Below are 276950 nucleotides of genomic sequence, written 5' to 3'. Positions count from 1 at the left end.
AATTGGAATGTCTAAGACATCCTCCGTACTCCCCGGACCTTGCTCCAACATTACCATTTTTTTTTTGGAATTTGGACAACTTCTTGCAAGGGATAAAATTTAACTCTGATGGGGCAGTCCAAATCGCCTTCACAAATTTTATTGATTCCCGTCCGACTGTTTTTTTTAGTAAAGAGATCAATGAACTACCTATGAGATGGCAAAAGTGTATAAAAAACAATGGTTCATACTTTGATTAATTAAATATATTATATTATAAATATTCGACTATTTGTTCCTCCCATACAAAACGCCAATTTCATATGTAAGGACCTAATATATAAATAAAATTATAAGTTAATAATAATACATAGCTTCAATCCGGTAAAAAGTGTTTTCTTCTAATTCCACTATCTCTCTCAGAAGAATGACTTCGGAGCTTACTTTCGCCCTAAACCTGATGATTTGCAGGAGAGCTGAAACAAGAAGTTGTAACCATTGCACCTTGTTCCACGACATGGAATTAAGTATGATTTAATTAATAAATAAACAAACATTTAGCTTCATTCATGCTACTCTCATCCGAAAGTCGTAGATTCGAATCCCGGCTGGTGCACCAATGCACTTTCTCTCTATGTGCACATTTATCGGTGAAGGAAAACATCATGAGGAAACCGGCTTGCCTTAAACCCAAAACGTCGACGGTGTGTGTCAGGCATATCACTTACTTGCCTATTAGATAGGTAAAAAGGTTGAAGCGCCATTGATTTATTTTTGAAGTGAAATAAATTTACCGTCACATTTTTCGGTTACGAGACACATTTTTCTTGTCCAACCACGGTTGATTCAAAGAGTTTCGAAGCCATAATTAAAATATATAATAACGTAATGATTATATTACAATTAATTTAAATCTGTAATAATCTTAGTAGTAATAAGATTAAATGAAATAATTGTATTCATGTCCATGATAATACAAGCCTTTTGTTCAACTTTATCTAATTTAACTTTATTTAACCAATTTCTGTAAACATGCAACTTTACAGAAATTAATTGTAGATTATTTTGCGAAAAATAAGGTCATAAAGATGTTTCACTTCTTACGTGTGTCTAGTGTACACATGTACAGGCACAATTTTTTTTTCTTTATACTATCATTAGCACGTACGTATACAGTGTCTAAACAGTGTGAATATACAAATACATGGAGTGATCATATACTGGTGCTTTTACTTTAGTAACAATTAATTTACAAAGAAGTTTCACTTCTGACATGTGTACTTTTTACGCTCGCCCTTTTTTATTTAGCTTCATTACAGGTTGCGAAATAGTAGAACATTATGGGGTGAACATAACTTCGGTTTTAAACTTTAACTTTTTAATATTATTGTACTATTGTCAACGGGTTGTCAACCTCCATATAAGCGGAATTTCAGAGTATTTGCTATTACCCTCTAAGTTCTTGCACAAAAGCCTATTTAACAATCTACGCTTACAAGTACATTTATCACATTAAAAATGTAATGTGAACACCTCTTGGCACCTTCCCGTAGCAATCAGAATCACATTAGTGGTCTCATTTGGCACCTCGCTGTAGCTTTATTGATTTTAAGTTATATATTTGTTTAAACTTTTACTAGTTAACAACATATGCTTATAAATTTTTCTATTAAAATTAAGATAGAAAAATTGTTTACAAACTATATAATTAACAAAATTGCTTAGTTATATATCATGTTATATTTAGACTGTGGAAAGACTTTCGATTCAGTCTGATGACGTCCACTGCTGTACATAGAACTCTCCCCTAAATTTCCAGTACGATCATTTCCACCCTCACCAGGAAAGAGTTACATACTACCACATGTTTTGTAATTAGTTTTTTTTTACCCAGTCAGTTAATTGTTGTATTTTTTATTAATCACGCACGTGATATCCGCATAAAGCACCACAGATGGGTGTGTGGGCGCAGAATAAATGACAGACAGACACTAAGAAATGAAAAAAAGATACATATATTTACAAACAAACTAAAAAAACTTCTTATACGTAAATGTTATTATAGCGTTAATGAGTACCTAGAAGATAAAAATATAGCTTAATTTCATGATTATTAATCCCTAAATATACAAAATTCTATAAATAAAAAAAATGTTATTCTATGTAATTGGTACTAGCCTGGAGTGTGAAGTTTTATGTGCTATTTTTTATTGTGTTGCTATTAGCTATGTTAGGTTTCGTAATGCCTTCTTTTGTTGTGCCCTAACAGGGTCCATAATATTGTACTTAGCTTTAAGCCTCATAAACATCTTTTGTAACGTTATGGAATGCAAATAAATACATGAATACATGAATACATGAATACTCTGTAACCCATAGAGGTGTGGAACATTGAAAGAACTAACGACATCTCGCACCGGCTCGAAGTCTTCGTTAACTGCCGTATTCTACTAGCCCGAAAAAATCTCTAACGCACAACTTTGGTAGCGCTGCAGAAACCCCGATTAGCCAGCTGATGATACACTCTGAAAAGATTCCAATTATATCCCCGAGCAAACGCTTGATGGGAACCCGCAAGGAAACTGAGCCAGATGATAACAAAGAGAGCCGGAAATACTTGGAGTAAGGTGAAATACGAGCCTCAAGACCGAATAAGATGGAGACTCACTGTGGACGCCCTCTGCCCCATGTAGGACATTAAGTCAAGTAAAGAAAGTCATGTCATCCACGGATAAAAGCCCAATGGCCTTCCGCCGCAACATTTTGAGAACTATCACATTTCTGTTTTATTTTAGTAATGCTAAGTTAATAAAAATTATAATTTATATTATAAAGTTATTTTATTAAAGCGTTGATTTGAATTTGTATTATTTAATGTTCGTTTGAACGGATAAATCAAACACGTCAGAATTAATATGAAAGCCAAACATCATCAGGTGTATTTATAATTTAAATTCCAGCGATAGTAATAAAATTTATTATTGCTTTATTTAATGGTTTATCTTTTGTTTGAGGTAAAATATTAATATAACGTTCAAGGTGAATTGGTACCGCTGAGACAGAAGAGCGACTATGTCGACTCGAGCAATATGATTATGATTGGCTAATAAAGAAGAGCAATAAGTTTACTCAACATTAAACGTTATAAAGGTGTATGTAATAATAGGCATTTTATGAGACGGTGCAGATTATGTATTATGTTCAGAGGGAAGAATTTTGAGCATTTATTGTATATTGTTAAAAAATTCATTTCACAATCATTGTTTTGCTTTTCATGGCCATGTGTAATACCTTTTCTCAATCCCCATTAAATGCGCCAAATATTTTTTTTTCAGTGGGGTCCGAAGTAAATAAAAGGTTCTGATTTTAGTATTTTTTTTTCGTAAAACAATATTTTTAATACACCTAATAAACAACCATAAAAAGCATTTTTGTGTCACCTTTCGCGTCAACAATTATCTGATAAAGCTCCACCTTGTGTCAAATAGCGGAACTGTGACAAATTAAATACAGAAACTGACCTTATTCTCTTTGTGCTAGTTCGGATCACTGAACTATACATAAAAATATAGTATATTCTAGAAAATAATCTATCTGATTAATTATGAATAAGCATTAACGATTTTTTTACCTGAATCGGATATAAATTTTTATATCACCTCATAATGTATCTAATAGTCTGTAGCACTTTCTATTGTTTTTTTAACTAACTTAACATTATACATACTTTTCGTTAATAAATCTACCATATAATAAAGGGATACGACCAGAAATTACCCACGTATTGTAACCCTATATGGACAATTAGGTATTCTAGAAAATAAAACTGACCAATTTTTTCGTATTCAAAATTCAACTACTGGTACATGAAGCATCGTAGTTCGACGCTTGTAGAATATTATTTTAAACTATGGAACACTGAAGCATTTTTAATTAACCAACACTTTGACAATGTCACCTTTTCTCGCGCTGTCAGATCTCGGTCAGCGGCGAGATCAAAGCACTACATTGTACGTTAATGCGACCATTCATTCTAGGGTTGTGTTAACACAATAATATACGAAAAGAGAAAAACTATTTGTTTCTTTTTACAAACAGGGACAACGACTCAAAGTGTGTGACCGCTGCTCTGCAATTTCAAATAGTAGTAGCTGTACTACCGTACAGCCGTACCGTTTGATACCTCAAAGACATGAACAGCGAACATGTGAATCCAATTTTATTTACTTAATACAAAAAATACAACTGGACCCATAAACTGTTGTTATATAAATAAAAAGTATTATATTTCTGGACTTGGACTTTTATTTCGAAGGATGAATGAATGCAGACATGACACAGTATTTTTTTAAAGTAAATAGAAAGTAACCATCTTGAAATGTAGTGTTGCCATCTTAATTTATTTTACATTGTCGATTACCGACTATTGCCAACATTTATTTATTTTAAACATGACGCAATCACATAGAGACCCTGGTCCCCACATTAGATAAATCCCAGTGTTGTAACCTTCTCTATCGTGATTCAAGTCTTTTGGTTAAATTTTTTATCTATACGTTTAATAGCTAAAGTTTGTTAATATAATCGAAGTGGGTTAGAAAGTTGTATGTTTTTGTAGAACAGGAAACAAACGCCTACATGAAGTGATAACGATAGGCTTGGCCCATGAGCTCTACCAGAAGCCTTTCAAGCGACCTTTTAAGAATTCAGCAGCGGGCAGGAAGAATAAATGATTTAAACGCATTTTCATAATGCAACAACAATTAGACTCTTGTTTTGTTTATTTATTAAAGTTTACCTCATCATACATACACTGTGTTTAAAGAACAACCACTGTGTTAAAAGAAAAACTAAATAAAAATGTATTAAATTACATAAGATAGTTAAGTTATTTTGTTAGAATTTCCTCCCATCTTTTGATTTGACCTCCTCGTTTTCATTTCCCTAAGAGTTAAATAGCTGTATATGTATTTACTTATGGCCAGTTCGACTTGTGTGTCATTGCAGAATTGTATTAATAAAAGAACACACAGATCGCTTTAAGTTTTCCAATAAAATTACAAATTTTCCATATTCCATCAGAATTATGTATAATATGGTCAAATGTATATATAAGGTGTACCTTATATATACATATAGTTAATGATTATCTATAGGTAGGCTGTGGTTTTGTTTGGACTTTGAAGTTATACTAAAGAAGTCATACATACACACTATACAAATCCAAATACAATATACAATATACAGTCCAGATCTACAATATAATGTATATGGTTTAAAACTCTTATATCTAAATGTACGACAATATTAGGTATAAATGTTACAAAAAACACTTAACAACGCCTTCTTTAAGACTGATCAACAACCTAACTAACCACCGTATATATTTATTATACTGTTTTATCCGTTATAGTTCGAATAATACGAGAGCGCGAGTATATTGTATATTGTAAAAAGTTGTGGCAGCCCTATCCACCACAAAGTCCAGATCTACATACAAACTGAAGTGTATTGAAAGGCCTTTTGTGTGAAGGTCGTGTATTCGATCCGATCGGAGGTTTGACCGAACTTGTTTCGTGTCCCTCGAATAGCCCATTCACCTTTGTCCTAATCCAGATAAATACAGATACATACAAAAAACATTTAAAGTTATGCCTCTTTAGCAGATATAGTATATATCCGTCGAATTATCTTGTTAGAATAAGGATAATCTATCAAAATTAAAAAAAGAAAAAATCGCTAATTAAAGCCAAACTAATAATGTTAATTCACGATAATAGAGAAAGCTGAAATATCTACGAATGCCTCATTTAGTGTAACTTCAAAGTCCAAACAAAACCACAGCCTACCTATAGATAATCATTAACTATAAATTATGAGGATCTACTTTAATATAAGGTACACCTTATATATATATATTTGACCATATTATACATAATATGGTCAAATACGCAATGATCAAAGATTTTCAGATTTTATTCTGATGGAATATGGAAAATTTGTAATTTTATTGGAAAACTTAGAAGCGATCTGTGTGTTCTTTTATTAATACATTTCGGCAATGACACACAAGTAAATCTGGCCATAAGTAAATACATATACAGCTATTTAACTCTTAGGTAAAAGAAAACGAGGAGGTCAAATCAATAGATGGAAGGAAATTCTAACAAAATAACTAATAACTTGACTATATTATGTAATTTAATACATTTTTATTTATTTTTTTCTTTAAACACAGTGGTTGCCTGGAAGAGATCGCTCGAAAACGATAAGGCCGCCAGTTGCCCTCCTTTTGATTTAATTATGTTCAATTTTTTTATTTTAATACGTACGTAATTTTTTTGTAATGTAACGAAGTGTTAATAAATAATAAATAAAATTATGTAGAAGGTCTGACAAGGATGGGGACGTGTAAACAATTGGGAAAGGCCTGTGGCGACAGACAACCTGACCAAAGTGGTTGCTAATAAATTTATTATTTTTAAATTGCATTTCATTTAAGAATACTACTGTTTTGTAAGAATAGCATATAAGTTAAAACGGTCAGTAAATAAACGGCTTTTCATTATTATTATTTATTTAACACATACACATCTTCAGTAACAAGAATCCCATAAAAACCTCGAGACCCGAGTCTTAATTAGCAATTTTGTTTGCGCCGGAGGCGGCATGTATTTCCTTCGTATTTAATTATTGCTCATTTTAAGTTGGTTATTTATGTTTTATGGAAATAAAAGTTTAAATTATAATAAATATGAATATAGTTAATGGATACAAAAATTACGTTTTGATCAACTGGTTCAATGTACATATATATTATTCGTTATCCGACATTGAATCCTCCTTAAATACAATTCAGTATTAGATATCTTTGATAGCCAGTAAATTAATAAAGATTTATTTTAAAGAGTTAAAAGATAGTCCAAATCCTCGTTGTCATGAATAGCACTGAGTATGATTTCCAAACTTCAAAAACTTATTGGTTTTAACATACAGAACAGAATGCTTAAGAAATCAAGAACTATGTCACAATTAAATTAATCTTTTTATAGAAACGAGTAAGTATATTACAACGTAAATACAAGCAAGTTCGTTCACCGTTCGAGCGAATGTTAAATGCGCACATAGAAAGAGTCCATTGGTGCCGGGATTCGAACCTACAACCTCAGTGATGACTCACACGCTGAAGCCGTACCACTAACAGTGTCCGAATAAACCATACACAACATATTGACATCAGACTCAATGTGTTAAAAGGACACCTATTTATTCAGTATATCATCCATTAGCGAAACAAAAGATCAATTAGGTTGTCGGGATTACAAAAGACGGCTTGAAATTACTTAATGCACTAATGTACTAATAATGCGTGTCAAGATTTTTATCCATTATTTAGAAATTTATCCATTAAAACTTGAAAATGTTCTTCAATATTTATAAAATAACGACCTGACTGAATATTAAATCGAACGGTATAAACAAAATATCAAAAAAATGATAGTGTTTATTATTGTAATTCTCTATCATCTGTGTTAAACGATATTTACAGCGTTGACAGTTATACAAACGACTGACAGTTATGTAAAATTAATAACCGCGTTAAGTTATCTTAAATTTTGTCATGTACCGTTCATGTTCATTAATTTGTTCTTTCATAAGAACCCTTTCTCTTGACAATAATAAACACAACAAAAAAAATTAACGAAATAGTTCGTTCCGTTCAAGCTAACAATTTTTTTTTTTAATAATTTTGTGGCCTGGTCAAGCTAACAAATGTTTATATACATAGATTATAAATAAAATTGTTATTTAAAAGTAGGTATTTCCCACCTTTGTGGTGATAGTTTTTATCGAAAGTGTACGATTCGAGTCGGGGCAAACTTTATTGTTTTGTAATTGAATTGTAAACCTGACTCATCGCTTGTTACAAAATGACTATACAGAAATATGTCACTAACAGGATTTTACACAAATTCTTCTCTTTTTCTCACATTTCACATCCATTGTCCGTCTCTATCTAAAATAATCGTTTTTAAATGGCCACGATTGGATAGTGGAGCAATTTTCTCGACGAAACCTATACTTACTAAATGACTCTATACATATTCATGTTCATTTTAAGGCCGGACTCCGAGGGTTTTTATTATATACGTAAGCATGATTTTGTTTCTGGCTTGGACTCAATATAGTAAAAATCACACATAGCTCTTACATTAACGAACACAAAACATTTAATAAATATTATATAATCCGTAAAAACGACACTCTTTACTACTTTTTTATATTATGGCAATAGTTTTAACTTTATGCCAGTTTCAAGTAAAAGTAAAAATCCGTGTTGCCATTTTAGTTTTCGCAGATATGTAAAATGGAGATAACATCAAGGCGTGGTCCTAGTGTATTAGTGAATTATTCCCGCGAAATGAATGCAGCAATTAGGCTGGTAATTGCCAAGGGCCCGCCCGTCGATATATAGATAATCTACTCGTTTTACCACTTTTGTTTATTTCAAAAGATGTTTATGTATCAACGAAGACATCTTTTGAATTCTTCACATTCTTCTTCAACTTTAATAGATTCATTTTTTTGTAACATTTATGTTTACCTAAATTGTCATACATTTAAGATAAAAGAGTTTCTAACATGTATCGTGATTAGTACTATAAACTTTAATAATATACTTATATATACTTTAATAAATAAGACAAATAAAACATAAAAACTACATAATTATATATTATTGTCAAATATACAACTAATTTACATAAAATAGAGTTTTGTATTGACTTTTACAACAGATTATTTACAATATAAAAAAGCTAGTGAAGTCAAAACTTATTCATTCAACCTCATACAAAAATAGAAATATTCGATGAAGTCGCGGACCTCAAGAAGCAAATAATAAATGACAAAGCTGTCTACCTTGACCTTAAAAACATCTTTAAACGTTATCATTAAAATTCTTATTCTTAGTTGACATCTAAAATACATTTTCTTCTTACTTGCACTGTAATTATATATATTAAATGGTTTTGTACATGTTGTGTCATTTAAATTTGGTTTTTGTTTAGTAATAAATTTTTAAAAATATGTATAAAGTTAATTATAAACCCAAACCAAATGTCAGCAATCACTGCTGAAGCCAAACTGAGCCCTTTAGTTTTAATATAACATTCTCATTTCCGACAATGTCGACTACACTTGCATATATTCTTTATTGGTAACTATACCACAAAGAACGGTTCGGTGGCCGTCGCTACACAATCTTATACTAGAATATAAGTCCTGAGTACATACAATATCTTCTTACCAGGAAGAAAGGCACACAATATTATCAGCCGTAATGATTTGGAGAAATTCTATTAGTTTGGGAACAAAGAGAGGTTAGACTGATGCTAATACCTTGCCTCACGATAGATCTCAAAAACGCACTAAACACTCACTATACAATTCTAAATAGTGGACGTAACTATTATCAATTATAATTAACAAAAAGTATATATCAAAATAAAAATGTGTCTGACGTAACCCGAGTAAATCTCAATAATGACTCAACCAATAAATGAAGTGACGGTCGGCCGAGAAAAAATATTTGAGATCACCCTCATCAAAAATTATTAAATTATGTATTTCGAACAGTAACAAATGTGTCTCTTAGATTTGAAATGAAATAAATCAATGGCGCTACAACCTTTTTAGGTCTGGGCCTCAGATTTCCGTATCTGTTTCATGATAATTTGTTAATCTATTAGGCAAGTAGGTGATCAGCCCTCTGTGCCTGACCAACACAGACTTTTTGAGCCTAAGGCAAGCCGGTTTCCTCACGACGTTTTCCTCCACCGGTCGAGCGAATGTTAAATACACATAGAAAGAAAGAAAGTCCATTGGTGCACAGTCAGGGATTGAACCTACGACCTTAGGGATGGGAGTCGCACGCCACTACATCACTAGGTCAACACTGCTTCATTTGTCATTGTCACATATTAAGAAACCTAAAATAAGTCAAGTTAGTTTTTTGTTAATTCCCCGCTTCATCTAATTTTGTTAGATTAGATAGATAGATTAAAGACACCCAGCTTCATTTGAACATACCTCCAAAAACCTCCACCGAACTTTATTCGGTTTTTTTTATTTATTAAAAACATGTCCTAGGATAAAGGCTTACTCTGAATTTTTCCAATGTTCTCTAACGTCACGAATCCACATTGGACCCGCTACCTTCTTTATATCGACATCTTATCTGCCTGCCTCTCTGCCTTTTTTAACTATGTTGGTACTACTCCGTTAGGTTTCTGTTCCATCTTTGCTTCTTTTCTCTCATTTGATGACCCGACCATATCCACTTTAGTTTTCGTTATGCGTCGTTAAATTTTGTTTTTATTTTAACATCGCTCACTTTTATTTCACCTTTCCGTTTTACCGGTTGTTACTACTTTCCGTACCAACAATTACCATCGATTCCAATAAATACAGTTTACTCCCTTGTAATCATACTAAAAAAAATTCAGCTTAGGAAGTCTCTTCGAAGGATGTTAGTGTAGATATAATATTATTAAATAGTTAAAGGCCGGAAACGGATTTGCGAGCCTTCTGGCAATGTCCATGGGCGGCGGTATCACTTATCAGGTGAGCCTCCTGGCCATTTGCATCCCATTACATAAAAATTAAATAAAATTAAGATATATTTTTATAGCCATAGTAGAAGTGGCAAGTTTTGCAAGTTAATTTTCGTAGGCAGGTGAAAATATGTAGATTAGAGATAGAATATAGAGAGGTTTTTGATAACTTTCCATTACTCTTCATAATCAGAAACAACAATTTTCTTATTTTAAATTATCAATTTACCCTAATAATCAAAACTCATTGTCACTAACAGGGCAACATTTATTTTTGTACACGTCTGGCGTACCTCAATCAGAAACACAGCGATCAAAATGCAAATGTATATTTTTTAGTTGTTTTGCGGACGAAACGGGCCACCATAAACTGGCAACAAATTATACGTCAGTTTTATTTTTAATTGCTATGGAAGCCACCGACTTCGCCAGGGGCTTGACCCTTCTATTTTTGAATAATGGCGCGCAGACACGTGATTGGCTGGCGTGGAAGCGTTAACGTACTGTTGTGTTTATGAACGTTTTCAATGATAACAATCTAGATGGAATACATAATTGCCTTAATTCTATTCAGTGTACAAAATCGATTATTTCTTAGTTACAGAACATGTTAACGGTATAATGCAGTAGATTAAATATTTAATTAGTCAATAGATCAATTAATTCGGTAGATGAGCCTCATGATGATGGTTTTTAAAAATTAAATTAATCTACTAATTAAGAAATTCAGCATTAAGTTTATATTGAAGTTATTTTGGATTAACCACAAGTATGACGTCTTCTTTTTCTTCGTAAACTTAATTAGTGAAGGTCATGCCTGTTGTGAAAAGCCCTAAGCGATATGTCGACTTGTTGCCTCCACACCACTATCGTCAAATGCACTGCACTGAGACACAGTTCGTTATTTGGTCAGATCAATGGCTAGTAGGCGAACGATCCCGACTTCTCCTGCCATCATTGCTCTCTACCATTACCATCTTGTCAAGAATATTTTGTTCTCCTGGCAATATGGCCAGAAGAACTGACAAGAACCTCTCCGCACACTCTTTTTAATCGCTAAGTTTTGAGTCGTACAAATTATTATTATTTATTTATTTATCACAGAAATACATACATTATCCTTACAGACTATGCTAATACGATTATGTCGAGAAACTTTAAATGAAACAAAGTACATATATAATATTAAACACATAATATTCACAATACTTACTGTGAATTCACTCTGCGAATATATAAATATATCGATCGTGCTAGAGATAACATTCAGTAGCCGCAACGTCTTCTTTTCTCTTCAACTTAGGGGGAATCTGTGCAACAGACTGGTTCTTAGCCTTAGTATCCCAAATAACCTTGGCCTTCGCCGTCGAACATATCCCATAGGTACTAAGAAACCAAGTTCTTGAAGTACGCTGTGTAGTGTACATATTCCCATTCTTTGTCAACGGTTCTATCTGTAGTATAGTTAACTAGTTTAATGTAAACAACTAACTACTTAATAAGAATAAAACAACATGTATTAGATTTACAACTACTAGCGTAAAGTGAGATTTTGGTAACCTGAAAATTGTTGACAAAACTGTTTTTCTAGGCATAACAATAGATAATAAACTCCAGAGGGGCCCACACATAGAGACTCTTTCGACTATTCGACTCAGCCTATGCTGAGCTCTGTAACATATGCAGTAAAGGAAATCCGACAGTTTACTTTGAAGGACACGGCTAAAATTGTGTATCATATTATTTTCACAGCGTTATGTCGTACGGTATTCTACTATGGGGTGCTGCTGCAGAGGTGCAATCCATATTTGTGCTACGAAAGCGGGCTATTTGGGGTATTTGCTGTGTTACCCCAAGGGAGTCAGTACGGAATAAGTTTAAGGAATTCAATATTATGACACTATCTGGTCAATATATTCTTGGAGCTTTGTTGTATGTACGAAAAAATATAAACTATTTTAAAACAAATGGTGACCTTCACCAGTATAATACTTGAAACAGAACCAAATTGAGTTTACGACCAACCTGGCTCCAGAAGATAAACCACCCCTTATATGAAAGTTGTATTCGTTTTTACAACAAACCACCAAGGGAAATTAGAGAATTAAATCTTTTTAAATTTTAATTAATAAAGCTTTTTAGCAATTTGACGAATACTTAAATGATCCTAATATAGTATTCGGAAAATTCTCCTCCGACACCTTATCTCGCATGACTCATATATATTTTTTCGGTCCGCTGCACGTATTGACCAGGACTCTGATCCGAACAAAAATATGAAAAATACCAAAGTTCTGGCGAGTCGGCTATTGGTAGCATTGAACACGTTTTTGTTTTGTCATATTTTGGTCATATTGCTCATTGCTGCTGCTCACATACTCCCAGGTTACTTATGAGTGATCCCAAATATACCAATATGAAATCGCTCATAAGAATGTGTTCAAGAATGATGTATTACATTATAAGTAAGTCCTTTATTTGCCATAATGGCACAGTATGATGGATGAATTAAACAATTAAATTAAATGTTAGTATGTTAAAACTTAAATCTAGGAAATAAAATGTGAGGGGGCATTATAAAAAAATCCTTTTAAAATCTAATCACCTTCCTTCATTACTAAGCCAAGATACGTATGACGTTTACACTTGACAGCAATACTTTATAGACATTATGGCAGACCTATCCTATGAATTTTGACAACTGACAGTAATTACGAAATATAAAAGTTTCAAAGGTGATCATACGAAGGCGCGTAATTTGTTTTGATATAGATTTACTTAAAATATGTGTAAATAGTTTTATAAATTCAAGATATATTCACAAGCTAGACATGTCATACACTATGATCAGGCTTTTACGTCGGACAGTCATGTTAAAACCTCTTTCACGATCCGAAAGTACGATGACTAACCTCACACAAGAAGAATATGTATTTCGACCTCCTATCGCTCAATGGAGTAAAGTTATCAAAGAAGCTGAGAAAATTGTGGGATATCCAACATCGTTTATGAATTTGAGATGGTTGTTAAGTGATGAATTTGCTAATTTGGCCATGCATTTACGAAAAATCGTAAGTTCGATACACTTCTTTAAACATCGCTTTACCATTATATCAATTCTTTTTGTTTAGTTTTCCTATAATTATTTTCATTATGTAATTTGTTTTTCAAACGTTGTCATTTTCCTTTCATTAAAATTAATGAGCTTGTAATACAACGTGTTCTAAATGACCTTTAAACGACTAATTCACTTAGAAATCGTGATATCAAGGATCATTCTTGATAAACAAGGTTTTTTTGCTATATTATCCTTATTACTTGACTAAGAACTTATGACTATAACATATAGTATTGTTACAAAACATCTTTAAACATTATGTAATACCTTTGACTCAAGGTTACAAGGATATGTTTTTTTTGTGTAATACAAATAATTACTTGCATCTGCAAGGTATTTTTATTTAACAGTAAAAAATATTAATATTTTGATGTTAATATCTAAATTGGCTGAAATTATGGTATTATTTGTTTGAATTTTATTAATACTAATCATGACTGAAATTTATTGACAATTGACTTTCAAATTAACACAATGCTATTTACTATACTGTTATATTTTAGGTTGGGAGCAATCATCCAATTATGAAAACAGCTAAAACAGTCTTATACAATGAACATAATAATTTACAACCTTGGGGTCTTATTATCCTACTATTATCAAAATCTGTTGCTTCCAAAACAACTTCACTTGATGCCAATCACATTTCTGAACAACAAAGAATGCTTGCTGAACTAATAGAAATGATAAGAACTGGCCATTACATTCATAGAGGATTGTTAAACATTCCTCCAGAAGAAAGACAAGGGAACAACGACTCCCTGTTTGCAAACAAAATTGCTATACTCATTGGAGATTATTTATTAGTAACAGCTAATGGTATGCTTGCTAGGTTAAAAAATCAAGATTTGTCTTATTTAATATCTACTGCATTGCGTGATTTAAGCGAAGGTGAATTCTTTGGGCCTAGAGATGAACAAAATATGCCTATACCAAGTATACCCAACCAAAACAAGCCTGACGACTTCAGAATACAATGTGATACATTACCATTAGAAGTAAAGGATGTATTAGGGTCTCCAGTACGTGAGTGGACATTACGAACATTGTATAATGGTGGTACTTTGTTTGGTCGAGGGTGCCAAGGTGCCATGTTTCTAGCAAAACAAAGCATTGAAGAAGAGCAAAGAGCATTTTTGTTTGGTTGCCATTTATGTTTAGCATGGCAAGCTGTAAGTGATCTACAAAAATTTATGGATACCAAAGATATGTTTTCTTTAGTTAGTGCACCAGTGTTGTTTGGTCTCTCTCATTCCCCACATTTACATACACAGGTAAGTAATATAAAAAATATAAATGAAGTAAATTATCATAAGTTAAAAGAAGATATATTAAATACAAATGCTATTGAACGTACTAAGTTATTATATTCAGAACATGCAGATAAGGCTAAGCGTTATGTTGAGTTTTTTGGTGACAATGAATCAGTAAGAACTATCAAGAGTATGATAAAAAATTCATAGCATTTAGAAGGTCCTAGTTGAAGTTAATAGGAACTTTTAAAGTATGTTTTCAATTTAAGGTATTTTTATCACATAAGTACAAATTTGTATTATATTTATCCTAACTGACAAATTTTGGGAAACTTTATTATTTGTATTTTTTTTTCTTATTCCTATTTTTACTTCAATGTAATTTTTCTAAGTCCTTTGTTTATACATATTTATTTCATACTAAATTGGACATTTTATCTTAAAATAGAATAAGATTTACACCATATATATTGTATTCTTTTTTTATAGTGGATTCAATCCTAATTTTTTAAATAAATTATTTGTACCAGTAGATCAATCAACCATGTAAATAGTTGTGTATATATAAATAAACTTTGTTGTGTTTTCTCATTGAGTATCATTTAAACCATTGACACAAAATATTGAGTTCCTATTGTCAGCTACCTTAAAAACTTGTGAATTTCCAGCCAAAGTATAGTTAGTATGTTTGGTTGGCATGAAATATTGAAACTTTTTTGATAACAAGTGCATATACTGTTTTAAAAGAATATTGAAAGAAAACTAACTACAGCGTCTGCGGTTACGCCGATATTTTTTTTTTTTAAGAAAAGTTTATAGAACAAACTCTCAGGTTACAAACTTATACAACTACTACTACTATTACTAATGAGTACTTTTCAATCACTAAAGTTAGTTTAATAAATTTTTAAGCGCAGTGTAAAATGTCCAATACTGCGTACATTTCATTTCCTGCAAGCATCCGGCCAACATGACAGGTCAGATTTAATTTAAAATGTTCAACTTATTGACAAGTTTTTAGCATAAATATTGTAAATTCAAATAAGGACAGCAAAAGTTATTGTCATGTGTTTAACGGCTGAAAAGCCAGTTTGCGAATGAGGATACGCAAAATATATGACGCTCTTTCCTTAATGCTAAAAATTGTTTTAAAATTGTAAAACGTTTGAAAACAATTAGGTATGTAATGGAGAAATACAAATTGGTATGTAATAATGGAGAATATATTGAACTACAATTTACGATTTTTGTCAAGAATAAATATGGCTTCAGCGAACGACTCTCATCCCTGAGCTACGATCCCGGCTATGCACCAATGGACTTTCTATATGCACATAACATTTAAGTGATGCCGCCGGCCATGGACACTCAATTGCCAGAAGGCTCGCAAGTACGTAGCCGGCCTTTCAAGAAGGTAGCTTCTTTTCTTGAAGGACCCTAAATCGAATTGGCTCGGTAATACTTTAGTGGGCAGTTAGTTCTACATGGCCGCAACTTTTTAAGAAACGCTCAGTTCTGGAACGACGGACGTCGAGGTGATACGAATGGCATTTTGTATATCGCATCATATAATATGTATTAGTTCCCTTAATAACATGAGTAAAATTTGTAATAATGTATATTGTCATAAATATTGATTTGTTATAGACAATCCCAATTATTTTTCCATATACTGCAAAGTTTCACCGTGGACAGTCAACGCCATCTTTTGCAATGCCAATCTTGCGTCTTCAACGGGAAACATGGCGCTATATTTAATAACTGCTGCTAACTCTTCATCCAATAACGTTGAAATATATTCCATAGATCTCGTAGCACGTACCGCGTAATATAACTGCTTAAGCTCTACGGGCTTCTTTTCCATTTTAGCTGTCCAAATATGCCCATAAATCGATGGATATTCCCATAAGGCAATGGTCACTGGCGCCCCGACCAAAGAGTATGAATATGGATGTGTAAAAAAGTCTTTTATGTCTAGGTAGAGTTGCCACATTATGGCCAAATGTCCGCCGATTTTGTAGGCGTCACCTTCGAATTGCTTTCCCTTATTTGCGAGTTTCATGGCCCCTTGACATCCTTTGCCCAGTAAGCTTCCAGAGGTAAGCATAGTGCGTAGCAACCACTCGTCTTTACCTTGGCCAAGGAATGTGTTGGAGCCAAGTTTTGCAAGATTCTCTTCACTCTCCCAATCATAGTTCTCTATAATTTCGTTGCTGGCTACGATGTAAAAATATGAAGTTATTACTTACCTTTGCTTAAAACGTGAAATAGTTTGATCTAATACTATATTAATTCTTATGCAAACCATTTTGGGCACAGTCACTATTAGGCGAATTTTACTAATTCAGTATCATTGAAAAATGAGTGGTTGTATATAAGAAGCTTTGTTAATTGTGATATGATCAACAATCTTGTGAGAAAAAACAGCTAGGGAAACTAATTCGTCACACCTTTGGGCTTTGTTGGCAACGGTTTATGCTCATCGTCATGGTCACCAATAAAGTCTCCTTCTACTAGATCCCTTAAACCAGTGGAGATCAGCTCCGTCACTTCGTTATTACGCAGACCGCCAAGGTGCTGGAGACATCGAGCTAGGAGGTAATCACCTAAAAATAAATTAACCTTCAACGTCAAGACGTTTTATTTGCTAATATATTTAGATTCTCAGGAAAACCAGACCGTGTTTGATTAAAGAATTAACACTGAGATAATTAAAATAAATAAGTATTTATGTTCCCGGTCGCGTTTCACTACATTAGGGAACGATAAAGATATATATATATATAATCAGGCTTCTGTGTTAAGAAGTATACCTTGTCGATTTTGTATTAAGGGTATAATAACAGATAAACGAAACGTTATATTATATTTGTGTTTAATTTATTTGAGGCACCTGTTAGCAGAACAATTTTGTTCCCGTACAACAAATCCTGATATTTATCCCCAAACTTTTGCCTGTTTTTAAGATTCTCCATAGTCTTATGAATCAAGTGTCCCGTCCTCTTCATTTCGACTATCTCCGCGAGAGCCCTTTGGGAATGAAGGACTCCACAGTCGTGGGTTTCTAATGCATGGTGTGCAGGGTCGAACCCAGCCGCTTTCGACACCAGGAGGATGATCAAACCAACCGATTGTAGGTTACTTTTAGATCCGATCAAGAGATTTTTCGCCGATTTCAGTAGGGGGTGGTTCGTACCTACCTGAAATAAATCCAAAACCAAATGTAGAAAATAAAAAAATATATATTGTGGTATATAAATTAAAATTTCTCAAGATTTAATACTTCTGGATTCGAGTCTCGGCGAAACTATAATTGATTTGCGTTGGCACTTGGCTTTTAATATCAATGAAATAGTCTACCTCAAGGAATATGTTTATGATAAGGTTATATGAGAAAACAGAACTTTACCAATTTCCGCAAATGTATAGCGGTGTTTGCAATTTCATCGTTGAATAGCCATCGAAGGTTGAGGAATGAGGTTGGATAGCCCACTATCTGCTCTGCTTCCGTAGTTACATCACGCCAGTCCAGTTCTGGTGGGGCGCGAAGCACGTGGCATTTGCGGCAACTGTTATAAAGTAAATTTTATTTATTTTACGATCACACGATTTATAAAAGCTAACATAAACGTGAAACATTTGTGAAAATAAAGATGTATCATTATTATATCCATACATGGCTGCACCATAATAATAAAAAACACCTGAATGTTTCAGAACATCCGCTCGAATTCCAATAGTTAACGTTCAAAGATTTGAAACCGCGATACCACAAACTAAACATCAACAAGTCACCATTTATTCGAAACTTATGTGATCTGATTTCGGAATTTAAAACATATTTTAAATACGACAGATTTCTTGATAACATTTTCGCTCCACACATTTGGAAGCCAATATTGTGACAAATGAAGTCAGGTATTAGTGTTAAAAAGTATGGTCAAAAGAGGTTTGGTTGATGTGATTGACTCGTCACAAATATCATAAATATAGAGAATAATTAAGTGGGATTATCATAGAAAAACACTTGATGCTTCAGCACTTTTCTACAAAGCGCATCTGAAGAGTTATTTAACCACCGTATTAACTCCATATTCATCCGCATCACCGTGATGGCTGGCATTTTCTTTTGCGAACTGTGCAATCGACTCCCTCTGCTTTCACCTGGGAGACACGACCTGTTAATTCAAGAAATGGGTGTCCAGGGGCAGTGATTAATGGCCTTTATGGGCAACTCGTGGCCTTTAAAAAACCATTCGGTTCTTTATCAACAAATACATGATAAGTCGTCTATGCCTAATCCTACCTGGGAATTGGTCGAGCAATTGAGTTGACTACAGAAAGTTTTAAGACAGACTTCTGAATTGACCTATTGTTTTAGTTATATAACTAATATCCAAACGCTTATATTTAAATCCAATACCTGTTTGACATACGGGAGTCGTACTTAGCGCTCGACGATAAATATAATTAGTATATTTTTAGTATATTAGTAAAATAAGAGAGATTAACTGTTAAACTTGAACCTACTTGAACGACACAATATACTGTATACCTTCCTACAAAACTGTTGTAATTATAAAACAAGGTACACAGATACAAAATATGCACACCATTGCCACAACTTGGTTAAACGTTTACCGCCCGCTGGGCAACTAAAATTATAGGAAATGGAGTGCAGTTTAAAATACCAACCATAATTAAAACCGAATAAATTAAATCGTGTAGAGGAATATAAACTAGTTTATTTTCATTCATAACTAACTAATTAATTTCAACAAGATTAAAGACCTCTAGTAATAGTAGTCGCGTACTAAAGACCCAACTAGACAACAACAACAACATATAACATACAGTACAGAATATGTGTCATATTTAAAATAGAGGAAGTAAATCAATAATCTTACTGACGTCAAAGAAGAGTGCACTTTTTATGTATTTTTATTTATCACTTTAGAGTGATAAATACGACAAAATCAAAGACGATTAAACATTACGGCATCGAAACTATAAATCTATTTAACCGAGCAGCAACCACAAGACTAATTAGACAATTCCTATCTACAACCTACATCTACTAGAAAGCACAGATAAAAAAGTAGAATAATTCCACAGGATAATTATTACCTATTCTTCTATTTTTGAATTTAAAAAAGAAACAACATTTAAATGTAGAATTACTGAATCAGGATTGCCACAATTAAAAATTCTCCCACTATAATTACCTATAATCAAATACTGGCTCAAATGCACGCGGTTTATAATTACAACTAAATAATACGTAAGAAAATCGAGGGATAATAATTAAGGCAAGGCTTAATCGATGGAAAGGAGTAATCTTAGTTTCGATCTCGCAGATGGACCGCGTTAGGCCATTTTTAACAAGTTTACGAGCACCTTTTCAGTCGGCTGTCTAATTATTGGAAAGGTTTTTAATTTAGATAAGCATTTAAATTAAATATTGTTTATTCGACTTAATGTATTTAATGTGAACAGTTTCACAACTATAGGCTTTTATATAGCTGAAGATATATGTTTACCAGAGCTTATTAGTTAAAGTCATTCGGAGCCTATAAATTACGAAACACAAAGAATAATAATAATGTAACATTCGATAATTATCAAGGTAGGTAGTTTACAGTTTATTTTAATACGAAAATACGACAGATTAAACACTAACACATATACTTCTTTGTTTGGGGGGTATTCAGTTAAAAAAATAACCTGGTAATCTGGTACCTAATTTGATTTAACCAAAAAACATAGTAAAATTTTTGTTATCTTTAATTGGCATGTATTTAACATATACCGAATATAAATCATTATATGCACATAACTTACCTTAATTTAGGTAAGTAATTGTGAATGTGAGTTTTTCTATGACACTCCTAGTAGGCAATTATAAAACCGATAGATTTTTTTTACTGATATCGGCAAACTTCTTGAGCATTAAACAAGGGAGTGGAGGAAAGTTTGCGCATCATACACAGCGCGGGACACAAACGTCAACTGATACACGTCACCTCCCCAGTAATACCTAAAAATCGCTTCTGCGCAGGCAAGGAAATTGGTTCAAGATGTTTGCCGGTACCTGTACAACTAATTGGTAATGACGAAAGTAAGATCCAACGAGGGTATGTAAATTTCAAATACATACAACGTAACAACGAATAGTTCATGTTTGTTTACCTATATATGTATGTTATGAACCTACAACTTTTTTATTTTAAATATATTTGCATACTTTTTTGTCACAATACGTATGTAATGGCTGTTATAAATAATTACGTAAATAAGTGGCTCAATTATAAAACCGTTCCCGATATTATATACCTAAAGGAAATATCACAAAAACAATTTCGTAATAACAGGCAGCCAATTTACGATCCTGCAACCAGTAGGCGCTCGTCTTGCCACGCCCTGTTATTATCCCAGTTTTTTGGGGAAGCCGACATAATACGGCAACGATACCTATATATTTTAAACAGGTTAGGGCGAGGCTCAGTAAAAGTACAAAATTCAGACCAGTTAAGACAAAATAATCTTAATTCCTCCTTATTATATATACCATATGACTAGAACAATGTAATTCAGTTCGTGACTTGGTACATCTAAAAATACATTTCTTGTCCAGCAATTATATCTATATATTATTAAATTAACTACATATATTTAAAGACCTTGGAACTGCAACGAGATAATTCTTTATGCACATTATCGTTATACACAAGTAGTTTGTGATTAGGGGTCTGCGGAGGACAAACATCCACGTAGATATTCGGATCATAGTTAACATAGAACAAACAGACAGCTGCAAACCACATTTCATAAAACTAAACATTATCACTCTACCCTCATTATACATATTGGAAATCTGTAAATTTGCCCATACACACAAAGAATTTTACACCACTCGCGAAGACATACAGACAAGATATAAACTTCGACACAAAAAACGCCTAAACCTACCATCTTCCCGATTACAAATACATGCATCAAGCCCACTAGTCGTGTCAATCAAAATTTATAATAAACTACCTGAGACACTAAGAAATGAAAAAGAGATACATATATTTACAAAAAAACTTCTTATACGTAAATGTTATTATAGCGTTAGTGAGTACCTAGAAGATAAAAATATAGCTTAATTTCATAATTATAAATCCCCAAATATTCAAAATTAAATAAATAAATAAAAATGTTATTCTATGTAATTGGTACTAGCCTGGAGTGTGAAGTTTAATTATGTTATATAGGTTTTGTTTGGTTTTGCTGTGCCCTAACAGGGTCCATAATATTGTACCTAACTTTAAGCCTCATAAACATCTTTTGTAACGTTATGGAATGCAAATACATGAATAAATAAATAAATATTATATAACAGGGGCCAAACAGGCAGGAGGCTCACCTGATGTTAAGGATGGGCACTCACATTGCCAGTAGTCTCGCAAAAATATGTGTTACTGTCGTTTTAAAAAATTTGCTGTGTACGAGCCAAGGCTGTACATTTTGCTCACTCAGGCTTTCTTAGTTTATAAGCGTGATGATCCCTATGTACGTGCCAAGGTTCGTACACTCTTGCTCGTTTACAAGCTTGACAAATTCCTATGGATGTACATATCGATCACTTATAAGCGTGACGATTTCCCAAATCGTCGGAGTTACGTCCTGAGAGTATAGCCCGACGCAGGCACTCTCTTCTACATTTGTTCATAACGAACTAAATCATGGGAGTTACACCCCGAGAGCATAGCCAGACGTAGGCACTCTCTTTGACTGTTAAATTGTATTCATTCGGTACATAGCAATTAGCACGTCATTATTTCGCTCATATTCTATTGTAACACGCGAGTGGTAAATATAGAGTAAATCAATAAATCTCTATTATTTGAAGCATCCCGTTGACCGAGGAACCGTACATGCTGCATATTTATTCTAGACGCAGTTATACTGCTCTGCTTAATGGGTTGAGTTATTTTTTAATATATGAATTTATAATTTATCAGTTAAAGAAAACGTCTCGAAGTAAACGGTTAAAGGGATAAAGGTTTGTAACACATTGGTGATACGTGTAAATGTATAAAAGATTGTATGCATTCGTACCAAACTTAATATTTATATACCAGGAATATTCTAGGAATAGGTTATGCAAATATCACAATTAGATTGGAAAAGCCTTGAAATGATGACACGCAGCTTTCAATTGGCTTACCTGATTGCATCTAGATTTGTAGAACACAAGCAAGAGACTGGCAATCCGTTACCGTGGGAACATTCTATATGGCTGGAATATATTTTGTCGTAATTTTGCTGTGTGTATAAAAAGATAAAGCTTTCGATCTTTGTTTTCCAAATAAATAAGTTTTCAATTTACAAGCAGTGGCCGATTTACCAACTGGGTGAATAGGCTGGAGCCTAGGGCGGCATATTTTTACGTTGGCAAATTTGGGAAGCGATGATTTTTTTGCTAACTAATAATAATCTTGAAAAAATCTGCATGACGGCTTTCTGATGTTTTACAGATAGAAGTCTGCAACAAATTTTGCCCAACTCCGCAACTCACTCGTGCTGACACTTTGTATGAGTGAAAATAAATAAAGAATGTGTATTTCCTTCTACTCTCTTCCCCCTATAAACCCATACATGTCAGTCCTACTAATGGTCGGCGGCTCCGAACTGAATGGTTTGAATAATTTTGTGCTCAAAATTCAAACCTAAAAACTATCTTACGTAATCAGTCAGTTCGTGCAACGAAATTATTGAATTTTAAAAATAATCTAGGACATGACAACTGTAGAGGCAATTTTTTAAATTCTCCAATCAGCAGGGGTGCAATGGGAAGATGGATTGCCTCAACCGCGGACCATGTTGAACATGAAATCGTTAATACTTCACCCTTGAACCCCTTGGCCTCTGATTTCTGAATCTGTGATAGTTTTTTCTATTTTAGGCAAGTAGGTAGACCTTCTGTGCTTACCTACCTGATACACGCCATCAATTTTTGTGGTATAAAGGTGCTGGACTATTCGACATAGTTTTCTTCATCATATGAGTAAGTTTTCATTACAAAGCCATATAGTTTATAAACGGAGCATATATATTTAGAGTGTGAACATTATTTTGTGTTTTACTTGTCCATTACATATCAGCTTTAACACAAAGTCAGGATATGTTATGGTGACAGTAAACAAAAGGCTTCATACAAAAATTGGATTTAGAACCAACCAGATAAGTGAACCTAATATCTAGTAATGAAATGAGGCTTGTGTTTTAACACATTTACTTAACAAAAATTAACGCCTGACAAAAATAGTAAGGCACATATCAACATTTTAGGAACACTATAAACTTATTAAAAAAAAACAATTATATTACTAAACTACATGCAGATTATTTATTACAACATATTTATTAAGAAACAGGCATGTAGTAAATAATCGATAAACAAAGGTCAATTTAGAAGGAATAAACATGTAGACTGGTTGCGTAAAGGTTTAGGTGCGTAGATCTATGATAGCAATTAATGGTATAAGGTCAGGTAAAGGTAGGGTCAAGACGATATCTTGTAAAATAGTGTTAATATAAGTGTTCAAGTACATTCTATATTTTGTATTTATAGCAATAAAATAAGATAAACTACATAATAAACTAAACAAATATTATTATGTGTACTATTAAGATTTGTTGTAACAGAATACAGAAAAACTAAATTCAGGTATATTATAAACAAATTGTTATTTTATTATGTATTTACTATTACTTACTCATGAATAACTGAATAAGCTTAATCAGTATACATTATGTAAAAACATTGTATAATCGTTCTATATAATTATGGCGAAAGAGTGGCGAAGAGTGGCGAAGCGTTTATTGCCAGTTCTCCTCTTCCGTTCTATGCCCTGGATTTGAGACTTGGCAGTAGTTGTACTTTAAATTAGAAGCATTTATTAGATATTATGTTTGTCTTTGACGTTCATAAGTGTTACCTATATCAATCAAAATCATTTTGACTATGAAAACATTTTTAAACCGTGTATATAGCTGTGTACTTTTTGTAGGTAGTTGTCTTGTTTCACACGAAGCACCAATTTCAGTTTTTACTAGCTTACCAGCGTACCGCCCACAGGCGACGTTTGCCGAAAGTAGTTGGCATCTTATATGATCATTAGCCATGTTAAGAAATTCAAATAAGGTCTGTACTATGATCGGTATTTAAATCAAAGTTCACAAGACACCCGGTAAATAGAGCAAAAATGACGGAGCCATCACCGGAGAGCGGTGACATTAAAATGCGCAGGCGGCACTTTTACCTTCTCCATTTGCATCAAATCGCGTCGATCCACTCTCATGTTTGTTTTTTCTTGCCAATACGTTTTTGGAAATGGGTTGATGGCACACTGAGACTACATTTTAACACAATGAAGAGTGTAATACATTATAGGTAAATAAATTATCAAAAAGTCAAAAATCATTTATTCATATAGGCAACACAATGTACACTTATGAACGTCGATAAAAAAATATACATGAAATGCGTCTAATTTTACATTTACTGCCAGTTATCAAATCAAGGGCGTAGAACGGCAGAGAAGAACTGACAATAAACTCTCCGCTACTTTTTTTAACCGCCAAGTTTTTTTTTGTATTACACAACGTTTGTAAGGAGCTGCAACCCTCACAACATGTTCCACATGACATCAGCAGGAGGCATGGTGAAATAGGAGCACGCACTGACATTCTCGTGGGAACAACAGGCACAACTTTTAATTATATGATTTTGACAGCCATGAAACAGGTAGGACATTCAGCTAATTCTTGATATTGATTTATTTATTTCACCACAAATAAAAGTCAAGCAGTTTAGTTATGTGAAAATCATGATCCCCAGTACTGGCTCCTTATACATGACCGTATTCAAGAAACCGAAGAACGGTTCGAATTGTCGACGACCAATCACTCTCCTAGCGGCTTGATCCCTTGGAGTTGCGTAGAGATGTGAGGTAACTCTGCGACTTTTACCGCATTTACAATAGACTGTGTTCAAAGGAGTTGTTCGGATTAATACCTGCAGCTGAGTTTCATCATCGGAAATACGAAATTCCACCTGTGTTACCTTGACGCCCGTCGTTCTACAGCTGTGGGTTTTTAAGGCATTTTTTCCGCGCATCACCTATACTATGTGGAACCAGCTACCCACTATATTTCCAAACCAATTCAACTTAGGGTCCTTCGAGAACAGAGCGTACCAATTCCTAAAAGGGGTAACGAGCCCTCTGGCATTGAGTGTCCATCGGTGACGGTATCACTTAACATCAGATGAGCCTCCTGCCCTGTTGTTTAAAAAACATGATAAATAAATAGTAAAATAATTGTACGACTCTATATTGATTGTTTTGCACCGAGGAATAATCAAGCGCTGTACCAAATCAAAGAAGAAGAAAGATACAAATACTTAAGTAACTCTGTCCGCTATCATTTATTAGAGTCAATGTTGTGTATGTTGATTTATTTGAGTAAGATTGCAAAAATTAATCATTGTATTCACTATTTCCTGTCATTTGAATGAGCGATCGAGCCGCCATCTTGTCGAGGCGCCAAATTGTCTTTACCTCACTCTGCTCCAGGTCATTTCTGATTCATTCCAATTTGTATCGTGGTAGGAAGCAGACATATCACTTCCAAGTTAAACAGTGAATATATTTCTTTATTACGGATACTGTGTGTGTATAATTTCCGTGCCCTAACAAGAATTACAACAGGTTATGGGCCCAGTGTGCGCAAAAATATCATTGTGAAATATATTCTGAAATTAAATAATACCCGTCGCCAGTGTGATTATAAAAATGGATTTAAAATTAAAACGTAATATAAAATCGTTTGACGGCGAGAAATACAGCGTTTGGAAATTTAGAATACGAGCCTTATTGAGTGAAATAAATGTGTTGAAAGTGATTGAGAGTGACCCAATTATCAGAGATAGCTCATGGGAAAAAAGTAACCGAATCGCAAAAAGTATAATCGTTGAATATTTATCCGATTCATACCTTGGATTTGCAAAAGAAGACATTACGGCGAAAGATATTATACATAGTTTGGACGCCTTATATGAACGTAAAAGTATTGCTACCCAATTAGCCTTAAGGAAAAAGTTGTTGGTCTTGAAATTACAAAGTGATGTTAGTTTGATAAAACATTTTTCTCTGTTTGATGATTTAATCACGGAATTACTCGCGGCTGGCGCTAAACTCGAAGAAACCGACAAAGTCGCCCACTTACTTTTAACCCTACCCGCAACATATGACGGTGTTATAACTGCCATTGAAACTTTATCGGAAGATAATTTGACTTTAGCATTTGTTAAAACAAGACTCCTTGACCATGAGGTCAAATTAAAGAACGAATATAATGACACAAGTGTTAAAGTACTGCAAGTTTCTACTGAAAATAAGGGTCAGTTTAGAAAAAGAAAATTTGAAAATCATACACCCAATAACTATTTTCAAAGGGATCATAAAGCAAAAAGGAAGTCAAAGTTTATAAAATGTTTTCATTGTGGCCGGAAAGGACATGTGAAAAATGACTGTTATTATTTTAAGCGAATAAATCATAAAAAACTACGGATAGGCCGAGAACAGTGCAGACAGTTGAAGTTGATATTAATCAGCCATCCACATCATCAGCTGACGCGTCTGGTTTTGCTTTCATGGCTGGTGACTGCAATTCGGGTGCAACCGCAAGCCAAATAACATTTTTATTGGACTCAGGAGCATCTGACCATATTATAAACAGGGAAGATTTGTTTAGTTATTTGATTGATTTGCCTATTCCTATAAAAATTTCAGTTGCTAAAAGCGGTGAATATATTTTAGCTAAGAAAAAAGGAACACTACATGTCAGCAGCAATATGGGTGTTCGAGGAACACTAGAAGACGTTCTTTTCTGCCCCGAGGCGCCCTACAACTTGCTATCTGTTTCGAAGTTGCAACAGGCTGGAGCTACTGTCATATTTGATCACAGAGGTACCCGCATATGTAAGCAAGGTAAAACAATTATGAGAGGTAAGTCAGTTAATAATTTAATTACTTTAGATTTTGAAGTATATTTAAATGTGAGCTGCCCTGTTTCCCAGGCATGTAATGTTACATGTAATAATTACGATTTATGGCATCAGCGCCTAGGGCACATAAGTAAAAATAAGTTTTTGCAATTAAAAAATAATAAAATGATTTTTGACATTAATTTAATTGACAAAGTGATAACAAATGATAATTTATGCGAATATTGTATTTATGGGAAACAGAGTAGGCTACCATTTAATCACAGCAAGGACAAAAGTTATATTGAACGACCGTTATATATTGTCCACACCGACGTTTGTGGTCCTATCACTCCTTCAACAATAAATAACAAAAACTATTTTGTTTTGTTTGTTGACCAATATACTCACTACTGTGTTGTGTATCTATTAACACATAAATCAGATGTGTTCTCTGTTTTCAAAGATTTTGTGTCAAAAAGCGAAGCGAAGTTTAATTTAAAACTAGTTTATTTATATTGCGATAACGGTGGAGAATATTTATCTACTGAAATGAAAAAATATTGTGTTGAAAAAGGAATAACTTATCATTTAACTATTCCAAGAATGCCACAATTAAATGGTGTTTCGGAGCGAATGGTGAGAACTATAACTGAGAAAGCTCGTTGTATGATAAATGGTGCAAATCTTTCAAAATTATTTTGGGGTGAAGCTGTTTTAACTGCTGTGTATTTGATTAATTTAACCCCGACAAATGCTTTAAAATTATCCAAAACACCATTTGAAATGTGGCATAACAAAAAACCACAAATAAAATATTTAAAAGTTTTTGGTTCAACAGTTTATGTGCATGATAAGTTACATAAGACAAAATTCGATGTTAAGTCATGGAAAGGTATTCTTGTGGGATACGAACCAAACGGTTATAAAGTTTGGAATCCTGAATGCGAAAAATTTATTACTGTCAGAGATGTCATAGTAGATGAGACAAATTTTCTTCAATCCAGGCCTGCGTTGCGACCTGAAGAGAATATAGTAAATTCTCATGATAATGTTAACATTGACAACATTTCAAAGTCAATGAAGTCTCAAAATACTGACAGATATAAATCAGATACCTGTAAATCTGATGATTATGAAGTTCCTCAGAAAATTCGCAAAACTAACCATGACATCGTCGAATTTGAACAACCAAATGCACATTCTGATGATCTTTCAGTGGTCGTAAATAATGAGGACACAACAAGTTGTATTGAACCACGTAGGAGTGATAGGCTTAAAAGTCGTCCCCCTATTTCTTATAAAGAAATCGATGATAACCTTATGTGTGCTAGTTCAATTTTGTGTAAAATACCAAATTCGTTTCAAGAGATTAAAACACGAGACGATAGAGCTCATTGGGAAGGTGCAATTAAAGAAGAATTAAATTCTCTATTTTTAAATAAAACATGGACTTTAGTACCACGGCCAGATAACAAAAATATTATAGATTGCAAATGGATTTTTAATATAAAAAATGATGAATTCGGAAAGCCTTTACGCTATAAAGCTAGACTCGTTGCTAGGGGTTTTAGCCAGGAATATCTCATAGACTATAATGAGACTTTTGCACCTGTTGCAAGAATAGCTAGTTTTAGATTTATTATTGCTTTTGCTAATCAATATAATTTACTTGTACATCACATGGACGTAAAAACTGCATTTCTTAATGGGGTACTACAGGAAGAAATATATATGAAAGTTCCAGAAGGGGTGTCTTGCAAAAATGGTTATGTGTGTAAATTAAATAAAGCATTATATGGGCTAAAGCAAGCCGCTAGATGCTGGTTTGAAATTTTTGAACAGTCTCTGAGGCGGGAGGGTTTTCAGAATTCATCAGTAGATAGATGTATTTATATACTAAATAAAGGAGATATACAGAAAAATATATATGTGGTACTTTATGTTGATGATTTGATAATAGTGAGTGCTAATGTAAATACAATAAACAGTTTTAAAATATATTTAATGAGTAAATTTAAAATGACAGATTTACATGAAATTAAATTATTTCTTGGAATTAAAATAACTCGTTGCGATGATATGATAATGCTAGATCAAAGTGCTTATATTAAAACAGTTTTAAATAAATTTTGCATGCAGGATTGCAAACCTGCAACTACTCCTATGGATAGTAAACTCAATTATGAAGCACTAAACTCAGAAGAAAATTACACTACTCCATGTCGCAATTTAATTGGTTGTCTAATGTATATAATGTTATGTACTCGACCTGACTTAAGCACTAGCGTTAATATATTAAGTAGGTACACAAATAAAAATAATAAATAATTGTGGCAATGCCTCAAAAGAGTGCTTAGATATTTAAAAGGCACAACTGATTTTAAATTATGTTATAAAAGGTGTGAATATAATAACATCTTAACTGGGTATGTGGACTCCGATTGGGGAGGTAATGATGTAAATGATAGAAAGAGTACAACCGGGTATATATTTAAATTGTTTGAACATTGTTCAATAACCTGGACAACAAAGAAACAATTGTCAGTAGCAGCCTCCTCCACAGAGGCTGAGTATATGGCCTTATATGAAGCCGTTAGAGAGGCTTTATGGCTTAAATCTTTGGCAAGGAGTATTCATATTGATATATCCACTCCTATTGTTATATATGAAGACAATAACAGCTGTATAAGCATAGCAAATAATCCGACTAATCATAAGCGGACAAAACATATAGATATTAAATATCATTTTTCTAGGGAACAAATAGAGAAAAATGTAATAAAGCTAAATTACATTCCCACAGGTCAACAACTTGCAGATGCGTTAACAAAACCATTACCAGCGGTTACGTTTCATGAAATGAGGAGAAACATGGGTTTACAATAATAATATTTAATGAGTTGGCTACTATTTGTTATTAATTTAATTATTCTGTTATACTCATTGTGTTCTAATAATTATATCTAATGTATATAATGTATCGAATTTAAGATGATGAAATGATCTGATAAGGTTTTTCTGGGTTTTCCCTTATCCGAGCAACAAATGTTGGATCATTATTTTTGTATTTTCCCAGACTCGCTTGGAAGTTATATAGTTCTGTTTAGGCATTTGATTTGTACAAGAATTAATTTTTGAGGGGGCGTGTTGATTTATTTGAGTAAGATTGCAAAAATTAATCATTGTATTCACTATTTCCTGTCATTTGAATGAGCGATCGAGCCGCCATCTTGTCGAGGCGCCAAATTGTCTTTACCTCACTCTGCTCCAGGTCATTTCTGATTCATTCCAATTTGTATCGTGGTAGGAAGCAGACATATCACTTCCAAGTTAAACAGTGAATATATTTCTTTATTACGGATACTGTGTGTGTATAATTTCCGTGCCCTAACAAGAATTACAACAGTGTACACCTATTATTAGATTGCATGCTAGAATAAAACCCAATATTGTTAATTAGAAAATGTATACATGTAATCTGTTGGTGTTCCTTAATAAATAAAAAATAAAATAAAGAATCGAAACTGTAAGCAGAATAGTAATGGTGGTGGATCTCAGAATTAACCTAAACACATTTAGTACACAATGTCATTGTGAATTGTCATTATTTTTAATTTGATATTTAATTATTAGGACTAGTTCTCACTGTGTCGTAAACTTAATTGAAAAACAATTTATTATGCACTAACCCGCATTGTTTATATTCGGTAGCGGCTCCGCAAAGGATTGCATTCAATTACTTTTGTTTATGCCGTGGCTAGGATTTCGTCATTTCACATACATTTTCTCTGGTTTTAGTTGAAATGAGTGAGTGGAAAGAGATAATGTTATCTTAACGAATGTATTGATACAGACAATTTCTCTTCCGTTCTACGCCCTCGATTTGGGAACTGGCAGTAGTTATCTAATAATTAGAAGAATGTATATTTCTTTTTTTGTGACGTTCATAAGTGTACTTGTATCAGTAAATTATTTTTGACTTTACCTCAGACTATAATATTGTTACGAAGACGGGTCGACTGCAATGTTTCTAGAATTTTCCACTAGTTAGAGAACTTTTCAGCAGGCTGTAATATGATTTCTGACCGTTTCAGGAGAGGGTCAATCACATATTAGAAAATTGTAATTTCTATAATGTTACCCTAGTTTTCAGGAAGCTGAAACCTTTTTTCAGTCAGTTTCAGAACATGTGTAGTCGAGTCGTGCAGTTTTCAGGCGTTTTCAGGCCTAGGTATACCCCTTTGATGAAGGAATATTCTAGACCAAACTTTCTAGGTGTGAGACAAGGACGAAATGATACGAGAGAGAGAGAGAGAGAAGATCAGAACTTTCTCGAAACTAGACTGAGCACTCTAGAACGCCGTACGACAAGAACGGAGCAACGTGCGAAAGAGACAAAGAGTGCGGACGTTCTAGAATTGTACAATCGCTACTCAGTAGCAAGCCCGCCTAGAAAGTTCTCGAATATTATTCAGAATTATGCCCAGAGATATATAAGCGAGCCGAAACGCGACTAGTCACCTTTAGTTTTGAATGCGATAACACGAGAGAAACACCGAAGCGATAAGTGCGAATAAAGTGAATACAAGTGATAAAGTACTGTGTTAAGTGTGCATTAATGAAGTAATAAGTGATTGTTTTTGTGTGTGTAATTAGTGCATCTCTGCAATTAATTTGTGCCCATAAATTCCTCATTGATTACCAAGAAATAAACCCTTGAATAAATCTACGGCATTTTCTATCCGATCCCCTAGCTCGTAACAATATATTGTAATATCAATAATTTTACAGCTTTTGTCAGTTGTCTGTGTCTACAAATGTTCGCATACTTTCAATTGTTTAATCTAAATTATTTGGCTTAATTCTAACACATCTTATAATTGGTGGACAGATGACCTGGTGAGGGTGGAGGGAAGGCGTTGCATGCAAAGCGTGGGGAACCGGTCGTACTGGAAATTCAGAGGAAAAGCCCAGCAGTGGACTTGAACAGACTGAAAACAAGATCTTAAAATAAATCATGTTTTTATTTAAACAAACGTCTGTTTTATAAAACAATTAAAAGCTTAGGATTCCTTTTAAACTTCTTGCATTTAGACTTTCTAAGTCCCTAGTTTTGGACACATTAAACCAAGACATGCGTGAAAAAAGGCCATTCATGACCAGTTTCTACAATATATATTAAAGATTTAAAAGAAATATGATTAAATGCACGTTTATGATACGAATTAATAGCGGGAATATTGAAATTTTTGTTTTCACGACTTATATAGGAAAAATATTTAAAATCGCGTAATTGTCTCATTTTAATCAAATGCGTTACCCCTACGTGAAATGTCATGCAATTATAATGTTTAGAACATTACCTTCTCATTAATAAATATATTTGTTAACGTGAGAACTTGTCAATTGCACATCGCTAGTGAAAAATTTAATTGGGAACATAGGCAACACAAAAAAAACATATCAAATTTTTTTTTTAATATTTATTTTAATCGTTTAGCCTATAACTTTACAGTACGTGGCAACAACTTCTCTATAAAAATCAAATACAAGATCGCTGGCCGCTCTACATCTTTCTAAAGCTTCGTCGTATGCACCTTCGCTGAATATCCCTGTTGTGAAACCTAAAAAAAATACTACATATCAAACTTTAATACGCTTATAAACTTAAACATCAATAATAATGGGTTATCTGTACCATTGAGTATATAAATATATGTATATAACATGTACAGGCAGCCAGATATAACATTTATTAGTAATGTAACTAACACAAACAGAAACAAACAAAATAATAATAAAAAAATATAGAATAAAAGGCCTAAGGTATATTTTAAGCGTGTAATGTGTGTTGTGGCCTAGCCCTGGCTCAGCATCATGCTATGGAGCAGACGTGTTCCACGGCGCTGGTCATTCTGCCAGAGAGAATAAGAATTTTATAATAATAATATTAAAAAATTAACAGTGTAAGTAAAGAAGCCTTGGAAGTTTTGTGTGTAAAAGTATTTAGTAAATAATTGTTACTAAAATTACTATCACAAATCGATAAATAAATATTTTTGGGCGGATTAAAAACTAGATTTCGCGGAATTTTTGTTAAGTAAATAGATGCTTTATAAACTGCGACCAAAATAGAATTTTAGTGGAAGATTTTCAGTGCAGCAGATATTATTTCAACATTCAAAACTCTCACAAAACGATGTTGTCCAATGCTGGGGAATGGCGAGCTCCAGAGTACAACTCCTAACTTTGAAATCTTTCACTCTTTACATATACATGAAGATAAAAATTGGGCATTTTTTTATATATGAAATAAGTACCATTTGAGATAGTTTAACTAATCAATGTCACATTTCAAACAGATATTAAATCTCTTTTAACAAATCAATGTCAGTGTTAATTCTGTGTAAGAATTTTTTGTAAGTCGTACACTATCACATTATGAAAGGCGACTTAGTTGTCTTCGATGTGTAGCGTTTAATTTTCAAATGTAACTAGAATTTATTATATAGTCATATGAAGGGAACATTATTTAGCCAGCAACCATTATATATTTGCGCCTGGCTACTAGCATATTTAGACAGCCAACGCTGAAACTCTAGTACTATTCAGTACTATTAATAATAATTACAGAAACTCTTATTTCATTTAAAGTAAACAGCTTTTTGTATAATTCTAATTTATTATTATCTCCAGCACAATTCAGGTTGCAAAACATTCAATTAGGTCAGTTGTTGTACCTGTAACTAGAGTCTTCGCTCTACTATCAAATACAAAATGCATAGTAGCTGCAGCACTCTGGATTTGGTCATAAGTAGGCTCCAGCACTAAGTTACCACTATCATCAAGTGCACAACCGACAGCTGCAACAACATGTTTCATCGACAAGCCAGAGTTCAGTAAAGCAAGACATGTACAGTTCACAGCGCAGGTAAGTAGCTGAAACAGTTAACAGTAAAAATATAATAAATAGTAACTTATTTGTGATGTCACACCTACTAAAGATTTTTTTATTATTATTTTATCAATATATTAAAATTTACTATATATATTAAAAGTCATTGATTTTTCAAAATGTACGTGAACATTTTGTTCAGGTGTCCTTGTTGTTTTTAGTTAAAACACCAAAAGCAAACATCTACTTCAAAAAACTGCTTTTTGTGTTTATTCCAGACTAATGAAGAGTTATTACAGATGGCAAGATAGACACGAAAGGCAGATTACGCATTGCCCAAATACAATTTTTTATTTGAATATGAATAAAATTGTTACCCCTCCAAAATCCTCTAGTTCTTGTATGGTTACTGTTATACCTGTACGAGGATATAAACAGCCCAATATTGCTGTTTCACAAGTCTGTCTTATCACACTTTCTTTGAATCTGTAATTATAAATAGGTAAGTTAAAATTTGAATTTTTGTTGTAAACAGAAGTAATTTTCAATCCAATCAAATCAAAAACTCATTGACACATACATATATAAACACTAATATACACAATTTATATTTACTGTCAGTTCTCAATCCAAGGGACAAAGACAACATACAATCAACTTTCTATACTACTCTTTATAAATACAAATAATATAATAACAATGAATAAATGACTGATGGCTTCACAACATGCAACACAGTCCATCATAAAAATGTATTCTTTTTGTATCTTTAATTTTTGTTTACAATGGTAACAGAGACTACTAAATCATCAAGCTGGTTTTTATCAAATATTATTGAACTCTCTTACTAGGTCAATATAAGCTTAGATAAATAATTAAAAATATTAGAGTACACTATTAAAATTTATACCTGTCAGATACATTAGGCTTTCCTCCTTTTGCACTAAATAATACATCCAATGTTGCCTTTTCCATACTTTGGCTAGTAATTTTTATATCAAGTGGCCCATTTACACTTGCAAGTACAACTGTTTCACCTGAAACCCAGTATTTACATTTATTTAAAAACTATTATTTATTGACTAGGTTATCTAAAGTAACAACTGATTCTTTATGAAGAATTATTTCGAAGATTTACAGACACTTAATTAGTTATTTATAGATAGCAGCTCATTTCAGATGATAGTAAACATTATATTTAATTAAATTGATATTGAACTAAGAAACTCTGACCTTGCGCTAATATTGCCGAACCATCAGATTTACTTAAATAATTAAGTTCACATTTCATCGGTTTCAATTTAAAATCTTTAAAGTCTTCTGCAACCATCTTTAAGTGTTGAATTATTACAATTTTAGTTATTTACTAATAAAATTGTTGATATAAATTCATATAAACAAAAACATAACCTCCGAAATTAAACTCTTAATTGGCTTGTCAATTGTCAACTATTTTCAGCTAAACTAACAATGACATCAAAATTTGAATATTAAATTGGATTTACAATTTTCGGTGACGTTTCTAACCTATCCTTGTAGTATTGTAATTGTACATTTATTATTTAATTTTTGTTCTGTAAAGAAGTAAAATAATAATAATTTAATAAATAAAACATTTCTTCAAAATGAAGACCCGCTTTAATACATATGACATTGTTTGTATGGTGACAGAATTACAAAGGTAAGTTTCAAAACAAATCCCTCCCTATAGAAAAGTATTATAGAAATAACACCATTTCTCCTATTATTATTTTTTCTTTCAGATTAATTGGTATGAGAGTGAACCAAGTCTACGATATAGATAATAGGACATATGTTATCCGACTTCAAAGATCAGAGGAAAAGAGTGTCTTGCTTCTAGAGTCGGGGAATAGGTTTCACACTACTCAGTTTGAATGGCCAAAGAATGTTGCTCCATCAGGATTTACTATGAAGGTATTAAAATCTCTGTTAATATTTGATATTTTCTTATCTTTTAAAGTACTAATATATTTTATTTAAACCTTTACAGCTTCGAAAGCACCTCAAAAACAAACGTCTAGAACATCTAACTCAACTTGGTATAGATCGTATTGTAGATCTTCAATTTGGCAGTGGAGAAGCAGCATATCATGTTATTTTAGAACTTTATGACAGAGGGAACATAGTACTTACAGATTATAACTGGACTATTTTAAATGTCTTGAGGCCTCATGTAGAAGGTGATAAAGTCAGGTAAACTTTTTTGCTGAAATATCTGTGTTTATTAATAATATAATAAAAAGAAAATTATGAATTCAGATTTATATATCCATATATATAAGTACAGTGTTATTAACAATTGATTCTAAATATATATAAAATTGTATTTCTTTTAATGTTTGTATACATGGAATTCTTGCCATAGCATTTGGTTAATAATATGGGATTGTTTGCAGTACAGTATGATTATAAAACAGAATTATTAAATGATGTTTTAACATGTAAATTGTAATAATGTAAGAAGGGTAATTACAGAATTTTCATAATTCATTGCTTTGAGTGCATACAATAGAAAAATATTTAAAATATAGTCAATAGCTGTGAAAGCAGTTTATAATGTGTATTTTAAACACCCAAGACAACATAAAGATATTACTCTTTTGGAAACAAATTTATAATCAGGTCATACATTAACAGTAGAAAAACTTCACACAAAATTTTAAAATACAGCTATATCATTATTAAGATAACATTTTTTTTCTAGATTTGCTGTAAAAGAAAAATATCCACTTGATAGAGCAAAAACAAGTTATGAAGCCCCAAATGAAGTGCAATTAAGACAGATAATATCTAATAGTAAACCGGGCGATAATTTGAAGAAACTACTTAATCCTAATTTAGGTATAGAGTTCTTTGATCTATACTAATTTAAAATGTATAATTAAATATGCTAATCTCGGGTAATCTAGCAATGAATTAAATAGGATAGTGATCCTTTTTAGTTATTTTTTTTCTTATATACAAGAAGTTTAACAGGCTTACACATATTTTTAATATAGAAACTTACTCTCTTGCCTACTCTACTAATATTATTTTATTTTGTAGAATATGGATCAGCAGTAATAGACCATGTTTTATTGGAAAATGAACTATCAGGCTCCTTAAAAGTAGCATCAGACCCTGATAAAGGGTTTTTCGTTGACAGAGATATTTATAAATTGGTAACTGCTCTAAAACAGGCTGAGAAGCTTATGGATGAGGCGAGGAACCAGATTTCTAAAGTAAGCTGGAACATTAAAACCTCCCGATAGGGCAGGGATTCCTATATATAATATACACTAAGAAAAACAAACTGCACAACTATGCAGTATACATTCTAATACACAATTTTTGTAAATATTTTTATTGTTATTAATAATTAACAATATTTCAAACTAATAATAATAATTAACCTATTAAAAATCCTAGCTAAATTTTATTGATTAAAAAACAAATACAACTCATGGTATTATGATAATGTTATTTTAATTGTTAACTTCAGGGCTTCATTATTCAAAAAAAGGAAGAACGTCCAAATCCTGAAGCTGCTGGTGACTTTTTACTTACGAATCAAGAATTTCATCCACTCCTCTATAGCCAACACAAGAATCAACCCTATTCTGAATATGAGACATTTGATAGAGCTGTTGATGAGTTCTTTTCGGCTTTGGAAGGTCAGAAGATTGATTTAAAGGTATTTTTCACTGTGTCGGTAATAATAAATCCTTGCTTTTCTATTTGAAAAACTCACTCCAAAATACTTGTTAGACAATACTTCTATGTTAATAAAGAGTGTTTGGGTTTTTTTCTTTTACTTAAGATTTTATAAAGCTATTAAGTACATAGAACTGATAGGACCGCATGCGCACATCGACCCGAAATAATTATTTTGTCAGAATGTAATCCATAAATTTTCTAAGGTAAAGCTTTCTAAGAAAATTTGTCGAAGGTAATGCAGTTTTTTTTATGAAACTATTTTTCCAACAGACAATTCATGTGGAACGCGAAGCAATGAAGAAACTCCAAAACGTAAAGAAGGATCACGAGAAACGTATCACTGAATTGGAGAAAGTCCAAATAGAAGACCGACAAGCTGCCGAGATGATCTCCAGGAATGAACAACACGTCGAGAGAGCCAGGCTCGCTATTCAGACTACTATCGCAAACCAGGTAATCATTTACTAGCTGATGCCGTGGCTTCGATCGTAAATTAATATTTTAGCGGGCCAAAAAGAGACGATAAGAGATCTATAAAGAGATATCTTTTGGCAAAACTAATTTATATTTGTTTACCTCTCTTGATTGACTTAGTCAATATATTTGAAATAATCAATAATTATAGAGAATAAATAAAAACTATTTTTTTCTTCTTAATTATTTATTTTATGTAATGTGGGCAAATTATAACAGCTGTTTGTTGTTTTATGAATCTGCCAAACTACATAGGTTTTTATCTATATGTATTTAGTATATATTCTATTGTAGGTCACTGAACCCCCTTTAACGGCTGGACCGATTTGAATGAATTTTTTGTATGCGTTTGGGTGGCGCCCTGGATGGTTTAGATTCAGCTTAGTTCACAAATCAGCCCTTGCAGATGACGCTTCAGTCGGTACTTTCTTACTTTCGTATTATATATATATACATATAATACTTTCGTATTATATGTATTTCTTTCGTTTAATATCCTAATCGCTTGAAATAGCATGCAGGACCAACGTCTGTCGAGTCCTCTAGTATATATATAAAATTCTCGTGTTGTAAATATTCCTCTGAAATGACGTCTGAATTTACGATTCTTTGGGGTGGGTCTGATACGTCGTAAACAATTAGCCCCTAAATGATAAAAGTGGTAACTCCAATATATTATTTATTTTTGACGTGACAACGTCTAGTAAATCAATGTACGAAAAAGCAGGATTAATTGTCGGTGTCACGTGAAACTATAGCCCGTAAACCGACTTTACAGGCAACATTTAAATGACACAACATGAACGTATGCTAATTAGTTAAATATAATTTAAGATGTCGTGGGATGACATACAACTGTTAGTGAAAACGGCCCAAGATGCTGGAGACCCCGTAGCATCGGCTATCAAACAGCTGAAACTGTCAACCAATCATATCACGTTGCGTCTGACAGACCCTTATGAGGACATGGGACCGATGCTGGTGGATATTGATCTCTCTTTGACGGCCTTTGCTAATGCAAGACGGTAATAATCTTTATAACTTCTATATAATAGAAATACTGGAACAGATGTCCTTCTTTTCTCTCTCTATCTCTTTTAAATTAATCTGAATGAATTTTTTTACCTGTGGTTGTCTATGTTATGTTTATTAAAATGTCTTCTATTCAGGTAAATAATTTTTAGTCTCCTTAATTTCTTATAGAACGTAATTACTGCCTTCCGAGAGATTAGAAAAACGCTTGTTGCGTTAGATTCTGTTGGCCAATCGGAAATCAACAGCTTGGGGAGCGTTCACGTTTTCTCTTATAAAACGTTACGATGCTGGGCGGGGATTGAATTACGCGTTATTGTTATATTTTCGATTTTCCGGTACTTCACACCACATAATGGTAACTTTTAGGTATCACTGGTTGGTCACGAAACGCTTAACTATGGGGTACAGAAAAATGTTACGGAACGTTACAGGGGGTCAAAAATCTCCAAAAATTGCGTGACGTAATAGTCTAGTCGAAACGCCCATGAAGTCTGTCTGTTAATTCAAAAGCTCGATTCCGTCTTTTATTTTTACTATCAAATGCTTGCTTTAGAATATTTTTCATATGTTCAAATAGGAATCACTGAATGACCTTTGAACCTTTACGTTCTCTTATTAGTAACTTATTTGCCTAAATCCACTGAAACGTCACAAGACAATATATAGGCTTAACATAACAATAAAGCAATCCACGTATTTCAACATATTTCCGCGCAGAAATATATAAAAATGATTTACAGGTACTATGATCAAAAACGCAATGCCGCTAAAAAACAGCAGAAAACGGTTGAATCTTCAGGGAAAGCTCTGAAGAGCGCTGAACGTAAAACCAAACAGACGCTCAAGGAAGCCCAGACAATCAGTACCATCAGTAAAGCGAGAAAAACGTACTGGTTCGAGAAATTCTACTGGTTCATATCTTCAGAGAACTATTTGGTGAATATTATTGTTTTATACTAATTGCTATATTAATAATTTTCATTCATCTCAAATCATCAAAACCCCTTTTTCTAGAGGCACCGCAACCGCTTGGCTATGTTTTAGTTTTTTGTATAATTTTACCAATTAAACTGCTATTGGAGTTAATTTAATAGGCTATAGCAGTAATTATATGCCAAAATGTAATATATAATTAGACGATAAATATTTCTCAGGTAATAGGCGGTCGCGATCAGCAACAAAACGAGTTGTTAGTTAAGCGTTACATGCGTTCAACAGACCTGTACGTGCACGCTGAAGTCAGTGGTGCTTCGTCGGTAGTTATTAAGTGTCCGGCGGGTTTACCTCCTCCTCGGACGCTCAGTGAGGCAGGTCAGGCTGCGGTGGCTTACAGGTATAAAATTTATAAATATGATTCGATTTCTTTGCAGTGTCTGTTGACCTTATCTCCGTTTTATATTATGTCAAATTTCTAACAAATACACATACAATAAAGATTTGTTGTTCAAGTCGAACCTTCATTTTAATATCTAGAATGAGAGGAGAAGTTTGTTCCCACATTAAATATATATATATATTATATTCAGCGTAATACTTTTCTTAGATAGTACGGTTTTGTATATTTTGTTTTATTTAACAAATTTTAGTGTGGCCTGGGAAGCAAAAGTTTTAACTCGGGCATGGTGGGTATACGGGCAGCAAGTATCGAAATCCGCCCCAACCGGTGAATATCTAACGACTGGATCCTTCATGATCAGAGGCAAAAAGAACTACCTCCTTCCAGAACATTTACAATTTGGATTTAGTTTCCTCTTCCGGCTTGAGGATAGCTGCATAGAAAAGCATAAAGATGAGAGAAAATGTATAGCCGATGATATGTCTGAAATGGCTGAGAGTGAGCAAGATACAGAAATTGTCGTAACAGACGATTCAGATGACGAAAAAGATAGTAAAGATTTATTGGATACAATAGTTGAAAATAAGGAATTACAATGTAGTGATAGTGTGAAAGAGGATTCGGAAAGTGCTAAAGTTTCAGATCAGAAAACTAGTAATTTAGAAGCCAAAAATGCAAATGACGAATTAAATAAAGTAAGTGTTAAGGAACCTAAGGAAGAGAAAGAAGAAGATATAAGTGATTCAGATAGTGATAGTTCTGATGGTGTCTTGGATACACATATTAAGGTAAGAGTCAAATTCAGACATATGTTTCAAAATGTATTGTAAATATCTAACAACAGTCATTATTTTCTTTCCTTAAATCTTGATTTTTTAGATTTTTTAATGTTCTATTGATGTTACATGATTCTTAATTTTTTCCGCTTATGTTCGTATTTGTTCACGTTTAGTTGTTTCAAAATATTATTTTGTGGTATTAAATACAACTGATTCTACTCCTCTTACAGCTTTGACTCTATTTTTTTCTTTGATTCTCTTTCTGTCTCCTATTTTCAAGGTAGAAAGGAGTATTTATTTGTCTTATTACTTCAGGTCGATCATGGAACAGGGCAAGTATTAATCGCGTCCAAAACGCGAACAATATCAGAAATGTCGGAACAGAGTGAAGAGCTACATTTAAAATTCCCCGCTATGCCCAAAAAGAACCCTCAGAAGAAAGAGAAACCCCCGCAGAAGGAAAAAGTTCAAAAGGAACAGGAGAAGAACGGTCCAAAGCGAGGCCAAAAGGGGAAATTGAAGAAGATAAAGGAAAAGTATAAGGATCAAGATGAAGAGGATCGTGCATTCATGATGGACCTATTAAAAGTAATTAATAATTCTCGACTCGATTATTTAGTCAGTAATTTAAAAAAAAATTCAATAAGTTTTTTTAATAAAAATAGTTTTTTGTAGATTTAGAAGTGAATATATTATTAATATTTTTTATTATTATAAAAATATCACGATTTCTCAAAAAACAGTAGATTTATATATAAATAATCATTTCAGCCAGACAAATGTGCTAAAGAATCAAAGAAGGCCCTAAAGCAGGCTGCGAAAGGCAACAAAGACAAGAAATCTAATCGCGGACCGAAGATACCACAACCCCCTCCATTGCTGCTCGAAGCTGAGTCGGAAGATGAGCCGGAACTCGAAGCTGAGGTAAGATTTTATGTCAATCTCGCTCCAAGTATGTTACATTGACCGCATTATTTCTAATAAATCATTTATACAGTAATTTATTTATTTCCAACATACAAATATAGTGTTTACAATTTTCCTAAGCTATATATTTAAGAATAGGTTAAAACAACTATTAAAGTCCTAAACCTTGCATCTTTCTTCTTTATTATGGCTACTAGTATGTTTGTCGTTCTCCTGATATATAAACTTTGTATTGTATTATCTACTTAAATATTTTGTATTGTATTATCTACTTAAATATTTTGTATTGTATTGTCTACTTAAATATTTTGTATTGTATTATCTATTTAAATATTTTGTATTGTATTATCTACTTAAATATTCTGTATTGTATTGTCTACTTAAATATTTTGTATTGTATTGTCTACTTAAATATTTTGTATTGTATTGTCTACTTAAATATTTTGTATTGTATTATCTACTTAAATATTTTGTATTGTATTATCTACTTAAATATTTTGTATTGTATTGTCTACTTAAATATTTTGTATTGTATTATCTACTTAAATATTTTGTATTGTATTGTCTACTTAAATATTTTGTATTGTATTGTCTACTTAAATATTTTGTATTGTATTGTCTACTTAAATATTTTGTATTGTATTGTCTACTTAAATATTTTGTTCTGCTGTCATGTCATGTTTTGCTTTATATCTTATTTTTTATCAGTGAAACTATTTGTTGAAATATCCAATGTGTTAATTTTATGTTTTTTTTTTCGTTTTATACTTTTAGAGATGTATCTGTTTTGTTTCCTAAATGAATAAATAAATAAAAAGAATTAAAAAAATATTAAAATAAATTTAAAAAGTTTGGTCCCTGTGACAGTGTACCAAACGCTGGCAGCATTTCATCGCTGTATTGCGATACTTATTCCTTGAGCAATGAGAGCACCAGCTCTGGCGTCACCAGTATCATCTATCAGAAGTCGAGTTAAATCTTTAATTAGTCTGTACTCAAAAGGGAACAAAATCGAAGTTTGACGAAAGACTCTGATTTTCCGCCTAGTCTTTCTGCTTTTCCGTCTTGTTTGGGAGGTGGGACGGGATAAATAAATATTTTTCACAGACGGAACCAACAGGCGATGCGGATACGGAGATGCTGTGTCAGCTGACGGGCGCGCCATATCCTGAAGATGAGTTACTATTCGCCGTACCGGTTGTAGCGCCTTACTCCTCACTTCATAACTACAAGTATGTTGAACTACTTTTATAAAGTCTATATAAAATATACAAAAAAATAGTTTTATAGTATTTTGTAAACTATTGTATGATCATTATATGTAAAGACTATGAACCTAGAACAACATAAAATAAAATACTCTATGGTTTTATAAAAAACAATACAGCAGGTAATTGTATGATAATTGATACATGGTGCTCACGTATTTTCTAATATTGCAACTATAGATTTTAAACTATTATTTATAAAATAAAACAGCAAATATAAACATATAGTTTGATGTCACAAGGTATTTGGTTGTAACGTGTTGCCAGCCCTAAGGGCAGTTGAGACTAGCGTTTTTTACGCGCGTATAAGCTCGTCTTTGGGAGCGCGCCTTTTGGCACACGCTCAACTCATACGAGCGTATACGTAAATAGCAATGTTTCTTCGTCGGTTCCACTACCGGTTCGAACGAACACGCCGAAATATGCCAGTTTACGCGCGTCCAGTTTTTTGAAGCGCGTATTGTAGCGCGCGGTTAAGTGCGTATGCTGAAACGACCGTATACGCTAAAATACGCTAGTCTGAAGCCCTATTTTTTTTAGTGAAGCATTATAATTGCCTTGATTCTTTTGAATGATCAAATGATCAAAAGTAATTATATTTAATTATTTAAATTACTGACTTTGCACCAAAGTTTTTTCTACTAATAAACGTAAATTAACGATTATTTCGTCTATATCAAGGTTTAAAGTAAAATTAACCCCGGGCACGAGCAAACGAGGGAAAGCGGCCAAAACAGCTGTCCAAGTATTCTTACGGGACAAGATGGCATCCGCCCGCGAAAAGGACTTGTTAAAGGCGGTCAAAGAAGAGAACGTTGCTAGGAATTTCCCAGGAAAAGTTAAATTGTCCGCGCCACAGCTGCATAAACATAAAAAATAGTAATTATACAGATTTCTCCAATTTATCGCAATAATTTTCTGAGACAACCTACCTATAGTACGTTGTTTCCCAAAAAAAAATTCTGTAAAAAGCCAGAGACAATAAAATTATATAAATGTAGAACAGAGAGCGAACGAAAGACGTGAACTGGTGATGCACGAATAATATTGAATCCTTCACGTTCGTGTTGTTTAAAGAATATAGCTACTTCACTCTGTGCAAAAAAACCTATATTATATTAATTTAAAGGTTCAGTGCGGAAATATATACCTCTTTTGTTATGCTATTTATATAAAAATGTACCATAATCGTGAAATAATTAAAGATGCGATTGATTGATGTGATATTGTTAAGTTTAATAAATCTTTGCACAAAACGCTGTATTATTTTGATACATCCCACATCCTGTTTTGACGTAAATAAGTAACACACTTAAATATTTTGAACTCAAACAACATAGTTTAGATTGTTGAAATAAAAGTACTATAAAAACTTATACAAAAGAAACACGACTATATCTTTTATAACAAAGTGGTCACGACAGACTTTCGTCCTTTTCTGTCAAATACTCCTTGCGTATGCACGCTGTGATGAAGGAGACAGCCAGATCGAAATTTTTCAGTTGTAAATTACTTAGGGTAGTAATAGTAATAGTAGTAATTAAACATTTTCAATAAAACCACTCATAACTAAACAATGTTTATTAATATATTAATCTTCATCTTCCTCCTCTTCACCAAAGGCACCTTCTCCCTCTCCAGGTAGTTCTGGCGGTGGGGGTGGAGGCAAATGAGCAATACGATATGCCTGAAACAGCCCAGTTGTTTCTTTAATGCAAAATTACGATTTGATATGGAGAAAGCGAAAATATAGCGAAAGGTTTGGAAACCTATATTAGGTTATATTCCTGACTCATATTGATAATCTATATACATAAAAATAAATCGCAAAATATGTTGCTAAGCTCGAAAACGGCTGGACCAATTCGGGTAATTTTGTATATATTTATTTCTTGGAAGGATCTTATAGAAAAGAACATTAAAAACATTTTTTTAGTATCTATAGCTACACGTTATACCTATGTATGTACTAAAAAGGTAGTCTATGTAAAAAGTGATATAAATGAGAAAAAAATTCGCGGGGCAGCTACTTTATAGTATTACTACGAAGAATTAAATAATAAGGTATATGAATATTTTTAGAATATAGAAAGTAACCTAACGCATGCGCTGTGCTGACAAGAGAAATAAATATACCTAAATACTGAAAAGGGTACAATCAAACTTTAATCTGATTTATTTTTTATAATTAAGTAGGTAAAGAGTTGTTTTAAAACTTGACCAGAATTATAGTGAATTTTGATTGGACCCTTGGACTTGGAAGGGTTACGAAAATACTCAAATGAATCTTGTTACCTCTTCATCAGCGAAAGTAGGATCAGCCATCTCCATAACCTCAGGTCCAACTATGTATTCATCTTCGGGCCGAGGCAGTTGGAGTGGGGAAAAATTCGGCGGCTGATACTTCAAACCCCAGCCGACGTACATGCATTCTGATCTCCTACGAATTTAAAATGTTTTGAGGCTATTGTATCGAGTAAGTTACAAGTTTTATTTATTTGCTATGTTTACAGTAACTTAATACTAATACAATAGAAAACTAAACTAAAAGCAAAATATAAACATAACAAGTAAAAACTTAAAATCTAAACCATTTTAAAACTAATTATAAATAATGCAATCCTTGTGAATTCAGCCAGTGTGCAAATAAAAACATCTGTCTCACAAGCAATAATATTTAGGGTGCGCAAGACACACGTAAATGGTGCTTCTCTAAGTAAGTTCGTACGCGCCCGAGGCATTGCCAGCAATTGCGATCGCTTACCACGCCCAGAGTGGTTATTTGGAAGTCTCTCCAACATTTCCGCATTATATATTTTACCTCTAAGGACCTTAAAAAAATATGTGATAGTAAGGTATATCTCTAACTTGTTGTATCCCATCATACCCAAGACAAACAAAGTTGAATACATTACTGGGTAAAGTGGGTACAGTCCATACAACCTCATGTAAATGTATCTCATAAATTTATTTTGAGTACGCTCCAGCATCAGAGAATTTTTCTTTTCTTGTGTGACCCAAATCATAGTGGCTCCTAACAAGTGCATTATACAATGCCATTACCGCTTTTATATTGGAAAAATCTTTGGCCATGCGCAAAATAAACCCTAAATTCCTATAAGCTTTTTTAAAAATTACTTTTATATAATCTCGAAAATTTAATTCTACGTAAATGAACCCCTAGATCTTTTATTTCTGCTACTCTTGAAATCGTCTGCTTTTCAATGTAATAATAATTAGGTAACTGTTCCCGGGATCAGATTTTTGTAAGTGACAGATGAGAAAGACCATTCATTGTTTATAAAATTAATAAAAAATCTTGTTGTATCTTTGTAATCCGATGCCAAAAAATAGACGCAACTACATTCCCTCACCTATTTACTTTGTTAGTACACTAGCAGTTCCTAGCACGGACTTTTAACGGATAATTGTGTACTCTCTTAAAGGTTGCAAGTAAATAAAGTATATCAAAACTGCTACTAAAGCATACTTTCCAGTAGTGGCATACGCCACAGCCCCAGGCCACACGTTGCTTCTCAAGCTGACAAGGGCCCTATCCGGGGAAAGACTAGAACTGACTCGAGGGGTCCAAGCTGGGAGTCCCTCTAAGTGAGCATCCTCTGATAGCGGAGTAAAAAGAGAAGGACCACTCTCCGGTTCCACTGGAGGAGGACCCTCGTCCTCTTCTTCTTCTAACCCCTCTTCCTATTAAAAAAGGCGGTTATTAGAATATCAAGCGTGATTCTTTATACTTAAAGTAATGTCCCTAAAAAGTAATTGTTAGTCCCTAAAAAGTAGTTCTTTAAAAATCTATTTTTTTAAAAATTAACATTCGTATTCTATATAATTCAATTAGTCATACTTTCCTTACTCAATCATGTTAGTCTAGCTAAATAGACGAAGGGAATAGGCCTGTGTATAATAGATAGGCCTTAGTAAGATCATATTAACCATTCCAGCATTAGGGTTCCACCAAAGGGTTCTTCCCTGTTTCAAAATATGTCTCCCGTGATGCACCCAATAAGTTAAATTGGTGTCCAGTAGATCCTTTAACGTGTGCCCTTGGTAGAAGGGGTTGGGATTGAAAGCTAAATCACCTGGAGGCAATGTATATTATTATTAATCTTTAGAGCTTCATTTCATTAATAAATATCCATACGAGACTTGGTTTATTAACATTTCTTAATGAGTATTAGTTGCGTTAGTATAAATTGTAAAAAAATAAGTTAGTTTTTTTTTTTACATAACTATATTCAACCAAATCATAAACAATCTTACATTCATTGATCCATTGTTAATAATGTAAAAGTTTGTACTTAGAAAACCTTATAAAATTATTCCCATTATATAAACAAACATTTTAGGGAAAAAAATATCTTTAACAACAAAAGCAAAAATTATTTCCGATATACTGACTACTTCCCTGCCTTTTCTACGACATAGGTCGACCCAGAATCTTATTAGTCTTCACTCTATTATAGACTCATCTCACACACTCATACAACAGTTCGTAATGCTCAAATAATTAAACCAACTTCTAGATAATGAATCTTAATTGTGTACCAGCTCCTTCTTCCATATCAATATCTTCCTCCTCCTCACCAGAACCAAAAGTAAAGAAACCCTGAGGTGAGATGGACGTAGCTGCCTGAATTCGAGCTATTTGCGCACGAAGATAATTACGCTCTGTACCTTCGAATGGCGGAAATGTTTGTATCTATAAAGCATTAGAAAATACTACAACGTATTAAACTAAATTAAGTATATATGTCGGAGAATGAATATTTTAAAATTCCCGCCACTCTGTTAGTCGTAGAATGCGGTGTGGTATGGGTAAGGTAGACTGTCAACGTTGACAATTGACAATGCCTAGTCTGTGTGATCTACCAAGTGTCAGTGGCGCGACTGTTTCGTGGCAGTAAGTGAACTCTTTAGTCACTTGAGTTTCGAACGTCGCCTGCGCTGGTCGTGCGCACTGACTGTATTATAATGTCGGACGACGGTTGTAACACCAATTTTGCAAATATTAATCGCGTTGAATCTGCGATATATATATATATTCTGTTGCTATATATGGGGCATTGATTCTCATAGGGTTGCTAAAGGCTAACCCTACTGAATTTCGGATTTATTATACTGTATCGATATATGCTAAACACACACACGCACCTAAAAAGATTACTTAATATAATGTATATACATACAACAGAATACTGAATATTTAAATTATTTTAAGTATTCGACAGAATCTAACCTCAGCATCCAAATCACCGGTCATACATCTGACAGAGAGCCGAGCCACTCGGACCTGGACAGGTGTCAGGTCTGGAAGGCATATCCAAGATTCCCCAGGCAAATTGCATACCCAATACACCTATAAATTTGATTATTTTAATGCTTTTGTAAATTAAAACATTCTCGACAAGACTATAAGAGAAAACTGTCAAGACATTCAGCAACATATAGAGGTAGAGTATGGTGATGGATTATGGTTATTTCACACTAAAATTTGTTTAATGTAAAACATCAATTAAACTAATTTTTGTTTGAACATTGGTACCAAAATTAATTAAGATAAATTATCCTTCTTAAACACATGCAAATAAATAAAATCGTCTCAGCAGTTAAGGTTTTCAAAGACTATCTCTTTGCACAGAGTACAAAATATATTGTTTACTTATAAAGTATCGACCCAGTAATTCAAATACCAAACATACTTTCTTATTAACCCCTTGGCCTGGTCTTTCGACTGGTATGGGCGGAGGCGGCTGCCACGTAGATATAGGAATTGGAGGCAATTTGGGAGGAACTGGCTCTTTGGGTTTCTCTTCTCGTGTCTCGCCTTCACCCACTAGAACCATTATTCTTATAAAACTCTATGGTATATATGAGACTCATTTTGATCGGTTGCATCGAACATATTGAGAGAGATAGACGGTACCTCCTACAGCTGTGAACGATACGTTTACGAGAGAGGCCAGCTATGAGGTGAATGTAGAAGTATCAGTCTGTACAGAGAATAGCAGTATGATTTAAAATTAAATTAAAATTTTATTAATTATATAATTTAATTAATTCTTACTTATTTCTTTCTGCTCCTCCGCTTCATGAGCCCTATCTTCATCCATACCTTCTCCTTCGCCAGGCATATCCTTCATTTCAAACTCCTGCACATAATATAATTAATCATTATTTAACAAGATTTAGTTCTTGTTAAAGATTCTGCGTTTTATCAGTGGCATAATGTTTTTTTTTTATGTTTCATAGCAAAAAAACAATAGCGCTAAAACCTTTAAGGTCCTAACCTACCTACCTACTACCGTTTAAGGTCTGGACCTCAGACTTCCATATCTCTTACATGATCATTTGTTAATCTAATAGGCAAGTAGGAGATCAGCCTCCTGTGCTTGACGCACGCCGACGACTTTTTGTGTCTAAGGCAAGCCGGTTTCCTCATGATGTTTTCCTTCACCATTTGAGCGAATGTTAAATGCACACACAGAAAAAAAGTCCATTCGTGAACAGCCGGGGATCGAACCTACGACCTCAGGGATGGGAGTCGCACGCTGAAGCCCTTAGGATAACGCTGCTCGTGATTTAAACTATTTTATTAACAGGTTCGTTTTATTATATTATATTTAATTTACCCGAATCCGTCGGTCTAGCTCCTCAATTGTTAAGTCTGTTTCCGCAATGTAGTAATTGGCTTTTGTACCATATATTTTACCGAAGAACCTGTTTAAAAACAAGAATTTAAAACTATTTGGTCTAATAACTTTCCTATGTTAATACATAGATTTTGACAAAACGTTGGTATAGATTTTATTTAAAGAAAATACTCACCTAACTGTGGCGACTGGTTCTTTGATAGCCAACATGTTAAGAGCAATGTAAAGGGCATAGCATTCATTTTCTGGTAAGCCGTATCCTGCCTGGAATTTAATGTAATAGTGCAGCTTACGTGCTTGACGATTGTCGCATTGTTGAAAACATTGCTCGGCTAAATTGATAGGGGCTAAAAATTGTGTCTCTTCATTTTAAATCAATATTTTTTGTAAAAACAAGTATATTATTGTAGTAGTTAACAGATACAAATGAATGTTTTCTGTTTATATTTAAGAATAATATAAACATGTTTGTACTAAGGTAAAACAGCGGAAAAGAATATCACTATATATACCGCTAGTCGGAATATAAAATATTTATTTTCCGAAATAAAATAATTCTACTGTCCCCTCTTTTGTGGAGGCCCCGATGTAGCCCTATCCTAAATCCTGTGCCTGGCGACTGACTCAATATCGGAACAAATCATATTGTACCATCTGTACATTGTTGTACCTATACGATATTTAGCAAATAAATGATTATAATGTATTATTTCTTCAAAATTTAAAGAATTTTCTTTCCTTGCTCGTAGCAATAACGTAGATAACACATAAAACAGTTACCTGTTTGAAGTAATAGTTATTATCTATGAGGTCAGCTATTCGTGGTTTCGAATCTTCTTCTTCCAGATCTAATTCCTGTTCCTCTTCACCTACTTCCTCCATCTTCTGCGACTTACTGGCTACAAGCTGCAGATTTTTTAAATATTATTATGTGTCTTTTAATACCATAATTTTTCTTTTAAGTACCTGTATTTTAACCCGATTGGAAGACAACTGGTATTTTTATACTAGAGACCTATCTCTAATCCTATTAATAACCTCAGTTCTCTGTAATCTCGCTTCAAAAACAATTCCAAGTTCTTAACATTAGCGCTACTGACGTCATAGTTTTTTTTTTATTTTTTTTATGTATTAGCAGGCAAACGGGCAAGAGGCTCACCTGATGTTAAGCGATACCGCCGCCCATGGACACTTACATTGCCAGAAGGCTCGCAAGTGCGTTGCCGGCCTTTCAAGAATTGGTACGCTCTTTTCTTGAAGGACCCTAAGTCGAATTGGTTATTTTCAAATATTCAGTATTGACACTTTTTTAGAGAGTACCAATTTCGGACAATTGAAAATCTGATTTTGAGTATGTATGTAATTAGACCGTAGATTAAACCTCTTAAGAGGTCAGACTGTAATGTGGCTTTTACTTAAGTAACAGTTATAAGTTTAACAATTATTAATTACACGAAACATTTCATCGACTCTCCGCACAATGGCTAGTTGAGGTGGCGATAAATAGACATCGTTAAGCAAGTCGAAGTTTGGCCGAAATTTATCTTGCTTCACTTCCCATGAATATTGCTCGAAGTTATCAACTACATTTGGCGGTTTCTGTGTTAGGATCTTCTGAACTATGTCAACGAGGTGGTCATACCTTAAAAATGTTTATTATTTGAGACAAATCTATTAACCTCAGGAATTCGTATTAATTAGGAGGGTAATAAAGGTAATGTTATTTTAAATGTATCGAGTTCTGTAGTACTTAGTAACTAGTGACTATAAACAATCTTCACTGACGCTGTACTTACTGGAAGCGTCTAACTAGTTACTAGTAGACGCTATATCTAATAATATCGTAAATGACGAGTCATAGTTTAGAAAAGGCAACGTAGTATTTGAAATACTCACAAAGAATCTGCAGTAGCTGCACTTTGCTGTTTCAAAAAGTTCTTGGCTAAAACTAAATCATTATTGAGATCTGGCATTGCATTTTCACCGGCTGCGATCAAATCAGGCTCCAACATAAATGTCTTCGACATCTTGAGGGCCTTTTACCTATTTGCACAGTAAATTACGTGAACTTATCTCTTAGAATAAAGGTATTGTGAAATATGAAGTGTTTATTTTTAATGTCATTATTGACAGATTCTAAGAATTTTTTACATCTAAATAACTGGCATGTAGATGTGTAACATTGGTAAATTCGTTCGCTGATCATGAATAATATATTTTATATTGACGTCTCAATGTAATTCAAAGTAATTTGTAATTAAACGTCTTTTATTTTGTGATCTTATAATAATGTTTATAAGTGTAGAGTGATTGTAAACAATTGTTAGCTTTAAACTGTTGCATGCCGTCAGTACTTATCATCGAAGACACACATTGGTTGCAAAATTTATATCTTCGTTTATCCTGTTCATTGTTATGTGTGGGGCCAACAAGCCCAGATTTTAATAAATAAATCTAATACAAATTACCGAAATTGTCCATAGTACAATAGTAATTAGGATATTGAGATAAGGCTTCAGAAACTAAAGAGAGAGTTACATGCTCTAAATTATATAACGTACACTCCTGAAAATGTTTGTTTTTTTTAAATAATTTTATGGTCTGGTAACGAGATCAAAACGTTTGTATTTTCAATTGACGATTCTATAAATAATCATGGAGAAAGGAAATTATTTTCTTTGGGATTCATGGTACTTGACATCTGACATTCAATAAATACGATGAGTTTTGACAAGTACTGAGTTAATTTGTTTTGAAAAGAGAGTTATGTGTGTTTTCTTCCTAATTTATTTATAAACATATAAATCAAAACGTATATGCAATTGTTTATGTCATATGTTATGTTACATAATATTGATATTTAAAGAAATATGGTGTGAGTTACATTTGATATTTAACGTAAACATAACCTCTGATAAGAATGGCATTAAAGTTTGATGCAGCAGCGTACAGTTTTAGAAAAACATGCCCGTACGTAACCAAAGATTTACTGCGTTGGTTTCCTGGGCACATGAATAAAGGTTTAAAACAGATACAGAGGAAATTAAAATCCGTCGATTGTGTCATCGAAGTTCATGACGCCAGAATTCCATTTTCTGGGAGAAATCCCATTTTTACTAGTACAATAACAGGTGCAAAACCACATATATTAGTTTTAAATAAGAAAGACTTAGCCATTAAATCATTAGTACCAAGAATCAAGGATCAGTTAACGGCAGAAGATGGTGTAAAAAATGTGGTGTTTACAAATAGTAAAGATCAGTTATGCAGAGGACTTAAAATACTCAAACCGCTACTGATAGACCTAATAAAGGATTCCAACAGGTAATTTGTTATTCCAATGGTTAGATTTTACTATTTAATTGATTGAATTTTTACATATTAAATTTATGTTTATAAAATATTGTTATCATTATTAAATGTGTACAACTATAAACATTTACCCTGAAAATACTTGAGTTTATTCTTGTAATAAAGTACAATTGTTCTCTAAATGCATCTAATTATTATCATCAGATATAATCGTAGTGAAGAACAAGATTATAATGTATTGATAATTGGTGTACCTAATGTGGGTAAATCTTCTTTAATAAACATGCTAAGAAGTAAAAATACTCACCAGAAACATGCTTTACAAGTTGGTGCGGTAGCTGGAGTTACAAAGAGTATGCATACCAAGATAAGGATAAATAGCAATCCTCATATTTTCATGTTTGATACACCAGGTAAGATTTCTAGTTATGACATACATTCAACAGTATAATAAAATATACTACGATATAAGGAGGTAGTTTAAAAACTAACAAGTTTATGTAATGTAGTTTGTGTGGTCTAAACTAAAGATAAATAAATAATATAGAAACCATTGTGGTCATATTATGAGCAGTTTCAAGGTTTTTTCCGTAGTTTTTCTTTAAGAATTTAATGCCTTATAGATCTAGTCTAGTATTCTAAAAACAATTTACATAATGGAGTTTTTATTAGTCTCAAAGTCTAATAAAATTATTTGCTCATTTTATTTTATTCCCCTTTGTTTATAGGTATTTTAGAGCCATCCGTAACCAATGTTGAGATGGGTTTAAAGCTAGCACTTTGTGCATCTTTACAAGACCATTTAGTTGGTGAAGAGATAATAGCGGACTATTTGCTGTACTGGCTCAATGCTCATGAGAACTTTAAATATGTAGACTATATGGGATTGGAGGAGCCAACTGATGATATCAATAGGGTATGTTAACTTCACTGCTTCTAGTAGTTATTAAAATGTCATTGTGAAAACAATATTGTTTGTTATAATTCTAAAATATTGTTGTTTCTATTATATTATATTTTTGTTTTTAGAACATTTGCTGGCAATTTGTCTTAAAAATTTTGCTTAAATTAAATATCATACTAGTAACGAGTTCAAGGTAACATTTTATACAGAAAAATACCGAACAGATTTCTAAGAAAATTTATGCCTTCCCGCCATTACCGTTATCATTATGTTATAATTATTGTAGGTACTGATTGCTGGCAGTGCGAAATTCAACCGGATAAGACGTGTCCGGGATTATGACGGCCGAATGAGGGATGTTCCAGATTTAATAGAAACAGCACGCACAATGATCCGGGGATTCAGAACCGGGGAATTAGGGAAGACCTTGCTTGATATACATCTATTAAAGGAGAAAGGTAAAGAAAGCTTACAAAGCCATCCACAGACACATGAGCATGCGAACTAAGTCTGGCATTAGTTCAAATCAACGTTGATGTCATATCTAATTAATTAAATGAGAAAAATTTGATGAAAATAGACTACTATAACAAATTTAGCGCTGCCTAGTGCGACAAATTAATCATTGTAAATGTAATCTGAACATTTTAATTTGATTATAACAATGCACTCTCTGGAATCTAATGAAGTTATTTGTCAGGCAGCTTAGGTTCCTTTATACAGTAGTTTTGAAGGTCTTAGTAAAAACGAACCAAACATCTTACTTATTTTTTGCGTTTTGTTCGTCCGTAAGTTTCTTAATACAAATATGAAAACCAAGCTCAGAGGCTAAGCTTACATCAGTCTTAGCCCGTTTTAGAAGTGTCTGTAATACCTGCTAGTTGGAGATGATTCCGGAATAACGGATGTTTAATATAGTTTGGTATTATCAATATACTTCGTAGAGGAACTCACTAATACAAAGCCAACTACAAACGCAAAAATGTATATAAAAAAAATTGTGTAGATTTCTTATCTGTTCAAGAAATAATGTAAATATTATCTTCGATTTACGTGAGTACACATTGGAATAAAACTTTTGTTTAAATTTGTCGTTTTGCTGTTTCGTTAATACTCTTTTTTTGTATGCTTATGGGTGTTCATTCAAAACAGTCAAAAGTAAAACTGTTCTATCTAATTTTAAGATAAAATTTGTAAATAAATATATGATAATTGAAAAGTGTTATCTATATGTATTTATGAACATGGATATCATGGGCTTTTGTACTATGAAAACCAGGGCCGGAATTAGAGGAGGAGGCCTGGATGCCTCTGTGCAACAGATTATTTTCCAAATTGAGTAACAAGTAGATTCTTTTAGTATTACAAACATAGATATTGATAACTGTTCATTAAGGAATAATAGAATCATGTTTGTACAAAGGTAAAGGTCAAAACGAGGAAAAAAAACTACTAGTCGTTTTTTTTTTAGGAAGTGCCTATTGTGGGAGCCCGCCCCTCTATTATGGAGGCCCTAGGGCTGTAGCTCCGGTTACACTCCCCTAAATACCGTCCTGATCAAAACAATTCCCCTGTTTCTACAAAACAAAATCATTCTTATCGTCACAAGTATCTTAACTCTTTAATACGATTTATTTTTACGATGTGGATATCAATTTATCGTTTTGATATGATTACAGTTATAGATACGATAATATTATTTATCGGTATTTAAAAATACCAAGGTAGTGTAAATATTCATGGAGACTTGGTTCAAAGAGCAATCATGCCTATTAAATCGTTTGAAATTTTAAATTATTGATTTGTGTGCGTTACTTAATATGTACGACAATTGAATCCATCCAGCGAGAATTTGAATTATGATAGCGGTATCGTGTTTAAAATGATTTGCAAGCTATTTTAAGCTCTTTATGGATAGACATTTGTAATGTTTAGTTCTTCAAGTTATTTAATCTAAAAAACATATAGGAATGTAAGGCGTAGTAAGCTGTTGCAGTTGTCTTTAGTCTGCTAAGTGTATCATACAACCTTTTTTGATTTACATAGGTTTTTCCTATTTCGTCTATGTCAATATATATATAGTGACAAAGTTAAGATATAATGTCAAAAAAAATACACAACGAATTCGAAATGGCCAAAATTAATACATTAAAAATTATTATGTAATCATTCTGCTTTAAACAAAATAGTTATTATAGTTATATTACAGGCGATTTTATGAAAGAACAAAGTTGATATTTACGGGTCTTTTCTGATCCTCAAAATGTATCCTTTCCAATTACTCGAAGACGTGTACAATACGATTCAAGAGTACCGCTGGCTTATCGAAATCGCAGCAAATTGTTATCCAATTACAACAATGTCAAAAATCCACACAGCATGAATATAACATGGTATCTGATTCTGATGTACTGGCTCACAGAAAACTGTTTATTTGGCAACGACGGCCATTGAGGATATCCACAAGCACACCCACCATGTCGAGTGGAAGCAACACCCGAACGCAAAATTCGACTTCGTCATTCGCCGGTGAAACATACTTTGAGAAGATGTCTTCGTTCACCACAGATGATACCCTGGACATGATAACATCGCCCTGGACTACGGAATCGTGGGAATCGGATACCGTATCATCTGGCGACCCATTGAATCTAACTTTTTCCAGTGCTAGCAACGATAAGTTTATACTTTTATCGTCTGTATCGTTTGAGCCTAAATCGACTTCGTCATACGGTCCTATAAGTATTGGTAATTGCAGCTTCAGTAGAAATACATTGACGGTGTTCAATAACAACACACTGCCGCGAGGCAGCGTTTTAATTCAACCGATGGTGAAGTTGTCTAAATCATCAGGAACGCTAAGTTCTTGGACTGTCGAGTCATTTTGGAGTGATGGACGGTTTGCTTTCAACTCCGGAACAATGAAGCCATGGTGTTTTAGCCCATATTCGATGTTTAGCGAAACTGACTTGTATCCAAGCACTTTGGAGTCGAAAACCTTCGTGTCAACACCTACAATGTGTTCGGATAGCTTTGATATAATATTGAATGAACAGAATATTTTGGTAACTTAATAAAATATTAATCTCAATTACGTTTTGATGTGAAGTTTAATAAACAGCAGTTGCACTATACTTAAAATACTATAGATTCATCGTTGCTAGATATTGCAATATTGTAACAATAAATAAATGTGTATCTAGCTGTGTACGTATTTTAAGATCAAAGAAAATGTAGTGATTGTTCTGGGCCAATCACATACGCTTCGCATTATCCTTTCGTCAAACGTCAATTATAACCAAAGTAGGCTTCGTCGTTCATCTGTTTCTTTTAAACGTTCGACTGAATATTGTATAGTACAAAATTACTCGTAAAAGCAAATAATGTATGTTAATATTTGGTGTTAATTGCTCGCTTGACCTCTTATTTTAATTACCGGCTTACGCGGTTCATTGCTTATTTATTTAAGAAAACGTCATTCAATATTTTACATATTTGGAGAAGTAAATCCTTTTCCTAAACCATTTTACGTGTATGATAAAATGTATAGAAACTTGCAGAGTTAAGTGCGTCAAACACACGCAAGTATAGAACAAAACTGTTTTTTTTTAAATTTCCATACATATTATATTCGTTATGTTTGTAAATCTTCAGTTGCAAACCATCTGTTAATCCAAAATACTACTTATAGTTGCGACGAGAATGGTTCCACCGAGCTGTTTCTTCTCTTAATCCAGTATTTGACATCTCTCAGTAATCATTGGGTTTGACGAAATAAATCACCGTTTACGCTTAATTCTTTTAGAAAAATAAAACAAATATTTACCATCGTCTATTGAAATAAATGCATTAACAACCAAGTAAGCGTATAAATAAAACAAGAAAATGTCACAAGTATATAAATTATTTTTTACATGTAATTTAACAATAAATCAGAATTTTGCCTAAATTTTGTAATGTATATAAAAGTTTTAAGGAGCTTTGAAACTTTTTAAATGACTTTTAACCATATCGTAAATTATAGATACTAAAACAATCCTTAATACTTGTCTTTCATATCTGAGGTATTTTAACCTTGCTTCAAAAGGCCATTGAAAATTGTTATACAATGCTAATTCAATATAGCGGATTCATGTATATAACTTTCGTTGGCCTTACTCGACAGAAAGATGTATTTATGCTTTGGGTACATTACACAGACCAATAACCGTCTTATAGTATTTGGAATCGGTTAAAGAGTCTATCAGAAATCTTCCCAAATCGTGTTTGGAGACGGCGCGTCCAGGTGACTTCTCGGGGTTGACTTCAACGATGATATCCCGGCTTGGATCATCTGTGAACAAAAATTAGGTAAGAAATTGCTCTGGAGACAACTCAGGTCTAAGGTTTTCGGACTTTATAGTCTGTATGGATATTCCTAAAACTCCTGCATAAATCTCTTCATAATGAATTATTCCAAAATCCGTGGACAGCCGCACGCATGAACTGGTGGTGTGAGTGACCAACCTTCATCACCGATAGGATTGACCAACTTTATTCACATTTTATTTTAATATGACTGTATTTCCGACGAAGGTAAGGTTAACTAAGATTACCATTTTCAATGAGACATACATAATAAACGGAAATATTATTAATTATTATATAATTATTTTCAAGGTCAGAAGAATTTCCTTATATGGGAATTACTTATTCCAAATTGTTCGAGGAAATATACTCTTTTTCTTCTAGATAGCACATAAGTTAGTCATACAACTTCATTATGAAATACGTCAAACTAAAGATAATATTTGTGTTGGCCAAAGTGATATTTGCTCTAATGGAGATTAAAAGAATGGGCAAAGGTTCTCAAAACAAATCATTTAGCACTTGTACTATATATATTTGATATTTGTGTGAACGTACCTACGCTTCATTAGGGTTTTTGTCACGTTTATTTGTCGCGATTGATAATAAAAAACTGTTTATAAATAAGTGCAAAATAGGTTCATCGTAACGGCGTAGAATATTTAATTAGAGATATAGTTTTCTAAAGAATTGTAGTGATTGTTATTAGATAAATGTAAAGTATACATAGTTCGCGCTAAATCTCGTCTTCAAATACATATACTTATTAAAAAGCTTATATAACCGTTATCTTTTCAAACATCCCTAATTAAAGTTTTTTTTAATGTAACAAGAGAGAAACGGGAATGAGGGAATGAGGCCGCGGCACATGGACACATTGCCAGAAGGCTCGCAAGTGCGTTGCCGGCCGTTTAATAATTGGTACGCTTTTTCTTGAAGGACCCTAAGTAAAAATAAATGGGACGACGGACGTCGAAGTGACACGGATCGAAGATGTGCCATCCGATGTTGAAACTCGCCTGCAATTACAATTGTTCCACTATGCAATTATAATCTTGCTCTTAACAGCTTGAAAAGTCTTTCTTATGACCTTATACTAGGAATACAATTGAAATTATACCTATGATCTTAGATATAAGATCCGTTATAGCAAATTCAATACAAGTTGTAGAATGATATTGCCAATTGTCTGAAATTACACCGTTTCTATAACAGGACGTCCTAGACGGATGTGCTCAATCAAACAAACGAACAAATCTGTATAACAAGCGACAAACAATGAGGGTACCTTTTATTGCAAATACGCTTCCACCCGCATGTTATATCGTTGACAGATACGTTATATAAAGGGTCAATAGCTCATGCCAGTAAAAAATGGAGTGGTAAATCAAATAATTATATGGTAATTTTAAGAGTTCGTACGATTCTAAATCCTGAGGTCATGAGCGCCATAATGTATTTATTTCTCAAAGCCGCCAGGCTGAAGAACTAAGAACGCAAAGAAGTTAACATTGAATGATTTTATGAGTTACAAATTAAAATAAATGGAATCTATCAAAACTTTTATATTAAATGATATTTAGAATTTAAATGAAAATTCAATTGAATATAGATGTTGAATGACTAGATTTAAACGTGTTGTACATATATAATTATCGATCTTTTATTTACCGTAATTGACATATAGGACGGCATATGTATTGGATAATAATTACATATATATTCTCTTTGTTATATATATATATATATATACAGGTGGGAATTTTTACCACAAGCTGAAGACAAATTTGCCGATACCGAGGATATCCTCCCACTAGGTGGACCAGGTGAGGGTACAGAAAGGCAACAACTACGGGTTGAAACGAACGAAAGAAGACACATAATTGCAATCTATTACTTCAGAAAATGTACATGCTATACTGAAATGGAGAAGTTAAACATGAAAAAAAAATACTTTTCATGATTTTCTTTTGCTAAATCCAGTATATAACTGTCCAGTGTGATGATAAACCTCCACCTGTATACAATACTTTGAAGATTAACGATACGTTTACGATACGGTAATTATTATACATTCATAGCTAACACGTGTAGTGAGTAATAATAATAATCAATGTCTATGAATTGTTCCATTTCCGGTTAATTGGTACTTCATACTTTATCAATATAATTGTTTTCGTTACTTATGATATTTATATTTGTATGTGTAAGTTCTATTACAACTATTATTTTTCTATTTATTAGTAGACGTCTTTATGAAAAATAAACACTTATATATAAAATGGGCATTCTTTGTGAATCTAAACCATCCGGGGCTCCACCCAAACGCATACAAAAAACATTCAAATCGGCCCAGTAACATTTTTTAACTATTAGTTTACTTGAACGTTAAAGACTCAATTACAACTCTTTTTATCTCTGCAGGTCGCTTCATGTTGGAAGTTCACTAACTCAAAAAACAAACTCCGTGAAAACAGAAAATCTAACACTCTCTGAAAGTGTAGTCTATAACCCATTGTGAGATATCAGTTGGTATACACTACTCACAATCAGCCTCCAGTCGTTACTTGCCATTAGTCGGATACGTTAATACGTCAACAATTACCCACTTAATCCTACTTTTTAGGTGATATTAATTTTTGAACATAAAATACATTAGACAATATAATAGTATCGAAAATAATAATGCCCAATGTTACCAATTTCATGTTATACATGTTCGTGACCTTTCCCTAAAAATAACTTGCAGTTTTCTTATTATTTCAAAAGTCATGACTCGTATACAATCTTAAAATAGCTTTACCGTAATGCCTTTTATGCATTGAAAGTCGTAAAAATTTCGTAATAATCCTTAACCTTCTTTAAAAATAAACACAGACTAAAAATATCCCTTTACAGTTCCAAATTTGCAATAAAAAAGCGAGACTGCGTATTATTTTCGTTTCGTTTCGTTATGTTTTCTTTTATAATGCTCAATGAATAAAGAGTTATGTTTTGTTAAGTGTCGTATTTATTAATTATATTTAAGATTGCTTTCTTATATGGAGTACATTGAAATGCCTTTTCCTTTATGGATTTGACTCAAGCAGTGTAATTTTTTACATCTATTCGACTTAAACTTTTTTCCAGCACAGAGTACCAACAACACATAGTTAACCGTGAATCAATATTGGGATTAGTCGAAGTTATAAATACTATGAAAATTTTATATTTAACCAAAATAGTTGTTTGCCCACAATAAAGATGTAACATTGCGGTTCAACTATAAAGCCACATACGGATTCATAAAATTAATGAGTAATCTATTATTTTCTTTCTAAATAAACAATTAGTTTCATACTTATAAAAAAACTTACCAGAAATATGAGGCGAGAAGACCGCGATCCAGTCTAATCCAGATCCCTTAAGCTCCTCGTACATTCTCTTGTGGTCCTTTGTGATCGAAATAAATCTCTCCGGGACTTTGTCCGATTCATAAAACAGGAAAGCGGAAATGCAAGCAGATACTGCTTTCACGTGTTTCGCTCTCATAGCGTCGATGATATTTTTCGTGCCCTCTGACATATCTGAAGTCGGGTCTAGAATACCCCGGGTGCCTAAGGCAATGACCACACCATCTGTGCCTTCAATTGCGTTAGTTACGGAGTCAGCTTCCAAGACATCGCCTTTGACAACTTCCACTTTTGATCTCAAGTCCTCGGGAAGCTTTGACGGGTCGCGTACGAAAGCTCGGACTTCATACCCTAAATAGAATTTATTTAATTATACTATTAGGGTTAATTTTTTGATTGCTGTTTAACAAATAAATTTAAAGACCACTTTAAGAGTGCGTTCTTACCGTCAAAAACTATGTATTTTAATGTTTAAAATTATAATGAGGTTATTAACATATTATTAAACACCACTACAATTGTGTTGAAATGAATATTAATTACATATTCCTGTTCTAATAAGCATCATGGAATGACTATTGCTTTTTACTAAATTAATTGTAATATATTTAAAGAATTAAATACGGTTTATGTCTTGTCGTGTACTACGTAATAACATTTTTTTACGAATCACTCCATGCCACTTTCACAAATCTCTGAAATTTTTAATAAAACAGGAATTCGTGAAATTTACTGTCACATGTATCTATTATAAATATATGTTTATGTAGAATATTTATAATAGATACAAATTACATAAAAAGTTTATAATATCTAGAAGTCAAGTTTAAAGTTAGTCACGATAATTATAACCAATTTACCTTTTTTCAGAGCTGCTTCAACTGCGCAAACACCGGTCATGCCGGTGGATCCAAATATTACGACTTTCATGGCTGCTGCTAATATATGTCTACACTTAAAGCACAATCAACAAATTCTGATAAAGGATATAAGGAGTACTTAGATTATTTTGATAAATTATCTAATCTTAGGTTATCTAGTCGACAAACCCAGAAATGATTGAACGTACGTCTAATGCCTTTAATGCGCCGAGTAATACTGATTGGCGCGCGGATAATGGATATGTATAAAGATTCAATAAAGTTAGAATAAATTACAGTCACTTCTATTGACAATTAGTAAGGTATCTTGAACAACAATTACGTTCGGTTCAATTTGCTAAGTTTAAGCTATCGTATGTTTTCTGGTTATTTATACATGAAATCAGCTGAGAATTGTGTAACTCCTACTTCTGGTTTTATACTCCACAGTCCACAGCTGTTAAAGTGTTAATGTCGATGCCATATCGACGTTGTCAGGCTGTCAGATTTGGAAGTATATTGTCAAAACTCAAATCTCATGGTCAGGGGCTGTAGCCTGTAACCTCAAATTTTCATGCCGTCAACAAAAATATTACGTACTGGTAAAATTTCATTGTACAAAAACGCTAAGAATCAATGAAAAACTATGGCAGATGTTGAAGAATATTTTCCTAGAGGAGGAAAAAAACCAACCACAACTAATTTCGTGCAAACTTCAAATGTAAGTTAAATAATAATAATACACTCATTGTTTTAACACAATTAAGCAGATTATAATATCATCATAAATAAACCTTACAGTTTTTGGGTGCAACTGAGAAAAAAGAAAGAAAGAGAAAACAAAAGAAGAAGTCAGAAGAAGATGATGGGTACTTGTCTGAAGAAGCTTCCAAAGATGTGGATAAATCATATAAAACTTGTGGAGTTTGGCTGAGTTATAAGGTATGAGATGTTGTTAATATTTTAAATTCAATAAGTTTATTTTAGTTTATTTCATGATTAAATTTTAGTATATCTCGTAATTAAAAGACTTTGGCATAGTTATAATAAGCATATGTTCATATTTTGTATGTTCACCATGATATGAATTTACTTACACAATTGGATTATATCACTTTATTACACAGGCTCTGAAACAGGACTTTGTAGTATTGGGTCGGATATCTCAAATCAAGGAGACTACAATGATGGTCTCTTTGCCGAGTAGACTGATTGGAACGGTCATGGCATGTCATATAAGTGAACCATATAATAAACTACTGGAAGCTTATGTGGATGATAAGGTATGTACTGTTTTATATTTTTTAATTAAAAAGATACTTGATACTTCATAAATATTTATTGAATGCATCTTACAATATAACACCTAGACATAATGAACAAGTGCATACTTGGGGTATAAAACTGGATAAATTTTGTAATTGGAAACCATATATTGAAAAATTACAAATTATTCATACAGACAGCTTCATTTATATATATGGATACGGGAAACTTTTTACCATGAGACCCTATTAGCTGCTTATCTTGCATATGTGTCATCTATATTTAGATATTATAATATAGAATAGAATTGTAGTTGCGGGAAATTGTTGTAGTTAAGTAATTATTTTTATTAAAGTTATTTAAGTCTCAATCATTTATGAATATTAATGAATATTTGTGAAACATTATAATTAGTATTAGTTTGAAACTGAATAATATACTTTAATCATGTGATAAAAATTATAAGGACTATATGACTTTTAATGTAGTAGTTTGTTAGTTATAAATGTTATGTCTATGTCTAAACGTAACTTTCTATTTAAAATTCTACCCTTAACAATAAATTAAGAAAATAATTTCATGCAATTTAAAAATATTAATATACTTTCACACAATATTTTTCTCATTATTGCTGATTAAACTGTTTGTAGATTGACAAAGTAAAGGAGTTGACAGAAATTTTTAAACGTGGCCAATATGTCTGTGTCAAAGTACTAGAAGTTAAAGGTAACCATGCCATGCTAACAATGATGCCACAACATATTAATAGCGATAGAAAACATAGTGATCTACATAAAGGTATGTCTAAAAACACCTAATACTTTTATAGGATTTAATTATAAAAATAAAAACTTGTTGAGTTAATAAAGAAACAAAAATTTGACTTTTCATACAAACTTTTTACGTAACATTATATATGTTGTTTTCAAATAAAATTTCACATTACAACTAATTTTTATGGTTGGTTTATGGGTTGTAGCACCTCTGGATTATTATTTATCTAGTATTTTAAGGCATGGTGGTACAAATTATAATCTATTTTAAGATTAAACACATACAAATGTATTTATATAGTTTGATTTTGTTCTCAGGTTCTCTCATCCAAGCTGCCATATCATCAGTAGAAGATCATGGATACATCATGGAGACTGGTATACCTCACACAACAGCATTCTTGCCTAAGAAAAATGCCAAGTCTGATATAGAACTGGGTAAGTGTATTTGATTTGAGCAGTGTTGGCTTCAACATGCGACTCCAATCCCTGAGGTCGTAGGTTTGATCCCCGGCTGTGCACCAACAGTCTTTCTTTCTATGTGCGCATTTAACATTCGCTCGAACGCTGACGGAAAGCATCGTGAGGAAACCGGCTTGCCTTAGTGGATCTAAAGTCGGTGTCTGTCAGGCACAGGAGGCTGACTACCCACTTATCGATTAGATTAACATTCATCATGAAACTGATACACAAATCTGAGGCACAGACCTCTAACGGTTGTAACACTACTACACTACTTTATTTGCACCCAAATATATAGCATTCATTAATTCATTGGACATGCACCTATTGTTTCAATTTGACTAAGAGGGTCTTTATTTTCATTCTTAAATGAAAACCTATTGCTGTGGTAGAATTGTTACCATTTGTCTAAAGTCTAAACAATATCACGTTGAGTGAAACAGGCTCTGTGCTGCATTTCTTATATTTTACTGAGCTAAGTGGTAAATTATTAATAATAACAGGTATTGAAGTTCTTACGAAACCTAATCGGTATAGCTATCGAAAAACATTGGCTACACACGGCCTAGTATCATAATATATTACTGGGTCAATATTCTTTTATATTTTTGTTTCGGGTCAATTATTTGCGATACGTAAGACCAACTTTAATCGTAAAGTTATCCTGGGTACATCACACATATGCTTTGCATTATGGGTAAAAAACAAAAACACTTTCAAAAAATTGTTATTAAAAATCGCTAGAGACGTAATTAACAATTTAAAAATAATGGAAATGTCCATTATATATTGCCTGTTGGTAAACAATTCACAATCTACTAGAGAGACTTCGACATTAGAATGTTAGAAGTTAAATAGGCTCCACAAAAAATAAATGTCCCACTGTACGAAACCAGGACAGTGCTAGTTTGTAAACAAAACTATAATTAGGAAATAAAAGTGAATAAAGATGAGTAAAATACCAAATTGGACTCATACGATGTTATTAATAACTCTCGCTTTCCCTTGAAACCTTACGTAAATTTACATAAAACTAAAAAGTTGTACATAAGTTATATTTGGATTGGATTTGTTTGTTTACGTATTTTTGGACACAGAACAACCAGTTTCATGTGTATTTTTGATTCTTATTGCGTCTTATTGCGTAACGGTATTAATGCAGTCAAGTACATCGTAAAGAATTAAAAAAAACAAAAGTGTACGAGGACCCCAGTGAGCCATTATTGTTGTTTGTCATGACGCTCATTAGACCACCATTTATTCGATAATTGGATTTTAAATAAATGAACCAATTAAACCTTTAAAGAATATGTTCTGCTAGGAATTGGGTAAAATAATTAAGATCGCAACGCAATTGACTAATGTTATAAATACATTTATTTTTAATCAACCCGATTGAATAATTGTATTAAAGACAATTAAATTTATTGTTATTGTATTTAATAATTATTTGTTTTATATTGTATATCAAAATGTTTAAATATTATATATTATATGAAGACCCAAACGTTTCAGTATTCGTGAAACACATGATAAAAACAAATAATCAAAAAGGCATTTTTTAACAGATGTGGGTATGGTTACATGGTGCAGTGTGAAATCCATTCAGGCTTCCTCCGACAATAACGTTATAACGCTGAGCAGCGAACCAACAGCACTTCAGAACGCATTCCAGAAATCTGCCACAACCAGTATACCGCCGGGGACGTCTGTTGAATTTATTGTTGATAAGGTAACTTCGACATAAAGAGTAATTTCATATATTTTACTTTCGTTTCAAAACTCCATAGATCGTCCAATCAACAGCCTAGCCTCTTAACTAAACGCCGTTTAACTAGCGGCCTATAAGATATTCAGATATTTGTTACAACATTTAACAATCTGGCTGGCTAAAGGCCCATTAAGATGGAGAGAGTTTCTCGTCTCGAAGGTACGATTATCGAAAGAATATAAAAAAGTTTCTTCGTCTAATCATTCACAGCTCTCTCTTCTTCTCAATTCTCAGACTCTAATTGCCTCGCAATGGAAAGTTTATTGTGTCAGTCGCTACCATGAGTACAGTGCGTGAGGGTGTTTTAATTATATTTGCTCTTCTAAGACAAGAATTAATTAAACGGAAACGGAAAAAATTAGGTTAAAAAATGGATAGCTAGGAGAAATCATTCTGGAACATCTAACATCTCATTGTGCCTTGAATTACAGTTGGAAGGTGAAGAGGCATTCAAAAATATGTTTTGGGGTTACGAAAGCCCAATCCTCCTGGGATTAGACGTAAAATCAGAATCTGGTACATGGAGAGAAAACCATACAAATGCAGCCTTTGAAAATCTAATGTGTAAAAAAAAGTTCTTTAAACATTATAAAAGCGGAGCAGCTACTTTGCTTTGCTTTTAGCTAGCTTCATTGGAATGATCTTTATTTCAATTTCCAAAATCGTCATCATCATCATCATCTATTTTTAGAATAGAGAGGTACTAGCAAATAACTGAAAACAAGCCTGCCATTAACATATTTAAACTCCAACAAGTTTTGGATCACTAAACTCGAATGAAACCCACTCGCACTCAAAACGGTTCAAACTGATACTCGCATGAACATTAAAAAAAATTCATACGCGATTATATTAGTCGAGATTCTCGTAAGTAACAATCATCTTACTAAAAAGTCGTTGTATAAACATACACAGGAAATTATCGTCTAGCGATAAATCGTAGTCTCGTACGACATAATCGTAGGTGAGAATTCAGTTCTTGCCTGTATGTAAACATTTTGATACTATGCTATGGTGCTGCTGATGATAGTCGCGTAATGGCAGTAATGCTTGGGCCATTCGCACGATAGTATGACCAGGTGACAAAAAAACATATGACATAAAGTCTTTATTTATTTAATTGAAAATTGAACGTTACTGTTGCTTGAAAATCATCAGCGACGTTATATTGACAGTTTCGAAAGTTTCGGCACTGGGTGGTTAGGCAAGTAATGAAACGTAAACGTAAAGTTCAGTAAAACCCGCTTAAGACGATTTCTCAGGTACCCTACCAAAAAGGCGTCTTAAGCGAGAATGCGTATTATGCGGGATATGGAAAATAATACGTATTAGATACATATTATTATGTTCTAATTTGGTATATATGTATTTTATTATACATTTATAAATGACATTAAATACGTATTGTTATTATAATCATATTATTAAAAATAATCAACTATTTTAGTTTGACAAAAAGATTTTTTATTCAATTAAAATATTTTGAACATAATTCAACTTTTCCATTGCGTCTTCGCTTTGATCCAAAGAAGCTACATAGCGCCTTAAATCATTAACAGCTGATAATGCCTGGGTGTTTGACAAAACCGGAATTGACTCATCTCCGTCTTCATCATTATCACTTAGGGCCTCGTTTTGTGATTGAATTTCGTACGGTGCTACATTGTCATCAATGGAAGAATGTCCAGGAAAACCCTGCAGTATCGGGGGCTCTCGTTAGATCGCTCGGTTAGACCTCTCGGTCTCGGGCGTATTAAACGGGATGACAAATCGTATTAAGCGTTAAGAAATTTCAGAAACTGGGCGTAAAGTGGCGTATTATGCAAGAAATCGTGTTTAATATTTATTAAACACGATTTCTTCGATTCGATTAAACACAGTAGTTTTATATTATAAAACTACTGTGTTTAATATTTGCCTAGATGTTTAGTAAAGCGACTAGACTGTTGATTGAACGGTTAATAATGCTAGTTTGGCGACATATAGATATATCCTTTCCTAGAGGGTTTACGCCTTGGCATTGCGTACAGTCTTTGGTATTTTCTAGTAATATTATATTATCTATACTATGTAAATATTTATGATTGTTTAAAGTTTCGAAAACGATTAGGGCAGCTATTTATTGGTAATTTTAATATCTTTTATTGATTCGAATTCTAATTTCTTACTTATTTTTAAACTTTTAATTTCCTAGTTATTCGTTTTTGCGATAAAAATATTTTATTCCAGCCTTTGGACAACGGCATCGAGGGTCGTATATTTGGGGATCGGACTGCGTATATACAAAGACACCACATTGACGCCATAAAGGGAAAGAAACCAGCTCTAGGGGCCAAGGTAAGATTTTTAAGAGAATTTAGCTTTTGTGTACCGAAATATAATCTAATGTATTAGAAAAGCATTCTTGGCTTCAGCGTACGACTCTCATCCCTGAGGCCGTAGGTTCGAGCCCCGGCTGTGCACCAATGGATTTTCTTTCGATGTGCGCATTTAACACTCGACTTTTTGGGTCTCTGGGCAAGCCGGTTCCTCGCGATATTTTCCTTCACCGTTCGAACGAATGTTAAATACGCACATAGACAGTCGGGGAACGAACTTACGACCTCAGGGATAAGATTCGCACGCTGAAGCCACCATGCCAACATTACCCCATATAACGGTTTATGTGACTATAAATTTAATTCCTGTATACGTTCTTCCGTGTGTAAAAATGACACTCATTAATTTTATTTATATACTAGAAGCCTCCTAAAAATATCTTATCACGATTGTGCCAATAACACTTGCTTTTTATAGATAAGGGTGCGTCAGCTATACACGCTGTCAGTAACAAACATCCCGTATTTGACAATGAGAGATATTTTTGACCCCGTATGTGTTGACATGACCCAAGAACAAAAATACAACGATGGTGATATTGTTGAAGAAGCTCAGGTAATAAATACAAAGTTTCAATAAACCAATTATTTGATGTATCGTTTATAAAATAATAATAATTTATTTTCAAGAATATGGTACAAAAAATGTTATGGTGGTACAGTCTATAGTTCCCATATTCTGCCACACATAATGACGTGAAAATTTGCCATAGAATATAGAATTGTACATAGCAGTTACATATTACATTCCATTATTAATCATATCATACTTTTTTAAGGCTACAAAGTTTTACCCGCAGTCATGGTCTATCATTTCTTTATATTTTCTATACGTGATCAGCTTTCTACGTTTGACACACGTTACTTTTGGTTTCCTCTCGATATTAGACAGCACATCGAATGACGTTCAGTTTCGCTGTCATTTGTCAGAAAAGGCTAAATTAGTCTCAAAAAAGCTCGGTGTACTAAGCAAGGCGAGACGGTACTTCAGTCGGGGCCACCGCTTGCAACTCAAGCGCAATATTTGGCCCCAAATGGAGTACTGGTCTCGCCTCTGGGCGGAAGCTCCCCAGGACCATCTCCTTCTGCTTGACCGTATTAAACGAAGAGCGTTTCGAATCGTCAGCGACCAGTCAGTGACGTTGCGTAGGGATGCGGGGTCTCTGCATCTTCTACCGCATTTACCTTGTAGAGTATTCAGAGGAGTTGTTCGGATTAAACCCTGCAGCTAAGTTTCATTATCGGACGTCCAGGCAGAATACAAAATAACATCCGTATCACCTCGACGTCCGTCGTTCCACAACTGAGCGTTTATAAGGCAGTTTTTATCGCGCACCACCAGTATGTGGAACCAGCTGCCCACTGAAGTATATCCGAACCAATTCGACTTAGGGTCCTTCAAGAAAAGAGCGTACCAATTCTTGAAAGGCCGGCAACGCACTTGCGAGCCTTCTGGCAATGTGAGTGTCCATGAGCGTCTGTATAACTTATGTCTGTACTCCAAGAACTCGTATTCTTCAGGATATGTGCGTCAGCGAAGGCCATGGTTGTTTGCGATACCAGAGGATATAACCAGTTCGTTCCCGTTAAAAAAGACCTTGCGATTCCTGAATGCTGTCTCCGCCACTATCGACATCTTTATTTATATTTTTTTGTGAATCAATTCTAAAAATTTGCAGGTGCTCAAAATTCTAGGTAGATGCGTTTACTTCAAATTGAGTGCAGGTCAAACAGGTGTTCTTAGTATCCGTAGTCTGCAGATGGACGAGAACCTAACTGATGAAGAGCTTCTGGCCAAGTCCTATCCTACAGGTCAGTTAATTTTATTGTATAATGGAAATTTTAGTTTTAACGTTAATGTGCAAACACACAATAAAATGGATACCATAATGCACAGTGAATAATATTAATGTGGTGTTTTTAAAACTAAAAAATAATAATTTAGAAATATTAAACATTCCTATATTAGTGGTGCGTGAATTCAGATATTTGGAAAAATACTTAAATATTTTCATGGCTGCAATATACCAGAATCATCTTGACGTTTCCGAAATTTGTGGACAAACATATGGAAAACGAAATACATCTATTTTGAAGTCCGTTAAATATGTAAAATAGTTTTCGTGTAGTAAACAATACTAAATATACGTAAATTGTGTGTTGATAGTTTTAGATACTTGACGAAAATATTGAAAAAAATATACGTGAGTAACACTGAAAATGTTTACAACTGGCCACTTAGAAACATAGATAATGAAAACTTTTTTGAATTTCAATTTTAGAACTCTTTGGTAACCCAATGTAGTATATTGCATTCATTTGTCATTTGTTTTTGTAAATTGGCGGCAAATCTAAAATTCTTGTTACACTTGAAAATGAACCTAACGCGAGAAAATATTCGGTCAATTATTATTATGTATTTCATTGTGGGCTTACTCAACAACAAAGCTATGATACGCTGCGATTAGCATTTATTAATGAAGCCCCATCTCGTGCTACCATTTACAATTGGTTTGAGGAGTTTAAGCGTGGACGTAGCAATCTCCATGATGATCCGCGTGACGGACGTCCTTTAACAGCAACTACTGAAGATAACTTTTTTTTTAATTGATCAGCCCAATCTGTAGTAACATCTGAACCGTTCACACATTTTATTTATAATTTCAATGGGAATGTATACACCGTACGTGGCTCTTAACAACGATATTTTTTTAAATATTTACTGTTTACAAAGCAGGATCACTATATAAAGTATTTCTTATATATTTAGTTGTATTTGCGTCATAAATAAAAATATATTTCTCTTCAGGTAGCACACACAAAGTGCGTATCCTCGGCTATCATCTCGTCGACAGGATGTACTCGGTCACAGACCAACCAGACATCCTTCGAGAACAGTATTTCACTCTGGCACAGCTCAGCGTTGGTGAATATGTATCGGCCACTATTACTACTGTGGCCGATACATATTTACGGGCGACTGTTGGAAGAATACCAGGTCTCTTCCATATTTTTTTAAAATACATTATAAGGCATCATGATAAGTGGTATCGCCGCTCATAGACACTCACATTGTCAGAGTTCTGGACCTTTTTAGATTTGGTATGCTCTTTTCTTGTCGACTCTTAGTCGAATTGTTTCTGAAATATTTTTTATCATTGAAAGAAAACACTTTTTTACCAGATTGAAGCTATTTATTATAAACTTATAATTATTTTAAATAATTGTAAATTTTTCCTACGTTTCGCATGCCTTTACAGCGAGCGTGGTCACGGTTTTTCATTTGTGTTCAAAAAAACTAAAAAAAAAAAATTAATTTAAAAAATCATTTTTAATTTGACGGGCGAACTTAAATACGCAATAAAATTGATCTTATATTAGAATTTTAATAAGATAAATTATATTAACTCCAAACAAATCTCAAGTCAAAATATATTATTAAAAAAATATACTAAATTGTATAAAGTGGGCAAATGATTTAAAGATTGAAACTTACTTTTAGTTTCATGGTTAAATAATAGTTTAAAGTTATAAGGCTTAATGTATATGTCACTTTCAGGTTTCGTCCCACAGATACACATAACAGACTCGGGAGTGTTCATAGACCCTAAAAAGGCCAGCAACTCGAAACTACCCAAGAAAAAGTTCAAGGTTAGTTCAGTTATTACTCACAAATTTAAATGTTATTTCAATTTAAGTTTTCTTTCGTTCTTGCCTGCCATTTTTTCATTGTAATCCGTTCAATAAAAATTAATCACTTGCGATACGAGTTTTCAATATCGTTTGTCAATATTATAAAAAATAAAATAAGTTTATTATTTAACATAAGATACAAGTATCATTTATTCCACGTCATTAAACTTTAATCGGCAAAGAAGACAGAGGGTGTAGGCCGAGAGAAAAAGCCGGCGTAAAAAACTCTTGGTACTCTTTTAAAATAGCAAATCATCAAACAACACGTTATTTTAAAACAAATATCGCGAATTTATTAGAAGAAGCCTGTCTAGCACTAGTTCCAGACCTTTTTATCAACAAGATAATCGCTAACTAAGCCTTTTTACACAGCTTTTCTTTAATACATTTCTTAGATTTATTAAAATGCAGAGATAAAAGACCCTCTGGAATTTTATTAAAAAAAGAATATCCCTTTTCCTAAAAGAATTACTAACTTTGGATAGTCTAAAAGTCTATAGGCAAATAGGCAATGATCCTGTACCTGACACGCCATTGACTGTTTGAGTCTAAGGCAATCCGGTTTATTCACAATGTTTCATCACCGTTCGAGCAAATGTTAAATGCGCACATAGACAAGTCGTTATGTGCACAGCCGGCAATCGAACTTACGACTTGATGGATGAGAATCGCACGCTGAAGCCAATACTGCTCTAATATTTATCCTGTCAATATTTTTATTGATAGTATGATGTGAATAATTCTTTTCTAGGTTGGACAAGAGGTAAAAGCTCGCGTATTATACGTGGACCATGCAAAGAACAACGCGGTACTAACGTTGAAACCAACGCTGCTGTCGCCAGATTCGTCTGTTCTTTTAAATTTTGAAGATACCCTCATTGGAACATCTTACACGGGCGTTATAACGGTAGGTATTACATTAACTATCGTGATTAAGATTACGTTGTTATAACATACAAAGATGGTGTATAAAATTCAATATCCTTAATTCATATAAAAATTGTTTATATATCAAATTACATCACCTTCCTTCCTGTGGTATAGCTAAGTGAGGGTAGTTTCAGATGGATATTTCACAAAATATTACAACATGCCCTAACTCACCCCAAATCACTATTAGGATTTTATTTAAAAAATGCCACGAGTTTGTCGTTTGCTATATATTTTTATATGCTGACCTGGCAAATGTCGTTTTGCCATGTATATTATTGCCAGGAAACATTTTTTTTAGTTCAATAAATAGCCAATTCTAGATCGTAGAGGGATGACAATTAAGAGTTGTATGTGTGGTTGTATGTTGTATCATAAAAAAAATGAATAAAAAATAATAAGATTTTTTTTGGCTTATCACTTAGAGGTTTGAAAAATAGTGTTAGCGGTAGTTGATTTAGTTCTTAGGGTAGGAAATTAAACACTTCAATGATGACCTAATTCACTATAATTTACTTCACTGATTTTACGTGAACTGTATAACTTCAAACTTGTACGAAGAAAAGGCCCGTGCGCAGGTGTCACAACCTCTTTTATCATCACAACTCCCTCCTCCGACGCGACCATCCCACTTCGCGAAAATGGTCGAGTCAATTCGTAACAACTCGTAAACAACCGAACGAGTCAAATGAATAACTATTGCGCATGCGCACTTGTAGCAAGATTTTTAAGAATAAGTTTCATAAAAATGTTTAGAATTTAATTAAATTAATATTAGAAGCTAACAATAGATAGTAGCTGAGTCTCAGATTTACTAAATATGCATAAAAAATGTGGTAGCAAATATTTAATAGAAACCTTAGACTTATCCAGATTTCTTTCTTTAGACAATACGCGACTACTTATTAGTAACATTCTTCAACAATATAACATGTTTGATTCCGCGGAAGTTTGTGAGCAGGGAGCCATTAGATAATCTCATGGATTCCTTCCATCTTGGGCAACTGGTGAGTAGAACATTTTTCCTAAGAAAATCCTAATTACTAAGTGATATTGATCTATGACATATGCCAAAATATAAATTGTATTTTATTTTAGTAATTGAATTGGAAACATAGTTAAAACTGAAATTTAAAGTAATTTTAATGGTATGTCAGTACCATGATAAGTATTTGTAGCGATATCTTTAGTGTGTGCTTATAAATCACTGCATGACGTCAAACCCTGAAACTCTAATATTTCGGATGCTACGGATATATATCACTTCTCGGCCTTAGCCACTTTAGGCCTTCGAGTCAGTCAGTGCTAAGACTGGTCGACGACACTCTCTAAGTTGAAGGAAATCAGTAGACCATGCCTTCTCCACATATTTAAGTAGGGAGAGTTTATGGTCCAACAATATATATTTCCAAAATTATTATGTAGATATTAAATTCAGACATTTTATAAGAATTCTATATAAGAAAAATTATTAAATACAGAGGAAACAGAAAATTCGTCCCAGTTTAGTCCCCTGCAACAGTTATAGCCCAAAAAATAATAATTAAAATAAATAAATTACAGGTAACTTGTGTTGTTGTACACATTAATAAGGAAAATAAGAAAATCATTGCCAGTCTCACTACTGAGCCATTTGATCCAGTAAGTATAATTTTCTGTATATATACAATATTTTTTCTAAATATATTTGAATGAATTAATAATAAATTGTATACTTTCATTGTAGGTTATTAAAAAAGGTAAACGTAAGCATAATAACGAAATCAATGGTGGTGATCACGAATCAAATGACAGTAAAAGTAAGAAGCGAAAAAGATCTAATGAGCCCGTACAAGAAAATGAAGATACAGTCGAAGAAAATTCCAAAAAGGCTAAAAAGAAACAAAAGAAAAACAAAAATGATATAGATATAGCCGCAGATAGTAGTGCCGTAGAAAGCGAAATGGTCGTTGAGGATACTGTTAAGTCAAAGAAAAAAGATAAAAAGAAAAATAAAGACAAGGCAAACGAAACAGATGAGATTGGCGCGGTGGAAGTGGAAGCAGTTATTGAGAATATAGGCAAAACAAAGAAGAAAGATAAGAAGAAAATGAAAGAAGTAAACAAAGAGAGTTATACAGAACCCGAATTAGTTGATAAGAGAAAAACGAAGAACGATAGAAAGGAACTGAAAGAAGAGGAAAGCGATCAAATAGAATCTGATATGGCAGATGATCAATACTCAGTAATACATCCTAAAGACCTAAGTCTTTTAGATCTCTCTACTTGCGAAGTTAGCGAACACTTTAAAGAACGCATAAAGCAGCTGCTCAAATCAGTTAATATAAAAGTAAAAAAATCGGATTTTATCGTAAACAAAATACAAAAACTAGAAAAGAAAGGCCTTAATCCTAAAAACAAGAAATATCACACAGAGTTACACATCGAAAGATTAACAATCCAAGAACATGTTACACGGTTATTAGAAACGGTGAAAATAGCTCAAGAGAAGCTCAAAGAACTACAAATAAAAGAGAAAGTAACAGAAGATGAGCCGGTTAAAGTCGAGAATAAGATAGAAAATGAGAGAATAGATAAACTTAAAGAAGTTAAGGTGTTGAATAAATTGGAGCCTGTGATTGAAGTGCCCAGTGCTAAGGACTTTTGGGCCATGGATAAACAGGAAATTAATCCGAAACCGGAAGAATCTAGTAGCAGTGAAGATGAAGTGAGTTTAACTATTTTTACACTTGTTTATCACAATTCACAGTGAGCCTTTTTTATCAGAGGTGGAAATGCATTTGACCCATCTCCCATTGCCCCAGAAAGTTGTCCCACACCAGAATCTCTTTTGAGGGATTGGGTGAGCAATACCCACTAAACCTCGAGTAGTTCCGACAAAGTAGCTGTACAGCGGCTCCGGAGTCGCTGCATTCAGAGTGAATCTTTAAATTTAAGAACGAACTCGATTCTTTTTAAATTATTATAATTTTTCTATGAATAACCATTAATATATGTTGACATAATAATTTCAGGAAGAAGAAAAACCAAGAAAGAAACGCAAGAAACTGACAGCTGCAGAAAAAGTGGCTAAAGCGAGAGAAGAAGAAGAAAAAGTGAGAGAAATGGAGAAGAGAGCGATAGAGGGTGAGAATGAGCCCCGATCGGTCGAGCAGTTCCAGAGGGCGCTACTGGCGAGCCCGGACTGCAGTCAGCTTTGGATTGCATATATGGCTTTCCACCTTCAGGTATTTATTATTTTTCAGTTCGTTGAAGTCATGATGGTCTTTACGGCGAGAAAAATTAGAATAAAATAGTTAAAAGTGACAAAAATATTTGACTGTTTTAATTGAACACCATATAAATGAACGTTGTCTCTGTCTGTTCCCATACAGGCGACAGAGATAGAGCGAGCGCGAGGCGTTGCACGTAAAGCGATTAACACAATCAACTTTAGAGAGGAACAAGAACGACTCAATGTTTGGATAGCTTTACTTAACCTCGAACATCGGTTCGGTACCAAGGTAACCACTACACTCACTCACTCACACTTCACTATCTATCTATATATATTTACAAAGGCGTGGCAACGCTCATAGGAAGGTACTCTAACTGACTAAAGATAAATAAAATACAACGTGACAAGTAGGGAATGCAATCCCGACTCGAAATCGTGAATTCGAGAAATATCAATCCGGCGGGATCCCGAAATTTTCGGGATCTCAATGAAAAAAATAATTCACGTGACTGAATACGATGAAAACTGCATGTTTGTGATAGTGAGGTTAATTAAAATAAAATATTATTTGAAAGAAAACAAACGCCTTTATCCTTTAACATTACGAACTAAACAACTAATTTTAATTACGTGAACGTAATCAAAACAAAAGTAGGTATAGCTCAAGGAGATTAAAATTGGTGATTTTGAAAGTAACTTCCAAAAAAAGAGTATCTTCTAAAGTGTCTCAAGAGAGAGAGAGATCTGCTAACCGGCATCTAATGTCCATTGCAATGTACCCTATGCAACGTGCAATGTCGCGTGAAGCATTCCGAGCGGATGTGTGTAGAACCGCTGACCATTGCAGCCCAATCCCGTCAATCTCAAAGAACATTAACAGAACAAAGAACATTCACACGGTTCCCAGCGTACAAAACCCCCAAATTTTGCTACAGAATTGATTATGTTGATCGATTACAGAAGTTCAATTTGCAAACTCTCGAGGATCGTCGTATTATTGTGGACCTGGTGTTTTTGTACAAATTGATGCACGGCATAATTATTTGTTCAGATATTTTAAAAAAGATTTACTTCGTAGTGCCTAGAATCAACGCAAGAAGAAGACAGACTGATACTTTTGTCGCTCCACAGTCCTTAACCAATCTAGGTAAACATGCGCCCCTCAGTAGAATACTTAGGAATTTTAACCAATGTAATTGTAGATATGGTCTTGACGTGTATTATGATTCACTTCCTAGTTTTAAGAAAAAAATTCAGTCATCTCAGCCATAAGTCATGTAATATTTTCCACGTTTTAATTTATTTATGTTTAAAGATACAGATACTTAAGTAAACTCTGTCCGCTATCATTTATTAGTGTCAATGTTGTGTACACCTATTATTAGATTGCATGCTAGAATAAAACCCAATATTGTTAATTAGAAAATGTATACATGTAATCTGTTGGTGTTCCTTAATAAATAAATAAATCTCGAACGGGATCTCGTCATATTATGCTTCGGGATTGATCCCGAAAGATTACACGGGATCTCGCGGGATCTCGGTATTGCATTCCCTAGTGACAAGCACATAGGCAAAGAATACACAAAGATTCCAAAGTTGGGGAGCGACTGATGGAGGGATATCCAGATTAGGCTATTTCGACCGTTTGTTCGTTTATCAGATCAGTTTTAGCCAAAACGCGTTCACATTGTGTTAATGTATGTGTAATTACTTTCAATTCTGTCAATAAAATATAAATTTATTTATAACTGAACTAATAACAATAATTGCACGCGTGTTTCTAATTAGTGTTTAGCCGGAATCGAATCTGCCTAACCTTGAGTGTGAAATGTAGATCAGCTAAAATTTCCAGGAATCCCAAACTAAGACCCTCGAAGAAGCCCTACAAATGAACGATAGGTACCAGGTTCACAGCAAACTACTGGAGATACTCCTGGATACCAGTAAACAGCAGGAGTTAATCCAGATCTGTGACTTGATGCAGAAGAAATATCGGCAAAATATTAACATGTACATTGTGTGTGGGTCTGTCTGTTATAAAGCCGGTTTATTGGAAAAGGCAAGGCAGCTGATGCAGAAGGGTATGGCGGCTTTGGAGAAGAAGGAACGTGAGTATCGAAATAATGGACAATTTTTTTTTCATTAAAATTCTTCAATTCTAGATAATACGAAGCAAGTATTACGCGTAATTTTAGGTATTAGTATTGGATGAAATTGTCAAATATTATGCCGTTGTAAATATATAGATATAAACAAGTTATACCTAAGCCTTTCTGAAAAAAAAATACTATCCGATACAAATCGTTCAATTCGGCGCGTTTAACCAAAAACCAAACTCTTCAACTATATTATTAAAAAAAGAATCCTTTAGTCTAAGGTATTTTTTACACTATTTACTAATCAGATTTTGTCTCAATAAAGGCCTTCCCCAAATGTCCAACTTGATCTGACCCTGGATATTATATGCCATTCTGCCCCGGCTTACCTGCTTTTGTGTCTGCCCTTTCCATCTCTGGGATACCACTCTGTTACCATTTTTTTTTTTAAATTTTTCTTCTCTTACCATATGTGCCGCATTTCAGTATTGTACATGTAGGTTTAGATATGTTAATAAAACAATAGTTACGGATAAATTACATTTATTAATGAAAGACATACAAAACGATGCTCCGGCATTTTCTGTAAAACTACTTCGTTGAGGTGGACAGTTCCCAAAACTCTTTCAATCAGCAAGCTGCAAGACATTTATTTATCCACTGCAGATGTGTCATTATTAGTGCAATTCGCGCAACTTGAGCGAGCTTGGGGCGAACGGGAACGAGCCGAAGCGTTGTTCGAGCAAGTGCTCGCCGTTTATCCCGCTCGCGTTGACGTTTGCTGCGCCTACGTCGATATGCTTTTGAAGACTGGCGACGTCACTCGGATCAGGTATTTATTACATAATAACCAATACGAATGAAAGTTACACAGTTACAATTAAACGTTAAAAAGGAAACTCTGCCAGGCAACTATAAATTATATATTTTATACGTACGTATATTACTTAAAAACTACTTAAATATAACAACCGTTTAATTCTCGTGTGAAATTGTTGAGTAAGTTAACTAAGTTATGGTGGGTTTCTTACAAATTACAATTATTTCTCGCGAAAAATCCATGGCGCTTTAGATTACCTAAGTCTTCTTACATGCTAATTTAAATAAATGTGAATTAATTTATATAATCTCTTCATAGGCAAGTGTTGGAACGGATGACGGCTCACAAGTTGCCAGCACGGAAAATGAAGGTTTTGTTCAAAAAGTGGATAGAAGTGGAGGAAAAGTATGGAGATAAGGACCAAGCTGAGGAAATTCGACAAAAAGCACTGGAATATGTAGAGAAAGCGAAGTTTTAGATAATTGAATAAAATAATTATTATTTATGTGTTTGATTAATAAAAAAGTTAACATGTCGCAAAATATAACACACGTTAAATTTTGAGTCTACAAATATTTAAACATAAATGTTTTACTTGATTTAATATTGGTACTAGCGACACTCTGAAGCTTGGGTAATGGTGGGGGAGGGGGTATATTTCCAGATGTTGTCTTCTTCATTTTCTCTGGTATATCAGGTTTAAGAACAATGCTGACAGGGTTGCCATAAGTAGAAACTGGTGGACACATCTCAAACCCTAATTTGCTGTAGAATTCTTCTTGTCCCTTTGTAGATAAATGTAGCATTTTTAAGTGAAGAACATTTTTACAATAACATTCAACTTTTCTCATTAAAAAAGTACCCAGCTTTTTACCACGCATATGTTTAGTTATAACGACAGTTTCAACAAAACAACTATTTGGTATATTTGGCAAACGAGTAAGCTTAGCGTGACCTAGTAAATTCATTTTGTTGTTTATAAGTATTAAACTTGTAGGCAGATTATCGCAAGACGCGGTCAAAGACATCATTCTAGCAGTTTTACTTCTAGGCCATTCTTCATTTATCATTTCCACGCACGCTTCCAAATATTGAGGATGCTTGTGGAGAGGCAGAACTTGCAAATCAATTTCAGAACACGTCATGATTCTTGAGTATTAACTGTAAAATAGAAATATTTTTTCTCAATAACAAAGGCCATTAATGATAGAAGTAAATCAATGTACAATGTACATGCCTTAATTTGTCCGCCATATGTTGGTGCTGTTTTATTGATTAGGTACGTGTAATACATATGCATAATAATGAACAAGATAGGCGTGGCCCGAAGCCCACTTATTATTATGACAATTTTTTTTTAAACCAGAGATCTTATGATGCATTCCATTTTCTTGGCCTTTTCACTTATGTCGGAATCTTTTTTAATTACACCACTTTGTAGTAGACCTATACAAACTGTGGCGCCTGATTTATTTTAAAGGTTGTAGCCTTATTTCATCTGTGCAACTACTCTTTTGATATGTAGTCTGTAATTTGATATGCAATTTATAAAGATTAGAACTCTCTGTTAACTTTCAACAGTCAATTGTCAAATGAGACATTTTTTTAATATTATGTTTATTTACAAATATTAAAAAGTTAAACCTTACTTATAACCTATCCATATCTATAAAAATTAATATTACTAAAACTTACCTTAAAAACGAATCGTAATATAACAGGTAAAGACTTATTACGATTTAACTTCTTCGTTGTGGTATTACTCCACGTGAATGGTGCCAAATACTAACCTTAGACGTTGACCAAACCAAACTACGGGCCACCTAACCTATTTTTATCTGTCAGGGTACTCTTCATATAATAATAGGTTACTTAGAAAAATGGATGAAGATGATGATATTCCAAGTTTGTCGGCGGAAACCTTTGCAGCATTACAAGAATTCTATGCCGAACAAGACAAACGTCAAGAAATACTAAACAAGTTGGAAGCAGACAAAAAATTGAATGAAAATATTATATTTGAAGAAAACTGGGTACTGGTATTTTAAAATAAAGTCTGAAATACTATTTAAAAGACTTTAAGATAACTATTTTATTTTTTTCAGCAATTAAGCCAGTTTTGGTATAATGAAGCAACAATACAAGCCCTTGTCCAAGTAATTGAGAAAAGTGTTCCTAATGGAGGAAAGGTTGCATTAATATCTTGCCCCACACTATTTGTACCAGCCAAAAGACATATGGGAAATAGGATTAGCTGTAAGTTGTACCCATAAATTAATCTATTTTTATTTGGAAATGGCTTTGAATAATAGAAAATTAACTCGCCGTAATATTTATTTCAGTATCACTTTTGGAATATGATAGAAGATTTGAAATTCATGCACCAGATTATATTTTCTATGATTATAATATACCAGATAAATTGCCACAAGGTTTAGAACACACATATGACTTGGTTATTGCAGATCCACCATTCTTAGCTGAGGAATGTATTCAAAAAACTTCAGAAACAATAAAACTATTATCTAAAGATAAGATTGTAGTATGTACAGGTACGGTCATGAGAGAAAATATAGAAAATCTGTTGAATTTAAAAATTTGTGAATTTGAACCACAGCACAGGAATAATCTAGCTAATGAATTTTCATGTTATGCTAATTTTGATTTGGATGCTGTTTTAAGATAAACATAATTTATATCAAAATATGTTGTATATATTATAATAAAAAATAATTATGAAATTAGGTGTAGATTGTGTAATTCTTCAATTACCAGGCCACCCTGAGCACTTTGGTATCTTCTAACATTGATAACTATTTTTAAAAAGTTCTCAGTCACATGAATAAACTTAATGGAATTTACATGTTCTGTTACTATAATACATAGACACTTGTATGTATGTATATAAGTTTAAATAAAAGATTTAAGTGTAAAACATTCCATTTTATTCTTCTTAACAAAAGTAATTGTTAGCTGGTTAACTTCTACCAGCACCATATACCTTTAGATATTACATAAATAGACCTCTATTAGTGAAGGCAATCATACATAAAGTAATTAATTTAATAACTACATTTCAACGCCAATATTTTTTTAACAATTAATTTTTATGACAGAGGATCAACCAGCAACTTCTTAAAACTATGTTCCTACAACTATAAATATGTATTATGCAATAAAAAGAATGCTTTTCTAAATAAGAGGCAACAATAAAAGAAAAACAAAAAGTATAGCTAGTAATTAAAAGATCAGTTTCGAGACAAAAAAATGCATATTCTTATATACTAATTATATTGCAAGTCGGTGTTAATACACCATAAGACTTTGGGATACTTATATATCCTATTTAGATCTAATTGATTGTTGTCTAATAAAATTAATTAAGCTTTTAATAAAAATGTAACAATACCAGCTGTGGTCCAAAAAACTTCGCTTCCCAGTGTTATTAAACCTAACTGTTAATGTAATAAATAAATGTGCCAAGTGAATTTTGTACTAAAGCATTAAACTTCACAAACTAATATTCAATCAATAAATACTAAAATATCAATCTGGTGATCACATGACATTATGAAAATTGTTTCTACATTTTAGTATTTGATATCATTGACAAAATATATCTAAGAATGTATTAACTCGCTATAATTTTCTTAAATTCGATATCTTTAACTATCTACAAGGCCATTTATCTTTATAAGCCATTTGTTAAATAAATATTTGTAAATTTGAACACAACTAATTAGACAATACTGAATTAATGAAATCAACTACATCTGTTTTATTAGACAAGAGTTTTCTGCCTTAACATTTAATAGACAAAAAACCAGCAACTGTTTAAACCATTCAAAAGATTCATATTAATAAGTTCTAGTTACCGGTCGGCAGTTTCTCATACATTTGTAGGAATTAATTAGCGCCCAAATGAGTATGTTTTTCCTTTGCAAATGCCACAACAAAAAAATCTCGTCTAACAATCCAATAACGACATTTTGTACCATTACTCAGCTACATTACAAGTAATAATTATAGAAATATATAAAATATTAATTGTTCAAAAGTAGAGTAAGTACATATTCTAATAAAGTATGAAGATTTTTTTTTATAATATCGGACTTATTAGCAAACATTGAGAAATAGTATTTTTTATTGCATGACAAAAGACAACCGCCGCTGTCGTCTATTAGCGATGCGTAAAATAGTATTTTTATATTATATTTTTATTTTAAATAGTCAAGATCTGTATTGTCACTTGGAACTTCAAATCGTGCATATTAGTGTAAACTTAAACAAAAATCACAACCGTAACACAAAAATCAAACATGCTAGTGTCGGCCATTTTTATGAGAGCAAATGAATGTTGATACGCAAATAAATCGAAGAATGAAGATTAAAGTAATGAAACTTTCAATTATAAGTGATCATTAATTAAGCAGTGAGAAAAGTATTTACTTAGATTGTATGTAAGAATATAGGTGTATGAAAAATCTATCAAAAACATCAGCAATCATAAAGCTTGGCTCTATAGTTTACTAAAACAGCACAACAATATGTTCAGACCTAAGAAAAAACTACAAAAATACATTTTCGTGACATTGTGGGTATGTTAGTTACAATGAGATAAAATCTAGTGTATTTATTATTTCCTACCTACAGATAAAATTTCCAGAGCTCGTCACATGCAAAAATAGACTAAATATGGGTGCTTTTACCATCATCCACGAATCTAGAAAAGATAGAATCATACTTTCGTATTGTCGAGATATCTAGATTCTTCAATAAAATTCTCCATCTCTTTCTAAATATAAATACGAAAAAGAGATGCTACGCACTCTTCTCAAAGGATTGTCCCCAATTGATACAAAACAAGACTAAAGGAAGACTTGAACCTCAAATATACAGAACATTCCTTAAAGGTATTCCTAATAAATAAATTAACTAAGTCTTTCAATACAATTAATGACATCTCCATTGCTTTGCGAATGGTTGGTTATCTTCATTCGTTCATTCAAAATATAACATTTTAAATGTATCAGTTTGAATACTATTAGATGGAAATGTGTCAACACACAACTGTAGATAATTAGACAATACTGTAATAATGAATATTACGAAACTCAACAGTCAAATAAATGTAATGTAATGTTGTCTAGTTAAGGCGTTGGTTTACTCTTCAAACACTACTTTAATTGTGCGGTGACATTAGCACTCGAAAATGAATGAACGAATGATACGTTGTCCGTCAATAAACAAAAAGTATTTACTAAATTGGAATAATAAACAAAGGAATGGTAAAGTCAAATCAAGTTAAGGACATCCGATTTTGTGTAGATATTATTATCCACTCTTTACTATTAAGTTTTTTTTTCAATTGTGTATCTTCATTTTCAGATTTCAAGCGATTTCATTTATTTTAAATAATAAAAATATTTGTTACGTTACGTAATACGACACATGTGTCTCACATACACTACAGTGACACATAAAGAGTGGCAATAACAGAACACAATACATAGAGGCACCCGCATTACTCGCTTATACGCTACACCGCGGGAAGTGGGGACATCGACCAATCGTTGGGGGTATATTAATTATTTTATAATTGTTAGAAAAGAGACATATTAGTAACTTTTAAATAATCATGCATTACGTATACGTTAGGCAGTTTCTTGAATCACAAAGATTAGGCCGAATTATCATATTATAACTCTGTACAAATCTCACAAAATGCAAAATAGTTGACAGAAGTAAAAATTTCTTACAGTAAATATGTCACAAAGTGATACCGCTAAACTTTAGTAAATGATAATTTAGACCCCTATGTCAAGTCCCTCACAAGGCCCTTAAGTGAAATCGGCCCTACCTGCGGCTGAGCCGGAGATAGAGGTAGTAGAGCGCCAGAGCGGCGCAGCGTGCGAGCAGGATGAGCGCAGCGAGGGCGACGTGCGCGAGTCTGCGCAGGTCGGAGCGCAGTGCGCGAGTGACGAGCTCCGCGCGGCATCATCCCGTGCCGCACTTACCGCTTTCGAACACGCCCTGACAATTATTTCACATTGCGTATTCATGTCGTGGTCGTAGAATTACTATACTATTCATCGATCACACATCAGAAAGTTAAGTCAGATAGTTTATACAGTCTTTGGGGAGAGCAAAGCTAAGCTTCTTGTTAACTTTTTTTACGTAACAGAAGCGAATCGATAATAATAAATAATTAGGTGTTTAAATGAAATTGGTGTTTTGTATGGGAATAACAAAAAGATTTTTTAAATAGAATATATTTAATTAAAAGTATGTACCATTGCTATCTTATGCATCTTATAGATAGTTCATTAATAAAATCTTTAAAGGCTGTTGCGACTGCCCCATTAGAGTTGAATTTGTTGCCTTGCTTAATTCCAAAAAAAATGGTAATGTTGGAGCAAGGTCCGGGGAGGACGCTGGATGTCTTAGACATTCCAATTGATACTCCTCTAATTTGGTACCAGTCTGTTGTGCAGTGTAAACTAGGGTTGTTTCAAAAATTCAATTTGTAAAAAAATTCTAACTATATAGAGGATTTTTGAGATCAAAGTTGCCAGTATCACAAAACGCCAATTTCATATGTAAGCTAATATTTCACACATTATCACACCGAAGTTATAACTTTCGAATGAACACAACTTACGGAATAATGGTCTTTTAAAGAGCATCTTCAGCAGATATTTATAAAGTAACTATTTGTAACTGAAAATGCTACTATATGATTGAGAAGCAAATAATGACTCACCTTCCTAAAGAAAGGCGAAAACGCGACAAGGTTGTCCCGGGTGAGCGGCGACGCGTGTAACGGACATCGGCGATCGGTGGCACAGACCGCTAACAGCCGACGGAGGAACATCTCCAACTGCGGTCTTCGAGACCGGGCCAAGCCCTCCGAAGACCAAAGGGCTCTTCCGGGAAACGGTATCGCGGCTACCTATATAAGTAAATTGTAATTACAACAAATATTGCATTGGGAATGTTGTGGTTCTGTAATTAGTAGTTTTTCAATATATCGCTTTTTTCGGGTCCGAAAGGAAACAGAAAGAAAGGAAGACCAATGGAGCAATGGGCCGACGGGATCGAGGGTAGCTGGCAGACATTGGATGACGATGGCGAAAAATAAAGTAGGGTGGAAAAAGTTGGAGGAGGCCTTCTCCCGGACAGGGGCCGCATCTTAGGAAAAACTATAATTTTTCTTTTTATTTCAATCAAATGTATGTCAAAGATGTGGAATAAAGACTTATTATTATAAATATATCGCTCGCCCCGGGGAACAAAGTCGTAAAGGCAAAAATTTTTTTTTTTTAGGAAAAATAAAATAGAAGGAAATTATTTTATTACTAGGATTACAAGTACATTACATAAACAAATTTAAATGATTTCCGAAGAATAATGACATCCTCGTGGTTTTTATATTTTTTTTTCAAAATTCTGAAAAAAATTACGCAAGCTATATAATATCGTTACAATAAATTATATGATAGTGTCAAGTATTAGTTAATACGATTAAGTCAAACTAATAAATATTTTCTGTGTATAATGAATGTCTTTTGATTACCTTCTCCCCGTACTGCTTCCGCGTGAAGAGATAGAGGTCCCTGAAGCGGCGATATCGCCTGAGCAGCTGCCAAGCGCACCTCGGGCCCAAGCGTATACGCACTTCGTACTCGTGGTGCGTGCCTGCGCCTGCGCCGCGCGTCACCCAGCCCGGGACGGATATTACCTCCGCTGTTATTTATATTCCATTAGCACTCTTACGCAATTTCAATTATTTATTTATTTATTAACACTTCGTTACATTACAATACAAAAACTAAACATAATTAAATGAACTGGCGGCCTTATCGCTTTCGAGCGATCTCTTCCAGCTCCGACTGGCTACTGACAACTACTGTGAGTAAAGAAAAGAAAAATTTAATTACACAAGGTAGGCAAGAAGTGCAAAAATACATAATACATATATTTTATCAGTTATAAAGTAGAAACTAAACAGGAACAAAAAATACATGAAAAACAAAAAGTTATTTAAACCTCAAACATTTATTTATAAATAAATCGGTCTGGGCATCAATCTAATAGGCAAATAGGTGATCAGCCTTCTGTGCCGTAAGGCAGGCCGGTTTCCTCACGATGTTTTCCTTTACCGTTCGAGCGAATGTCAAATACACTCATAGACAGTCCATTCGAGCCAACGACATCAGAGAGAGAGTCACACGCTGAAGCCACCACTGGCCACAGCCAAACACTGCTCGTGGATTTACATATATTGTTATAAATTTCATGTTTATTTTACTCTCATAGTTTATTGCCAGTTCTTCTCTTCCGTTCTACAAATTTGAGAACTGGTAGTAAATGTAAAATTAGAAGCATTTATTAACGTTATTATTATTTATTAACGTATTTTTTATTAACGTTCGTAAGTGTACATTGTGTTACCTATATGAATCTTTGACATTGATATATATACTTACAAAAATCTATTGGATGGCTGAGACCTTCCAGCGTGTAGTCCTGTAAGAAAATTTGAGCATTAGCTTGAAAATCGGAACCAAATAAACCCACATGAAAGACACCACTCACCGGTATAACCAGTGGCGCCCGGTCATTGTCGCATTCGTCGTCGGTCTGATCCGGGGCCAAGGCCCGAAGGGGGTCAGGCCAGGCCTGCTCCGAACTCAGCTCATCGTTCGATGTCGACACGTTGTCTGACGCTTCTATCGCCTCTTGTTCTTTTAACCTTCAGAGGAGACGTTATTTTTAACAATATTTATATATAATATGAAAATTAATCATAAATACTGTTACGAAGACGGGTCGACTGCAATGTTTCTAGATTTTTCTACTAGTTAGAGAACTTTTCAGCAGGCTGTAATATGATTTCTGACCGTTTCAGGAGAGGGTCAATCACATATTAGAAAATTGTAATTTCCATAATGTTACCCTAGTTTTCAGGAAGCTGAAACCTTTTTTCAGTCGGTTTCAGAACATGTGTAGTAGAGTGGTACCGTTTTCAGGAGACCCGTTTTCAGGCGTTTTCAGGCCTAGGTATACCCCTTTGATGAAGGAATATTCTAGACCAAACTTTCTAGGTGTAAGACAAGAACGAAATGATACGAGAGAGAGAGAGAGAAGATCAGAACTTTCTCGAAACTAGACTGAGCACTCTAGAACTCCGTACGACAAGGACGGAGCAACGTGCGAAAGAGACAAAGAGTGCGGACGTTCTAGAATTGTGCAATCGCTACTCAGTAGCAAGCCCGCCTAGAAAGTTCTCGAATATTGTTTAGAATTATTCCCAGGGATATATAAGCGAGTCGAAACGCGACTAGTCGCCTTTAGTTTTGAATGCGATAACACGAGAGGAACACCGAAGCGATAAAGTGCGAATAAAGTGAATACAAGTGCGTGCAATTAGTGCATCTCTACAATTAATTTGTGCCCATAAATTCCTCATTGATTTATCAAGAAATAAACCTTTGAAGAAATCTACGGCATTTTCTATCCGATCCCCTAGCTCGTAACAATACGTAAGTAGCTCAAAAACCAGTGAATCGATTCCTATGAACACTGTTCCTGAAGTTGGAACAGCTTCCAATACTTGAATGTATTTTTAGAGAATTTGTGGGGATTTATATTTAGCAGACGCGCTCGGATCCGAATGTCTTTTTGTAAAGTGGGTTTCTATTGTTTATTGTTAACTTTTTTGTTAACGCGAAAATCACAGTCAAATTTCTCGGCCATGCTTATCAGGAATTGTCCACCTTAGAAAACAGTCCAAGTCGATCAGATCGAACAGAACAAAATCGATTAGTTGATATTCGACAAATCCGTACCCACGCACTTCGAGGGGATCATGTGTATGTCGCAGTAAAGTAGTTGAATCAGAGAGTTAATTGAATCTCTAGACAGTTAATTAAATGTACGATACTCAATCAAGTCGCTAGCATTATGATTTTTTTTTATAAAATAGGGGGAAAACGGGCAGGAGGCTCACATGATGTTAAGTGATACCGCCGCCCATGGACACTGTCAATGCCAGAGGGCTCGCGAGTGCGTAGCCGGCCTTTTAAGAATTTGTACGCTCTTTTCTTGAAGGACCCTAAGTCGAATTGGTTCGAGATACTTCAGTGGGCAACTGGTTCCACATAGCGGTGGTGCGCGGCGAAAAACGCTCAGTCGTGAAACGGCGGACGTCGAGGTGATACGGGTGGAATTTTGTATTCTGCCTCGACGTCCGATGATGAAACTCAGCTGCAGGTATTAATCCGAACAACTCCTCTGAACACTCTCCATGGTAAATGCGGTAGAAGATGCAGAGTGACACCACATCTCTACGCAACGCCAAAGGATCGAGCCGCTCGGAGAAGGATTGGTCATCGATTTAAATAAAGCAGCGTCGAATGCGTTTAACTAACTGTCTAACCGAAAGTCAGCGAGTTGATTAACAATGCAAAACAAGACTCCGCCATGATTATTTCATTTGTTATTGTTATTTCGGTTTGATCGTGAAGAACTGAGAGCTTGGGAATTCCGTGTTTTGCTTTATTGTAACGGTTAGGTTAGTCTTGTTTAGGAAACTCATTAAACGTTTCGTTCACTCACTTGTCTGACTTGATTGAATATCGATTTTTAATTAACTGTCTAGAGATTCAATTAACTCTCTGATTCAACTACTTTACTTCGACATATAACATGAACGTGTATGCAACTGTCGAGGAAGATATTTAGATCGATCGAACAATACAAGAGGAGACTTCAGCATCACGTCAACCCCGGATCGACACTTGCCGCAGTTTGGTAGTTTGCGAGTCACGGAGGGAAGACAAATAATTACATTTGGATTTCCTAATTGCCTCAAATTTATATCAAAAAAGTTTAGAGCTTTGATTGCAGATGGTTAAAAATAAAGAGGTTTATATACTAACAAATATAGGATATATAATGTAGGATATTTTTTTCTAAATAGCTTTTTTCCTTTTACGCACCTATGCAAGAGCGGGTCCTGTATATAGGCATTGTTATTTTCTTGGTCCGTTTCCGTGGCTATGTGCATGTCGCTCTCACTCAACGTAAGAGATGGAGTCTCTTGAATCGGAGTCACCATGATAGTCCTTTTGTTCGGCTGGTTGTCGAAGAACGAATATTGCAGCGCCATCTCTAGACGAACGTATTTCTTTTGAAGTTCTTGTAACACCTGGAAAAATCCAAAAAATAAGGTGAACCCAGTTCCCCTGGCTCATTTTAATGCGGTTTAGTATAAGAGTTTAAATTTTTAGAAGTTAAACAGCAGAGGCGATGATAATTTAGAAAAACCGATCGTGGTTGGTAACACACACAACCAACCAGATGGACCGATCGAGTGAGACTCATCAAAACTATACTGTTATGAGAGATGGGCTGGACAGCAACAGATGGAAACGGATTGTCCGTTCCAGATGTTTCCTTGCTTGAAGAGAGATACAGCAGTATCACAGCTTCAATCATTCGGTATGACTCACAGTCAGAGCTCAACACTCGTTACTAGGTTTTTACATTTATAACTTTAAATAATAATAATAATAAGCCATCTTTGACATACATTTGATTGAAATAAAAAGAAAAAATATAGTTTTACTAAGATGCGGCCCCTGTCCGGGAGAAGGCCTCCTCCAACTTTTCCCACCCTACTTTATTTTTCGCAATCGTCATCCAATGTCTGCCAGCTACCCTCTCGGTCCCGTCGGCCCATCGCTCCATTGCTCTTCCTTTCTTTCTGTTTCCTTTCGGACCCGTCCATTCTGTTACTGTCCTAGACCATCTGTCGTCTGTACAACGGGCTACATGGCCTGCTCATCTCCATTTAAGTTTAAGGGCATATTGCTCAGCATCAATAATATTGGTTTTTCTGCGAATATTTTCACTTCTATGTTTGTCGCTTAATTTTATTCCGAGAATACTCCTTTCTATCGCACGTTGGCACGAACGTATTTTGGCTTTTGTTTTGTTTTTGAAAATCCAAGTTTGTGCTCCATATGTAAGGCAGGGCAACAGGCAGGAATCCACTACCTTTTTCTTTAACTTAATTTTGAGCTTAGCTTTGAGGATTTCTTTTAAGCTCCAAAACTTCTTCCAAGTTGTGGTGACGCGGCGATCCAGTTCGTTGTCATGTCTTTGTTTCTTAAATGAAACTTGTTACCAACATATGTATAGCTGTCTACATACTCGATGGTTGTTCCGTTAAGCATAATTGGGTAAATGTTGTTAATTGTTGCAACTTTTGTTTTCGAAGTATTTATTTATAACTTTATTGGATTTAAAAAAATATATATTATCTTTATCGCTGACCACTTCTTGTTCTGTACATCGGTGTTAAAGAATTTATCCTGTTTTATTGCAAAAGAGTTTATAATAACTGTAAATAATAATGAATCACAACTATCTATACCAAAATCCGTTCTTAGTTTAAGCTGTACCTGTATCTGACCATTGAGGTCCTCCTTGGAACAATCGTTCTCCAGCGAGGAGATGACGAGCATCTTCTGCGAGGCTATTCGCGAACAAAGCCGTTGCATCGCGCGCAACGCCTCTGCTTCAGTCACTTGACGACCGCGACGTTCTCCTGGAGATAGATATCAACTATTCACTCTCAGGCTGTGAGAGTTTTAACAAACTTGTGTGTTCCTTTTAAAATGAATGTATTTAGGATGAAGAATAAAGTTTTATCAATTGGTGTCGATTAAAAAATGTATATTACACACTCAAGTTAAATGTTCCATAGAACAACTTGTCTGGAAAAAAGACTCACCTAATCTTCTCCTATATTTAGACCTTTGATGCCTCTCTTCAGGCGAACGTTCCACAGAACTTGACGACTGACCTTCCACTATACGGCTTGGCTGAAAATACATTCATACTTACATTTAAGAACAGACGGAGTTATCATTAAATACAACAAATGTCCACCTGACAACAAAACAACTTTAACATGATATTGTTTCATAATATTTATACCCCAATAAATGAATGTCCCAAAAAAGAGTGTCAAGCGGTGGTCCAGAGATAGGGTCACCCCCATGTATGTTCTACGATTTTTTCGAGTATAGGTTTTATATTTTTTTATTGTTAAATAGGCTAAAATAAAAAGAAAAACAATTGTTTCTCTTCATTACTTTCAAAAATACACCCAAAAATAACCTAAAAACGGAAAACCAATAACTACGTTGAAAATACATGGAATGTATGTTCCCCCCCCCCCCGCATGTATGTTCTAAAGGGACTCTAACTCTGGATCAACTCTAGACAGTGTTTTTTGGGACACCTGTAATATTCAAGTGCTTTGAACTTCTTTAGTTCTTATTCAAGAAGCCTATATTACAATTTAATATTTAAGTAAGTGATAAATCATTATAGGCACAGAAGGCTGATCACCGACTTTCCTATTGCCTACAAATAATCATGAAACAGACACAGACATCTGAGGCCCAGACCTAAAAAGGTTGTAGCGCCATTGATTTATTTTTTATTGATAAATCATTTATCTGACAATTTGTTTACAGAAAGAAATGGAGATTTCAAGGTCAAATTAACTTCTCACCTTATGATAATCCTCAGTACTGGACATGTCGTCGCTATCATCAGCCGTGTGCCCCAAACGAAATCGTGGTAGGGGCTCGGTCTCGCTGGGGAGCGCCGACGCTTCCGTGGTAGAGGGGCTCGGCAGGTCAGATTCCGAAGGAATCGCTTTCGGAGACGAACTCGCCGTGTGGAACGTGTCAGGGGAGGTTATTGACGGGAGAGGGTCCAGACTTAGGCTGAGGCTGAATCAGAGAGAAACTGAGAGATATATCAACGCCTATAACAAAATTTTTGTAAATGACTCATCATTTTGAACCCTAATTAATATTTATTATCTGTAGACGAAATGTTTCAAAAATTATGATGATGACGGTATGTTCCACCTCACCAATGAGATGTGAGAAAATATTTAACAATATTTGAGATATTAAGTATTAACTGTCCTTTGTTTAATGTAAAATTTCAGTTTTATATTATTTATTTTTGTCTATTAATTAATATAATTATGTTTTCAGTTTCATATATATTGTTTATCTATGAAATTATTTAATTAATATAATCATGATTAAGACCTATAAATTAAAGGCTTATAAAGGAAAATATTCAACTTTTTTTTTTGATAAATACCTAAGCCGTCTCGCTCGGTAGTGTTCCCTCTCATCAGCCGACAGCGGTTCGGGAGGATCATCATCTCTGGTCCTCAAGACCAGCTCAGATTTACAACGCTTCACTCCTTCCAAAGGAGAGATGTCGCTGTCACCGTCTTCTAAAGAAATTTTATATCTTTGAAGATATATATATATATATATATATATATATATATGTGGCATATGTAAGAGAACATAGAGGAAGCATTGAATGATGGAGTAACCCACTTCTATCAAAACAAGTTTCTATTTAGTATTTCTTTTTGCATAACGGGGCAAACAGGAAAGCCTCCTGTCTTCTGGTCTGATGTCAAGTGATACCCCGCCATAGACATTGACATTGTCAGAGGGGTTCGCGAGTGCGTTGCTGGCCTTTTAAAAATTTCTACGCTCTTTTCTAGAAGTATATAAGATAGTATAGAATTATATGACGATAATGTGCATCCTACAAGTGCTGATGTTAAAGGATTACCAAAGTTTTTGTCTTTTCCGTATAAAGAATTTACGATGCTCTAGGGTTTTTGCTGATATAGTAATTAAAAAGCATCAAATGGAATACCTTGTTCAGCCAGAGCCCTAGTGATGCCTCTTTCCCTCGCCGCGAGCAAGGCCAACTCAGCCTGAAGCCTCTCCACTTTGACCCTTTGAGCAGCCACTGACGCCACTCTGCCTTGCAACTCTTGTTCCAGAGTTTCTAACTCTTTTTTCTGCAATGTATTTTCTTCAATTACTTTCTTATTTATTGATATATAAAGTCTAAGTACTTCATGAAAAAATAACTAACTCGGTTCATATTTTTCAATGTTAATAATATTTGTGTTAATAACCTTTCTATAAATTCTGGTTGTGACACATTTTCCCCGTTTCCTTAATTTAAATATACATTTAGTTCGTATTTACCACATTTTACAGTTACCTATATAAAGCGTGAACGATGATGATTAGGTTTAAAGAAGGGATTTCAGATTAAAAACATTTATGTCACTTACATGAGAATAAAAATACAGTAACCACCTGTGTCATGACAGATTGGTTGCGCGTTGTTTGATTATTCTCACATAACGCGCTTATATGACCCCATATAACGCGTTATGTATCTATAACGTTCAACTTTTCTCAAAGGGGATTAAAATCGAAACAAAACTATGTTATGAACTAAATAAGTGCGTAAAAATTATTATAAATGTAAAGATATGTTTTATCTGGAGAAAATAATTGTTATACAAGACACTTAGATCTCGTAATATTATAAAGTTTACTGTATATTAAATACATAAAAAGTAAAATGTATCATATTTTTGCCGAAACTGCTGTTTAATGTCCATTATTTTATATCAATTTCAATAAAAAAACATCTACTGACTCAACAAAAATCTTACGACATATTTAATCCGCCCAAAAATATTCATATATCTATTTCTTAACAATTATTCTTTTTAATTTTATTACTAAGCGGATGGCCATAAAATACAAAATACTTACATGTCTTTCAACAGTTTCTTTAATATTATGAGCGGTCTTCGGTTCGCATTGCTGTAGGAGATGCATTAGACACTCCGTCGATGTTTCTGACGCTGGACTCTCAGGGCTCGGGGACAAATTCTGTATAATATAATGTCTTTTCACCAGAAAATATAAAATGTATTGTAGACATCATTTTCATCAGTAACATGTATCCTGATAAGCAAGCAAAACTAAGATAAAATAAATAATTAGTGGGAATTACACGCTGAACAGAGGGAAATTACCATTAAAAAAATATACATTCACATAACAATTCGCGTCGAATTTGATGAAATTATTATTATATATTACAATGAGTTTATAAGCAAGGCCTGTGATTCCCACAGGAAGCGGAAAACATACCTCATCGATCATGTATCCTTGGGAGACGAGTTCCTTGATATGTTTCGCTACAAAGTCTTCCAATTCCCTCCTTTTCCCCCCCAGCCGCCCCTCCAGATCCGTGATGATTACCTCCTCCTTTTCAATCTACGGGGCACGGGATAGCAAAAAAAAAACTATAATAAAATCTGACTTTGGGTCTACAATTTTGTTTGGTACATGCCAATCGTGTGTCAAAACTGCCCAAAATCAGAAGTTCTAATAAAATGATGCAAGTGACAAGCACTAGTCTATGCGTTACTTAGCTAACACTTGTGGGAAAACAAAACAATATAATTGTCTGAGCGCGATTACGATATGGGCTACTAATTGTTTTCGAAACATTTCGAAAGTCATATCGTAATACATTTGATATTGAAACTGACCCTTGATATAAATTTCAAACAACCAGGATTCAAAATACCGTTTAAATAACCATCAAGTAAATAAGAATTTGATACAAATTCGTGGATTGTTTATTTGTTTTTTAATTTATTCTACATTATTATTATGTAATAACAATTAAATGTGTATTATAAAGTTTTTATTACTTTAGTCTATCAGAGAATATTGATATTTTCCACCTCATCATAGAAGATGTGAGGATGTGTTTGAAGTGGCGGCAACACTCTGATTTTGTTTAAGCAGTAATTTGAAATATTAATATTTGCCGTGTCAAATATTAAATATATTTTGTCTATAAATGTACTTACTTGTTTTCTGTTACATATATATTGTTAATGTATGTAAACTGTTTAGTCTTTCTGTATTGACTAAGTGTTTTGTTTTATAATGTGTATGATACCTGTAAGATTACTAGTTAACATGTAATTTATTCAATTTATCGAGTGTCGATTGTATATATAATATGTTAATATATAAAATTATACTTATATCTTGAGTTTCTTAACGCCAATCGTGCGTGATGTAATTCCAAAAACGTTAAAAAAATGAAAGAAGATCTAACCTAACCTCATACATTTAAATAAAATAAAGTTCATTTTTTTATATGATATTGGGGCAAACCAAGCCTTTGGGATGCTCAAAAAGGGCACAATTTCGTGGATGCCTTGCCGGCCTTTAAAACATGATATCATATGTACTTATACTTAACATACTACAGTAAAAATATTGCTTAAATTAAACTCATTACTTTTACACACGCGATCTTAATATCGAAAACCATTAGTAACACAATTACAGCTGTGGCATAAGGCAATAAATAAAAAGTGTTCAATACAATGCACGAATTACAATACGAAAAAAACATTTCCGTATTATGCAAAAATCTACACACACATACTATATCAAGCACATATACTAACTGGTGAGCGTGACGTGGGAATGTACGAAAAAAGACGAACACGCAACGACAACGTCCTGGCCAATCACAGACACGCAACACGATACGTCTATTCGTTTGACCAATCACAATTGAACGAATCGCTCTTTCGTTTTATAATTAACCATTTAAACGATAACTCATAATAAGCAGTAAGTACAGCAGCGTTAGCCTACTGGCTACAGGGACTCACATCCTTGAGGTCGTAAGTTCGATCCCTGGCTGTGCATTAATGGACTTTTTATGTTTTAATTTAACGTTTGCTCGAACGGTGAAGGAAATCGGCTTGGCTTAGACTCCATAAGTCGACGGCAGGCACAGGGTGTTCACCTACTTGCCTATTAGATCGACTAGAAATTAACTTCAGTAACTCATATATAAGGAAACACACACGCTGCATTTTAATTAAAATATTTTAACCATCATATTCTAAAATATTAACTGTTTTTAATTAACCTATTGAAAAATAAAAGTTAAATACTACAAATTAGGTACCTGCGCACGCGCAGCGCGTCCTGCGGCGGCGTGTCTATGAACACGCGCGTTTAACTCTCTCTGCCGACATCTCAACGCACGTCTACGTAACGTCCACCCGCGTTCTAACGCTCGCCAATCACCTGATAAACGCCTACACGCCGCTGCATATTCACGCTCCATTGCTGAACGTTCCTATTCAAGGCATTGGTGTTATAACCCTTGATCTTCTCTGATCTCATCTGATGTTAGGTGATATAAGTCCATGGATACTCTCAATGCCAGAGAGCTCGCGAGTGGGTTGTCGTACATTTATGAATTAGAAGGATTTTTTTTAAAGGCCCCTTAGTCGAATTGGTTCACAAATACTTAAATGGGCAGCTGGTTCCACATAGTGGAACTACAGGGGTCGAGGTGATGCAAATGTGACGTCATTGCGGTTGTTAAAAGTCAAAATGTTATTCAAATAGTTACACTAACACTTGGGGCTAAAAATAGTTCCAAAATAATTACACAAAATTCGATAAAATTTAGTATCACATCTTTACCTCATCGAGTTGTTTTTGGGCTTTAAGCAGCTCCTCCCGTTCGGCATGCCACCGTCTCTGTCTCTCCTGCTGTTGTAGCACGAATTGCTGTCTCTCTCTTTCCAGCTCTGCTCGCTGGGCCGATATACGCTCACAGCGGATCTCACTTTCCAAGTCACTACAATATCATGCAGATTTAACGAGGAGTTATTTTAATATACAAATCAGCTACTTGATATTTACCATACATAGAACTATATACTTAAGGAAAAATATGTGTTAATTTATTTTCTAAAGTCAACCTTCTGAACGTTTACAACCGAAGTAAGAAATGTCTAGAATGGAACCTAAAAGTCAAGTCAAGAAAAGAGCGGTCCAATTCCGAAAAGGCCAGCAACGCACTTGCGAGCCTTCTGGCAGTGTGAGTGTCCATGGGCGGTATCACTTAACATCGGGTAATCCTTTTGCCTGTTTGCCCCCTTCACTATAACAAATAATACTAAAACATTTTTCTAGATATTTTCTATTGTCTGAAAAATATTGTTGTAATACCGTTACTCACGATAGTGTATTATTGAGATTTTCAGTACTAGCTGCCAGATCGGTGGTGGACCACGAAAGAAGAGACAGCCTGGAGAGATTCATCATAGAAGCGCTGCCCTCTTGGCGAAGTTTTGCTGCTTCTGCTGGGTCGTTGTAGCGGAACATGTTCGTACGACCCAGGAGCAGGATGCAACCTAAGAAAAAATATTAAGTTACTGAACTAATAATTTTAACGTATAACTAAATATCAATTTTATTTAAATATCGCTGATAAAGCGGTGTTGAGTTTAAGGAATTATAAGAAAATATGACGTATGTTGTCAGTTATGGTACTAAATTAAATATATAGAATCTATCGACTTTATGGTACTAAATTGAAAATATAGAATCTATCGACTTTATGGTACTAAATTAAAAATATAGAATCTATCGACTTTATGGTACTAAATTAAAAATATAGAATCTATCGACTTTATGGTACTAAATTGAAAATATAGAATCTATCGACTTTATGGTACTAAATTAAAAATATAGAATCTATCGACTTTATGGTACTAAATTAAAAATATAGAATCTATCGACTTTATGGTACTAAATTGAAAATATAGAATCTATCGACTTTATGGTACTAAATTAAAAATAAAGAATCTATATACTTTATGGTACTAAATTAAAAACATAGAATCTATCGACTTTATGGTACTAAATTAAAAATATAGAATCTATCGACTTTATGGTACTAAATTGAAAATATAGAATCTATCGACTTTATGGTACTAAATTAAAAATAAAGAATCTATATACTTTATGGTACTAAATTAAAAATATAGAATCTATCGACTTTATGGTACTAAATTAAAAATATAGAATCTATCGACTTTATGGTACTAAATTAAAAATATAGAATCTATCGACTTTATGGTACTAAATTGAAAATATAGAATCTATCGACTTTATGGTACTAAATTAAAAATATAGAATCTATCGACTTTATGGTACTAAATTAAAAATATAGAATCTATCGACTTTATGGTACTAAATTGAAAATATAGAATCTATCGACTTTATGGTACTAAATTAAAAATAAAGAATCTATATACTTTATGGTACTAAATTAAAAATATAGAATCTATCGACTTTATGGTACTAAATTGAAAATATAGAATCTATCGACTTTATGGTACTAAATTAAAAATAAAGAATCTATAGACTTTATGGTACTAAATTGAAAATATAGAATCTATCGACTTTATGGTACTAAATTGAAAATATAGAATCTATCGACTTTATGGTACTAAATTAAAAATATAGCATCTATCGACTTTATGGTACTAAATTAAAAATATAGAATCTATCGACTTTATGGTACTAAATTGAAAATATAGAATCTATCGACTTTATGGTACTAAATTAAAAATAAAGAATCTATATACTTTATGGTACTAAATTAAAAATATAGAATCTATCGACTTTATGGTACTAAATTGAAAATATAGAATCTATCGACTTTATGGTACTAAATTAAAAATAAAGAATCTATAGACTTTATGGTACTAAATTGAAAATATAGAATCTATCGACTTTATGGTACTAAATTGAAAATATAGAATCTATCGACTTTATGGTACTAAATTGAAAATATAGAATCTATCGACTTTATGGTACTAAATTAAAAATAAAGAATCTATAGACTTTATGGTACTAAATTAAAAATATAGCATCTATCGACTTTATGGTACTAAATTAAAAATATAGAATCTATCGACTTTAAGGTACTAAATTAAAAATATAGAATCTATCGACTTTATGGTACTAAATTAAAAATATAGAATCTATCGACTTTATGGTACTAAATTAAAAATATAGAATCTATCGACTTTATGGTACTAAATTAAAAACATAGAATCTATCGACTTTATGGTACTAAATTAAAAATATAGAATCTATCGACTTTATGGTACTAAATTAAAAATATAGAATCGATCGACTTTATGGTACTAAATTAAAAATATAGAATCTATCGAATTTATGGTACTAAATTAAAAACATAGACTCTATCGACTTTATGGTACTAAATTAAAAATATAGAATCTATCGACTTTATGGTACTTAATTAAAAACATAGAATCTATCGACTTTATGGTACTAAATTAAAAATATAGAATCTATCGACTTTTTGGTACTAAATTAAAAATATAGAATCTATCGACTTTATGGTACTAAATTAAAAATATAGAATCTATCGACTTTATGGTACTAAATTAAAAATATAGAATCTATCGACTTTATGGTACTAAATTAAAATATAGAATCTATCGACTTTATGGTACTTAATTAAAAACATAGAATCTATCGACTTTATGGTACTAAATTAAAAATATAGAATCTATCGACTTTATGGTACTAAATTAAAAATATAGAATCTATCGACTTTATGGTACTAAATTAAAAATATAGAATCTATCGACTTTATGGTACTAAATTAAAAATATAGAATCTATCGACTTTTTGGTACTTAATTAAAAATATAGAATCTACCGACTTTATGGTACTAAATTAAAAATATAGAATCAATCGACTTTTTGGTACTTAATTAAAAATATAGAATCTACCGACTTTATGGTACTAAATTAAAAATATAGAATCTATCGACTTTTTGGTACTTAATTAAAAATATAGAATCTACCGACTTTATGGTACTAAATTAAAAATATAGAATCTATCGACTTTTTGGTACTTAATTAAAAATATAGAATCTACCGACTTTATGGTACTAAATTAAAAATATAGAATCTATCGACTTTTTGGTACTTAATTAAAAATATAGAATCTACCGACTTTATGGTACTAAATTAAAAATATAGAATCTATCGACTTTTTGGTACTTAATTAAAAATATAGAATCTACCGACTTTATGGTACTAAATTAAAAATATAGAATCTATCGACTTTTTGGTACTTTAATTAAAAATATAGAATCTACCGACTTTATGGTACTAAATTAAATCTGTTTTAAAGAATGCATTGTTAAGTGCTTAACTCAAACCTAATCCGCTGCTTTGCTAGTATTTTCTTTTTACCTTTTTTATGCTTGACAAAAAACTTCAGGTATTTTAATTGTATTTTTTTGTAACATAAAGTAAGATTTATAAGATAAAAGAGTTTATAACATGGTGTATCTTTGATGGTGGATGTGTGATTGAGTACTTTGTATGATGTGGTAAACATTAATAAATAATATATCTACAGTACAAGTTACAAGCTATCATTTCTTAAATATATGACAATTATGCGGATTATATGATTAGAGAAACAAAGAGGTGCCTGAACACCTGGGTTGGAAATCCAGACGGAATTTAGAAAATGCTGCTGCTGGGACGACAGTTTTAATGTTCTATAAGAGGTCACTATTTTGATCTTTACCAACTAATTTTAATACTAAAATTCCTGTTATTGTCAGAAAAAGATACTACTAATCTAAAAAAAAAATACCTTGGCTAAGCTTAGCCGGTTTATCCAATAACACAGTGTTGAGCCAGCACTGAGCACCAGACGCTGGCTCGATTGTGGCGACACCTTCGTGGAGTGTCACCTTACAGTGCAATGGCAACACCCCCGCCCCACTCAGCACTATATCCGGAGTTGGGCTGAACTCTTCACTTCCTATTACTGTTTCTCCTTCCTACAAAATATTAATTTTAGTTTTATAGAGCAAATAAGTTCTTAGAGGGTTTCCTCATAATAAATATGGCCAGATAACTTGTCGATAATATCAAAGTGTTATTTTATTTCATTAAAAGTATATTAGCAAATAAATAGCTAAGGCACATTACAGCTAGTATGAATTTAGATAAATCTGTTGAACGTATTAAACACGTTTTATTTAAATTTTATAAATCGTACACGTATGTAAATCAAATCTTAAAGCATCTACTTATAAATCCAAATATAAATACTGTCTACAGCTGTGATAATTTTGACATTCAACACCTTTTATCTTCAGTCACCGTGACCTCGCACGCTGTAAAGCACGAAGCGTCGAAAAAATTTAAATTTAAAATTATGTAAATAACTATAAGTTTATCCGTCCTTCAATCCCTTTAAAAAGTGTTTTCTTAATGTGTAGAAGCTATGTTAACAAAAGACAATAAAACTTAAAATATCTATACCTTAAGATGGTACAAGGTAACACCAGTAGATAGGAGATTATCATCAATGCCAACAAGATGAGGCATATCCGAATCCAAAACCACGCCCAATCCGCTTTTCCGTAGACCCAAAGCCTTTTGTTCGTGCAGAATTTGTTGCGTTTCTCGCCATTTTTCCGTCCACTTCTCGGTCAATACTTTCTCTTGTGCCTCCTTCCGCTGGAGCGTGGCTAAAACTCCCGCTTCGGTCTCTACAGGTACCTGCGTATACCAAGCTTTATTAGAAACGTATACGTAGCACGCGCAACGTATACGTACGTACGTATATACGTTAACGCTAAATATAAAATAATATTCAAAACATCGTAGTACTATAATGCGAAATCATTTTATTGTAAAATGATGAATCATATTCAATGAGTACGAAGTATATTAACTTATTTAGTACTTTGACCCAAATTCTAATAGTAAATAACTGACGCATACAAGTATAATATGTAAAAATATAATTAACTTAAGTTCCCTATACAATCTAAGACATTTTTTAAAAAGCTTTACGTTATAAAATATAAACAAAACTTACTAACAAAATGTAAACAATACCGCACACTTAAAGCCAATAGGAGCCCTTTAGTTTTTACCACACTCATACATTGTAATTTAATATTCACTTTCCTATAATGTGGAATAAGCGTCACTTAGATTTACGAACTCTTCAATACGTCAGTTAGTTTTTTGTTAATCCCTAATGTTATCTTAGTTATAAGCTCCTGTTTAAAACAATAAAGCCAGTTGTTATCCAGCTTCGAACAAAGTGATTAATTTAACATATATCTGAACAGATATATCATTATTATCCTGTAGTTTACCATTTTGTTAACAAAATTAAAGCGAAGTTAAATTTTGTATAGCGCAGCTCGAACATACAACGAATAATAACCTTGAATGGTTTAAGCTACCGCGGAATATGGTTAAAAAAAATTATGAATATCCATAACCCAAAATAACCTGCATCATGAGCACACTCTACATACACACTCTCACGTACATACCACCACTTTTACTCATCACACAACACATCCAAATTGGGTAATACTCAGTTAAATGTATTTAATAATTTTTATGTTTTTTTTTTCATTCTTCCTTTTCCTTATATTCCATCTTTGGCTATATATTTTTTTTTATATATAATTTATCGAGATAAATAAATATCTACCGTATTGTGCGATATCTGCGCGCGCAGTTTCTCAATTTCCTCTCTGAGTTCCCTGATAAGTTTGACATTCGGATCCTCGTTGATTGTCGGTTTATTGATGATGTTCTTGGCTCTATTAGCGTAACGAAGAGTGGACAGTGTCTCCCCGTAGTTACAATCAGCAGGCGATATCTAAAGGGAAAATTAGTTTTGTTATTAAAATAATATTATTATTGGATCCCCAAAAAAAAACAATCAACCTGTGGCGCTACAACCTTTCAAGTCTGGGCCTCAGATTGTATCTGTTCTGTGTTAATATCTAACAACAGGATGGCCGTCGTCATTTTTGAGTCTACATCATGCTGGTTTCCTGACGATGTTCTCCTTCGACGTGCTAGACAGAACTAAATGCGCACAAAGCCAGATAGCCCATTGGCACAGCCGGAGAACGAACCTACGCCCCTTATCTAAGCGACTGTACATTCATTTCGGTTATATTATATTAAGACCCTATCCCAGCACATTTTTCTGTGTTAGTGACTCGGGGTGGACTGCGGTGCGCAAGCGAGAGCTGAAGCGAATAACAATTGGCTATGCAAACCATTAAATAAATAATATTTTATCAATTTTTTTTCTGAAATGAATTACTTGAATTTAAAAATCATGTTCTATATACATTAATAAAAATGAATGTTTGGATTTTTTTTCAATCGAGCGAAGTTATTTAAATCGTGTATCGATCTTTCAATATAATCATAAACTACTACCATATATTTTTTCCATTCGCCATACTTCAAGAAACGATGACAACAAATGGAAAAAGCAATATGCTTTTTTGCAGTTTGGCGACCATATAGGCGCCTTAATACGCCTTAATACCTATATACGTAACAACTTTGATCACGAAAAATGTCGACTGGTGTAAATAATGTCACATGCAATACGAAATACGGGTGGACCTTAAGACCTTGACGTCCGTCGTTCCACGACTGTGCGTTTTATAAGGCAGACTTTGCCGCTGCCCAATGAATTGAATTTCCGAACCAATTTAACTTAGTTCCTTCAGGAAATGAGCGTACCAATTGCCTCTGGCATTGAAAGTGTCCATGGGCGGCGGTATCACTTAACATCATGAGTTGTGCCTCCTGCCCCTATACTAAAGTTAATTCGGATCATAGTTAACATAGAACAGACAGCTGCAAACCACATTTCATAAAACTAAACATTATCACTCTACCCTCATTATACATATTGGAAATCTGTAAATTTGCCCATACACACAAAGAATTTTACACCACACGCGAAGACATACAGACAATATATACACTTCGACACAAAAAACGCCTAAACCTACCATCTTCCCGATTACAAATACATGCATCAAGCCCACTAGTCATGTCAATCAAAATTTATAATAAACTACCTGAGACACTAAGAAATGAAAAAAAGATACATATATTTACAAACAAACTAAAAAAACTTCTTATACGTAAATGTTATTATAGCGTTAATGAGTACCTAGAAGATAAAAATATAGCTTAATTTCATGATTATTAATCCCTAAATATTCAAAATTAAATAAATAAAAAATATGTTATTCTATGTAATTGGTACTAGCCTGGAGTGTGAAGTTTTATGTGCTATTAATTATGTTATATAGGTTTTGTTTGGTTTTGCTGTGCCCTAACAGGGTCCATAATATTGTACCTAACTTTAAGCCTCATAAACATCTTTTGTAACGTTATGGAATGCAAATAAATACATGAATACCTGTTCTATGAAAAAAAAACCGCTGAAATAATTTTAATTAAATTTTTTTTCGCTTTTAATTACGTGAAAAGTAAATGTACTCTATAATTATAAAAAATAACTAATAAATAAAGATTATACTCACAGCTGCAATCATTATTGTCTTAGAATTTCCACCTAAAGAATCTTTAAGTAACCAAGTAAGGACGGAGTCGCGGTATGGAATGAACACCTTTTTCTTTGGTGTCCGATCTGTAAAAAAATGTATACAATATTGGCAAAAAAAATAATAATAGGACCAAAATATATAATCATGGGACATGTAGACAAAAGAACCAAGATTCTTGATGAACTCTTAATCAGATGGCGAAAGAAAACCCAGTAGACCATAAATCAAATGTGTCCATAATTGGACACAAGACGCCTGTCTGTGATGATCAATACAGGCAACTGTCCATTTATTAAAGGACTTTTTAGGCATTTTTATACCATTTCTCCTTTCGAATATATTATCAGATTTATTTGATTTTAATGTAGTAGTTTTTTTTTTTAAAGAGTTTTACTTTCAAACAAATATGCCTTATTGAAACAAATTATTTGACTTCGACTTATAAATCACACCAAAGTCAAATTAAATAAAATACCAATCGTTTGCTTGTGAATATTAAAATTACTTTATATCTAACTAAAGATTATATTGAAGATCAATCACGAATAATTTTTCAGGTAGTTGAACCTGCGCAATCTGGTCCTTCGATTTTTTTATGATCATTTGTCAAATAAGTTGATCAGCCTCCTGCGCCTGACATTCGCCGTTTACTTTTTGGGTCTCAGGCAAGGCGGTTTCCTCACGGTGCTTTCATTCAAGTTCGAGCAATGGTTAAATGCACACATAGGTAGAAAGTCCATTGGTGCAAAGCCGGAGATCGAATCTACTCTCAGGGCTGAGAGTTGGACACTGAAGCCACTAGGCCAACGCTGCTCTGCAAGATCCCTAAGCCTTCTGGCAATGTCTGTGGAGCCTTCTGCCCGTTTGCAAAAACCTAGTATAATATGGATGACTTACTATCGACGGGTTGGCTGGACTCGGCTAATGCAGAAATGACAGAGCCAAGCGTGACGAGGGATTTGTTAATGTGGGCACCTTCGACCAACCGTTGGCCAGTCGCACCTGTGGCATCCGCCCTCTCACTATAAAACAATGGACAATGACGACAATGAAAAACTTTCAAATATAATAACCAGGTGTGTACACTGTATCATAAAAACATTGGGAAATGAAAATTTAACGTTAGAATATTTTAGTATTGAATCGACATAAGGATCTCATTTGTCTAAGATCATTAATTTTTTGTGATAATATTTATATTAATGGATAATATTTATGGCCTGGTTTGTCTATTGCTTTTAATGTTTAAGTTATTTTCTCTTTGTCATCGTAATGATTCCCCATAAATGTTGTGCACACTCGTTATATCAATAACAGACATGTATCGTGAAGAACATGCATGTATCGTTTTGTTATATGTCGTGTTTAAGTGTTTGTATGTTTGTTGTTTCGTTAGTGTGCCTTTTAAAATAAATAAATTAACAATAAATACCTTCCCGCTAAATCTACAAGATGCACTTTAGAAACTGTCTCGCTGGGCATATTATTGTGACGAAGGTAGCTCGCTTGTACGAACGTGATCGTAAATATTGCGTGCGAACGAGACGACACGTCATTCATCTGCGTAGACGCCGTGGTGCGCTGTAAGTTGCCTCTGTGCATGCATTCCTGTTAAAAGATTACAAGGTTTATACCTAACAGAAATTTGAGATTGACAATACCAACATTAATGGTTTATTTTTTAATAGCAAAATAAATCATTCAAAAGATCAGTGAACTCGTAAACTGAACTATTGTTATTGTCAAAACGGGTTACATATGAGACATTTAGACATAATATTTATTACTAACAAAACACACACAGAGAAACACATAAAATAATAATAATAGAGATTTTTTTAAAGAAAAAGGTTTAATTGTGTAATGCGTGTGTGCACGTCATTTCAAGTGAAGCGGACAAAGAAAAAACATGTTATAATGATAAATACCTCTATTGAATGAACGCAAATACGTAACATTTTTTACGATGTTTATTTTTCAAGTTATGGTCATTCAAAAATAATGCTTATTGAAATTCCGATTTTTGGAGTACATTTTTTTAGTGAGTTTTTTTTTTAATATCACGTTTTGCAATTAGTTTAGATTAGAACATAAATTTTGAAGACAAAAAAATAATTGACCTCCAAAACAGGAAGTAAAAATTTAAAATGAGGTTTTCAAAAAGTTCGATCAAGTTTTTTTTTTTTAATTTTATTATAGTTATAAGTTTAGAAGATAATTGAGTTAATGTACATGTCCGCTTCACGCGTAATGCCCCATATTATATATTCATAAATAGGAGTATCACAGAGTAAGAAAAGATCATGCATACAAAAGAAAAACAGTGGATTATCATTATAAAATAATGTAATCCAGCGATTAAAATGCTGTTAATTGTGGTTTTATTACATTTAAACGACAATAAATCATACAAACCTGTATATCATCATAATCAGACACCAAGTGCTTGGACAGATCCTGTACATATGGTCCCAATTTTGGATGCTCCCGTACCCTCAAAGAGTGCCCTGCATCAGTCGATAGCAGATCCTTTACCCGTTCATTATAGATTTCGAGGTAGCTGACTTCTGTACGATACGATGCACCGGATTCCTTGCCTGCTGCGACTCGAGAGAATAGTTGCCTGCATATTCGAGGTATTAGGCCTTGCGAGTCCTAAAAGTTAAAAAAAAAAACAGACATCATTATTGATGTTGGCAGACGACACATTTCGGATGATTTAATTGGCAAAATTCTAATATAATACCAATAGAATGTATAAATTATAAACCTGTTAAAATTTTATAGTAGAATATTAATTATGCAGATTTCTATATAAAAACTTTAAGATTCGAGTTTAATGGAACTAAATAAAATCGTGTTTGCGTTTTTTTTCGCCCAAAGCAAGCAAAGGTCTATATCTACAAACATTTTTTTACGAACTTTTGCGTAGTTTTGGGCTAGTGGCTGACTCTCATGGCTGAGGTCGTGGGTTTGATCCCCGGCAGTGCACCAATGGACTTTCTGTCCATGTGCGCATTTAACATTCGCTCGAACGGTGTAGGAAAACATCACGAAGCCGATCGCAAAACACATATAGAAATATGATGCAAAAAATATGCTGAAAATTTATTTTAATTTAATTTTCAGTCGTAACGGCTTCCTTACTACAGTATTTAATCGGAAAACGATACGTTAAGTTACATTCTTTTATTGTTACTCGTTATATATTTGGCATTAAAATCATGTATTGCTTTGTAATATTTCACAAAGTTTTGCACACAGCTCTTAATATTGTGTCTGGGAGGAGCTAAACCAGACGCACACATTGTACAAATATTTATAAACGTCTTAGTATCTTTAAAAACGTTTTTACTCTGCTAGAAAATAGCTTAAAATACTTTAGAAAAATTACATAATTTATAGAAAATTATTATTACTTCTTTTATTGATGCTCTAACACGTCGCTGGTAGGTACTATTAACATAGTGTTTCAGAAAAAGGCTATTATTATATGTACGAGCCAAGGCTGTACATTTTGCTCACTCAGGTTTTCTTAGTTTATAAGCGTGATGATCCCTATGTACGTGCCAAGGTTCGTACACTCTTGCTCGTTTACAAGCTTGACAAATTCCTATGGATGTACATATCGATCACTTATAAGCGTGACGATGTCCCAAATCGTCGGAGTTACGTCCCGAGAGTATAGCCCGACGTAGGCACTCTCTTTGACTGTTAAATTGTATTCATTCGGTACATAGCAATTAGCACGTCATTATTTCGCTCATATTCTATTGTAACACGCGAGTGGTAAATATAGAGTAAATCAATAAATCTCTATTATTTGAAGCATCCCGTTGACCCAGGAACCGTACATTTTGGTCCTTCGAGCCATCCAGAATCGTACATTTTGGTCCTTCGAGCCGGATCTGAACCAGCGACCTATGGATATTATTATATACTTCTACATGAATATGTAGAAATTGGCTTATCAGTCAGTTTGTGTAGAAAATCGAACATTTTAAGATCACCTCAAAACATGTCGTTGTTCAACATGTCATTGTAATCTTGATGTTATCATCTAGGTTTCGAGATCAATAAACCTATAAGTCTCAGATATATCTATTTCACTTACATTTCGTAAGGAGGAAAAGGCTTATCAAAGGTACTTTTAGATGGACCTTGCTTTCGAAGTCAAAGGTCAATACATATAAGTGCGCGTTTACTTTGGACATTCAATTTAATATTACGTATTGTATAATAATAATTAATTTGCAAGTATATGGTACAAAAATGTTATCAAATGTGGTGGGTACAAAACGCATATTCTGCCACCCTTGGCGTGCAAATTTGTCTTAATAGAATGAAATTAGAATGTTATAGGTATAAATAGATTTATCACATCATAATATTATTAAGATGTTTTATTACGCTATCAAAATTATATTAATTATAATGTTTCACGCAAATAGTCATTAATAGAATAATATTTATTTTCCAAAAGTAGTACAATAAGTCTGTCATATTGTTTTTAGTGTACATTTTGATATTATTTTTGTTTTTACTGTTGAGTTAACTGTTTTGGGTTATTGCCTTGTCCCTATATATAAGGCAGCTCAACCATTTCATATATGTCTTACCGGTGATCCCATCATGGTAAATGTCTTCCCGCTGCCCGTCTGTCCGTACGCAAACACGCAGGCATTGTATCCCTCGAATGCGCTGTCAATAACGTCCAAACCTAGGTCTGAGAATACCTGAAAACAATTAGGTTAAAATTAACCTGAATCTATACAGATAAAGTTACTGGCTAAACCTTTAGAGGAAAATATAACTTTTCGTGATTCACCGTAATGGGTATGGACTATCGACCAGTCATTGAAAGGACTTTTTAGTTATGTTTTTTTTTTTAATTGTCTTACAATACACGAAAAATAGTGCGTCTCAGCGCGTCTAAATAATACAGCAGTAAAATTTTGTTCGAAATTTATTTTTTCAATTAGCCGAAACCGAGAAGATCGGTTTCTCCATCTACAATGTGTTGTATAAATTGTAGTATTCTGGAATTTCGTATATAGCGAATAAAATGTGTGATGTACCAAAGATTAACAGATTCTTTGGACGGCGTGATCCCAAGTTGGCCATCAGCGCCATTTATTAGTAGATCATTAAATATTTGTTGAATGATCCAAATTGCATACGAACACGTCAGGATAGTTATTCCTCATATATGTACATATCTATATAATAAGATCTACATAATATTGCCCGAATATTTAAGACTAAAGTAGTATAAGCCATCTAGAGGATTACGCAATATTCTTTAAGAAAATTCAGAAGTCAAAAACGCGGAGGAACAATCTAGATTTCACGTAACTTATGCCAACAATGTCGCCCATAGCATTGGGCACTTTCAAACTAACATTGTTTACTCGATTTTTTATTAAACGAACGGTATCACAATCTTTAGTCACAATCAAACCGTAACCATTTAAGTGGGTTAAAATTTGGACCGTTATCTTACATTTTAACAAACAAATTTGTATAAGGTTTTCGAATAATTCCGATATTTTTTTATAAATACGTATTTTTTTTTAATCAGTATATTAAAGATATAAGAGGGCGCCCTAAAAAGAGGTAAATAGAAGATATAAAAGTGAATGGAGAAAGAAAGCCATGGATAAGATAGAAACAAGCTGTAGGAGGCCTTTAACTGTAAAGCGGTTGCGATAAAAGGTACTAAAGGAAATGAGGTTATTAAGATAACATAATAATAGGATTAGGATAAAATGTATAATTAAAATTTGTAATCATTTGAAATAAACGGGATTTATTATAAATATATTAAAACCGGTTCCATGACTTATATAAAATTGACTTTATATATTCGTATTATATATTGGTTCGATCTCCATCCAAAAATAAAATTGATAAATCATGAAAACTTTGCTTATTCCCAAAATTATATCGAACTTAGCCTATTCCAGGTTTAATGAAAAATTCAGCTGTTTAAACCTAGGACAACGACCCCAGGTGGGTCGAACACAAGTTCTCTGTCTTGAAGAATGGCACCCAGTTTTGATTAGGAGTTAAGATAATCTTAGTCATCGGTTTTCAAACGAATACGGAATACATGGGTCGGTGTGTTAGGGCTGTTAACTTCTGTTACATGTGCTATTGATTTTAAACTTTACACGCTATAGAAAATTCGAGATGCTGTACTTCTTAAATATAGAGGAAACTTTTGAAATCCCAAACATATATATTAATTTTCCTTATTTGTATATTTTTTTTTTGTATGGCTTTGGACATCTTAAGAAAAAAAAACTGTGAATATTACATGCATGATGTAAATGATATTGTCTCAGTTCCCATCAGGTTAGGTTAGGTTAGGTTAAAGACACAAATTTGTACCTTATTTAATTTAACAAATAATGATGTTTTAATGAATTTCAACGAGGGTAAAGACCATGGGCTTGCACATTATTGAAAACTATTGCCGCGTGATGAGAATATGTAAAAGTTGGAGCTGCTTAAAGATGGAATACATAAATATATACGAAATGGTTTAAACTTTACGAAAAGAAAAAATCTATAAAAATGATTCAATACACTTAAACAAAGTAATACCTAGTTCGGCTATGTGTGATAGTGTGAAAGTGTGTGTAGGTATATACATATGTATTATTATTTAAATTTTAAACCAGTTCCAATTCTGCACATTGTCTAACTTATAATACGACATAATATAGATGACAGCCCTAATGATATGTAGGTAAACGAGTTCTTGGTCATTACCGTTTAGGTCATTATGATTTTGATCTGCTAGCGCCTAAACTCAGTGCGAAATGAAAATGTCGCCAAATGTCGAGATATTACAAATATAAAGTATATCTGTTTCTCTTAAGACTAATTTATAACAGAATAAAATCATTTGTTAAACTACTATATATAAAGCTTGGTTGAATTTCTGAAATGATTGGTAACATTGTTTGGTAAATATCACGCTATCAAGGAATTTTAATTAACGAAAATAAACATTTAACTAAAGTATCGTTCGATTAGTTATTTTATACATCCCACGATCTCCCCTGAACTTCAATAACATATTATGTAAAAACCATTAACTCAAATGTTGGTCATACACAATGAGACATCTGTCCAAACAGAATAATGAATTCGCTATATACAATATTCTCCAAGGTCGTTTCCAAAATGACATTTTAATATGAATCACAATGCTTAGGTTAAATAAAGTTTGTTTTAAAATAAATATTGTATCCTTAAAATCTTTAATTTAGTCATTATTGATATAATTCTTAAAGTCCCTTTTCAACACAAACAGAATCCTTCGACTTCAACATAATCAGAATACCACTTCATGAATATTCATATTATTAATTTAAATTTAATGTTTCCACAGCTCTCGCACTAGTATACATTTTTAATGTATTGATAACAAATATTTAGGGGTTATACCTGTTCCTGTGTCGCAAAGTTGTTGTCGGCGCTGTCATACGACCAGTAGGAGTGGTCAAATGTGAAGTCTTTGTATTTCTCCCGGTTGGCATCGTTCTGATCTTTGCTACTCTGTAATTATAATATAGGGTTTACTTTCTAAAGAAAATTCTAAAACATATATAAATACATTACGATTTGTTATAATTTCGTGTCAAATATACACAGATACAGTACAATTAACATTACGTAAAATGGTAATTGTAAAAGGCCACTGGCAGCCTTATCGCTTTCGAGCGATCTCTTCCAAGCAACCACGGTTAGAAAACAAAATTAAATCAGATATGGTAAGCGCAAGAACTGGAAAAATATTTAAGACATATAGTTATTAATTAATACATATATTATATTAATATATATATACAACTTATGGAACAAAGCAAACTAATTAAAACATGTAAATAATCAAAAAGGACAATAATAAAATAAGTATACGTAAATGAAAAGTGCACATGAATCAGCGTTTCACATCAGTGACTAGGAAGGTTAGGGATACGATGTAGACACGACATAAAATATGAATCTATAAAATATCCTTGTATATTAGCTAATAAGAATTTTCTCATTAAACATGTCGCTTTTAAATCGCAAATGTCGCAAATCTACATACCATTAGTGCTTGTAAAAAAAACATAACTAAAATTAAATTACGACAGCAATTATTAGGGTGCGAAACATGTCGATATCGGAAATCGCGGAAACCGCTGGATATTACGTAAAACATTTAAAGGTACTAACGTCTCAAGGTTATCAACAACAGACCAGTAAATTTGATAACATTCACCAATATGCAGTATGCAGTTCTGCAGTTTTAATGTAGAATTCAATCATTCTTTCTGTTGAGATATAGGAAGTTGACATTTGTGTAAATATAAATACTTAACAGGGAAATATATATCATCTTTTAGTTACCTTGAACTAAATGTTTTATTTATTGTAGGTCCACAGTTCAAAAAGACTTATAAACCACAAATAATCTTATAACAATACAAAATACAAATATACTAATTGCATAGCTAACTGATAAATATGTAGGAGTTTTTGGTGCTACTTTAACTATTGTATCTATAAATATATATTCATATACAGTTAATAGAAGTCAGTTAGAGTTTTATGATTTGATGCACAGAGAATTAGAATACTTACTTTTACCGTCATCAATCTTGTCTTTTTCCCATCCATTTGTACTATTAACTTTGCATTCATGTCTTTCTCTCTGCAAGAAAACAAAAGATTAAAAATACTGCACTGCATAAACTTAATTAATTCTTTAAAGGTTGTGGGTTTTAATTTATTATATAATTGTAGAAAACATGTAATTTGTGTCTGAAATAAAAAATAAGTTGAATATATTGTAAATACCTATGTATTGTTTAATATCTTTATTATTTATTTGGAAAAAATTATCTAATCTAATTAATGATCTATTAACTATTTGTTTGTTACATGTTTTAAACAAAAAACTTTAAACAACTCGATGTACAAATTATGTTATAACATGGTGTATCTTTACTAAGTTAAACAATCAATATTAAAATTAATAACCATAATATATTAAAAGTAATAATAATGTCCAAAATGTAATCAAGTAGTGGATATTCATATTGGTTTATATTTATTTGACAAAATTTATGAATCATTGAATTGTGATAAATGAAACAAATGGCAGTAGGTATGCTGAGTATTGGTAAACAAACCTAACAAAGAATAATTCTTTATATATGATGAAACAACAAAAAATTCCAAAGCAAAAGCTAAATTTTATTAAATAGTCATGTATGCTATAAATAGAGCTTTTATTATTGTTACATCACAACCTATTACACTTTACTTACTTACAGAATTATAAATTTAGTCGGATATTTTTGTCAAATATAAGCAGTGATAATTATTTATGCATTTAAATTGTTATCATTTTTAAAATTAATTATAACAGCGTGTCACAATTTTTTAAACGTTTTTTTAATTATATTTTGTTTTAAAAATGTTATGTGAAGTTGGAAGTAGTAGGTCGGCCAAGCTTTTTGCATATTTGTATACTTTCAACACCAAAAAAACAGTACGAAATCTAAATGCAAACGAACCGTGAAAGCCTTCCGAGTGACATCATTGCCTTTTTGTACTTTCAAAATAATGTCCCGTAACAATAGAAGCACTCACATCGTTAGATAGCATAGTTTATATACTACGCACTAAGATTAGGTTTGAGATAAAATTAACAAAGAATGTAATGGAAACAAAAATAACAATACATTTGTTATGGTTTTCATGACTAATTTCTTACCTTTGATTGAACGGGCGAACCCTTACAGCGACTTTTACCGAAGCCATTGTAACACATTATATACTCCGTATCTAAATGACGAACACTTTTGGATCTTAAACTTTTAAACCAAATCACGCAATAACAATATCACATTTTACAATATTCATTTATATTGCAAACATTGTTTCTTGCTATTTGACACAATAATAATAATATCATCATCACAGTCACACAGCAAGACTGAAAATTTCAAATGTGTAGAAAGAAAAAGTAATGACGGACACCAAGAAAATAGTCAATTGTTAAATAGTCTATGAGTATGCCAAAGACGAACAACAATAGTAAATTGTTAAATGGTAATCGACATTGACACTACTTATTTGAACATTTTAAATGAAGCTAAATCAATTTAAAAAATATATGTACATATGTTTAAATGCGAGTATTATAATAAATAATAATTAACCATGAGGTGAAAGCAATTTTCAATCTTTCAAAATATTAAAATTATTTATATCATATAAAGAAAACCTTTTTAATTAAATTTCTGACATTGCCAGCAGAGTCTGACAGCACTGTTATGCTCTGTGCTCACTGGACTATTAGCTATACCGGATAAGTCAATGTATTACCTACATTCTATAATTTTGCAAATTTATTGAATATCGAAGCGGAAAAGGTTAGAATATTTTTTTATTTAATACTAATATTTGTGTATAATCTTAATATTATCTTAACATTTATAAACGTTTCTACATGTATATCTAAATCTAATCATTTGACAAATATACACTACATTGGCGTAGTTATTACCAGTTTTCAACAGCCAAGTTACATAATGTTTTTTGATCCTATCATAGCGCATCAACATCATGACCGAGACTCCAGCACGCCCGATGAAGTTCCCGTACACCCTCTCAGCTAAGATCGCGCAGTTCCCATTGAAATACTATTTCCAGAACCAGTGGATCTGGCGTTATTGGTTGGCTGGTGGAGTAGTCTTCTCCATACCCATCTTTTACAAGATCCATAAACTTTGTAAGTATTTATTATATATTTCAAAATATTTTGAATTACATTAATAATCCGTGGTTGTCTGATGATTCAATAATTAAATAATAGCTTTACTTGTAAGTTAAAAATTGTAATTTTTATGCAGTTTGGAGTTTTTAACTCATTTATTTGTATAACATGATTTACCTATATTTATTTAATGGGCTAGTCCTACAGATTTAATATAATAATGATTTACAGCCAACTCTCCAGAGAATGTAGCACAGTGGGCTGAAAAGCGAAGGAAGGAAGCTGAAGCACACCACTGAATTAATGTATGAACCAATAATTGTTATTGATAAGTGTAATAAAATCATGTATTAGTTAGATGTTCTTTTAATTGTACAAGTATAGAAACAAGTACTTAAACAAATTCATATTACAATTGGGTAAGCATCAGTTCATTGAGAGTTAATCAAATAATAAGTGATAATTTTTAGTCTTATAATTGTCAATGCATGGTATTGGCACAAGTAATTTAACACCAGCTTGAAGCTGCAAAATTGCTTTACAGAATCTAGTTTTAAAGATGCACTATTATAACAAATTTAATCATGTCATCAATATATTTATTGAAAATGAAAACTAGACAAATATTTTCAAATCTTTATTTACTACAGTATAAATTAAAAAAAACTTATAATTACATCAATAAATAAATCAAGAAATATTATAATAATGAAAGTGAAGCAAATTGAAAATTAACATAATAGTGTTTTATTGGGAATGTAGGTTTATCAAGAATTCAAGTAACTTCTAGAAGGATCTTATAAAAATACTGAACAGCTTATTAATAAAATTTAAAAACAAAACATGTCCTAACAACATTGGAATGAGCAATTAAACAATGCCTTGTCTGACAGCATTTTAAGTTAAATAATTTTATCATTCTAAAAGATTGGTACATGAGCCTGACAATCTTATAACCATTATATTAGTTATAAAAAAAACAATTTTACTTTAATCTGCACAAAAAGTTAAGCCATTTGTACAAAAAGCATTGAAGATAAGCATATTTAAATTCCTTAACAAAAGCAACATAAATCTATAACAGACATTAATCACTTATTAAAATAGTACACACCTAAAGCATCATAGTAATTATTTAAAAAAATGTTAATAAATTCACATAAATCAACAACAGATAATGGTTTGAGTATTAAGAGAGAAAAAATGTTGTGATTTAAATGTGAATTTTAACAATTTGTAAAGAAATTATGACAACTATTATCATAATCTATTAAAGTATGATATTTTTTAATATAAGAAAGAAGATGATAACACACCTTGATATAATAGTTATACAGAGCTTATGATTGGTAATTCTTTGCCAAAACAATAATTAAGAATGTGTCAAAAGCCATGTTACTTTCTAGTATAATATTAATACTAACTTTACAATGTTTACATTTATAAGGCATACCTTAAGCAATCTTTACATTCCTATTGTTTTGAAGCCCAACCTAAAACAATTGGAATAATTGAATTAAACCTTTCCAAAGAAAAATAATTGGCTTCACATATACAGTAAATTGTTCATTTGTCTACTTCTAGCATATTTACTATAAGCGATATTTGGTTGTGGAGTTATCACAGCATTATTACTCCTAAATGCCTATTACCTTTTGACCTGCAAAAGCAAATAAATTTGTCAAACCAGAGTTTTCTCAAGTGTATACTTCTAATATATATTTAAAAAAAAGCATAACATGCTCTAAGAAGGATGTGTGCTAATTGTACTTCGATTACTTGTGTTATAAATGGAAATTGTTATACAAGTTCTTCCTGCAGTCATTGATATTATAAGCAAACATAATTACTGTTGATCTACTTCATCTGTCTTCAACAGAAAATTTTTTTTTTTAAAAATTCAGGATTTAAATCAGATTCCACTTTTATTTTTTGATTTCACTAAATACTCAAGTTCACTAAAACACACTATCGCCTTGCTTTCTTTGCTTGAGGTGTTTCATCACTCTCTGGCAGACTTCTCTTTAGTGGTACATCATCTTCATCATCAGGATTACTTTCAGGTAGTGGTGGTAAATTTAGTTCCTGACAGCGTTTTATTATGTATTTCTCCAACCGGTATCCAGCCCTGCAAAGATTTAAAATGAAAAATATTTAGATGTTTATCTACAGTTTACACCCCTTTCAAAATTTAGTAATAAAATAAAATATTCATCTTTCAAAAAGTATTAATATGTTTGAAATTGTCCACAATCCAGAAAAAGTGGTTTCCCTTTTTTTACATAAACATTACGACAAGTTTATGAACTTATTAAATATCTCGTTAATTTTCCGAGTTATTCTCTTTCCATAATAGAAATAGACCTACTTAGCCACTGGATGTGTTTCCTGGTTGTATGTGTAACAGTTATTGAAGACCAGCGCAACGTCTGAGAGAAACTCTTCATCTTTTGTGTACTGTCCATCTTCAAGCTTCTGTTTTACTGTGTTCAGGTCCATTGGAGTGGTTATGACATCTAGATAGTCAGGGACCTACAATTAAAAAGAATGTAATTTAATTGTTACTTATTTTTTTAGTTATTCTAGGATCAGAAATGTAATTTAAATAATTTAGGGATTAATACATATTAATATGTATTAATCCCTAAATTATGTAAATATACACGCATTTTTTTTCTTACTAATTATCGTGTCAGATGGAGAACTGTTAAACATATAAGTAATAATTACTATGTATATAAAAACAATCATATGGTTACAGCAAAATATGTTGAAATTAGGTGTAAATGTTTCAATTTAATACAAATCTTACATCATCTATAGATACTGGTTCAAAGAAAGGCCAGCTGTCCTTGTGTTTTAATGCATCTCTCAACAAATGTTGTAATTCCTCAGTGTGCAGTTTCACATCTTGTTTCCCTCTTCTCTTTCTATAGCTGGCATCTTCTGAAAATTAAATTATAAAATAAACAAAAAGAACGAATAGTAATAGTAATACAAGTGCCGTGCTAGTCTCAGGGTCATTAAACAAATCATAAATTGGACCCCAGGCTGTGCACCAATGGACTTTCTGTCTATATAGACAAAGTGAGCATGCGCGTTCAACATTCGCTCGAACAGTGAAGGAAACTGGCTCGCCTTAGACCCAAAAAGTCGACGCAGTCAGGTACAGAAGGCTGATCACCTACTTGCCTGTTAAGATTGACAAATGATCATGAAACAAATTCAGAAATTGGAGGTCCAGGCTTAAAAGGTTTATTAATTTTTGTTTTTATAATACTGATAGTAATTCAGAATTTAAACCTAGTAACTTAAATAATTAAAACATTTAAATAAGATACCTAACAAGGCTTCATAAACTCACCATGCACACCATTTGTAAGTGAATTCTTTCCTCTTTTAGTTAAACCGCCATTGAAATCTTCCTTCGACCTAAAAATAAGGTTTCATAACTGTAGTATATTTTAAGTAGTTTAAGTATTGTTTTACTAGAATATAAATGCCAAATCAGTGTTATGTTTTATTCTTAATGTTATACAGTATATAAGTTTTAATAGAATGTGATACCAATTTAATGAATTAAACATAAAATTTGCTGGAAAATATGTAAATACAGTAAAGTAATAGAATGTCAATGGAAGATAAACAAAGATCCACATGGATTTATATAATATGTATTCGTGTAGGGCGACTCACTTCCTGCTTCGTCTATTATTTCCATTGGCCATTGGCGAAGGTTCTTTGCTGCCACGTGATCGCTTTGACTTTAATTTTACTAAAGCTGTATTGAATTCACTATCTTCTGAATCTAGAAACAACATTTAATATTATTTTCAAATACCAGTTTTTTTTAAAGAATTTTTTTACATACATTACATAGAAAACTTTCTCAATAAAGTTGAAATTGAATACATTATATTTACATAAACTTTAAGACTTAATCAATATTAAGTATAATGGCTGAAAGAAGTAAGGAAAGCATGCGCATACGCAACCCAATTGTCAATTGTAGATAGAGTAAGTAGACACAGATTATAGGGGAGTATACATTTTCATAATGACCAACATCCCCCAAAAACTTACTGTTTACTAAACGACAAATTATAAACAAAAAACGGCGAAAAATTGAAAAAAAAGTTAGATGAATATGTGAATGCCATTATTGCAAATTTGTGATACCAGGAGATTAGCGATGGTAAGTAAGAAGAAAAGATATGTTAGGCTGAATGCTGAAGAATGATGATACAACCAATGAAAATGTCAAATGAAGTACCAGGAGATAAGCGAGTGATAGAACTGGGCAACAAACCCGTTGAGTAGGATCGCTTGTGCAAGTTGCGCGCGTACTGCTGTATTGAAGACATGGCCGCGGCCGCACAACGACGGCGGAACGCCGGGGCTTCACAAATTTTTATATCATTAGCTTTTAAACTAAGTACAGCAATTAAATATTATACTAGTAAAGCTGGGACTTACTAAAGTTTACATTTAGCCTCATACAAAGCAAAAAAATACAGCACAGTCGAAGCAACATACTTCCATTGAATAATTAAATGTGTCCGAGCAAGAATTTTCTGTAACCTCCAACAATTGCAAAATCAGAATTCCGATATATGGAACAAAAGTCTGTGACTCAAAAATAAGTGAAATATAAATGTTGCTCCGTACTTGGGGGAAGACCACTTGACTAACACAATTGGAAACAAATAACAATATATTAATATAGAATACCTCGCGATTGAGGAGGTGCCAGACACTCGGCGCAGGTCCATCTCTTGGCAGCTCGGGCTAAGGGCGGCTGAGCGCATTCCATGTGGTACCTGTTGGAACAGGCGACGCAAGTCGCCCCCAACTCACCCCCACTACCGCAAGTGGCGCATACGCCGAGCGAAAGGTCATCGTCGCTGAAACATTTGTTAATAATAATTAAAAGTAATGAAATATATTACAACGAATTTCCTAAATGTCAATTAGTCGATCCACATAATAATACCAGTTTAGACATAAGTTCTGTGACAGCATTTAATATGTATTTCGTTAGTAACCCACCTTAAATATTATCTGTACATACATTCTTATTGTTTTGCTACTTTTTATAATTATTTTGCCAAGATTTAACTCCAGACCAGAAATTAGACGAGCTACTAAAATTGATGTCTAAGAATTAAAATATTATATATATATATACTATACAAAAATTATTGTTTACCTATCTTCATCCCCTGGCTCTTCTATACTCTCTTCCGTGTAAAGTTTCCTGCGTTTACGCGGTGTTTTCTCTTTCGGCTTACACTGTTCACAAAACCAGTCGCCATCGGGTACTTTCTATAAAACAATTTAATAGATATTTAAGAATTATTTATATATAAACCTATATTAATTTATGTAAATATTTTCAAATTAAATGTCTATATAAAATTATTTTATGAATAATATTATACGGAATGATACTATTTACCTGATATGAAAGCCCAGACTGTAGCATGAAAAATAGTTACAATATGACAAAGCAGATAATAAGCTGGAGCATCAAAGTAACAAAAAACTTAAGCCCAAAAGACCACAGAGTCACGGAAATATTCAATAACTAAGTGTATAAAAACAAAATTGACTTATAGATTTGAATTGTGATTTTTATATTATAGAGTTAAATGGGTTATTATAATTATAAGTACATCATTAATTTAAATAAGCATTCCACATGACTTACAGTTAACTGCGGTTTCAGACAATACAAATGGTGACCCTTATTGCATCCGTCACATAACAGCATGTTATCAGGATCCGTGCGTCGTCTGCACAATTTGCAGCTCGCATGCAGCACGCTCGCCGTCCAGCAGACGCTCGCATCGATCACGAACAGGTGAAGCGTTAGGGCTGCGATACTTCGGGACTCCATGAGAGAGACTTCCCAACGTTCCAAGGCATCGAGGTCGCAAGGTTTGTTTCTGGCTTCGCGGTCCTTTCGCTCTTTGTCATCTAGACCTGGAATTTATAATGTAATAATATATAAACTAGACATTTGTCACCAAATTTTATTTAAGTGTATGAAAAAAAACCACAAAGCTTTTTATGAGTTTAATGGTAAATATATTCAAATTATAACGATTATAAATATATACGATTTGATATATAAGTATTTCTGAAGTATTTCCGAACCAATTCGACTTAGGGTCCTTCAAGAAAAGAGCGTACAAATTCTTAAAAGGCCGGCAACGCACTCGCGAGCCCTCTGGCATTGAGTGTCCATGGGCGGCGGTATCACTTAACATCAGGTGAGCCTCCTGCCCGTTTGCCCCCTATTTTATAAAAAAAAATATATATATACGATTTGATACTTATGTGTTTATAGTATACAATACATTCAATGGCTCTTTTTATTATAATTATTTATTATTATATATATTGCAATATTATAAATAAATGATTTGACTTTGTATTTGTTATCTATAAACTTGAAAATACTGACAACTTCATTACCGGTGATTGGCCATAGGCACATAACAACAAAATTATAATAATTGAAATTGAAAACTCACCAAGCGGTCGTTTAATATATTTGTGATGAATTCCCTGGGAGACTTGTAGTAAAGCACTCGCTAGACCTCTGATGACTTCAGACTTTGTATCTTCAACGGGTTCCACCTTGATTCCATTAGATTTGGGTGCCTCCAAATAGTATACCGGATCCCTGTATTTGTTCTTTGGTTTTTCTTTTTCTGTTTCCTCTGTGCCTGCAAGAACAGTAACAAATAATGAAGATCTGCTGAGATCACTGACACTTCGGGAACAGTAAATATTAACCCTATTTAAGTGGCAAAAAAGAAAAAGTTGCTTTCTTCCAGACAGGGACCGCTTCTTAGAGAAATAAAATTGTATATCGTATCTATTTCTTTATGTACAATGTATGTGAATAAGATGTGGATAAATAAAGAGTTATTATATTACTAAGTGTCATAAATCTCTAGAATGATATGGCTAATTTCAAGTATTCAGGGCTTATAAGCATAAATTTGGGAGTAAGACTGCTACAGAATCAGCTGTTTATATGACTTCATAGCAATTTACTTACCATTGGGTATTCGTAAAGTTCCGTCGGGTAGATGGGTGTCGTCTCTAAAGGCTTTGTTTGGTCCCCAGTTCAAGAACTCGGCTTGTTTGTCGTAACTTCGTAACATTATTGTACCACGCCATGCTTCACGGTCCTGACAGTAAAATAATATTTAAAAAATCTAAAACATTATCAAAGATGACAATAACTAAATACACTAAGTAATTTAATTGTTTTTCTCAATACTTCATTGCTTAGTAAATACATATAAATACACATATATATTACATACATATTTCTTAAATATACCCACACACACCTTAACTTTAAGTGCCCCCAAGCATCCATGATGGATTTTTTCTTCCAGTTCCAAGATATGGTCTCTCAAAGCCAGCTCTAAGGCCTCCTCCAAGGAGCACTCCGCAGGAACCACTAGAGACGATCTGATGGCCCGACGACGAGTTGCAGGCGGATGCAACGGAGTCTGTAAATTATAATTAATAAATTAAATATAATTGATTAGACATATGAATGTGAATACTCTTGAAAATATCTTGTTTGTTAAATACATTCTAACTAATACGTATTGTATGTATGTATGTTGTATTTTAAAGGAAATGTAAAGATTATTAAGATTCTAATTTTCTAATGTTTTAATGTGAACAACCTCTGCTATCTGTCACTTGCATGCATTTCGACATTGACATCCAGTATAAATGCAACACATCAAAAACATGTTTTCATTAGTTATAATTCCTTAGCAATTCACACCTAAGTAGTGTAGTTGACACTACTCTATACTTACTAAAAACTATCCCAACGAAAAAAATGTTTTTATTCTAACAATGTATATGTTTTTTACTTTGAAGGAGTTCGGTTAGCTGTCGAGTAATAAAAATACCTGAGCTTTAGAAGTTTCATTAACTGCAAATGGACTTTTAGCCAAGTGTTCGATGAGCGAGTTCCTCTCCATTTCCAGCACATGTTTGAGATCTGCTTCGCGAATTCCGCGTTTGTTAAGGGCCGCTATGAGTGCATCGACTTGCGCCTCGTTGGTGTATACCCACCATTGGGGACGCTCGCTCTGAAAATTATTATTTATTGCATTAAGATTTAAAAGTTTTACATTAATATACTTTATGGCTTTAGTTGTTATTTTTTTTTATTTCCTTTATTTATGTCGTTCGTTCGTGAACGAGACTAAAAACGCGTCACGTGACCACCGATAAGGAAAAAATATTTTGCCATAGTTACTGACCAATAGTCTAATTAATATTAATCATATTCAAATGATGAAGAGCTTCATACTTCACGGGGGTGTTCCGGAAGTCATACATGTTAAAGATCGTTATTATGTATATTTTTAATACAAATAATAAAAAGGAAAAATTAGCACACACCTTTCCGTGCACATAGCAAGTGTTAGCGTCAGCCGTGCAGACCATCAGGTCTCTCAGCCGTTCGATACTGTCCGGTGACATTTTATTATTGACGCCGTTCACGTGGGCCAAGGGCTTCTTGGGTGAATTGCCGCGAGAATTTGAACCAGACTCGTTTTCTTTGTCACTGCCTTCTGAGGGAAAACAATCTATAAGTGTTTATTATTGTTTATGTTAATTAATGTAATCACCTACTCGCCCATTAGATTGACAAATGATCAAACAGACACAAATACAGATATCTGTGGTCCAGACCTAAAAAGGTTGTAGCGCCACTGATATTGTATTAACTATTCCTATCTTTAACGAGTAATTAACTGCACAGCTAAGAGTTAGATTTGTTGTGATTAGTTATTTTATTTTCATAGACAAGTAGATCGCCAGCCACCTCTTCTCTTCTCCACCTGACAGATGCCGGAAATTGTTGGTTCTTAGTCGGTCGATTATGTCACTATCAGGGCTCTACTCTTAGTTTTACGCACTTAGTAGAACTCAATGAGACCTCTGTAGAGGAGGGAGGCATTAAAAGTGACCTTTCTCCTTGGCCCCCGAGTGGTACAACTCGGTGACGTAAGCCAGCAAGTCCGCGGAGTCCGTCGGCGTCCGCTCGGGCAACGGCACCGGCTTGGGCCTGCAAGTGCCACGGTACTCGTTCCCCGCTTCCACGAACAGACCGCCCAGGCGCCGCGAGATCCAGTAGCGGTGGAATGCTCGGTCCATTCCTGCAAACAATTTTTACTGTTCAAGCATTAGATGTCTTTAATATATATTACTTTGGAGTTAGTAGCTTCTACTAGTCGGTTAAACACTTATAAATAACGGGTTATTTATCTTTACGGTTCAAGCATTAGATGTCTTTAATATATATTACTTTGGAGTTAGTAGCTTCTACTAGTCGGTTAAACACTTATAAATAACGGGTTATTTATCTTTACGGTTCAAGCATTAGATGTCTTTAATATATATTACTTTGGAGTTAGTAGCTTCTACTAGTCGGTTAAACACTTATAAATAACGGGTTATTTATCTTTACGGTTCAAGCATTAGATGTCTTTAATATATATTACTTTGGAGTTAGTAGCTTCTACTAGTCGGTTAAACACTTATAAATAACGGGTTATTTATCTTTACGGTTCAAGCATTAGATGTCTTTAATATATATTACTTTGGAGTTAGTAGCTTCTACTAGTCGGTTAAACACTTATAAATAACGGGTTATTTATCTTTACGGTTCAAGCATTAGATGTCTTTAATATATATTACTTTGGAGTTAGTAGCTTCTACTAGTCGGTTAAACACTTATAAATAACGGGTTATTTATCTTTACGGTTCAAGCATTAGATGTCTTTAATATATATTACTTTGGAGTTAGTAGCTTCTACTAGTCGGTTAGACACTTATAAATAACGGGTTATTTATTTTTACGGTTCAAGCATTAGATGTCTTTAATATATATTACTTTGGAGTTAGTAGCTTCTACTAGTCGGTTAAACACTTATAAATAACGCGTTATTTATTTTTACGGTTCAAGCATTAGATGTCTTTAATATATATTACTTTGGAGTTAGTAGCTTCTACTAGTCGGTTAGACACTTATAAATAACGGGTTATTTATTTTTACGGTTCAAGCATTAGATGTCTTTAATATATATTACTTTGGAGTTAGTAGCTTCTACTAGTCGGTTAGACACTTATAAATAACGGGTTATTTATTTTTACGGTTCAAGCATTAGATGTCTTTAATATATATTACTTTGGAGTTAGTAGCTTCTACTAGTCGGTTAGACACTTATAAATAACGGGTTATTTATTTTTACGGTTCAAGCATTAGATGTCTTTAATATATATTACTTTGGAGTTAGTAGCTTCTACTAGTCGGTTAGACACTTATAAATAACGGGTTATTTATTTTTACGGTTCAAGCATTAGATGTCTTTAATATATATTACTTTGGAGTTAGTAGCTTCTACTAGTCGGTTAGACACTTATAAATAACGGGTTATTTATTTTTACGGTTCAAGCATTAGATGTCTTTAATATATATTACTTTGGAGTTAGTAGCTTCTACTAGTCGGTTAGACACTTATAAATAACGGGTTATTTATTTTTACGGTTCAAGCATTAGATGTCTTTAATATATATTACTTTGGAGTTAGTAGCTTCTACTAGTCGGTTAAACACTTATAAATAACGGGTTATTTATTTTTACGGTTCAAGCATTAGATGTCTTAAATATATATTACTTTGGAGTTAGTAGCTTCTACTAGTCGGTTAAACACTTATAAATAACGGGTTATTTATTTTTACGGTTCAAGCATTAGATGTCTTAAATATATATTACTTTGGAGTTAGTAGCTTCTACTAGTCGGTTAAACACTTATAAATAACGGGTTATTTATTTTTACGGTTCAAGCATTAGATGTCTTAAATATATATTACTTTGGAGTTAGTAAAAGCTAGTCGGTTAGACACTTATAACGGGTTAAAAGGTTTTACAGTTTTCGAACCGTTTTATAGGAATCATGCATTTAAATGTAACCTGGTCGAGTGTATTTAACAATTTAATTTTTTTTATATTATTAATGTTTTATTGAATGTTGTTGCATGACCATTAATTTATCTATCTCAATTGAAATTTTTACCTCTTTAATTTTTGGGGAAATAAACATCTATACAAATTGCAAAGCGTGATAATTAAAAAAAAAATACTATTTCAATTGGCATTATTTTTTTAACATATTACGTATATGCATTCATACCCATTAGAGGTATTATTAACCTGAATATAAACAAATGTGGCTCACATTTGTTATTTTATATTTAATTTGAATTAAGCATGTCATTCTAGAAGTTATAAGAATATTAATAGTAAGTTCTGAAGACTGCTTTTAAGTATCTTCTATAGTATAGTATAGTCTAGTATTATTAATACCCTATCAATTTAGAAAACAAAATATACTTTTTTAAAAATCTGACACAAGATTTGATTTACAAACATCTTACCCAGATAATTAGTAAACTCGAACAGCTGCATTTGCAACTCTTTGGATTTCTTCTCAAATTCAATTTTCTTCTGTTCGCTCTCCTTAGTTATCTTGTCTATGTCTTTCTTCATTTGTTCGTCTACTTGTTTCGCCTTGTCTCCCGTTAGTTTCTGTTGTTCCTTCTTGGCTGCTGCTTCGCGACGCAGTTCCATCCGAGCGGTCGCCAATTGTGGCTCACGCTTACGTTCGTTTATCTACAATTCAATTTTTTAAAATATATATTTTTTTAAGAAAACACTTTTTAAACGGATTGAAGCTATGTACCATTATTATAAACTCACCGTGACCACGCACGGTATAAAGCACGCGAAACGTCGAAAAAAAAATTATGTTAATAATTGTTAGTTTATAATAATAATACATAGCTTCAATCCGTTTAAAAAGTGTTTTCTTTAAATGTGTGAAAGTTAAAATGTACGTAATACTTGAACGCTCCCTAAGATAAAATACTCGTAATTTTGTTTTAGTTAATTTGGTACGGTCTTGCACTTTGCCGTTCATATATATATATATTTTAGTATTTTCCTTACTATTGTTGCCTGGAAGCTATCGCTTGTTGCCGATGAGGCCGCTCGTTGCATCCAAAATGAATGTTATTTGTTTTTATTTTAATGTAAAAATATGTTTTGCGAATTTACAATTGTCTCACCTGAAGCAATCTGTAAGCCTGCTTAAGATTTTTGTACTCTTCAAATTTATCCTCGACCATGTCACGGACGGTCGCGTAGCTCAACACTTGGTTCATCAGACATTGCAGGATTGCGAATTTATCATCTGCAATTAATTATACGAAAGTTAGACATAACATTTACTATTTTTGTGTTATTTAAAATTTGAAAAAGTAAATTCCGTAGTTTCTGGAAAGGCAAGGGGACACGAAACGTCAATTTAATTACTAATTTTAATGGAAAACTATTTCATAGAAACGTGTGAGTCATACGTAGCTAAGCTGATTCTCATTTGTTTACCCGTATCTAGGCTTTAAGTAATACACATAAACACAAGTTGACTAATGCGTACGGAATAAAACTTACCCATCGGCAAATCGGCAACATGTTTCTGCGTCAGTCGCTTGAGTATCGCCGGCCTCTGTATCCTGAGATGGAGACCCGGATCGTCATTGGAGCTGTATCCACCGCGCTGGTGATACCGCCAGGCCACACAACGGCTGCCTGCAGCGCTGCCGGACGACAGCAGGTGAAGCCTGTAAGTCATCGTTTGTTTTGGTCCTTCGAGCCGGAATTAATCGCGTAATACAATACGTAACGCATGACGATATCGATCAAGACTACGGAATTAAACTGGTTACAATTAAATGTATAGTATTATGAATGTAGATAAGGACAGTATATATAAAAAAATAAAACAATAAATAATATTTAAGTGAGTACATAATGTCATAGCTGTTTAATAGAAGTCTCGTAAAAGAAATCACCTCAGAACCTCGCTAACGGTGGAAGGATCCAATGGCAGCTTGCTGAGTGGAGTTCCGAGATAAGTCTGGGCCCACTTACTAGCCCGCGTCGCTAGCTCTATTGCTCGATTTACGCCCATCTCTGTTTCTTCACTATTTTTTTCAACTGAAAATACATTTAATCATCAAAATCATATGCATATATTTAATATCAAACATCACATGCTAAAAGACATTTAAAGTAAACGAATTAGTTAAAAACCTGCTGTTACCTGTGGACTCCTGAATGCCTCCTTTCTCATTGTATTCTTCTGCTTCATCTTCTTGCAATGAAAAGATAGCACTCAGAAACATCTGTATTAAGTCACTAAATGATCCCGCTGAATCTTTTACAGTTAGGGCCTGAAAAGGAATTATTCTCAACTCTTAATCTATATTATTTATATCCTGTGTTATATAATATATGTTATATTTGGATATACATATAATCCTGAAATAATATTTGACATAATGGGTTGTTTTTTAACAATTTTATATTAAATAACAGTTTCTATGGGACAATAGAAAACAAGTAGGCATTGTTTTAAAGTACTAAATGCCATGCAACGACGGGACGCTTACGGGTCTGTTGCAGATAAAAGAGGGTGTATGTATGTAGTATATATATAGATCAAAACATAAATTTAAAAACATCTAATTATTATAATTTTCAAACACTTTATTTCACCTTACGGAAAGTCTCCCAGTCTAATTCATTGTGGAAAACATCTTTGGTCTTGAGCACATCAGCGTAGGTATGTACAAAGTCAAGCACAGATAGGAAATCACCAATGTGTTTCGGCTCTATGCCTTCTATAAGTACTGGTGTCCCCTTCGGTAATACCTGAGGAAAATTTAAAATTGTACATCATTTTGAAAAATCTGAAGTAGGAGACTAATAGAAATAAAACAATTTAGCATAACAACCTAGATAAATAAATCGCTATTAAAAACAATAATTATTATAATTTTATCAATTTCACCTTTAAGTCATAATTATGAATAATGAATGAGAAACTAAATCAATTGATGTTGGGCTATAGTTAAACTATGCTGGAAGTATTATTAAAGATTTTAAAACAGAACAATATTCTATTACCTTATGGTCTTCCAACTCTAAGTCATCCTTGACCTTCTGCCATTCCTTCATATACGCCATAACACGAGCTGTCTTCTCCTTTTTCTTTGCCTTTTCATCTTCCTTCCTCTGCCTTAATTGTTCCTCAGCTCGACGCATCTTCATTGCCAGTTCTTGTGCATTCTTCCTAGCCTCTGGATTTACTATTTTTGGTTTACTAACTGAAGTTAAAGGTATGGTGTTTAACATGACAGTAAGTAGATATTAAAATCCATGAAGTAATTGGTGCTCATAACTAATTCATCCTAAGACTGAATAGTAGTGGATAAAGATAGTAAAATAAATAATAAAAAGTAGTAATTGTAATTCTCTCATGTTTTATTAAAATGGGTTCAGTGGCTTATGATTATATTAACTTATAATGTTAGTCTTCGCTTTATTCTACATACCATCACTTTTGTCCGCCTTTTTCACAAATTTATCCATTGATTCCTGTCTGCCTTTTTGTGGGCTCTTCATTGACTTAAGCTTTGAAGCTGATCCAGGTTTTGCCTGCACCTTGGATGTTGACGGAGACATTAACAACTTCTTAGATGGAGGGAAAATTGGTGATGTTCCTGTGAATATTTGGTCAAAGTGCACTTTGTTGATGTTGTATTTCTCTATAGCAGATGCCTGTAACAGAGATATTATTTATTATAGTTTTTTTATGCATTGATAGCAAATTAGCTTTCTTTGATTATTTGTTTTGACTTTTAAAAAAATTTAATCATTTGTATGGTTATCAAATCTATAGACTTGAGTATTGAAAAGGTGATTAAATATAACTTTATTTATTTATTTTATGGTCAATGGGGTAAACATTAAGGCGAAAAAGAGGAGAACTAAAGCTTAACGGTATATACAGTATGTTTATGGTAAGAAATATTATATTAGATAACATTTTTTGAATGGGACATTTCTTATTAGAATTGACTTATCTTATTAGCAAGCAATACATTAAATTACAAATCAGTAACAACTACTATACCCTTAAAGAGAACAAATTTATTATTAATTAATTTCTTTCACACTAAGTCTTGAAATTTAAATAATTGACATAAGAGACGAATTATCACTAACAAGCCATATCTCATATCCAGGCAACAAAACCAACAAGTGGAAAAAAGCAATATAAATTTTCTACAAATGTATGAAATCAGATCAAAAACATTAACTACAATAATATAACAAGACTAAGAATCGCACCTTTATGGTAATAACAGGTCCCATTTCAACAAATTGTTTAAGAAACAGCCTGTTTTTATCCCGTGAATAGATGCCTTTACGTCGTCTTATTCGTTCATAAGGTGCTGTGCCAATTTGTCCTGTAGCTGATGAATCATTTTCATCATATTGTTCCACTTCATAACAATAAGCAGAAGCAGGTAACATTGTTTTGCTATAATAAACAAAACAATTCTAAATTAACTTTTTCAGTTTTTTACTAATTATTATGTAATTGGTTGTATTTAACTATTCAATTGGAAACATTGATAGATAAAAATTAAATGTAGCTAATGGATTCACCCACTGTACAAAAAAAATTATAAGCTGGACTTACTTATCTGGATGTTGTGTTTGAGAGTCAACAGATAAGATATGGGCCTCCCGCCAATTGTCACCCTCAAGGCAAGCTTCCACTGTCTCCCCTACAAAATATCTCTCCCTCACATAATTAAACACATCTTCAGACATCTCAGCAAAAGAACTCCTATTGGTTTTGGTAGCAAGATAAAGTATTGGTATTCTTAGTTCCATTGGGAAATCTCTAAGTGATTTCCTTGCAGCTTTTTCAGTTTCCAGAGCTTCAGCATACGTCAAATTATTCTTTCCCGTCATCTCACATGACCATACCATCGAGTTAACGAGAATGATTCTTTCACAGTACTCCCTACAAACAAATTGAAAAAAGTTTGATAAATCGCAGCAAAGTCAAACGCGACGTGATAAAAATGAGAAACCTCATGTCACGCTCGCGTAACTATCTAAGAGGCCGCACGAAACAATGTCAACGGCGTGCTCAAGTGATATCTTAGAAAGAGCAACGAAAAAAACAATTAAATGCGCGAAAATTATGTACCGACTATTACTTACTCATAATCCTTGAATATCTCATCGGTGATTTCACAGTGAAAAACTTCATCATCGTCACGCAGATACCCTGACGCCGATGATTTCTCAAAGGCTTTTCTTTTTAACAGGGGCATGTTTTGAGTTCGCGGGTCACAGCGGTGGGAAAACTAGTTACAATTCGATTTCTTTTAACACTTCAGTCCTATTTTACACAAGTTTGTACGGCGCATTGAAATATACAATTCGATTTGTTAACATTAGCAAATTATTAACATTTATCAAGACTGGAAATGTAAAAATTGTTGCGTGGTTTCAGTTGACAAGCCAAAAAACGGCGCGCTAAGCGCTTCCTTCTACGCCAGAAACATATGAACTGGGTTGTCAGGTGAGCAAACAATACAATTAGTAGAAGCATTTAGTAGAAAATTTTCTGTACCTATTTGTAAATTCAATAATTTACCTAAATCTGTTTCAATGAATCAGGTAAATCATTTTTAATATATTTATAATTATCTAAAACTGGATATGCAAACCATTTTGTATTTAAAATAACAAAAGGAACAAAAAATTTATATGTTACTAGTTTCTAAGAATAAAAGTCTTGCGAAAACTTGTATTAAAATCACCTTAAGTTGACGCATTTTAAACAGAGTCGTTTAATAAATGTCGGCAATAAATGTCACTGACAGTAGGAATGTGCACGCATTGCAACCCATTATCGATACTTAGCTACCTGCGCACAAACTCTGACTCCTGATCGGTCGTTACCAGTAAGGATTTATTGTTATGACATTATTACAATATTTACAATTTGTGACGCAACACGCACAACCATATTTATTGTCCAAAGAAGAAATTTTGTTTTGAAACATTGGTGACATTTATCTTACAAATTAAAAACTTTTATTTTACAGAAAGTGTAAAATGATACCTATAAATATTTAACATAATTCAGCATATCGACCTTATTCCGTTATTGATTTGCATCTTTACAATTCGTTTGCACATCACTACACCTCTTCATAAGACGTGTAGGTGTTAGCGAGACAGGCAGATAAATATGATTTATGCACCTCAGTTAATAAGGAGTCGTTGTTTTTTTTAAAGGCTAACAAATTTTAATTGATATCGTTTTCGAAATTCATATCATTGTAAAAAGCGATGTTCGGTACTAAAACATTTAAATAGCTAATTAAACAAAAATATACGTATTCTAAAACTGTTACAACTATTTCTTTTAATTATAAATTATAAAATGCTATTTATACGTAATACTACATTTCCAAGAATGGAATGTGTCTCTGAATGAATGAATGGAACTCTGAACAACCCTTAAACTTTTAATTTTTTTTGTACATTGCAGTAATTAAAGGCCTCATTGTCCTCTTAATAGGGAAATATATATATATTTTTATTGACTTATGTGACGACATTTACCCATTATTGGTCATACCACAATATTAATGCATTACAATTATTTTGGTCACAGCTTATCATACCCGTTGAAGCTTCATGAAAGTTGAATAAAAATTAAAATCTATAAATCAGTTTCAAATCAAGATAAATACAGTATAAAAAAATCTACCCGAAATGTAATGAGAGCCGATTTATGGTAGTAAAATATGTCATGCATAATCTGTATGCAGTATGACCATGTTTCCACCATCTGAAGATTATAAGAAATGTCAACGTCAGAAATCAGAACAAATATAAGTTACAAAATTGAATTAAAATTGCTTTCGCGATTGTTGCCTCGATGCTGTCAGCTGATATGACAGCTGGGTTTGTTTTTAATTAAATACACTTCTCTAAATAAATCTTTAGATAGAAAGAAAAGATGCAAATATAATAATTAAAAAAAAAATAACAGTACCTATTCAAAATGCCTAAAGAACAATATCGGGAGACTTATGTCGGAAAAAAAATGTAAGTAAGGTTATGTTTATTGTTATTACTATACTGTTAGTATTTATTTCTGAAATTAAAACGAGATACATACTTTTCATTAAACTATAACAGTTCCATACCATTATTGGACATTCTGCTGTCTATTTAATTTATTTAAAGTATTAAATTTATATCTATTATTATTTTAAATTATCCAGACATTTTCTTTAATATGCTTGGTTTTGTGTGCAATCTTCATTTTTAACAAATAGTTGTTAGTTTATATTGTAGAAATGGAAGATACAAAAATAAAAGTTTAAAAAAAATGAAATGCAATGTGTCAATATATGTTGTAACTTTATAAATATATGTTTTTTTAGATCCCATGTAACATTTAACGTAGACAGTCCATCTGATATTCAGCTAGCAGCTCACATTCAAGTGATTACGAAAAATTTGTATACACAAGATGGCCAAAGAGTACCAGCTACATATGGAGTGCTGGATAGAAGAATGGTAAAACCATATAATATATTTTTTTTACTCCAATATATTTTTTGTACACTTCATAATCACGAAATAAATACAAAGAATTTGTTCATACATTACTATGGTGTTGATATTTTATAAAAAGTCAATTATTATATTTTTAGATCGCATACAATAATTTTCTTTTTAGGGAACAAATCAAAAAGATGCAAATTGTGAGACATGTGGTTTGGGATTGGCAGATTGTGTAGGACACTATGGGTACATAGAGCTGGCCCTTCCTGTATTTCACGTGGGGTATTTCAGATCTGTTATTACTATACTACAGACTATATGTAAGGTAAAGATAAATAATTCATTTTCTCTAATGTAATTTCAAACTAAGTATTTGTGTGATATGTCTTTAGTCGATTACTCAATATAATTCAATGTGGTTTATTTGATTACCAGAAGAGCCGAGTATGTAAATCTACAGATGTGGTTTTAAACTGCTTAGCAAATAGTGTTAAGGTTAATTTGCAAGTTAGCTTAATATCAAATTAATTGGTATGGTATTGTTGCGCAATACTCCATTGGCTTTCTGAGTTTCAACATTAAAGAGTTATCTCATTTATTTAGACCTGTGCGAAAGTAATGCTGGCGGAGCCACTGAAAAAATCATACAGAAGAAAATTTATGAATCCCGAAATCTCCTATCTTCATAAGAAAAATCTTAGAGCAGCCGTCTTAAAGAAATCAAAAACATGTAACAAATGTCCCCACTGTGAAGCCCTCAATGGTGTTGTTAAAAAGAGTTCTGCAGGTATTTTGAAGATAGTTCATGAGAAGTATAGGGCTAAAAAGCCCACAGATCCATTGGTGAAAAAGGTTTTGAGCGAGTTCAATGAAGCAAAAGAAACAAACAAGGAGATAGCAGGGATAGTAAATAGTGGATTGATTATTGAGATGAATCCCTTGGAGGTAATTTTTTTACTTTAATTAAAGTTTAGTATACAATGATATTATTTTCACGATCATTGTCACTAAACATTATCATATATATTATCATTCTGATTCTTAGTTTGATGTCTGTGATTATCTGTTTTTTCAAAACTTATATTTTAATCTTTGCTAGAGGGTCATATTTGTTTATTAGCTGAAGCCAATGCACCTGTGTAGATTTTTTATATGTACATATTTACCTTGGCTAATTCTCTGACTATGTTAGCAATATCGTTAGCAACGTTTGTATTATGTTGACAGAAAATTATAGAAAGGTGTATCTTAAATATGTGTTTAACATTATTCTGTTTGTTGTTGTATGCATAGCCATATATTTGACACACAATCAGAACTTGTACAACTGTGTTATCAGCTGTTGTTGTTGTTGCAGGGATAGGCTGCATGTTGTTTAAGTATAAATATGCAAAAGCATGATGAGAGTCCACTACCCTGTCAACATACATAAATATGTATTAAATGCATAAATCTCCATTAAGTTTACCTCTCTGTGCTCTTGGCTCTTGCAATAGTGGCGATTCATCAGTATTTATTTTTTCAGGTGCAAAATTTATTCCGACGTATCCCCGATGAAGATGTACCACTCCTTGGTATGAGTGTTAAAAAATCCCGACCCGAGGATCTTATTCTTACGAGGCTTCCAGTCCCGCCGCTCTGCATCCGGCCAAGTGTAGCTTCTGATATGAAGGCTGGCACGTAAGTTACTACGCATGGATGAGTGAAAATTTACTTTGAATTAAGAAATACTTATTTATAAACATGAAGTAATTGTTTTGTATGAAATTTCATTAATTAGTATTGACTTTAATTCAATTCTCAATACAAACAACACACTTACTACAGTAACGAAGACGACCTAACAATGAAACAGTCCGAGATCCTCCTAATCAATGACGTCATAGCTCGTCACGTGGCCAGCGGAGGCAAGTCCGAGATGGTGCAAGAGGATTGGGATTATTTGCAGCTCCATTGCGCATTGTATATCAATAGTGAGATGTCTGGGATTCCTTTGTCTATGCAGGTATGTATGATCTGTTCAATTTAGAGCACTGTCCTCTTGAACTATACGTGAATAGCTATTTTTATGATAACTATTGAGTTTTGTTTGGAAATGTATGCACTGAATGACTATATTTGGAATTATACAAATTGTTTGGAAAATCAACACGTTTGAACCTTCGTAATACAAGTATCAAACTATCGTTAACTTCGTGTTCGAGTGGCTTCAAAAGTGTCTCTCATCCCTGAGGCTGTAGGTGGACTAATGGACTTTCTTCCTATACGCATTTAACATTCCCTGGAATCGTAAAGGAAAACATCGTGAGGAACCCGGCTTGCCTTAGACTCCAAAAGTCGATGGCGTGTCAGACACAGGAGGCTGATCACCTACTTGCATATTAGATTGAATAATTATCATGAAACATATACAGAAATCTGCGGCCCAGACCTAAAAAGGTTGTAGCCCTAAACTCGTTTGGGGCAGCAATACCCTCAATTACGCTATACTTATAATTATACAATTCTGCCAACACTTTGCTCTTCTATACCAAGATAATCGTAGCGGCCTATACCGAGACCTGGAGTGATAAATGACCTATGTTTGATATTGTTCGTAACTCTACTCTCAAAAGGAAAAGGACTATCAGAAAAGATATTCGTCAGTAAGGTACCAGACTTACTACTTAATCATAATCGCAGGTAGAAACTTCTCTATTATTGCCTGCCTACCTTTTTACTGCTGGCAATCGAACCCAAGACTTCCATCAAGGCAATGAGCTTAATTTTTCAAATATATGTTGATTTCAGCCGAAGAAACCGGGTCGAGGACTAGTACAGAGACTGAAAGGCAAGCAGGGAAGGTTCAGAGGAAACCTATCGGGAAAGCGAGTTGATTTTTCTAGCAGAACTGTTATATCGCCAGATCCTAATCTGCAGATACAGGAGGTGGGTTACATTTGGAATGTCTTTAATATTTTTTATTAAAATAATGCCTGAAATAATTATAAATTAACAAAATCAGACCTTATGTCTAAAAACAAAACCATTTTGTCTGCATAGTAACTAACGCTTATAACGGGTGGGCCTTAATCTTTAAGGTTAGTAGGTTAATATAGAAAACATATTTTCTTAATGAATTTGATTTAATTTGTGAGTTTTTCCTTACTAGGGTTGCCTGGAAGAGATCGCTTGTTAGCGATAAGACCGCCCATTGCGTCCCCTATAATTTTTATGTATTATGGTTTTTGGTTCTATAAATGTTACGAAGTGTTAATAAATAAATAATTATTCAATATAGTTTAGAGAGCGCCACAACGTTTATAGCGGTCATACAATCTTTCGATAACAGTTTATTTGTTTTAAGCCTGAAATTAGGCTTCCGTTTCCCTAATTATCTTCATCAGCGCAAAAATATCTGTATGTGATTTTTATCTGATGTTTTGGACGTTTCGCCTTCATCATCGCTATCATCACGCCTTCCCGAAGGCGTAGGGTAACCATGGATATCCATTTGCGACGGTCCTGATTTAACCTTCTCTAGCTTCATCCACTTTCACAACATGAACCATGCATGCTCGTCGGTTATGGGTATCCAAATTGGGTATTTCAAACTTTAAAATAATCATGACTGTAAATTAAAAAGCTTAAAATTCTAACACGTGTCACAACGCTAAGAAACACATTATTTAACTAATCAGGGTTTATAGTATATATATATATATACTTATAGGTCGGAGTCCCTGTGCACGTAGCCAAAATTCTTACATATCCAGAACGTGTCTTTCCGGCGAATCTTCAATGGCTTCGGAAACTCGTTTGTAACGGACCGGACGTACATCCTGGTGCAAATTACGTACAACAGCGTGGATTCAGCCATAAAAAGTTCCTGAAATACGGTAATAGGGAGAAAATTGCGCAGGAGTTGAAGGTGTGTATATAGTAATACCTGTCGACTGAAATGGATGTAACACATATAAATCTCAAAAACTACTCGACCCATGTTGATGAAACTAATGAAAATATCAGATTTAAATTATAGCATTGATATTTTGTTTCCAAGAAATTGGTGAACAAATTCCTTAAATGTTTTAGTGCGGTGATATAGTGGAGCGCCATCTAGTGGATGGAGACGTAGTCTTGTTCAACCGCCAACCTTCCCTTCATAAGCTATCCATCATGTGTCACCGTGCGAAGGTTCAACCCCAGAGGACATTCAGGTACATCGCCAGCTTAACTGAAACTTTAATTTGTACATGACATGTTTATGAATAGAAATCTGGCTTTTCTTAGTATCTAATATATTTATATGTGTAAATAAATAATTATTTTTCTTGTAGATTGTTATTTTTTTTAAAATTGTAATATTGAGAGATTGTTGAAAAAAAATCCGTTGTCAGTAATGTCGGTTTACTCACGATGAATGTGACAACGTCATAAGAAAATGCTGATGGAATGGTTGCTTTTTCAAAAGAAAATTTTAATTTTATTTGTTTGAATGATGTTTTGTATGGATATAGAAAAGTGCGCAATTGAATTGATCAATTAAGTTACATTTGTTTGTACGCATAAATACGCTCACTCAAGTTGGAGAGAGACAAATGTCGAACGCTGCCGAACGCGGCGGCCGATTGTGCCTCTCTGTCGCTCGTTCCGCGCTCTCGCTTGCACTTCAAGCCTTAAATTGTCGCGTCAAAAATACTCGAGTTTTGGCTTTATCAATCAATTTTCCAACTGTCAAAGTGATTAGTCATTGCGTAGAGATGTGGAGTCACTCTGCTGCATTTACCATAGGAGTTGTTCGGATTAATAGCTGAATTTCATTATGGGACGTCGACGAAGAATACAAAATACCATCCGTTTCACCTCGACGTCCATCCACAACTGAGCATTTCTTGGACCAGCTGATCATTGAAGTATTTCCGAACCGATTCGAGTTAGGGTCCTTCAAGAAGAGAGCGTACCAATTATTTCAAGATCGGCAGCTGGCGATCCCTTTCGCTGGGGATCGCCAGTCTGAGCGTCTATGTGCGGCGGTATCACTTACCATGAGGTAAGCCTCGTCCCGTTTACCTTCTATTACATAAAAAAGAAGAATTTTTATCAGAACATTTTCGGCTTTTAATCAGGAATTAGATTAAAATAATTGTTTTGAATAACTTTGATGATAAACTCTAAATTTTAGTAACACATTACAGTTTGATTTGATTTAACACTGTCAAACAAGGATTTTATAGCAACACTGGATTATTTATAAAGTCAGTCATGAAGTGAACATTATAAACTCGCCCTAATTAAAGTAATATTAAACTGAATAAGTCGGTCCAGCTGAATCTCTAAGTTAGTTGCCGTTTTCCATGCTTATTGTGGTTAATCGCAGCCCCAACTACACTAGCACATCTTCATTATTCTTGAAACCGGTATATTAGCCAGATGTATCAATGCGTAATATTAACAGTTTGTTATATAGACTGTTAGCGAAAATAAAATAGTATTTATTTGTAGATTTAATGAATGTGTCTGCACACCGTACAACGCGGACTTCGACGGTGACGAGATGAACATGCATTTGCCGCAAACGGAGGAGGCCAGGGCAGAAGCACTTATTCTGATGGGGGTAAGTGTCAACCTCATGACAGTAATATACTGTGCTACCTTACCTTGTACTTTCTGAGTTTCATCATCGGACGTCGAGGCAGAATACGAAATTTCACACGTATCACCTCGACGTCCGTCGTTCCACAACTGAGCGTTTCTTGAGGCAGTTTCTGCCGAGCACCACCACTATGTGGAGTTGGCTGGTGAAGTATTTCCGAACCAATTAAACTTCGGATAATTAAAGATCATATCAATTATGACATTGATAATGTCAAAGAGCGGTATAACTTACTATCAGGTGAGTCTCTTACCTGCTTGCTCTCTGTTTTTATAAAAGAAAAGAGAAAGAAATACTTGATTTTTGACAGATTTGACGTGAATTTCCGGTTTTTGGTTAATTAAAAACAAAGCATCTGTGGTACGGTTTTTCGATCATAAATGTTTCTCGCAAATGTCGTACATTTTCTAAAAAAACGTATCTGTTTTCTTTATTAAACTTCTCCTATATCTGTTCAGCTGTCAAGGGTTTAGCGTCCAAACATCAGAGAGAAATTTAAAATATCCTTGTTTCCATTTAAAAATATAATTTGATGGCTTGGTCACGGTTCAATATAGGAAAAATATCATTAAAATAATAAATTATGTAGCAATGTACTGGCCAATTATATTTATTTTGGTCTACCCGCATATTCGGTATACTGCATCATTTGATTATCGATTTTCCAGAACAAATCAAACTTAGTAACCCCAAGAAACGGAGAGCTTCTCATTGCAGCGACCCAAGATTTCATAACGGGAGGGTATCTGATCACCCAAAGGGACACGTTCTTCACCAAACCGGAAGCTCAGCAGCTGGCCAGCTGTCTGCTGGCGGGACCTGACTGTAATATGAGGATAGATATGCCTCCACCAGCTATTCTTAAGCCGAGGAAGCTTTGGACTGGAAAACAGATATTTAGGTAAAGTTCTTTTTAGTATGTAATAAAAAATAAGGATTACATTATATACGACTTCCGACGGAGTGAACTCCGCCTACAATTTTCTCCATTTGTCTCTCTTCTTCGCTAATATTTTCCAATGTATCTTCGCTAACTCTTTATCTCAGTTAGTCCTCACTTTTTTCTTCCAACTAGGCCATTCCAAGAAAAGGACTCTGACCCATCTGTCATCACAAACGCGGTAAATGTGTGTTACGTATGTTGCTTTGTTACAATTTTGCGATGATTTTTTTTAATCTTAATTTTTTTCTGAAAGGTGAGATTGAAGACGTGAGTGGATGAAGGTGATCAAATTTTCGGATTTCGGTGTTTTTTGTGTGGATGAATGTGATATGTATAATTGAATTACTACAAACCTTAAAACCGTCGGTATAAAGCTTATTTTTGGAAATAAAATTTGAAAACGGTGTTATGTTTTGTCTCGCACCGTTTATAACTTTCAACCGAAGAATCGAACGCTCCATAGCCCTTTGGCAAACTATAATCTTCTTTATTAAGGCCTTATTTTAGGTATCGATCTGATAGACTATGGTAGTATTCGGGAACCAGACTAAGCGCATACTGTGGCTCGTGTACGTCAAAAACATATTGAATTTTGACATGCGGGAGTTAGCACAAAGTCTCGTTTCTGAATCTTAATCTTAGTGTCTGCGGAAAGAGGAATGGATTAGTTTATGCGAGCTAATGTATAATTTAATTGTTTCAAATTAAATATTAAGGTAACTGTCGAACTATAGTGACGTAATAGTGTTGTCAACATTGATGAACATTTAATTTTAGTACTGCTGACCTTAAATCCCAGAACGGTTCACTCAATGGGAGTCAATTGTCAATATCAAGATTAAGTAAATGACATTTATTGAAATAGAATGTGACGTATAGTGTGAAACAATGCGTTCATAATTCTTGTCAAAATAGACTATAGAAGACGAATAGAGTCAAAAACTGGAGTGATTTCCAAAATTGTTTGGAATTTTTAGAATCATATATTATACCTAAGTAATATATGCTACAAATATTTGCAAAATAACTGAGCAAGGTTCCGGTTTTTTTTTAATATTATGGTAATAGTTTTGACTTTATCCAAAGGTCCCGGTATTGAATATAACCAATATATATTTCGTGTAGATATATAACTGTAATTTTTTCCTTAATTAATTTTGCGTTCTCTGACAAACTTTACGTCCTAAAAACATGATGTTTTCAAATAAATCTTAAAAATTGTTTTCTGAAAGGTGAATTACATGATATGATATGAATTAATTAATTTTGCGTTCTCTGACAAACTTTACGTCCTAAAAACATGATTTTTTCAAATAAATCTTAAAAATTGTTTTCTGAAAGGTGAATTACATGATATGATATGAATTAATTAATTTTGCGTTCTCTCACAAACTTTACGTCCTAAAAACATGATTTTTTCAAATAAATCTTAAAAATTGTTTTCTAACAGGTGAATTACATGATATGATATGAATTAATTAATTTTGCGTTCTCTGACAAACTTTACGTCCTAAAAACATGATTTTTTCAAATAAATCTTAAAAATTGTTTTCTAAAAGGTGAATTACATGATATGATATGAATTAATTAATTTTGCGTTCTCTGACAAACTTTAAGTCCTAAAAACATGATTTTTTCAAATAAATCTTAAAAATTGTTTTCTAAAAGGTGAATTACATGATATGATATGAATTAATTAATTTTGCGTTCTCTGACAAACTTTACGTCCTAAAAACATGATTTTTTCAAATAAATCTTAAAAATTGTTTTCTAAAAGGTGAATTACATGATATGATATGAATTAATTAATTTTGCGTTCTCTGACAAACTTTACGTCCTAAAAACATGTTTTTTTCAAATAAATCTTAAAAATTGTTTTCTAAAAGGTGAATTATATGATATGATATGAATTAATTAATTTTGCGTTCTCTGACAAACTTTAAGTCCTAAAAACATGATTTTTTCAAATAAATCTTAAAAATTGTTTTCTAAAAGGTGAATTACATGATATGATATGAATTAATTAATTTTGCGTTCTCTGACAAACTTTAAGTCCTAAAAACATGATTTTTTCAAATAAATCTTAAAAATTGTTTTCTGAAAGGTGAATTACATGATATGATATGAATTAATTAATTTTGCGTTCTCTGACAAACTTTACGTCCTAAAAACATGATTTTTTCAAATAAATCTTAAAAATTGTTTTCTAAAAGGTGAATTACATGATATGATATGAATTAATTAATTTTGCGTTCTCTGACAAACTTTACGTCCTAAAAACATGATTTTTTCAAATAAATCTTAAAAATTGTTTTCTAAAAGGTGAATTATATGATATGATATGAATTAATTAATTTTGCGTTCTCTGACAAACTTTATGTCCTAAAAACATGTTTTTTTCAAATAAATCTTAAAAATTGTTTTCTAAAAGGTGAATTACATGATATGATATGAATTAATTAATTTTGCGTTCTCTGACAAACTTTACGTCCTAAAAACATGTTTTTTTCAAATAAATCTTAAAAATTGTTTTCTAAAAGGTGAATTACATGATATGATATGAATTAATTAATTTTGCGTTCTCTGACAAACTTTACGTCCTAAAAACATGATTTTTTCAAATAAATCTTAAAAATTGTTTTCTAAAAGGTGAATTATATGATATGATATGAATTAATTAATTTTGCGTTCTCTGACAAACTTTACGTCCTAAAAACATGTTTTTTTCAAATAAATCTTAAAAATTGTTTTCTAAAAGGTGAATTACATGATGTGATATGAATTAATTAATTTTGCGTTCTCTGACAAACTTTACGTCCTAAAAACATGATTTTTTCAAATAAATCTTAAAAATTGTTTTCTAAAAGGTGAATTACATGATATGATATGAATTAATTAATTTTGCGTTCTCTGACAAACTTTACGTCCTAAAAACATGATTTTTTCAAATAAATCTTAAAAATTGTTTTCTAAAAGGTGAATTATATGATATGATATGAATTAATTAATTTTGCGTTCTCTGACAAACTTTACGTCCTAAAAACATGATTTTTTCAAATAAATCTTAAAAATTGTTTTCTAAAAGGTGAATTACATGATATGATATGAATTAATTAATTTTGCGTTCTCTGACAAACTTTAAGTCCTAAAAACATGATTTTTTCAAATAAATCTTAAAAATTGTTTTCTGAAAGGTGAATTACATGATATGATATGAATTAATTAATTTTGCGTTCTCTGACAAACTTTACGTCCTCAAAACATATTTTTTCAAATAAATCTTAAAAATTGTTTTCTGAAAGGTGAATTACGTGATATGATATGAATTAATTAATTTTGCGTTCTCTGACAAACTTTACGTCCTAAAAACATGATTTTTTCAAATAAATCTTAAAAATTGTTTTCTAAAAGGTGAATTATATGATATGATATGAATTAATTAATTTTGCGTTCTCTGACAAACTTTAAGTCCTAAAAACATGATTTTTTCAAATAAATCTTAAAAATTGTTTTCTAAAAGGTGAATTACATGATATGATATGAATTAATTAATTTTGCGTTCTCTGACAAACTTTAAGTCCTAAAAACATGATTTTTTCAAATAAATCTTAAAAATTGTTTTCTGAAAGGTGAATTACATGATATGATATGAATTAATTAATTTTGCGTTCTCTGACAAACTTTACGTCCTCAAAACATATTTTTTCAAATAAATCTTAAAAATTGTTTTCTGAAAGGTGAATTACGTGATATGATATGAATTAATTAATTTTGCGTTCTCTGACAAACTTTACGTCCTAAAAACATGATTTTTTCAAATAAATCTTAAAAATTGTTTTCTAAAAGGTGAATTATATGATATGATATGAATTAATTAATTTTGCGTTCTCTGACAAACTTTACGTCCTAAAAACATGTTTTTTTCAAATAAATCTTAAAAATTGTTTTCTAAAAGGTGAATTACATGATATGATATGAATTAATTAATTTTGCGTTCTCTGACAAACTTTACGTCCTAAAAACATGATTTTTTCAAATAAATCTTAAAAATTGTTTTCTAAAAGGTGAATTATATGATATGATATGAATTAATTAATTTTGCGTTCTCTGACAAACTTTACGTCCTAAAAACATGTTTTTTTCAAATAAATCTTAAAAATTGTTTTCTAAAAGGTGAATTACATGATGTGATATGAATTAATTAATTTTGCGTTCTCTGACAAACTTTACGTCCTAAAAACATGATTTTTTCAAATAAATCTTAAAAATTGTTTTCTAAAAGGTGAATTACATGATATGATATGAATTAATTAATTTTGCGTTCTCTGACAAACTTTACGTCCTAAAAACATGATTTTTTCAAATAAATCTTAAAAATTGTTTTCTAAAAGGTGAATTATATGATATGATATGAATTAATTAATTTTGCGTTCTCTGACAAACTTTACGTCCTAAAAACATGTTTTTTTCAAATAAATCTTAAAAATTGTTTTCTAAAAGGTGAATTACATGATATGATATGAATTAATTAATTTTGCGTTCTCTGACAAACTTTACGTCCTAAAAACATGATTTTTTCAAATAAATCTTAAAAATTGTTTTCTAAAAGGTGAATTACATGATGTGATATGAATTAATTAATTTTGCGTTCTCTGACAAACTTTACGTCCTAAAAACATGATTTTTTCAAATAAATCTTAAAAATTGTTTTCTAAAAGGTGAATTATATGATATGATATGAATTAATTAATTTTGCGTTCTCTGACAAACTTTACGTCCTAAAAACATGATTTTTTCAAATAAATCTTAAAAATTGTTTTCTAAAAGGTGAATTACATGATATGATATGAATTAATTAATTTTGCGTTCTCTGACAAACTTTACGTCCTAAAAACATGATTTTTTCAAATAAATCTTAAAAATTGTTTTCTGAAAGGTGAATTACATGATATGATATTATTTTAGTTTAATATTGAGACCAAACAAGAAGTGCGAGGTGAAAGCAAACTTAGAGACGAAAGGCAAAAACTATACAGCCAACAAAGATATGTGCATACAGGACTCGTGTGAGTAATTATCAGTTTTTTTTTTCAGGAATGATAACAATTTATTTCAAAACATATAAATAAATAAACTGTAGATTTGGTAAGCTAAGGTTTTTAGCTTAGCCGACGGGTAGAGATGGTTTGTTACCTATAATAAAAAATTGATGCAGGATGATGTTTGAATTCATACTATTTTTTTGTAGTAAGATCGTAAATAATATTTGTAGTAGCTTAATACAATATTTTACAACAATTTGTTTTAGTTACTAATTTATTATTTATTGTTAAATTAATTACTACGTTTTTTTTTTGCTGTAAATTTCGTTATATATACGTTTGTTTAATGCTTCCTAGATGTGATACTCCGGAATTCTGAGTTGCTCTGTGGATCGATGGATAAAAACACTTTAGGTTCTGGTACTAAAACCTGTGTCTTCTATATCCTCTTGCGGGATTGGGGAGAAGAGTACGCAGTTAGGGGGATGTGGAGGTAAATTTATCTTTAAGATTTTACATTAAACTAACGACTAAACTTCAAGTTTCAATTAATTAATTATATATTGCATACAAAGCGATAACTCTTGTTTTGTTAGATTACTAAACATATATTAAATTAAAATTAGACATGTAGTTTTAAATTAAAATTATTTTAAATTAAAACATGATTGGTACATCGATTGGAACGCCGGAAGTATATATGAATGTTATATCACGTTTTATGTAATACATGTGTCTTTATTGAGACATCATGGAACATTACGATCTAATTCAGTGTTTTCAAACGTGAGGACCAATTTGAAGCAATCTAAATTGGCTGGATATAACACAACGTGGAGACTTGAGACTAAAGCTTAAAGCTTAAAATCTCACTAAATTAATATAGAAAAATCATTATTAAAGTTATTTGGAATTTTAGTTTTTCATTATGTTTTGAAAATCTACTTTTTGTTTCGTTCACAATTGCCTCAAACTATCATTTCACATTCTTAAGTGGATCCTAAGACCCCTCGATAGGGCGGAGGTAGAGGGCGTTCACATTGAGTTTCATCGCGTTCAGTCTTGAGCCTCGCCTCTCCAAGTCTTTCCAGCTCTCTTTTCCTCGTTTGCAACTGTACGGTGCCAAGTTTTCCTGGGATCGCCACGCTTCTACTTCTTACTTGGGAATATGATTCAGATCGCCTCGGAGTGTATGGCCTATTAATTTCCATTTGCGTTGCTTGTTCTGCTGGCGAATCGGGGCTTATACTGCTGTTCGACCTGGATACTTTAGAATGGGTGAATTGTATTTTTTAGGTTAGCCCGAATGGCATCTTACTACATGATGAACCGTGGATTCAGTTTCGGCATTATTGACGTGACTCCGGGGAAAAAGCTCGTGGAGGCGAAAAATAAATTACTTGAGTCTGGGTATGTACTTCTAATAAGTAATATATAATTATCGACGTTCAATAAGATCGCATCTCTGTATTGTTGAAGGATGGATTTTCAGATAATGTTTCACTCTATATATTTGTAGACTTTATCCAAATAGTTTTAATCAGTTTAAGTGTCTATAATAAAATAACATGAAAAGTATGTTTGGAAGATGTCAACTGTCATCCGTCAGCTACGTCAAAATGCAATCCACATTTGAAATAGATTCTGTGATTCGCTTATTATAGCACTTAAACGTTCCTATATGTAAAGCGTTTTTGACTTGGAAGGCGTACATATTCGCGACTTTTAAATCTTCAGCAAGAATAATATTGAAAATCGCGTAGTTATATGTATGTTGTACGTGAACGAACGCTGGTGGGTTTATGTAGAACACGCACAAACGTACTCCCAAAAGCATATGTAATAAACAAATATATGAAAAAGTGGTATTGTTATTAACATTTCGTAGATACTCAAAATGCGACGGATATATCCTCGAGATGGAGAAAGGCACTCTGCAGTGTCAGCCAGGGTGCAGTATGGAGGAGACCTTGGAAGCTGTCATGCTGAGTGAGCTTAGCAGTATTAGGTTTGTCTAATTCCATTTAGATAGTTATAAATACGTTTAAGATACACTGAAAATTCATCATAATAAAAACGTCTAGCCATAAAGATAAAATTAAGGTATGAAATATGATTCACAAAATTTCAGAGAGTTAGCAGCGAAGGCTTGCTTCAGAGAGTTACACCCGACGAACGCACCCCTTATCATGGCCCAAAGTGGTTCTAAAGGTAGAAAAACAGAGTTCATCTGGAATTATTTGAATGTCTTAATCTTAATGTTAAAATATGTTTTTTGGTACAGGTTCGAACATCAATATATCTCAAATGATTGCGTGCGTGGGTCAACAAGCTTTGAACGGCAAACGAGTGCCAAACGGTTTCGAAGATAGGTCGTTGCCTCATTTCGAAAGACATTGTAAGTATACTCTTGGAAAATAGCCAGTGGCGCTACAACCTTCTCGGGTCTAGGCCTCAGATTTCTGTATATGTTTCATGATAATTTTTCAATCTAATATGCAAGTAGGTGATCAGCCTCCTGTGCCTGACACACTGCCGTTGACTGTTTGGGTCTAAGGCATACCGGTTTCCTCGCGATGTTCTTCCATCACAGCAGGAGCTTTCAGCTCTTGGAGGCCAGGTTTATATTATTCAATTGACACTTTGAAATTTTGTTAATTGTCTCCGGCAGATCACAGAATTTTAACTTTCCGAATCGTATTGTCGATCCGTCTAATAAAACCAGCGTAGATTCATTACACCTCAAAACTTATCATCGATGAACTGGTTCTAAACATTTCTTCAAAAAACTTCCAGCAAAGATACCAGCGGCCCGTGGCTTCGTTGAAAACAGCTTCTACACTGGCCTCACTCCTACCGAATTCTTTTTCCACACGATGGGAGGGAGAGAGGGGCTGGTCGATACTGCTGTCAAAACTGCTGAGACTGGATATTTGCAGAGGAGATTGGTCAAGGTATCAGATCACGTTCTATAACGACTCTATGAGAATTGTTGAGACTGTATATTTACTTTTTAGGCTTCAATTTTGAAGACTTAACGAGAGCCCACGGAAAATTATTGTGACATGATAAGATTGAATTAATATTTTTGACATTTCTAAATACACATTTTCAGTCCCTGGAAGACCTGGTACTCCACTACGACATGACAGTCCGTAATGCGACCAGCGAGGTCGTACAGTTCCAATACGGCAGTGATGGACTGGATCCCAGTTATATGGAGGGGAAAGACAGGCCAGTAGACCTGCCCCGGGTGCTGGCTGATGTCCGCGCACAGTGTTTGGACAGGTGAGAATGTTTGTTTTTACAAAACATTTTTTTTATTTTGGGAGTTTGTGATTGGATTTTTCTAGAAAATAATTTATATATAATAGTTATGTCTGTCGCGGGAAAGGAAATGTACATAGTAATTTGTGTTGTTTTGCTAGGGATGAAGAGCCTCTAGACGGAGACGGCATCTTGGTGGCAGCGGAGGAGACGTTGGCCTTAGACGATTTCAAGACCTGCACTTCCGATTTCAAGACTGAATTGTTGTGAGTTTTTTTTTATCTTATTCGATCAATGAACATTAAAATATTTCTTTTCTTTGGTTATAATGAATTCTTAGACGGGAACATATCAATTCTTATTATTAAGCTTTATTAAGTAATACATACAACAAGTTTCAATTCCTCAATTTTACATTCCTTAATATGAGTATAAGTTTTTAAAATTAGTAGTAAGTTAGATATCTTTTTTGTGGTCTAGTTTTTGTTTGGCCTCTTTTAGGATAAAAGCCTCCTCCATGTTAATCCATTTCTCTTTGTCTTGAGCAACATTCATCCAGTTTTTCCCGCTAGTTCTATAATATTGTTACGAGCTAGGTGATCGGATAGAAAATGCCGTAGATTACTTCAAAGGTTTATTTCTTGATAAATCAATGAGGAATTTATGGGCACAAATTAATCGCAGAAATACACTTATAACACACACAAAAACAGTCACTAATTACTTCACTTATCACTTTATTCGCACTTTATCGCTTCGGTGTTTCTCTCTTGTTATCGCATTCAAAACTAAAGGCGATTAGTCGCGTTTCGGCTCGCTTATATATCCCTGGGAATAATTCTAAACAATATTCGAGAACTTTCTAGGCGGGCTTGCTACTGAGTAGCGATTGCACAATTCTAGAACGTCCGCACTCTTTGTCTCTTTCGCACGTTACTCCGTCCTTGTCGTACGGCGTTCTAGAGTGCTCGTCTAGTTTCGAGAAAGTTCTGATCTTCTCTCTCTCTCTCTCTCGTATCATTTCGTTCTTGTCTCACGCCTAGAAAGTTCGGTCTAGAATATTCCTTCATCAATGGATACCCCATTGATGAAGGCTAGGCCTGAAACCTAGGCCTGAAAACGCCTGAAAACGGGTCTCCTGAAAACTGCACCACTCTACTACACATGTTCTGAAACCGACTGAAAAAAGGTTTCAGCTTCCTGAAAACTAGGGTAACATTATGGAAATTACAATTTTCTAATATGTGATTGACCCTCTCCTGAAACGGTCAGAAATCATATTACAGCCTGCTGAAAAGTTCTCTAACTAGTGGAAAATTCTAGAAACATTGCAGTCGACCCGTCTTCGTAACAATATCATCTGTCCATCTTTTCTTTTGTCGTCCTATACATCTCTTTCCAGTAGGTCCAGTCTCCACTCCATTTCCAGTGTCCATCTTTTATCTCGCGCTCTGCCCATTTCCATTTAAGCCTTAGAGCGTGTGTAAGTGCATCTGGAAGTTTTGTTTTTTTACTTGCATACATGCTTCTTTCGATTGCATGCTGGCAAGACAGGATTTTTCTTGTTGTAAGCAAGAAATGCTGAAAACCCACGTTTGACTTGCGTGTGTCAGACAAGGTAGAATATTTGAATCCATTTTTATCCTCTTGTATTGTAGATTGTAGTTCCCTTTCAGAATTTCCATGTGGACCCCCATTACTTCTTCCAAGTCGCATTTATTCTCTTATCTATCGTTTTCACTGTAGTTATTGTCGAAAGATACTTGTTTTCCTAAATTCTCGTCTCGTATTTTAACGTGACCTTAACGTCACCATATATTCCAGAACCTTCCTTAAAACAATAGCGGACAAAGTACGCATTTTACGTGCGAAGTACGCAAGTTGCGGGCCCGTGTCAAAGCAGCTGGAGCGTTTGACATTGACTCAGCTGGTTCGGTTCTTGCGTGTGTGTCACGACAAATACCAAAGGAGCGTCATCGAACCTGGGACAGCTGTTGGGGCCCTTGCGGCACAGGTTAGTGAAAACTATAGCTATACATATAGGGCTATATGTACGTAAATTGTTATGTACAACGGAATAATTGTAATCTAAAGTTGACGCATTATGAACCGAGGCTTCGGGTCTTAAATCATTTTTATGTGTTTGTCTCGCTCGCACTTACAGGTCTTATGGAGAGTTGTTGTTGTGTAAGAATTGTTAAGGTTCATATCGATATGCTAAATTATGTTAAATATTAATAGGAATACATATTCGCTATCTGAAGATAAAAGTTTTTAATTTGTAAAACAAATGTTTTGTTTTTAGATAAATATTACCAATGTTTTAATTTCTTCACGACTTTGGAAAATAATTTTTCCGTTGTGCGTATTGCGTAACTATTGTAATGAGTGTCATAACAAAAAATATTATGTTGTAGTATATATAATCAGAAGTCAGTTTCTGTCAGTTCAGTCAGTCAGTCTTATGTGTCTTTTTTACTTTTTAATTGTAATGTATCATCTTTTTAGTTTAATTTTTTTTGTTCCTGTTTAGTTTTGTCTTAATAACTGTGTATACCATATATTTTTGCACTACTTGCCTATCTTAAGTAATTTAATACATTTTTTTTCCTTTACTCACAGTCGTTGCCTGGAAGAGATCGCTGGAAAGCGATAAGGCCGCCAGTTGCCCTCTTTTTCATTTAATTATGTTCAATTTTTTTTAGAGTATCGGTGAGCCGGGAACTCAAATGACGCTGAAAACTTTCCACTTTGCGGGTGTAGCCTCCATGAACATTACACAGGGCGTTCCACGAGTTAAAGAAATCATTAACGCCTCTAAAAACATTTCTACACCAATTATCACTGCCGAACTGACCGAATCCTACGACCAGGAGTTCGCTAGAAGAGTCAAGGGAAGAGTGGAGAAGACTACGTTGGGAGAGGTAACTCTAAAAAATCTCTATAAACTATTTCTTTTCAATGTGTAGGCAAACTGTCAGGATCAGGTCACCCTGATGCTAAGTGATACCGCCGCCCATGGACAGAAGGCTCGCATGTGTGCTGCCGGCCTTTTAAGATTGAAAAGAAAGTATTATTAACTGATAGGAAGGCAGTTAATAATAGACTTTCAGTGATTCATATTGAATTTTAGATCACCCATTCAATAGAGGAAGTGTATCTTCCCTCATCGTGTTTCCTTCTAATAAGACTTGACGCTGAACGGATCCGACTTCTATGTCTGGAAGTCAACGTCCACTCAATCATTTATTCGTGAGTATCCTGTTATTAATATGGTGTTATTGGTATTGGTAGAATTCTGATTAGCTAAATATTTTTGGGCCAAAAAATTAAGGTGACCTAGGAGGCTAAAACGATTGTGGAATTCCATTGATCTGGCGCCTTCTTAAGTTTTCATGTCATTTTCCCACGTGTATAACCTTTGTATAACAAAAATTCCTATGTATTTGTACTCATTTTAAAGTGCGTGAGCAAAAATAAAAAAAACATTCAATGATAATTTTATGAATTAAATATTTTTAAAATACCAAAATCTGGTAATAATTTGTTTATATTCGCATTTAAAAAAAGACAATGTAATGTGTCTGACATACATTTCTTGCGTGTGCGCAATTTTTCTTCTTTTCCTTCAACAGAAATGATCCCTGTTTACAGTTCCATATACTTTTTTACCCCTTAACAGTGTTGCTATCATGGCTATTAAGTATTGCCAGTAAATAAAATGAAAAATAATTTGAAGTCATGCAGGCTAATATAATAATTTATTTAAATATCTTAATAAAACATACTGTTGCATGTATACTAGAATCTAGACTAAAATAAATTTAACAAAAACTTAGTAACTGATATGCTAGGTTTTGTTACCTTTACTATTAATATAATATCCTTTAAGATACCTAGCGATTAGAACCGTTCGATAATCAATAATGCAAGGAATAATAAATAAATACATTTTGAATGGATTTTGATAACATGTTGCTATAGATATACAACTTATTTGAGAGCTAACTGTCAATGTCAGTCTAACATTTCAAAATGGCGAAGATAGTACCAATTTCAGCCGGCCAAGAAAAGTATGTGGCACTGTAATTATTTAAACTCATTTGTATAACATTAATAAAGTTTTATTTCCGCGGGTTTTGTATCTATTGAAGTTAAAGCGAAACCTTTAAAAACTCGTTCGAATGTTTAAATACGATATCTAAAGGGGTTTGACATTACAGAATTTGCACGTCAAAGTTAAAAATAAAGCAAGGCAACATCGAGCCGGTGTCAGAATGGGCGATAAAAGTTTTCGCCGAACCGACCAAACACTGCGGTTGGTTGAATATGGCGTTACAGCAATTGGCGAGACAACTACCCGCGGTCATTGTTAAAGGGTTGCCGAGAGTTAGTCGGGCGGTCATTGCGTGTGACGACACTGCGAGTAAGGCGAGGTAAGTTGTTAATACGGCATTCATCGGACGTCGAGGCAGAATACGAAATTTTACCCATATCACCCTGAAATCCGTTATTCCTTGACTGAGCGTTTCTTAAGGCAGTTTTTGTCGCGCACCACCAGTGTGGAACCAGCTCGACTTTTCTTCACGAAGAGCGTACCAATTCTAAAAAGCCCGACAACTCAATGGCGAGTGAGTTAACTCCTCTGGCATTGAGAGCTGTATCACTTAACAACAGAAGAGCCACCTACACGTCAGCTTACCAGGTGTATTCTGTAACTCCAATTGCGATTAGATGTTACTACTGAGTTCTTATTATTATCAATATCAAACAATATATTAATTGTATATAAAATTATTTAATATATATAAATTTCACAGATATAAACTATGCGTGGAAGGCGACGGCTTACGAGACGTAATTGCTACTTACGGCGTCGATGGGAGGAAGACGTCGTCTAATAATATTCTGGAGGTAAGTAATATTATTAAAGGAAGTCTCACAAATAAACATGAAGGATAAAGATAGAAGATGTCTTCGGCACCGATTGCTGTTTAATCATCAAGGTGCCTAGTGGCCTCAGCGCGCGACTCTCATCCCTGAGGTCGGACTTTCGATGCTGTGCACCACTGGGCTTTCTGTCTATGTGCGCATTTAACATTAGCTCGAACGGTGAAGGAAAACATCGCGAGGAAGCCGGCTTGCTGATAGACTATCGCCTATTAGATTGATAAACGATACATAAACCAGAGGCCCAGACCTCAGAAGCTTGCAGCGCTACTTTTTTTTAGACTTAAACAGGTTCAAAATGGAATAATGTTTTGTAACACGTCGTGATTAATTTGCAATAACATAAACTTAACTGGGTTTGAATACACAGGTATTTCAAACCCTGGGGATCGAAGCCGCAGTGTCAACCATCATCAGCGAAATACAGGGAGTGATGGCAGGTCACGGGATGTCCGTAGACAGACGGCACGTGGCTCTTCTCGCGGCTCAGATGTGCGCGAGGGGAGAGGTCCTGGGGATCACCAGATACGGTCTCGCCAAGATGAAGGACTCCGTCCTCAATTTGGCTAGTGTAAGTTTTATGGTTGCCATGGCAACGTTAAGCAACGACTACATTTTGTATATTGTTAAAAAAATATGAAAGCTAAAACTTTTTTTAGTTCGAGAAAACAGCAGACCACCTCTTCGACGCAGCATACTACGGACAGAGGGACAGCATCGAGGGTGTATCCGAATGCATCATTCTCGGCGTTCCCGCTGCTATAGGAACCGGATTGCTGCAACTGCTGCACAAGCACGAGCAGCAGCAGACGCGGACCAAGGAATTGCTGTTCGATTCACCAGATTTACATACGTCCATATGGGAATAGATGCTGGTGTTATTTTGACTACGATCATGACATCTTTTTTAATATTTGTGACGTTAAGAATAAATGTTTTTTATTTATCATAATACCCAATAAGAGCCAAGAGAGCTCTCGGCTCTAGAATTGTCTAGAAGTCTAGAATGGATTCTGAACCGACTTAATGGCATCCGGTAGAAGCCAGCCAGTGGTTAGACTGTTCGTCACCCTTTAGACTTTCTTGTACGACAGGTTAATCTCACGAAGTTTTATGTACTATAATGAAACATGTATATAGTCTTATAATTTTATTTCACTAAAAACTACCCTAAGATATCTTAAAACAAATGCAGGACTAACTGAACATTTAAAAACAATCTTGTCTCTGGTTTTGGATCAAAATTATGAACTTGAAAGTATGGACCCATGCATTGGGTTCGGCTTCAGAACAGTTTCCCAATAAATGTACTGCTTCCGAAGAGCCTACTATTATGGACCAGCCGAATTACCCAATATGGAGCCCTAACTTCAGTCGACAATACTGTAACAGTTGCGCCATATTTTTCCTAATAAATGTCATCCATAAATGCTTAGTTGTTTTAAATACTATGTTTGAAGTTATTTAGGCGGCAAAAGCTTTTTGTAACACAGCCTTGTGATGGTGAGCTTTTGTCCATTTCTCGCTAACTTTCCACAACCAAATCGCCGACTCGTAATCTTCGGCCTTTTCTGTTAACTTACCAGGCTTCATGTCACTGCAAAATCATTGTCGGTACAAAAATGGCAAAGGAAAAGCGAGCTTTATTAAACTTATATTTCGTGAAAAATAATAAAGAAACACGAAAGGAGTCGTGTAAAATAGTTATATAATCAAAGTGAATGCGCTAATCTTAACTTTTTTTTAAACTGAAACACTCCCCTACTTTGAAACCAATATTTCTGTCAGATCAAAGACAATCTCATGTAGTTCTAATTACTGCCGCTAGATAGTGCTGAACACTGTTATCACTTACACGAAATAATCGCCCTTGCAGCTTTGCAGCTTCGGTTCCAGTGCAGCATGAAGAATGGTCTGGGCACCGAGTCGAGGTTTCTTCATCATGGGCCAAAATAGCGGATAAATGATGAACCTGGTCAAACTCTTACTCATGGCGAGGTTTCGGGTCAAATCTGTATCGGTTAGGCCCGGGTCGACCGCTAACACGGCGATATCCGTCTCTGAGGAAGGAAAAAAAATATAACTTCTTAAATATCCACGAAAGACAAGAATTTGGAAAAGAGCTTTCTTTGGCTTGCGGGTAGAATTTAACGTAACATAAAGTTAGCGCTAGGTTTGACTCGCGTACGTCAAAAATATTTTGACACACGGGATAGTGTATAATACAAAATATTTGACATTTAACAGTTTTAAAGACCGCTTGACTTTCCATCAGTCGAAATTTTCTAGACAATCTAAATGTGTCAATTTGTTGTCTTTGGTACCCGTCAACATTTCCATAAAACCTATTTACATAATATTTCATGTGCTTTGTGGCATCCTAATTAAATTAATTGACATATGTAGAAAGCTGAAAGCTTCTAAAGTCAACATTTTTGACAAATAAAATTGATACTATTTGCTCTGTAAAGAGATTTTGTTTAAATAAAAAAGATATGAACGTATAACAACCCAGCATCCGTCTTCCAAGCTCCCTAGAGAACAGTATATTAGCTAATTTGCTCTGATTGTAGGCTGCGTGTGCGTCGTAATTCTTGCTGAAATTCAAGTCATCTTTATTGATATCTCCGCGGGTGTATGCGCTACAGGTCACTGTAATTACTCTACTAGGGATTGATTCCTGTAAATAAAAAAATATATATGCAAACAATTTTTTGTTATAAATATAAATATCGCTATTTGAGCTCAAAACTAGTATTAGACCAGTGACATAACAGGCGACTAACAAACATTAGTTTTCCATGGGATTTTTTTACTGTAATAATTGCGTAATACAAATAGCATCCGACCAACCTCAAAGTTCAGAATTACACGCCACCACCAAGTTAATACTGTTCATAATATATTGAAATATTAAAAAAAATTACCTTAAGTGTGTCAATAAGTAAATGTGTGAGAAGAAAGTGTCCCATATGATTAACACCTAACTGCGTCTCAAAGCCATCTTTAGTGACACCTTGAGGTGGCTCCATCACCGCTGCGTTATTTACCAATACGTGAACATACGGTTCTTCTGACTTAAACCTATGAAACGTTTGACGTATGTGAGTGAGTACAGCTCGACAAGTTGGCTTGGGATTATTAATTTATTTGAAAAAGTATATATACATTTGTAAAAGAAATATAACATACAATATTTGTAGGCTAAAATAATATACACGAAGAGATAAAAAAAAATTCAGGAAAAGTGTCAAAGTGTGAGGGAAGCAACTTTACCACACTCAGCTCGATTATCAGAATGCCCAATCTGAATATCGATGAGGTTTGATCAAAACGAGTTCTTCTAAATGATTTTCTTTAACCTTATTCTTAAATGTCGTAAATGCAAACGATATATCAATTCATTTACTACGATTCTCCAATCATAAATTGCGCAAGCCTGGTTTCGTATGCTGGCAACTCTTTTTTGAGATGAGATAGATGTATGAAGTACATTATACTATTGTACAGAAATATCTACTTTCCTATTTATTTTATAGAACAGGGGCAAACGGGCAGGAGCCTCGCCCGATTTCAAGTCGCCCGATTTCAAGTTTGTGAGAGCGTAGCAGGCCTATTAAGAATTGGGACGCTCTTTTCTTGAAGGACCCTCGGAATTATACTGTTTTGAAGCCAGTTTTTGGGTTCAAGTTAACTCCTTTGCATAATTTCGATCTAAAACCATAGACAAGATTGTTTCTAAATGTTCAGGTAGCCCTGCATCTGTATGGTTTTTAAAGAAGTCGAAGTGGTTCGGTAATACTTCAGTGGGCAGCTGGTTCCACATAGTAGCGCTGCGCGGCAAAATCTGCCTTAAAAACACTCAGATGTGGAACGACGGACGCCGAGGTGATACGTGTGGAATCTCGTATTCTGCCTCCGCGTCCTATGATGAAAAAACACACAGATATACTAACCGTTCAACGAACATCCTGATGGAATTGGAATCAGCGAGATCACAGGGTCGGCAGTAAACGTATTTGTTGCCAGTCTCTAGAACAATTTCCTTGCGCACTGCTTCACAACGATTCATATCGCGACAAGCCATGAACACCTAAAAGTATAAGTAACGAAATATTAGCTGATTGTTTTTCGAGAATAAATTGTACGATTTTTATTGCAATCAAATATAAAATAGTAATTTGGGACTTCAATCAACTTTTTAAACGAGTCAGAGTTATTTTTATTTTTTTTAAATTACTTTCTTATTTACGATCATGATTTGAATTCGTTACACGTTAGTATTATGTAAACAGTGAGTGAAAAAATAGTACGCAAGAACAGAATCTCTTCCCTTTTATAGAGACTAAGTCGTGTTATTGGACACTTTTTAAAATGTTAAATTATGTTTTAAATTACAGTGTAATCTGCATTTAACGTCGCTCGATTTCATGACGAACTCCCTAAAACGTCGAAATCAATTGGCTTTGATTGGTTTTTGTCCTCTGATACAATGATATACTCTACACAACATCCCACTCTCAATAACAACAACAATTGATAAAGTACGTTTTAAGTTGCTAAACTAGTAAAAACTGCGCAGCTGTGTACGTTCTTTTGTCGCTTTATTATCCTAGCCCGCAACGGGTTTATTGCGGTCTGTCAAGGTACTGTCGGCATCGTGCATATGAACTTTCTAAGAAATTCGTTCTTTCGTTAACAAATATTTCTCAACTCTCTATAACGGCATAAATTGCAGTCCCTTCAGTGTCGTTATATCGAGTTTACACTGTACTTATTAGTCTTAAGTTAGGCTAGATCGTAATGTTCCATGATGTCTTAGTAATGACACATGTATAAAATAAGAAAAATAACGCTCATAATACAATAATAACACAATTTTCACTTTATATTGTGTTATTATTATGAATAAATGATATTTTGGTTTTATTCAATTATTTTTCTTAATCATTATTACTGAATTCTACGTAAATCAGTTGTTTGATTAAAGTGCGGACCTTCGCTCCTCTTTTAGCAAATTCCCACGTAGCTTCTCTCCCTATGCCATCATTGGCGCCAGTTATGATAATCGTTTTTCCTTCCGCAGATGCATCTTTATCGTACGCTGGCCCACCGTACAAGTCTCTGAAATTAAGTAATTTGCTGTTAATACAGAAAGAGGTCTTTAGGATGGCGATGAGTGCGTAGTTTTAAAAAAAAACAAAATAAATCAATCAATCGTGCTAAAACCTTTTTGGTCTGGGCCTCAATTTTTTCTATCTGTTTCATGATAATTTTTCAATCTAATAGGCAACGCCATTGAGGTTTTTACCGTTCGGGCAAACGTTAAGTGCGCACATAGAAAGTACATTGGTGTACAGCCGGTGATCGAACCTACGACCTCGGGGATGAGTGTCGCACGCTGATGCCACTAGGCCAACACTGCTCTAACTCTAAGCTCTGTTTAAATAATAGCATTTTTATTTCAGCAAATTGTTTTTATCCAAAAATACTGACGCTGAAAAAGGAAGAAAACTACGAACAGTTATTTAATATACAAGACAGTTTATAACAAAGTACCTTTAACAAATATAAACACCAATTTATTTTAATTAACTAAAGGCAATATTATAAAACAGTTTATTCATAGGTACTTACTTAAACAAACTAACAAAGCCTGCGGTGGCTGCTACGCCCGTAATGACTGCGATCGGTAAATTGGGAATCCACATTCTCCTGAAACAATTTTATCGCTTAGAGAAATATATTATGAATCAATCTTACTTTCAATATCTTACCTTAATATGTTGCCAAATATGGTATTTACTATAAATTATAGCGCAGAATAGGATGAAATCTAATATAAATACGACAGTTTCTTTCTCCTGCTTAAGGCAAAGTTCGTTAAATTTAAAAAACAAATACATTACATCGATTTAATGTCGGCCTAATCACGAATATCGGCAAAACTTATTTATAGATTAGCTGACCTGAAAGTCGTGCGGTCGAACCCTAGCCGTGTATCAATACATAATGAAATGTGCTTCACTGCGTTGCTACCACAATCAGCACCGGCAATAAAACATCAATTTTCCCTAATTGAACTTATTTATCAAGTAATAAAATTGAATCAAAGCTCTTGACGAAAATAATGAATTATTGCGTTAACTTAATGTTAATACATACTAGTAAATAATACTCCAGAAATAGTTTACATTTTATATTCAGATTTACGTTAACAATTGTTAGTTAGTTCTGACATGTACAGTGGTTTATGCTTATTTGTTCACCCTTTTACCGTTTAACGAAAAATAGTTTTAAAAAATTGCAGATACCCCTTTATTAAAAACTTATTAATACAAATGTTTTCATTTTAAAATATGTAAAAATTATATTTTTTATTATTGTAACACTATTGATAACATAGATAATACTGAAACGACATATTTTTTATATAAATATTATTTATATTTCAATACATAATATAGATATCACATGTGCCTTGTCTATGTATGTGCACTTATATTTAAAATAATACGTTACGAAGTTAATCTCGATACTGTATGTATCTATGTTTCGATAAAAATATTTCAATATGTTAAAAATACAAAACAAGATTACATATATAAAAATTATGTAACGAATTTGTGCAGAATTAATGAGATTCTCAAATCTTATTACAAACATTTCTATATTTTGATAATAGATCATTGTGTCAAAAATAACATTAAATGATTTAAATTCTAATTAAAGCTGTTTATTCAAAGGACTTAATAAAAGATTTTAAAATAATATTAACAGTAATATTGTCGTTTTCTGCGAAAGAAAATTAATATTAAATTCAAATGAAATTAGGAGTTACCTCTATTTACATAAGGGTCCATCATCTTTATTCTATTTAGTCTATACTCGTATGTTATGGCAAGAATTCAGTTGAAAATGGATGATTTGTTTTAACAACATAGCTTTTTGATATTTGATTCATTAAGCAGTAGTATCGGTAAAATTTTATAAATTCATGATGCCCGATCATTGTGTACATTACTTTCATTGGGCTGAGAATTTAAGTGTATAGGCCTAATCATTAAATACCTAAGTTAATTTTGATTTCTTCACTAAATTTAAAAACAAGTTATTTAATAATTGCTCCCTTAGGTTAATTAATGCCTACAAAATTGGTACTAGTGATAAATCTAGGGTACAAGAGGTAAACTCAACCTTATTTAAAATACATGCAAAGAGTATAGATACAAATAAAATTTTAAAAAGAACAAAATATGTACGACTAAACTTTTGTAGGAGAAAAGTCCCTGTTTATTATTACACTATAGATTGTAATTAGGTTAAATATACCTCTCTGAAGTACCAAAGAATTGTAGTCTATAAGAGGCTAGGATCTATTTCTAACCTTAAATATACTTGGTGTTTTATTAATAGTACAGACAAAATTCCACACAACTAATCGCTAAAATCTAATGTCAAAACATATTTCTTAAAGAAATGAACAAGGCAATGTTTATTAAATTTGTTTAAGTGTAGAAAACCATGATTGTACATTTGTTACTTTACTTCTGTATGTATTATTGTATAATTATTTTACAAATAAACATTTTTATAACTAAATTAAAACATTAGTTTCACAATGATAACATTATTAGTAAATTAATCTGTTTTGTACATAAACTTACCTACAAGTGAAAATATAACATATAAGCGTTAAAATTGTGCATTATAAAAGGATGTGGTCTAAATATTTAATTACCTAATAAAGCGTAGGTTATTATTGTATTACAAGTGTAAGGCTCGAATTGATATATCAATTTTGAGCATTCCTAATTCCCTAGGTAGTAGAAAATAATTTAAACGGGCCCTAGTGAGACCAATGTAGCTGCCCCCTAATCACGTTCTAAACGTGGGATAAAAAACTAGCTAAGCGTAAAATAGATATGGTTTTGACTAGTTCTAACACAGTAGAATTTATGAGATTAACTTGAATTTTCAGTTAGGTTTGTTGTGCTCTTTGACTTTGAAGTTTCATGTGAGGGCATAGGTCTGGCTATTCCAACACGTACTACACCTCTCGGTGCGCCTTTTAAAGCTTGTACAGCTTGGTCTAAAGTAGCATTTTTGATTGTCCCACCATTCACAGACATAACTCTATCACCAGGTGATATTTGACCATTTTTCTCAGCAACCCCTCCAGGAACCAAGCTTCTAACAACAATAACTGTTCCATTAGGGTCAATAGGGTCCTGGTAATCAAGAATTGAGAAACCTAGGCCTTGGTCCCCTTTAACCAATTCAACTATATCTTCTTTACTTTGCCACATTGCTAGGCCAGATACACACTCAAGAGATTTAGATTTTTTTGATTCTGTTGGATTTGTCAATGTTGCAGTACTTGAAGTATTTATTGATGAGTCGGATTGAGCTTTTACAAGGGTTGTTAAGTTATTTAAGCTTCCAGATATAATTTTCCTAGCCTCAAAACCTTCTCTGTCTTGTGACAAGTTTATTACTGGCCTAGGACCACTGTCTATGCTACTTCTTGCACAAACTAAGCGCACACGGCTTGGAAGTTGTTTTAGTATATTAACGACTTCAGTGTGGGTTAGACCATGCAATCTATATTGGTTAGCTTCAAGTAATTCGTCTCCAGCTATAAATGTTCCCTGTTGTCCTACAGGACCTTCAGGTAGAACTGATCGAATGTAATGGTGTGGGCGGACTTCTAAACCTCCTTCAACATCAACTGTACCTTCAAGACTTATTCCTAGTCCAGAAAGTTTATTAACCTCAGCAATGAATATCTCTTTGTCTGGGCCTACTTCCGACTCCCATCTCTGTTTAATTTCTTCAGTATCAACATTAAGTATTTCATCTAGTCTTCTATCCAATTCTTCTTGTGTGGGCTCCTTAATATCATCTGCAACCTCTAAAACACTAGAGTCAATTGTTGTATTAGATTCAGCTTCAGGCTCTATTTCAGTAACACTATTATCAACTTGGGAAGGCACTGGAAACCAAGTAAGGGTTGTGGCTGATGGGGATGGGGAAGCTGGCCGTTCTTCATTAAAAATGGCAAGTTGTAGGTGTTCAAATTTAGGACCCCGTAGATATCTCTCTAAAACGAGATGTACAGATATCCCTGTATTCCTCAAAATATCAACAGCCTGAGGGTTACTCTTATCAGTTAAAGTTACACCATCCACTTCAATAATTCTATCATTGATTTTAATCTTACCACTCTGCTCAGCACTACTACCTTCAATTATGCTTTTAACAAATATTCCAGATAGTTCTTCTTTTTCACAAACATAGCCTGCAACAGTTATGCCCAATCCATAGACATTTTTATTAAGATCCACATGAATAGTTTCAACTTCTGGTAAGACTGGTAGTTCTACTGGGACTGTTATAGTAATTGTAGGAGACACAGAGTCAGCTATGAAAGGATGAGCAGGTATTTGTTGCGGATTATCACCAATAACGCTAACGGCAGCCACTACGCTTTCAATATCACCATTTTGTCCATTAATGTATTCTCCGTAACACTGTGAAAGGTCGTATACAGCGCTATATCCAGTTTCAATAAGATGGCGGTCTAAGAGCTCCGGGTCAGCAAGCAGTTTTGTAGGAACGAGTGCGGTGCCAAACGGAGCAGCTTGTAAGGCTGCAGCTGGGTCCGCAGGTCTTGCAACTAGCAAGCGGACGGTGGGTCCAGCCTGACGTAAGACAGCAGCCACCTGTTCGGATGTAAACCCTCGCAAGTTTACAGATCCTACTTGCAGTACATGATCGCCGCTCTGAAGACGTCCATCCTTGTCCGCGATACCGCCCGGCAAGACATACTTTATAACAACTCCAGTGCTTCTTCCGCCAACTAAATTAAAGCCCAGTCCGTTTCCATCGTTCGTGAGCTCAACCACTTCAACTTGCGCCCATTCCGTGCTCAGAACCATCGTCTTCTTGACCATCGGGAACCATCCAATGTTACGTTACGCAAACGATTAGGTTATAACCGCACCTCTGCAACATCGCGTAAATGATATCTAAACCTCTGATTAATATACAAATTGCTTATAACTCGTTATCACAGTACCGATTTAATTAAATGTATTAAAATTAAATAAAAAATGACATTTACATACTTGCTGAATTGAAGACAGCGAGAATGTTGCTAGTTGACAGCTCCCTTATCCTTATGACAGCTCCTGACACTTTAGTGTTACAATTTCCAAGCACCTTTGGAACGTGCTACCAAAAAATTCTCCCATTATTTTGTTAAATAAGCCTTTCAGCCGTATTGGTCAAACCCACATTTTCAAAATTTATTAGCGTCAAAAAATAAGAAAAAAATCATTAGTGGAAAAATCAAGCTAAATTAGTAGAACTAAATTAATAAAATATTTTTATTAATTATAATGACATCTGTTGGATAGTTGTCACATTGCTATAAATACCACTTGCCTTATTTCAACATGAGTTTCTTACATACATAGAAATTTGAAAAATCAAAAGGTAGATGACGTTACTAAGAAAGCTACGATACGATTTATATAAATTATTATAGGTACCCTAAAGTTCTTGAATGGATATATCTGAACGCAAACTATATTATAAACATAACTCGTGTTCAAAATCAAATTAATTTTATATTTAACACTAGATGTAACTCATAATTTAAATTATTTGTTATATGTTCTTCTGGGGCATACTAGATGCCCAATAGACTCCACTTAACAGGGACAAGATGTCATAAAGATATGAATATTTACCATAAACATCAAATGCTAATGAATGGAAGTTCATACACCTATGAAGAAAGCTTTTACCAAAAAGAGCAAAACACTTTTGCTCTGGGCTCTAATTTTATCTTAACTAAATCATTTAGATTAAGTACCTACTCGGTTTTATTTGGAGAATTTTTTAAAGAATGTGTTAGCATCAAATATCTTTATGCACGTTATTTTAAAACTTCTATCAGTGCGATATTAACCAAAACGAGTCGGTCCTAAATAATAAAAAAACTTTTTTATCCGCAATACACAGAAACAATTAAATCTTTATAACTAACAGGAGAGCATCGCAGCTGGATTGCCGTTTTGTAGAAAGTTGTTGATAATTTGTATAATTGTTCGGGAACTGTATCGAACATTATATCGGCTATAACAGCATCACTTCCAGAGTAAGTGGGTACGAGAGCACAATGGATTTTAGGTCTCAGTGGCGGCCTACACGGTGCCAAACCTGGGCGTATAGAGACCGGGGCTGTATAAGGTCAAAGCATACTTATCAACTCGGAAAGGGATCATCACCGTATCACCACAAGCAGTCAGACAGCAGTCCGCGAGCCGTAAGCGCGGCGTTGCCTAGCCGTTGCCGAGTTGACGTACAGGAGCTGCTGATACGCTTTACGTGCATACGTTAGGTTGACGCCTGGTTGATGGCGAGGTGAACGGCGATACGGTGACGATCCTTTTCCGAGTTGATACGTGTTCTTTGACCTTTGATCTACTAAATGACCTGCTCATTCAAGGTTCGGCTGGAGCGACTCGATCGTGGTACGCAGAAAGGCTTAATTTGGCAGATTTTGTGGAAAATGTGTCGGCTTGTAATTGGGTCTGCATAAAGTAACTGTACAAAGTACGTAAGTTAAGGTGTTGCCTGATCTTTTTTAATTTATTTTAAAATGCATACTAACGTAACACATACAAACACTTACAGAAAACACATGACATACAAAAACAAGATACATGCATGTGCATCAATGACATTTAGAGGGAGACATTAATGACAAAAAGAAAATAACATTAAAAGTAAAATACAAACTAGACCAAAAAATACAAAAAAAAATACAATTGTGCAATTTAACATTTTAATATATTTCAACTATACAATTGTCACTATTGGTAACGGATCAACAGTGGCTGCAGCATCTTCGTCTGAAGACATGGAGACTGTCATTAAATGGATCTGCTTCGCATGTACTCAGAGCGTCGTTCAATGCAGATAGAGATCTGTTTAGAGGAGCATTACAACCCAAGTTGGTCCTCACTGCACCAACGTAAAAAAGGACTGAAGTGTTTCTTGTGTTCCTCTTTAAGAGAGGTAAATCTACCAAGTTATTTAAGTTTTTCTAAACAAATATAATGTCGATCAGGCGGCGTCTATCGCGGATATTATAATAAATAAAATATAGAAGTGGTCATTTTTAACAGTATATTAATGTAATAGTATGTGTATGAAGGTACTTAAGTGCTTCATGATCAAAAATTTGTAAAAATCATTTCTTTCGATTTTGTTCCCTTTGGAGTAAAGACTCTTGGGCTGTGGGATTCAAGTGCAGAGGCGCCAATTAAAGATTTAAGTTGGCACCTGGTAGAAAGTACCAGTGACCAGAACTGGTGCTTTCTTCGCTCAACTAGGAAGTATCTCAATACAGCGAGGAAATGCTGCCAGTGTTAAAGTTACACTGCCACAGGGACCAAACTTAAATTTGTCTTTATTTTCTATTTATCAAATTTTTAATATTATTATTATAACTATGCAGTTTAAGAAAAGTTCGTAGGCTGATACACAGATGGCGCTACTAGTATAAAAATATGTGGTTAATTAGCCCCGGCTTCAAAAGACACGTGTATGTATAGAATTTTTGATAACTGTCGTACAATTCGTTTGAGAGATTTTGTATGAATTTTTTTCTATGCTAGCCTACAAACTTTTCAGCCCATCTGTTAAAAGCTTAATCATTGGTTTAACTATTTTTTTTATAGTTGGAGTTAAAATTTTGGGTTGATAAATAAAACACATATACATTCTACATATTTATTATTAATCATTACAGATCATTATCTATAAAAACATTAACATTCTTAGTTTTCAGTACAATACTGTGAGCTTACAATTTTAATACCTGTTTTGTTAATTGGTTGAAGGAAATTCCAGAATAGCCTAGTGGAATTCAATGCCAGATTCAGGGGAAGTCATCTGGGGCTACAGCCCCGGGGCCCCCACAACAAAGGGGACATAGAAAAGTGTTTTAAATTGCAACTAGTTAACACTTGTAAACAAGTTTCCTTTTGGTATATTTTTATATGTTTGTTTTATACTAAAAGAGTCTAGTGAGTTTCACAATAAATTATAGATTGAAAAACTTGAGTGAATTTTTTGGCCTCATTTGCCTTGAGGCCTCCAGACCTGTTAATCCGGCTCTGATGGAATATCTTATTAGTGTTAAATAGGCAAAAATCAAGATAGTTGTAAAAATCCAAAATATTTTTAATAAATCAGAACAATACAATTTTTAACGTGACAAGCACATTTGTACTTGTTAGGCAAACATAACATACACGAAGGGATAAAAAAAATAAACAAATATAGAAATTTATTAAAACTAAATGACAACTGATTTCAAAGTTTGATTATTTGTGTTTGTCTCGTGAAATTAAAACAAAATTAAGTAACAATTATGAATATACCTTAGTTTACAATACTGGTGATAAAACAAAATATAAATATGTTCAAAATATTCTATATAAGTACTGTGGAGTGTTGCCTCTCATCCCAGGAGTCTTATATTCGATCCCCAGCTTTGTACCAATAGACTTTCTATGTGCGCATTTAACATTCGCGTGTACGTTGAAATACAAGGCTTAATACCGAATGCGATGGAGACACTATGGACGCCCTCTGGCCCATCTACGGGTTATAGGACATTAAGTAAGTAAGACTTACAAATGATGTTTTATAACATTATTACAACGACCAATATTTAAGCCTTGACTCGTTTAAGCTACCGCGGAATATGGTTAAAAAAATTATGAATATCCATAACCCAAAATAACCTGCATCATGAGCACACTCTACATACACACTCTCACGTACATACCACCACTTTTACTCATCACACAACACATCCAAATTAGGTTTTAAAAAAATTGAATAATTTTTTCCCTTTTGTACATGTTTGAACCTTTTTGTAAGAATATATTATGTATTCCATCTTACGCTATATTTTTCCATCCATCCTTATTCCAGACATCGCCTCAGACAACAAAGACGTGTCTTATTTGTTGTCAACTAAGAATGAAAACTTATATTTGAGTGGTTATTTGAATTAAAAATCAGTGGCTCTACAACTGCAAATCCGTCAATATTTTTCATTAGAAACTTGCGCTTAGATGAACTTATAAAATTCTTGTTTACTATGCGTCATTTTATTAATTAAATTACTTACATTTATTAATTACTAGCGGACCCGACAGACGATGTCTTGTCTTTAACATCTTGAATTAGTATAATAACTAAAAATATTACAGAAACAAAGTGTTTATTATAAACGGCTTTAACATTAATAGGTATATAAATAGTTTTGTTGGTATTCCGACATGGAAACAGGCGACATATAACCATGTGAAAAACCGGGATTTTCAAGATTAATGCCACAAATATTTAGCGACTGTAATTATTTTATATGTGTTTTATCAATATAATAACTCCGATCGAAGTAATTATTTTAAATGATATTCTTCTTACATCCTCTTTGACGATATTTGTAGCACGCATTCTGTCAATGTTATGTCAAACGCCATAAGGTTACATGAAACAATGAATGTTTGAATTGTAAAGACGCTATGCACAGAAAATAAAATTGTATATAGTAACAAAAGTATTCTCAATTTTCTAATTTTCCGCGCAATTTTCTTAAAAATAAGCGACATCGGTCCAGACGTTCACGCGTGATGACCAAGTGAAATACGGATTATTTTTTATATTTAATGGATATAAATCTAAGGGAGTTAAACTCAAATGTATTGCAAGAATATTTATTTTAAGAATATCATTTAGAGTTTGTTATTTCAGTTGAAAATCACTTTTATTTATTTCTTTTATAATCAATCCAAAATGTACGCACAACAAACAATTCGTATTCAAGTTAAAAATGACTGACACATCATAGACAAACAAAACTAGTATCTTTTCCACAGACTAACAAACAAAACTAAATGAACATCTGTAAAAACAATAGATAATTAATAATCTAATTTAAGAAATATATTTATTAATTATATAAATACAATCTTGAAATAACGTATCAGTGTCGTTAACATGACAAAAAAGGTAATTTAGTTGCTGAGACCATCTTAACCAAGCGATGGCCACACATGCCATCGATTTTTATGCGAAGTAGCAATGTTATGGCGATTATAATTAGTATAGTAGTAGTAGTAGGCAAGAAATATTAAATGTACTATGTATATTGGTATACTGATAATTTGAGCAGTATCAGCCTAGTGGCTTCAGCGTGCGACTCTCATCCCTGAGGTCGTAGGTTCGATCCCCGGCTTTGCATCAATGGACTTTCTTGCTATGCGCGATTTTACATTCAATCGAACGTATTGAGAAAATTGGCTTGCCTTAGACCCATAACTCGACGGCGTGCGTCAGGCCCATTAGGCTGTAGGTGATCAGCCTTTGCCTATTGAAATGATAAATGATCATAAAACAGATACAAAAATCTGAGGCCCAGACGTAGCGTCACTGATTTATTTTATAATGACAATTTGCTCACTCTAATTAGATGCCGATCATACCGAAAATTAAGAGGACAAGCCTCCAGTAACGTCGATAGTCGGAGATGAAGGAACTTCATGGAATATTTGAGCTTAGTTCCTAGTAATCAAGACTGGTTAGTTTCTTCCCTTATCCCCTTACTCAGTGCTACATAATGTTTATTAGTAGATTAAAACCCAGTGCAATATTGACCGATGGCTGCAAAACCTGTTCTTGGATAATTCATATTGTTACGAAGACGGGTCGACTGCAATGTTTCTAGATTTTTCCACTAGTTAGAGAACTTTTCAGCAAGCTGTAATATGATTTCTGACCGTTTCAGGAGAGGGTCAATCACATATTAGAAAATTGTAATTTTCATAATATTACCCTAGTTTTCAGGAAGCTGAAACCTTTTTTCAGTCGGTTTCAGAACATGTGTAGTCGAGTAGTGCAGTTTTCAGGAGACCCGTTTTCAGGCGTTTTCAGGCCTAGTTATACCCCTTTGGTGAAGGAATATTCTAGACCGAACTTTCTAGGTGTGAGACAAGGACGAAATGATACGAGAGAGAGAGAGAGAAGATCAGAACTTTCTCGAAACTAGACGAGCACTCTAGAACGCCGTACGACAAGGACGGAGCAACGTGCGAAAGAGACAAAGAGTGCGAACGTTCTAGAGTTGTGCAATCGCTACTCAGTAGCAAGCCCGCCTAGAAAGTTCTCGAATATTGTTTAGAATTATTCCCAGGGATATATAAGCGAGCCGAAACGCGACTAGTCACTTAGTTTTGAATGCGATAACAAGAGCGAAACACCGAAGCGATAAAGTGCGAATAAAGTGAATATAAGTGATAAAGAACTGTGTGAAGTGTGCATAAGTGAAGTATTTAGTGACTGTGTTTTTGTGTGTTATTAGTGAATCTCTGCAATTAATTTTGTGCCCATAAATTCCTCATTGATTTTTCAAGAAATAAACCCTTGAAGAAATCTACGGCATTTTCTATCCGATCCCCTAGCTCGTAACATTTTGGTGTCAGAAGTGGGATAGAAACATGCCAATTACTCCAAGGGAGAATCAAGAGGAGTCTGTGGCAGAGTCTTCAGCTGCGGAGGGAGTGCAGACAAGGGCGCAATCAGCACGCGACGCCGCCCGGCGACAAAGTTTCGATGCGAACCGCGGGATGGGTGAAAGTAACGATGGCAACATCCTCCTTGCTCTGCAGCAAATGATGGAAGCACAGGCACGCCGTCAAGAAGAACAGACACGACAAATGATGGAAGAACAGGCACGCCGTCAGGAAGAACAGGCACGCCGTCAGGAAGAACAGGCACGCCGTCAGGAAGAACAGACACGCCAAATGATTGAAGAACAGGCACGCCGTCAGGAAGAACAGACACGCCAAATGATTGAAGAACAGACACGCCGGCAAGAAGAACAGGCATGCCGACAGGAAGAACAGGCACGCCGTCAAGAAGAACAGGCACGCCGTCAAGAAGAACAGGCACGCCGTCAGGAAGAACAGACAAAACAAATGATGGAAGAACAGGCACGCCGTCAAGAAGAACAGGCACGCCGTCAAGACGAACATACACGCCAAATGATGGAAGAACAGGCTCAGACACGTCGCATGATAGAGGAGCAGGCACGACGTCAAGAGGAGCAGGCTCGCCGAATAGGAGAAAAACTTTGTGACCTGAAAATACAGGTAGATGAAAAGATCGAGAATTTGGAATCTAATATGGATTGTAAGCTATCCAAGCAGGATAAACGTATCCTTGGATTAGAAAATGAAATCCAATGCCTGAAGACCTCTGGTGTTGTCACGACTGTAGCACCACCTGGAAATGTGAAAGTGCCTCCCTTTGATGGTACATCTTCTTGGGGCGCGTACAAGCTTCAATTTGAGACTGTAGCACAGTCAAACGGGTGGACTGACGATCAAGCAGTTACCGCCCTTATTCTGGGATTGCGAGACGAAGCCCTCTCCATATTAGATACCAAGAAAGGTAAGGTGACGTTGAAGCAACTGCTAGATGCCCTGGAATCACGGTATGGAGACGCACATTTAGAGCACGTTTACAGGGCTCAATTGAAAGATAGAATACAGCAGACAAATGAAAGTTTGCAAAAATGGGGACTTGAAATAGAGAAGCTGGTAAGGAAGGCCTACGCATCCTCACCAGATGTTGCAGACAAGATGCTGGTTCAAGCTTTTGTCGACGGTATTCGGGACCGTGAAATTCGAATGGCTGTGAACCTCGGTCACCATAAGGAACTTAAGGATGCTCTTGCCCATGCGTTGGAGGTGGAAGCATTTTGCAAGGATCATCGACCTAACCGCATTAGGGCTGTCACGGAAAAACCAAGTACCCAACGTGGACCCACCTGTTACCTCTGTGGGGAAATAGGGCATATGAGGTTTTCATGCCCTAAAAAAGATCTCAGAGGCGAAATAAAGACTAGACGTGGGGATCCGGAAGCAGCGGGTGTGACTGCCGCTGAACAGCGGCAGGGAAACGAGTAGAAGCCAGGACCACGGGGCGGGTGCTGGCCGGTTCTGTAAGGAAGGCCCCAAAAGTTATGATCACTCAAACTCAGGATGGGAATACCATTGTTATCGACGGAGAAGTAAACGGATGTAGGTGTGAGTTAACCCTTGATACTGGAGCTTCCCGGACAGTAATTAGATACCAACTTCTGAAGTCATTTTACAAAAGCCTTTCTGGTGGAAATGTAGAGCTCCTTACAGCTACTGGTCAGCACATAACCGTTCGAGGGGAAGGTATCGCTACCTTCAAGATTGGGGGAAGATCATACAGACATAAGGTGGTTATTGCTGACATCGTGGATGACTGTATTATCGGTTTAGACTTCATGAAGCATTACAACTGTAAGATTGACTTGAAGAACGGCACGTTCAAGTGTAGAGATGAGGTAGTTTCTCTAAAAGGTAATACATTGAAGGGTGGGTATGACGTCTATAGATCCATCACTGAAAATAGTACAGTCAGTAAACAACGAGATATAGTTCAAGAAGTATTAAAGGACTGTAAGGTAACCTTGTCAAAAGAAGAAATGTTGAAAGCAAAGGAACTATTGAAGTCATTTTCAGACATGTTTGCTACACACGATGGAGATCTAGGCAGGACAGGTGTAGTTAAACATCGAATTGAGACTGGAACCGAAGCACCGATACGTTTGCGACCGCGACGAGTACCTGTCGCATATGAAAAGAATATAGACAAGATGATTGCGGAAATGTCAAATCATAATGTCATTGAATCATCTTCCAGCCCTTGGTGCTCTCCAGTAGTTTTAGTCAAGAAAAAGGATAACAGTTTAAGGTTCTGCGTCGACTACCGTCGTCTTAACGATATCACAAAGAAGGACAGTTATCCCTTACCTAGAATAGATGACACCTTGGATACCTTAAGTGGGGCAAAATGGTTTACAACTTTAGACTTGAAAAGTGGGTACTGGCAGGTGGAGATAGACCCAAGTCATAAAGAGAAGACAGCGTTCTCAACTGGAAAAGGACTATGGCAGTTTAAAGTTATGCCGTTTGGGCTTTGCAATGCGCCTGCTACCTTTGAAAGACTAATGGAGAAAGTACTGTCAGGACTGATAGGACAAGCCTGCTTAGTGTACTTGGATGATGTAGTCATCATTGGGAGAAATTTTGAAGATCATATACGGAATCTGCAACGGGTGCTCACCAGACTCCATAAAGCCAACCTGAAATTAAGTCCAAAGAAATGTTTATTTTTTAAAAGAGAAGTGAGCTACTTGGGTCACATTATATCGCAGGACGGAGTTCGAACAGATCCCGAGAAGATAGTTGCGGTGAAGGAATGGCCAGTACCTAAAGATAAAACTGAAGTCCGTGCTTTCTTAGGCTTATGTTCTTACTACCGAAGATTCGTGAAAAATTTCGCGGATATTGCAAAACCTCTTCACAGACTCACCGAAGAGAAGAGAAAATTCACATGGGATGGAGAGTGTGAAGTTGCATTTAATGAGCTCAAGAACCGACTATGTGAGACTCCGATACTAGGCTACCCGGACCATGATGGCGAATATGTGGTAGATACAGATGCCAGTGGAATTGGCATCGGAGGTGTACTATCACAGGTAAAAGGTGAGCGCGAGGAAGTAATAGCCTACTTCAGCAAGTCGTTATCGAAACCAGAACGAAACTACTGTGTCACTCGGAGGGAACTACTGGCTGTTGTGAAGACGCTGCAGCATTTCAGTAAATACTTACTAGGTCGCAAGTTCCGTCTTAGAACAGATCATGCTGCATTAAAATGGCTACTTCAGTTCAAGAACCCAGAAGGACAAGTGGCTCGATGGATCGAACAATTGCAAGAGTATGACTTTGCTACTGAACATCGCAAGGGTAGAGCGCACGGGAACGCAGATGCATTGTCTCGTAGGCCATGTGAGGAAGACTGTAAACATTGTACAAGACACGAAGGTAGAGAGGTTGCCAATGTGAGGATACTCAGAACGGATACCATTAGTCCAGATTGGTGTGGTAAATTAATTCAGGAAGAGCAACAACAAGACTCTGACATTAAACCAATTCTGGACTGGATGAAATCTTCAGCTATAAAGCCGCGATGGAATGATGTTGCATCTACTAGCACCACGACCAAGAGTTACTGGGCTCAATGGGATAGCTTAATTCTCCATAATGGGGTGTTATGTCGTAAATGGGAAAACGCTCGTGGGGATGCATCTCATCTACAGTTAGTTGTGCCAAGAGCCAAGATTCGCAACATATTGGAAATGTTTCATGACGGCTCATCAGGCGGACACTTAGGTGTAAAAAGGACTCTTTTGAAAATTAAAGAGAGATTTTATTGGATACATTGCCGCGAAGATGTAGAAGACTGGATTCGGAAATGTAAAGCTTGTGCAGCTGTTAAAGGCCCACAGTCGAGAACTAGAGCGAGTATGAAGAAATACAATGTCGGAGCTCCATGGGAGAGGATAGCAGTTGACATAGCTGGACCATTTCCGTTAACAGAAAAAGGAAATAAGTACATCATGGTTGTTATGGATTATTTTACGAAGTGGCCCGAAGTATTCCCTATTCCCAATCAAGAGGCAGTTACAGTAGCTGAGATACTTATAAATGACGTATTCTCTAGATTTGGAGTACCTTTGGAAATGCACAGTGATCAGGGAAGAAATTTTGAGTCTCTACTATTTCAAGAATTGTGCCGATTAATGGGAATTCATAAGACGCGGACTACTCCATATCACCCACAGTCAGATGGAATGGTGGAACGCTTCAATCAAACTTTGGAAAGGCACTTGGCAAAACTGGTGGACAACCATCAAAAAGACTGGGACAAGTATATTCCATTATTTCTAATGTCATACCGGTCTGCGGTTCATGAAACCACAAATGTTACTCCTGCTTTAGCCATGTTTGGGAGACAACTTAGATTACCAGCGGATATTGTAACTGGGCGACCACCTGACACACCGGAGAGTGTTACAGAATATGCTGCGGATCTGCGCAATAAACTGGACGAAATCCATGAACACGTACGAGCATCACAAAGTAAAATAAGTGAGACTACGAAGATTAGGTATGACAGAAAGACGAATCACATAGAATTTAAAGAAGGCTCGCAAGTATGGCTCCATAACCCAACAAAACGAAAAGGCAAATCACCAAAGCTTCAAGCTGACTGGGACGGTCCATACACGATAGTCACGAAGATAAATGACGTTACCTATCGCATAAAGAAAGTGGGTGGTTTAAGGAGCAAACCGAAAGTCGTTCACATAAATCGATTGGCTCCCTATAAAGGATGTAATGATGCTCGGGACGAGCATGTCTAAGGAAGGGGTAGTGTTACGAAGACGGGTCGACTGCAATGTTTCTAGATTTTTCCACTAGTTAGAGAACTTTTCAGCAAGCTGTAATATGATTTCTGACCGTTTCAGGAGAGGGTCAATCACATATTAGAAAATTGTAATTTTCATAATATTACCCTAGTTTTCAGGAAGCTGAAACCTTTTTTCAGTCGGTTTCAGAACATGTGTAGTCGAGTAGTGCAGTTTTCAGGAGACCCGTTTTCAGGCGTTTTCAGGCCTAGTTATACCCCTTTGGTGAAGGAATATTCTAGACCGAACTTTCTAGGTGTGAGACAAGGACGAAATGATACGAGAGAGAGAGAGAGAAGATCAGAACTTTCTCGAAACTAGACGAGCACTCTAGAACGCCGTACGACAAGGACGGAGCAACGTGCGAAAGAGACAAAGAGTGCGAACGTTCTAGAATTGTGCAATCGCTACTCAGTAGCAAGCCCGCCTAGAAAGTTCTCGAATATTGTTTAGAATTATTCCCAGGGATATATAAGCGAGCCGAAACGCGACTAGTCACTTAGTTTTGAATGCGATAACAAGAGCGAAACACCGAAGCGATAAAGTGCGAATAAAGTGAATATAAGTGATAAAGAACTGTGTGAAGTGTGCATAAGTGAAGTATTTAGTGACTGTGTTTTTGTGTGTTATTAGTGAATCTCTGCAATTAATTTTGTGCCCATAAATTCCTCATTGATTTTTCAAGAAATAAACCCTTGAAGAAATCTACGGCATTTTCTATCCGATCCCCTAGCTCGTAACAATATATTACGTTTTATTAATTCATGTAAGTACAGTATTTGTTCAAATAATACCTGTAGCTGAGTTTCATTAACGGACATCAAGACAGAATACAAAATACCATCCGTGTCACCTCGCAGTCCGTCGTTTTACAACTCTGCGTTTCTTCTTAATTTGTCCAATGTTCTAAAAAAAAAACCTGCAGTAAAGTAACTTAGTATTTCAACAGCTGGATCTACATAGTGGTGGTGCGCAGAAAAAACTGGCTTAAGAAAATCTCAGTTGTGGAACGAAGGACGTCGCGGTGATACAGATTACCATCTGTTTTTTTGTTCTGCCATGATAAAACTCAGCTGAACAACTCCTCTGAACACTCTCCATGGTAAATGAGGTCATTACATTTATCTTTACCATGCTGAGTGTCCGAGCCAAGGCTGTGCATTTCGCTCACTTAGGCTCTTCTTAGTTTTATAAGCATGACGAATAATTATTACGCCCCGAGAGTAAAGCCACACGCAGGCACCTTCTTCAGCATTTACCTAATGTTAAAAGCATTAATTTTACAATCAAATAATTGTAACTATACCTTAGTTATATATATATATATAGAGAAAATGATATAATCTATTATTTACAGCACTCCGTTATGAGGAACCATACATTTACCGTGTGTTTAATTTTGCAATTTTACAATTATTTAACTTACGTCATATTGATAAAATTTACTACACATAGTGTATTTCAACAAATATGTCTAATTGTTTGATTTATTATTAAGATACGATTGTGTAGACACATTCTTGTGTAACAATTAGGTTAAACAACACAACTATTCTAATCATGAGTTTAATCTAGGATTAAACGATTCGACCAATTCGATTTGGTTCAGAAATACTTCAGGTACACTTCCGTGGAAATTAAGTTAATATTTTTTAATAAAAACAACTTGTCAGCGTACTTATATCATTTGATTGAAGATAAAAAATTTAACTAAGATGATGTACAATTAAAGGCGATTAAGAGGAATTAATAAATGTTGTCATGGTAACTGGTACATCTCATACGAGAGAAAAGTATTCCTGAGATTAACTATAAATAATTAAAAGAGCAATCAAGTGAGTCATTTTGTCGAGTCATCGGTCTTTAAATTATATCAATTCGAAAGGCGGGAAATCTGATTTAACTGAAAGGGAATTGTTATAGATAATTTAGACAAAAATTACATAAATCTGTAATGAAATTAACTTAATATATTTAATCATATTGTATTGGTAGGTAGAAGAAGTAGTAGGCAGAAGGTATTTGAGTTTTATGAATGATGGTAACGTATTAATGGCGTAAATAATCCCTTACCAGGTACTTGGTCTGTCAGAAGACTTCTGAGTTGAACGGGAGTTGTAGTCGAAGTTGATTCAGAACTTGTAACTTGTTTAAGGGGAAACCAAAAAACACATACATTGCTAACATAACTGCTACTTGGCTATTGAGCTATTTGCCTACTAGTGCCTGCTAGTGAAAAGTAAGAATTGGGACGGACTAGGCACAGTGATTAATGAAAAGGGTGATCGTAGCATTGAAATCCGCTGCAAAATTGAACAAGTAAGGAGCTTCTTTTCTAAACTAAAAAAAAGTAGTCACAAAGCGCCTTAATTTACAGCTTAGAATGTTAAGTCGTTTCTGTGCTGCTCTACGGCGTATAATCTTGAACGCCAACAGAGGATGTCCAAAAACTGGAAGCATTCGAGTTCTGGGTTTATCGATGTATGCTTAAAATATCTTAGACAGACCGCATACGAAATACAACCGTGCTGGACAGAAGAACAAAGATATGCTTATGACGGTTAAGAAAAGGAAACTTAAGTATTTCGGACACGTTTTACGTAACACCAAAACATACGAACTCTTTCAGGTAATCATACAAGGCAACATGGCTAGTAGAAGAACGTTTTGGTTGAAAAAACCAAGACAATGATTTGGTAAAAACACCAGGTCACTGTTTCGAAGAGCGGCATCCAAAATTAAAGTAGCCACGATCATTAACGTCCGTAAGACAAGAGAAAAATAACGATTAACTTCCTAAGCTAACAATGAAAAGGCGCCTTCTAGGCCTAGGTATGTTATAGATAATAAATTCGCGCTCAAATCCGTGAAAGCAGTTTTATATACGGAAATCAGAGACAGTGTTATCTACGTACCTTAATCGTCTCTCAATTACTTATCTGACAAACGCACAAATATAGAGTGATCTGTAACATTACATCTTCTTTTACTGCCTCGCCATAACCAGAGGGATAACATTTACAAAATAGCAATACAATTATATTCTATATGTGTGTTAAACATTTTCAGAGTGCAGAGCTTTCAAGAGACATCAAGAGGTAGGTACCTACCGGTAGTAGGTAAGTATAACTAAGCAACAGTGACAATTCAAACTCTTAAATTTGTTAGGTTAGGTTGTAACATTCGTAGTTATTCAATAAACATCTTGTATCACATATATATAGATAGATTGTGGAAGGAGACACTAAAGTTATAGATAACGATAAGTACACTGTGTTTTTACAATAGAATCACGGCCTAACATTAATTGGCTACATAAGGCATAATTTCCATGATTGTCAAAGTAAAAGTTGGCGAACGGCGGTAATGAGCGCGCGGGGCGTCGCGGGCGCCTGACGCGCGGCCGCGGGCCGACTGGCGTGTCGGCAGCGGGCGGCGGGCGGGTCCGACCAATGAGCGCGTCGGGCGGAGCGCAAGGCGGGGCCGGCGCGGGGCGGGACGGGCTCGGCGGGCGCGGCGGGCTTCGACGCCACTCTCGCCCCGAGAGCCACTAGAGGCTGAGCCGTCGAGTGGCGTCGAGTGTCGATCGGATGTCCGCGGAGGGCGGCGGCTATTCGCCGTGTCCGGCGGAGGCGCTGCCGGAGCTGAGCGCCGCCGAGCTGGCGATGAGCCTATCGCCCAAGTCGGCGCTGCTGCAGCAGAACCTGTCGCAGTTGCAGCTGCAGCATTCGACCCCTTTCTCGGTGACGGACATCCTGTCGCCCATCGAAGAGTACCGCAAACTGGAGCTGGCCAACAACCCGCCGTCGCCGTACAGGTGCGTGCATCGATCTGGCGGGGGACCCTCCCGATTTTTCGAGTGGCCGAAGGTCTCGAGGGCACTCGAGCGCGCCTAGTCGAAGGATATAGTTCGGTGACGTTTGTTTGTGCAGGTATGTTGTGATCGGTCAAGTGATGTGATCATGTGAGGTCAACGATGTGTCGGTATATGGACTCGCGTTTCTCGAATGCCACTCGAGGATGTAAACAATATTAGCGGAGTAGATGCAGTAGCGGAGGACCGATCCTGCCCCTTAGGGAACTGCGCCACCTAAATGCTAACAAATGAGTTTTATGTACGTATTTACGGCGTTTTCAATAACGGTTGCGGTGCTCAATCATAAATAGTTTTTCCAATTTTATTCTTTGCTTTAGTACGTCTGGCGTAGCGGATATTTATTTTGAGAGCTTCGGGTTTAATTTGCGCGTCGCGTTGCTCTACTAATTTGAAATTGGGCTGTTATTTTAATGTTGACAAATGATGAACATTACCGCAGTGTATTACCATATTTATTATTATTTCTTTATGAATTAGATGGATGGCTTAATTAGCTGGAAGTGATGATTTTTCAGATTAATTAAATATGCATCGGTAATTCGAATGTAGTTTTATTATAACAAGTTGTAAGCGGGGGCCATTTAATTTGAACAATGTAATTTTTACGTTTACGCAATTATATGAAATTAATTTAACAAATCGAATTTCTTGTACTAAATACTTGGTTTTCTAGAATAATTCTTTAATACAATATTAATTAGGTACAACTATAGGTAATATTATTTTGCTTTTTCGATAAACAACTTGTAATTTTTATTTAATATTTTGATTTACTGTCTATAAAAAGTTTAATATAAATTTTAGTAGGCTATGAACGTATATTTATTAAATCTTGCTTATATTTAGTAGAAGTCATCTAATTTTGCGTGTTTTAATAAGAAAAAATATAAATTAGACTTTTTATAAACGTACATAGATGTATTTGTTTACATTCATATAATGTCTCTCTTGCTTCTTCAAATATCTAACATTCACCACACCCTACTAATATCCTTATATATCTTCCATCTAATATTTTAAATCCAATGTTCGGTAGGTTATATACAAATATATTAATTGCGTTTACATAAAAATAATATAATCTTTTCCGTTCCTATAAATTGTTTAGTCCTCCGGCAATGGTTGTGTAGATGACAAAAGCTTTTTAGTACCTATGTAAGCGAATATTTAAATAATTATATAAATATAATATTACTTATATAAAACCATTAAGCCGTAGTTTCGATCCTGTGCAAGAACGGACATTATTTCTATGCGCATTTAACATTCGCTCGAACGGTGACATCGCGAAGAAACCGGCTTGCCATAGACCCAAAGAGTCGGTGTGTTTCGGGCACAGAGAGAATCACCTACTTGACTATTAGATTGACTTATAATACAGATACATAAATCTAAGGCCCAGACCTGTAAAGGTTGTAGCGCCACAGATTTATTTTATTATTGTCTTTGAATCTTTAAATCGTATTTAATTTAGAAGTAAAGATAATAAACCTACCAAGCCACTAAAATTGAGTTAGTCTTTGTAATTGTTTTATGGCTTGGTCAAATCTAGATCTTACTTCGATTCCATATTCTTAAAACGCACCAAGCCAAGTGACCAATGTCAAACATTGCCTACTTTATTATTCTTGTGACTATTCGTGTACCTACTGTATTTTGCATTTTAAATGACCTGAAGTGCGCACGAGTGGGCAAACAAACTAAGTGACAGACTCACGCCTGACTATTTACATCGCGGTAAATAAAGGAATTTTTTTAAATTTGTATAATTTCAACCTAGCTGTACATAATTTGTTCTTAATGACTAGTCACAGAATTAACAACAGATTTAGAAACTTAGTAAAATTAATAATATTTATGAATTTTTAACGTTGCATTTTTAAAGCATTGTGCTATAGATGGAATTTTTGATCTGGGGGCACGGGAGTGCGCCCGCCAAATCGAGCAAACGACACGGCCGTACTATCATTTTCTCGGAGGCCCTATAACTTAGAAGTCAATATATATATATATATTAAAAATAAAAGATTTGTTACATTGAAAAAATCAGTATAAGATGTAGTTAGGTCTCGCTAATTACCTATGTAATTACTTAAGTACTAAATAAAATAACCTACTTGGTTACATGGAACTCACTTTTTACGGTTGCGAGATTTGTTGTTTTTTAGTATGTTTTTGGTGGAATAGACCTTTTATCTAAGATAAATCTGAATGATAACAAACCAAGGTTTTCATTTTTAAATTTTTACATTATCTACGTTCCAACATAATTAAGTGCCTATTGGTAAATAAAAAACACATAACATTGTGACACGCCGTTACCTAAACAATTTTCCCGTTTCCCGCTGAATTTATCTTGTCAAAATCTAATTTGTCAATTTGACACCCCATATAACCATGGAGGTTTTAATAGACAGAGTTTAGAGTTGTTTGAATTGATGGGTTGGGGTAGCATCTAACGGGAGATTAAATTGTGTAAATAGAGATTAGGCAGATAATCCGGGGTTTTGTTCCGTGACGTGTTGGCGCCGTGACTTCGTGTGGCATTTTGTGTTAAATACGAAAGTTAACGGTTATTATTATAAATGAATGAAGATTAGTTTTGTGCATGTTTTATTTAAAACTTTAAATTGGATGACGTTCGCGTGATATTTAACGTATATTCACCATACCTGCACAACTTAATAGGTACATTAAAGTTAATTTATTATAATCGGACACCTTTGTCAAGATTTGTACATACAAACATCAAAACAAAATGGTTGGAAACGATTTAATTGTTTTTTATGACAACCTTTCAAATCCTTCCTTCTACAGGTTTGCACTGATGGTTTTTCTAGTTAAAGAGTTCTCTTTATTCTGGTATTGGGGAGGACCACAGCTAAGTTCATGGGATACAGACATTACAATTAAATATTTATAGACAAAATCCCTATACCTAAATGTAATAAAGGTCAAAACTAACTACGTCTCCCATTTCAGGTCCAATTCGTCGGGGAGCAGTATAAACTCTCCTCTCGGGCCGGGGGCCTCTTGTGGGATGGCGGCTAATCCCTACGCTGTGCCGTTATACGGCGGTGCCCCAGTCCAGGGTTACGGATGTGCCCCAGCTGACCTGCCCCATTATGGAGATATGCGTGGAGCCAGTTGGTACCCCGCCTCGAATGACCCCAGGTTTGCCAGTGAGTCGGTATTTTGTTTCTTAGATTTACGTACTTTATTAACAGGTTCTGAAAGTGAAAATTGAATGACAGTATACCTACATTTGTTTGCCGGATATGGTTTATCTGACAAATCTATTTATTCATTTACTAAAGTTCACAACATCATATATAATGCACAATTTTACAAGCTACCTTTTCTTAAATATATAACAATTATAGTAATCATAAAAGTTACAAAAAATCACTATCGAAAAAGCGGATTAGGTTTCAGGTAGGCACTTTACAATGTTTTTTTTTTTAAATTGATCAGTCCACTACCGAATATGTCAACTTCTCGGTAAGTAGTGTTTATTCTGTTACGTTAGAATTAGAATAAGGGTTGTCTTATAATAGATAAAATATGATATGACAAATTCTACCGAAATTGGCGCCGCTAATATTATCGTATCTTTAGATACATAATACAACATAAAATTCCCATTTTGCCAGCAACGGAGAGCAATTTAAATTCGTCATAATTTAATTACATAACGCAACAATGAAAATTAATTTGATTAATTTTCGCTCGCCACCCCGCTTGTCCACTAAGATGGCGGCGCGTCAATAAATGCGCGCGCACGGCTGCGGCCTACGTTGCGTTACCCCTCACACGTAACCCGCGCCACGCTAACCTAATGAGACACCTTTGAACTACAATAAACAGTTTTTGGCAAAACATTTATTTCGCAAGAGTATAAAGTTGAAGGAAATAATATAGGTAATCTCTAATATCTCAAGTAAACTAAAGTAACATTCATTATTATTATGATGTGTATATTATGGAACATATTACAATAAAATGCCTTCAAAGTTCCGCACAATCAGCTTTATACAGAATAGATACGTGGAACATAAAATTATTTATTACGTTCGATTACGATAAACGAATCAATAACTATGAGGCGCTACGGCGTTGTTTCCTTAATAAGTTTTTCTTTTTAGGCAAGTTAGGTGATTAGATTTTCGATCTGGGATCTCTTCATGATGTTTTCCTTCAACATGAAATGCAAGCAGTATCGGCTTAGTGGCTCTAAGGCGACTCTCATCCCTGAGGTCGTAGGTTCGATCCGCTGTGCACCAATGGACTTTCTTTCTATATAACATTCGCTCGAAAGGTGAAGGAAAACATCGTGAGGAAACCGGCTTGCCTAAGACCCAAAAAAATAGACGGTAGATCAGGCATAGGAGGCTGATCACCTACTTGCCTTTTAGATTGACAAATGATCATAAAACTGATACATAAATCTGAGGCCTAGACCTAAAAAGGTTGTAGCGCCACGGGTTTATTTTTAATTAATACTTTGGCAAGTTAACTGTTTGAACAGCGATGAAGCATGCACTATAAAAACAAATGTCTCAAATTGCGGCTTACCGTCGCCAGGTAAACACCATTAAGTATTAAAAAATAATGAATACGTGCTCGGCTACCAGTGCGGTGTCTTAGTAACCTTAGATTATTCAAAGGATACGGTAACTTGTGTAACTCTGAAGCAGAATCGGTACTCTGTCATCATTTTCTATGAATCTTATTTCTAGGTAAACGAAATTTGATAAAATGAATCATTAATCTGCAGATAGGACTCATTGTTTTCTGATGAGAAAACTCGTACAGAGACTGGGTCTTATTATTAAAGGTTAAAGTTAACCTGAAATTTTAGTTTGATATAAATAAACCGCTTTTGAAATTGTGTAGCGAAAACGGAAACTTTAAAGAACTAAAATTCATTTAATGTAATACTGATTACTTAATCAATGTTTGTTATATATTTTGTTGTATGTTTAATATATATTTTGTTATAGAAATCGAAAGGCTTATTTACGCTTGCAATTTTATAAGTCTTTAACTGAAGTATAGTATTTATATAGGTGATGTTTTAACTAAAGTACTCCTTCTGTCCAATTGTGTTGAAAATAAAAGAGATCATTAGTTATAACAATGCAATTAGATTGAATTCCTTTTTTATAAAAGTGGTGGTAAACATCATTCCAATAATTTACAAATAATATCGTGTAGAAAACTGACTAAAATCCATCAGCATTGCACGAGAAAGAAATTGTATCATTAACTGTTTTATTAAGTATTTAAATGCTTATAATGCCAAATCTAAATGAAATAAATCATCTTGACAGCCCCTGAAGTTTCTTTTGCTCATAATATTTCACAAATACAGTAGATAAAAGCTATATGTCAACGCTATCAAAATTTGACATTAAAACAGGAAAATAACATACATAATCTATCGTTGAGCTATCTAAAGAAATTACACATTTTTTTATTAATTAATGATTATGTACAAACAAAATACATAAATCAATGGCACTAAAACCTATTTAGCTCTGGGCCTCAGGTTTCTGTATCTGTTTCATGATCATTTTTAAATCGAATAGGCAAGTAGGTGATCAATCTTCTGTGCCTGCAGCGCGCCGTCGACTTCTTGGGTCTAATGCAAGCGGGTTTCCTCACGATGTTTTCCTTCACCGTTCGAGCTAATGTTAAATGCCCAAATAGAAAGAAAATCCACTGGTGCCGGGGATCGAACCTAAGACCTCAGGGATTAAAGTCGCACGCTGAAGCGACTAGGCCAGCACTGCATAATGATAGGTACTATTAGTAAAAAAATAAATTCACAATATTCGTAACCTACAAGTAATAATATTAAAGAAATGATAAATATAAATTTATAAAGTCGTAATACACACACGTCCCCGTGTGTGTATTGCGATACTTATTCGTTAACCAAGGAAAGCACCAGCTCTGAGGTCACCGGTACTATCAACCAGCTCCAACATAAATCTATAATAGACGAACCCACGGCCCAAGAAATATTATTATTATTAAAGAAATTAGTTTAAATTATTACCATTACTGCATACAGAGCCAAACCAATAACCTTGAATTACGCATTAAATAACTAATAAACTATTCGTAACCACTTGATTCAAGATGGCGTTCAATTTATTTAGACAATGCAAAGCAAATATCGGAACTTGGACAATTATTATGCAAATAGTTCTAAAAGGATCCAACTATATTTCAATATTAAAGCATATTTTAGTTTAAGTTTAAATTGATAATCAGAAATAATGATAGCTCACGATACATCTCCAATGATGTGACCATTTGATCGTGATGTATATATATTAGACAATTTGTTTTTTATTTTAGTAGGATTTGGATAAAAGAAACTAAATATTATTGCAGTGTTAATATACATAGTTACAAACTTACGATAACAGATTGAACGTATCCTACTGACTGCTAAATTCTGGGTTAGAAGTTAAAATAAATTTCCGGTATGACTAGTTGGCTTTGCATCGAACGCCTTCCTTCCTCTCTCACCAAATCATCTGTCCACCTAGTAGCCTAGAGGTCTGAATCTCGGCCTCCATTCCGAAGAAGAACGCAGAAGCTAGGCATTTCCTAAAACTAGGTTTTGTTTTCCCCTAAACTTTTACACTTACTTCGTCTACACTGTATTTTGATCACCGCTTACAGACAAATCAAATTATTTTGTACTTATCCAATAAAATTATTAACAAATGTCACATTATTGAATTTGTTATAATCATTTTCAATATTACTAAATGTGATTTTAATATTTGTTTGCGTTTAATCAAAAGACCGTCAGCAATACAAACGTTCTTATTTACACGATGACATAACTTTTCGTTGGGTCATTAGGCATATTTGTTCTTGTGAAACGTAATATAAGTATTCTTTAAGTACTTCGATTGCAACTTATATTTGCCTAAATGTAGCTAATGTTCTTCATGTAACAATAGTGAGTAATAAAGTATCGTAAAAGTGTGGATCTAGAATTCATTCATAAGATATAACATCTTTTGAACCTAAACTGTATATTTCCTTGTGATACCTCATTACCTGTTTATATTTAAAACCTCCCATTTAGTATATTCACCATTGTTAATAACTAGTATGTACCTTTAGCGTTTTAGGGAAGAGTATTTAGTATAACTGATTGCAGGTCATTTAGTTTCTCAAGAAAATAAACTTTCTCTGGTCATAAAATAAAGGTATCTGAATAAACACGCAATTTTGTTTAAAATCGTTTATCAGCAGCGTGTATGCAAATTGTCAGTCAACAAATTAACACCCACTTCGTATCATTCGAACGAACAATAAGGTGATAAAAAGCAAACACGCAACTGGCCACTCATCCAAGATTAAAACGGTTAGCTCGAGCTAACAAAAAAAAAAACAAGCTCTTACCGTACACAAAATTATCACTACTAAATGTTTAAGGGCCGAGAGCGCTACCCTGTGGCACGCCGAAACGCTCAGTACCTGTTTATGGGAGTCGTGTAGGCAGAGACAAAATAAGCAATTCCGAACGATCCGTCCTATGTTTGTCCACCACTAGAGTCTTGGCTGAGTAAACAAGAGGCCTCACGTCCGCAAATAACCATAGGTCGATGCAGTCGAAGGCTCCGGTAGATGTAATGCGATGCATGTGAAATATAGTTAGACAAATACAACGCTCTCCACTCGATGTCTCTAACGATCCTTGTATCGGATGTCAACATCGAAATCTGAATTGCTGTAATTACGTAAACGCGTTAAGTAAGTGTACTTCTATGACATAATTCTTAAAACAATAGTTTCAATAAATTTAACTGAACATCTTAACTCCGTGAAATTAACTGAATTATATTTCTAAAACCTTGTTCTTTCGAAATCTGTCATTGGTTCATTATAATAACAATTGGCACGGTTTACCAGTCATATAAAATATATAAGAATATTTCAAAACCAGTTGGTTCAGTAAAAATAAATAAAGTTAAAATCCAGCTACCTGTGACCGAACCGTCATACACACCGGCTCGAATTAAAATTGCTAGAGGGAATAAATGTGGCATAGTTAGATTGTTAGGCGCGTGGAGTGGACACGTCACACACAGAGGGCAGTTTATCTTTAGGGACGATGTTTACCATCCCATTTCAAAGTATATTTAGGAATGAAGAATGTTACTGAGTTATGTACAATTATAAAGTTACCTATTTATCTATTTTGATATTGATTACATCAGAGTCGTTTTCTCTCGAATTACTATAATAATACTAACAAAAGCCCGTTAAATTGCAAATCAAAAGTAGAATGTATAGCTTAGATTTGTGATATATATTTTATTTAAAAAAAAATAGTTATCCTATCGTCCTAGCTTCCTTCAGTACCATTGATCGGAATCCCTTTACTGGTAATGGCTTCCTTTTCTTTTAGCTAGCTTTTCCTGTTCATGGCTTCCTTTCTTCATTCGATTTATGCTATTTTTTCTTCTACATCTTTGTCTTTAAAGTTCACCATTTCTATCTGTGCGTCTTGGTTTATGCCCCGCCCATTACCACATCATTACCACATCTGTTTTATGACATAATATTCTCGTATTATTCGAATACTGTAAAAAATAAAGAAAGAATCAAATCAACAATTGATTTTAGTGACAATTGTCAAAATATATGTTATCATAACGCGTGTTTATTTAGTAAAATACGGCGTGAGCATTCCTAATCGTATTATAAACCCCATGATGTGCATAATGTTGCCATTTCGTACGTGTCTGGCAAATTGTGCGTGCACAAACATTGGGAAATAATAGCTGTATTGTGTTTCACTCCCCTAGCGGGTCACATGCATTTTATGGGGGCGATTTTGGTTATTTTTATAGGCTAGCTCTCAAATGTGTCACTAAAGAATTACAAAATTGAAACCTGGTAAAAGACAAAGACGCGAATTATAAATAATAATATTATTGTATGAAGGACATTAAACTTATTTGTTTCAAATTCAGCTCTATTCTATATATTATAGAGCTGTTTTTATGGTCTCACATGAGAATCTGCTTAACCACTTACCGATTACTTATAAATTTGCACCGTTACACGACAACCACTCAGAACACTGTCTAGCAATATGTATTTATACTACACTAGCTGTATTGTATCTAACTGCTTAATACTACTTTTATAAAACCAAAAACAATTTCAATTTCAAATTGCCAATTTGTTTGTTGTTTCAACCATTACGTATGCAGTTTTCTGTAGTTATGTTAGAACTACTCAAATCGAATAGAAAAGATTATACGAAAGTTGGAATGCATTATTACTTAACAACGACAAAACGGGTGATTGCTTATTATACTTTTGAAAATAAGTTAAGGTTCCAGTGCGTTGCATCGCAAACATCGTGCGGAAACCGGCTTGTCGTTCACCCAAAACGGTGTCTATCAGGCACAGAAGGCTTATTACTTACTTGCCTATTGCATTAACAATTGGTTATGAAACAGATACAGACTTCTAAAACCTAAAAAGGTTGTAGCGCCACCGATTTACTTTTTAATTGTAATAACTTCATAAGTGTACATTTTGATTTGAAATTTGAAGCGTATATCCCCGTACTAAGAATATTGGAGCAAAGGATATTTGAAGCAGCTGACGTGTTTCCGACAGCCATTAGCAATAGGTCAATACACGCGTGACGCCGGGAGTCAAACTTATCACGTTCGAGTGACTATATTAGGGATCTTTATACTAATATTGGGATAACCAAGCGATACATTACATGTTCTTGTATTTCTTAGTAAAATATTTTGCTTATTTATAACACAAAGTATTTCCGAACCAATTCGACTTAGGTTCCTTCAAGAAAAGAGCGTACCAATTCTTGAAATGCCGGCAACGCACTTGCGAGCCTTCTGGCAATGTGAGTGTCCATGGGCGGCGGTATCGCTTCACATCAGGTGAGCCTCTTGCCCGTTTGCCTGCTATTACATAAAAATAAAACAAAAATTGTTTATAAAATAGAGGTGAACACAAAGTCAAATGAAATGAAAATTATATTTGTATTAATATTATAATGATTGATTAAACGGTCGGATCTTGTCTCAGATGTATGACGTACTGATTCTTAAATAGCCGGCAACGCAATCGCGAGCCCTCTGGCATTAAGAGTGTCCATGGGCACTGAGATGAGTCTCCTGTCCTTTTGTTGTATAAAAATGAGGAAAGAAAATGCAAAAAACGCGACAGATTATTTGTAATGTAACAAATTTTAATATTTAAATATTACACAGACTGAGTCCGAGGAAGTTACGTTTATGGCTTTAATTTCGTTGATGTCTTCCTCAGGTAACTAGTTTAAGATTTTCCGTAGAACGCCACTCTAAGAATGATTTTTACTTTTTTATAAACTTACTTCTGATGCGCGGGTAATATGATAAAAATAACTAAGGACTCGTGTTTAAATATGTATTACTTTTTTATTTATATTACGCTACATTAAAAGAAAAACGAATAACATAATAATTATAAGGGATGCAACCGGCGGCCTTATCGCTAACAAAAGATCTCCTCCAGCCAACCCTAGTAAGGTACAACATTAAAAAGAAATAAATTTATGTTAAAAGAACTTTATTTTTCATTATAAAATTATATTTTATTTATATGAGAGACTTAGTATTATGTACATAAGAGCGAGATACACTTCCCAATTTTATTCCACTACGTTCACTCTGACAAATCAACTAAAACAAAATTACAAATAACACTGAAATTACCAAACCTAATGTAAGATATCACAAAAAATGGACTAAAAGCTAAAGTCACGGATAAATGAATTACAATATGCTTAAGAAATGTTTATGTAGAAGAACGAGACAGGAGACCCGGAGATCCTAAATGTGTTGGATGGATGAGCTGTGAGATGGGTTTACCAGAAAGCATCTATTAGAGGAGCGTAACATATAGTGATAACATTAAAATAAGAGTGAGTTTTTGCATTGAAAAGAATTCAATATGGAAGTATATTTGTTTAAATATTAGAAAAATAGAGTACACAAAATGTATATAATCCAGATGAAAAACCACTCCTTATATGGACATTGTATTCGTTTATAAAACAAACTCCCAAGCGACATTAGACAATTATTATCACTGAATAAATTCACAATTCTCGTTAAACGTAAATTAATCAATAAAGCTTTTTATACGATTGTTTAAATGAACCTAATCCTTGGGATTGATTTGCTCCAGTTGAAACGATTTGTATGACTGAAAACTTGGCGATTGAAAAAAGTGGTGAAGAGTTTCTTGCCGGTTCTTCGCGTCCTTGACTTGCGAACTGGTAGTAAATGTAAATTTAGAATCAATTTAACATCTTTTCTATTGACGTTCATAAGTTTACTTAGTTACCTATATGAATAAAGTAATTTTCAGTTTGAGTTTGAATTATAATTAAGAGATTTTAAAGTGAACTTCTAAACGCAATTAAGAATATCACTCTCTTTAACTTAACCGCTATACGTTAAAAATCAGTTAAGCTAAACAAAGATTATTGAATCAACCCGGAGGGGTGCTTTCGTCACACCCTGGACTGCGTTTGATGAGTTGCAGTGACCAATTGCCGTGAAATTGGTCAGTTTGGGGCCGGCGCCCCGGGCGTGCGCGATTTGATACCCTATTAGCTACCAGGTCCAACCGCGATTTTGTCTGCATAATGTGGAGGTACATAAGTAGTCGGTAAAATCTTATTTTAATGTTTGTAAGCAATATTTTTTCAGACCAAGCTTTGTGCCATGATCGCAAAATGATATGTAAATATAAAAATTACAATAAGCTAATAGAACCAAAGGCACAATACTCTTTTTAGGTCTAGTCCGATTACTGTTCCCTTCATATCTGATCTTTTCATGGTCATTTGTCAATGTAATAGGCAAGTAGGGGATCAGACTCCTGTGCGTGACGTACGCCGACTTTTTGGGTCTAAGGCAAGCCGGTTTCCTCATGATGTTATCCTTCAGTATTCGAGCGAGTGTTAATGCACAGCCGGGGATCGATACCACCTCAGAGATGAGTCGCACGGTAATACCACTATAGACCAACACAGCTTTAAAAAAATTGAATAAGAAATATTATTTTTTAGGAAAAATTCCAGTTTTTTGTTAAAACATAATTATGGCTACCCCTAAGGCCTGAACAAACGGTCTAAGACAGTCCCTATAAGAACTACATTAACTATGCATAGTAGAAATGATATTAATTATTAGCTGACAAGCTTCGATGTCATTAAATTGTGACTGATGTGTGATTATTGATTATTGGTTTGTGGACTCTCAATAGGTCAGTTGTGTTTTTTTTTTTTATAATAATCTTTATTTCTTCTCTCACATATACATACATAGAAGGTTATTATGATTAAACTAAGATGATAACATTTGGAAGTGTATGTGAGAGACTGGTCTCTGTAACAGGAGACCTGAGTGACAGATCCAGCCTCTCCACCACCGGACCGGAATACGTACAATCAGGTCATTGTCAATGTTTTCTCTCTACAAAAATAAATATTTTACTTAAAGCTTTATGAAGATATATCGAGCAATTCACTAAATTCTCGGAAGTATTTTGAAAGCCCGAATGAATTTTGGGGTGTCAATGTCCGTCCCCATTTCAATTACAGATCTATTTGTTATGAAAACAAGATCGGACCCAACTGTCCTCGCCACACCATCGAATTACCTTATAATAATAAAAATTTTCGCTTTAACATCGAAGATTCCACATAGTACTTTTAGTTTTTGTAATCTGTATCTCTTGGGATCGCAGTATATAATATCTATAGGTATACGCAGGCTTGAACTAATTCAATAAAACACTAGTATTAAAAGATTCATTTCTTTGAAATCTATAAACTAAATAGTACTTATTGGTTTTTTCTAAAAAGGAATACACTTCAGAAAGATGCGTGAATATTTATGTATATGTGTATCAATATGTAACCTTTCTATAAAAGCAGTATTTAAAGGGTATATGTTTATACGTTTTGTTAAAGATAAAATAATTCACATTACGAAATCATTTAAGGAGATTTTTAAACTTTTGTTTGATTCTGAACAATATTCAAAGCACTCGTGGAACTTAAGTAATCCGTGACACGTCTAACAATATATGAAAATTTAATGGAAATAGTTTTGACAAACACGCTTTGTGTTAATTAATTATGTAATACAATTTAGTAATGACACAACTCATTGATTAATACACATCACTTTTACCAAATATGGCAACATTATTTCAAAGTTTACACATATTTAATGAGTTTACATAATTATATGTAATATATACAATAATTAATTTACCCAATTATATGTAATACAGGCAAAACGCAAAACGTAGTATGTCCAATTAAAATATTTGTAAACATCTGTTCACGTATCATTAGACGCAAGCCCCCGTTCATTCAATTAAATGGCTATTAAAAAAGATTTCACGATAACAAAATGTCCGCCGCTTCATTGACGTTTAGTTCCACAGACTAAAAACTGATGTAGATAACATTCTATAGAAGCAAAACAGTCGGACAATGACGTAAGGAAGAATGGAGTTATATTTTATTGAAAAGACCCTTTTCGATGGTTGAGTGTTGTGTAAATAGAATGAACGCTGGATCCGACGGAGCATAATGTGTGGAATATTGCTGCCGTGCGGGTTTCGACGTTACAATAAAATAATATTAGATCCGTATGGCAAATATGCACATGCTTATTTGTGAATTCAAGGTTTTGTCTTGCATGAAAATAAATCCGGTAATTCTAAAACTGTTTTATATGAGAGTTTAATATAATATATACATATAATAGCAAAATATATATTTTGTTGCATATTTTTAAGGTCGTAAGTTCTGACCGCAGCTTTGCCCAATCGAGCTTTCTTTCTCGGTGAAAATCCCTCGGAATGTCATGTATCAACTCTCAAATATGGATTTAGGGGTTTTCAAGAAGAGAGCGTAGGTACCCATTCTTAAAAGATTGGCAACGCCTTTGCCGTTAAGCCGACGCAATAACCTATAAGCCACTAGACTTTGTGTTTATGTTTTGTTATTAACTCTTAGCATTTAACTATTAGTATATAATATATATATCTTTAAATAGTTTCTTAAATTAATCTTGTGATAACAGTTAAAACAATCAAAAATAAAGCGAGAATTCCGGAAAGGATCCGTAAACTTCGTAGGTATCAACTCGGTACTCGCTAATACTAAACATAAGTATTTTGTATAAATTAATTATTACCCCCGTTGCCATAATATTATTCAAATGTTCCTGTTTTTGTATGTGAACATTGAAATAATACGTGCACGTACAAATTTCATTAAGAATCACGGAAATAGCGGAAACAGTGTAGTGTCATTATAAAAAATGGTACGTACCGCTGGCTGCATTTAAATGTTGCCAGAGTAAGGAGATGTTAATTATTTTTTTAATTTTCCAATGACTAGGATAGCATTTAATTATGCTGTATTTTTTTTCTAAAGGTATAAAATTCTGAGCGTAATTAAATAAAATTCTTTTTGCGTCGCTTCAGAGGGAACCTACTTGTTCACTGACTCGGGTGAGCTATTATGAGCAGTTTTGGCCTAGTGGCTTCAGCAGGAGACTCTCATCCCTGAAGTCGTAATACGATTCTTGGCTATGCACCAATGGACTTTCTTTCAATGTGCGCATTTAACTTTGTTCGAAGGGTGAAGAAAAATATCGTGAGGAAAACCTGCTAGCCTTATACCCAAAAAGTCAAGTGTGTCAAGCACAAGAGTCTGATTACCTACTTGCCTTTTAGCTTAACAAATGATAATGATACAGATACAGAAATCTGAGGCCCAGACCTAAAAAGGTTGTAGTGCCACTGATTTATTTTAATTGCTGACTTGGCGGTTCGCAACTTATAAGTTATATTATTTAATATTTAGAGGGACCACGTCGTTTGGTTTCCGACGGAACAAAAGTCTTTAAAGCATCGGCAAATCATTAAGAGAACGGTTATTGTTCCCAAACGACTCATATTTTGCTATTTCTATAAAAAACTTTGCATTATAAAGAATCCTCTCCAAAATAATTATTAGAATGAGAGAAAATTTCTAATTTCTGTGAAAAAAAAATGAAACAGAAGAGAATCTCGCGATATCTCTCTTTTCATTATGAAAATTCAATAGTCTGTCAAAGCTTGTAAGTACTAAGTGTTTTTTCAACAAAAACTGGGAAAAGAAAACCAAATTATAATACCTTTTACCGAGTCAGAGGTAAGTTAAATGTAAGCGTACCTGAGCGGCTGCTTTAGTTTCCAGGCTGATGACGTCGACTGGGGGAGGCATGGGACATGTGAACAACATGGGCGGGCTTGCCGCCTGCGCGGGACCCGACGCTAAGCCAATGCAGTTTCCTCTTGCCCAGAGGAGAAAAAGAAGGGTGCTTTTTACACAAGCACAGGTGAGATTTGAAGCTTCTTGGATTTTTGGGGAAAGAGTAGTCCAAAGTATTCAGGTCTAAAATGGTAGTAGTTAGTAGTTAAATCGTCAAACACTTTTCTAGTGTGAAAGCCAATAACTTAATAATAATGATCAGAGGCCCTGGTCTTGGACTAACAAGCAATGTTCTACTTTGCTCCGATGATGATTAATAACATGTCAAAGCATGGTTTTATGGCAATGACGTCTTCGTTCACGTGTATTAATCACTTTTTTCCTCTCTATAAAAACCTTCCTCAGAGTTCAAGGTATAAATAAAAGCCGTCTTTTAGTTTTGCGCTAAGCAACATATTTGCGATTAATTTATATTTATATAGAATAGTAAAGAACTAAATAATAATAACATGACGGTGTTTCGCTAAAGAAACAAACAACACTGATGTAGACTAAATATTCTGTTATAAAATACCTATAATGGCTATAAAAGTCGTAACAAATAATTTGTTTCGCCCATAATCATGCAGTTAATGGCCTTCGGGGGTGAGATGCGTCAAGTAGCAGCCCTATGGTAGGCATATTAACGTTTATAGACTACAGTCTGTTACAGAGTGAAAATAATGAGTGCTAGTAAACTGTCATTTGTTTATACTTCACGTACTTAAGTCAAGATAAAGTAAAATAGTATATCGAGTCAAATGTCATTGAAATCAATAAATATATTTTCACTTTCTTGGTTAGTTACAGTATATTCCTCAGAAAAAATATTTGTCTTGATTCGGACGTATAAATATGTGTATTAGTAAAAAAAAAAATACGGCGTTTTTGGCCTGATTTCTGGCTGATTCACAGATAAATACCGAGCATATACATAACTATAGTGTAATCTACAGATAATATCCAATTTAATAATCAGTGTTACCATCCGGTTTGGTTTAATTTTCCCACCCCTCAGCCACGCCCCACTAGATATACTATGATATAGAGTATTTGGTGTAATTAATTCTCTTTCCTGAATGTTGCCGCACTGGGGTGACGTTGCCACCTACAAAATATCTATTTAGGTAGGGAGATTATCTTTATTAGACACTCCTACCTTTTAATTTTGTAATTGAAACGAACATGAAATAATATAAATAAAATTTAATATAATGTCAACGCGTACTAGGTAAAATAACTAAAAACGATTTCTGAATATCTAATATGTAATGACACTTGTCAATTTGTGTTTTAGTTAATCTAATATTAGCACAATAAAAAAATAGCGTTATCTTTGTATATATGTATATAATCCTACTGTACGTGTGTATGTTACTGAACTACTCTTAAACAGCTGGACCAATTTGAGTGATTTTTTTTTTGTATGCGTTTGGGTGGCGTCCTAGGTTTAGACCACAAATCAGCCCGGCAGATGGCGCAGTCAGTAACTAGGTTATTTATCTTTACTGCAACTAAACAGCTGGTTTATCAGGTGTCGGATAGCTTAACTGGTAGAGCTCTTGGTGCGTCACCAATCGATCGGAGCCTACCAGTCGAATTATTTTTCGTTTCGATTGCAGGACATCGTCTGTCGGGTCCGCTAGTAACAATATATATAATATGCGGCATAGCTATATCTCGTAAAAGTTAAAAACATTAAGATTAAGTTTATCTGCAAATAACTGGATTAGTATAGAGAGAAAAAGATGCGTTATTACGCCGTCAATTAGCTATTTAGTATTTAAGTTAAATTGCTTGTTGAGAAATATTTATTTTTGGCCATAATACTTTAGTATTGAAAGCGGAGTTTTTATAAAAGTATCGCGCGGAACAATGAACATTTGTATTGTTTAGGTGTATGAATTGGAGAGACGGTTTAAGCAGCAGAAGTACCTGTCAGCCCCTGAGAGGGAACATCTAGCCTCACTAATACACCTCACACCCACACAGGTGAGTACACAAGTTTAATTAGTGAAAATGTGTGAAATCCATCAATATTTAACCTATATTTGTATCTTGTATGATCATTTTCTTAATAAGCCTAGCACGGCTTTTATTTTTGGGTCTTAGGCATGCCAGGGTCCTTACGATGTTTTCTGTGTACGAGCAAGTATTACGATTAACTTAATTCATCCATAGCTTGAATCAAAGGGAACCTTTGGGTTCAGAGATGCATGCTCAAGCCTATAAAGATTATTAAATATATATTATAAATATTATCATAACACTAAATCCGGCAATACAAAGACAATCTCTGTCTGAGACAATAATAATTTCTCTTACAAGACTAACTTCTCTTACAGAAGTATTATAAAGAGTAACGACAAATCTTATAAGCGCTTCATTGTATATCTGACTACGTGACAAAACAATAATACCTACTAGATAATTATAACGCTAATAATAAAAAAAATGGTTACCAAATTTCAATGATCTGTTTCATAATAATTTGTCAATCAAATAGGCATGGTGATCAGCCTCCTGTGCCAGTCTCAAACTCAACTTTTAGGGTATAACGCAAGCCGGTTTCCACTCGATGTTTTCCTTCACCGTTCGAGCGAATGTGCACATAGAAAAGAAACTCCATTTGTGCACAGTCTGGGAACCTGTCGAGCCCACGATCTCAATTCCACTATAAAATATGGCCCTAAAAAATCATTCAACTATTCGTTCCTTGAAACACTCCAACACTTAATTAGCCATGACATCACAAGTTGTCACGGATGTGTAGGTGACACAAGATAAATCAAATTACAAACGGTTTGACATTGCCTCCGGGCCCCGATCCAATTACAGACACAAAACACCGATAAAACATGTCTATGGTGCCTCGGGGCTGTTATTTCAATGTTGGTATCGTCGTGCGGTTATTACGGTGATGGGGTGTGATGCGCCCCGGGCATGTTGTTCCGAACAAGGGGAGGATATGTATAGGCGTGAACCTTAGGTTATAGTAGCTTGTTTTCATGGCTCGTAGCTAGCTACTATGATATCTTGTTTTAGAACCAAATATAACAATAAACATTTCTTAGATTATAAAGAGCAGTGATGGCCCAGTGTCTTCAGCGTGAGGCTTTCATCACTGATGTCGTAGGTTCGATCCCTGGCTGTGCAACGATGTACTTTATTTGTGCGCATTTAATTTTCGCTCGAACGGTGCAGGAAAACATCCTAAACCGGCTTATAGACCCCAAAAGTCGATGGCGTGTGTCAGGCACAGGAGGCTGATCACCTACTTTCCTATTACATTGACAAATGATCATAAAACACATACAGAAATCTGCCCAGACCCAAAAAAGGGTGTGGCGCCACTGATTTTTTATTTTATTTTAAGATTAAAAATAATAATTGTTTTTACAATAAAATATGAAGTGTTTCTGAATGTTTCATCCAAGTTTATAATATCTCCAGCTACTATCATCCTTTATATTATATAAATAAAACGAATTTCGCGTTCAATAATAATTTATTTGATAATTAAAATAATTGCCTCTATTCGAATACTTATAAGGATTACATTAAGTTTATGTTAATAGTAGTATTTGAATTCCGACGGAAAAGGCCTCCAAATTCTTCCATTTGTCTTTCATCTTCGTTATTTTTGTCCAATCTTTCCCCGCTATCTCATTTATATCATCTTTCTGGTTTTCTGGTTGGCGTCCTCTTTTGTCAAAAGGAGAGGACACCAGCATTTCTCAGACAGTAAAATTACTTATTTTGATTAATGTTTTTCTTTGGTTTTGTCTTATTCGCGCTCTGTTTTCTATAATTAAACATTTTGATACATAATCCCAATGCTTAGGCACTTGAGTTTTGTGTTTTGAATGTTGGCAAGATGCGTACAGGTTGGCTCGTTAAAGTTGGCATCTTGTTTCCGCTTCACCTCTGACACGAAATCAGGGGTCTCTTTGATTTGTTTTTCCTTGTCTGAAAATTTCGAGAGCTGTCTTCAAATTAGTGAAGCCGATCCTTTGAAACTTGTAATACATATAATATTCAGTCATACATCAAGACCTTTGATTTTTTTTGACTTTGAGATACCTACCAATGTTTTATACTAAGGTTAGTTAATATTAAATAAACAAATATGTAACGTTGTTTCTAGAGATCGTTGTCGTTAATAATTTCATATTTTATTATAAAGTTAAAGTAAAACAATTACAATTAACTTAATTGTATTATATAATTGTTTGATATTATGTTATCGATTACCGGCCCCGAAACGTGTACACGACAATAAGGAAAATGTTCTTTCACATATTTGATTTTTTCAAATGTTATATCAATAAGCTTATTGGCATATTACAGACATTTTTAAACTTCCGTTACAGTTAAACAAGCACTGATAAATTGAAAGATTATTTAAGCTGGTGAGCAAATATTTAATAATTTAGCGACACAAATATAATCTGTGAAAAACAACTAACACTTAATCCTTACCAGTCTCGCTACCATTATTAATATCTGTCACAGCCACGCGACCCGCGCTCCCACATCGCACGACCAAATTCAAATCCTTCATAACAAAGACTCAATAATCTCTGCCGTGTCAATATAAATTTCATAAACGCCGCCTAACCCCAACAAAGGCCGCAAACATCCATGAATAATCTCCATTTTGAGGATGTCAACACCATTTACGATACGAATTCGCGCCAAAACAAACGTCAAATGACGTTGACAATGGGCGCGTGGGGTGCGTTAATTCAACAGATAATTACGATTATCGCTTTGTAATATTAATTAGGTAGTTACTTAGCTGTTGTGATTGCAATTAATTAGGACAATGTAATGGATAATTAATGGTTTAATCATCTAATTAATAAAGAATACATTCAATTAACTTCACTTCATATTATATATAGAGAACATTCTACGAAGTTTTTAAATTGAATTTGAATTGAAAATGCACTAGCCCCGACTAGGATTCCCTGTGTCGGTCGTGAGCAGCTAGTTCCTTCTATTTGTCACCTTTTGCATAGTTCCATTGACATATTAATATACAATCTACTTGACTAAATAAATTCTCCTTACAATAAAATATGAATCGGAGCGAAGCGTACACACATTGATCCTGACCAAACTCCACATACGGAGTAGCCTGTCTACCATACAATTAAATCATATTATATCATATTTATAAAAGATCACGTGGTCTTTCACCAACCAGATGGACCGATCAACTGAAAGACTCGTCATCCTCAAAACTGTACAATTCATGTTTCCTCGAAACACGTTTCCAACCACGAAGCTCGTCTGAGAGTCGAGCTCTTGTGAGGCACAAGAATACTTTCAGTTTCAAATGTTAAATTAAAATAAATGAAAACGGAAGTGTCCAACTTCGGTTCGAATATTTTATCTTATTGATGACCCTATTGCATAATTTGGGGGTGATTAGCATATATTACCATCACCACTGCTTAACTGGTCATCCGACCCTTGAAGCTGTCACTGACACTCAATGACCGTACCTATTCTCTGCACAGTCGTGGATATCACACCCTTATACGAAATATTATTATAATTACAGAATCATTGTAATTTGAATTTCTTAACTACCAAAAATATTTGTGCTTTTGTTGCTGCAACAACCGTTTTGTATGTTCTTGCGAATTTCTCAATATTTGAATACAAAATATACTACCAACTTAACTTTAGTAATTTGATATTACTAGATTACTAAGAACAGTCGTATCTGAAGTTGGCACTTCAATAGATTTTCCTTTCATGCGGGCAATGAATTCTCGCTAGGTGTAGTACGAGGGGAACCGGTACACCAACCCAAAGATTATCAGTAAGTAAGGTCCGAGAAAAAAAGGAAACCTTGATGGCTGAAAGTCTTCTACGTTCTCGTCCTTTCACTGCGAAAAGGCCTAGCAATGCATCCATTTAAATGGGTGTTCATGGATATAATATATATACGAATTAGGGCAATACCTACAGAAATCCTAAATCCAAGTAAGGGTAAGGTAGATCAGGTTTGTGAAATATATAAAAAAAGTGTAGGTAATATTTTTTTAATAATAACATTTTAAATTAATGAGAAAAAAACTCCGCCCAGCGAACCACTAAGCAGGCACATTGCTGTCAGATCAGCCTTTTTTACCTATCGAGCCGAAATTATTATTACGCCTCCGTTTTATGTTTAATTTTCACTTAAATGGGTGACCATGGGCTGTACTGCCCTTCTTGCGCTTCCCGTGGTCTCGTTTGCCCTACCCACCTATTAATTTTATCCCATATTTATAAGAATAATACCCTAACCGTCCATTAAGTAATGAAGAGAGATCTTGAAACGGAAACAAAAAATAAGAACACTTGATGTCAGTGTCCGCGCATTTTATTAACCAAGATTGGCTGAGCAATTGGTACGAAAAAATCTGACCTTTGTTAGCTTACCTCGGAGTTTTGGTTAAAACGAGATAGAACACGTGCTTGCAGTAATACAGTGCAATTAAAATAATTTAATAAAAAAGATGGCAATCATTAAGAGAAAAAAAATTGATAAGGTGAGTGCAAAAAGTGCAAAGCTAGTAGTTACTTAGATAAAACTAATAGAACAAATTATGTAAAACACGACAAAAAAAAACTACACGTGTTGCATGAATTCTTAATACCTTAAGGAATGTAAAGAATGTGTCAACAATCGTTGCAATCTTGATAAAGAAACAATTAAACAATAAACTTTTTATGATAAAACTATAAATAATATAAAACTTAAAATGGCACATGATTAACATTGGTATGTCTCCCTTGCATAAATGAATGAACAACTGCTGATACAGTTCATTGTTTCAACTTGCTACCATTATTTCATTCCCGCCATTAAGCCCGCATGCGTCGCATCCGGCACAGCGTATATTCGTGACCATAGACAATGGGAGGAATCCACGACGTAGGTCTTTATCTATTTTTTTTTCGGTATTGTTATAAAATATTAGATAACAATATCGAATTTCGATTAGTTCTTAACTTAAATGGTGTGAAACTTAACATAAACAGTAGATTATCGGTATGGATACTAGGTCGTAATAACTGACATAACTATTCAGGTGATCGAGCTGCCAGCAAAAGATTTCTTATTAGCTATCAGACTAGCGCTGAGTATTAAAATTGTAATAAGTAATGACATAATATTATACATTTAACAACAAAACGCTTTTACAGTTGTATATTGGATTGATTTTTTTAATCCCATAATTGGTGCTTATAGTTAAAACATTTCAATCATTAGGTTGACTAAAAGATAGATGCATTAATAGATAGATAGATAATAACAAGTACCAGCTCTATACTAAACAGAGTAATAAATGCAAAAAAAATTAAAACTAATATTCGCCTAAAGCAAATTCAATCCCGAACCCGACAATTATCTTAAAAGGAACAAATCAAAACGCGAAATAGAACTCCCGGGAGTCAACAACCGGTTAGGGGGCATTGGGGGGAGTGGGGGGAGGTGCTGGTACATCGAAATTTACTTAAGTTAAATAACAGAGCGCTGCCCCGTGTTTGCACGTCAAATACGATGCGGTCCGCGCTTATTGCGAATTGTGTTGCTATTTTATATAGGTTAATGTTGTTACATTAGAAATTTAGGATTGAAATTAGATTGTGGAAACTATTTGTAGTATGTATGTAAGATTTTAGTTGTATCCGAATAGAATAATTACTTATATTGATGGGCAATATTCAAGGCAAAACAGGGACAAAAGGAAGAGGTCGTTGTTGCGGAACGTACGGGAGTGGACCACTACCATATCGGACGAACTTTTTAGATTATTACAAAACATCCGGCAATATAACTTGACACAACCAACAATAAGTCACACCAGAAATATCTTCTTCTTGTGCCACTTTATTGAAGGAGAAGGAATAGAATACTTTGAAGTAATCTAAAATAAATTCAAAGGACAGCCACTAAGGCTTCTTCTAAAAAATAAAACAAAAATTCTAGTCTAAATGAATCAATATGATCAAATATAAAATTACGCACTGTATTATTCACAGCGGCGGCATTTCAAACCATTACAGGTACTCACAAACAAATATTGACAGTTCGCCTCGCGTAATAATTACTCATGAGTCCATTCAACAAAGCCTTACGGATCATCCCATAATAGCCCTATAATTTTCCAATAATTCCACTTGATTTTTTTTAATCCGCGTGGGATTTCAATACACTTCCTGTCAAAGGCTGGCCGCAAAATCATCTGCGTTTATAAAAAGTAAAATTGTTTATGGTATCATGCTTTTAAAATTGGAACGCATTCACTCATGCAATCAATGAGTCTTCAAACGTTGGTTATTAAATTTAATAGATTTTATTTAATAAATAAATAGCATCAGATGTAAACGTAGACTTTGCAACTAAATAAAGCACAAATTTAGCCTCACACTAGTACTGGTTTCATCTCTGGGCGCCCAACCACTAAACCAACTCCTTCCACTTGACCGTATTCAACGAAGAGCGGTTCAAATCGTCGATGACCAATCCCTTTCCGGGCGGCTTGATCCCTTGGCGTTGCGACGTGGGGTCTCTGAATTTTCTACCGCATTTACCGCTGATAGTGTTCAAAGGATTTGTTCGTATTAATATCTGCATTGAGTTTAATCACCGGACGTCGATGCATAAAATACGAAATTCCATCCGTATCGACGTCCGCCGTTCCACAAACCAGCATTTTTAAAGGCAGTCTCAAAAGTAAAAACATAGATACTAGGCTAAACATACTGCTAGTCATACTTACAACCTCGCAATGTAATACTTACAAGCTTCAGTTAGGAAAATCCTATTTTAGTTAATATTTTAATTTAAAAGATTGAGTAAAAGCTACAGAAACCATTACAATAGCGCAACACCAGTAGGATAGTGCCAAATTAAAGGATAATGCACCTGAGTCTATTGTACTTTTATAATAATAGTCGTATACAACCTCTTTGATGGTAAAGAAAAAAATGCGGGCATAGACACACAATGTATTAATAATCTGTGGTTGTGTTATGGTATTGAATAAGTATGATTCTTATTGCGTTTTAGGCAATTTTACAGACAATTAAATATTGGTACTCCTTACATGTAAAAAATCTTTTTACGTTTATATAAGTTTTTATAGTTTACTAAAGTATTTCTTAATAAATGAAATTAATGAAAGAATTCATATACATATTTATATGGCAATTGTATCATTACAAAACAATTGTATCATTGCCATATCATTTAAATATCAGATTATTTATCTGTATCTGTTCCGTCATCATTTCTAATAGACAAGAAGGTGAACCAACCTTCTGACATATAAATTACCCAACAAGTGTTAAATGCGCACATTGGTGCACAGCCGGATTCAAAGCTACGACCGGGTATAAGAGTTGCATATAGAAACCGATAGGCCAATACTGCGCAAGACTATAATTATCGTTACTGTGGTAGTTTAAACCCGGATGCAGTATATATATAGTTTTAAAATTATGAACCTTATGATGTTATGAGTAAACTAACATGGCAAAGATAGCCACGGAATAGATTCCAACCTTATTTGGGATTCGATTGTTCGGTCCAGTGCTGTTTTGTCTCCGTAGATTCAATTGTTTAGGTCGGCAGAATCAGAAAATTATGCAAGAAACACATTTTCAACTAAATATTACCTAACAAACCTTACTTGTGTTCCGTATATCTGTGTGTTTACATTATAAAACAGAAAATGGTTACAAAATAGCTTTTAGTTCAGGTTTAATTCAATAGTTTTTAATGTAATATTAAACTTTAATCTACAGAACAAATAAACGCAAAAACATGTCTATTTTACGGTTTGCGAACACAACGGATCTCAAAGGGAAAACAGAACAACAAAATTTATCATTGAAATTAATCTCCCTTAAGCAAAACAAATATTAGTTTAATAAAAAGGTTATTACGTCGGGTTTATATCGGTTTAATCAGTTTGTTTAGTTAAATATTAATATCGTGAATAGCTATGTAAATGTGTTCACGGTTGACGCTCAGGGGAGGATGTGGGCGGGTTTTTGGATACTTTGTGAACTCGGCCTACTATACTTATACCTACTTAGGTATATACGATGATACATTAGTTTAATAATAATATAATTATAAACTTTGACGACTGATAGATACTGCTAAAAATATATCAAATGGGTGTTAGTTATGTTATAATACTTTTAGTCTATGATAGTAATTCCCAGTCGTGTTCTACAGTATTGACACTTGGTAACGGCTTCCTCCTGAACTTGCCATTTCGATCTGTTCTTAGCTTCCTCTATCCATTTATCCCCAAAAACCTAAACCATGTCGTCAGCCCATCGCTTTTGTGGTCTTCCCATGTTTCGTTTTCCTGAAGGTCTGCCTGATACCTAAGTAAATAAAATTGTGGAGTATTTAGATTTTACAAATGTCCCAGGGATTTTTCAGCTGTCAGACAGCTTGTTGTAGGTTCTATTGATTATTATAATACGATTGACCCAATGCCTTCCGAAAGTAATATATAATCTGTACCACAAACTACACAACTGCAAAAACAAATTTTAATACATTGTCACATCATATCTCCTAGGTCCTACCACAATTCATTAAGGTTTTAAATCGTAAAGCAAATGTTTATTTAGATAAAGTTCCAATGAAGGTTTTGATCGTTTGACAGTCTGTTTATTTAGCGCCAAACACAATGCATCTTTTAATAACGTCACTGTGAACTGACAACTCACAAATCAGCTGTCAGAATATTATAGATTCGCTATATCATTTATGATTGTTAATAGAGAATAATTTCATGATTATTAAATAAATGAAGAAGTCCTTTTTTACCTTTTCTACATAAGTGTATTAATTTGGTATTCTAGCTTAGGTGAAAGTTTGGAAGGTTATTTTAAAGCATTGGTGCCTTTAATGGAAGACTATTTTGACCATAAGTTATGACAACAATTATAAAAAATAAACTGTTCTTATTATTACGACATTATGATAATTAATATGACATTTCCGTGCATATTTTTACATAGTTAATCAATCTGAATGTACCAATTTCTTAGTAAATTAACGATTTATTATTATTAGACTTTTAAACCGAGATTTAAAATCTACAGAGGATATTATTCGAAATGTCGTTACTACTTATTCGCGGCTAATTCTTTTAAATTACGTAAATCTGGTTGTTTTTTTTCCTTAATGATAACGTAATTGTTTGACGTCATCTGTCAACAGAGCCACGTAACAAAAAACAAACTCAAAATCCCTGCAACAAATGAAGAGCTAAACAAATATGAGAGCATCTTTATTAAAATAATTGTGGCTTCATTATTGCAAGTCATCATTCGCAGGAACGGAACACCTACGCGTTTCACTCAAATACAAGACACTTTAAACTTTCCGTATATGATATAAATCACGTATTAGTTTGAGAAGAAAAACGAACAATGTTTACTAATCATTCGTGGTGTTTCAATAACGGCGCTAAATTTGACATATCCTGTCAAGTATATGTAGCTGGATGGGTGGCCGCCATCTTGAAGTTTTAGTTTTTGGTTTGAATTAGAAAATTTGATTTATATCTCAGTGAAAGCAAATGTATAGATTATTGATGAAATAAGAATAATGAACTCCCTCGGAGAAGGCATTTTGTAAAATAATCATTAGGTTAAACGTAAATAACAATACCTTATTTATTGCCCGTCAAATCACTGTCAAATTAGATCTAACTCTCATGTTGAATAAGGAAGATATTCATTATTTTTTCCTAGAACTTTAAAATTATTAGAACATAAACATTTCATGTTCTAACAATTGATGTGTTTGGGTATAATATATACTTGTGTATTTTAAGTACTTATAAATAAATATATGAATAAATAGAACATAATAGTAACAGAGACTAGAAAACAGTTATGTTTCACTAAAAAGAATTAAAAACACTCGAGAAACTATGAGTAGCATCGGTAGTTTCTAAGTGAAACCATATAAAACATGACGGCTAATAGTCAAGTGGATGTCGATACAGATCTTAGTAGATAAACTAAACAACAGTCATTTAGAACTAAAACAAATAATTGAATGGTGCTCGGGTGAAGAGTACGTAGAAAGAAACATGGAGCATTATGCACAAGAAGATTGAAAAGAAAGTACTTGACGAGAGAGCGTCCGAGCCTCGCCGGAGTGCAATAAGCGACGCGCCGCCGGGACCCGTTCATTAACTCTCGCCTAGCCATAGATATCTAGAGAACACCGTAGACAAAAAGCGCATGTCATCGCAGGCAACACTACCATTTCCCATAGCTAATGTAAACAGATGATATAAAATAACATAACTATTTATTGTGATAACGGTTGTATCAGACAAAATGGCGGATTTGTAACGGAACGAAAGCGTACACACATCCATTTCGAAGGGCAAACACAGGATTGTATAAATAATAAATAAAGTATATTTTGCTGCGTTTCGAGTGCGCGTAGACAAAGGCTGCCCGCTTGGGACAAACACGGGGTGTTTATTCTTTCGTCATTAAGATGGAGTGTTGACAGTGCTGTAGCATGCACTCCGCTGCACTAGCGCTAATTTCAGAGGTCAGACGCGGCCAGAGGCTCACTCGTGTTGACATTCGCCAAATGGAGATGGAGTTAACGCGTCTCTAACATTTTAAATCACATCTAGACACATACAACTTATCTCTCCTATTGGTCGCATTACGATCGTTCGACCTTTTGATTAGTAAAGGAATACCACAGAATCACTTGAAAGAAAAATATCTTCTATAATAGGACAAAATTTAACGTCAAAGTCTTTCATTTAAAAATATTTCTAATAATATTTTTTAACGAAGTCGAGGTGCTTAAAATGTGCCTCGGTTTTAATAAAGAACTAGCATAACATAAAAATTAGTAGCAGAACTTCTTCATTAACACTCTATTTATAGTTTCTATTTAAAATGTCTATATAAAACTGTTTAAATGAAAACCTTTTCGGACAGTATTCACCAAGCAATGTGTTTGCGACGCGCGCCATTTTCTTTTATGTTTAGCTGAGTGTTGGCACCGCTGAGCTTGAGAGCGCGTTTCCACAATAATTAAAGAGTTTCTCTTAACATCGCCGGTGACTTCTAAAATCTTTATTAGCCTTTTTTCAATATTAGTAGATTAGGCTTCGTATTTTATCATATACACTTTTGAACTAATTGTCTCGCGATGTTCTTCTTACAGTTCTTAGTACATTTATATTTTTGTTTCAGGTCAAAATATGGTTTCAAAATCATCGCTATAAGTGTAAACGGCAGGCGAAGGAAAAAGCTATGGCAGAACAAAACCAACACAATCAGGTTAGTGGCTATTTAGTAGGTTATGACCCATCTGTAAAAATATATAGATTATTTAAAAAAAAACATTCTTGTAGGTGCCATAGAGACACTTATGAAATCATTCATTTACGTAACATTATGTACATTTATAAACGATACATATTAAATGCTTTTAATTTTACATTTACTGCTCATTCTCAAATCAAGGGCGTACAACGGACAATAAGAACTGGCAATAAACTCTCCGCCACACTTTTTAATCGCCACATTTTTGTTTAAGAACATGTTTGTAAGGAGCTGAAATCTTTACACCATGTTCTACTTGACATATTTAAGTATTAACTATAAAAAAATATATATATACGTATATAAACGAAAAAGTAATGGATAAAAAACAAAGATTTGTCCTCTATCAGCAGTAGGCGTGGTGAAATAGGATAGGAATACAATGCAAATACATAGTCGAAAGAACTAACATCACCGCATACACGAATTCCAGTCCGATCAGCCACCACAAGTTATAGCGATGTCACATAAACCTCTTTAAGTTAGGGTCTCATATACTCCGCAAGTAAAATTGGTCTATTAAACAGAATTTTAATGCGTCACAGAGATGAATAATTGAAAGGAATGAAATCTCACGTTAAACAAGAATCTTGCAAGATACGGGTCTTAGATGAGGTCATTTTCCATTCTAACGCATATCAATCTGTACACAAAGCACCCTCTGTTCAGGTATTGAATAATGAATATTTAAAGTCACGATAAAATCGCGCAGTCAGCGGCCCCAGTGTTGCCCTCTTGATTGCGATCTCCCGTCGGAATACGGGGCCCGCACCTGTGTTGGCAGCATTGGGGCGATTACAGATAAATTATGCATAGAATATAATTTGTGGCTAATTAATTTTTTGCCGAGTTGCACCATACAGACTATTACTATGTCATACATGGTGCACTATTAAATTTGTTCAACCAAAACATGAATGTTTGTCTGGTGTAATTCACCAAAATATAGCAATAACTTGTGTTTGAATAAATAATTAAAGGACATTAATAATATAGTACCTAAGTAGTCTTGAACAGTTTTAATAGCAACAATTTAGAATTTACTAGAATATTATAATAGAAATTGAATTAACATTAACGATGACAGATTTTTTATATAATACGATCTGTCCCTAATCGTATTATATAATACATTAATAATATAGTACCTAAGTAGTCTTGAACAGTTTTAATAGCAACAATTTAGAATTTACTAGAATATTATAATAGAAATTTAATTAACATTAACGATGACAGATTTTTTATATAATACGATCTGTCCCTAATCGTTTTATGTCTCTATAAAGAAAATTTTATGAATAAAAATAATAGAAAAACTATATTTATTTTTCATTGATTAACAAATAGATTGAGAGCTTTATCCACAGTATTACTAAAAACCGATCCTAAATAATTATATTTGCAATCAAAAGCGCGTTTCCCACCCCTGGCACGTGGCGGTGTTGCCAGACTCCGACGATTGCCTCAATTTGTGCGAGCGAGGGACTGCGATCGACTTTTTGATTGTTAGCACCGGTGGGCGGCCCTCGACAATTTGTTGTATAATTTTAATGATGACAGCCCTTCATTTTAAGCCTTCCTCGGCTTGAGTGAATTAATTTTATATTTATATTATTAGGGACGAATTTTTTGATAAAAAGATATCTGTCTGATTCTATATTGACTTGTAACTGACGAAAGACTGTTTATATTACATATTATTCAATTAATTTGATGAAACTGTTATTTTCTATAGTTTTTCCAACTTTGCTTAAAAACAAAATTATGTTAAATATTCTATTATTTGTTAGTCGTTGCTGAACCTATTTTTTCCTCAACAGTCATCATCATCACCGCGGCGAGTGGCTGTTCCCGTTCTGGTGAAGGACGGGAAACCATGCGGGTCCGGTGAGTCATCGTCCCCCGCGCACAGTCACTGTGCGACCCCTACATCGGGGTACTCCGCCCCCCAATCCTCGCAAGCTGCCTGCAGCAATCCCCTCGTATCCTCCTACCGGCAGCCTACGGCGTACCAGCAGCAGTGCTCGGGCTACCTTCCGCTGCAAGGCAGGGCTTGGTAGAAATTCCCACAGCTTTACCACGAGACAATGTTCAAGGAGGAGATGTACTTTGATTAATCTGTTAACCGGTGGTTTTGTTTAAGTCGGATTTGTTGTCATGTTACTCCCGCTATTTAGGAAACAAACTGTAATCAGTGTGAAATGTGTTTGGGTAATTCGTTTTGGTTCAAGTTTCGTGTCTAAAGTCTCCTGTAGGAACATTGTCGCTGGTAAAGCGTTGGGATGCAGCCCAGTGTGAAGTGATAGAACATTAGTGACATTGTGGACTTCTAAAAGTGAAAACGTATTGCTATCGTATCCGGAATAGGGTATTGTAAATAGTTAATGTTAAGCACTAATAAGGATTTGACATGACAAGACTATGTTGCCATATCTTTTCTATAGAGCGTTCGTCTATCAAACTAACAAAAGTAGCTATTACCGCTTGCATCAGAAACCAATTTTGAGTGTATATAAAAGTAGGTAATTGTTGTGTGAATAGTATAATTTATTTACGATCAGTGTTTTGTGCGTGTGTAGATAGTTACGTGTAAATAAGTAGACATTATAGATGAATATTTTAAATCATATTTAAGAGCTACATAACTTCGATCACAATCTTTAATGCAATTATTTAATGATGCAGGAAAGTTGAAAAACAAATTACGAAATACGAATGTTTGTCTCTCAACTTTTCTTATAACTTTTACCTAAAAATAAATAATTTTTAATCGATTTATTTGTTTATTTTAAACGCGTCCAATTATTGCATTTAATTAATCACAAATTTACCTTACATTAAAGCGAACAACGAACCAATTTGAAGTATTGATTTTGTTATGGTTAAATAAGTTTTATATGAGTATTTTGTAATGAGCAATAAATCGTGTAGATAAAGGTTTATACTCTGTTAAAAATAGCTTTATTTTATTTTAGTATTCACTAAGTATATTATTTTTCCTAATCTTCAAACTTAAAATTACAAAAATTCCTAGATACAAACTGATGAGAAAATTGTAAAACAACTTTAAAACTGTACACAAAATAGGTACTTAATTTTTTCACGCTGTAAATAAAGTAGAACGTTTCTTAAATTCCCAATTGGTCACCGTAGTTGGAACCTGTCTAAAAATGAAAATGATAGCAATAAGATTAACTTTATTAAGTTAAAAATAACGTTTGTATCTTAATTTATATTTTCTACGACTAAACAGTTATAATTATTTTAGTTAGGACATAGAAACGTTATAACGATTAGGTACAATAATTATAAATAGTATTATTAATAAAAAGGAATTTGTAATTAACAGCAAAAGGTGTAATGAATTTCGATTTATAAAATTAATAAAAATTTACGAGTTTTAATTGTGTTTTTATTCCAGAGCAGGTAGATTTAATATGAAAACGCCTCCATTTGCAATAAAAACTGATCGATTCCCTTTTGTTTGAAGGGAAGTAATTCATCGCAAAACGTTTACCTTTGTGCAAGCCCCTCTCAACCTTGTAAGCTCATTTTATTGTCTTCAATATTCCCAGATTACCCTCTAATCTCTCATAACGTATAACAGTTTATTCCGCATGGCAACATCGCCTTTGTTACACTACACGTCAGTCACGGCCCGCCAAAACGAAATAATAACATGGCGGACTGCGCGTTAAAATGTGACATCTTCTATCAGCTATGCATCGATTCTAAACTCTATATTGTAACAATAGAGTCTAAAATTGAGGTTGTTGTTTTCTATTTAGTATAGAAGAATTCTGTTTTGTTATTTTGATAGAACAAAGGTAGGGAATTGTGCACGTGCGTCGTATTAGAGAGGGCAGGCTAATAAAATGGTGGATTAACTGAGAGTGCCAGGTGAGGGCGGTAAAATTGGGATATATTGGCGTATCCATTGTCTCCCGGTCTTGTTACAATGTATATCATTTGAACAGAGTAATTCAAGTAACGTTTTTATCTATAAAGAGATATTGATATTAGCTATTGAGATTGAATTATCTGTAAATCATCAGAACTTTTTTTAACTAACTTGGTACATTCTATATGTTTAAATAAAACCTAAAAATAACAGGGACGAATCAGGGATCAATACAGGACAGTAGAACAGTAGTATGTTGATATTTTAGCTCTAGGTACACTCCATTAGTACTTACAGAGTAACTTTACTTGGAATTTATAATCATCCTCTCCTACCTAAGATGCAAATTTCATTAATACCTTTTCTGTTTTAAATAAATTTAATAAAATAATAAATCATTCATTTTCGTGTCTTCGATTTTCATTTATTTAACAAACTACTGACAACTGCCAGTATGGTACGGTCGTACATATTGATTCGCGCAGGCTTTGTCTAATTAGCGCTACGAACCGCTACGAATCACGTTTTAATTGCGATTTCATAACAGCATGTTCTAACAGATTGAAATTTAGTTTACCATCGATATTTATATTCATATTTAATAGTATTATTTCCATTTCTAGCAATATTCCATATCAAACGGGTTTGTTAATCCTCTTAGTCTACGATAGTTATTGCAACATCCGTTTCTTCGTTTGCTGTATGGACCTCTTTCGTGAATATTCCATTAGGATCTGTTCTTTGCTTCCTCTATCTATGTCTTCCCAGAAACCTTAACTATGTTGTCAGTCCATCGCTTTTGTGGTCTTTCCACGTTTCTTTTTCCTGGTTAGAAGCTGTGAACTGCTTTTCAATTGGGTTTCACACAATTCTTCGAGCATTCTGATGAAATGATGTACAGTCCAATCATTAGTACTTTTTATTAGGCTATATCATAATAGTATTGGTAGTCGGCCTATGATTGCAAAAAAATATAATTAAAAAAGCAAAAGTAAGGATTGAATATAGATAATAAAAGTTTATTATACAATTTTACTACGAATTTTGTAACTAGAGGTTTCCACAGCGGGTAGCTTCTGCGGTCCATCTTTTATCTATACACCTTGTAATATGCGCTACCCATTTCCATTTTAGCTGTAAAGCGTGTGTTAGCTTGTCGTTGCTAAATATTATTGAGAATTGTCTGCCTTAAAGACACAACCACCATGAATCTATATATGGAATTAACGTATTTATTTATTTCGGTATATAATTAAATTATGTAATAGTTATTCAAAAACTATAGTCGCAGAAACTGAAGGAATGTATCATAGGTGCTACGAGGTGCTACACGCTACGTAATTAGCTACGATAATAGATTTTTTTGCGATATTAGCTTTTCGTAACCAATTTTCGCTTATCTAGTCTCAGGTTCATTGCTACGTAGTGAAATAATATTATAAAACAATTATATATTTATGTTCTGTCTGTAAGCTACTAAAACACAGAATGATTCCGACCTTATCACGTAATCCATAAACTATATACTTCCCCATCTTCTTAAAAGAAACAGCCTTTTCAACCCCATATTAGCCAAAATTTTGGAGAAATGCTTTTACGGCAATTACAATTTACGGTTCTAAGACTGTAACCCCATGAATGGTAAATCTTAGCTCACCCCTGTATTCATGGCAACCCCGAACAATGCTTACAAATTTGTTTACAGCTTCACCCCTTAAGGAAACCGATTTATTTATGACTTCCTATGAGATATAGCCCCCAACTACGTTTCGTTGGGAAATAATGCCAGTGTTATATATGTTTATAGCAGAGAATTGCTTTTCCGCTATAAAATATGTTTTAAGGGGTTCAAATGAGTTTCTATATTTATTTTTTCATACTTTATTACACAAGACAAAAACAACAAAATTACACTTTATAAAATATGAAAAAAATCTGTGAAACGAGAGGTTTTCTTGCACGTAAGCAATCTCTCCCAGACTCCCTAATTATAAGAATATGTTAGGGCTAAGTTAACATAAATGACATATTTTTAATCACATTGTCATACAATGTAGGGCACAAATCAAATTTTAGTCTACGACCAGTCTGATAAAGATATAAAGTCTAATCATTAGTGACTTCCTATTACTTGACTGGATCACGGAAGTGTCGTGTCTGAAACTGGAGATACATAAGAGACCAAGGCCCGAGCAACCTTCGCACAGCTTCACTTCACGTCACGGATGTTGACGCGTCGAATCCAGGTTAAAATATTCGGATATAACTATGCTCTATGGGTGAGAAACGTGAAGGTCACCAAAGACATCTCGCACCGACTCCAACTCTTCGTCAACCGTCTTCGCCGTATTCTGGGCATCAACTGGCCCGAAAAGTTCTCTAACGAACAGCTTTGGGAGCGCTGCAGTCAAAACCCTGATTAGCCAGCAGATCAAGCGACGCAAATGGAAATGTGCAGGTAAATGGCAATATGGGCAAATTGTTGGAAATATCGGTTGGTACAATTACATATAGTAAGATGGATTATAGATACTAGAATGTTATTTTATCATTAAACTAAGAATTTTGTGACAAAATTCCACAGGCGTACGTAACGTTACCACTGTTTTAACGCCAACGATCTGTATCTCTGGTAAGGCGCCTGCCCTAATAGCATGCTGGTGGTAATTGCGGGAAGGATTGCCCTAAAATCGGTCATTTAATTTTATGATTGAATATAATTAAAAGCTACTATTAAAACATTTTTGACAATATTGTGACTATCTCAATAATAACCATATGGACTTATTGTCTGTTTTAATAAATAAATTATTATATACAAGTTGTTTATATTAAATTACTGTTTTTTTATCAAACTGACTTCAGGGGCTTTAACGGACTGAATATATTTGTAGAATATGAGTAGGCAGAATTGCGAAATGTCAAGTTTATTAATATATGATTTATATATCATATATGACGATGAGACCTTAAGACAGCTATACAATGCTGTATACGAATACATTTAAAATAAAATTGTGCAAATAGGTATTCATTATTATTAAGCTTTTTTTAAAAGCCTCTATTCTCTATTCGTTTCAGCTTTGTCTATGACCCTAGAGAAAAGGCCAAAATAGTAACCTTTATGTTCGTCTTGTTTTCCTTTAGGAAATGTTTTGTTCGCTGAATAGCTGAAGTTTTCTCATTTGTTTTTCAAGAGCTTAATAATGAGGTCATCACGTTGAAACAATAGGCAATTATACAAGTCGGGTAAGAGCTAACTAGCGAGTTAAATTGGCCTCTCATTATGACAATACCAGGTATAAAATATACCTAGCCATTGTCAAAGACACGACAATATTGCATATAGCGAAGTAGCAACCGCGCACAAGGTCTGTAATGTCGAGGGGCTCGGGCTGACTAATTAGAACAAAAAACGCGGGAAAACACAAGTACGCTTGACAGTGAGGCAGAGACAAAGAGCGTCAACTCGTCTGTCAAAAAGGTTTTATAACGCAGCCCGGGCGGGAAGCGTAATTCGTACATAAAATCATTAGCTTAAGATCGATTTTCCTGCACACCGCAGGCATTGGCTTTAAAATTTTATTTTTGAAGGTTTTAGTATGAAATGTTATATTTTTTTATATCGTTTATACTGAATTGGGTTTTATTTGTAAGGAGTAAGATGGTTATTTGCTTGAAAGCTTGTGGACATAAGGTTTTATTGTTTAGTCAATGACTGCGTACAGAAGCGCCATCGCGTCGATTGTCTCTGGCACGTTCGGGCAAAGAGGCCACAATCGATAGAGCACGGGCGTGCGTTGTAATGAATTTATTAAAAAACTACCAACATCCCGCTGGTTTACGTGGTGAATCATACTTAATCTAATGTAATCTCTTGGCGACATCTTTATCACAACGAATAATGTTATAGAATTCATCTATTATAATTTAGTTTGAGGAATTCTCCAAACACTTTTAATCAATACTTATTTAAGATTAATTACGTACGTAGATATATATGTACCTTCATGTAACATTGGAATATAGCAAACATTTTATTATGAGTGGTTGGACATTAAGTTCATACAGATATATTGTAAACTTATTTAAGTAGTTAAGTTTATATTGTAAATATTTTATAAATGTAATTTTTACGTCTGGGTCGTTTTGAAGTAACTGCGTTTAGCAGTAATAACGCCTATTTACACGTACTTTTTCTCATGTTCTGTGTTAATGTGATGTAAATGTATTGTTATATTTTATCTACGTCTATTTAGTCATTAAACTTTTGTTTAATGTTTGTAATTTATAGTTTTAGTGACAAATTAATTGTTCGCAATGTTATAAATGACGAGTCACGGTGGCTCGCAGCTCTACCTGACATCTCATTACCAGCTCGACGAGCTGTCAACGTCAAACCTCTACCCAACGACCACCGACGCTTCTACTAAGATGTAAGGTTCTGTATAATATTCTTTATTTATTCTGCACACTCACTTTAAGCTGTGGTTTTAAAAATAAATAGGATACTAACTTTAAAGAATTAATTGAAATATTGTAAAAGAAAAGCCTAGGTTCGCTATTTAAATAACGCAATATTGGAACTTCTTCAGTGCGAGTCCAGATGTAGTACCTATCAGGAAACATTTTTGTTTATTCAATTTTCATATTCTTTCAATATTTGTAGCACCGATGTAGCAATTTCACATTAAAATCGGTATCGCTATACCTGTTAAGTTACAGATAGACACGAAAGACTATAAGGAATTTTAAGTGTGTAATGTGTGTGTAATTAGGTTGTGGAGCAGACGTGTTTCACTATTAATTCTGCCAGAGACCACAACAGTTACTTTGCGCTTCAAACGCAAAAAAAGAAAAATAATGTAATTATAATAATAGTATAAAAAATAATCTAATAAACTAACAATGTGAGTAAAGAAATCTTGGAAGATTTATGTAAATTTGTGTGGTTCTGGATATCCGGAAGCTATATCCAGGATGCTCCCTTCCCTCGGTGAAATAATATGCGCTGGTTCGGCTGTCATGTGTCAGTATAATAAAAAAAGGAATCCAATAATCGATAAGCCTAAAAGTAGCACTTACCATCAACGGTAGCGTATCTCACTCCAAACACGGGATCCTTCAATGATGAATCAAAAGAAAAGTAAAAAGTACGTAGTAGTAGTAAAGTAAGTAGTATCGTATACCGTATAGCATACACGGTATGCCATCTCCGCTTCGTGTGTCAAAGTCAAATCGACAATGGATGACAATTCTTTGATTGACACCGATTCAGCGCGAACATAGCTCCCCGCCTTGAAAGATCATCTTTCAAAAGAGAGGATTACGGGAAGCAAATAATAATAATCACTAAAATACGAAGATAAACTAAAGATAAATTGAAGTTAAGATAGAACGGGTAAAGGACATAAACGTATGACAGGACGCTTAAATGTTCCTGATTCGGTACGAATTAATGCGACACGAGTACTATCATCTTTACCAGGATAATAATTAAGTTTGTCATGAGGTGAACGGCACAGACCTCAAGTCGAGCTAAAGAAACAGCTTTCAGAGATTTACGTGTTGATTGTACACATAGATAAATTACGGCACCATAAGCCTATTCGTTGGCATCACAAAATGCCAACAGTATGGATGAAAAAGTTTTAGTTACACCTACATGACGTGGAACTTGTAAATTAGATAGGAAGAGTAGATCACTATAGAATTTCTTCCATGCTTGCATAATATGAGAAGGAGAATTTAATCCCAGTCCTGTTTTAAGAGAAAAAGCTCCTTTATTAGAACGTATAATATAAATGGTGCGGCTAAACCTAGAACATCCCATAAACGGGCAATGATAGAGAGCATATTACGCTTAGTCGCATCAGTTAAGTTGCTTATTTCGAACGAGAAGTTATCTGATTTTGAATCCCATTTCACACCTAAAACTTTATGATACTCATTTGAATCAAAATGAACTGCTTGCGGATGCAAATGATTGGAAGGTAAAGAAGAAAGTAGTTTTTCAGAATTACTTGACCATTTAAAAAGATCAAACCCACCAGCTAAAAACATTTTAATAATCAACTGCTTCGGGAATCGAATCACAACTACAGCAAATATCGTCCATATAATAATTACCGCGATCGATAACGTCAGCAGCCAAAGGATATTTTCCCCTTTCATCATCAGCTAGTGGTTTCAAAGTCCGAAGCGCTAAATATGGGCTTGAAGAAAATCCAAAACAAACATCAGATGTAACAAATCTATAATAAACGCGTTGATACTTATTATATTCAGGAAGGGTTTTTAATTGTAAATGCATCTGTTTAACGTCAGCGGCAATAGGGAACGTTCTAAACTGAAGTAGAACTGCAAATAAGTCAGGCTGCAAATTGGAACCGACATGTAAAATATCATTAATTGATATGTTACTATCAGTCTTCGCGCTGGAATCGAGCACCATTCTGACTTTGGTGCTTATAGATGACTCACGAATTATGCCGTGATGTGGAATAACGTATCCTATATTGTCGCACCGATCTACTGCAGGTGAAATATAATCCTTTTCCAGATATTCAATAAATATTTTGTCATATGCCTCGCGATAAATAGACGATGACTGTAATTTATTTTCGAGTGACATAAACCGCCTTTTAGCTATGTCCATAGATGAACCCAAATTAAGAGGGCTTTTCTTGAATGGGACTGCGACAACTTATCGACCTGACGAATCACGATACGTTGTAGTTTTATATATGCGTTCACACTCTTTCTCTTTCTCACTAAGGAAAGCGGAAGAGTTAGTTAATCACGATACGTTGTAGTTTTATATATGCGTTCACACTCTTTCTCTTTCTCACTAAGGAAAGCGGAAGAGTTAGATGACGGCTCCTCCAGCTCCCAGAATTTCCGCAAAATATTGTCTAAAGGGATGCCCGAGTCAGCGCTTAAGGCCGACGAACCTTTTATATTCAACTTTGAAGATAGGCGCTTCACCCATTAAAATAAAAACCAAATGTTGTTTGAACAGCATCAGGCATACTAGGCGGTCCCTGGATACGACCCTGCTTGAGCAGTTTCGAAAACAGCTGCGCACCGATCAACATATCAACCTGCCCGGGTTCATGAAATATATCATCGGCGAGCGGTACGTTAAACAAATATTCCAACTTCGATCTATCAACCTTAGAAGTGGGTAAATAATCAGTAATACGTTTCACGATTAAAGAATGAATGGAATATTTAATATTTTTGTCAAAACGAGAGGATATAATAATATTAGTTGCCTCTATTATATCATTCGAACAGCCACCAAACCCGTTCACATACATAGGTTCGGAAAACGTAATGTTATTTAATAGTAACTTTGTACAACACGCAGACATGTAGTGTGCGTATTGGAATTGCACGTTTTACAACTTTTAACAGAATTACAATTTGTGATTTTATGTTTTACGCTTAAATATTTTACGCATTAATGAGTTACAAAAGATTTTACGCTTTTGGAATATTTATTATTAACCGGTTTTATCATAGTAGAATTTGTTTGTGCGTCGTAGAATGAAGTCCAATTATTTGGATCGTCATTAAATTGTGGTAATTGGTAATTAATTTAATTTAATTTCCTGTAGCTTACCCTGTATGTTACCGTACAGGTCCTCAAAGGACTCCCATGTGTGAAAAGAAGGAGTGAATTGAGGATTATGCTTCATTTGGTCAATATTTAATTGAGATACTAAGAGCTATATATTCAGGACGAAGTGCTTGAAAATAAGACGTTTTGATTTGGTAATTTTTTTCGTCTTCCTTACTATTAAGGTTTAACGTCAAATCATATAATGATCTTAGAAAATACGAATTTTGTCGTGCTTGCAATAATAATATGGAACATGGAACATGTTCCAACTCGTTTGGTGAACATTCACCGGCCTTTGATCTTGTTCCTTCATCCATGTTATCTACAAATAATTATTCATTATTCCAAAATTAACTTTATAAAAATATAAAAATAAAATGAAATATCAACAATACGATTAAATTCAACCATAAACAGATTTATTACAAACGTTAACTGTGAAACAATTTTTAGAAAAAAGTGATGTAGGTAGAAATTAATTATGCATCATCATTCTCACCAAATCAGGCACAATCTATCATTAAATACGAAATACGGGATAGGAAATACAAATAATAGATTTATAAATACATATAATATTTAAAAAAACCTATATTATATTTGTCGTTATACAGGTAAGAAAATACCCACCGGCAATTTAACTTAACGAACCTAAAATACCGTAAACATACGAAAAATAAATATGCCTAAGATATATGATACATATACGGCTCGATAAGGACCAAATAAGCTGTGTGAGCCTGGGTATCCGGAAGCTATATCCAGGATGCTCCCTTCCCTCGGTGAAATAATATGCGCGGGTTCGGCTGTCATGTGTCATAATAAAAAAATAGCATAATAAATCACTCCAAACCCTGGATCCTTCAATGATGAATCAAAAAAAAGTAAATGCGGTACTTAGTGCGCACGCGACAGCGCTTAAAATTTTACTCCTTTGCGCCATTACGCCGGGACACCTCCGGTTAGTATGTCAAAGTCAAATCGCCAATTGTCATCCTTCTTTGATTGACACCGATTTTGTGCGAATAGCATTTATAGTAAATAAATAAATAGAAAAATATGAATAATTCTTACTAAAACTACTATAAGAAATAGATAAATATTTTTGGGTGAATTAAAAACTAGATTTCGTGGGATTTTTTTTGACTAAGCAGGCAGATGTATTTTGATGTAACTTATCGAGTACCGGTGTGTGTCTTCTTTCTATTTCTATTATTTTTTCAATTTCTTAAAATAACTAAACGATACTAGTCATAAATATTAAATACATACTTGTGTATTGATTTTGACAATGTAAATAAAAACTGATTCAGAAATTGAGTTTTCTTAAACCGGGTTTTTGTGTCGGGACCCTAACCTCGCATGACTCGTAACATTAAAGCACTTCAGTAAATATCCTTTATTTTAATCCATTCTTATTCAGTGTTTAATATTTTGACAGGGTTAAACGCCATGACAGGTGGCCCTATTAAACCAGCCTTTGACGTCTATAATGTTGTGGTCTTTGGTCTTTGTAAGAAACAACTTACAAGTCGCTAACAGTTTTAATTTTGTCCAATATTTATCCAATAGGGCATAGGAACTATTCAATTCTACAATTATTTAAGTGATACATTTTCTTAGGTGTATCTATGAATTATTCTTGCGCGGGAATCAATCTGAGGAGTGTGAATGAAATGAAGCTACAGATAAATAATTTTTAATAATCAATATTTTAGGTTGGTTATAATTATATGAAGATGTTAGATATTTATCCTTTGTTTTAGTTCTTTCTTCTTTACGCAGATATAATTGTAACATTTTTTTTCTAAGATGTGCCGTATCAAAGAGAAACAGGGTAGACGCACTTCTGTGATTGTTTCTAAAATATTTTCATTACAAGTAGGTAATAGGGCCAATGATGCGTAACACAACAGAGTACCTAGGCAGTATGGTTGTTAATATATTAATGTCTATCAAATTATGTTACCAATATACCATATTTGATTATTATTTTGTATCTGTGTTGAGTTTACTACTAGAAGCTTTTATGTATATCTATAATTTAGAAAAAGTAACTTCCGGTGCTCATACAAAATGGCGCGCGATCTGACATCGCGTTTAGCGCGCTTTGTGTTGCCCGCTAATGGCACATTTCACAAAACAATGGAGAAATGTACTCGAGACACAAAGCGTATCGTTTGATGTGAATTGTTACTGTGATTTACGAATTCCTTCATGTTATACAATTGTTGAAAGCCTTTGAAGGTAAATGGACTTACATCTGACCTCTCGAGCCATTGTTTCCTTCATTTTATTACACTTTTATTTTACATGTAAATTCTTTAGCATATTTTTATGTATTGTTTATGGCACCTATTTTTTGTTTTTTTACTAAGTTTATTAGTGTGAAGATGACATAAATAATTCAAATGAAAATGAGGTTTTATAATGTAAAGTTGTTGTTTTAAACATTTCATAATAATAATTTCTCCCATATAATATTAGCAGCAAACAATATATAGACTCCGTCGATATTAAAGACGAATATTTTGATATCTTTTTAAATAAGAAAATAATTTAACAATACTACTATTAGTAACACTTCAAATTACACGCAAATCACGTGAATTGCGTTTGTCACGTGACTTTCGAATTCTTTCTCCTGTGCGAGTCCTATATTTAAATATAAATACGTATATCATAATATATGCCGTACGTCAATGGCCAATTGCAGTTCAACGGAAATCATTTTGTTCCTATAAAATTATGATTCGGCTTTCTACTAGTAAGTGCTCGAATCTTAAGAGAATTCTTAGAAGGTCTATGGTTAAACGAAGAAAAAAAACTAATCCATTGTGAAGTTCTGACTTTATCATATGTATGTTCCATAAAGTTATGTTTAATATATTTATCATCTATAGCCGTTATTGATTTTTGCTAGCCTGTAACCGTTCCAATTGAATAACACGTATTATATATTTTCAAGTGCATGCAAATACATCGTGTCAAGGGTGGTTTGGCCTCACATTAACGTGGACAGAATAAAAAAGCTATATAATAGATTTTACAATGAACGTATAGAAAATAGCGTTCAATGGGTCATTGACTCAAGGACCTGGGGAGATTAGAAAACAATAGATTTTCCAAAATATATAATTTTGCGTCAGATGGCGGTTTGGATTAGAGGTCCGTAATATAAAAATTATATACAACAGAAAAGCCAAACAATTTTTTTTATTCTGAACTGGACAGAGGTTCGGCCACAATACACAACCTGATGTTAAGTGAGATGCAATGGGGGAACGCTTGTCCAGGAGATGCCTTTTTAAACACCGCTTAATTGTACTCATAGTGGAAGTGGGCAAGGACTTCCACTCCTTTGCTTTTACAAGAAATGACGATCAAAAATCGTGCTCCATTTGTAATCCAGCGGCACCTGGAGGTGGTGAACGTAGGAGTGAAACTCCAGTGGTTTTTGCGTACCTACATACAGGTATATACAGTTGCTGTATCCCCAATTATAAACCATGATTTCGAATCAAATAATAACATTGGAACTGACGTTTATAAAAATAAAATATCAACATGAATAAACGTATAAATCCTCATATCAACATCGATCGCGGAACCCTCATAGATTTGCGTCTGTAATTGCGACACACGGCTGAATTTTCGAGATTTTTGGGTCCACTCGAGTGCTCGAAACGGGCGCGCGAATTAAGAGTAAAAAATAAAATAAAATATTACACTCAACGAGGCGGCCTAGCGTGAATATTACATGGCTTAGTCACGGCTACTTTCACTCGATAAATTAAATATGATCTGCTTTGAAAATGTATAAACTAGTAGGGTAGTGTGACCTCCATTTTTTTGTGTCATATTAACACTGAAGGATTTTGGTATTGTAAATTACTTTCTGTTTAAGTTACCAAAATTCATAGAGATAAGTCATAGTATTTGCTTAGCAACTTTAGATTTGGATATACCTACGTAGAGGTAAGAGGGGTATATGTATGTTCTTGTCTATGTCTAATAATGTAACTATTATGTTTATGCAATATTGAACGATTAAGTATGGCAATAAAAAATACATTTAAAATAAAAATATAGGTTTTTTGATAAATAAACTTAACTTACAAATGTTATATTCAAACCAGCGTTTCCATCGTAAATATTAGTTTGAAATATCTATTTTTTTAGACATCATTCAACCTTATATTTAATTTCCAACTAGTTATAAAAACAAATTTGTTAGCTACTTAATAATCCCGATAAAAGTTCATATAAAAACCATTTAAAAACCGGTAGCGGTGAACGTTTCAATGAATCAGCTCACCCTCACTGATAAAATCTAACCAACCGCACGACAAAAGAATTAGTCAAAATAATATAAAAAACTAAAGTTGCACAATAGGTTCCGAAACGCCGTGGGTGAAATTGTTACCAAGTGTGGCAACATCTGGCCGAAGGGGAGGAAATGACACTTAAAACGCTCTATCTTTTCCCCCTTTCAAACATTATCAACTGTATGTCTCTAACATAAGACTCAAATTTTATTAGCAATCCGTGTGACTTATAACGAATGAAATTAATGAACATTGTGTTAACGCCATTACTGTCAAACTGGCAGCCAATCAGAATGAAGCAATGGCTACCAATGGCAGGGACGCGGCTCGCTTCGTGACGTGAATGCCAAATTTGGGCGGGATATAGAACAATTTAGTTTTTTACGCGCTAATTCGGCAGTTATCTGTGAAAGTAAGTTTGTTTTGTTGATTTACGAGTTTCACGATTGTTTGGATGGTCAGTTGGGAGGCAATAAATCCAGTTTTGGAGTTTAAGCTTTTTGTTCGATTAAAAGCTTCGAGATAAATAAGTTCTCTATTAAATAGATACTAATTAACAACTTCGTACACTATCTACGTTTTCACCTCTTACAGTTTTCTCTCTTTTCTGTCAATTTTGTCGTTGTAATGTCAATTATTCCACTATAAAAGTCATAATTTAGACAACTAAGTATGATTGAAAATTGCCTTAGAACTTTATATTATAAAATTATTATGAAAATTTTATTAATTATTATGTTTTCTGAAGTTATGGGCAGGATGCTTTTGCGCACTCGTAGGTACAAGGGGAGCCATCTTTCTTCGTTACATCCATCCACGCTTTCGGCTGCAGAAAAATTATCATAAACTATGACTGCCGTAGATAAGTCTAAATCCAATTAATTTATAGTAGGTAGGTACCATGACGTACCAAAGTAATTCACACTTCCTTAAATTTTATTTTACTGCTAAATAAAATCTATTTTTGTAACAAGAATCATCTATCATAATAGTTTGCACTTAGCTGAAAAGAAAATGAACATAGCTAAAAGTATAATATGTTAATTAATGGCCATAGTCAACATATCTTGAAGCTAAATTATGATTGACGTGATCACCCAATACGTCCCCTTTCCCACAAGTATAGCACTTTCTCATCAAATTGCTCATTCACACTTGGCAGCGTCCAGTCAGCGCCACTTGAACGTTTATTGCAAAGAAATCAAAACTCCCCTAAGAAGTCAACTGTCAATAGGAATTTGAATTTGGAACACCTAAGAGTCTATCGTCTATGGACAGCGTGCTGGGCGCGCACTGTGTGACACCATTCGTGACCACGCGATCGCAGCGTGAGGGTTGGCGCCACGCTGGCTGTCCCGCCCTTTCGCTCATTATAAGACTTTGATATTATACGGTGAAATGATCATTCTAGATTTATGGGAAGTGAGCAGAGTGACGGTCGGCGTAATTTGATGGGAATTCGCGATTTCAACTCAAGCGCATCAGGTGTTACAATCCGTGAGAAGTTGGCGCGACGTTGACTTTATAATAATCAAAGTTATATAGGATCTTTGAAAACGCAAATAATACTTATTTTTATGAATACAATTGACATTGTATAAATGGGGAATCGGGCAGGAGGCTCATCTGATGTTAATTGATACCGCTCCCCATAGACACTCTCAGTCCCAGAGGGCTCGCGAGTGTGTTGCCGGCCTTTTAAGTATTGGTACGCTCTTTTCTTAAAGAAGTTTAAGTAGAATTGGTTGGAAATACTTCAGTGGGTCCACAAAGTGGTAAAAACTATCTTTAAAGCATTCAGTTGTGGAACGACGGACGTCGAGGTGAATTGGAGAGAATTTCGTAAACTCAGACTTATTTAAATTTATGAAAGCAATATTTAATAAAACCCTACAAAAAATACCATTATTTTGTTAAATTACAGTTCTAGAGATGCTACTCCCTCCCTACTACAGCCAGTTAAGGATAAGGAGGGACCTATCTAATATCATAAATTATATTTTTTTAAAGGTATAATATATGTCAAATAATTACCCGGCGTGGTAAGCGGTCGCAATTGCTGGTGGTGCCGCAAGCGCGTACAAATTTACTCAGTTTTTTTTTGAATGGAATCTCGCTGTTGGCCTTAAGGGCCTTTACAGCTTTACAGCTCGGGCTGTTTTGGCGAGCGTAGCTCAGCCAGAATGGCGTTTTATCCCGCGGCTAGCGCAAGGGCGTCTCCTGTGAGACTCGAACCTCGGCTTGGGTCGTCGCGGGGTGGTCAATCGCCTGAAGGGCAGGACGGAAGCTCACTATAGTGAGCGAAGTGCGAAGTAAAGGTCCTCGCCTTCCCCGTTGAAGGCGGTTTTTTACCCTAATCTGTGAATTTCTATTTTTATTATTGGCCGCGCGGGCGGCATTTAATTTATTGTTTGCTACAGTAATTGGATCGTCCGGATCCGTTAGAATGTGTCGGGGCCTCCTACGAGCCCTTTTAGTCGGGAAGGGGTTGTTAAAGGGGTTTAATAGTTGATGCGTAATAGCATCAACTATTAAGTTGATGCTATTCCAATCCGCTGGTGCGTAATAACGCACCAGCGGATTGGGATAGTGTTTAGCCTTGTCAAAGTGGCGTGTGGACGCCAACTTCATCCATTGGGCTATGGTAGGGAGCTCCAGGTCGTGGTGGAGATCGACGTTTCTCACATAGAAGGGCGCACCGGTCGCGATTCTCATGAATCGCGACTGAAGCACATGTAGCCGGTGAATATAGGAGGGGGCACAATGCGCAAAGACTACGCTAGCGTATGTCATGCACGGTCGGATGCAAATTTACTCAGGGCACCATTTACACGTGTCTTGCGCACCCTGAATATTATGTATGACAGATTTATTTAGTACTTAGCTAAATTCACAAGAATTGCATAATTTTATATTAAGTTGTTTTCTTGTAGATGTAAGAATTAAGTTACTGTGAGAACAGAAAGCAAATAAATGAATGTTCCCGTTCCAACGCTCCAACGTTTCTCGTTTCGACTAAGTGTCGATGTTGTAACAAATTGTCAAAGCATTAAAAAAAACTATTAATTTTATCAGCCTCAAAACTATTTTTAATTCACATTACCAACATGTTGCCGTCAAATTTCCAATATGGCGTACCAAGCGCGTCTCAAGTGGTGTTTGTTCGCGATCAATAGTTTTATAATTTCTTTTTTTTTACCACAATCGAAGGCTCGAAATTGTGTAGATGAAAGGAAATTAGGGACCCTGCTGGCTGGATGCCACTTGAGAGCTGAATGAACCTAACGGCGACGTTTTTGTCCAGGTACAACTATGCAACGATCATGGCAACTGATTTCATTTTAAACGGTTATAATTCATGCTTAATTGACTTAAATACAGAGAGTATTCAAAGTTCGTCTAACTAAGAATTGAAAATGAATCAAAATCCAATAACTGTTACAATAACAGGCAAAAGTTAAAAAAAAAAACTTTATTTCTGAAATGGAATTCGCTCACAACAATATCAAAGTATGTAAATACTTAGTAATTGACATTAATATTTCAATTTCTTTATTAATTTTGCTTTTAAGAGTACAATTAAAGCGATATGTTTGTAATGGGAGCTGCGGTTGGCAAAGTTACTTTAGAAAATAAATGCTTCTAAATTTTCATTTACTGCTATTTCTCGAATCATGAGCATACTGCGAACAAGAACTGTCAAAGTATTTATACACAACAAATAAACATTTGTTTATACTACATTTTTCTAACAATGTTGCCAAATTTCTCTTTATTACACTTGAGGAATCAAAAATAAAAGAAATTACTTAAAGTAAATCATATTTAATCTGTACCTAATATAACGTTTAATTTGTGTCTTTTAAATGTCAGTCAATCTTCAATCTCAATTCTTTTGGAAATATATAGTATAATAAACAATTACAAAAGAAGTCTACATAAATATAATTGTATCTCTTTGATACAGGAATATTAAAATAATAATAATCGTAATTATATCTACATATGGGAATCGTCAATTATTCGATGCCTGTATAATGTATGTATAGCATAATTATATATACGACGTCCAAGATGTAATTATTAAAAAGTCAGAAAAGTCGTAACAAAATTACAATTTTTTAAATTTTCCTTTAAACAAATATATTAATATGAAACGTCAATTTGATATTTGCAATATATGAAATTCATTTCCATCAAATACATATATAGATATCTGAATAGAAACACAAAATAAATTTGCCTCAAGTCGTTGAAAATAATGAAAAATACCATATTTAAATGAGAATCTACGACACGTAGAAATAACGTTTGGTTTAAGATTATGGACGTTAGTACTCGGTGATTAACAGATTCAAATGATTTTTTTTTTCAATAACAATTTCAATCAGTTTTTTTTTAATTCTTTAAAATCAACATTTCAAGCGTATGATATTCTTGATAATTTATTATTTAAAAATTCATCCATATTTTCTAGTATTTTTGTCGTGCTTGAGGAAACTTTTTATTTCACGTTCAAGAGAGTAAAAAAAAATCAGAGATCTTAAAATTAATTTATTCTCAAAAAGCTCAACGCCAACTAGAATTTCCTTGATACCGATTGGGTCCGTGAGGTCTCCAACCTCCCTGATTCTGGTTTCCACCTCTTTGATTCTGGTTTTTCGAGGAATACCCCTGGTTACTGTTAATAAACCTCGGGTTTTGATGGCTTGAGTAACCTTGGTTGTTGCCGTACCGATTTTGACTATTGGACCTGTCTTGGTGACCAAATCTTTCTTGATTACCAAACCTCTCTTGATTGCCGAACCTCCCTTGATTGGCCGACCTCTCTTGATTGCCGAACCTCCCTTGATTGCCCGACCTCTCTTGATTACCGAACCTATCTTGATTACCGGACTTCTCTTGATTACCGAACCTCTCTTGGTTGCCGGACCTGTCTTGGTTACCCCTATTAGATTGGTAACCAGATCGACCATATCCTTGGTTGTTAAACTCCTGGTGTGGTACATAACCTCCGCGACGTGGTCCAAACGATTGCGAGCGATCTGAAACAATAATGAAGATCACACATCAAGTCTCAGCATGATCCACTTTTGCGATACACGATTTTCAAGACCATTTATCTAAGAATAAAATGGTGTACGTAAAGGGCCCTGAATAGTGCCACATTTATTCTTGACTTACGACAAAACCAGAAACAATTTTATTTTCTCATAAATCCTGCCGTTTCCTAATCAGTCTGAGCTGTACTAAGCAAACTACATCCTTAAAAAACTACAGCCGCTAGTGTTTAGAGGCTTATAAAGCCGATTCGTTCTATTTAGCCAAAAGATTTCCCATTGAGCCTGCGTCGCACAATACTGACTACTCGACGGCTTAAAACCGCTTGCAAATCGCGAGCCGCGTGTGAAAGCCCGGAGTGTTTAATCGCTCGCTTTGTGCTGCCTCGTGCGAGGATATAACGCTGGAAGATCATACTTTTTGTGTTCTTTTGTATACCAGCTATTTAGAATTGTTACACATTAATTCGTGCGCGTTGCGTAACTAGATAGCCACATCATTAAAACAGACACATTTCAAGTTTCATCAAAATCGGGAATCATTGTATGTATGATTCCGGATGGGATGGTTACTTCAGTTGAGGTTTTTGAAGTTGGTTTAATTTTTTTACTATTTCATACGATACGATTACTATGGGTTTATTTGACGAACGACATTTTAGTTATCTAAATATTAATCTCAATTCTTCTAGAAGCTTGGAATATTTAGTTTTGAACTGTTTCTGATTATGAGAATATTATTTCATTTGTAATTTAAGCGTATTTAAATTAAATTAAATTAAATAATTCGGTATACTTAGTCATGTTTTATGACTATGCTTTTGAGTTAGCGCGAACTGATTGCCGTTTGTCAGAATCCAATACTTTATTGACAGTTGGGAGTAACAAATGTCGTCTCTAAATTTCACCCTAAGTCACTATCATGAGTCGAGCTACTTCGAAATGTCAAACTTTATGGAGAAAAATAGTGTTGAGGTAGCATTTTGAGACAAAACAGGTTAAAAGCATGTAAATAATTTTATATTAAAAGATTGAATTTTATACTTACGGCACAACTAAATTGCGTGATTATTAGAAGGATGTGGGAATAATAAAAACTATTATAAACGTAACATCTAGTACCAGTGTAGCAACGATGCCTTAAAGGTAAGCGGTAAAAGGATTCGACGAACAATCGTCTCGATACACGAGTGTCGAGTGATTAGTACTCCCTCAAAGATTTTTATTCTACCCCTTACTTCGTCTGTGTATAAAAAAGATTTATACATTGTGTTAAATATGTGTATAAAAACGATTTTTTTTATATTTTTACTAGGCATTTCTATTTGTATACGGTCAATGTTTTTGTATACTAGAGCGTGCTCCTATAAAAGAGAAAAATCAATATGGCCGACATGACTCACTACAGCCTGACGTATGTCCAGCTACTATATTCCACTTTCTCCTAGTAATTGCTACTGCAACTAAGTGCTAGAAGTGTCTATAAAACGACTATCAAATACGCTTTTTATAATCTTAGAGGAACCAGTTGCCAGAGGTACCTAATCTCGGTGGTCTCGGTGTCGGTCTCACTTTTACGTAATTATTCACATTCACAGTGTCTATTTTGTTACTTTAGTGTGGTAATATTTTCTGCCCAAGAAGTCTGGTGACCAGTTACCATAGGACTTCTATAGTTCGACTATATGCATCAGCCTCTAACAAAGATGGTCAATACCAGGCTCACGTAAAATTTATTTACATTTAATATTCAAACATTTCCATCTCTCGCAAGACACACAATCGTTCATTAAAACCTGCGGTACACACCTAGCGAGAGCGGCTTCATAATTACGAGCCGAGTGCGTAACGAGTTGTCGCCATTAGCTGACATTGTTCTCTTGTAAAATGTATTTCATTTGACACCATCCAAACCTCGCTAACATTTAATGTTACTTACATTATATGCCGTACACAATATCGAATTTTACTTACGTACTTTAAAATTTTGTCTTTATTAGAGTTCTTCCCATTCGAATTCTTTCCGAATATAACAGGCAGTGAGCTGACCAATTTTAGAACTGGCGTTGTTGAATGCGTATACTAACACGCATTGTTAAACCAAAAAATTACTAGTAAAAACTAAACCTGGAAGTGATTCCATGATGTAATGGATCTTTATCATGTATTATAGAATCGATAGATCGTAAGATATAGTATATATGCATTATATATGATGTGGTGTTTAATAAATCAATAAATACATTTTGCAAAATCTTGAAAAAAAATTTGTCAGGCCAATTGAGTCAATCGCGTTGTAATTTTTAGAAGTATCCACCAGATAGTATGGTCTTATACGCTTAATGCAGGGTTCAATTCCCAGTAAAATAATGATTACGAACAGAATACAGAAAATAATAAGGTTACGAAAAATAAAATGCCTTAGCTGCGGAAAGATAGCAATAAAATGGTTTAAGGTCAATTTTTAATTGAAGCATACTTAGGTATAATGATTCGGTGAAAAACAGGCCTCTAATGACCACAGATCCTTAATTATTCGCTGCCAAAATCATCTAACTACCAAAAAAAACCACTTGCCAAACGTTATGGCACTATCGGGCATAGCAATATAATAGTGAAGCTTCATTGTGCCAAATGGCTTACAAACCTTTGGCACGGTTCTTCAATTAGTTTGTAATTTTATCTACATATATCATAAAATGTGAAGCAAGAAAGTATTAAACTGGTGTCCAAGGTACAATAAACGCAACAGATGAAGACCATTTAGAAGGTGGATAGAGCAGATTAAGGAAACAGCAGGTGTTATATGGCAGAGTGGTACAGTGCAGACAGAAATGGCGGGATTTGGAGACGGACTTTGCCAAAATATAAATGTTATGATAGAAATGTGTTTGAAAAATTATTCTTACAAATATTTAAGCTAAAATTGCTACAGGAAACACCATAAGACTGGTAGAAACTGGTATATACTGGTACAAAGTATCGGACATACTCCTTACTTCAATGAAAAATTTAAAGAATTCCGATCAAAAACCAATTACTCTACAACATTTCACATATTTATCTAGTTAATAAATCTGAAAGCTGACCAACAAATAAACAAAGTCATAGTTAAAGCTTCAAGCCCATTAGCACTATGCCCCATTCCCCACTCCTAGCAAGAGGTCGTATAATTTTGGCACGAACGCATTGCTCTTATTTGCGAGGCTTTCATTCCGTGAATGTGTCGTGTCGGCCTCCATTAGCCGGCTATTATGAGCGCAGACATTTTTTTATTCCAATAGGAGCGAAAATGACTGCAAAATTTGCACTTTAACCACGCATAAAGGCTTTTGCGTTATATATATATAATTTAGGTGTTACAAATCAAATGTATATTATATACACACATTTTAATAAAATTCTGTTCGACATTTATAACATAAGGTGATGATTTGACGATGCCTTTAAATAGAGATTTATACCATAAGTTTTAACAACTATTCTAAATTGCGTAACTAATATAATCTCTTATTATCACGACATTATGATCAATCTGAATGTAGCAATTTCTTTGCAAATAAACGACTTATTATTATGATTGTTCAATACTTGAAACACACGTTAACTCACAAGATTATCCATATCGATCTTAATATACTTAATTTGGGTAGTTATTAGCATTACAATGATCAAATCCGCCATTGATTTTACTCCTAGGCGATTTTCAAGATATATTGTCAAAAGCGCGTAGCTGTCATGAAAAATGAAACTGTACAAGGTCGTTGTACACACAGAGCAATCAGTGGCTATCAAGGATTCGGCGCCCTCTCGGCCTCTCGGCGGATTTCTTAGCGGAAAAATAAAAACTCAAACGAGACACGGCACTCGACGGGCAAGGGAGGGAGGGGTTTTGCTATAATTAGAGACGCGCGTGCTCAAGGGCCGAGACGCCAGCGGGATGCAGCGTTACTACGCCTTGTTATAACGTTCATAAGTCACCTGTTCGCAGATTGATTAAACATAGCTTTAAACTGCAAATCCATCTATATATCTGAACCTTGCCTATGTAAATTATTTTAAGGTGTGTGTTTAACACTTGCCAGTGTTGTGATGTTTGTTTTCACAACACATTCACAGTAGCGATATTGTGTATAATATATGTTTAATATTATATACTTTATTCTCAACATTATCGAATTGGTATAGCTCAGACAGTAACATACATTTTAATTAAGAAATTTAAACACATTTATTGTAAATTATTGGGTAACCTATTTCATGGTGATTCGATAATATTCTCTTTACAGGATTAGTTGAAACAATCATTTGTAAATGTCCATAAGCATAATGAAATAACTCTTTTTTTATACATTATATATTTTGAAGTGTTAGCCTAGTGGCATCAGCTTGCAACTCTCACCCATAAAGCCTTAGGTTCGATCCCCGGCTGCGCACGAACAGACTTTTACTCGAACGGTTAAAGTAAAACATCGCGAGGTTTTTCTTAGACCCAAACAGTCAACGGCATGTGTCAGACACAGCTGACCTACTTGCCTACTATATTCACAAAAATCATGATACAGAGAAATCCGAGACCCTGACCTAAAAGGTTGTAGCGTCATTGATTTATGTTTAATTTTATTATTTTTATAGAACCACAGGCTCCATTACTAAACTCAAGTATTATAAAATATACAAAGGAATACATAGCCTCCAGTTTATATAACATAACCATATTAAAACCACGTGCGAAAACTAGCAATAGACACGCACTCAAACCCAGAGGGCACGAGGGCTTGAAACGAGCCAGGTTCTTCGTTTTTCACTTTATATATATGTCCTTGTAAAGTGAACATAACACGCTCATGACATATGTAAGCCTCGAACATATAGATGGTAGTCCTTTTGAAATGTTAACAGTATTTAAGTAATCTTATGTTAATAACTATAAAACAATTTCATTCCCTGTTTCCGTAAATTTTGCGTTAAGTAATGGACATCAAATGTTTGAATTAATTAATCAATCTCACATTAAACAAAACCTACGGCTGATTATAATGATTTTAATAAATTACATCTTTTTAGTCTTATTCTAAATCAACGCTATTTGTGTTCACGAAATTAAAGAAACTGTTTACCATCAGAATGTAATAAATTTCATTAAAAGGCAACTATTAATTTATGTGATGGCCTAGTGGCTTCAGCGTGCGACTCACGTACCTGAGGTCGTAGGTTCGATCCCCGGCTGTGCACCAATGGACTTTCGATGTGCACATTTAAAATTCGTTCGAACAGTGAAGGTAACATGGTGAGTAAACCGGCTTGCCTTAGACCCAAAAGTCGACGGCGTGCGTCAGGCATAGAAGGCTGATCTACATGCCTATTGGATTGACAAATGATCATAAAACAGATACAGAAAACTGAAGCCTAGGCCTAACAAGGTTATAGCGCCACTGATTTACTATACTGACTGGAAGAAACCATAAACAATCAATGTAAATTCGCCCAAATTGGTATAAGTCAAGAGTCAAACCATCATTTTTAACAGCTACGACTTATATGTCAAATTCCAAATTCAAATAAGCGTATTCAATTAAGGCCCCGTAGTTTGGGGTATTAATTAGGGCACGTGCCGCCCCCGTGGGGGTATGGGACTATACGGCTTTCGACCGTAAGTACAGGGCATAGAGCCTTCGTCAGGGCTAAAAGGAGATTAATTGGGAGTTAACTCGAGAGGTTCGTATATGCTGGTACATTTATTATTGTCTGCGAACTGTTGACGGGAAATGTAAACGCCTTGTTTATAATCTATGCTTGCTCTAGTCTATACTTAGGATATTAGAATCTTTACGTGTGATTTTATAAATTTACATTCTATATGAATCTAAAATATTTATATATATGTGGTAATATTTTTCAAATTGTTGTAGAACTTTTATTATACATTCTCGTATTTTTTTTAAATACTTTTTATTTTTATACGGCTAAGTTTTGATGTAAGAAGAGTTTCATAGCCATTCAATTATTTGAATTGCGGCTCTAGTGGCTGTCTTATTAAATAAATTAACTTTCTATCCATAAAAGCTAAAAAAATATAATTCCTCGCCAACACTTTTAAAACATCTTCCGGTTAAAGCCATCTTGATCAGATTAAAAAAAAAGTAAATAAAATACGCATTAACACACCTACAGCCACCTGGATAAAGGTAAAAAAAATCGATAAAAAAATCTCGACACTGTAGTGTAATCCCCTTCAAACGAATAATAGGAAGCACTTGAGCCGATCGACCCGTTATTTAAAAAGTCCCATTGTGTTGGCAACCCTCGATAATTATTATTTTCGTAGTTGGCGACACTGCAACGCACAATGGAGCCCCGCGCGTTTCCTGTTTACCTTTGCGCGCTATTTCACGTCAATGTCAGGCCAATTTAAATTTACTTTGCAGCTTTCAAATGTCACTTAATAATCGCTCGGACATTAGAGCGTTTGTCAATGATGCGTCGACTTGTGCAAAACCCTTTTTTTGTCAAATGCCTTTATGTATGCCGATCCATTTACATTATTCCTATAATTACTGGATACATCCAATGAAGGTATGACAAATGACGATAGAAAAGGTTTTTTAATGTTATACAAAAAACATTAATACATATAAAGAGCCAACGGTTATGGAAACTTTTAAACGCAAAAGAGTGACGTTTACATCGTTGCAAACATTTCTCTTTATTATTGTAGCTCTCATGAGTTCAACAAATTATCAAACCTGTTATAAAAACATTGTGCGTCAATCTCTATGTCACTGTTTGGTTAAGGTAAGGTGTTCGATAAATATGCAGCACTACTATCGAAAAACGATACAAGAAAATAGTAACATTGGACTATATATTTTTTTTATAACAGCGTCTTACAAGTGTAATTCATTAAAAACCTTTGAAAACTATAATTAGTGGCAACACAGGCGACACAAACAATTCCATCTTTGCTCACCACTCATACAGTATGGCTGTATAAAATTGCCTCTTAAACATCGTTAAATTATTAAAACGCACCAGTTTCTTATGTCTTTTGTTAGTCTAACTGGTGTGCTCAATTCAACAATAGAGAACGCCAATTAGAGCCGAAGCATTGTCTATGATCGGATCTTTGTTCGCGCCACTCGAAACTGCCTGCCATTTTAATTAGGGGCCATTGTTTTAAACGCCATAGACACGCTTGTCTTTGGATTTTTATATTGCAATTGTTTTTTGATTATGTTGAAGTTGGTACGTATTGGCTAGTGCGACTAATTAATTATCTGTGTTACTGATTGGCTAAAAGTATATTTTATTTTCTGTGCAATGAATCAAAAAGTATTTTGACAGATGTAATATTTCTGATAAATAATGTTATGAAACTTTCGTGTCGTTTATAGTAAGTAAAGGTGACAAAATATTCTATAGTATAGTAACAGTATAGTTAAGATTAAGGTGACCGACGCGATTTTATCTCTTTAAAAGATACCAAGAATCTCAGCCGAGTGGACTCTCTCAACACAGCCTTCGATGTTACTGTGTAGGAGAATAGAACCAGTTCCGCTGACAATACTCATGTGTAATGGCGTAAATCATAATAAATAACAAATCGTTTATATGCAAAATGTATGTATGTAATGTACCCCTTGTACATTCAGATTGATTATTTAATAAAAAATACGCGTTTTTTTTAAATTAATAATCAATCTAATTATCATTATAAGAACAGATAAGTTATTTATAATTGTTGTCAAAACTAATGCTCTAAAGACTCTCAAAAATTTAATCACCTTCGCCTTGAAAGTATTATACGGCAGTGATCTAATCTTCAAAGGAGGTGATTGAATAGTTTGATAGCCATGGCGTAACATTTTTTTTAAATACATCGTGGTGCAACATTGCACCCACAGCCATGTTGGGTCCCACAGTACAGGCAAGATGCTTTTTACAGTCATAAACTAGCTTCTAGGATATATTCTGAGCTTACAGCTTACAAGAGAGATACATTTTTAAGAGATTATAAAAACTTTATTCACATCTACCGTTGCAGGAAACATGTCAATAATATAGTCCTTATTCACAGAGCTTTGACTGTCGAATGTGAAAACAAGGTTAGTTTTAAAAATATTTTTGTATAGCAATCAAAATTAGGTCTGTTTATGAAAAAGAAATCCCGTGCACACGGCGAAGGGAGGACATAATTGGGACACGCGACTGGCACAATTTATTTGCGATTAATGCGTTATTAATATGCACCGAACACTTTTATCGATTTAAACAAGCATTTTTCATCAAACCCACTTCTTTGTCACCGACATCCAAAATGGAGGTCGATGTACGATGATATTTACGAGCGCACGTGTGTTATATTTCGTACCTTTGTCTACAAATTTCTTCAACTAAAAGTCAAGTTGAGATGTTTTCTTTTAATTAAATAAATTTTGTTACGAATTCACAGATTGGTACATACATACAGGTACGTTATACAGAGTTGACGTTAAATGAAGAGAGGAAAAACTTATAGACAATCCATGACTCCTACTAATTAGTCAAGGTCAACAACAGTCTATACGTGCAATACCAATTTGTAAACAATAAACGAATTTCTTAGAAAGTTCATATGCATGATGCTGACAGTCGAGTCTATTGCGGGCTACGATAATAAAGCCAAAATAGTAAAAGTAATAGTAGACATTCTGCCTGACCCACGAAATATTTGTTTAAATTCGTCATTTTTCAGTCTATTCAAATAAAATTGTAAAAAATCAAGAATTACCGCCCCCGTATGTCCAAAATGTTGCAGCCTGTCCTGAGTGAAAATAATATGTAATTTTTAAGCTAACAAGGCCTAATCTATATTGAGACTTATTATCTTCATAGGATTATGACAAGCCACAAGTAGTCCATACCTCCCAAACTCCGATACCTAAGTTGTTTTTTATTATTACATATAGGGATGCATCGATACGCCTTTTTGCCGATACGATTTCGATACCCATACCAACGCTTATGAATTAAAATTAAAATATATCAAGTTTGGTTAGTGTTTTTTAATTTTTATTTAAATATATAAACAGTCACTAACTTTGAGTAAGATCAAAATTAAGAGTTATAATTAAAAATTACTGTATATAATTAAAATTAAGATTGATAATATTTTGTTCTGTATTTTATATAAATTGACATTGGAAAAATACTAACCGCGATAGCAGTTAATACCCAACTAAAGTATTTAGCGAATAGAAATAAGCCGGGACAAAGCGGGTGAGAGAGACAACAAACTGAATAAAACACGGTGATTCCCCGGGCATAGATAGTCCGTGCCACGTTTGCAACGAACTAGATCAAACAAAACGCGCGTTTACATTACTTTTTTAAAGCTCAAATACAGACACCGATATACCTACCCTAGTCCTACGACTTATACCTAAGTTTTACAAAACTTTTTTTTTTTTAAATATTATATAAAATATGTTGAGTGTCATGACAGTGGAAAAGCGAAAGAGGTATATCAGGACTGTAACAAGTGGAGATCTGTGGTCTCCGCCTATCCCTTTAGGATAAGGCTTGAATATATAAATAAATAATCTTAATTCTATCGCGTTAGTTGCATGTAAAGACAACAAACAACTATTATTATTCATAATATTAGGGCTCCACCCAGAATTATAGCAACGTCTTGAGGACTGTTATTACGAAAAGAATACTCACTATGCTGTGGAGGAGGTACTGAGGAGTAGGTGTTATCTCTGGGCAGATGATGTCCCAGCATCCTATGTCCAGCCATCTCCAGATTGGCCACTGTGTGTGACCTAACCATACCTGCGTAAAATTACCAAAATCAGATTGATTGACGCGCCAGGTATTCCCTTTCTTCCTGTATGGAATAGAAAAGTGAATTATCTTGGCTCAAGAAAGGCAAGAGCTACCCACTAAAGAGAGAATGATTAAAAATTGTGACAAACCAGAAAAAGAAGAAGTGTTAGAAGTACTCAAATAAACTATTTTATCATGAATCTTTGTAAACAGCTGTTACTAAATAAGATTATTATAATAATACAAATACAACACAAAACATAAAGATACGTTTGACATAGCACTTTTGAATCTACATTTTTCTTAGTTCTCTATTAGAGTAGAATTTTATCAGTAAAAATATAAAATCAACGGCAAATATGTCGTGTTATATATATATATATATAAGGTGTTCTGTAAATGTTTATTATTGTATTATTATATTAACACCTTGTTGTATTACATATTTGATACTCAAACATTCAGACAACATAAATTAAGGAGACAACGGCCTTATCTAACAAGCGAACAGGCAACCCTGGTAAGGAAAGAAAACAAGCAATAGTACAAAAAGTGCGTAAATAAAAATATAAAAACCAAAAGTCATGAATTAGGATTCTCGAGGATTTTATTATTACATGGGTTACGATTAAAAATATTGAAATTATATTTTTAAGAGGCATTTATACAGATGACTTTTAAACGTTAAACATGCTTGGGATGTTTGTCTTTTTAATATAAGGAATGAATGAAGAATGCTAGTTATTATTATAACATCGACTTAAATTAGTGAAAGCAGTGTTGCCTTGGGGCTGGAGCGTGCGACCCTGAAGATGTGCCAACATTCGCTTGTACGGTAAAGGAAAACATAGTGAGGAAACCGGAATGCTTTAAACCTTAAAGTGGACGTGTATCAGGCGCAGAAGGCTGACCTCTTTGGCCAGAAAAATCATGACCGCAAAACATATACAGAAATCTGAAGCTAAACCGTGGGCGCCGATGGGTTTGTTCTGTACATGTATTGGAAATGCTCACCAATTTGCGGTCTCCAATTGCGATTCTCCTGCTGCGAGAGATCCCCTGGTTTGAGTACCCTTGGGGGTTCCGTGGCACCCCGGAGACGGCGAGCAGGAAAGATGAACTCCTCCGGGTAATCTGGGTCTTGGTATCGGACGCATAACACCCGGTTATCCAGGACAGGGGAAAGGCCCACCACGGGAGACGATAGTTGTCTGGATAAATTATCTTTTTTATTGTATTTAATTTAATTTGACGGCCAAAAATTGCTTAATGCCATGAATGGCGTTATAGTTCTTACATACAATAAATAGTTTTAAAAAAACTCTAGGAAAAAAATCGCCTTTCAAGTAACAATCTCGTCTTGCGAAATGTCAGAAAGAACAAATGGTTTGATAGCTCCTGATACCAGAATTATGTTCTAGAACAGGCCTTAATTTAGTTTCTTGTTCGTTCTACGCCCTTGATTTGAGGACTGGTAGTAAATGTCAGTATGTAAATAATTCTAGATTTTTTTTATCGCAAATGTACCTTGTTTTACCAATATGTTGAAAATTTTACTGCACGGCGGTAGTGGTTAAATAAAAACTAAAACTGCCAAGTTGTAAACTCACAAATATGTACTTAAGTTTCAATCGACAACTATTACAAGCGATTTTGGCCATGGCCGATTTTTAGCAAACATTCACTTACCCGCCAATAATGACATCATCAGCACTCAGCAGTACATCACCACGCACACCCTCACTTCTATAAGGATAGCGCTGATCGCTCTCTATAAGCTTTTTCAACTCCGCCCCAGCCGCCTGGTACAAACCCAGCAAAAACTCATAGCTTTGGTTCCCCGTCGATACGTATAGGCGGTCGTGACCTCGAATGTTCCTTTTAACTGTACGGAAATAAAAGAAAAATGATTTTTACAAACTCCTTCAAAGCTTTTTTATATAGAACAAACGGCAAATGGGCCGGAGGCTCACTTGGTGTTAAGTGATACCGCCGCCCTTGGACACTCAACGTCAGAGGGCTTACAAATACTCACTTTCAGCCTGCGACAGATCCTCGTAATAGGGCTCCAGAGCCTTGAAGAGTCTCGCCTCGTCCACGAACGGCAGTAAGGCTACTCCTTGCCACGCGAACTTCTTCCCGTTTAAGTCTATTTTGAAATCGATCGGGTAGAAGTCTATTATAGGTGACGACTGTCAGAAATAAAGTTTAGACATAAATAAAAATTGATAAATAGACAATGCTCTTCACTGAGACATCAAACGATCTAGCTTAAGACTAATAAATAATAAAGTCTAACCTAATTTACCTAAAAGGATATTTAACATAACACCAATAACACTACTAACAGTCCCTATTGAGACTCTATTCACTAATCACTGATTAGCATTTAAGACAATTGAATGATTTTGTCTTCTCAATAGGCCTGTGGTGTCAAAAAGTTGAATAGCCTCGAAATTACCATGATGATGGAGAATAATAAAGAATATAAGGGTACAACTTCTTTAGGAGGAAAAGGAAATCAGACCGGAAGGAGTTTAATGAAAGAGATTGGGCTAAATGAAAGATTTGTCCTTGACGCATGTTTATCATTAGAGACGCTGTTTATTTAATGCCCCCAAATCAAGCCGATTTTAACACACAGGCTTCACGTACACACACAAATTCACACCCATCACGCCTTTTTTCTCTACCATAGGCCGTTTTGATATATAATGATTTTCTATTATAGTTAAGTAAGCTGTAAGGTTTTTACTAAATAAACAATTATTGATCCTATCGTTTCTCTCCGGATCATGCCCAACTTAATCAGGTAGTGACTTAATTTTTTAATACAACAGGGAGCAAAGATTTGGAGGCTGATCTGATGTTAAGTAATACCGCTGCCCATAGATACTCACATTGCCAGGTGGATCGCATGTGGAACCAGCTGCCCTGAAGTATTTTCAAACCAATTCGCCTTAGGGTACTTCAAGAAACGCGTAATTCTTAAAGGGCCTGCAACGCATTCGCGAGGCATTCACTGTCAATAAGTGGCGGTATCACTTAACATCAGGTGAGGCTCCTGCCCGTTTGCCCCCTGTTCTATATAAAATAATATACACTGCTAAGTAGAAGTGTGGTATGAGATTCAGAGATAGTCAGAGATCCTCTTCTAATGATAGAGATTTTTCTATACGTACCGGATCGCTCATGAGCTTGGCCCACGGCTGAGGCACGTGTTGTGAACTGGCAGCTGGGAACACGCCCATTAGCTGCTCTAGGGGCCGGAACTGAAATTACCTCTTTAGTTATTTCACGATATACAAACATACAAAAATTAAATAGTTATATGCAGAAATTTTGTTAATTTAACAAGATATCTCAAGGTTAATTTCAATTAATAAACCAAATGGTTTTGTCCCAGATCTAGTTTAATAAATCAAAACTACCTTAAAGATTAATTATACAATTTGTTTAAAAAATAAATCAGTGGCGATGATTGGTGCGAAAGCCGGGGTTCGAACCTGCCACTTCAGGGATACATATATTTGCTACGAATACATATATTTTTCTTTACGTATAATCTAACAAACAATGTAATAAAAATTAATATATAAACTTACAGGCTTCGTTCCCTTCTCGAATTTGGTGCTAAGTCCGCTAATATTAACAAAGTCCGAAGCGAAAGGGGCATAATGGTACGGAAAATACCACTTCCACGAAGCGCAGCCCTGGTAGTAGTAGCGAAGCACCCAACAGAGGCCGCGGACGTATTGAAGCGCTACGCGGTACCTGAATATAGCAAATTTCAAAGGAATGGTACAATCTATTACGTAAAACAAAAAAATAATACTAAAATTTTGTACATATCTTTATCGCTTTTAAATAGTTATATATCTGTGGTCATATATCAGACAGTGATAAGTACATAGTTTGCGAAAGAAAACAGATTCTTCCCAAGATTGGTACGCGAAGCCATTGAAATAAAAAAAAACACCCAAATTTCAATAGACAAGACGGCCTAAAATTATCAAACAATAATCCAATAATATCCAAACTAAAACCACAAGACAAACAATCCCCCAAGTCATTTCTGCAAAAACCCTTCATCTTTTAGTCGATACCAACTCTGGGGAAATAAATACAGATAACACACATTTCTCTACAGCTGTGATACTTTTGACATTCAACACCTTTTGTTTTCAGTCACCGTGACCAGGCACGCTGTAAATGGTTATAAGTTTATAATAATAATACATAGCTTCTTCAATCCGTTTAAAAAAATGTTTTCTTTCAATGTTAAGTACATTTCAGCTCAGTATGACTTATCATATTCTGACCTACGGCCACAGATAACACACACAGACTAGTACCAGCCAAGGCTGTACAGTTTGCTCACTCAGGCTTTTTTCGTTTTATAAGCGCAACGATACGTTGTTACGCCCCGAGAGTATAAACAGAGTTTCCAGCTTTCTCTCTTCATTTACATTAAATATCAGTAATTTCACATTGAATCAATAAGAATTTCCCCTTATCATTCAAAACTCCCCACGTACTCAGGATTTCTCTTTGTGTTACTAACAACTTATGCGACTTAGAATAGAAATTTCTAGGCGAGTTCGATTGTACTCATAAAACCTAAAAAAAAAATCAGACGACACACCTCTCTATTTAGAAAACTATAAAAGCCTCACTCCATTAATAAATAAACCAATGATTTATTATAATAACTTTACGGAAGGAAACAAAAAAAACATTTGTAAAATGCACCTTAACAGAAGACAATAAGGTCGGCAATTGATCAACCTAAAGTGAGTATATATTGAGGCACCCTTAAGAATATAAAATGAAATAATGATGCTGAAAAGAATTTAGATTTTTTGCCTGTATGGATAAAACCTAGATTAATAAATAGATTTAAAAGACATTTCCATACCTAAACTCCAAGTTATTCTTGTCCACCTCAAACTTGCTCTCATAGTATCTCTCCTTGAAGCCTTCTTCCCAGAGCCGAACTTCATCGTGTTTGTCATCGTCATTATCGAGACCGGCCTGGGTGGCGCTGCGCTTCCGCGACCTGCCCGACTCTTCCTCTTCTCTCTATAAAAACGGCTTTTAAAGTTCTTCTCTTCTTCACAATATATTGAAACTCTTGTGATGATTAAACTCGCAAACAAGTCTTTATAATGAAAGATATCTTAGTTTTTATTATTCTCTAAATATTTTATCTTCGTAAGTAACCACCATCAGTAACAAAAATGACGGTAATATTTTAACGTATTCATGAATTGAAATGAGATCTAATTCTATAGATATATCTTCTATATTATGTGACACACATATAAATGTATGTGTAATAGTTTGTTTGTCCACTCACATTGGCAACGGCTTGCATTCCAGCTCGACGGATCTCAGCGGCTTCTTGTCGCGCATTTTGTACCGTTTTGGGGCCACCCCCTAGAGCCTGTTATTATAAAAGATTAACCTTGAATCTTGCAGTAAAAATGTTTCTTTAGTTAGTAAGAGAAAATTAAGTCATACAATTGAATACACTCAAAGTAAATAATAGACTAGATTAAGATTATTCAGTCTGGATTTCTGAATAGAACGTTTTCTACATACCGTAGGTGCAAATTGCGTGTCCTCAAGCAATTGAAAGTTAATTTTCTGTTGTTTTTTGGCCTTTTCGCGGGCTTTGAAGCTAACTTCATTTTGATGCCGGCGTTTGAAGATCTCGTCTTCGACACGTCCCAGCTCGTCCATTATAACTTGAACTCTGTCTAGGTTCACATCACCCGAGTCTGTTATCCAGCCCTACAAAGTAAACAACTTCAAATTAAAACAATATTTAGTTCTATTTGTACAGATAAAATATGCCTGATAATGTTTTTTAAAACGTTTGTATATAAAGATATTACAATTTCCTTAGCTTACAAAAATCTGCAAATATCCACAAACTACCCTCATTTGAACTACCCTACCTTAGTTTTGTAAACGCACTTCTTATACAAGTTGACGAGTCGATCTACCGCCCCTTCTCGTATCTCAAGGCTGGGTAAATGCGGTAAAAAGTCGTTTCCCACGAAGAAACACATAAAAACCCAGTCATCTAAAGCTCGCTCAAAGTCATATGGAAAAGGCAAGTTTGGCATTTGTAATTCCTGAAAAAGAAATTTTATGTAAATAAAAATTTCCAGAAGAATGAACATTTAGAAAAAAATTGTCAATGGAAAGAATGCGATACATGCTCTGTGTCCACTCAACCCTCTATTGACTATGGCCATCTGTCAATGACACACAGATAATAGCAACAGCTTGTCATGTAACAAGAGTATACAGTATTTACAATTTACATTCAAATGGTTTTTTCATGTTTGTATATTGCAATAATTTTTTTTTAAAATTACCTTTTCTAAATATTCTCTAAGAACATTCAGCCTCACAAATATAAAGCTGTCTTGATTTCCAAATGCTGGGTCAGACCTCACTAACGCGGCATCGGGACTACTGCCAGTGCATTCTTTCATTTCATGGCCTGGAAATTTTATTGGTATCATGAGTAGGTTTCTCAAAACCCTTTTTTATAACCAAATTAGAAGTGTGATCTCTAACCAATTTGCAAAGCAATCAATTAAAAACTCAATTTTCTTTTGCATTGTATAGAATCTCTGTATACCTTGCATTATATAAACTTCTCAGCCGATTATTACTATTGTAACCGAGTCTTTGTAAGCTAAACCATTGTTGAAAAGAGTGTCCATGGAGTTTCTTGCCGGTTCTTCTCCATGAGACCCACTTTTTGGAGCCGTGCAACTAGACGTTTCATAAGAGCCTGCAAAGGCCTATGTGAAATAAAAAACTTTTGATTTTTGATTTTGATTGCCAAAGATAAAATTCACAAAATGCAGATAATTTCATAACAAAAAAATCTTAGTATTGTAATTAAATATAAGTGAAAAAAGACCATAAAACATCAGACACACAGATATATTTCATTGAAATTTTATGTATTGTAAATTTTAACTAGACATGATGAAACACAAAATTCAACTTATTGAATAGTACTCACCAAGTTGTCCACATACATCACAAGGCCTAGGTTTATTGGGTTTAAACTCTTCCCTTATGATGGTAAAATTAGGTTCATGTGTTGCCAGTCCCAACATAATGAGATCAGCATCAGCGCCACATAACACATGCTGTGTGTTTGGATCATGGTCTGGTTGAGCTGTGAAAATATTATTAGAAAATTGCTAAGCACTACAGTATAAATAATTGTTGCGTACAGTTAAGTAATAAATAAAAAAAACTGGTGTATATAATAGGATTTTTGTGATACATATTTCAAAACAGTCAGGAAAAAGGCTACCAAAAAATACAACCTTTTTATGCCTGGGCCTCAGATTTCTATATCTGTTCATTGTTCATAAACATTTTCCAATCAATAAGCCCAGCCTCCTATGCCTGACACAAGCTGTCGACTTTTTGGGTCTAAGCGGTTTCTTCAAGATTCTCCTTCACAGTTTGAGTGAATGCTAAATGCACACTTAAAACGAATGTCCATTGGTGCACAGCTAGGAATCGAACCTACAACCTCAGGAATGAGAGTCCCATGCTGAAACCAATGGACCAAGCCTGCTCTGAAAAGGCCTATACCCTAGGGCCCTATTAGTTCAAAATTTGGAATTACTGAAGTAATATGCAGCAGTACTACTTAAGAATGTAACCTATGTAAAAAAATAGATATTCTTTGATTGTAGATATTGATACCTTCTATGATACTGTACAACATTTTGTTTGTTTTATATTTAAAGGCTTAGATTATTGCATTTAAAATAGGGAACTCTTTTTTTGTTGAAAATGTTATATTGCCTATGTCAGTCAATGAAGATGCAGTTTTCTAATGGTGAAAGACTTTTTGCAACAAAAACATTACAATCATACATACAAAAACACAAATGTTTCCTCTTTATAATATTAGTATAGATTTATGTATTACCTCGCTGCCTACGAATGTAGTCCATAATTTTGTGTTCCCCTTCACCTGGGACATTAGCATCCGATAAAATAACTTTGATCCCTTTCCATCCTGGGTCACTGTTTAACCTGTGTTAAATTAAGTCTTTCACATTACTGTGCTATCATGTACATAGATAATAGTTTAAAAACATGTGCTTTACCTTATATATTTATTTTATCAGAAAAGGGCCCTATCAGACTTTTGACTTTGTCAAAACTCTTAAATTATATCTATGGATCTACCCACATTTGATTTGTAGCTGTAGCTGTCATTGCTTAGTTCTTAATGTATTAACTAATTTAATTATTATTATAAATAAAATACTACCTGTCATGAATATAATAATGTAAACATTTGCTGAGTCTGTCCATGAATGGGGTCCCTGGTGTGATACAATTTGAGTCAAAATGGGCCTCTTTGGGCCTTTCAGGAGGTAGATATGCACCCTTAACTTCCAGCTCCGAGCGAATGCGTGCCACTTCTTCAATTTTTTCTTGAGTTTCCTTTGAGGCTCTGAACCGACGGGATCTTTGCTGGTTCATTTTAGCCCTTGGTGCCTTAAAAAATGTAATATATTTTTAATGTATATCTGGACTTTGAACCACTGGGATATTAATAATTAAATGTATACAATTTGCCTTGGCCCACAGCAATATCTACAATTAACTTGATTAGTTATAACATGTATAGCTTTTAAATTATAGTCCAATTTAGTTATTCTTTATTATCTGTGGCTATTGTATGTTATTTTCTTACAAAAAGAGCATTAAAGTAAAGGTACTATACTATAATGTCCAAATTAAGTACAGTGTAAACTCTATATAAGAGATCTCAACAAAGGGACTGTGCATTTTATGGCATTAAAGAGTTGTCGTTAAATGGAGAGAAGAAAAATCTTAATTAGAAAAAGAAATAATTTATTTTTATTAGACTATGTTTAGTAGTTATGCAAAAATCTTTGTATTTAAGTTTCTTTAATTTTTTTTGAAGATTTCCCCTCGCCCTCAGCTTGGAGAAGTTTTTCTTTGTTTTTCCATATTGTGGACAGGAGGAGCAACTAAATCCAAAGCGTTTGCCAACCTCACTTATCTTTTTTCCTCTTTCTATTGCACATATCAGTAACACTTTTTCAACACTGAAGTGCTTTCTTTTATTAGCCATGTTTACAGTATAAAAGTTTGTATGCATGATACCAACAGTCAAGTTCTTGTAGTTTAGGATAATAAAGTGAGAAAAGAATGTACACAGCTGCAAAGTTTTTACTAATTTTAGCAACATAAGAAGTATTTTATTATTCAATTGCTGTTGTTATTGAGAGTGGGTGTAATGCTTTGTAGAGTGTATCATTGTATGGAAGACAAGCTAAACCAACCAAAGCCAACTGATAATACATTAGGGAGCGACTGACTGACTTTAGGGAGTTTGTCATTAAATCAAGGGAAGTTACATGCGGTTTACTCTGTATGTAAAAATAAGCTATAAATAATATAAATGCAATAATGCCCAATTATACAAAGTGTGACTGAGAAAAAAAAACAATTTATTATAAATTCAAATCATCAACAATTTGTGAATTAATGATATAAAAAATTACAACTTACAACACCATCAATAGCCATGTACAAAACCTTCCTAGGTCGTACAATACGAAAAAGGCGGTCAATACATTCAAAAATTGCTACCATCATCTCATCTTCATCTTTAGGGGGAGGCTTATCTTCAGGATGGGTACAAGGATGAATAATACCATTCATATCCAAGTAAAGATTGTCAAACTCCAAACCATTAGGGTTTGGAAGTGATGAGTCCACATACACTAACTGGCCATCTACATCGACTGGCTATAAATAAAAGATTAGATTAATATCAGAAGCAATAATTTACTCAGATATACTAATGTGTAAAAGTACAAAGTACACACATAGTAAAAGTGAAGTATTTTATGCAGTAAAACAGTTACATCATAACCATTAAGCTCATTTACAGTTATCAAACAATTATTCAATCAATTCAAACACAGAAATAAGTTTAATAGTCATAAAATACAATTTATATGAATCAAACAGATAGCACTTTACGTTAATGTTAGCATTACCTTGATAGACGAATCTAGAGATCATTTATTATAATATTTTAAGCATTTAGGCTTTAACTTTACATGTTTAAGGTCTTTTAATAATAGAGCAGGTACAGTTCAGATAAAAGCATCATTCGCATCGATGCAATTGTAGTAAATACAAGTTATATTATGTTTATAGGTTATATTCCTTACCCTCTGTTCAATACATTCGACAATAACACTGGGATATTTGCGGCTAAGCCATCGAAAGAATGCTGGAACTCCCATTCTGTATATTTGGTATCACTAGAATAATTTGAAAATCTGGTAAATAATCTTGAGTTGAATTGTCACGTATTCAACACAAACAAATCGACGCAGGTGCCATGGTTAGTAACTAATTACTAGTTAGTACTATATATCATACACTCTATGGTATAAGAATCAAGAGTATAATTTCACAGATCAAGCAAAGTAAAATCATTAATCACAGATACAGACTCGTAACAGGGTATAATAAATTAATGAGTCTTTAGGTTAGTTTTGGTTTATGTTGATTGGTCCTTATTTGGTTAAAATAAAACTTCCTAATAATTCGTTGAGAAGAGGTGAAGATGGAATGTGGAATGTGTTTAATTTTTAAAAACTGTAGATTTATATACAAAAGTTATCCTACACTGGCCACTAGTGGTAACATGTGGTACCAAGATGCGAAGGGTGCGTAGACAATAAAATCGAGGCGCGGCAAAAAGTTGTCCTTTTCTGCGCGCAACCGTCGAAGGGTACGAACGTGTTCTTCTCAGAACAGTTCGATATCGTGGTCTAACGATAACGCAATTAACTGTTCTTTTCAGAACAAATTATTGTTTCATGACGATAACGTTTACAACTGTCCTTGTCAGGACACATCACTGTTTCATTACGACATGTACTAATCACCTACAAGATTCCCCCTCTAGCGAAGCGTACCGGCAGGCGTATAACGCGGCCTCGGCGAGTTGTTCTTGTAGGTATTGAGGTGTTCCCAGTGTCTTGTTGTTTCAGGTTGTTGTCATTTTGATGTTTCAGGCTATTTGATGGTTCATGTAGTTCGCTCGCACTTGATGTGATTTGCTTGTTGCAGGTACTCGTTGTTGTATCAGTAGGCACATTTTGCTCGGCGATAGTGTAGGCAGGTTTGAGTCTGTCGATAGAGATATTAATTTCACGGTTAGGTAAATGCAGCGTGAATATCTTGCTGTCTCGTTTCAGCACGCGATAGGGTCCGTCGTAAGGTGCTTGTAATGGCTTCTTTACGGCGTCTATGCGTACGAATACGTATTCACATGTTTGCAGGTCGCGGTGTACGAATATGGGTTTTGTGTTGCTGTGTGGTTGACTCGGCATTGGTTGATCCAGCTTCTTGCGGTCTGTAGTCTTGTCGGCTTTAAGGACACGGTGCCATCGTTCGATGATACCGTTACACTGTGCGTGGTATGAAGTTGTACGCGTTTTTTCGATCCCCAGTAAGCGAGAAAGAGATGCAAATACTCTGCTTTCGAATTGGCGTCCTTGGTCCGTTGTTATTGTTACAGGACAACCGAAACGGGAAATCCAACCTTCGTATACCGCTTTGGCGAAGTCTTCAGCTGATATTTCGCATAGTGGGTATGCTTCGGTCCATCTCGTTGCTCTGTCGATCATTGTCATGAGGTATCGATGACCGCTGGCCGCGGTAGGTAGCGGACCAACGATATCAATGTGAACGTGTTCGAATCGTTCGGTTGGTGAAAAAATTGATAATCGACTTGATGTGTGGCGTTGTATTTTGGCGCACTGTAGGCATACTTTTGCCCACTTGCCGACGTCTGCGTTCATTGAGGGCCAGAAGTAACGTTGCGTAATTAATTTTCTCGTAGTCTTGATTCCAGGGTGGCTAACGTTATGTACTGCGTTGAATGCGGTACGTCGGTATTCTTCTGGTAGGTACGGACGTAACTGTGAGGTTGAAGTTTCGCAGTGTAATTTGATATTTGAGACGGGCAGGTTGACTTTCTTGAAACATAAGTTGCTCTGTAGACTGAGTGCTTTAATGGTATCGCTATCGCGTTCTTGAGCTTCTGCAAGTAGATTGTAGTCGATCGGCGATGGACAGGTGATTGCTTCGACACGTGATAATGCATCTGCAGCTGCATTTTGAGATCCACTGACGTGTCGTATATCAGTGGTAAATTCGCTGATATAAAGTAGCTGTCGGGTGCGTCTCGGTGATTCGCTGTTTGTATTTGTTTTTGTGTAAGCGAAAGTTAGCGGCTTGTAGTTGGTGAATATTATTATTTCTCGTCCCTCGAACATTTTGCGGATGTTTGACAGCCATGTAGATGGCGAGTAGTTCTCGATCGTAGGTACTGTAGCGAGTCTGTGAGTCGGTGAATTTCTTCGAGAAATAGCCGAGTGGTTGCCATGAGTTGTTGATAAATTGGTTGAGTGCGGCACCAGCTGTTTTGTCGCTAGCTTCGCTGAATATAGCAAGTGTCGCCTGGTGAGACGGATGAGCAAGCGGCGTTTTTTCTGCTCTCTTTACATGCTTCATAAGCTTGCGTTGATTCAGTGGTCCAGTCGATCTTAGTTTTGTCACGTTTCTTGACGTTGTGCAGGTAGGTATTTAACGGCGCTTGTATGGTGGCGGCATCTTTGATATTTTCACGGTAAAAGTTTATCATACCGAGAAAACGTCGTAGTTCTTCTACGGTTTGTGGTTTTGGAAAGTCTGTAATAGCTTGTACCTTCTCTTGGGGTGGCTGTATTCCTTCCGCCGTGACTCGGTGACCGAGGAATTTGACAGTTGGCTGGCCGAAAACACATTTTGATGGGTTGATGGTGATGCCGTATTCTTCTAGTCGCTGTAATACGATACGTAGATGTTTTCGGTGCTCTTCCTCGTCGATTGATGCTATGAGTAGATCATCAACGAAAGGAAATACGAAGTAGAGTTCGCGCAGTACTTCGTGAATAAAGCGTTGGAAAGTCTGTCCGGCGTTCTTTAGACCAGGACACATGCGCGGAAACTCGAAAAGGCCAAAAGGTGTGATGATGGCGGTTTTCTCCACATCTTGCTCGCTGATTGGCAGTTGTTGGTACGCGCGATTGAGGTCGAGTGTGGAGAAAATTTTCTTCCCTGCGAGTTGGTATGTGAAATCACGTATGCGTGGTATGGGATACCGATCGGGTTTGGTTATGGCGTTGAGTCTTCGGTAATCGCCACACACGCGTAGGTCTCTATTCTTCTTTGGCACGACGTGAAGAGGTGATGCCCAAGGGCTTTTGCTTGGTCTGCATAACCCTTGATCGATCATGTTTTGGAATTCTTTCCTGACCATTTCGTAACGATGCGGTGCAATGGGGCGTGGCTTGCAGTGAAGGGGCGGTCCATTTGTTTCAATGAAGTGTTCAACGGAATGTTTGGGACTAAGCTTCATTGAAGTGATTCTGGTTGTGCCTGGGAAATCTGCTAGTATGCTGTGGTAATTTTGCTCAATGTCAATACTACGAACTGTAGGTATGTCTGCAGTACTGAGTTGAGCGTTTGTTACCAGCTTTGTTTTCCCATCGATCAGTCTTCGGTTTTTGACATCGACAATGAGGTGGTGGTGCTGCAATCTGCTGAAATCTGCTCCCAGGATTGCCTTAGACACACCTGCTACGACGAATTTCCATGTGTATGGTCTTCGGAGGTTAAGATCAAGTTGGGGTGACTTCTCTCCGTATGTTGGAATGACCGTGTTGTTGGCGGCGTAGAGTTGAAATGGCAGTGGTTTTTCACGTGAGCCTTTAGTCTTTGGTAGCACGGAGATATTGGCTCCTGTGTCGACCAAAAAGGTAAGTTTCGTTACCCTGTCGGTAACGAAAAGGCGGTGTGATGCTTCGTTAACGCCGGTTCCCGCCGCGGCCAGCGTTACTTTTAGTCGGAAACCAGTCGGAAAGGTTTATGGGCTTGAAACATGGGCATGGTGGTGTGCATTTCTTCGCGTCCATACCGTAGCGATGATGGTAATAGCAGTACGGCATTGGAGATTTTTTCCGGCTTCGATCTTCCATCTGCGACTCTCGTCGGTTTTCGTTGCGCTTTGTTGATGCGTTCCGCGAGCGTGATAGTGAATGTGAATGGTGGCGAGAACGACTGTTGCGGTAGTTGTCGCGAGGTTGTGCTCGTAGCTCAGCGACTTCCAAAAACAACCTTCTTATTTCACCGATGAGGGTGTCGATGGTTGGTTGTTGTTCTGGAGGTGGCACACGGAGTGACAGTGAGATACCGGAGACTTCTTGGCTCGACGGATGTGATGAAACTTGACGCTCTGCACCGGAATTTTCTGTGTTCGTCATCTTCAATTTTCTTGGTGTTCTTCTCGGGGTCACCACTTTAGGTTGGTTTTGGTTTATGTTGATTGGTCCTTATTTGGTTAAAATAAAACTTCCTAATAATTCGTTGAGAAGAGGTGAAGATGGAATGTGGAATGTGTTTAATTTTTAAAAACTGTAGATTTATATACAAAAGTTATCCTACACTGGCTACTAGTGGTAACATGTGGTACCAAGATGCGAAGGGTGCGTAGACAATAAAATCGAGGCGCGGCAAAAAGTTGTCCTTAGGAACGTTATCGTCTCCTCGCCCCATCATGGCCGGAGTCCCTCAGGGCTCGGTCCTCTCGCCCCTTCTGTTCACGCTGTATACCGGCGACATCCCTAGGGCTCCCAATGTGGAGCTAGCCCTTTATGCCGATGACACCGCTCTCTATACCACCCACAAAGATAGAGGTGTCATCGTGGACAGACTCCAGACCGCTACCACGTCGTTAGGCGAATGGTTTCGGAAATGGGGCTTCCAAATAAATCCCGAGAAAAGCGTAGCAGTTCTCTTTGCCAGGGGCAACCCCGGTGCTAACGCTAGGGATAAATTTCACCTCAAGACAGAGGTAACCCTATACGGGCAAGCCATCCCATGGCAAAAGTCCGTCAAATATCTAGGAGTCACGCTCGATAGCGGCAAGTCTTTCCGAAAGCACATAGCCGCCGTTCGCAAGAAGGCCCATTTTGTCCTCTCTCGCCTTCATTTCCTCCTAAATAAAAGGAGTCAAATGTCTCTCAGACACAAGGTGACCCTGTACAAGGCATGCATCCGACCGTGCATGACATACGCTAGCGTAGTCTTTGCGCATTGTGCCCCCTCCTATATTCACCGGCTACAGGTGCTTCAGTCGCGATTCATGAGAATCGCGACCGGTGCGCCCTTCTATGTGAGAAACGTCGATCTCCACCACGACCTGGAGCTCCCTACCATAGCCCAATGGATGAAGTTGGCGTCCACACGCCACTTTGACAAGGCTAAACATCATCCCAATCCGCTGGTGCGTAATAGCATCAACTATTACCCCTTCCCGACAAAAAAGGCTCGCAGGAGGCCCCGACACATACTAACGGATCCGGATGATCCAATTACCGTAGCAAACGATAAATTAAAAGCCGCCCGCGCGGCCAAAAAAAATAAAAATAGCCAATCACAGATTAGGGTAAAAAACCGCCTTCACCGGGGAAGGCGAGGACCTTTACTTCGCACTTCGCTCACTCCAGTGAGCTTCCGTCCTGCCCTTCAGGCGATTGACCGCCCCGCGACGGCCCAAGCCGAGGTTCGAGTCTCACAGGAGACGCCCTTGCGCTAGCCGCGGGTTAAAACGCCATTCTGGCCGAGCTACGCTCGCCAAAACAGCCCGAGCTGAGCTGTAAAGGCCCTTAAGGCCAACAGCGAGATTCCTTCTTCAAAAAAAAAAAAGTTGTCCTTTTCTGCGCGCAACCGTCGAAGGGTACGAACGTGTTCTTCTCAGAACAGTTCGATATCGTGGTCTAACGATAACGCAATTAACTGTTCTTTTCAGAACAAATTATTGTTTCATGACGATAACGTTTACAACTGACCTTGTCAGGAAACATCACTGTTTCTTTACGACACGTACTAATCACCTGCAAGTCGATGTGACCACCTACTAAACTTTGTAGCAAAAACTGAAATTCTCTTTTAATTGGTATTCTTACTTAATTACAAAAAAGTTCAAATAGTATAACAGCACTATTACTAAGTTTTTTATATTAAATCACAACGAAATCTATTAAGAATATTTTTTGTACTACAATTAAAGTATACTTTTGATAACAAATTAAATGTAGTCTGTTATCAGGTCCTACATTAGCATACTCTTTGAATCAGCTGTTCTTTATTTTGGAATTTGGATTAACAAATCGAATATCAGTATATAAAATAAGTAATTTTATAAAGTAAAAACATGAAAACGTATTCTATATTAAATTATTACAGAAAACTAATTAAATATGGCAGTATGCGCACGTACTATAGCTCTTTGGCAGGCGAGCAAAACAATATGGAAAATATACGAAACATCGGCATTCTAGCTCATATTGATGCAGGTTAGAACTTTCTAGTTGCTTTACAAATGATATTGATGATTGAATTTAAATTTAAGATTCTTTCGTATACAGGTAAAACGACAACAACGGAACGTATGCTGTTTTACTCGGGTACTATTAGAACAATGGGAGAAGTGCACCATGGAAATACTGTAACAGATTACATGGAACAAGAGAGGCAACGGGGCATAACTATTACTTGTATGTATTATTATTAATTGTTTTTGTCAATATTCACTAAACAATCCAGCCATAGTTGCTCATGTCTGGAATTTATACGACCTTCCAGATGTCTTATTCCTGCCGAAACACTTCTTTTTTCAGGATCAAACCTACCCAAAAGAAAAATATTGTTTTACAATTTAAACAAATATTTGAATCTGTAGTTTATTACTTCTAAGTAAAAATAGTAAAAGCTAAGTCCTAAGTATAAATTAAATTGGTTCTCTGCTGTACTTACACCCTGAAAATGTCTATTGCCAGGTGGAAAATCATGTTATAATTATAAACATAGCAACTGAAACCTTAATTGACTAGTAACTTGTCTATTTACAGCGGCGGCTGTTTCATTTCCCTGGAATGGTTATCAGCTTAACCTAATAGACACCCCAGGCCATATTGATTTCACAATGGAGGTAGAGCAGAGCTTAGCTGTTTTAGATGGTGCCGTTATTGTTCTGGACGCTTCTGCTGGTAAGATTTACTGATGTGTGTTAAATTTACTGACACTGAAAACAAAATTTGTTTTTGTTCCCCCATGTTGGTTTCAAGTTTTATAAGAGACATTAAACTGGAAAATATACAACAGTACTATATAAATTTAAAAAACCTTTTCAGATACCTTGAATATTAATATTTTTTATTACCCATATCTGTGTGTTCAAATTTACTTTACTTTCAAGGATCTCTCGTGTCATGTCGTGTCAAGGATGTCAGTCTCGTTTAAATTGTGTTGGTACTTGTAGTGGCGGCATGAACTTTAATTTGTGTATGTGGTAGCGGTTATTAATTTTATATGATCTTTACACTGATGTACAATATGGGATATGCAAATATACCCAATCATTGAAATATACAAAATATGGGTGAGACTCCCTACCACATTCTGACTGTATTAAAATATATAATTAACTTATTAATTTAATTTATAAACTCCAATTATTGTGTCAAAACGAAAATAAGTTTGTATATATATATTATTATAATAACTTTTATTTGATTCTAAGGTGTGGAAGCACAAACATTAACAGTGTGGCGGCAAGCAAGTGGATACCGGGTGCCTCGGATTCTGTATCTAAACAAAATGGATAGAGCAGACGCTAATGTGGCTATATGTGAACAGTCAATACGTGATAAACTTAGAGCTCTGCCTCTCCTATTACATGCCCCAGTTATGCATGAGGGAAGACTTGTTGGTATGTTTATTCTGCTAATTCAAAACATTGTCTATGTTTTTAAAAACTCATAGAAGTGTATCTAGACGTTCTTACAGTATTAATAAATGTTGAAGAAAAATAATGGATGCTAGTCACAGTTCCAATGATACAGATAAGATGTAAAAAATATTTTTCTTTTATAGTTTCTCACTATTTCCATAATTACTAACTTTTATCTAAACATAAGTGGTTTAAAAAAATAATCTTATTGTGCCGAATTCATCTAGGCTATTGACATTTTTTATTTAACAGGTCTCATTGACTTAGTGACGTTAGAAGAGGTTGTATGGAGTTCAGGTCGCGGCCAAAATTTAAATAGACGAAAATTATCCGAAGCCACTGACGGCAAGCAATGGGAGACAGCCATGACTGACCGTAGACAAATCATAGACAGACTCTCTTCTATAGATGACGAGTTGGCAGATACTATTATACAACAGGAATCAATGGACAATATAGACACAGAAGATATTGTGAATGCAATAAGAAGATGCACCTTGAACATGTCTGCGTTTCCGGTCTTATGCGGGAGTTCCTATAAAAATATAGGTGTACAGACATTACTGGATGGAGTTGTATCTTATTTACCGAACCCAATAGAAGGCAGTAGATTACAGAAGTACTTTGGGGCTGATTTATGTGCGCGGGCGTTCAAAGTTCAGCATGATGATCAAAAAGGAGTTTTGACATTTCTGAGGCTGTACGGAGGGGAGTTCACTAAAGCCCAAAAGATTTATAACATTGCCAGAGGTAGTAGCGAACAGGTACAGTTTTTGGGAGCAATATTGAATATAAAGCGATAATAAATGTTCCAATCTTTTATTGATATAAGTGTTTATTTCAGCCCTATCGCATTATTTAATTCGATCTATCTTGAGCCATATGACGTAAATAAAATAAATTAATCAATGGCGCTACAACCACTTTTTAGGTCTGGGCCTCAGATTTATGTATCTGTTTCATGATCATTTGTCAATCTAATAGGCAATAGGCAAGTAGGTGATCTCTCGACTGCTTCGGTCTGAGGCAAGCCGGTTTCCTCACGATGTTTTTCTTCACCGTTCGAGCGAATGTTAAATGAATGACAGAGAAAGAAAATCCATTGTGGCACAGCCGGGGATCGAACCTACGACCTTTTTAACAAACAAATGCTGAAGCGACTAGGCAAATACTGCTCTGATGATCAGATGATGCAAGAAATTGCAAAGTTATATCTGAAACAACCCTAATACTTTTTAGGCAGGAGCACTATATGTAGCTCTGGCAGATGAATATCGGCCAGTGGAAAGAGTTACAGCTGGAAACATTGCCGTCGTTAGCGGCCTTAAGGTATTCTTAATAAGTTATTATAATGAAAGCCTTTTAATTCAGATACTTTACACTTAAAAACATTTATATTTCTAGGATCTCATTCTTTCTACAGATGCAGAGAACACCTGCTCTTTCCTTAATCTTCTCTATCCATCTGCTTAATTGTGTTACTTCTTTTGCGATTATTGTTTATCCATAAATAATTAAGTGAAATACTCATGTATACTTTGCAAAAAACCTCTTTGGGCTGTAACTTTCTTAATTAATTTGATATTATTCTGTTCAAAAATACTTCAGAATTAGACAATATCTCCAACTTAACTGATACTAAACTTTGGGTATGTGGCGCGAGAAAGGGTTACGAAAATTCAGACACACTTCTTTTTTTTATTTATTCACTGTTCAGCTTCACCTTTATACAAAAAAATAACTTAATACATAAAAAAATATAAGGCATGCATTGGGCGGCCATTTTTAGTTCTTCTAATATTCGATTTACTGCTGTAATACGGAAACCAACAAGAATGTGTGAATGACACCGACGGTTCATTTAATTCAGGCCACCATGACGGGCGACCTCGTAACATCCTCGAACGCAGCGGCAAGTCGGGCAAAGTCTAGACTTCGAGAAGTGCTGAATGACCCTAAACAGGCCGAGCAATTGTTGGTGCCCAGTGCTAGGCAACGACTGCAGGCCATAGAACAGCCTTCGACCGATGATGTAGCTGACGTATTGCTGGGAATAGGTGAGATTAATCTATATATTGCCATATTTAATAACTTTTGTTAATGTACAAATTTCTGTGAAACTAAAATTCATATCGATATTTTTATATACTGTAAGAGTATGAGTGCCACCACAAATTTATCGTTGTCGTTTGATTGGGATTTGATGTTTTATTTTTTATTACTTTTAACAAACTTTTTTTTTTCGCTAGGAACAACAATCCCAGAACCAGTTTTCCTGTGCTCAATAGAACCGCCGAGTGCGGCTTACCAAAGTTCTTTGGAGACGGCTTTAGAAGAGTTGCAGAGGGAAGACCCCAGTCTCCGTATCACCAGCGATGAGGAGACAGGTCAAATGGTATTGGCCGGTGAGTCATATTGGGCTTGTCTTTAATTTCTTGATGGACTATAATGTATATAAGTTTTAATGACTGAATAGTGTTATATGTTTTGTAAATAAGAGTCCTGCTATTAATGTGTGATTTCAATGAATAATATCGTTTGTGGTAAATTAAAAACACGATGTTATAAAGGACTAGGAAAAAAAGTCGACGGCGTCAATTATGCACAGGAGGTCGATCACCGATTTGCCTCTTAGATTAACAAATGATCATGGAAACTGAGGCCCAGACCTAAACAAAGCTGGCGCCACTCATTTGTTTTATTTTGTTTTTTAAGGACAGGCCAAACACACTTCTTCGTTTGTTCTGAAACAGATTCAGCATAACCAAGATTAGGCATGACCTCAGGGCTGAGAATAATACGCTTCACCACTATGCTGCTACTCAACAATACAATTCCTTATCTAATCTTCAGAAGGATTGCAAGGTTTTCCTTCTGTCGAAAATTCTCCCATACAAATCCTTCTATTTCAGGTATGGGCGAATTGCACCTGGAAATAATAAAGGAAAGGATAATTCGCGAATACAAAATCGACGTGGAATTGGGCCCGCCCCAAATCGCCTATAAGGAGGCTTTACTCGGCTCTTCCAGGTTCACGGTCAACATGGACCGAAAGATTGGCAGCGCGAGACAACAAGTCAAGATTGTCCTTTCTGCTAAAACTGTCAAGGGAGTCTCCCAGGAGAACATGTTGAGGTTAGGATTTTGAAGAGTCGAGCTTTGCTTTTCTTGCGTGCTTCTGGAAAATTCGGTTCGTCAGAAGTTTATTTTCTAATTCTGATTCCTTGATTGATTTGTTTTTGATACCACTTAAGAAATACACTCACTTGCATTTGCGAATAAGTCCGCTGTATTTATAATAGGTACTTTTTGCTCTTATAAAAAATATTGTTGAGTGGCCAATAAATCTCAAAAATTTACCTCATTTTCTTATCTTATATGACGTAGAAGCCATAAATGCCAGCTGCCGCAGCTCGTGGTCACCCAGTGGGAGCGTTGTTGGCCTTAAGAGGAGAATGCTCCTTTCTAAAATTATGGAGGTTGCATCATCTACTTCCACTGGAAGCCGATTATACAGCTCGCAAGATCGCAAAAGGAAAGCTTGACTGGAAGACTTATTGAAAATACATACAATTAATTGATGCAAGTTGTCCTTTTAGGTTTGACAAAACAGCGGACAGTGCAGCGAATCTATCACACATCAATCCGCGATACGAGCAAGCGATACTTCGAGGGGTACACTCGGCTGTGCTGCATGGCCCCAAACTTGGCTGCCCGGTAACTATGTAGCTGTTCTTCATATAGAGTTTCCATATCCGGAAAATAACTTCAAATTCTGACAATGCTTTGAAATTCATATCTCCTTACCTTCAGGCCTGTATATGTAATTATCTTTGAAACGAATCTTTAATTTTGTGCATAATGTGTTTTGTAGGTAGTAGATGTCCAAGCGACCCTGCATTGGCTGGAAGTGGGTCGTGGTACAGCCGATACTGCCGTTTCAGCCGCCACCGTACAGTGCTTACGAAAGGTAGGGAATGGAAAATTTCCATCTTCCTCAAGGAATTCCTAAATGTTTAATCTAATTTTGCTTCTCTATCGTCAGCCACTATCTAAAAAGCAATTTGTATCTAGATATTCGAGTTGAGCGGCAGCATGCTCCTTGAGCCGGTCATGTCCCTCCAGATCGTGGTTCCCGAGAGCCATTCAGCTCGTGTGATGGCGGATTTGACCAGACGACGAGCCGACATTAACCACATACACATCAGACATGGAAATAAGGTTGGTCTAATATTATTCTCGTTTGCTACTTCAAATCTCTACTGTGCCAGCATTGCCTGTCCACATCGTATCCCTAAATTTCTTACTAACTGACGTGAGACTGATCTTAAATTATCGTGATTCATGTGTCCTTTTCACTGTTTACATATGTTTTAATTTTTTTGCATTGTTCCATTACTTTCTCTAACTAACTATATATCTTATGTAATTTTGCGCTTGCGCACCTTTATTGCTTTTTCTCATCGTCGTTTAACCTGAAAGTGATCGCTCGAAAGTGATGAGTAATACTATTTTCCCTCCGTTTTATTTAATTAACTATATCGTATTATATTTCTCCTACGAAGTGTAAATAAATACTTTTGTGGGGCATATGTAGCTTGTGGTCTTGCTTGCCTGCTCTACGGCCTTGGCTTGCGAACTGGTAGTAAATGTAAATTTAGAATCAATTTTTTTATTGACATGAAATGAAATGAAACCTAACCTAACTCTTTGAATGAAAATCATAAAATCTTAATATTGAAACAAATTATTTCTTCTTTTTAGAAATATTTGCATGAATCATAAAAACTTCTATGATTTTTTTTAGTAAAAACATCGTGGGTGGTTATTTATTTTTAATAGACATTGTTTTAAAAAAAAACAGTTTTTGAACGGATTAAAGCTATGTATTATTATTAAAAACTTATAATGATTTACATAATTCTTTGTTTTGACCGAACGCTAAACGTCCCTGAAATACGCCACTTTTTGTGTTTAAAAAAGTTATTTTGAGTTTAGTGTTCAGTTCAATAATGCGTTCAGGAGGTTGATGTGGCTCCCTCGCTATTACCGTGGGTCTACAATGTCTGGTTGTGAAGGTGTGGACTGTTTTTACGCCACCATGCGCAAGCGAGCTGTGTCTTTGGTATAGCGTGAAAGGATTGCCCGCACATGGGTCATTGCGATGCGTGGAAGCTTTTTAATTTTATGATTTAATGTACCCTAAGCTAATACAACAATAACCATAAGGACTTATGATTGTCTATTTTAGGAAATAAATTTATTTATTATAAATTATATACACGCATTTTTGTATGTTCGTTTTGTTTAATATCAGTTCCGAGGTTTATGAATTCGAAATCAGTGTATGTTTATATTCTCAGGTCATCGACTGCTTAGCGCCACTGTCCGAGCTGGTGGGCTACTCCTCAACTCTTCGATCTCTGAGCTCGGGTCTCGCCACATTCACTATGGAGTTCCACTCCAACCGACAGATGTCGCAGTACGACGAGGAAAAGGCAATCACTTCCATCACTGGCTTTTGAAATTATTCGGATTATATCGTGATTTATGTTTATTTAGGATTACATTAGAATAGGCCACTCTTAAGATAAATAAAAAAGATTACAACATGGCGGTTTTATTTCCCTTGTACTTCTCTACATAATATCCTTAAAATCCGTGAAAATGATTTGTTCACTCTAGGTAGGACTCATGAATTTAAGGTCATCAATTTCGGCATCAGCAATACGTTTAAGGTTAGAGCTTCTTTCAATCGATACTTAAACGACTCCTTGCGTACGTTGATAAAAAGAGTAAATTCAGTATTAAGCGCTTCTTTTCGCAGCGAGTAAACACTTCTGAGTAAGCTTCCTAAGAGCCTACAAAAGCAATCACCACGCACGGTAAAGATAAAATTTATTCCAGAACCATGAGCTTGATGACAATAGTAATGTTCACAGAGACATATATTATTTTAAGATGAGAGATTATTGTTCGCGCTAAATCGGTGTCAATCAAAGAAGGATGACAATTGTCGATTTGACTTTGACACACGAACCGAAGATGGTAGGTAGTGTCCCGGCGTAATGGCGCAAAGGAGTAAAATTTTAAGCGCTGTCGCGTGCGCACTAAGTACCGCATACATACGTATAGCATTTACTTTTTTTTGATTCATCATTGAAGGATCCAGGGTTTGGAGTGATTTATTATGCTATTTTTTTATTATACTGACACATGACAGCCGAACCAGCGCATATTATTTCACCGAGGAAAGGGATCATCCTGGATATAGCTTCCGGATACCCAGGCCCACACAATTATCTTCTCGTCACAGGTGAAGTGGTAAAAAAAATTACGTCTACGGGCTACTCATTAGTGTATTCTCGTAAAACCGTTTTTTAATAATTCATTAACTAGGAATACTAACTTAGTAGAGTTGAATTTTATAACAACTTAATTGAATCAGTTGCAAAGGTACGCAAAACTAATTGAGGCCTTGACAATTATATATTTCTCACTACAGAATCATAACTTGAGAAATCTTCGCGTTATAGTAGAGAAATACAGCGTTACGGAAATCGGGGTATAGATTACTGTAGAACCTTTTTATAACATTTTGCCATAAAGGTTTGAGAGCAAACAAAATAAAAAAATACATTAAAAATCCCATTGATCGCTTTAAAGCAAAACTATTTTTTTATTACAATGTTACATCATTGAAAATGGTCACGACAGGAGTTATGTTCAGGCAGACCGAAAAGACATTAAAAAAAAGAATTTATTTATTTATATGTCTTTACAATTTGAAATCTACTACAAGACTGATCTAAATCTAGATAATACGAATACAATAATTAACTTTCAAATAAACTATAGTCGGCGAAATCGCTGAGTGCATCGTCAGCGATTACCAAGGGTTATGCCTTGGTAACTCCTCCGTCCTTCAGAGAGAAGCTGATTTTACAGCTTCCACTAGTATCCTCACTGGTAGGCGTGATCTTCCGTGCGTTCTTGGTGCATCTGCTTGAAAACTTTTTATATACTTTCCATGATACTGCACATATCAGTAATAGATAGAGGATGATAGTTGTCCAGCTTGGAGTTGCCATCATCTTAGGCCAGTCGTTAATGTCACCCTGCTTCTCCAGATCTTCAGCCTTGTCCAGTAGTTGCCGAACGTTATCTAATTCCAGATCTTGCAATTTTACTTGATACCGCACGACATCCACAGGTGAGTCTTGTTTTTGGGGCAATGGTATTATTTCATCTAAATCTAATTTCGTGACATGTGACTGCAGCGTCATGTTCGCAACTTCTGCGCGACAATCTTCTGTTACGGTTATAAGATGGATTCCCGATGCACGATGGTAAGATGTGTTGGTCCCACATTGTGCTCTTACGATCTCTTCTCGTTTAAGTATGACCAGCCACGTGTTGTCCCGCGTTTTTTGGATCTTGCTGTTACCTAGTACCATCTTAACACGGCTGCAGTTGGCATTCTTGTGTTTTATGAGGTTGACGATGCAATCTTCTGATTTTGTGAAGGATTTCATTTGCAGAGACTCGCAGAGATGAACGCTCTCGGTGATCGACTTGCAGCTGTTGTCGAGGTATGCGTACTCATCGCTTCCAAGTGCAAGGAATTTGGATTTGGGTATAATGGTGAGGTACTCGGTATCAGGGATAGAATATAAATGAATAAGGTCATATATACTTTTATCAATAGAAGGTATTTGTAAAATAAATGTTAAGGAGTGCTTAGTACTATACGCTTTTACTGTTATTGACCTTTCTAGTTCTCTTATATTTCCTATATTTAAATCTGTAATTGGTTCTAAATTGTATATATTTCCAAGCTGTAATAATTCATATATTAAATTCTGCGGACTTATAATACTAGGGTGCATAACACCTAATTGCGAAAATGTTATAGCATCTTCTAATATCATTAACTTATCTAATATAATTTGCAAACTAAAATCTATTTGAACATAAATGTCTAAGTTACGAACGTGATTAGCTAGCACATCATTCGTCTTTGTTGTATTCTCCAAATACAAAACTAACTTTCGCTGATTTTCATTGATTTTATCTAATTGGAAACCAAATTCTTTTATCGTGTTTTCGGCTATTATTAATGTCTTCTTTTGAACCTTTTGCATAGAAGTAACCTTGTTTTTAATGGCCAAAATATCAGCTTCAAATTTAAGAGCGTCTTGTTGATCTAGATTACCTGTTATGGACTTTATAACTGAGCCTAAACCGTTAATAAGACCTCGTTTGCGCCTAACATTCTGGGGAATAATATAATCAATTTTTCTATTCACTATAGATAGATTATGTTCTATTTGAGCTCTAAAAGAATTTTGCACTTGATCTGTATGCATTGTATACAATTCTGTGGTATTTATGCTTGCGAATAATGTCGCTAACTCATTAATGGTTGACTGCAAATAAGTCATGTTATACACACATGCTAAATTAAAAATATCTATTTGTTTCATTATCCGCCCTTGTTTAAGCAAAAGGATTCCCGGATTGTTGTTAACAGGATTAAGGATTACGTCACCTCTTGAACAGAGCATGATTGCTCCTGCGATGAGGATCCTGGAACAAGGTGGGGCCTTCTAAGGAGTTTATAATGAACTCTAATCGATTTAGAATTTGGATGACTACCTATTATCTCGGCTACATTATTAGGGTGGAGGTGAAAAATTTTATACGGACCTTTAAATACGGGTTTAGTTTTGTCGTTCCTTGCTGTTTTCGCCACCTGTTTATATACGGTTTCACCTACCTTGAATACGATGTCTACAGCTTGCTTATTACGCCTGGCTATTACCTGTTCTTTATTTGTCGACATTAGGGCAGTAACAGATTGCTATATAGCTTCTGCGTTTGCCTTATGCTTTAGGACGTAATCTTGATAAAATTCCTTCGGAAAGTGCAGCTCCAATGGGTTACGTGAAGTTGTGTGACCAAATAATAACTCGTGTGGTGAATAACCGGTTGCCGAGTGAATAGCGTTGTTGTAAGCTATTATGGCATATTTCATAATTAACTGAATTGGGTCATCTTTATTAATCATACGCTGAATTATAACTATTTCAGCTATAGTTGAATGAAAACGTTCTATTGGTGAGTTCGAGTTAGGGTTATACGGGGTTGTAAAATGAATGTTAATATCATGTAGAGAGCAAATTTCCTTAATTACGTCATTATCGAACTTATTATCTGAGTCTGTTGTAATTTTATGCGGGAGTCCTAAAACAGAGAAAACTTGTAATAATGCTTCGGCTACGTGTATACTACTGCATGCATTTAACGGAACTGCCTGTGCGAATTTTGAAAAAATATCTATTGTAGTGAGAAAGGTACCTCCTCCTGCTGAATATAAATTCATAAATAAATGTTCCCGGGGCTTACGAGGTGTTTCAGTAACTGCTAAAGGGGGTCTTAAAGGGTTTCTTTCATACTTCGCTTTCAAACAAATGTCACATTGGTTAATATACCTTTGAATAGTAAGTAACATGTTAGGCCAATGGTAATTTCTGTGCAATTGCTTAAGTGTTTCCTGTATACCGCGGTGTACTGTCTTACCTTCATGATACTTCCTAATCAACGCTTCCTGATCGTTCTTATTCTCAACTAGCGTAACGCGCGTGGTACATCTAATAAGTTTTGGGCCTCGATTATTAAATGTGGTACAATAAACTTTACAAAATTTTGGGTACAATTCATCGTTATAAAAACAACAGTGGAATATGCGATCTGCAATGGTGTGCTCTTTAAGAAACCGAATTATTTCCTGTTCTGTGTTATTTACGGGAATAAAAACGTCTTTAATAACAGTGCGTCGGTTGGTTGACCTATCTTCTACTCATAAGTGGTACCTGGGGTTGACCTAATATGAAATTGTTTTAGTTGCCTATCGATTGCGTCAGATAAAATAGGGATACCGTTATTTTCATTATCTGGTTGGGTATTATTAGTACTAACTAATTCTACCTCACTTAGTTGATTTTTATCTATAGCTGATTCTGCAATTGAGGGGCTCTATGGGTCTAGTTGTACGTCTGGGTCTAAGTTATCATCTTGTCTACTCGGGCCTGCCATCGGTTCGTCATCAGTCTGTCTGTCATTTTGTTGAGTTATTCGGACATTTTCAAATATTCGACCAATTAATTCATCGTCTTCATTATCGTCAAGGTTTACTGCAAGTGAATCAATGCTGTGATGAAATATCTTGACTCGAGATAGTGCGTCTGCGTTAGTGTTTTGCAGTCCCTTCTTATAAACAACATTAAAGTCATACTCCGCCAATTTCAGTCGCCAGCGCGTCAACTTTGAATTAGGATCTTTTAGCGACATCAACCATGTAAGGGGTCTGTGATCAGTATAAATTGTGAACTTACGTCCAAAGATATAGGGTCTAAAATATTTTATTGCCCACACTATCGCTAAAAGCTCTTTTTCGATAGTGGAATAACGCGACTCTGAGTCTGATAAAGTACGCGACGCATAAGCTACGGGTTTATCAGATCCTACTCTACCCTGAGATAACACAGCGCCAAGAGCAAAATCAGATGCGTTAGTTGTCAATATAAACGGTTGGTCAAAGTCGGGGTACTGCAATATCGGATCGTTGGTAAGTATTTGTTTACACTTGTTAAATGACTCTAAGAATTCTGCCGTATGCACAATTTTTCTGCCTTTTTTTAAGCAAACTGTCATAGGCTTTGTTAACTTTGCGAAGTCTTTAATAAACTTGCGGTAGTAACCTACTAGTCCTAAAAATGATTTGATTTCTTTTTGGTTTTTAGGCAACGGAAAGTCAAGTACAGCTTTGATCTTGTCCTTATTTGGTTTCAGTCCTTCGTCTGTAAGTTCATGGCCTAAAAAATTTACTTGTTTTTGGAGGAATTCCGACTTATCTAACTGAACCTTAAGGTTATGAGTTTTAAATCTTTCAAAAACTTCACGCAGCCTTTCTATGTGTTCTTGTAATGACGTACTTATTATGATAACGTCATCCAGGTATGTATAAACGTTCGGTAAACCTCTAAGAATATGGTCCATTAACCGTTGGAATGTGCTAGGTGCATTCTTAAGTCCAAATGGCATGCGCAAAAATTCATAATGACCTCGTTCAGTAGTGAACGCTGTCTTCTCTATGTCTTCTGAGTGCATTTCCACTTGATGATAACCACTAGCAAGATCAAGAGTAGTAAAGTATTGAGCACGTCCTAATCTGTCAAGTATGTCGTGTATGTTAGGTAAGGGATATTTGTCTTCAATTGTCCGGTTGTTAAGTCTATTACTAGTCTCCATTTAACTTTACCAGATGCGTCCGGTTTCTTAGGTACGATATGTACTGGGCACGACCATGGTGAAATACTTTCTCTAATAATACCTTGCTTTAGTAAATTATCAACTTGGTTACGTATTTCTGCACGTTGTTGTGGGGCTTGTCTGTAACTACGAACGTAAATTGGTGTATTATTTGACAATCTTAACTGATGTTTAACTGCATGTGTAAAAGTTAATGGTACATTTTCTGAATGAAAAATGTCGCGGTAACGATAACAAAGCCTAGTAATTTCTCGCTTTTCTTCCTCATTCATGTGACCAGTTCTAATTTTATTCAAATTGTCACAGAGCTCTTTATCTACGTCTATGTTAACATTTAATGTATTTAATTCTACAAACTCGTTCTTAGTTTCAGAATAAGCCTCCAACTCTATAGGGGATTTATCGTAAATAAACATGTTTTAGTCAGTACTATTAACAACAGTAGTTTTAAAAGAACCGGCTTTTAATTCAATATTACTTTTTAAATATTTCAGTAAGTCACATCCTATCCTATTAGTCCCTTATATTTTGGGTCGAAGTCGAAAATTAAAAATTTATGAATTGTATCTGTGTTAAAAATTGGTGGTAACGGGAGGTGTACTATGTACTTATGACGTGATCTACTATGTGCGGTGGATATTTCGAAAGGCTCGAATTCAACCAATTGTTCCCAAATATTGCCAAAAATAACATCAGATGAAACAACACTCCGACTGGCACCGGTATCTACTAAGAACTTACCTTGAAACTCCGGCAGCTCTATGTACGGTAGATGGTCGGTATTTTGGACGTTGATTTTCACTTCCTCCGATCTTCCTATCCCTGAGCTTCGTGAAAATCCGGGTTGTATTCGGCTTCCTCCTGACAAGAATTTGGCTCGACATCGCTTTCGTCCTGTAGACTATTGTAACAATTATAACTTGTACCTTGGAACTCCGGGTCCAAATTATAACCTATATAATATAACCTCTTCAATTAAATATGGGGGTTTTTGGGGTTTTGACACTGACCGCATGGTGACATCCGAATTTTTATGTGCATGATGACCCTGTTGAGGAATATTGAGTGGTTTACGGAAGTTTCCAGAGCTTCTACCTCCTTGTTGGTTCTTCCATGGGAGTAACGACTTAACTAGCTGTTGCCGTTGTTCTGGGGTCAAATTGTTCTCTTGAGGTACATAGTTATCAGGTCTAAATTGAGGATGTGTGGGTGGAAGATGTAGTCGAGATGGGAAGGGTAACCTGTTGTTATGTGAATGTTGAGGAAAGTTCGGTTCCTTTTGCCTAAACTTCCTGTCTAGCTGCCACTATCGCCATTTCTAGTGTATCTTGTTTCGCTATTCTAACGCCTAATGAAACATGGAAATCTAGATTATTAACATACTGTTCAATTACCATTTCCTCGTAATAACCTTTATTAGCATGGTTTCCTATAGATAACAGGGTGTCCAGTACTCACGAAGTCGTTTGCCAAAGGACTCGGCGTTCTCATTTTTAAATTTACGCGACCTCGTAAGCTCCTGCATTACTTGAATTTCGTTGCGAGGTTCGCCCAAGCGACGAATAAGAGCTGTCTTTATATTGTTCCACGTATCTAAGTTAGTCTCATAGGCGATTGCCTCTACAGCCGCACCGCTCAACTTACTTTTTATTACGCTAAGCAATGTGGGATGGTTCGTCCCCGCGACTTCTATTTGTTCGAGAACATTTTCTACCTCTCTAATATAAAAATTAAGTAATTTCTTAGTTCTGTCATATTTGGGAATAAGATCTACCAAAATTTTAAAATGCGGTGAATCTAATAGCGACATATTTTGAATTTAATTATATGAATTAATAAAGTTATAAAATATAACAATTTCTATGTAGATCCGCTTACACTTAACAATACGCGTAACGTGACGCTAAGGAATGCCCGTCCGATGTGAGAACAAGACAATAGCCTATTGTTATAATGTTAAAGTTTTAAACCGATTTTAGGTTTAAACACTCATTAATTATATATATAAAAAAACTATATCTAGGACAGGAAATAGAGCAGGAAACTTGGCTTAGCGAGAGTAATCACCAGACCAGCAAGTGCATTTCTTGTCGAGTCTCGTAGCAGCACGAGGGAACGCCCAATGCTCCAGGTGTACCCGCGTGGATATGGGTGACCGCCCTTGATGAGGTTCCTTTGGATTGCAGTAACGCGACTAGGGAGTCGCCGTTTACCAGGGGACTTTGAAGAGTTTGATTCGCGGTTTTCCTAGTTAAACGTGCAATCCTACTGACTGCGCCAGTTATGTTCAGGCAGACCGAAAAGACATTAAAAAAAGAATTTATTTATTTATATGTCTTTACAATTTGAAATCCACTACAAGACTGATCTCAATCTAAATAATACGAATACAATAATTAACTTTCAAATAAACTATAGTGGGCGAAATCGCTGAGTGCAACGTCAGCGATTACCAAGGGTTATGCCTTGGTAACTCAGGTCGTGTGAATTATTATCACAATTGGAGGCAAAAGTGTCACGTCATGTGCACTTTAAACAGATTATCAAGTTCATCAATAAGTGTCTCGTGTCTATAAGCAAGGCGTAGATCCGGTATATTGGTGCGCGTTATGTCGTTGCCCTCGGGACCATCTCGTTGGTACTGGGAGCCCAGCCAATGTTGCTTCATCTGAAAAATAATGATAATTAAACGAAAATGTTGTTACACGGTCTTCATAAGACCAATTTTTTTAAATTTAATACACTATTTGACACCATGGAACCACTGGTTACTTTTCCATATTCATTTATAAAAACAGAATAAACTATGCTAACTAAAATTGTAGCCAAGAGTTATGTAACCGTGTGTGTGTAAGCTAGCAGTTATTGCACATTTGAAGCCAAAATGAGCATTTTAGTTTTTCCCGCACTCATAAATTGTTTTTCTTGTTTCCGAAAGTGTCAATTAGGTTTACGAACTCCTAAATAGGACAAGTTTCTTGTCAATCAGTCGCAACCCCTAACGTTTCAAACAATTCAAGCTAGTCGTTACCCAGCTTCAAACAAAGTGATTAATTTAACATATATCTGAACATAACCAAACAACCGCCATCGTATTTAACGTACGGCTGTTGATTTAAAAGAAATCTTTTAACTAATAACATTGCGTCTCTATAAAATAAATTCTGACCTCATGTGGGAACCCAGACATTATGACCGAGTTCCTGGCGAGCTCACACATGTCACAAGTGCTTAACTTCCAGGCTTGCGCTGCTACACTGTACTCCTCCATCAGGGCCTCCTGCAAACACGACTCTTTCCTTATTAACGATGTATAGTCGGTTGATGATCCAAAAGTTTTTTAACGTAAAATTAACGATGAATCGGATACAGTCACAAATTATCATTAATTGGAGATTAGACATTTCTCTTATCTATTCTGCAATATAAAATACAGACAAATTATACGTCATCAGATAAGGAATTGTAATTAGTTTGATAGCCTCTTTGAGTTAAAAAAACGCCTGTTCCGAGTGTTCACCATTCCATGTAAATAAATCACGAAATAATATCTCCTACGAAGTGTAAATAAATACTTCTGTGGGGCATATGTAGCTTGTGGTCTTGCTTGCCTGCTCTACGGCCTTGACTTGCGAACTGGTAGTAAATGTAAATTTAGAATCAATTTTTTTATTGACATGAAATGAAATGAAACCTAACCTAACTCTTTGAATGAAAATCATAAAATCTTAATATTGAAACAAATTATTTCTTCTTTTTAGAAATATTTGCATGAATCATAAAAACTTCTATGATTTTTTTTAGTAAAAACATCGTGGGTGGTTATTTATTTTTAATAGACATTGTTTTAAAAATAATAACACTTTTTGAACGGATTAAAGCTATGTATTATTATGTTATGTTATGTTATATTAAAAACTTATAATGATTTACATAATTCTTTGTTTTGACATTGTTTTGACAGTTGGGAAAGAAAAAGCACGAGTGTAATAGCCCACATCCCGAACGCTATACGTCCCTGAAATACGCCACTTTTTGTGTTTAAAAAAGTTATTTTGAGTTTAGTGTTCAGTTCAATAATGCATTCAGGAGGTTGATGTGGCTCCCTCGCTATTACCGTGGGTCTACAATGTCTGGTTGTGAAGGTGTGGACTGTTTTTACGCCACGATGCGCAAGCGAGCTGTGTCTTTGGTATAGCGTGAAAGGATTGCCCGTACATGGGTCATTGCGATGCGTGGAAGCTTTTTAATTTTATGATTTAATGTACCCTAAGCTAATACAACAATAACCATAAGGACTTATGATTGTCTATTTTAGGAAATAAATTTATTTATTATAAATTATATACACGCATTTTTGTATGTTCGTTTTGTTTAATATCAGTTCCGAGGTTTATGAATTCGAAATCAGTGTATGTTTATATTCTCAGGTCATCGACTGCTTAGCGCCACTGTGCGAGCTGGTGGGCTACTCCTCAACTCAACTCTTCGATCTCTGAGCTCGGGTCTCGCCACATTCACTATGGAGTTCCACTCCAACCGACAGATGTCGCAGTACGACGAGGAAAAGGCAATCACTTCCATCACTGGCTTTTGAAATTATTCGGATTATATCGTGATTTATGTTTATTTAGGATTACATTAGAATAGGCCACTCTTAAGATAAATAAAAAAGATTACAACATGGCGGTTTTATTTCCCTTGTACTTCTCTACATAATATCCTTAAAATCCGTGAAAATGATTTGTTCACTCTAGGTAGGACTCATGAATTTAAGGTCATCAATTTCGGCATCAGCAATACGTTTAAGGTTAGAGCTTCTTTCAATCGATACTTAAACGACTCCTTGCGTACTGTTATATATTTAAAACCTTAGAGACCACCTATGTCAACTTCTATTTTAGCAAGCTGGCATTCTCCCACTTTACGATTCAAACCGAGCAGTTGTCTTTCTAAATCTACATTTCTAAATAAATCCTTTGTGTAAAATAAATCCTTTTTTTTTAAACTCTAAATCCGGGACGTCGTATAACATTGGTGGCAGCTCAAGGGATTTTTTAAAAAATCGTCGGTACGCCTCAGTTTGGCAGTCGCGACTAACGAGTGATTACAAAAGTGAATATTTCTGTGAATAACTAGATTTTCCTATTCGCTGTGAATTCTGAAATTGTTTTGTAAAGAAACATCCGCCGTCTCCGCCCTATACATCAAAGATGTTCATCAGTAAAACTGCAGCATCCCTGTAAGTCTTCAAAAATCCTATATATTCGTATTTCAGTGTGTTGTGTGAAAACAATTAGTGAAGTTTAAAGTGCTAAAAATAGAAAGGTTGTTTTATAAAATTACAATCTCATAATTGGTTACAATACCAATTAGAAATCAGTGCATCGCCTAATCAGTTCTCAGTAACGCTAGCCGTCGTCGCGTCGTTATCAGTATTGTTTTGTCTAAGCCATATCCTACGTGACAATGCCTAAGGAAGATGTTATTGTACGCGAGTCTAAGAATAGGTCAGCCACAGACGTTGATTGAAATATACTAATTAAATTCATAAATAAATTCGATGGTAACCGCGAAAAATTAAGTGCATTTTTAAATAATTGTAGAAATGCGGTAGAATTTGCTACTCAAAATCAACAGGACATTTTACTAAAATATATTGTAAGTCAATTAGAAGGACGCGCAGAAACGGCTTGTTGTGTAAAAGAATTTGAGAATTGGCACCAGCTTGAAGAGTTCTTAAAATCTCAATTTGGTGATAAAAAGCACTATGCTGCGCTGCTTTCTGATTTACAAGAATGTCGTCAATTAGGCAACGAAACGGTCAACCAGTTTGCATTACGAATAGAGTCTTGCTTATCAAAATTATTATCCGAAATTAATATAACTATCCCTACAAGAAAAAGGCCGAACTGGCAGGCCACGTCGCAGCTATGAAAGACTTAGCGTTACACACGTTTGTAGTCGGCCTAAATCCAAGATTGTCTACTGTAGTTCGATGCCGTGACCCTGAATCTTTGAACGACGCCATTAATTTCGCTACTTCGGAAGAAA

At 34.5% G+C, this 276950-nt stretch overlaps 17 protein-coding genes across 27 annotated transcripts; 8 read left to right on the top strand and 9 right to left on the bottom strand.

The window, feature by feature from the left end:
• Positions 1-13336: 13336 nt before the first annotated feature.
• Positions 13337-15313, top strand: LOC123720828 (all trans-polyprenyl-diphosphate synthase PDSS2-like). Its single transcript, XM_045677605.1, has 2 exons — positions 13337-13666; positions 14217-15313. Exons 1-2 carry the CDS (start codon positions 13427-13429, stop codon positions 15174-15176), a joined length of 1200 nt encoding a protein of 399 aa, XP_045533561.1. The 5' UTR covers positions 13337-13426; the 3' UTR covers positions 15177-15313.
• Positions 15314-16171: 858 nt separating this feature from the next.
• On the bottom strand, positions 16172-25315 carry LOC123720189 (all trans-polyprenyl-diphosphate synthase PDSS2-like). The gene is made up of 6 exons (XM_045676718.1): positions 25277-25315; positions 20808-20854; positions 18376-18535; positions 17860-18166; positions 17417-17572; positions 16172-17183 (listed from the first exon to the last, which is right to left on the bottom strand). The coding sequence occupies exons 1-6, from the start codon at positions 25313-25315 to the stop codon at positions 16624-16626; spliced, it is 1269 nt and encodes a 422-aa protein (XP_045532674.1). The 3' UTR covers positions 16172-16623.
• An 8174-nt stretch (positions 25316-33489) lies between these two features.
• Positions 33490-36330, bottom strand: LOC123720148 (exosome complex component RRP46). The gene is made up of 5 exons (XM_045676660.1): positions 36134-36330; positions 35811-35937; positions 35278-35386; positions 34746-34944; positions 33490-33629 (listed from the first exon to the last, which is right to left on the bottom strand). The coding sequence occupies exons 1-5, from the start codon at positions 36228-36230 to the stop codon at positions 33502-33504; spliced, it is 660 nt and encodes a 219-aa protein (XP_045532616.1). The 5' UTR covers positions 36231-36330; the 3' UTR covers positions 33490-33501.
• Positions 36331-36421: 91 nt separating this feature from the next.
• LOC123720376 (nuclear export mediator factor NEMF homolog) lies at positions 36422-45678 on the top strand. Its single transcript, XM_045676962.1, has 15 exons — positions 36422-36581; positions 36664-36835; positions 36912-37114; positions 37626-37762; positions 37967-38142; positions 38403-38594; positions 38888-39070; positions 39926-40116; positions 40867-41062; positions 41281-41459; positions 41713-42250; positions 42557-42829; positions 43013-43165; positions 44276-44400; positions 45118-45678. The coding sequence occupies exons 1-15, from the start codon at positions 36526-36528 to the stop codon at positions 45314-45316; spliced, it is 2973 nt and encodes a 990-aa protein (XP_045532918.1). The 5' UTR covers positions 36422-36525; the 3' UTR covers positions 45317-45678.
• A 324-nt stretch (positions 45679-46002) lies between these two features.
• On the bottom strand, positions 46003-53199 carry LOC123720112 (radial spoke head protein 6 homolog A). The gene is made up of 13 exons (XM_045676608.1): positions 53001-53199; positions 52557-52746; positions 51885-52010; positions 51280-51368; positions 51084-51171; positions 50519-50603; positions 50154-50287; positions 49691-49810; positions 49000-49153; positions 48388-48533; positions 47927-48141; positions 46732-46876; positions 46003-46123 (listed from the first exon to the last, which is right to left on the bottom strand). The coding sequence occupies exons 1-13, from the start codon at positions 53129-53131 to the stop codon at positions 46028-46030; spliced, it is 1719 nt and encodes a 572-aa protein (XP_045532564.1). The 5' UTR covers positions 53132-53199; the 3' UTR covers positions 46003-46027.
• A 640-nt stretch (positions 53200-53839) lies between these two features.
• LOC123720671 (mitochondrial GTPase 1) lies at positions 53840-56015 on the top strand. Its single transcript, XM_045677377.1, has 4 exons — positions 53840-54428; positions 54621-54829; positions 55145-55332; positions 55607-56015. Exons 1-4 carry the CDS (start codon positions 54025-54027, stop codon positions 55826-55828), a joined length of 1023 nt encoding a protein of 340 aa, XP_045533333.1. The 5' UTR covers positions 53840-54024; the 3' UTR covers positions 55829-56015.
• A 3124-nt stretch (positions 56016-59139) lies between these two features.
• Positions 59140-64327, bottom strand: LOC123718550 (flavin reductase (NADPH)). The gene is made up of 3 exons (XM_045675167.1): positions 63920-64327; positions 63024-63410; positions 59140-59653 (listed from the first exon to the last, which is right to left on the bottom strand). The coding sequence occupies exons 1-3, from the start codon at positions 63987-63989 to the stop codon at positions 59496-59498; spliced, it is 615 nt and encodes a 204-aa protein (XP_045531123.1). The 5' UTR covers positions 63990-64327; the 3' UTR covers positions 59140-59495.
• Positions 64328-64455: 128 nt separating this feature from the next.
• Positions 64456-81833, top strand: LOC123718533 (protein RRP5 homolog). Its single transcript, XM_045675143.1, has 20 exons — positions 64456-64640; positions 64721-64861; positions 65047-65202; positions 65836-65983; positions 66277-66396; positions 67989-68152; positions 70421-70528; positions 70988-71125; positions 72249-72381; positions 73379-73567; positions 74129-74220; positions 75014-75169; positions 76080-76199; positions 76756-76833; positions 76919-77899; positions 78207-78419; positions 78567-78695; positions 80265-80520; positions 81175-81340; positions 81647-81833. The coding sequence occupies exons 1-20, from the start codon at positions 64566-64568 to the stop codon at positions 81804-81806; spliced, it is 3723 nt and encodes a 1240-aa protein (XP_045531099.1). The 5' UTR covers positions 64456-64565; the 3' UTR covers positions 81807-81833.
• On the bottom strand, positions 81809-83180 carry LOC123718559 (N-alpha-acetyltransferase 80). 2 transcript variants are annotated; one of them, XM_045675178.1, is made up of 3 exons: positions 83024-83180; positions 82566-82854; positions 81809-82489 (listed from the first exon to the last, which is right to left on the bottom strand). In XM_045675178.1, exon 3 carries the CDS (start codon positions 82471-82473, stop codon positions 81895-81897), a length of 579 nt encoding a protein of 192 aa, XP_045531134.1. In that variant the 5' UTR covers positions 82474-82489; positions 82566-82854; positions 83024-83180; the 3' UTR covers positions 81809-81894. The 2 variants fall into 2 exon arrangements, with proteins under 2 accessions (XP_045531134.1, XP_045531143.1); XM_045675187.1 differs by lacking the exon at positions 82566-82854.
• LOC123718541 (EEF1A lysine methyltransferase 1) lies at positions 82942-84208 on the top strand. The gene is made up of 4 exons (XM_045675156.1): positions 82942-83049; positions 83174-83361; positions 83434-83584; positions 83671-84208. Exons 2-4 carry the CDS (start codon positions 83209-83211, stop codon positions 84012-84014), a joined length of 648 nt encoding a protein of 215 aa, XP_045531112.1. The 5' UTR covers positions 82942-83049; positions 83174-83208; the 3' UTR covers positions 84015-84208.
• A 48-nt stretch (positions 84209-84256) lies between these two features.
• Positions 84257-117581, bottom strand: LOC123718520 (kinesin-like protein Klp98A). Of its 3 annotated transcripts, none has more exons than XM_045675111.1 (27): positions 117360-117581; positions 116222-116291; positions 115037-115147; positions 112198-112314; positions 109994-110233; positions 109011-109186; positions 108476-108600; positions 107555-107661; positions 105682-105852; positions 104487-104726; positions 103810-103999; positions 100337-100511; positions 99796-99952; positions 99269-99442; positions 97414-97539; positions 97030-97149; positions 96107-96254; positions 95528-95666; positions 94920-95142; positions 94131-94221; positions 93799-93944; positions 92332-92540; positions 89927-90083; positions 89818-89857; positions 88905-89074; positions 88092-88280; positions 84257-87361 (listed from the first exon to the last, which is right to left on the bottom strand). In XM_045675111.1, the coding sequence occupies exons 1-27, from the start codon at positions 117404-117406 to the stop codon at positions 87326-87328; spliced, it is 3894 nt and encodes a 1297-aa protein (XP_045531067.1). In that variant the 5' UTR covers positions 117407-117581; the 3' UTR covers positions 84257-87325. The 3 variants fall into 3 exon arrangements, with proteins under 3 accessions (XP_045531067.1, XP_045531075.1, XP_045531085.1); XM_045675119.1 differs by having other exon boundaries at positions 95528-95663; XM_045675129.1 differs by lacking the exon at positions 97414-97539.
• A 1503-nt stretch (positions 117582-119084) lies between these two features.
• LOC123719971 (bromodomain adjacent to zinc finger domain protein 1A) lies at positions 119085-134896 on the bottom strand. Of its 7 annotated transcripts, XM_045676337.1 has the most exons (28): positions 134566-134896; positions 134033-134362; positions 133678-133870; positions 132879-133104; positions 132451-132650; positions 132040-132195; positions 131585-131714; positions 131334-131478; positions 130933-131102; positions 130548-130672; positions 129858-130092; positions 127388-127576; positions 126816-126988; positions 126317-126499; positions 125735-125899; positions 125437-125569; positions 124904-125098; positions 124075-124349; positions 123823-123840; positions 123574-123689; positions 123096-123268; positions 122674-122763; positions 122061-122172; positions 121729-121796; positions 121177-121310; positions 120733-120896; positions 120334-120492; positions 119085-120024 (listed from the first exon to the last, which is right to left on the bottom strand). In XM_045676337.1, coding segments are annotated over exons 1-28 (4371 nt in total). In that variant the 5' UTR covers positions 134679-134896; the 3' UTR covers positions 119085-120023. The 7 variants fall into 7 exon arrangements, with proteins under 7 accessions (XP_045532293.1, XP_045532292.1, XP_045532294.1 ...); XM_045676336.1 differs by having other exon boundaries at positions 119085-120492; XM_045676338.1 differs by having other exon boundaries at positions 119085-120492; positions 126816-126985.
• A 1401-nt stretch (positions 134897-136297) lies between these two features.
• Positions 136298-158203, top strand: LOC123720820 (DNA-directed RNA polymerase III subunit RPC1). The gene is made up of 27 exons (XM_045677593.1): positions 136298-136470; positions 136812-136947; positions 137111-137260; positions 137539-137880; positions 138461-138615; positions 138763-138940; positions 139726-139863; positions 140648-140845; positions 141010-141134; positions 142420-142531; positions 143239-143471; positions 148479-148579; positions 148913-149048; positions 149852-149965; positions 150444-150563; positions 150687-150766; positions 150840-150953; positions 151352-151509; positions 151671-151843; positions 151984-152088; positions 153647-153836; positions 154528-154746; positions 154956-155074; positions 156046-156258; positions 156643-156736; positions 157143-157343; positions 157432-158203. Exons 1-27 carry the CDS (start codon positions 136427-136429, stop codon positions 157639-157641), a joined length of 4158 nt encoding a protein of 1385 aa, XP_045533549.1. The 5' UTR covers positions 136298-136426; the 3' UTR covers positions 157642-158203.
• On the bottom strand, positions 158195-166966 carry LOC123720821 (retinol dehydrogenase 12-like). Of its 2 annotated transcripts, none has more exons than XM_045677594.1 (8): positions 166903-166966; positions 162410-162487; positions 161770-161896; positions 160729-160865; positions 159700-159856; positions 159284-159452; positions 158628-158832; positions 158195-158369 (listed from the first exon to the last, which is right to left on the bottom strand). In XM_045677594.1, exons 2-8 carry the CDS (start codon positions 162481-162483, stop codon positions 158237-158239), a joined length of 1002 nt encoding a protein of 333 aa, XP_045533550.1. In that variant the 5' UTR covers positions 162484-162487; positions 166903-166966; the 3' UTR covers positions 158195-158236. The 2 variants fall into 2 exon arrangements, with proteins under 2 accessions (XP_045533550.1, XP_045533551.1); XM_045677595.1 differs by lacking the exon at positions 166903-166966 and adding an exon at positions 166654-166896 and having other exon boundaries at positions 162410-162483.
• A 14806-nt stretch (positions 166967-181772) lies between these two features.
• On the top strand, positions 181773-214183 carry LOC123720384 (thyroid transcription factor 1-like). Its single transcript, XM_045676969.1, has 6 exons — positions 181773-182028; positions 185071-185270; positions 197416-197564; positions 199373-199468; positions 210752-210838; positions 212704-214183. The coding sequence occupies exons 1-6, from the start codon at positions 181802-181804 to the stop codon at positions 212941-212943; spliced, it is 999 nt and encodes a 332-aa protein (XP_045532925.1). The 5' UTR covers positions 181773-181801; the 3' UTR covers positions 212944-214183.
• A 17095-nt stretch (positions 214184-231278) lies between these two features.
• Positions 231279-252075, bottom strand: LOC123720176 (5'-3' exoribonuclease 2 homolog). The gene is made up of 17 exons (XM_045676703.1): positions 251884-252075; positions 251213-251452; positions 249939-250168; positions 249591-249697; positions 248661-248819; positions 247999-248126; positions 247573-247752; positions 247214-247405; positions 246969-247055; positions 246528-246691; positions 245215-245383; positions 244792-244881; positions 243645-243801; positions 243299-243494; positions 242624-242820; positions 241505-241615; positions 231279-231784 (listed from the first exon to the last, which is right to left on the bottom strand). The coding sequence occupies exons 1-17, from the start codon at positions 251956-251958 to the stop codon at positions 231309-231311; spliced, it is 2958 nt and encodes a 985-aa protein (XP_045532659.1). The 5' UTR covers positions 251959-252075; the 3' UTR covers positions 231279-231308.
• A 5841-nt stretch (positions 252076-257916) lies between these two features.
• On the top strand, positions 257917-265166 carry LOC123720578 (ribosome-releasing factor 2, mitochondrial). Its single transcript, XM_045677251.1, has 13 exons — positions 257917-258126; positions 258199-258327; positions 258682-258819; positions 259353-259541; positions 259815-260326; positions 260802-260891; positions 261433-261619; positions 261812-261967; positions 262475-262697; positions 263162-263279; positions 263437-263532; positions 263637-263783; positions 264926-265166. The coding sequence occupies exons 1-13, from the start codon at positions 257985-257987 to the stop codon at positions 265085-265087; spliced, it is 2289 nt and encodes a 762-aa protein (XP_045533207.1). The 5' UTR covers positions 257917-257984; the 3' UTR covers positions 265088-265166.
• Positions 265167-276950: the final 11784 nt, after the last annotated feature.

The sequence above is a fragment of the Pieris brassicae genome, chromosome 2 (assembly GCF_905147105.1).
Source record: "Pieris brassicae chromosome 2, ilPieBrab1.1, whole genome shotgun sequence".
NCBI classification, from domain to species: Eukaryota; Metazoa; Arthropoda; class Insecta; order Lepidoptera; family Pieridae; genus Pieris; species Pieris brassicae.
Note: the sequence above shows the minus strand (reverse complement) of the source record. Positions and strands in the feature narration are given on the sequence as shown.

Excerpts from the sequence above, each read along its gene's own strand:
- LOC123720821 (XM_045677595.1), bottom strand. The coding sequence starts at position 166,728 with ATGGTCAAGAAGACGATGGTTCTGAGCACGGAATGGGCGCAAGTTGAA. Across the intron at positions 162,484-166,653 it reads AGCTCACGAACGATGGAAAC|ATGTGGATTCCCAATTTACC; the intron begins GGACTGGGCTTT and ends TGTTTCAGGAGA. Across the intron at positions 158,370-158,627 it reads TGCAAGGGCGATTATTTCGT|TGACATGAAGCCTGGTAAGT; the intron begins GTAAGTGATAAC and ends ATGATTTTGCAG.
- LOC123720176 (XM_045676703.1), bottom strand. The coding sequence starts at position 251,958 with ATGGGAGTTCCAGCATTCTTTCGATGGCTTAGCCGCAAATATCCCAGT. Across the intron at positions 246,692-246,968 it reads GAATGCAAGCCGTTGCCAAT|AGAGAAGAGGAAGAGTCGGG; the intron begins GTGAGTGGACAA and ends CCGTTTTTATAG. Across the intron at positions 244,882-245,214 it reads TCGAGAAGGGAACGAAGCCT|TTCCGGCCCCTAGAGCAGCT; the intron begins GTAAGTTTATAT and ends AGGTAATTTCAG.
- LOC123720578 (XM_045677251.1), top strand. The coding sequence starts at position 257,985 with ATGAAAACGTATTCTATATTAAATTATTACAGAAAACTAATTAAATAT. Across the intron at positions 258,127-258,198 it reads TCTAGCTCATATTGATGCAG|GTAAAACGACAACAACGGAA; the intron begins GTTAGAACTTTC and ends TTTCGTATACAG. Across the intron at positions 260,892-261,432 it reads CCGTCGTTAGCGGCCTTAAG|GCCACCATGACGGGCGACCT; the intron begins GTATTCTTAATA and ends CATTTAATTCAG.
- LOC123720148 (XM_045676660.1), bottom strand. The coding sequence starts at position 36,230 with ATGGTTGCAGAAGACTTTAAAGATTTTAAATTGAAACCGATGAAATGT. Across the intron at positions 35,387-35,810 it reads AAGCCTAATGTATCTGACAG|ATTCAAAGAAAGTGTGATAA; the intron begins GTATAAATTTTA and ends TTATAATTACAG. Across the intron at positions 34,945-35,277 it reads AACTAGAGGATTTTGGAGGG|CTACTTACCTGCGCTGTGAA; the intron begins GTAACAATTTTA and ends TAACTGTTTCAG.
- LOC123720112 (XM_045676608.1), bottom strand. The coding sequence starts at position 53,131 with ATGTCGAAGACATTTATGTTGGAGCCTGATTTGATCGCAGCCGGTGAA. Across the intron at positions 51,369-51,884 it reads ATAACTATTACTTCAAACAG|GCAGGATACGGCTTACCAGA; the intron begins GTAACTGTTTTA and ends ATTAAATTCCAG. Across the intron at positions 46,124-46,731 it reads CTACTTTCGCTGATGAAGAG|GCATATCGTATTGCTCATTT; the intron begins GTAACAAGATTC and ends GGGCTGTTTCAG.
- LOC123719971 (XM_045676336.1), bottom strand. The coding sequence starts at position 134,678 with ATGCCCCTGTTAAAAAGAAAAGCCTTTGAGAAATCATCGGCGTCAGGG. Across the intron at positions 131,103-131,333 it reads ACCGTTAGCGAGGTTCTGAG|GCTTCACCTGCTGTCGTCCG; the intron begins GTGATTTCTTTT and ends GATGACTTACAG. Across the intron at positions 121,797-122,060 it reads AATAATAGACGAAGCAGGAA|GTCGAAGGAAGATTTCAATG; the intron begins GTGAGTCGCCCT and ends CCTTATTTTTAG.
- LOC123720828 (XM_045677605.1), top strand. The coding sequence starts at position 13,427 with ATGTCATACACTATGATCAGGCTTTTACGTCGGACAGTCATGTTAAAA. Across the intron at positions 13,667-14,216 it reads CCATGCATTTACGAAAAATC|GTTGGGAGCAATCATCCAAT; the intron begins GTAAGTTCGATA and ends GTTATATTTTAG.
- LOC123718520 (XM_045675111.1), bottom strand. The coding sequence starts at position 117,406 with ATGGCTTCGGTAAAAGTCGCTGTAAGGGTTCGCCCGTTCAATCAAAG. Across the intron at positions 104,000-104,486 it reads TTACCTTGTACCATCTTAAG|GAAGGAGAAACAGTAATAGG; the intron begins GTATAGATATTT and ends AATATTTTGTAG. Across the intron at positions 89,858-89,926 it reads GGGCGCCACTGGTTATACCG|GACTACACGCTGGAAGGTCT; the intron begins GTGAGTGGTGTC and ends ATTTTCTTACAG.
- LOC123718541 (XM_045675156.1), top strand. The coding sequence starts at position 83,209 with ATGGATGAAGATGATGATATTCCAAGTTTGTCGGCGGAAACCTTTGCA. Across the intron at positions 83,362-83,433 it reads TTATATTTGAAGAAAACTGG|CAATTAAGCCAGTTTTGGTA; the intron begins GTACTGGTATTT and ends TATTTTTTTCAG. Across the intron at positions 83,585-83,670 it reads TATGGGAAATAGGATTAGCT|TATCACTTTTGGAATATGAT; the intron begins GTAAGTTGTACC and ends TATTTATTTCAG.
- LOC123718559 (XM_045675178.1), bottom strand. The coding sequence starts at position 82,473 with ATGACGTGTTCTGAAATTGATTTGCAAGTTCTGCCTCTCCACAAGCAT.
- LOC123718550 (XM_045675167.1), bottom strand. The coding sequence starts at position 63,989 with ATGAAAGTCGTAATATTTGGATCCACCGGCATGACCGGTGTTTGCGCA. Across the intron at positions 63,411-63,919 it reads TGAAGCAGCTCTGAAAAAAG|GGTATGAAGTCCGAGCTTTC; the intron begins GTAAATTGGTTA and ends AATTCTATTTAG. Across the intron at positions 59,654-63,023 it reads CTTCTCGCCTCATATTTCTG|ATGATCCAAGCCGGGATATC; the intron begins GTAAGTTTTTTT and ends TTTTGTTCACAG.
- LOC123720384 (XM_045676969.1), top strand. The coding sequence starts at position 181,802 with ATGTCCGCGGAGGGCGGCGGCTATTCGCCGTGTCCGGCGGAGGCGCTG. Across the intron at positions 197,565-199,372 it reads TGCTTTTTACACAAGCACAG|GTGTATGAATTGGAGAGACG; the intron begins GTGAGATTTGAA and ends TGTATTGTTTAG. Across the intron at positions 199,469-210,751 it reads TACACCTCACACCCACACAG|GTCAAAATATGGTTTCAAAA; the intron begins GTGAGTACACAA and ends TTTTTGTTTCAG.
- LOC123720671 (XM_045677377.1), top strand. The coding sequence starts at position 54,025 with ATGGCATTAAAGTTTGATGCAGCAGCGTACAGTTTTAGAAAAACATGC. Across the intron at positions 54,429-54,620 it reads CTAATAAAGGATTCCAACAG|ATATAATCGTAGTGAAGAAC; the intron begins GTAATTTGTTAT and ends TATTATCATCAG. Across the intron at positions 54,830-55,144 it reads TTTCATGTTTGATACACCAG|GTATTTTAGAGCCATCCGTA; the intron begins GTAAGATTTCTA and ends CTTTGTTTATAG.
- LOC123720189 (XM_045676718.1), bottom strand. The coding sequence starts at position 25,315 with ATGAGAGTGGATCGACGCGATTTGATGCAAATGGAGAAG. Across the intron at positions 18,536-20,807 it reads AATTACTTACCTAAATTAAG|TTGCCGCAAATGCCACGTGC; the intron begins GTAAGTTATGTG and ends ACTTTATAACAG. Across the intron at positions 18,167-18,375 it reads CTATACATTTGCGGAAATTG|GTAGGTACGAACCACCCCCT; the intron begins GTAAAGTTCTGT and ends GATTTATTTCAG.
- LOC123720376 (XM_045676962.1), top strand. The coding sequence starts at position 36,526 with ATGAAGACCCGCTTTAATACATATGACATTGTTTGTATGGTGACAGAA. Across the intron at positions 36,836-36,911 it reads CATCAGGATTTACTATGAAG|CTTCGAAAGCACCTCAAAAA; the intron begins GTATTAAAATCT and ends AAACCTTTACAG. Across the intron at positions 42,251-42,556 it reads TCTTGGATACACATATTAAG|GTCGATCATGGAACAGGGCA; the intron begins GTAAGAGTCAAA and ends TTATTACTTCAG.
- LOC123720820 (XM_045677593.1), top strand. The coding sequence starts at position 136,427 with ATGCCTAAAGAACAATATCGGGAGACTTATGTCGGAAAAAAAAT. Across the intron at positions 136,471-136,811 it reads ACTTATGTCGGAAAAAAAAT|ATCCCATGTAACATTTAACG; the intron begins GTAAGTAAGGTT and ends ATGTTTTTTTAG. Across the intron at positions 139,864-140,647 it reads CTAATCTGCAGATACAGGAG|GTCGGAGTCCCTGTGCACGT; the intron begins GTGGGTTACATT and ends ATATACTTATAG.
- LOC123718533 (XM_045675143.1), top strand. The coding sequence starts at position 64,566 with ATGGCAGATGTTGAAGAATATTTTCCTAGAGGAGGAAAAAAACCAACC. Across the intron at positions 65,203-65,835 it reads AAGCTTATGTGGATGATAAG|ATTGACAAAGTAAAGGAGTT; the intron begins GTATGTACTGTT and ends AACTGTTTGTAG. Across the intron at positions 78,696-80,264 it reads AACATCGGTTCGGTACCAAG|GAATCCCAAACTAAGACCCT; the intron begins GTAACCACTACA and ends TAAAATTTCCAG.